The following is a 267,873-nucleotide window of genomic DNA, read 5'->3' on the forward strand; positions in this document are numbered from 1 at the left end:
ATTTTCTAACACAATAAAGACACAAATGCATCAAAAAGCAGTGCGTGATGGGTTTAAACTGCATATCAGATTTAAATGCACCGGCTCTGAAATATATGAAATGTAAAATGAGATAGATTTAGTTTCATGAATGGAGGAAGTGCAGAGACTGTCTTGGCCCGGGCATCCTCATGTTGGTGACATCAGCTGCTGAGCATCACAGCTATGTTGTCATCTATACGAAGACCCGAAGAGGTCATCCAGGGTGACAAAGACGCACAACAGCACAAAGGCTTTTCACTCTCAGAGACAAGTAGTGTGACTCGATCTGAGATAGAGTCGAGTATGTTTTATCTCAAGTCACCGTCGTCCCTGTGAGGTCGGAGAGAAATATTGTTGAACACAGTAGAACAAAGAATTTCAACACTTCAGCCAAACAACTTACGTAATACCGTTTGATTTTCCTGCTGAATTCAAGGCTTCAAAGTTTACATGAGACAAAAAAACTACATTCACTGACACAAAACAATTATCTGCCTTTGTGTAGAGCAGACTCATTTTGTGAGACTAAAGAAATCTTTTTAAAACTTAGACAAATAGTCTCTCTGCTTTTAATGATTAGTCATCTTTGAGTTTAACTATACCAGTCTGAGTTGACGCAAACCTGCCGACACAGACAGAGAGATAGAAATCTCCATGTTAAAATGTCTAACAAGGACTAGACCTATTTTATATCATGTGACCGATGCTAGTAGCTTTTCCAACACTGCTAGCTAATAAGGCATTATGGCACAGTGGCGCTTTGAGCTAATTGCTAATGTCAGAATGCTAACATGTTGAAGTTTAGCAGGTGTAATGTTTAGCGTGTTACCATAATTTACTATAATATTTGCCATCTAAATTAAGCACATTAGCATGCTAGCATGTGCTAAAGAGTGCTAATCACAAAAAAAGGAGAAACATTAACTTATTACAGTTTACCCTGGGGAAGACATGTGTCTGTTAAGTCTCTATCTATCGCAGAATGAGGTAACACAATGGTGATTGAGCCGATGGCCCACTGATGAAAGCCTTTGCATTTGCAGTATCACAGACTGGGTGTCTGTGGCGACTTTCGTGGAAGAAAACACAAGCGGCACCCGGTTAGTGACGCGTTTTCCATCAGCCAGCAGTGGTTGGTCTGCCAGAGAGGGTGGGCGGAGCTAAGCGGCTGCTTTTCCGCTCTCTGCAAGTGTTGCGAGTAAACAGTAATCTACTATGGCTGAACAAACAAAGAAAAGATGGATGACTACAGATACAACTTCAAAAAATCCAAAGAAAAAGAAACAAACTCGACACTCAAATGAAGCAAACAGCGAGGAAAATCAAGAGTTACAACCGGAGCTAACTGTGGACGTCTGGGACGTCTGCACCCTCAATTACTGTTAATCGCCGTTAGGTGCTGCCAAAGAGAACGAAACTGAGATCTTTGAGATTATCAGTTTAAGTGTGGAAAGGTTATATCGATGCTAATTACTGACTGAAACTGGCTGACTGTGCTTTGATACAGGGATTTCTTTGTATGGATTCCCAACGGTTTCTATGCAGATGACAATAACAGATTTACTTATCCCTGAACTGAACAGCAGCTTAAATCCTTGTGGTTTGATTTGTGATAGTGGGACGATTCTTCCTTTTGCACTGGTCTTAAAGAATAAAGGGTATCAAATGCTCGTCTCCTCTGTGACTTCCTTTAACTCAGGCGACCTTTAGCTGAAACTGTGACAGTATCACAATAATTACGGCGGCTTTTCCACTCTCTAAGAGGGCGCAAGAGTCAAAACAATTTTAACAAGCTACTGTAAAAGAAGCAGAACTGTCTCATGAGTTAATTTTCTGCCCATGTGATGGAACAGAGGACGGCTTTCTCTCCAGCAGCAGAGAGATATTCAGCTGCCTCTCTGGGTGGGCGTCTTGGTCTGGATCAACATTCCTGCCGGGGTTCAAGGATATCTCCCGTGTTTGTGTCCCACAGCTCTGCTGCATGGCCGCTATTGTCTCCCCTGCGCTCGGCCTCGACCTTCCAGCCGCAGGAACAAATCCAAGACTCTTCTGGGCACGAGGGCACAAGCAGTGTGGTGAGCCCACTCCCTGCATTCCTGTCCCCTACCTCTGTCAGGCCCGTGGGTGCTGCACTGAGGCCTGGCCCTGCGGGACGAACAGACAGAGCTCTGTGTGTGAACGAGTGGACAAACATGTCTCCCTCTGAGTTTATCCCCATTTTTATATGTTTATACAGGAAGCTGGGCAGCCATGTTGGCTCCATAGACTTCAGTGTCATGGAGGCTCATGCATAGATGAAATTTCACCCACTTTCATTTTCAGGATTCCTCAGCGGATGAGTTCAAATAAAGGCTTCTACACTTTTACGAGGAATCATGCGTCCGTCCACATTGGATGAGCAGTCTTTGAGAGACATGCGGTTGCTTAAACATGAACATAGTATAGAATTTGTGCTCATTTAATCTTGTTCAAATGAATCACCAAACTAAGAATACATGGGCAGCATGCGGAAAGCTCTAGGACACAGTTGTTTTCCATTATGTCCTTTAAATTCTCCCAGAAGTTCTGCAAAGCATGCCATAAATAACAATAATTACAGACTGACTCAGCTTAACTTTATCAGTTATAAGACATTTTAAAAGAAATCTTTTTTCTGTGGAAGCTTTCTGTGAAACATTTGTCTCGTTTTCAGGCTGACAACAATGTTCAAAATAAAAGTTTTTTTTGGCCCGTTTTGAAGAAATTTTACTTTTCCGGGGGTCGAATAACGCAAACGAAGAAAATAATGACTCAAAGCTCTGGTAGAACAATTTTAAGGCTGTAGACACTCGACTGTTTGTATTTTGTGCTAACATCATGCTGATGTGAAGCAGGTATAATCTTCACCATGTGCTTCTTTAGCTAGCTGATGACATTAGCGAAAAACAAGCATGAAAGAGCAGCTCGCTGCGCCTCTTTTTTCTACTGTTCTTAAGGCAACCACCTAATCATTAGCTGTCATTAACCTCACCGTTATATTGTAAACTGACAGAAGGCCCGCCTCTCCTTTCATCCAATTGGACAATCAGAAAAAACTGCAATGATGTCGGGCGCTTTTCTGCTTTAAGTTGAAGTTTTTCAACTCGGAAAAATGCGAGGGGCTCTGCAATGCAAAAGCAGCGCGCAAAAAGCCTCTCATTGAAAACAATGACAAAAAAGCTGCACCCAGCTGCTAAAACGTGTTCTGTCTGATTTGGCCCTTAAAGAGCAGCTCCAGTCGTGTTTTAAGACGTATAAAATGCTCTGCTTGAAAAAAGAAATTGTGTCTGATGTGTTTTTTTTCTGCAAGAAATGTTTAAATACCTTGTAAAAATCCTCCCAAAGCATCTCCTCCTTCTCCCTCATTACAAATTTGCGGATCTGCATAGGCCCTGCCCACTATGCAAATTCGAAGCGGTTCTGGAACGTTCAACTTCTCCTTTCGTAGAATTACAGCTGTAAACAAAACTCGTCTCTGCCATCGTTAAGCGGCAACTTGTTGAAGCTTAGCTAGCTTGAAATGTAGTAATTAGTAGCAGTAACGTTAACGTTAGCAGTCAGTAGTGAGTTAGCAAAAATAACGTTGACGGTTACAGCTGGCTCGCGCATCGCTGAAGTGGTTGCCATAGGTTACACATGATGATATGCATAGCGTCACCCCGTCCATTAACTGGATTGGCTCCTTAGGTTTATGACATCACAAACCTGCCAATCTGAAAACGTGTTGTTCAGCCTTTCCTTGGTACACTGCAGTTTAAAAGCAGACAGGCCCAGCCATGGAGATGACTGCTGATGTTGTCCCTGATATGTCTTGTAGCACATGAAGAACACCACATGGAGATGTTTACAAGGTTAAACACTCACTGGAGGGGGTCTTTAAGGTTGAGCCAAACATCATTTACATCTTCTGAGAATCACAAATGTCTCTTAAATTCAGTCGATGTGATATTGATCTGATGTCATATATAACTACATTCATAGCTCACTGTAATTTAGATTGACCTTCATAAATGATTAGTTAGGGCTGCAGGACGATGCAGTGGTTAACGTTGTTGCCAGTTCGGACATAGTGGGTCTTTTCTGTGTGGGGTTTGCATGTTCTCCCCGTGCATGCGTGGGTTCCCTCCGGCTCCTCCGGCTTCCTCCCACAGTCCAAAGACATGCTCGTTAGGTTCATCGGTGACTCTACATTGCCCATGTCGGTGTGAGCATGAAAGGTTGTCTGTCTCTATGTGTCAGCCCTGTGATTGACTGCCGATCAGTCCAGGGTTGTGCCCTGCCTCTCGCCCAATCACAGCTGGGATAGGCTCCTTTAGTGATGTAGTAAATGGTCGCAGTACTCACACACATATTGTTCAACTTATTGGCTGTTTTTTGAACCTTGAACAAAAACAGGGCCTTCTTTTGAAGGAAGAAAATCAGACCTCTAGTGCAGACATCAGCAGGGGGACTGTAAAAGAGAGAGACATCCTGATCCTGTAAAGAAGCTTTGTGATCCACAGCATGACAGAGAAGGAACTCCTGTCACAGCTGGCTCGTCTGTAAATTATATTTCATCCCCCCGCAGCGTGACATTTTCTGCTCTGTGGCTTGTTTCCAGGTTTAGCACATACTGTACCTCTGTGAGGGTCCGTAAATGGAAAACATGTTCATTATTATTCATTGCACAGAATGTCGCGGATCATGCGTCTGTACACATGTTGTATCTGAGGAAACATGGAGGCTGACCGCTGGGACTCCAAGCAGACTCATCACTCATGTTTCTATTTCTCATCTTGTTTGCTGTCTTGGTGAGAAAACACAGTAACCTTTGCCCTTCTCACAGACTTTTTGTTCCCTGTTTGAAATAGAAATGTTGACACGTGTATCCATTAAAATCTGTACTATTTCAGTTTGTCACAAGTTAAGTTTCCTGATGCGTCCTCAAAGCTGCAGGATAAAAACCTATTCCTGAAACAGCTTTTCTTCCCCCTCTGAAATGATCCCACCGCTGCCTCCCTTTCTGATACATGAAGCAGATTCATCTGTTGTCAATCACCTCCGGAGGTAACTTTCTGACTGTAAATAAGAAACAGCGCGAACAAAAAAGCGCCTGTTGTGAAATATGAATATTCTGATGCTGCAGGGGAGTTTTCTAACACAACTCACCCGGAGACAGATCCTCTTTTGTTCTCGGGCTGCTGCAGCCGCTGCCCGTGAAACAACACATCCAGGACTCCTTGTGGTGCTGTGATGTGGTACGATGACAAATGTAATCAGGATTGTTACAGCCAAACATTCACGGATGTATTAAATGATTTCATGCTCTTGTTTCACATAAAGAGCAGGTGTTCAAACATTCCATTCCCTGAGCATGCTGTGCACAAACTAGCATAAATGTTGCGTAGGACAGTTCATCTTCAAAATACCACGTTAAAAGAACAATATTAATTCCTTTTGCATGTTTGATTTGCTTTATAATCTTACATTATGTTTGCCTTAAATGGCCAACTGGACAACGCTGTTAATATTTCTCCACTGGAAGGAAACCCTGAAGGGCACTTTGTCCCATCCTCTCCTCTGGAAGGGCCTCCTGGAGGAGACTGTATCCAGCTTTCTTCTCTGGAACGGCTCCACTGAGGGCACCTTAATCCATTTGAGGATATGTTATCTTTTTTTCTCTACTAGAAGGGAACCCCAGAGAGCTCCTTATCCTGTTTTCCTCAGTGGCTGGGCATCATTTAATGCATATTTGTCCCGTTTTCTCCAATAAAAGGTCACCCAGGAGGGCACCTTCTGCTTGCTTCACTAAAGAGCCCCCCTGGAGAGAGCATTATCCCGTTTTCTCCACTGAAAGGGCATCCTTGAGGACAGGGACCTTGTGCTGTTTGCTTCACTGAAACGTCAAACCTTAAGAGCACCTTGTCCCGTTCTATCCAGTGCACTTTGTCATACGGTCTCTACTGGAAGGGCACCCTTGAATGCATGTTTTCTCCTCTTTCAGGGCACTCTGGAGAGCATGTCATCATGTTTCTTATTTATAGGACAGCTGAAGATAGACAGGAAATGTTGGGAGTAGAGAGTGGGGGATAACATGCACCAAATGATCGGCAGACCGGGAGTTGAACCTGCGATTAGTGTGACGATGACTGTAGCCTCTGTACATGGGACGCCTGCTCTACCAACTGAGCTAAACAGCGCCCCCATTTCATCATGTTTATCATGTTTTATTGTGGGAAAATTTGTGTTGTTTTCTCCACTGAAAGGGAACCCTGGAGCGCACTGAATCATGTTTACTCAGATGGAAAAACAACCTTGAAGGCACCTTTTCCTGGATCCACTGGAAGGGCACCCTTGACATCAAATGGTCCCGTTTCCTCCAGAGAAAGGGCACCATGGAGGCAATCTTATCCTGTTTTATCCTGGAGTACTTTGTCCTGCTTTCTCTTCTGGAAGATGAAGATGTTGATGGTTATCTCTTCTTGAGGGAAAATGTTCCTGTTTTCTCCACTGGAAGTACACCCTGTAGTGCATTTTATTGTGTTTCCTCTCCTGGAAGTCACCGTGGATGACACATTTTATCATGTTTTATCCATGACAGGGAAATCCAGGAGGCAGATTTTGTGGCTTTTTTTCACTCAAAGAACACGACAGTAAAACAAAATGTTTGGTTATCTTTGATTTTCAAAGTCCAAAACATAATTTTAGAGGCTCCATTACCACGAAAGTTGAGGAGTCTAAAGATGCTAAGTCACCACGGGTTGATTCTATTACTGTGCAGACACAGATACTTGGCTCGTGCTCAGAAGTTCCTTTCTTCCCTTTCTTCTGGGCCTCTACATGTTAATCTCGGGTGACTGTACTTCCAATTTAAACACAATCCATTAAGAAAATATATGAGGCCCATTAAACAATGGGCTCACAGAGCAGCGGGCTGCTTTGCATCAGGGTGTGAGTGCAGACTCAGAGATAACCCTTGTTGTCCCTGCGGCCGGGGTGAAGCAGATGGGTTGAGGAACAATGGCCCGGCCCATGCGGAGGGCGGCAGTGACTGACACAGCCACTGAAGATTGAAAGAATGCCTGGAGCCGAGCCAGAGCCATGGACCTCACTGCCCCCCCCCCTCCTCACCCTGACCATCCACATGTCCCATGGTGCCCTGGGCCCGAGGGGGCAACACCTTCAAAGACAGCCACAGCACGTCAGAGGAGCTGCAAACAACCCTGAAGGAGCAGCAGAACCGGGTGTAGGCACTGTGGACTGCGACTGACTCGGAGGAGGACTACAGAGTAGACAGCAAAAGGTCAACCCCACCCAACCTCAGCACATACTAGCATGGCTACAGCGAGCACCTCAGGGCAGAGCACCTTCGGGCTCGGGAGGAAAAAGAAGGCTCCTGGCCTCATGGATCAGATTACTAAGTTCTTTGGAGGAGACAAAAAGAAAAGGAGCAAGGTGAGCGTCGATTCAACTGCATTTAAAGGGACAGTTCACGGGCTTTTTGCTTCTTTCACTTGTGAAAACTCTAAAATTGAACCAATTATCTTGTTTTACTACAAAAATGTGTTGTATTTTGACCTGCTGAATTGGAAACATTGTTTAAAAATGCTTTCAGTGACGTGGACGCAATATTTCAAATCTCCGTATACTTTTAAGAGAAAAAAAGACGATGTAGATTTCTCAGTTTGGGCTTTTTCTAGGTGCTGACGGGCACAGCACAGCTGTTCGAAGGAGCGGAGAGCACTGATGGTTAATTCGCCCAACCAGTAACTTCTTAAATGAGATTTATTTTGAAAGTTTTGGGGCCTGCTTTCAAATTCTCTGACAAAATTTAACCCTGCCTTGTGAGAATCAAGACGCTTCATAATTTAAAATTCATTGAAGAGGAAAATTCTTGCTCAGAGCACTTTTTCCTAAATTGAAGATGTGTTGCTTCCGACCAAATATCCCTTTTAATCCTTATGTTTCATGCAGGTTGAGCTGAAAACAACTATAATCATATTATTTAAAAATATATTTTTCTCAAAGCAGTAACCTTTTCTGACCTGCAACCATTCTTCCGCCCTCTTCTCGTTTTTATGGTTTCTTTTGCTCCGTATCTCCTTCGGCCTGTGCTTTTATTTTGAAACTTTTGAGGTAAATGGGTTCGGTGCATAATGTTTAAGCCACCGAGAGAGTACGCCTTACATTCGAGTAGATGCACTATCATCACAGTACAGGTACATTTGGTTTGGCTGCAGGTAGAAAACCTCTTTCGAGTTTAAGATTCACCCTTCAGTGATGGGAGGGGCCCATTCACACACACGGACCTGCTTTCATCTGAAGTCTGTTTTCTGATGTCTGAGTAGCTGCAGCACAAAGATGTCTGATCTCTTTTCCTTCAGGCTTTGTATGCTGCACGTTACCAACACAGAGGCATAAAAAAATATGTATCTCAAAGGTTTTTTCTTCAGATTATGTTACAGAAAAACACTCAGATAAACAAGCATCAATATATGTTTTTTAACATCGTTTGGCAGACTGCAGAGTGAGTCATCAGCGATGTTAGCGTGATACACCTGATAAATCTGTAAAATATGGCTTCATACTGTCGTCCACTCTTCAGTCTCTTACTATACATCCATCATGCTTCTTCCTCTTATTACCTTAATTGCCTTTAATTGATTTAATTGCAGATTTTTAGACCCTTATTGTCTATGGTTTCGCTCTCACACTGCGACACCTGACACCCTGCAGCTCCATATTGTAATGACCGTAATTATCTTGTTAGACGGTATTATGCAGCTCAGGACCGACTTTCTGGAAAGGAATTATGTGTGTTCGAGCTAATGCCAACCTATTCCCTCATAAATATAATGTATTTAAGAGATGCTATTTGTACCTTGCAGTCATTTGACCTGTGTTGATCCTCACAGGGGTCGTTCCGGGGTCACCTGGCCGCCTCACCCCAGCAATCCTCCTCTCGCCGCCGGACCAATGAGAACGCTGTGGTGCACTTCTTCAGGAGCATTGTGAGTGGGATTAAACGGTCACTTTTTGTTGCTAGCATCAGTTTTATTCAAATGTATTCAAACAGACGTATGATGCTGAGGCTGTTGTGAGTTGCACAAGTCACAACACATAAACACAATTTAAACTGAGTGTTGATCCGGCTGTGCTTCTAACTTTTGGCATCAGTTGTGCGGCAGGGTTTCAAACCCAGCGTGCTAAACTGTTTCCCTCCGCTCTGTCTCTGATTACAAAGCTGCGTGACTCCTTCATTTACATACTGATACGGGGGGAGTCTCAATCAGCTGCTCACTTGTTTGTTTATTTCAGAAGTTTGTTGTTCTGTTTTTCCCGCACCGTGCAATCAGCCATTCTGTTGTTGTTCTCAGGTGTCCTCTCCTCAACCTAAATCCAGGGTGAGTCTCATTCCTTTACAATATCTGTCTTGTTGATCCTCCAGAGTCATAGCCGGAGGGTGGAGATGCAGCGATGTGACATAAATAACATTAAAATGGCTTCTGATCACTCCTTAGACACGACTTCCTGATCTTTAGGAATGTTCTCCGTCATATTTCTGAGCTGCGTTTATTTAATAATGCTCTGTTTAAAGCGTCTTTTTTGGCATATCCACTTTGGGTTCATTGGTTACCTTAAAGCCATTATGTGTTTGGATTTTATGACGTTGGCACCATCCAGTGGTAGCATCACAATCCGGGAGATACTGCGCCCCCTCCACGACGAGCTTAGTCACATATGTAACGAATAAAAACACCTTTAAGATAATTTAAAAAAATACTCCAGTCAAATAGCGAGCTTTGATTCTACAGCCATACTAGTGGTTGAGCACGGCGGTGCATTGAGCCTAATTCCAACGTGAGCATGCTTGCAAGTTGACAATGCTAACACCCTGGTGTTTAGCTATTTATCACTAAACACTACAAACTATTTAATTGTCATGACAACAAAACTTTTGCACAAATTGAAATTTAACCTGATGATGGCACTAGATGACAATTCAAGGGATCACCAGAGTCATAAGGATACATCCTGCGGGGAACATGAATGTGCATACTTCAATTTTTTTTCGTTTCGTAGATGTTGTGATATTTCCCTAGACGATCGAACACTCGTTGTGTCAGTGGCGCTGGATAAAAAAGTCTGGAGATCACCAAAATCAGTATGCTTCATCCTCTGGGGATCATGAATGTTTGCACCAAATTTCAGCCCAATCCATGCAAAACTTGTTGAGATGTATCGAAGCTAGCTAGCTTAAATTTTTACACACTGTGGCTTTAATGTTGAACATCGGGGGGTTTTCAAAATAAAAGTTGATTTTACTGATTTAATGACATAATTTTAAGTATTATTGGTTGCTAAACAAATTTCATCCACCGACCAAACAAACTTTTACAGTGTTAGTGTTTTACATGAGTAGTTCAGGACACTTTTGGTGGGTCACGTGATGAATCTGAAGGGTCCAGATGTTAAAGAAAGAAGTTAAAATGTTCTGCTACATGCATCTCTTTTATTTTTTTGACTTCTCTCTTGTCAAGAATAATTTTTTTACCTCTTATGGAGTCATAAACTAAAAATGTTGGGAACCACTGGTCGACACCATAAAGAGAACTGGCTGGATAGAGCATTTAATTTACCCACATTTTCCAGCTTTTACCACCTCATCACACCTGATCTTACCGTCTCATATCTTCAACTGACTGATTCTCAGATGTGTTGAGGCGGACGCAGTCACCTCCTGGCTTTCTCATCTCATCACATCACTGTCTGTTTCTTTTTCATGTCCAGTGGAGAGACGTCTTGGGCTTGGTACGTCACATCTCGCCTTCTCGCATCAAACAAAAGTTCCACCGCTGATCTCACCTCCGCTCTGTGTGTGTGTGTGCGTGTGCAATGATCCCCTTTCTGTCTGTAGAGAGCTCCTCTGCGGTGTGTCCTCTGTCTGCAGCAGCCCACCTGTTTTCTAACCTCCACACTCGCTCTGCATCTTTTCTTACTTTGTCTTTCACGGCTTTGTGCTCCATGAAGAGAAACATCTTTTATACCTCAGCGTGTGGAACGGAGACATTGAAAAGAGGAGATTATTCACAAACAGTAGATGAAGGGCAAAGCTACTTTACTGGTTGATAGGTGGACAGTTGATATATTCATAAATATCAAACCTATGATTACATTTCAATCCCTTCTTTGCTTTAATCCAGAGCGACTCGCTGCTTCTGGATGACTTTGAAACAGCTCGACTGTTTATGAACCACAACCGGTAAACATTTTCTCTTAGGACCTCCCGGCCTGCATCCTCCTCCTCCTCCTCTTTCACATCTCTATTTCTCTGTAACACCTTCATCCCCTTTGTGCCACAGATGACTCACCGATCCATCTGTTGTGGCTCCCCACCTCCTTTTCTGTCTTCTCATCTGTCTGGTGACTGTGGGCAGCCGTATGCGTGTCCTTTGACAGTGATTATCCACTTGTGTCAGCTCACTGACGACCTTACCTTGCCCTTGTGTTTCATTTTCTTTCCCCTGGGAAGGTGGCTGTCACCTGCGTCTGGTCCTGTCACATGTCCATGCCTTCCTCAATGTCTTGGTCATCTCTTTCTCTCACAATAACACCAACAGGAGGGAAATGTTTCTTTGCTGTTACAGAGAAAACACACCTACAATTTTGTTGTTTTCCTCTAAGATTAAGGAATATTTACTGGTACAATTTTATCTCCTTTAGACTTTTATAACTTATTAGCTTCCTAAAGTTGTGTCACTACAAAATTCTCGCATCAGTCCACCTTTATTGTCCAAAAGGGAAATTCAGGTTGTAGCAAAGTGCATTAAAAACTGAAAGAGAACATAGATCCAAACACTGATAGGTCAGTTCCAATGCAATTAAACAGGATGGATGGTAAACAAAGAGATAGAGGAAGTTTGGGTACTAATTTTTGCCTCTGTAACGTTTTTAAGCTAGTGTTTTACGTTTGACATTTTGCTAAAGTCATCAGACATCTCCGACCCTCCGGGGTTAAATGTGTCTCATCTAGTAAAGACAAAAAGCCATCAATATGAAACGAATTAAACGTCTGGTAAAAGGTTATACGATGACAAAGCAGAAAGCTACTTTCAGTCCGGTTTTAGGTCTCCATGTGTGCTTATAGAGAATCTTGTTCTAGGCCTCGTCGCCGCGTGCCGAGAGCACAAAGTCGCCGGTCAGAAGACGCAGAGACCAAAGCACACTGTCCAGACTCTTCAACCTGGTGAGCCTAACGCACATTAACCCTTTAAGTTTCACTCAATAATAACAACCTCTTTTTACATGTGAAAATGGGCTTCATAAACACTGTTTCCTGTCTGTGCTTGCCCAAATGCAACAGTGACGCTCTCGTCAGAGATCAGTGAGTAATAAATAATATAAAGTATATCGATTCATCATTTCAGTTGGATCATTTTTCTTTCATCAACACGCTTTTACAGCAGCCGGTCATCATAATAAACTAACTAGCTTAAAGTTCCCATGAAACGGCTAGCTGAGCACTATCTGATTCTGCATATGTAAAGTTTAATCTAAGAGCACAAAGCTAGGGAAGGACTTGTTGTGGATAAACATTGACGTTTACAGTAGCTAAGTGACCATATACACAAGGCGGCCATTTTCCTTTGACGTCAGGCTCAGGGTGGGAAGCTCAAACTGTGTTATCAAAAGGCTAATGTCAGTTAGCTTCAGGTAATCACTATCATTTCATCTGTTCTTAATCAATCAGCAACTGAAAAGACCATGGACAGTGAAAATCAAAGGGACATTGAGCCATTATTCCAGGTACTTATTAGCTACCGTCAGAGTACAACCTAAGTTAGCATTCAACTTCTTCCTAGCTAATATAACCGTTAGCTAGGAAGTGGCTAAAGGTTAACTTAACTGTTACATAGCCTAAGACAACATGATAAGAAAGACTTAAATTCCCAGTTCATAGTAATGTTAGCTGGGAAGTGATTGATTGCTAACATTAGCTGTTGTCTAATTGTAGCTAATGGGTCATCAAGTATGTTTAACATGGAATATGGCCTCATGTCCCTGCAGTTTTACTATCTATTGTCTTTTTAGTTGCTGATCAATTCATAAATAAATAATCTGATAACCTTTGCCACGTTTATACTGACTACAGCAGTACGACATTATAGCAGCATTAAAGCCTCCCACACTGAGTGTGATGTCAGAGGAAAATGGCCGCCATGTAAATATATAGTGTCCAGCACTGACTGTAAGAACATTCAAACAAAACCGCAATAACGACCCATAACTGTTAGGTAGCTCATTGGTCGTTAGTTGTCATGGGGGTGGGACATAAAAATCAGGGTGAGCGTTTTATTGGATGCAATTTTAGTACAGGCCCCTGAGTGCAGGATGAGGCATCAAAATTGTTATCGTTTCCAGGAAATGACAAACTCTAAAATGTCAAACAAAACAACCAAACAAGACATGTGTGATCGAAATACTGAAATATACATTTTGATTTCATGGGAAGTTTAAGAGCAACATTCTCATTTTTGAAGTTACACTTCATGTAAACCCAAATATACATCTACACGGATTCATCGATTGTTTCTTTTTTCTGAAAACGCAATCTACCTCAAATTTTCTGAGGGTTACTTTTGATCTCCTTATATCCCTGATAATGTGAAGTATTCGACAATCAAACATTTAATTTACTGAAAACTCCAAACCCAAGATTGATAAGCTGTTAAATGCCATTTCAGGGTTTAGAAAATGGATGTTTTTTCTCATCATCCTCTTTATTTACTGCAGGGAGACACCAAGTCCCGCCCACCCCCCAAACGCTGGAGCACCATCTTCTAAGCTCTCCGCAGAGGACCAAACCACAGATCCGACGCCGATGGGGCAAGACGAAGGCAAAGGAACAGATCTGCAAGAGGCGGACCCACAACCTCAAGAAAAAATAACCGACTAACACAAGCCTCCTGTATGTTTCGACAGTGACACTACAATAACATAGCATGAAATCCACTGTTTCCTTTTAATTCTACTTCTTAGCATATCCTGTCTTAGTCATTATTCAGCCGTGTAGACGAGATCTAGTCTTGCTTTTCGTAAAATATCTCACTGTAAAAGTCGCCTGTTCGAGTGTCTTGGTCTGATGGTGCTAGTGTCTGCTGTCTGAGGTTCGTCCATGGCAGATGTTTGTTTTTCTATTCGTCTCCTGTCGTCTGCATTTTGTACACGAGTGACGCTTTATGTATCCCGCCGCGTTCACACGACTCACACGCCGAACAAACCTTTGTTTTTGTTTCATATGTGAAATCTAGAGGGAGAGTGGTCCTGTTTGTGGTTGTTTGATGAAAATACAACTGGAAACCTACAGTATATGAGAAGTAACGACTCTAATTGTGTTTAATTTAACAGTTTTGTTACATTATGCTGCAGTGTAATTAATAAGCATGTACAGTTTTATGTCATTAAAGTGTATTCAAATAAAAAGGCCCTTTTCAAATGCACTGTTGAGTATAATACAACTAAAATACCCTAAAAACAAGTCTGCTCTCTTTTCTGATTAGTCGCTTTTGCGTCCATCTCATTTTCTGTGAGTCACCTGTTTGCATCTTAATTTAGGTTGGGGTTTAAATGTATTTTGTGTTTTAGTAAGAAGATGACGGACAAATGTTTTACCTGATGGTCAGAAAGTAAGTGGTTCAGAGGGTTTAAGGCAAAAGCACTGAGAAGGTTCGAGGAGTTCATGTACTACAGGACAAAATGTGGATTTCAAATGTTCTGACTCATAATTATTTGGTTGATTGTTGTTCATGATAAATTACACTGCCAGTCTCATTTGTACATGCTGTTTGTAGGTTCACTTTAACAACATAGTCAAACTGTAAAGGTGTTTCTTTGTCTGAGGTTGCTGACATTTGGTGGTGCTACAAGAAAAGGACACTTGAACTGAGTGTTCAAGTATCAGTGTTTTGTTTCCTATTAATGTATCAGCCCTAACTGGAAATAAACATGTCTTCTCCAAGTTATTAAATGTTTAAAATACGACTATGCTGCTGTCTTTATTATTATTTCTTTCTTGTGAAGAGTTAAGTTGACAATGCTAGCTGTGTGGTAAAAGTCTGTTTGGTAAATAGGCTATGTAGCTACAGCTATAACACCATTAGCTTAACTTAGCATTAAAACTGCCAAGAGGTGAAAACAGCTAGCTTGATTTTGTGTAAAGGTCAACAAAGCTAATTTATTATCACGTTACTTTTAAGTTTAATTTACAAAATTAGTTTTATTACAACTTAACTTAACTTGCTGAAATTAGCTGCAGTAGATGGCTAACCTAGCTTAAAATAAAGACAAACATTAAAAAATGTCCTACTAGCACCTTAAAACTCACTAATTAGCACATAATATCTTGTTCAGTGTAGACAATTTGAAGTATAAAAACTAGGGTAAGACTAGCTGCTTCCTGTGCTAACAGTCTTTATGCTAAACCAAGCTAATGTACAACTGGCTCTAGCCACATACATTCTGCACAAACGAGTGGTATCAAGCTTTTCCTCTGACTCTTAGAAATAAAGCAATCAAGCCTATTTTAGGAAATGGCAAACATTTTCTTGAATATTATTAGACACATTAAAACTACGATGATCCCACCTTGCTGGTTTTTGCATGTGCTGGGTAACATTACTGTCTTGTTCCCAATTCTTATATTGAGTCCTCCTGATCAGTCCAAAGAAAGTATTTATGATATATGATGTCCATATAGAATATCAAATGGGAACCAGATATCAATACAACTGCAAATTTAACCTTGCAAATTGTACACTATGATATTATATGATATGACTATTTGTGATTCAGAATCTCTTATAGGTTCCCGATTTAGCCTTCTAAGCAGCTGAATAACTGTAGAAAGAAAAATATAAACAGGCTGTATAAGCCTCTCTCTCAACCCATAATCAACTGATAAAACAGATTCCCACACACGCTTGAAATACCCTCTAGAGTCCAATCATCTTTCTTAGACAGTAACCCCAGTATTAAAGAGTTCTACAGCCTGAAACAACAAGGTCTCAGCTACATCAAGCAGAGCATCCTGTCCTTTATTTAATCCTAAATACACATGATACTCAGAAACCAATCTATCCCATCATTAGAAATAATGCTGATGTATAACTTCAAGGACAGCTGCCCCTAAAAGCACATTTAGCAAAGAGCTCCATCTCTCCTGCATGCAATGTTCCTACTATAATTGGCTCAGTGGTGTAATATACGTATCACACAAAGGCCAGGTTCAACCCATATTACCAAACCTTTATAGAAAACATATATTTCAATATGATATCAGCTGTTGTGTAATTCCCTATATATTGTGTTCTATATACAGAGTGATATGTAATACCTTTGTAGGGTTTCTTTGATTGTCTCAGCTTCCTGTTTGCTATTGAAATGGAAATGTCTATACACTACTGTCCCCTGAATGCATCTAAATATATTAAAAGACACACCTATTCAACAGCTTCTCATCTTTCAGGGTCTGTGGGCCTTTTACATTTGACAGCGGAAGCTTTCCTCAAACACAGCGAAGAGCTTTTGAACAGTTTGATGATAGGAAAGGGAGGCACCGGGCTAGTGTTGTGCAAGAGAGACCTCTGGTGCTCTTCTACTGTGCTGCAAAAGACTGTCCTACAATGAGCCTTAATGTTCTAGGATGAATGAATAGAAAGAAATTCTGCCAATCCACAATCAATCGGACAAATCCAAAGTGATTTATTTCCTGAAAAATGTCTCTTCTATACATAATGTGAAGCAACACAAAAAATATACCCTTAGATTTATTTTCTAATGCAGATCAATGGCAAAACAATTATGTGCAAAATGCAAGTCAACTTATTCCGGCTCAGGAAGTACATTCACAACACGGCCTGTCACAGATATACAGTTTACAGCATCACTAAACAGGGAACTTAAAAAGGATCACTTCAACAAAGCAAATGATTGTCCCTTTTTTTTTACGAAAAACCCATGCTAGGAAAAGAATGCACTTAAAAAGGATGAAAGAAAAGACGTTGCTTAAATAAGCTTTCAAAGTCATCATGTAATCACCCATTGTGTGCATTTTCGTTCATACAGTTTAAGTGCTGCTTCACATTAATTTTTAATTTCCGCTAAAGCTCTCACTCGCCTCCTCTTTGAAAACGTGACTACCAGCGTCCAGATTGTGTGTCTCAGTTCTTAACCCGTCCACAATCCCAGACACGCTGCCCAACAGGCCGCCCATCCCGTCCTCCATCTCCCCGTGAAAATCCACCTCCTCCACTTTCACTTGCCCTCCCGCTGCGAGAAAAGCCTCCCCATCTTCAAAACCGTAACCATAGCCGTCTTCCATATCAGCTGCTGCTGTGCTCGCATTGTTGCTGTTAGCTGAAGAGCTGGAGGCAAGTCTCTCACAACGGGCCTGATGCCTGAGGAAGCTGTCTCTCCAAATGACTTTCTTCCCACACAGGCCGCACTCGTAGGGCCGCAGCCCCCCATGAGTCTTAAGGTGCTTGGTTAGGTGGTGCTTCATCTTAAAGGACTTTGTGCAAACAGGGCAGCCAAAGGGGCGTAGATTAAGGTGCTGCATCTTCACGTGCCGGTCACGCATGCTCTTCAGGGTGTAGGCTTTGCCGCAGTGGCAGAAGTGGACTTTGCCCGTGTAGGGGGCGCCAGCGAGGGAGACTGAGGATGAAGATGATGGAGTTGGAGGAGAAGAGGGTGGTGGAAAAGCAGCAGAGGATGGAGACACATGTCGATTTGAGGTGGGGGTCAATGAGCCACCCTGTCCCACACTGGTGGAGGGCCAGTTCACCTCTGAGCCGGTCATGGTGAAGTCAGGAGACACGGGCCCCAAAGGCCTCTGGGAAACCTGTCCCGTGCCGTCTTCAATCTCGTCATATGTGTCTCTGCTAAAGCTTCCTCCTGTGAAACATTCAAAGTCCACATCCTCCTCCTCCTCCTCTTCATCCTCGTCTTTACTGCAGCTGCCAGCCTCTCCTTCCTGCAGCCTCTGCTCCTGTTGAGACCAGGGACCCGTCTGCCAAGGGACCCGCGCTGAAGCCGGACAGGAAGGGCCCGGAACTCCTTCACCTGTCTGACAGGTATGAACACCGTGCAGGTCTGAGGAGGGATCACTCCCTGCAAAATTTCTCTGCACTTTTTCCTCCACACTCGCCTTCCCTGTGGCTTGTCCAGAACACACGTTCTCATTGGAAATTGGGTGGAAGTCTGGTGGAGGAATGTAAAACAAATTTTCTATAAGTAAAGAATAGTTTTTACGACTGTAAGAGAAAAAATTATAAATTAACTTTACATTTGAATTGACATTTTGTACATACAGCTACATGTCTGTTGTTTTTAAGCCATTTTGTTTGAGACATATTAATTATGTTTAAAGTAAAATGAGTCTTTTGTTTCTTACCACAGTGTCCCATTTGTGCAAATCCTTCTTTCTTCTCCACCGCCTCCTCTCCTACTCCCTCATCGGCCTCGATCTCTCTTTTCTCGTTCTTCCTTTTCTCTTGCGTCTCATCACTGCCTCCGATTTCTCTATTCTTATCAAGCAGTCTATCAGCGCTCTGCGGCACTCCACGCTGATGATACCTGACTTTCTGCTTTAATGCTTCACCACTAGGACAAACCCCGTGGTGCCGACTATTGTAACCAGGCCCATCATGGGCGTAGTGGCTAGTTTTGGCATGGCTGGATACCCATGTTTCCTCACAACCGGTGTAATCACTCTCTGCATAGCCAGGGAGGGCATCCACTTGAGAGTCCGCTAAATGCTGGGCTGATGAAGGCCGCGGGCGACCCCATCTAGGAAACTGCTGCGGGCGTCTCCATGTCGCTAACGGGGGCAAAGCATCGGGCTTTCTCTCCTTCCTCCTTCCCTCCCTCTCCAGATATAAGCAGTCTGTGCTGCTTGGAGACTGCTGTCGAGACGCGGTGCCAGGGGCAGCTGCGGTGGCCTCACCGGGGGTGACCTCTGCCGAGGGCCGGGGTCTCTTCAGGATCTCAGTGCATTTGTCCACAATGTGCCACATCTGGAGGAAACTGGCAACAGTGACGTAGTTAACAATGTCGTCATGCACAATGCTCAGCTGGCCTGTGTAGGCAGAACTCAGGACGCTCTCAAAGGCCACAGGGTCCATAACTGAGGGCAGGGACACAGTTGTAACGTTCTTCAGTAGCACCTGATGAGAGATACGGATAAACACAAATATTATATAATATTATATTATTATATATAAATACATTTGCACTTACAATATATCACACCCTGATGGACCCTGGTCTACCTGGTCATGAAAGTAGGGCGAAGATGCAGCAAGGACACAGCGGTGGGCCCTGAACACATGACCCTGCACCTGGATGGAGAGGTCACACAACCGGCCTTCTTCCCGCTGCCGGTTCAAATTGTCCAAAACAGCGGCTCGAGCACCAGGGAAACACACCTGGACAGTCAGACCACCGGAAGCAGCAGAAGCATTGCATGTCTGATCCATGGTCACACAAAACTGTAGAGAAGATAAAAACTGTTTATTACACAGCTTTGATGACTGCGTTTAAGAAGACTACAGAGAAACATTCTGTTATGTCACACTTTTATCATGAGGTTTGAATGCATAGTGTCTCAATTACTTACAATATATGCTGACTAAAAATGGAAGCCATATTCTCAGCTACAGCAACCAGAAGCCAATTCTGGGTTGCCTGGCTAGTGCCGAGTGGTTTTTATACACTAATAGACTATGTTCACTATCAAACAAGATCAAAATCAGGCAATTCCAACAACGAAAAAGCTGGAACACGAGGAAATTTGGTATTTTACTCAAAAACTGATCTGTACAGTTATCTCGAGATAAGTCGAGATCTCGAGAAAATGTCCGGAAATAACTCGTTATCACGGAAAAACGGAGTAAATAAAATGTATGGATGCATGTCCGCTAAGGGCTTCCATTGATTTGAGTGATTAATCGGTTACCTTTTAATAATACATTTGTGTTAAATTCTTTGCTGAGCCTTTTTCTCTGATCGAATATAGACTGTTAAATCGATTGATAAACTTTTCAGCCATAAAGTTACATTAAATAAACGTCGGTAAACTATCAATATGGATAAGATATAGAAAAACATAACACGAGGCTAAGAGAGCTTCTATCTGATGATCACTACCACATTAGGCTAGCTAATGTTAGCTCTCCATGGCACGAAGCACTAACTTAAACTAGGCCAGCCACATAAAAACTGTATAATTAATATGAAGTCTAATAATGGAAACATAAAATAGTTTTAGTTATCTCACTGCTTGTCTGTGTGTAGGTTAAGTCCAGTCCTGCGTGAGCTTGTTGCTAAGCAGAAGTCATTAAGTTAGCTAGTTAGCCGTTAACGTGAGCTGAGTTACTTTACCTTTTAAACGTCGAGCTTTTTACTGTCATGGGCAACGTCGCTGGCTATTTGCGGCCCGATATTAATATTCGTGGATCCCAGATACAAACACTATCAATTGTAAATGTAAAATATTATGATAAAAGCAAGCTAGCTAAATGCTAACAGCAGCTTGCCCGTAGGCGTAGCTGATGCTAGCTGGTTGACAGAACAGCATCAGCATCCTCAAACGGTACGTGAGTGGGTGTTTGGTGTGAAAGTTGGTTTAGTTTATTATAAAATGGCATCACGCTGAGCAAGTTAATCTGCGTCTTTCGCTAAAGAGAATCTAATAATTTGGAATAAAAGCAGAAACCACAAGTGTATGGACAGTTATTGTAACGGTGTATTCACGTGCTCCTCGGATCCTGAAGTTCCCAGGTGGTCAATCAGACTTTCATGTGTTCACGAGCTTTAATTCGTAATGTGTCAACAACACGGACCCAATAAAAGAATATGTATTAAATGTTATTTTTAGGAACTGAACAATGTAACTTTGCATGGACAGAAACTGAAGGTTAGAGCTTTAAACTATATTACAAATGTCAAATGACATTGCAAATTGCAAATTGATTTTTTTTTAAAAGTGTTCGACCATCAAGCCAAGGCTTAGTTTGCAACGCCCATGTTTCTGCGTAAAATGATGTCAATTCTGTCAACTCGGGTATCAAAATTATCTCCAAAGTTTCCTGTTTTTCCGACTTGAGGGAGCCTTTCTGTGAATTTTCCCAGTCGATAACTAGTTTTTCCGAGTATTCCGACATCACGTGAATGCACAGTCAGTTATTGACTTCTGCTGTGAGAAGTCGATTACCCCGCCCCACTGAGTTAATTTAAAGGGCCAGTTCACCCTAATATCGCTCTACCATAACCTTAAAAGCCCATTATTTTTCAATAAAATTGCAGTGTACGCGAGGTGAAGCCATAGGGGCAGTTTCCAGAAACGGCAAAAATATTATTACGTTAAAAACACACTGGATTAAGCTTGAACACACGTTGTATTCGGCGTCGGCTTGGTCATACACGCACTACCGTTTTTTTTTTACCGCAGTGCATCTGCAGCATCCTGCTATCACAGCGACAGAGGTGCCGCTGTGGCGTAGGAATAAAACACCGTGAACTGGCACGTTTATTATATTTTTATTTTTGGGTGGGCTGGCTTTTTATGTAGCCGTGTGTGCTCGCGCTATTTTTTTCTGCGATGCCAGCACGAAAAAAGAAGCATCTCCTCTACGAGCACGGAGTGATTAGATGAAATATTTTCACATTTTTCTACATTCAGCTGTCATCGGAGAGGAGGACAGCATATCTTTTTTTTTCTCGGGAGAGAGGACTCAAGCAGAGGAGGCCTCAAATGCAAGACAGTAGGCTCTGATTTCAGAGATCCGATTAAGGATAAACATCTTTTGACCATTAGATTGGTCGGAATTAAATACTAGGATCGTGTAGCCTGTAATAGGTAGCCATTTAATTCTTATAATAGAGCATGCAAATTAATTGTATATGCACTGGCGTGTACGTGTATTGAAGACGCTGAGTCTGTAGCTTTCATGTTGCACATTATCTAAAAACATTTATTATAAGCTTTGTGTATCCCTGCTGTCTGTAATTTGCAAACATAGGAGAGCAGAGCATGTGGCCCCAGGCAGGTCTAATGACTGATCTGTGCATCTCACATTAGGATCCTCAGGGAAAAATACAATCAAATCTCGGGGTGTTGCTCTGGGGAACACTGTGAGTCACCAGATATCTGGATTGTTTCATGTGCTCCACCATATTTAAAAGTACAAAGCCCACAACTAGGCTGCATTAGCTAAATAGAGATAAAGAAGAGGGGGGCTGTCTCCAAAGCAGCAATAATTTCTGGCAATAAATCCTGTAAACAACAGGAAGCTGTTGCTGGCTTGTGCCAAAGACCAGAGACAGTAACAGTGGTCCCACTGTTGGGAAGTCATCAACAGATTTGGGAGTAGAAGAAAGGCTTGTAGGCGGATACATTTTTGCACTTTACAATGCATGTTTAGCTGCAAGTTTCCTGGTACACATTTGGCTGCACTTCACTGATGCACAGCTTTTAGAGTCATAGCTCCAGTCGTCATAAGAACAATAGCAAATACAAGCTATTACAAACTTTGGGGTGCTCAATTTCTGAGCGCTGTCTAGAGAGCTCCATACTTGGCGAGTTTGTGTTTAAGTTTGGACCTCATCAAATTAAACAGCTGCTGAAATATCCGTTGACATGGCAGCAGCAGGGCACCTCCTGCTCCTTTCTCTTCTCTGCACCCTGTTCGGTGAGTTGAGCCTATTGTTTGCAGCCTTTATAATTTGCTGCTACATTATGTAAACATGGAGTAATAACTGCCTGTCTCTCTTGTGTGTAAGCTGTGTACCAGTGTCATGGGGCGTGTGCAGAGGTGGACTCGGACACAGAGGCGGTAGCAGGCAAAGGCTTCAAACTGGGCTGCATCTCCTGCAAGAGGAGAAGTGAGGTGGATGGTGCCGCCACAGTCGAGTGGTACTTCAGGGCCAAAGGAGAGGCCGACTTTGTTCATGTGAGTACAACTGATGAAGAGTTTTTAGTCTGGAGCCAGCAGAAAATGTATCTGATGCAGCACACAGTAGAAACTTGTCTCAGGCTACATTCCTCAAGACAAAAGCTACTTATATATGCATGCTTATAAAGAGCACAGCCTCACTTCCTTTCTCTCTCACACATAACACATTTGCCCTCGATTACACAATGGAGGCCAGTGCTGAGGCCATCATGAGGTTCAGCTGGAATTGATTTTGATATTTTACACCACAGAGATCATTAAAGCTCCGGAGATAACACACACCGCCCGTGCTGACCTTGTGTCGGATTCTCTGTTAGCGGCCGGAGTGGATGTTGCAATCATGCAGCTGCGAGACGGTTCAGTTTAGCTTTATCAAGATGCAAATACCAGATGTGTGGGGGTGTACGACTGGGGGGGAGAATTGGGGATACAGGAGCCTCATTGTGAGGAAGGCCTAGAGAGATGCGAGGATAAATAGTCGAGAAAGAGGGGTGCGGTCCATAGAGGATTGCTTTGTACAGAGTTCAGAGTTTTGTGCTCCTCGATATGTGATTCATCTTCAGTCCAAAACAAGACACATTTCTGACAAAAGATGAGACCAAGATCCTTTGAAACAAAATAGCAACAAGTTTTAATCTGATCATCTGTATTCTTCTGTTGAATTACTTTTTACTAAATGCTTATTTATGTGGCAATAAAAAGCGATTGTATCATATTTATACACCTATATCCTATGTGTATTGCCTTCTGTATTTATTAATGTGCATTTACATACACATATATCTCTTTTTACTAGTTTTTTTCCATTTAAAAATTGTATCCATACTTAAAGTGTACAATGTAGCACTGAGGGAATACATCATCATTCCCCTGTGTGCGGGTTATTGTATATGGAGAGAATGATAATCAATTCTTCCTTGAACCGGCATGCATTGGGGACATTTGCTGTTACTACTACCAATCCTCACCAACTCTCACACCGGAACAGAAAGAATTTAAAATTCTATAAAAAAAAAAAAGAAGATTAAAGATATTAAGACATTTAACAGCAGAACAAGAAACATGGAAACAAGTAAAAAATAAAGCAAGATTTACATTATTAGTAGAACATTCAAATATTTTGGTCTCACAGTGTGTCTAGATTGAAAGTGAAAGGCGGCAAGATTATACGAACTCAATGTAAAGACTGGAATTGGTGCTTGGCGACATAAATTGACACAAAATTGTGTTAGTGTACGTTGAATTGTTTTATGAGGGAAAAAATGTGTGACGCTGTGGAACAATAGCCTATCAGAGTTGAGATTCACAAGAAAGTACAAATGGAGGAAAAACTTACAAGACATATACTACATGACGACAGCTTACTATTTATTCATGGTTTGTAAAATAGTCCAGTAGGGTGTTTTCATGGAGATAACAAAAGGCCAAAATTAGCTTCACATTCGGCCTGAACACACCAGTTTATATGAGTTTTGCACTGTGCAAATCACTGTTCAAATATGTAGTCTTTGTCTGTGCAGAAGTAATCATCATCATCATCATTAGCGTTTTGATTAATCTTGATTTTTCTGTGGCTCCAGATCTACACCTACAACGAGGACGGCCCCACCGTCGAACACGACCACTTCACGGACCGCTTGGATTGGAATGGAAGTAAGAGGAGCAACGACATCCAGGATGCGTCCATCTACCTGCTCAACGTCACCTTCAACGACTCGGGAACCTACCAGTGCTTCTTCAACCGCATCCTCTTCTACGAGACTTACGAGTACAACACCGTCGTCAGCAAGGTGGTCCACCTCAGTGTGGTGGCTAACGGTAAGAAGGAATGAAGTACTAGTACTAGAACTGCTTGGTCTGTGACATTAGCATGAAGTGACTCAATAGTAGCAGGATTTAGGAACTTGCCCTACAAAAGTTAAAGTTGCATGACTTAAAAAATCTTGCAATAATTGAATTATCTTACACGAAGGGATCATTAGATTTTCAGATTTCTGGAAGCATCTAATGAATTGCCAAATTTAATGTTTAATTTATTCATCATGTCTGTAATGCTTATTGAACGCATTTACACTTATGGTTTCTTTAAGCTAACCAATGCTAAATACACATAAGCTAATGCAATAAAGGGGTCCTTGATGCTGTGGTTTAAATTTCTAGACCATAATAAGTAAAGAAAAGGGAATTTCCAAAACTGATCCCTACTAACAACCACATAATATGATACGATACAATACGAGACGAGACGAGACGAGACAATATGAGACAAGACAATACAATACAAGATGATACAATACAAGATGATACAGTATGATACAAGACTATACGAGACAATACGAGACGATACGATACAATATGAGACGATACTAAATGAGACGATACGATACGATACAATATGAGACGAGACGATACGATATGATACGATACAATACGAGACGAGACGATACGATACAAGACGGTACGTTACGAGACGATACGAGACGATACGAGACGATACAATACAAGACGGTACGATTCGATACAAAATGAGACGATACGATACAATATGAGACGATACAATATGAGACGATACGATACGATACAATACGAGACGATACGATACGATACAAAATGAGACGATACGATACAATATGAGACGATACAATACGAGACGATACGATACGATACAATGTGAGACGATACGATACGATACAATATGAGACAATACCATATGAGACGAGATGATACAATACAATATGAGACGATACGATACAATATGAGACGAGACGATACGATGCGATACGAGACGATACGATACAATGTGAGACAATACAATATGAGACGATACGATACAAGACGGTACAATACGATACAATATGAGACGATACGATACAAGACGGTACGATACGATACAAAATGAGACGATACGATACAATATGAGACGAGACGATACAATACGAGACGATACGATACAATGTGAGACGATACGATACAATGTGAGACGATACAATATGAGACGATACGATACGATACAATACGAGATGAAACGATGTAATACAATATGAGACGATATGATACAAACGATACCATATGATACGATATAATACAAGGTGATACCACACAATACCATACGATAAAACACTTTCATTATTCCTGTGGGGAAATTTGTCATTCACACGAGTGCTGCACACATTTACTGTACCTTTACTTACAATATACTATACCTTAATGTGGTGAACCCTCTATGTGACCAAGCGTGGTGGATAGAGTGAGGGGCTTCAGGGCAGGAAATGGAATTGAGCTCGCGTCATAAAGCAGCTGTCTTGGTTTGACTTCTTTATTTCCCTTGTGCAGCCACCAGAGGAACAGCCTCCATCGTGTCCGAGGTCATGATGTACGTATCCATCATTGGCCTTCAGGTCTGGCTCCTCATAGAGATGATATACTGCTACAGGAAGATTTCAGCTGCTGGGGAAGAAGCATTACGAGAAGCCGCGTAAGGATTTTCATTAAATACGACTGCATGCACATAATGCTCAGGGCATGAGAAACCCTCAACTCCCCTGGTGATGTTGAAGGTACACAGTTGGAGGTGCAGTGCATTAGTTTTTTTAATAGATTATTGGACTAATGCAAACCTCTCAATGACTTTAACCAACAATTAGCGGTCAAGCTAAAAACAATGCTGCATCCCTCTGTGAAAAAGCGAATACTGTTGAATACAAGGTGATAAAAACCTTATGGAAGTATGTGTGACGTAGCACATACTTTATTTACATATTGGCCAAGATATATCCCAATACATCGATATATCTGTCAGCACAATTATGTGTCAAGGCACGGTCATACAAGCGATGAAAGCAGTGGAGTTTTGCGGGGGAAAGAAACTTACTTAAAAAGCTAACTTAAAGAAGCTATCATAGCTTTTAAGCTAATTTATCTTTAGCCCCCTCAGTTTGTCTGCTAAACAAAAAAGAAATGGTTTGCAGACAATTTGGAGACAGGACTCGATGGTGTATAAATGTCTACACCTAAACTGAATGTATTGTTACGTTAGCGAGTGAGTTTACAAGCTAACTGACGGTTAGCAGAGCTGCTAGCTTGGAGTGCTTGTTTTACCTGTTTGCCAACTGTTCAGTGAACAAAATACAAAAACAGTGAGGACAAAAAGCTGGTTTGAATAAATGGAATGGCACAGTACAGGGAACAAGAAAGTTGGTTACCTATTGTGACTGACTAACAACATCCCTTCCTCGGCTAGCTGGCTGGCTAGCAGTTAGCTTGCCAGTAGTTAACCAAGTAGTCAGTATTTTTGCACTGCTGAATTTTGCTAGTTTAAATGAGGCTGTACACGGAAAACAAACTCCAAGCCCCAGAAATGTTTTCTAAGGAACATTTGGTGTGAAAATGATGCTTTTAAAAGTGTGTTTTTCAACATGAATACTGCCTGACTTTATTCATGTTCCCCTGCTGAAGACACACCTATAATTTTAAATTTTTCCTCGTTACACCCTCTCCTTAAGTTTTTTCTCTTCCTCACTTTACCTGTCCTACGACCTACTTATTTTAAGACTATCAATTTTTCCATTGTGTTTGTGTGTTGTCACTTTGTGTCTCTTTGTCTCACGCTCCTTGTGTCTACTTGTCATGTTTCCGTCTCTCCCATCCTGCCATCCTCCTTCCTAGTAAAAACCAAAACCAAAACCAAAACCAAAACCTCCCACCTGTAAGTCAAAAAAACAACAACAAAGACCTGTCATACAACCATAGCAGTGATGTTTTGTTTAAGGCATTTTTCTCCCATTTCATTTTACTAAAGAATACATTTCTGATAACCACTGAGGGTTTGTTTTTTTCCTCTTTTTCCTTCCAGAAATGCTGAATATTTAGCGATAGCCTCGGAAAGTAAAGACAACTGCGCAGGAGTGCAGGTCGGAGAATAGCACAGGTATGTTGTGATGTCTAAGTAAAACATGCATGTCATCATCATCATGAGAGTGTCACAGCCGTTCACGTTAACGATTAAAAAGTCTGTCAAGGACTAAACACTGGGGCTTAATACTTAAATGAAGTATACTGTACATGTTCTTTAATCACTACAACATAATGCAGTGTGGAATTTACTTTTGGACGGTGAAAAGCTAGCTGTTCCCTTATTTTTTTCCCTTATTTTATGCTAAGCTAAGCTAATAGTGTCAGCACTAAGATAACAATCTTTACTTATTTACTGAGAAGCTCTCATTCGTGAAGTTGCTTTAACTGATGCCTAAACCAACCCTACAATTTATTGTACTTTCATATTGGTTTTAATTTTCTGCCTTTGGTTGTTGCTGTAATGTAATGTAACAATGAGGGTCGAATAAATAATCCAAACTTAGTATAAATTGACACTATGGAAGCCAAGAACAGCCATGCTTGCAATATCTATCAATACCATTATTTCACACTCAAGAGATAATTATTTAATAAACATGTTTGAACATATTCAACGAGATATGGAATTAACTTTTTGCCAAAAACAATAACTACATATTGGGTACGTAGTGGTACATAGAGCACTTCTGAGGTGCGTTGGTGCTGAGAAGATCATCTGTTGGAATATAAGGTGCACTCCTTTAAACGTGAGAGCACTCTGGGACTCTGGAAAGCAGATTACTGCTGTGCGTCAATTCGATATCATTACAGTTCAAACTATTAATATTTCACCAGGTTCGAACGATATATTGAATTTCGATTGAAAAGGGACAGCCCTATCTTGAGAAAACAAGCCTTGTTATCTTGAGATAATGAGATGAAAGTTTGAGCCATGCCAGAGTAGATAGCATCTTATTTACAGAAGCTTCTGAGCTTCTGATTAAAGCTGAAAATATTGGATCAACATGTACCCATTATAGATCAACACATCCGGTGGTACTGCAATCGCAGTTCTGTTATGAATCTTCACTCACAGTCATGACAGTGATTTTAAAGGCTGAAATCAAGTGTTATCAAAATAATTAGACATTAATTCTTAATTCATTATAATCTCAAGAAAACAAGTTATTTTGTCATGATATGTTATCGCAAGAAATGACGCTTTGTTTTTTTGAGATACCGAGACAAACTGACCCACTATCAAGAGAAACCAAGCGTTATCTTGAGAAGTGAAATCATTTATGATAAGTCTTGATATTGCGTCTATCGGCTTGTGTAGGCCGTCAAAAAAATGCCGCAAAGGACTAAACGCGGCAGAAACACTGTGACGCGCTTTAAGAATAATCCGTTTCCAAAACCTTTTTGCATTCCACCATTTATTCTTCCACACAGAAACACGATACAAAAGGGAATCAGTTACCTGCTCGGAAAACCAACATCTTTGGTGCATTCATGCAGAAAATATCGACCCCCAAGCTCACCCCCTCTCGCCATCAATGCCAAAGCTTAAAAGCATGCCCACCACCACCACAAATAAAGTCACAGAAAACAATCAGCAAAACTATTAAACAGTGAAAACTAAACTAAACCATTACTACCTGTTGTCTTTACCTTCAGGCTTCTTCCATGGACAGAAAACATCCTTCCAACCTCTGACCTGCATGAACACAACCTGGAGAAAAAGCTCCTCTGCATCTCGAGTCTCTACTTTACCTTTTCCTCAGCATAGATCACCAATGGATATGACATACAAAGAGAGCATGGTACCAGCACTGTATATAGTATTCAGCGCAAAAAGCATGTTCAGCACTTACATGAGAAATCATTATGCATTAATGAGCCACATTGTCAGAAGCAGCATATACTGTACATACAGTATTTCTTTAAGTATATGTAGTCACACATTTATATGAAATGTAATTGGTACTACTGTTGGACACGAGGCTGATTGTAAAGAAAGCTTTTTACGACATCATCACCAACTAATGTATTAATAAAGACGCCACATGTACGGTACAGTTATTTCTAAGATAGAATGTAATGGACTCTGATAGACTGTCTTTCCCAGTTACTAGGTATACATTCGGTAAAATCTTAAGATGTACTAATAAAAACTGAAAAAGACCACGTGAGGGAGAAGTCTTCTGTTGATTGTGAGTCATCCAGATGCTGCTGATTTGTGTGAGAAATATTTTAGAGAGTTGTTATTAGCAGGGATGCGCGATATTATCGGCACGTTATCGGTATCTGCAGATAATGGCTTGAAAATGACATATCAGGGCGCTTGTTTGGCTCGGTTGGTAGAGCAGGCGCCCCATGTATAGAGGCTACAGTCCTGATTGCAGGTTCAACTCCTGGTCTGCCGATCCATTTGGTGCATGTCATCCCCCACTCTCTGCTCCCCACGTTTCCTGTCTCTCTTCAGCTGTCCTGTGAATAAAGGCAAAAAGCCAAAAAAATCATCTGAAAAAAAAAAGAAAATGACTAGGGATGCACGATATTAGATTTTTGTATATGCCGATGTTTTACTACTCACTTAACCGATTACCGATACCGATATTTTTTTCCCGCACACCTAATTGCAGAGATCATCAACTCTCTTCTGTATTGGAATTAGCTTACAGTATAACGTGATACTCTTATCACATTTGTTACAACGGTCGGGGTGACGGGTCTTGAGATGGTTAATCAAGTTTGTAGTGTTGAAAGACTTTGCCTTGGCTCCTCCTCGCATCACCGAAGCTGAGCAGTCATTGCAAACAGCAGTTTTGCTTTCTATTTCGGACACTTTGAAAAACTTCCACACCACGGACATTTTGGCTTCTAACTCGCTCATGCTGCAGGTAGACACACGTGACGTCATCACGCTGCGCCACGCAGGTCTTCTTCGCGCCGGGTACATTGCGCCGAGATTTTATCAGTTAATTATTTCGGGGGATATCGGCGTGTCGGCCAATATCCGATAGTTCATTTTTAAGCCAATATCGGCCGATACCGATAACGTGCCGATAATATCTTCCATCCCTAAAAATGACATATCGGCATCGGCAGATATGTCATTTTTCTGCCGATATTTTCCACCGCTAAAACGATGCTTTAATTATACCTAAATGCTAGTTTAGGCATAATAGTTTTCTTATGTTGCCCAGTGAATGTGTACATTATAAAAAGCACTGTATTATGTTACTTCTGCATCTGCCAGTGGGCCACAACAATAAGAGTAGGCATGATATCACTTCCACTACAGGAGAGACTTGATGTGCCTAATAAATCGGTATCGAAATCAGCAATCGATAAAAAGGGTTGGAAAATATCGGCATATCGGATATCAGCAAGAAATCCAAGATCGTGCATCCCTAGTTATTAGTTACATAAAGACAACAAAGAACAACGACGTAGAAAACTTCCAGTCATCTTCAATTTTCCTTTATTAGATTTACAGCACAGCCTCGAGATCACATCCACCATCACACACTCAGTTTGATTCAAACAAATTCCTAGATTTGAAGGAACATCCAAACGTTATTTGATTTCTTTCCAAAGACTGGACGTGAGGATTGATACCGCTCTCATATCAGAGAGGCTACAGAGAGTCTGGAGGTTTTTAGCTTAGCATGAAGACTGTGGGCATGGCATGGCGCTCTTTACTAAGTTCCAAAATACATCTTCCAGCTCCTCTAATGCACACCAAGATGTATAGATATTTTATTTGTAAAAAAACGCAGCACTTGTGTCTTGTTGACAAACAGCATCTCTGTCTCCAGCCTGGGTTGCCAGATAGTCACTGAACACAATTTACACGCATGATGGTTAAATATCTGTAATTTTACTGTCATTACAAAACTCTCAAAAATTAAAGTAGTTATTGCACGTCATTTTTACACGTCCGCTTGTGTATGGATCAAACAAATGAGGTACGTGTTAATTTGTGACCTTTACAGGTGCTAGTAGGCTTATGCTTCAACTTTGGACGGACTACAGCTAGCTGTTTCCACTTGATTACAGTCTTTATGCTAAGCTAGTCTAATTGCCTCCAGCTCTGTTATTGTCACACAGACAAATGTTGATGAGAATTATTTCCCACATGTAAAAGGATTCCTCCACAACAATGAAAGCTCTACGTCCCCTACAGTTGTAGCACACAGTCCGTGCCGGGGTACTGAGGCAGGTTGAGCTGGTACTTCCTCTCTAGGCCCGGTGGCACAAACCGGCCTCCCAGGAAGTGGTATCGTCCTCTGAACATGGAGGCAGACTTCTTTGGAGCGGTGAGGGAGATGAGCATGTCGGGCTGCAGTCCGTCTGCGCTGCCCTGCTCCACATCCCAACCTTTACAAAACAAACAGGAAGTCACAATCCAGACCAAGGTTCCCTCTTCTACAGGGACCTGTCACAATTACTATGTTATTGACCTATCGTACGATTTATGGGCATGACTTCGATCTCCTTTGCTGACCTCGGTATTGCATGTGTGTTTCTTTACATAAGCATGTCACCGAGATTTTAAGAGTAGTTTCTCACAGCTCCTAGGGAACCAGGTTTTGTGTTCATTTCTAGAATTAATGTGAATTAGAGATGAGAGCCCATTCACGTGTTGCTCTATGTTCAAAAAGTAGTTATCATAACAGGCCTAGTTCTACTTTTTATGAGGGAATATGCACAGTAGTAGCCCTGACAATTAGTTTTCTTAGTTAGAAAAGGTTTTGTTTAATAGTACAGCTGAAGAAAAGGTCAAAGGGCCACCAGGCCAATTGATAGGATTTGACCTTTTGGGAGAAGCCAATTTCATGCAAATGAAGGGATTGATTTTCAAGATATTTGTCTGTCTATTGGTCACAAACAGATCAGTGGAAGCAATTAGCAAGATTGGCTAATCACGGCATTCCGAGGTCTGCTTCTTCTCGATAACAGACCGTTGCTATGAAGACCAGACCGTTGCTAGGGATCCGGCTCTAATCATACAGTCAGCGATTGTGACAGTCAAAAGAAGTCCAATAACCATCGGAGGAAATGTTTCCATTTACTGTGAGTCAAAAAAGCTAGCTTAGCTCATTTTAAGAAGGCTACCGTTGCTATGGCGCAGCTCTAACTGTGAGCGTAACGGACAATTTTTAAATGGAAAACACTTATTGAACAATCAAATCACTGAATAACAGATTTTTATCGGACCACAGTTCATGTGCATTTTATATCTTTGGCACCTGAATTTTTAAAAACCTTGTGTACACATATGTGTGGATTAATGCAACTGACATATAATAACCACTTATACTGACCTGAGGGGATGTCGATGCTGGCTATGGGGACTGTCGTCTTCTTCAATACATCGAGGATGGAGCCAAAAGGCTCTCGCACGGCCCCCTTGAAGCTGAAGCCGAAGATGCCGTCTATCACCAGGTTGTAAGCCTCATCAACCACTTTAGCCTGAGAAATCAATATCTGTCCACGTAAGTTGTTGTTTTTTCTCACACAGAAGCAAAAGACCAACAACGCTTGATCATTACAAAGTGAAAAAACAACCAAAATTTGCAATAAAATTCTGATTTGTAACTAAAAAACATCAGGAAATCCACTGATGGTGTCTCATTGGGCATTAATTATATTACAGACTGCTGTTTGCTGCAATAAAAACTATATTTCCCCCACAGGGGTAATAAAAGAGTCATGACAATCAAAGTGCGTCCTCATTTAGCAAGATCTAATAACGTGGTACAGTACGTGCATGTTTGTATGTCATAAACACGTTACGGAGAAGAATGTCCTTCACCACAGCAGATAAGCCTGCTGCATAATTGATTAACACCGAACCTCAGGCATCTCAGTCAGGAAGGGGATCTCCATTTTCTGGCACTGCGTGGTCAGACCCTGGAACAGAGGTTTGTTCGGCCTCTTGGGGTACAGGATGGTGGGCTCGTAACCCTGCAAGACAAAACACTGCTCATAGTGATGGCCACAAGTCTGCAGGAGAGACAGGCTGCAGGTTTTAGAAAGAGTAGCTGTGGGTAAGGAATTCCAAATACGCTAATGGAGTATTGATCTAGTTTGCTGTGCAGCAGGGTCGGAGGAGCTACAGACATCCTTTGATACAGTAAAACGTACTTATATGTCAGTGTACAATAAAAGAAAAAGTAAAGGAACACAAACATTATCAGCAATAAACACTTCAAATAACAAAAGTGAAATATCGAGTTATGCCAAATGGCTCCTCCCACAGAATAAAACTTTATATTATTATCATTGATACACAAGTTTAATCTTCAATCCTACTATCATCCAATTAAAACTATTTATTCAAAGATATGCTCTTGATATAAGGTATCTATCTATGTTTTAAAAGAAGACAAAATAAGGCGCCATATCTCCATGAGAATTATGTTTAAAGGTGGATTTTAGAAAATGCTCAAAACAAGCCAACTGGCTTTAAATTGGGTTAAAATAAAAGATTTTTCACACTTTTCATAAAGACTTTTTCCAGAATAAAAGGATTGAATATGTTATATGCAAGCTTCAAGATTGCTGTATGTTTTGTATGAAATATAAAAGCTTTAAAGACAATTACAAAAAGGAATAATTAAACGTATAAGTGCCTCAAAACTGTATGTAAGTGTACTTCATTACATTCCTCTGCTGAGTATTTCACTGTAAAACAAGTGAAGGCCACTCGGGCAGCCTGATGCATACGAGACTAACTCTAACATACGAGACTACATGGTGGAAGTTAGTGCCTATATTGAATGTATTCAGAGATACAAGGCTCCCTTCTGTCCTTGTCTATTTGTATCAGGTGATCCCCTGAGATGCAGAGTCGATTAAAGCAGCCGTCATGCTGGATCGCAAACTGATCGTGTGTGAACAGAAGGCCCCGATGCTTAAGGGCCCTGATGGAGGTTTGCCCCACTGAAAACTCTCCTGTCCTCCAACATATTGTGTACCATTGTAAAAGTATATGGCTGGTTTTTTTAATGTATTTTTTTTCTTCTTTGTTCTTTGTTTCCTTGCCCCCTTTTCTCTCAGTGGATATAAGTCTGCTCTATTTAATGCATTATCCTACTTGGGGGTTTCTCCTTATCCTGTCAACGTACTATTTTGTCTTTGCAGTGTATTTGTGTCTGTTTGGCATACATTGTATGTAGTATCTTTAAAATAAAATAAAAACTCTAAATCACAAAAAACAAAACAAGGCCACTCACAAAGAGTTTCAGATGTCGGGCACAGACCAGGCCATCGCCTCCGTTGTTACCTGGTCCACAAATCACCAGCAGGGCAGGTCTGGCCTTGACCAGAGAGGTAAGTGGATACGCCTGCAGCAACAAACAGACAGAGAGAATCTATATATAGTGATTTATATAAAGCACGGCACCAAGGAATAAAGGATTTCCTTCGTAGCAGATACTCAGAGAGAAATGCTTCTTGTGATGACGGAGTAATCTGATTATTCTCCTCTTCAGACAGTAAAGTGAGTTAGAAGTATCATTTCTGTGAATGCAAAACCTAATTTCCTGCTCAGACAGCTGGAGACGGAGAAACCAAGTGAGCCTGATATCCAAACGGACTTTAAGGCGTTTGTACAAGTGCTTTAAAAAACAAACAGTCTTTGGTTGTGAAAAGTAAGATCATGCAATCGATCATCTGCAAAGTGTTTATTGCTTATTACTTGCTATAAAAATAAAGTTTACTTTTAAGGGGAACGAGAGAAAAATCTAACAATGAAGCAAAAAATTTACTTTATTATGAATTCTCTTCTTGCTGCAGCTCTACATTAAAAAAAGTCTTATATTTCAAAATAAGAGCCCACCCTGGTGACGGCTGTGGCACAGCTGAGTCCAGCCAGCTCCATCAGCTGGTCCACACTGAAGCCGTACTCACTGAAGAGCTCCTCATCAATGTGCTGGGCCTCCTCCTGCCTGTGGAGCATGTACAGGTCAGTTTGAGCAGCCTACACACACACACATACACAGTTTGAAGACTGCATGTTCTCTGTACAAAATAACTTCACCCGAGATATTTGATGGTCTGGGCCATGGTGGAAGCTGGTCTGCTGCTGGCACAGTTCTTCTTGTGGTGGTTAGCTGCAGCAGACAGCGGGCATGTCCCTGTCTGAGCGAAGGCTGCCGCTGCCCTCGAGGTCACCAGGAAGCCGATCCCAAACAGAGCCCGCACACTCAACATCCAGATGATCCAAACTCCTGAAACAGAAGAGACCACAGCGATGGAGCCTGAACAGAAGGAAGATAAAGAGGCTTTGCAGAGAGAAGAAACTTTTACATTATGCATCAAGTGTTAATGTTCTTCTCTAATGAAAGCTCTGCTGCTCATTCTGCTGACTCTGCTGCCTCCTACAGCTGCTACACTGCTGCCACTGCTCGTTTGCATTTTGATTTTGCTCCCTGCACCCCCTGCAGGCTGTGTACAAAACTTACAGTCACTAAAGATGATTTGCATTGATCACCCCGGTGCACTCAGCTCCTGCTTAATGCTTTACAGGTAGAGAGGAAACAAAGATACAATTATTAGGGCCACATAAAGAAAAAATGAACCTGATCAATCAATGTCTGATTAAATGACTCTACAGAATATAATGAGTTAGCTGTAGCTCCACTTTAACCTGGTACACTTCAAAGAGTTTCATCACATCAATGTACCAGGCATGGTGATACCATGAAATAATATATATATATAATATAGATATCATATATATATATCATATGTATATATATATATATGGATTGATAGATATCTGATGGACCTGAGGAGTTAACTTGATTATCGACATTTCGACTTTATTCTTGAAATGCTAAAATATATTTTTTTTCTTAGTGTGGCCCTACTCCTTCATAATAACATTATTGATGGCCAAGTAAATTTTCCCTTCTTTGCCTTTTAATATAAATCCAATTTTGTATTTTTGTCTGAGTAGACGGACAGAACTGTGCTGCATGGAAATAAGCATACCAAGCAGGACTGCAGCTAAATATACAACACAGAAAAACATAAAATATATCCATAATTTCCCAGAATTCATTGTTAAATTGTTTTGTCAGAACGAATGCTAAAGACATCAGTCAATTTATTAATGGAAAAAAGCAAATATTTCTCACTTCCTGCAGCTCAGATGTCAATATTTACTGGTTATATTTTTATAACAAATTGAACTGAATGTCGTTAGGTTTTTTACTGTCAGTGAGTTAAAAAAAAACTATTTGAAGATGTCAACTAGAAAGTCAGGGATGCCTTGATCGATATTTAGAAAAATTATTAAAGTTATTATTGATGAAAAAAGTTTGTTGACAGTTCAAAATCCAAGACTATTACGTTTACGAAAAGGACATGTTTTAATTGTCCTTTTTTTTGGGACCAATCATCAAGTCAACATATCTTTTTATTTGTAACAAAATCCTGCACATAAAGAGATGATACAATTTAAACAACAGATACATTTTGTTTTACATTATAACATGCAGCCCAGTTTAATAAAAACAAGTAACTTGATCAGTAATTAGTTTGAGGTTATTGTACATATGTCAGTGAAGATTAATGCACGCCAAACTGATATTATTGATTATATGTAAATTCCCCTTAAAGCCTAATTCACACTCCACCTGTATCAGCTTTACTAAATGTAACTTTAGCAGAAAGCAGCTCGCTAACTGGCAGCTAACCCTTGACGGACATGACAGTTAGAGTTTAAAGTTTTGATGACATTTATTTGTTTAGAAACAGTTTTAAAACTCTTGATGTGAAACACGAAGGACAAGTTGCACTTCAACTAAGAGACCTACAGGCTGTGTTGTTAAGGTGTTGTTAGTTGCAAGCTAACATTTGCTATGCTGGAGTGCGTGACAAAGTGTTAACAAAAACTCACCAAATGTTAGCAACCCTCTCTTGAAAAAAACTTCACATGCACTTTCGTTCTTTAAAACAATGCTCTGAAACAACTTACAGGTCAGTATTGTACTGATTAACGTTTGGGAACACCGTGCAACAACACTGAGAAGCCCACCCACTTCACTTCCGGGTTTGAAGGGAAAAAAAAACAACGCTCTGATTTCAAAATAAAAGTCCGCTCCATGGAAGACACGGTACGCGTGTAAGAAAGGACTGTAACAGAAGGGAGTTGGAGTACTTTTTCATACTGAAACTGTACAGTGAAAATTTACTTTAGTAAATATAGAAGTAAATTACCGTGAAAATAGTCACTATACAGAGGTTGTATTTGAGAGACAGAGACAGAGAAAATAAACATATAAGCAGCATATTAATGTTGTAGACATAAGTACCTGTAGCTGGCAGACAAATGTAGCAGAGTAAAAAAAATATATGAAATTTAGTAGATAAAATAAATTATAAAGCGGTTTAAAATAGAAAGGGGGCATGTAAAATGAAATTGTACCCAAAAAAGGGTTTCATTACATCTTGCCACTGTTATCATAAAACATTTATAAATACAATCATTTATTGATAACAGTTGTGATTTCCCTTGTTGTTCTAAATATACAGTTCAGGTATTATCAAACATTATCTTCTGCTTCTCAGATTTTTAAAGATGAAGGACTTTCCATGCAAATTAAACACAGTCAAGACAGCCCCAGTCGGTCATTCAAATAGATTTGACCGTACATTAAAACTAGTCTGGCCAAATTAAAATTTCTATGCAAAGCTAAGGCAGCAAAAATACTGCAAATACTCGGACAGCCTCCACACTATTATTGTTGCACAAGAAAAACACAGGCTTCTGTAAAACGTGTTTATTTATATCAGCAAAAATACAGAACAATATGTAGATCGGTTGTAAGGTTCGGGTAACATAATTGTATTTTTAACATGAGGGAGGAATGACAATCTGATAACTGTGATAAAAAAAGAGGAACAGCACAAGAGTAAAAAAAAAGTATGATTTTATGTTTCTTTTCAAAGTAAAGCAGCTCAAACTGTTGTTTTACCCGTTCAAAGATTTCACCACAAACAAAAGCCAATTAAAGGTCAGAAAATATTTCAAAAGCATGCTTATGTACATTATAAAAAAAGCAGAATAAAGTTTTATTGCATACAATATCTTGAAAAATATTCCAAAGTACATGATGTGAACTAAATAACTACAACTGGTAACTGAAGAACTGATGACTGAAAACTAATACAGACGATGTGTTCAGTGAGGATCCAGGGGCTCACATGATCGGACAGGTCTCCATCCTGCCTCCAGTCTGAGAGGAAAGATTTACAAAGTTACTATTTTAACACAAATAAATACAAAATTTAAAAAAAAGTCAATTAAACACATTAATCTAAAAATGTAGTCTCAAAGAGTAACTGTATTATTTGACTTCTTTTTGATTGGGCCTTCAAAAGAGGTCATGTATCAGCTGTAGGTGTCACCTTGCGAGGAGTGCTGGTGCTGAACACGTAGGACTGCGGCAGTAAACCCTCGGAGATTCCTCCGCTGCGGAAGGAGCGGGAGGCCGAGGTCACGGAGCAGTTGCTGGATTTGTCTGAAGGAAGTCCGCAGGAGCCGCAGACCACCGTCCGGCTCCGCAGGTTGTACTCACTGTCCCCACAGGTGCTGTGAGCCACCTGCTGAGTCACAGAGTTCAGCATCCAAATAGATGCATTTGATAAAAATTAACTGAAAGGGCAACAACAGTAGCAAGACCCAAGATTGTTTTATTTTTAAAACAGTATCACCAGAAAATAAGTCAGCAAGTACTTTGGTAACTGATTAAAGTTATTTAAGAGTTATCTTTCAAGCAAAGGTTCCCTAATAAATAGATTTTGAACGTGTAAATGTTCTGCTTTTTTTGACTTACATGAAAACAAACTGAATATCTTTGTGTTTCTGACGAAACGAAACGAAAAGCAATATGTCTGCTTAAAATCCCCTAGAAAACCTATGAATCCCATTAGGGGCAATCTGTTTGGGCAGCTAAAACGATGTGACATACAAGACCAAATAAATAGCTTAGTGCTCACTTTATTATGAATATTAAGAAAAAAGAAAATGTTCTGTTCTTCTCACCATGTCGTCATCGTCATCATCAAACTGCGTGCGGGTCACCTTCCTCATTGCCATCTCCTGCAGGAAAATTAATCAGTCCCTTTATTAATCTTTCTGACACTTAAAAGCTAAATAGGTAGAACTTAAAACTATTACTGTGACTCTAATAAAACAAAATGTTACCATAGTACTTATTTTAGATTTAAAATACCTCTCCATTGGCACTGATCAGGGTGGTCTGGAACAGGTCCCCGGTGCCCCAGGAGGCCTGAGTCTTCCACACCAGGTCAGAGGGAGGGCTGTGGGTTCCTCCTGCACCAGAGGCCCAGATCTGCAAGCCGATTAAAACATACAGTAAGGTGAGATTATCTGTAGCTGTGGTCAGCGTCACCGTGTTGGTTTCTGGTTTGTAAAGGTGCTGCTTACCGTGACCCTCTGTCCAGCCTTCAAGGTGAACTTCACTGGAAACTTGAAGAAGATGGAAGCACCAGATCCCACCTGCCGCTTCACCTGCCAGTTCCCCAGATTCTGATCCTGATGGATGGATACAGTCAGCAAGGTTTTATATAAAAGATACTACATCAATAAACTGCAAAAGGCCACCACAAACAAGCAGTAAACCATCTTCTCACCTCATCTGATTTGTTGCTGAGTCTGACGTATTTCCCATCCTGGTCCACCTCGTCCACAGTGACCCGTCCGCTGGCTGAGGCCTGCTGGGTGATGCGAGTGCGAGCCACGGCTCCGCCTGCAAAGCTCGAGGCCTCGCTGTCGGTGTCATTGGGGCGGCGTCTCTTGGCAGATGAGTTCTGAGCGCTGTAGTGGACCGATCGAGAGTGAGCTCCTGAGGAAGAGGAGCGACTTCCTGTCATTTTGGTGGGCGGGGGGCTGGGGGACAGACGCAGCCTGGAGGGAGAAACACGATGATAATTCATTAACCAGGAAAGAATAGATGTGAAAGGCTGTTACTGCAAAACTCTTGTTTTATTGACTTAGCTCATAGTGATGTACATGGCAAAGACTGAATCCAAGTTATTTACATGGCAGTTATTTTCCTATGATGTCACGCTCAGGGTGGGAAGCTCAAATGCTGATGTAATGTTGAACTGCTGTGTTTAAAGTTTGCACATCGTATTAAAGATGTTATGATTATAATAATTTCACTGCTTCTCGATTGATCAGTGACTTAAAAAACAACAGATAGTGAAAATCTGGAGGGATATTGACATGTAGTTAGGACAACCTTTTTAACAACCCATTGGCAACCGAAGCTAACAGAAGCTAACTTTAGCATTAAACCACTTCCTAGCTTACATAACCATTTAATAGTGTTACACATGACATGATTGGAAAGGTGCCAAACTCCTACCTAATGATATTAAGTAGCTAAAGGGAATTATAGCTAGGAATTGATTGGATGCTAATGTTAGCTGTTGTGACTTGCTGTCCTAATGAGTTTACAAATACTCATTAGCTATTGACAGCTAACATTAGCATTCAAACAATTCCTCACTGACATTAGTGTTATTTAGCTTACATTAGCTCGGACGTTGAACCTTTCCTGTTGTTTCATGTAACTCTTCCAAACATAATTGTTAGCTAGGGAACTGGTTGAATGCTAACGTTAGCTGTTATGACTGAAAATGTTGTTTTTTGTTTCATTAGCTACCGACAGCTAATGTTAGCGTTCAACCAATTCCTAGCTACATTTTCTGTTAACTAGCTAACAATATCATTAGCTAGGAAGTTGTACCTTTCCTATCATATCCTATCAAACTATGTAAGTTAGGTAAATAGTTGAACGCTAATGCTAGCTGTTGAGTAACAGTAGTATTGGGTTATTAAATAAGTTCATTTAACGTGAAATATGGGCAATAGTGCCTCTTGATTTTTTCTCTTTACTCTGTGTGATTGAAATGCTAACAATTTGTCAGATTTACTATTTTTAAAACATTTGCAAACTTGGAAAAACCTGGGCAGTTCAACTTTTTAACAGCATTTGAGCTTCCCCACCCTGAGCATGTCGTCAGAGGAAAATGGCCGCCTTGTGAATTTGATGAATGCACCAACATACCTCTGCTCCTCTCCCTCCAGCAGCTTCCTGTAGGCACAGATCTCCATATCCAGAGCCAGCTTGACATCCAGGAGCTCCTGGTACTCATCCAGCTGCTGCTGCATTTGCTGCCTCATCTCGGCCATTTCTCTGTCTTTCTCTCCCAGCATGCGGCGTGTGGTGTCCCGCTCCCGAGACAGGGCGTCCTCCAGGTCCCTGATCTTTGCCTCGCGGGCCGTCAGCTGAATCAGACAAAATACATTTTACAGCTATCGTCTATATTAGCTGAATATGTGTAAAAACAACTTCAGATGTTTTCTTTTCTTATACGTTTTTATTAGTTAGGGTGTACACTTAATGATTTGTTGAGGTTAAACATAGGCTCTTTGTAACCTCTTACCATGTGTGATAACAATAAAAGGTTATTCTTGATATGATTTTGGGTAAAGATGAGGGATACAAGCCTGAATGTGATCTTTGGTACCTGCTTCTGCAGCTGGCTGAGCTGAGAGGAAACAGACTCGAGGCGGATTCGTGTCTGCTGGAGCTCCTCGTGTGCTGCTCCGACCAGGTGGCTGCTCCTGTCTGCTGACTGACGAGCATTTTCCAGCTGACAGGAAGTGACAAGAAGGTAGAACATGAATCAAGATGTACCAGTGTGTGAAACAGCTGCAAACTTTCTTACCAAAACAGTTTGATGCATTTATATCTTATGATGTTTTGGATATTTAATCTTTGCTGTTTGTCGTGATATTTTAAGCAATAAGTCTTGTAAAGTAAACATCTCCTCCTCTGTCATGTTTAAGTCTACCTTGCAGTTGTAGGTCTTCTCAATCTCATCCTTGTACATTTTGATCTGCAGTTCGTGCTGGTTGCGCATCTCCACCAGCGCCTCGGCCAACTTGCTCTCGAAATCCTGCTGGTGGCCGTTGTCCAGCTCGACCATACGAGACTCATGACGCCGCTTTATCTCCCGCAGCTCCTGATGGAGAATTAACAACAAACTCCTACTAACTCCCAACTACATAAAGCTAGTTTTCTGAAACAACAGATGGATGCTGATGTGTTAAAGGGAGGGGGAAAAAAGATGGGGAATCTAACCTCAGAGTGGAGGTTCTTTTGAAAGTCCAGCTCCTCTTTGAGAGTCTGGATGCGATTCTCTCCATCCACCCTCCTCAGCATCTCCTCCTGCAGCTGCTTCCTGGCATCGTTCAAACCGGTGTCCAGCTGAGAAAGCCACAAGAGGGATTGAATATTAACACAAATATTCATATAAACACGCTGCAGAGAGAGAAAACAAGTGAGACTGTTCTGTAATCACAATGTCTGAGCTCAAGTAGACAAAACAAAGCTCACAAAACCATGCACAAATATTTATTTCCATGAATATTCACATTTTATGTTAACATTATGTAAGTCCTTGGCTTGTCAAGCCCACTGGAAGAAACACCGCTGGTGCAAAAACAGGGTTGTATCTGTGACATTTATCATCACCAAGTAGAAAACACATGAGGTTATGAAGGACAGACTTAGAGTTGGTGAGCTAACTGCAGAAAAATGAGCCCCAGATGTGTTTCCAGCGAGTTTTAAACTGAGCGTGAGTTCACATGGAGTTTACCTTGGCAAGTTGCGCCTTCAGGTCCCTGTTTTCCACCTCGAGGTTTCGCTTCTCTCCAAGAGCCGTAGTCAAAGACGCATCCTTCGAGTTCAGCAGAGCCTCCAGGTCTTTGAGCCTCTGCAGCGCTCCGGTCAGGTCCGACTCCTTTTTGGTGTTCCTGTCAAAGAGTTGCAGATGTGACGTTTAGTTTGATGTTTGACGCATTAGTTTGGATTTGTTTACATAGTTGATGCAGGATACTTCAATAGAAATAGACATGTGTTTTGCTTAGTAACCAAAGAACCAAGTGGAAACAAATTACTACAGTTTCCTTTACAGTCTAATGAATCAAATATGAGCTATTTTTGAACAAGGATGTAGCCTAAGACGGGAAAGACCATGGTGCATATGAGTCACAGGCCTCAGCGATCTGCGTCCAATCCCGTGTTTCTGGTAGCCACAAACCACAGCCGTTTGGTGTTTGGCTTAGACGCTGCCATGGCTACGGCTTGGCTTTGTATTTATGGAAAAATAATGGAGGCAAGAGCGGAGCCTTCTAAACACTGCCACGTATTATGTGCGCAATGATTACTTTGGTGAAGGAGGAGAAACTCGGGAAAGAGTTAGTCATCAGGCTCTGGATGTGGCAGCATGGGAAGGAGGCAGAGTTGAAGTCCAACGTCAAACTGCGAGCGATGAGGAGGGTGTGATGGAGGAAGGGAGTGGTCGGCTACAAGCAGCTAAAGTTATTCAAGCATCAGCTATTAGGGGCTGATGAGTAAGTGGGTTCTGCTGCTGTGGATCACATGCACAAACGATAACATTGCAATCACAGAACAGTCTCACTGTAGTTTAATGGAAAAAAGCCTTAAACTTAGAAAGATTGGGTTTAAAAAGGAGCCTTCAGAAGCCTGGAGGCGCCTGTTTCCTCTCATGATCATCAGATCAACAGTCTATAAAAGTACCAAATAGTTACACAACTTTTCTCATTTATATGTGAAAGGAGAAAACAGAATAACAAATAATTTTTGATGCCTACAGTTATAATAGTTGTAAGTACTGTGACAGAAAGTTATGTAATTGTGACTTTAAATCTAGACTCTTACTGCAGCTGAGCAGCCTCTGTGCCCACAAGTGATCATTATGGGATAATAGTAAATGCCATAATGATGTGTCACAATAGCACAAGTAGAGATGAGTCATTAGACAACTCAGTAATGAACTTTACACAGCAACATGTTTGCTAACATTAGCAGCTATGAGCTACTGGTCCCACCAGACCATGTGTGTCTTTCACAGCAAAACTCCTGAGAGATTGAAATTAGTAAAGGTGTGTTTTATGCTCACAAACTTTTCTTTGTAAGAATGTTATTGTATTTTAAAAGTTACATAAAGTCACTTTTAATGAGAAGAAACTACATCTGACAAACAAACAGGGGTGTTCTTAAGGCATTCAGGGCCTCTAATGGGCTGGGACACCCCGAAAGCCCCCCTCAGTCCTCTCTGACCAGAGTAGTGTATCTCTTTTCTTTCTTTTTTTCTGCAGCAGAAAACACTATAGAAATACTGTGTCATTGATCTGATGTTCTGTAACCTACCTTGCTTTCAGCTCCTTGTAGTCCTCCCTCAGCTTGCCCACCTCCAGCTGCAGACGAGCCCTCTCTTTGGCCACAGAGTCCAGAGTCTGACGGGCATCGGCCAACTCCGTCTCGTACGCCGCCTTCAGGCCCGTCAGCTCACGGGTCACCTCTGTCTCCGACTCGGTGATGCGCAGACGCAGGCCGGCGTTCTCCGACTCCAGAGAGCGCACCTTGTCGATATAGACGGCCAGCCGATCGTTGAGGTTGCACAGGTCCTCCTTCTCCTGGAGCCGCGTGATCCGGTTGGGGGACATTGGTGTGTTTGCACCTCGGGGAGCGTTTTTGGGTGTCGCCATGGTAATTATCTGGGATCTTTCCAGAAAAAGACATGATTATCAAATTAATTAATCTGAAAATTTGTTTTTAAAGTAAAATAAATGAACAGATTTTTTTATTTTTGTGTATAAATCTAGAAAAAAAATCATAAGAGCATGCCTTATCGCAGTTTTTTTCTGTTAAGGTGAACACACAAAGTCCTAAATGCAGGATTAGAGATGAAAAGAAACATAATTCGCTGTAAACCGTCTCCGCAAACATCCAACTCTTTTGTGTGCAATAAAACAAACAAAGACAAAGAGTATAATTAATGAAAAGACATGGGAGGGGTCATCGACTCCACCCAAAAGTCAAAGTCATCTGTCTGCACAAAAGATGCTTTTAAACTTTTACAGCCTGACTTACCTTTTAAAAGCTGGTCAGATGAAGAGGAAGCTCTGCTCCGGGGATGTTCGCAGACTTTTCTGTAAAGTTTTCTTAGATTTTGTGGTGTGAGAGTCCGCCGTAGTTCTCCTGCTCTGTTCAGAATTACTGTGCTGTCTGCAGACCCATCTGAGTGCCCGTGTAGGAAAGAATGAGATGGGAGGAGAGGAGAGAGGTTGGCCTCAAGCTTGGCACTTGGTAGGTGGTTGTTCCTCGCTCTCTCTCTCAATCGCTCACTGTCTCTCTCCCTCTCTCTCTCCCACTGTAATGGGTGTGCAGTCTGAATGAATGAGTCACCCTCCAGTCAAATAAAGGCACAAAGCCATGCGATACTTACAGGGATCATTTTAAGCAAATCTTTAGCCTGAGAGTCGTCTTCTTCTCATTGACTTTGTTTGACTCAGACCTCAGCGGGCATATTTCTGCATCAAGTTAAAAGTTACGTAAGAGACTGTTTTAACTACTGAATCCAGAGCTGCAGTGTTCAGAGCCTGAAGCTTCTTTTTCAGATACATTTATCTCATTAACTTCATTTCTTTTTTAGCTAAAGTGTCTAAAAGTTCTTACACACTTCGGCCTACATCACCTTTGACAAAACATCTTGTTTTCAAGAGTTTCTCTGCTGCCTCATACGAGTTTGACACAGCCAAATATATAGACAAACTCTGGCTCAAGCGGACCCCAGTAATGTTTTACATGTTTCTTTTCACGCTGAGAAGCCAACAATTAAATAAACCAACAAAGAGAACGCTGATTTCTCTCAGATATGTGTACAAAAACACGCATCAACAATACATCTTTCCCTTTAGCTAGCTCGGTCTTGGGTTTAAGTATTTCACTCACTATAAACATCAGTAACTGTGGCTTTAATGAAGAAGCTTTATGATGCAGATGATTGTGGACTAAATTGATTTTTTCCCCCAATGTGAAATAAAGTGGAGTGAACCAGGTGATCATTTTCAGGAATGTGTTTATTACAAATGAATTCATCTCCATCTGACATCATTCAATCATTAGCAACTTTGAGGAGCTTTTTCAGTGAATACTATAAATACAGTGAATACTAATTATATTGGCTACATTATATTTATTACCATGTGCAATAATACGTTTCTGGACGTAATTATACAGTATTTGTATTCATGTTGATATTTATAGAATGCATAATCATGTGATACTTCCGCCTATTTATCAGTACCATGTGCAGTATCAGGAGCAATATCGTCTTTTTCTTAATAATTCACCAATAACAATAATTCAAGTTTTTACTACATTATAATTGTCAATACAACTGCCACCATTACTTCCTGCCTACTTCTGTAAATGACTATTGTAATATTGTTTTTCTTTTAGGCACTGTCTCTTTTGTAACACTTTATATTGTCACTTTTATTTGAGTTGTTTTTTTGCATTTCTCTAATCTGTTCTGTATTTTTTGGAGCTATCTGGCACTATAATTTCCTTCGGGATGAATAAAGTTCTATCTTTTCTTATTAAAATCAGTTTTGGCTGTGTTTGACACTGCTTTTATGAAAGTGTGTTTTTGAGGGTGCGTGTTAGGGTTAACTGAAAGTCTTTGTGATATTGATCCCATGAAGGGAGGGAACATGTGTGGGAAACTGCTTTTCACAAGTTATATCCTTTGGACATTTTCCATTTAAGCATCTTAAGGCCTTCATAAGGAGTCAGACAAAAGATGAATATAGACAGGTGGAGAAAAGTCTGGACTTGTGACATTGCGCACTAGTATTTTTATTTGGGGGATATCCTTAGAACCAAAGAGGTTAAAGTATTTAGAAAAAATGGGGGAAAGTGAGAAAGTCAGATATATATTTATTTTGTGTGTTAAAGACATGAAACCACTGATTTTATGTCATCTACCATATTTTAGTGTGTATAAGGATCACTGATGTCTGCTTTGTTTTATTCAAATTCTCAAGCTATAATTAATATGTTCTGAGGTACTAAAAGGTGGAGCAGGCTAAGTGTTGATGTGTGTAAATAACTGCATCCTGCTGCTTTCTGATGTGCAAACAACTTCCTGTTCTCTCCCATCACCTACAAAGCTACTCTGGATAATGATTATTTTATCATTTTAAAGCTACTTCAGTTCAGTTGCTCATGTTGCTCGTGTTATTTTAGGAACCGTATTTCGTTAATTGAATATAATACAATCCGGGTATTTACTGTTGCCCATTTTCTGCTGACAGATACACAATCGCCCCCCACACGCTGAGTTTCATGGATCTGAATGACACTGACATCAGGAAGACGACATGATCTCCTCTAAACTGTTCTTTGGCTAAATCTGTGTTCTGTGAATGTGATACTAGCTGTCTAACACGACATAAAACAGTGAATTATGAGAAGCTTGTGAGCGTGGAGCTTCGATTTGTGGCTCGACGTGGACAGTTTCTGTCATGTGGTTTGTGGGAAAACCCGGATTGGATCTCAGTGGTCACCTGGGCACAGGACCCGAAAAAAAAGTGCCAATGAGCTGATTGTCAGCAAAAAGCTGTGAGACAGAAGCTGTACAGTTGGATATGAAGGCCTTGACAAACATACAACACATTCTATAAACGGTTCAAGGCGAATAATCCACGCAAATACTAATTTCAATGGAGAATAAAGCGAGATCAGTTCCGTTTTTCCTCTTCTAAAAACCAAACCGCATCTGGGAGTCACGTGAATACAAGCATACAACATGTGAAATCTTACAACGAAAACGTGACATTAACAGTTCAAAAACACGAATTTAATCACGCAACAACACGCACTAACTAGTCCACTCCAGATCTTATTGAGCGCATGTCTCAGCCGCAGCTTTGCGCGGATAAACAGCAGCTGTACGCCGCAGAGCAACAAAAAGAAAACCAGGGACAATAAAGATTTCCGACAAATTTAAAAAGAAACAATCTTCAATCCTTGAATCCAGCTGTTGATCTATAACACTTTAACGATCTAAACACTCCGGCCGGAGCACCATCGCCTCCGTAAAGCTGCGTAAACACCCGGACTGCTTTTTCCTGTTTTGCGCACAGACGCAGACGGCTCCCTCCTGTTCTGCACCGGCCTCCATTTTAGCTCCTTGCCCGGTCGTTGCCTCACGTGTCCTGGACTGTCTTCCTCACATGACCCGTGTGTTTGTCCCCGTGATCAGCGCTTCCATCTCCGTAAATCAGTGTCGTTGAATATCGGCGTTTTTACACACCGCTAAAGCTTCATGGATATGCTGGAGCAGAGTCTGGACAGCTCGGCGAGGTGAGAGGCTTGTGCCCGCTTCCTGCTCAGCCATGGCTCCTCCACGGCCTAAAACCCCTTTTCTCCTTGTAACGCAATGCTCTGTTTATAACCTGCATGCTCCAGATACTTTTAGTATTTGTGTATAGTTTTGTTTCTACCTGCTGGTTGAATCCACGCCTGTGCAGCTTGCGTGAATGATTCATTTCACCATCTATAAAGACATTTTCATTATTTTTGCGCCCTTTTTGCAGATCTGTAACCGCACGATAGATGTTTATTTACTTGACAAGATATGCAAAAGCACTATAGCTGTGTTTTTGCTATTTTTTAGGCTAACATTTCATTGCACTTTGCTGTAACTGCAGCTATTGCAGCTCTTTTAGTATAAAAATGCTTAAATTTACGAGGAGATGGGGTGTTAAGAGTGAGATAGTTGTTTGTGAACTTTGTCTTGTCTTGTGCTGCAAATCAAACCACTTAAACTTAAGTTTAAATTATAAAATAATTATACATTATCTTGCTGAAGTTTTACAAAACATGATTTCTGTCACTCTTGCACGACAGTTGTGTACGACTTTATTTACGTTTTTTCCCATCTTCCCTTCATCTGACCACCTGGGGGCGCTCTTCAGCTATAGCTGATTATGAGAACTGGCTCCACATATAGAATACATTGGTGATAAATAATGATCTTAATTCTGAGAAATGTTCATGTTGGGTTCAGCTTGAATTTGACTCATATTGTGTCCTCTTTTTCAGTCACGACAAACAGGAAACAGAAGAGGTGGTGCAGTTACAAGAAGGTGGGGGAAGAGTTTCTTCTTTCATGTCTTTCTCTGAGAGACAAAAGAAGAACTTTGAGTACACGTGTGTTTTTCGAGGTTGTGCCGTGGTTCAGCGTGATAGGTTTGAAACATGTTGACCTGTGTGTTCCAGGAGAGGCGGTGGGGACGGAGGAGCAGACTGCAGTGACCATCACCGGTGTCCCACAGGCTGCGTTCGCTGACCACAATGTGCAGTACCAGTTTCGTACAGAGAACAGTGGAGGACAGGTAAGCGTGAGACTCTCCTCTGCAAAACAAAGGATTTAGTTAGCTAATGAGGCGTCATATACAGGAAGTCTCAATGAGATTAAGATCTTTATACAAGATTGACAGGAACATCTCAATATTCATCATCACAACAGTCACACTGAGCAGTAACCAAACACACGATGTTGAAAATTAAAAAAGTATTACGTATTAATTATGTTCTGATATCAATTAGTCGTGTGTATCTAGAGTGTATCTAATGGGACAGAAAGTACATTTTATCATGGTGTTGACACTGGATTTTTAAAGACCTTTAATTACCAATAGTTACCTTAACGTGAGCTAATTAGCATTAGCTAAGCTTGTGAAGGTTATTGTCATGGCAATTGCTGTAATATTTACCTTAATGGCAGATAACTATTAAATCCACACCTAACACACACAACCCATAAAGTTGTTTTAGTGTTTAGTAGTGCTGTTGCCACAGCCTCATGAATATCAACCTGAGGAGAGTGTGACAGATTTGAGAGGCCTTTACCTGGCTAGTTTTGGGTGCTAAGCTATGGCTGAACTAATGCTGTTTGGCACACCGAGCAATTTTGTCATAATTAATTTGAATTCTAGGAATAACCTCAAACCCCAAGTAGTCATGGGAAAAGAGATGTTGACACCTGATAACGAGTTCCCCATTCTTAGCTTAGCAAATCAAAATGAACTGTGTGTGATGTGAAGGTTAGGATAATCCTACCTTTTCAAAAGCGTGTGTGTTGTTTTTTTGTTAACAAGTCTCATGTTGAGTTTGTGGAGGAAAACCTACAAACCGCAGACACCTTTGTTTTAAACATTTACTCTGTCCTCAGGTGACCTATCGTGTTGTTCAGGTGACAGACGATCAGTTAGAAGCAACAGCTGACGGGACGGGAGCTGTCAGCGTCGTCTCCACGGCAGCGTTTGCTGGAGCCCCTCAGGCCGTGGCACAGGTGAGTAAGAAGTATGCAGGTGTAAGAAGGTGATGTTTCTCTTATTTAGAGTGGCAACAAATTAGAACCTCTACTCACACTTAAAGACATACACAGCCTCAGATATTTAATGTATTAGTTGTTTACAGTTTTACTAACCTGTCCCTGCCTTTGTCTTTTCCAGGCTGTTATCCAGAACCCTTTCAGCAATGGGGGCAGTCCTGGTGGGGAGACGGTGGGAGGAGAGACACGTTTTGCTTATTTCCCTGCTGCCACCGTCAGCGATGGAACAGCCACGGCCGTGTCGGTGCAGGCCACCGCCGACCCAACCATCACGCAGGCGGGAGGTGAGGGTGAAAAGTGTTATCTTGTCTTACGAAATTTTAGTGATATTATTCAATGATTGTCCCCTAATCCTCGTATTAGGCTTGCTATGTTTTTCCTCTTTTTCTGACTTTCCAATTTTAGGATAATCTTTTTTTTGTCTTTAATCAGGTCAGTTTTACGTCATGATGACCCCCCCTGAGGTCCTGCAGACGGCGACCCCTCGTAACATCGCTCCCCGCACACACACCTACACTGCGTAAGTAAAACAAAACACTTTCCCACACCTTCATCCCATCCCTGAAGTTACCAAATCACCATAACTCTCCCCCCCCATGTGTTCGGCCAAATTCACGCCTCCACATTTCCTCACTCCCTCCTTCCCTGTAACTTCACAGTGGATCGGATTTTCTTTTATCTCCTCCTTCCCTGTTTGGAATGATTGGTTTTGTCATTGTGTGTTCAAATTGAGATACAAAAACAGTTAAATATCCATCATTTAAAACATCCGACATCTGAACAAACCGCACTCTGTCCTACTTACCTGCCATCCCCAGAGACCTTGGTGAAAGCGAGATGTTGCAGCATGGCAGTTCAAACTGGTGAGAAGAACTTTCACATACGCCCCCACCCTGCCCCCATCATGTGTTGTTGAGACAGACGTTTGGTGGATCACTAATCAGTCATTAGCATCCTTGTAATGTGAATTATGTGTTTGCAGGTTTAGCTAAGAGGCAGCTTTATGTTAGCAATAACCATCGACTGAATCCTGTTAGCATAAATAAGGCTTATTATAAATGAAACGCACTAACACAGTGGCTGGATCTCTGCAGAGGACCTGAAGGTTCGGCTGAGCCTTCACCTCCTCGTGTGAGACAGTCAGACTAATGGTGATCTAAACTTACGGTGCAACTAATAGCAAAAGCCTGATAATGTGGGTGTTTGTTTCAGATGCCTTTGTAACACCTGAACTAGAATCCTCAGTTAAAAACATTGTCAGATTCTTTTGCAGATTATGATAAAAATCTGACATTTTATTCATAATTTCATTGTCACATTTGTTTTGCTGTCTTTACAGGAAGGTGGATGGTCCACGGGCGCCCAGAGATGAGAGGCGAAGAGCACAGCACAACGAAGGTGAATATGTGGTCTGTGTGTGTGTGAGTGTGTGAAACCATTATCTTAATCTTACTTGTGTTTTGTACATGTATCACAGATGGAAGATGCATATACAATGCCTTGAAAAGGTTTTAGTTTGAAAGAGACTACGGCTGCATTCATACTGCAGCCAAAAGTGTCCCAATTTTTTCCCCCCGTACGTGACACAGATCAGATTTTTTCAAATCAGTGTGTGCCTTGGTAATATGCACATTCCCGGGAGTGATTCTAAAGAAGAAGAAGACTTCCTGTTTCCAATTGACCCTGGAGGACACGACATGCAGCAGTGGAGAGATGTTGAAATAGCAGATTTAATTGCTATTTGTGGAGGCGCCTCTCTCCAAACAAAACTAGAAGGCTCACACCGCAACGGAAGTGTGTTTGAAAATATTTCAAGAGAAATTTGCCGCTCTTGTCCGTCTCTGATAGAAATGTCGCTTAGTTGCACAAAAGTTTTATCCACATGCAAAGTCCCAACGCCTGAGAGCCATCCATGTTTTATGGAAAACGAATGTCAGCTGATGTGACGTCTTTTGTTATTGTTTTACGCACGCGTATCTTTTTAAAAATAATTTTCGTTGACATTGATATCTTACCTGAGTCACATTCTAAAATAGACATGAACTGTGACCCCAACAAATCAGAGATTAGCCCCAAACCGGAATTGAGCATGAAGGCCTGCAGTATGAATGCAGCCCAAGATTAATCTCTAGAAAAAGTTATTTTCTATTAAAAAAGTGATATCTATTTACTTCCGCTTGATGTCAAACAATATGTTTCTTCTGTCTTTCTTTTGCAGTGGAGAGGAGAAGAAGAGATAAGATAAACAACTGGATTGTCACACTTTCAAAAATTATCCCCGACTGCAGTGTAGACAGCAGAACTGGAGCGGTGAGTGCCAAACGGAAATGTCTTTTTTTAAATAGATCAAATCTGGCTCTGAAGATCAGGGCTTTTTAGGTCACGCTCCTGACAGAGGCTGCCTGATGTCACATTTTGAACCTTCAAATACATTATATGCAACCTCATCCATCCTTGAATCAGTGCACTTTTACCTAATGCGTGCTTGCATAACTGAGAGTGAGACTGAAACTTTAACCACAGCCGAGGACTCACAGTCTTAGTCAAAATGAGGGATTATTATGTCTTATTTGTACTAGGTGGGAGCACGCGGCGGTGCTTATTCAGTTCATTAATCAGATACTGCTCTAAAGTAACCAAGAGTTTGGCTTGAAGGTTCTCTTGGGGTGTAGTCACAGAAAGAAAGTGACGTAAATGCAAGTGGCACAATGGGAGGGAAAAACTGATGGGTTTAAAGACAAAATCAGTTATGAAGGAAGTTGTGAGTCATGTTGAACACATTTGATCTTTCAATCTTCTCATTGTGCTGTTTTTTTCTCAGAGTAAAGGAGGCATCCTGTCCAAAGCTTGTGACTACATCCGAGAGCTGCGTCAGAGTAACCAGCGACTGCAGGAGAGTTACAAAGAGGTGGAGCGAGTGGAGATGGACAACGAGCTGCTTAGACAACAGGTTTAACTTCCCGTTCCTTGACTGCACCAGCCTTAATGAAATGTTCATGTCTATATTTGTACTTGTTTTAAACAGAAATTAATTCTGATTACTCAGCTGTTGATGCTGCTTTTAAGTCTTATATAGGAGTTTCCATAATAAAAAGTTTCTATCACATCCAAGTTGCAAATATAAGTGGTAAAAATAGTCATAAACGTGGGAATAACTCTGGAAATATTTGAAAATAATTTATGTTTGTATCCTGTAACTACCATAGTTGGCCACAGTGGCACTCATTAACATTTAAACTACTGTTGTACCCTCCAAGGATGAAAGTGACAAGCTCACAATGTTGCAAATTTTCTATTTATTTCTGTATTTTCTGTCCTTATTTTTCCAGATTGAGGAACTGAAGAATGATAACGCACTGCTTCGAGCACAGCTACAGCAGCACGGCGTAGAAGTCAATGGAGATGCAACACCGCAGTGATAGTGGACTGGACACACGTTAACGTCACAAACACACTGTTGCATCCTCCCACCCACCTGAACAATACCAGGAAAGGAATAACGATGAGAGACAATTTCAATCTGAAATTGAACCACGAAACCACACAGGACTCGCCTAAAGAAACTGAAGGACTACGAACTGAGAACGCTTCCTCTACCATCTCCAACTGTTCAAAGGCTGAACGCTCTGAAATCCTTTAACTGTGTAGCTAACTGAACCTCTCACCTCTGCTTCAAGGACAACCACCCCCTCGAAGCACCACCACGCTTGCACCAAACTTTCTTTTTACTTTAAATTATGAACCTGCCACAAGGAATTTACTTTTAATGATTTCACATTTTTATTGTCCCGCAAACTCCTGATTCTTCCTTTGTTTTAGTTGACATTTGCTGTGTTTGAAACTACTAAATGTGACATGAATGACAGCTCCAATTTACTTTTAATTTATTAGTCTTTAAGGAATGTGAACACGGAAAGAAAAGCTGATCTCTGGATTTACTCTTTCCCCAGTAACAAACAAATAATGGGAAAATCCTGCTTTTACTGTCAGTGGATCATGTGTATATATATATATAGTTGATCTATGTGCAGTCTGAGGTAACCTTTTCAATTGCCTGACTCTTTACACTGACACTCCAAGCACCAGGCGGAGCTCACGAACTTAATAAACATAGTCCAATGTCAGTAAGTATAAAGCCTTTTATTCTTTTCAGAAGGTCAGAGTAAAAGCAGCTTTGATAGCACGGGCACGAAGGTTTTATTTTTAGTGCAAGGCCTTAATGAAGCCTGTTGGAGAATCTAGGTGTTAACATAGCTCAGGTAATTGGGATAGTGCACTGGCAAGTGGTTCCAACACTCAATGAAGTCTTTGCATAAAGAATAAAGGTCTCTATTGGGTCCCCATCAGGTGCAATGTACAGATAAATGAGAGTATGGAGATGATTTTCAACGTGTGAATCATTTTAATGGGCATTAAATTATGGTTTGTTTGTATATCTGCTTAATAGGTCACTGGTGTATTGCACTAAAAGAGAGGTTCAGTCATGAGAGGTCTTGGTTTGAGACCGGCCTCTTTTCGGCTCACTAGTCCTGCTGCATTTTAGTGGCTTTTTTGCAATATTCCCTAATTCTTAAAAACTTTGGGAACCCTTGCTGGTGACGGAAGACCTTATAACAACCATGGACAGGAATGTGATAACTAACCAGCTTTGTCTACACTGAAAGTCACAACAGCATGGAAATATAACCACTGGCATGACTAATTCTGATACTACAATAAAACAAAAGTGTTTATACCAAAGTGTTGTTTATCACATGCCTTACCTACATTTTGAAGTTCCCTTTGAGCAACTAAGTGTTAATTAAAACAGTTTTCCCCCTTTCCTTAATTTCAGTAGCTAGACTGTTTAAATATAAATGGTTAAAACCTTAAAAACGTAGCATAGTACCGTATGAAGCTTAAGCTAACTGTAAATAATAAGAACCTGTTTTACCTTCTGTACGTCCCCTGATATTTGCGAAATCATAAAAAAACCGAACTGTCTAAAACGTAAAGAAAGTTGCCTCCGTGTTTTAATAATTTAAGAACTTTAGTCGAACGTTGTGCCGGTTTGTCGCCTGGAGACGGCTCGAGTAGTTGTTGCTATAGGAAACCTGGTCCAGAAAAAGCCGCACGCGCCGACTAACTGAACACTCTAGAGTCCTGGTGAGTAAAAATTCCAGTTAAATACACGATAAGATGAGATTTGAACTTATGAGTGTGTTTGAGATTCGGCTTTGTAAACAGCAGAAATAACTTGTAAGAAGCCTGGTGTTTGGGGAGTTTCTTTAACCCTTTGTGGTCTTGTCACTTCGGCGAGGTGAAAGGACCATTGAACTAAAACGAGTTTTATGAGAACTGCGTTTAGATGCAATGATGAAGCCTTTGTTGTTTAAGTGACTTGTTAGCCCCTGTTGCTTCAAAGAGATTTCCCTCATGTCATGCTGTCATTACAAGTAACTTATTTTTCTGAGGGTCGAACCTTCATTGGTTGTGTACTGTTAGCACATTTCTAAAAGCCTATGAATTTATTTAAAATGATGAATTTAGCGTATACATAGATAGTTTGATGAAGCTATCAATGTATGGTTTAGGTAACCCAACACTAACGTCTGAGTCAGTAAACTACTAATGCAAATTTGGTTGCCCCTCTGTCTTTAGTGTTGCATGTTATGCATGTATAGATAAGATAAGTAACAGCTTTATTAATCCTTAAGGAAATTATAGTGCCAGATAGCTCCAAAAATACAGAAAACAACTAGAGAAATACAAAAAACAACTTAAATATAAGTTAAAATATAAAGTGTATGGGTTAATGCAAAATAGACTGTGCCTAAAAGAAAAACAATATTAAAATAGTTATCGACAAAAGTAGGAAAAGTAGTATAGTAGCCCTGTTGGACTTGTAACACGGCTATATGTGTTTGCGTCACCAAAACAAACCCTGCACATTTATCTTTACTAAAAAGTGTTTGGGATGTTTGCAGGTTTCTGCATCAGAAGGATGTCTGCACTTCCTGCAAAGCCTAGCCTGCTCCACAGTGTGTCAGAGTGGTACAGCAACAACCACCAGCTGGCTGCCACGGCCCAACATGAGCGACATGTTTCTAATGTGACCCGGCAGGAAGGGAGGTCACTACGCAACGAGACCAACTGTAAGGTGGGTTCATGTTTGTGAGGATACACACCAGAAAGCTGAACAGTCATTGTCCCACTCTTCTGGATAAAGATCATTCAAGGCCATTTTGCACATTTTCTCTGTAGACAACTTGGGATGAAAGCGATACCTCTCGCAGGTTGAGTGACCGGGCCTGGGATGTTGCCCGGTGGAAGGATGTGTTAGAAAGCTGCGCACAGAAAGTGGATGAAGAGATGGAGGCTCTGACCCTGGTGATTTGTGCAAAACCCCTAAAACAGCTGACATATTATTTTAAGAATATTAAAAAGATGTCTGCACTTTTTTTATGTCAGATCTATATACTCTTAATAACCTGTGTGAGTGTATTTGTGTGTTTCCTAATATTCTTGGAATTATTTGATTTAAAATGTAAAGAAAAATGGCTGCCCTTTAATAGATCATACGTAACGTCAGTATTAATGTTTTTTGGACAGTCTAAAGAGCAAACTGAGCAGGCCTTAGCTGCGACCGCCGTTCCCCTGGAGGTCACCAGCGAATGCTTGACACTGAGGGACGGACGTCGAGGGTACGAGCTCGTCACCGACCCCGTACACGAGCAGCTGAAAAAAGAAGCAGAGTTGATCGAAAGAGTGCAGCAAGTCCTGCAGCAGCACATAGACAAGGCCTTTGAGCAGCTGTGGTGAGGGATGCTATGGTGTCACGCAAAAATTGCAAAGATACTGATTTCTGGGTTTTTTTCTCTGACCATTTTTCTTTTTCTATGCCGCAGTGTTTTGCAAGAGGCTCGGCACCAGCTGACAGCTGACCTGCAGAACAAGATGGACGCCCTTGACATTGACATGTCCTGCCTGTCACTTACAATAAAGTCACCTCAGATCTCCCTGAAACCCAACCCAACTCGTATACCATCGGGGTAATCATGGGACGAGGGTGTTAATTAATAATCAATAAAATAATACATTTTTATTTTCATATTTGAACCACTTCTTTGGTGCACATAAATCCAGATACCATGCAATACAATGTTGTCTTTGTTGTAGTACCTCAACCCCTCAGGAGTGGGTCCAGTTCAGCCAGTTTAATGTGGCCCGTGCCCAGGAGGCCATGCAGGTGTCCCAGCAAATGAGGGAGGACATGAGTCTCACCAGAGCCCAGGTGTGTGTGATGATACTACCCCTGCATGTTTAGTGTTTGTAGTGAAATTCATGGCACGCTGCAGATAAGATGAAGATAAGACTCTGCATTTGTATTTTTTTAAGGGCAAAATCACAACAGACTGGTAACCTTAAGTGATAATCTCGAAGATCTGAGTTTCATTCTATTTGGCTGCACCTTTTGGCAACAAAAATCAAGTGTGGGAGCACAGCTCCCAGATAACCAGATGTCTCGGTTGGCTCCCTTTGTTACGGTTGTAACTCCTGATTTTCCTCGCTTGACGGTCGCTTTCCTTTTTAGACTGTTTGCCTTCATCTGAGCGTCAAATTTGTTTCTTTGTTTCTCTGTATTTTCACTTATTTTTGAAGTTGTATCTGTAGTCATCGATCTTTTCTTTGTTTGTTCAGCCATTGTAGATAGTCACTTAGCTCCGCCTACCCTCTCTGGCAGACCAACCACTGCTGGGTGATAGAAAACACGTCACTAACTGGGCGCCGCTTCTGATTCTTTCCATGAATGCCACACCAGACACCCAGTCCGTAGTACTGCAAATGCAAAGGCTTAGACTCAATCACCATTGTGTTACCTCATTCAGCAATAGATAGAGACTTAACAGACATTTATTTAACGGATTTATTTAAATGAAAATCTTTAAGATTATTACTTTAAATGTCCAGTTCCTTAAATATGACCATTTACATGAATTCAGCTAATTTAGACTGAATGAAACTGTTCGGGAATATTGTGCACGTCTTTCATTTATTTCTTCTGTAATTTTGTAATTGAATTATTTCTCTATATCTCAGCTGCAGAATGAGTTGGACAATCAGCGCAGGGCCACAGAGTTTTCTCTCCGTAAGCGTAATCACCATGAAGAGCAGGCCCGCGATGAGCTGGAGTGGCAAATAAAAAATGTAAGATGTCTTATAGCTAATAATGGTACTTATCTTTTTGACTGCAGGTTACAGTTAACAATTGTTGTGGTTAAGAAGTTATATCTGTTAAGGTGAAGTCTTTCTGTTTATCCATCTGCCTGTAGACTGAAGATGAAATGGCAGAAATGGAGAGCGATATCCACGGGCTGGATGCAGATCTGCAGGCGAAGACGGCCTCCCTGAAACTAGCTCACACCCGGCTGGAGAACAGGACCAACAGACCTGGCATGGACCTCTGCAGAGATGAGGTCTGATTTTTTTATCTCAAAGCAGCAGCATTGACACTAACAGCATCAGCACTATGAAGGAATAAACAAGCTGAGGGTTGGATTTATGATTTCTGATGCTTTTATGTTGTGATTTTTGTACGTTTTGTTCGCAGGTGCAGCACGGCCTCGTCAAAGAAGTCCATCAGCTGGATGCCACAATCATGTCCCTGAAACAGAAACTCTCTGAGGCTCAGTGAGTCTGAATTTGTTTACTATGATCACCAAGTTAAGCTAAAAGGTTATCCATGTTCTTAAATAAAAGTTCATCATCAAAAAAATAATAATTTTGCATTCAAAATCAAAAGAGTCAATATGATAAAGCTAATATTCAGGGAGTATATGGCTTTAAATATATCTTTATCTCAGTGAAAACAATGAAGAAAATACATGTCTAGGAATGCTGCCTTTTCTCTACGTGCTAAACATGGTGCTTTTTTAACCCCAGCTATTTAACCCCATAGAAGCCACACAAGTAAATATCAGATACAATAATAAGCATACATGCGTTCATATCTGATGTTACAAATGATCTAAGTGTTTTGAAGTCAGGAAAGGAAAGAAATTAAACTCTCATCCGGTCCGCCTCTCACTCAGGCACTCCCTGCAGAAGATGAAGCTCCATCGCAGCCGCATGCTGCAGGATCTTTCCAGAAAACAGGAAGCTCTGTCTCTCGAACAACGAAGCATGAACACCCGTACCCGCCTCACGTCCGCCGTCTGCACTGATAAAGTGCTGCTGGTTCCACTCACAAACTCCAGTGGGAGGAGCAACCTGCAGCTGCTGGCTCAGTAAGACGACGGTATCTAGATTCTGAAGGGAAGGGATGTAACTCTATTAGGATGATTTATTCTTATGAAGCTTTGACTTCATGATTTCAACCCTGGAGCCACCAACAAGCAACAGTTGATACTTTAGATCCATTATATTCTAGTGCTGAAGAACAAAACACTTCCCTGTGTTACATTTATTTATTTAAACACAAAGTCTTACAAAAAACGCTCTCCTGACGTGTTTAGATCTTCTTGTGGTGGTCAACTTACTTGAGCTGTGCTGTGTGAAATGATCGTTTATGTGATTGATCTGTGTGTATTTAATTTTCACAAAAGAAATTATGTTTAAATATTTTGGATTATCTGTTTATGCTCGTATGTTTGTCTCTTTCTTTCACAAGCTTTAGTGCTCACGTTCACGTGTGGTCATTGCTTTTATTGGCCATCAGGTTTAATGGTTTTGTTTGGCCTCTTTATAGTGTTTGATCAACTGACCTTTTTTAGAGTATGAAAACAGAGTGCTGTGAACTTTGACTCATACAGTTTATGTGGTTTAGATAAAAACAAACCTGGTAAACAAACATTAAACACATGCCTCGAAGGGAAAAAGACGTGTTTTTAAAAAGCTTTCAGTCGATGTTTGTCTCTTGAGATTTAAAAGTGAGTTCCTCTCAGATAAGAAGATTTATTATCTATTCAGAAAAATATCTCTTATCAGTTTTCCACCAGCAATAAATCACACAACTAAAGTATTGGAAGCTTTTCACATTTTAACATGTTGCCTTGATCTGCTGTGTACGTAGAATAAAGGACTTCATTACGCTTGCTGTTGATTAGAAACAGTTTATTTAAAGTGTAGTAATTAAACAATTTTTTCCCCCAGGATACCTCCGAGGAAATGATCAAAAAAACAGAATATGCATATTTAATGTTCTTTTCAACCAGCTGAACCATTAAGAAGACTAAAAGTGATATTTTTGTCATATAGAAGAGGATATGCTTTATTAATCCCTGAAGGGAAATTCAATGTTTTCACTCTGTTATTATAACAAACATGCTACACACACATCGGCCCGAAATACAGACATGCATTAATGGTGAGGGGGCTACACATGGACATGCGCGCCCTGAGCAGTGGGGGATTCAACGCCTTGCTCAAGGACACCTCTCCAGCTACCAGGTCCATACCGGGACTTGAACCAGCCACACTCTGGTTCCAAAGCCAAGTCCCTACAGACTGAGCTACCATCAACCCCATATCAATAACTGAAATGCCATTGTGAAAAGAAAATTCTCATCCAAGCTTTTAATGAGTTTCATCTTAGTGTTTACCCGTCTGCCATGCATCTTTACCGTTCTGGTTCACCCTCACCGCTCTCTTAGCGCATATTTGGGTGCAACAGGCTGTGGGTTTTAGCAAAAGAGGCTCTTAAAATCTTACATGCACAACCTCAAATGGCAGACACTGACAGATGTTTCTCCTTTTGGACTTGGTTGAGACCAAAATTGGAGCCAAAAAAAAGAGTGAATATTGGACCTACCATTCATCATTTAGGCACAAACACAGCTCCAAATGAATGACAATGTGCGTAACTGTTGGATGCGTAAATAATCTGTTTTCCAACAAGTTTATCATATTAACTCACCTTAAAGCTCCTGTCTTTTGGTTTGTGTTGATTGTGGCGCCACCTGTGGACAAAGCCGTTCCTCTTATCTCTTTGCTGATTTTGTCCTGTACATGCTTAAGTGGTGGTTAAGCATGTTTCAGGCATTAAAAATAACTTTATAGAAATAATCAGTCTTGTCGCTGATGGCCTGGTTTGCTTTTGTGGGCCATGTAGAGAAAACAGTCTGTTTCATAACCAGCGAAAATCTTTAATATGTAAATGCAGTGTTCAAACTTCTTTCTGCTGCCCCCAAGTGGCTAAAATAAATTAGTGTTCATGGGTTTCAGGTTTTTGTTCTTGCTTTGTACTCTGGAAAATATATTAAGTTCAAAATCTAGCAGAGATAAGAAGGTTAATGGAAATTGTGTTGTTACTTTTTGTCGTATGATACAACCAATACCAATGTCCTTATAAACCTCCGGAGGCCTCCAGGGAACAGAGGGGTCAGGCCTCACAGCCAATAAACAAGATAAATATGTTGTCATTACTGGACACTCATTTCAAGATATCAGAGGTGTAACTGCACACACATTTGTTTTGAACGGTGGATCAATAGACTAATCAAACAGCTAGCAGCCATGTTTTGTCTGTTCTTGGTAAATCGTTTCTTGCTATCTGTTTTTCTGCCTCTCCAACGAGTCGCAGTGATTTTCTGCTCCATTTTCTCCACCAACAGCCTTCTGCACGACACACCCTCTCCTCTCTCACACTCGCTTCCACACATACACACACTAAACAACTCATCGTCTACCATAAAACTGCCTCCACGCCACAAACAAGTCGCCCGCTTCCCAAAGCCCAACCCGTCCCGTCCTCGCATCGACCATCAGCTTCAGCACATTTATGACTTTACTGCCAGGCCCTCCAGCTCACTTAGACAGCCTCAGCTTTAAGGGGATGGCCATGTGTTTCCTGAGACGCTGATTATTCTGAATCATTTCACTTAAGGGCCCAGATGCTACCTGTCTGTTGCCCTCCACTGGGAAGGCAATTAAGGAAGCCTGGTGCCGACTAAATGCCCCCTACTTCCGCATGAGTGGATGCGTCTCTTTATCAGCTTCTCTGTCATGATGTCGTATGCGCCTCGCCCACTTCGTGCCCACATGCATCAGCACATTTGTGGCCACCGCCTCTTTTTTTTTTGCTCTCACCTGTCTCATAGATTTTCCCATTGTCTGACATGACGCAGACAGAAACAGCAGCTTTCTTACCGGCTTGGAAAAGGACGTTTCTTTCGTCATTTGGAAGATGTGATTAAAAATGGAGGGCACACAAGGATAACCGTGCTGCTAACTGTTCAAGAAGAAGTTTGTTTGCTTGTTGTGGTCGAGACTTTCCTGCCAGCTTGACGTTTGAAGGCTTACAGGTGTCATGGTGAATTGGAAGCGTTGACCTTTGTGTCGGACTTCTGTGCCTCTCAGCAGTGTCCATGTCCTGAACTGAAGAAATGCATGTTGAATACAAGGATTACGTTGCTCTCACTGTCTTCATCTTCACCTTCCTGCTGGGCCTTCCTGCAAACCTTCTGGTCCTGTTCGTGTACGTGCGCAAGGCTCGCAAGCATGGCGCCACACCCAACGTGGTCTACGCCCTCAACCTGTGCTTTGCCAACCTTTTTCTCGTGGTCTGGCTGCCCGTCAAGGCCGTGGAGACTTTGCTCCAGGACTGGACACTTCCCCCACCCGTCTGCCCCATCTACAACGTCTTCCTCTTCTCCTCGCTGTACGGCAGCTGCCTCTTCATCACCGCGGTGACGGTTGGCCGCTACCTCAGCATCGCCTTCCCAATCGTCTACAAGAGGTACCGCCGTGCTCGTATCTCTTGCTTCGTCAGCGCTGCCTTGTGGGTCTTCGTGCTCATTCACCTCAGTATCGGAATGGCAGCTGAAGGAGGGGCTAACTTTGTCTCCATTCAGGGGGACACCTCAGTCTGCTACGACCACTTTAACGCCTCCCAGCTGGCTACTCTGCTGCCTCTACGCCTGGAGATGGCCATTGTTTTGTTTATTCTGCCCCTTATTCTGACGTCCTTTTGCACGCTGCGCTGCGTGACCCTGGTGTGGCGCTCAAATTTGCGCCCTATGGGGAAGAGAAGAGTCCTGACTGTTGCTCTGTTCACACTGGCTGTCTTCGTGGTGTGTTATGCGCCTTACAACGCCTCGCACGTCGTGGGGTTTGCGTTGAATGAAAATGTTGACTGGAGGCCTTACGCTATGCTGACGAGCTCCTGCAATGTGTTCCTGGAGCCGGTGGTCATGCTGATGCTGTCACCGGCCGTGTCGAGGGGAGTCATGGGAAGGATGTGTGGACGGCAGAGCCAGTTCAGCCGGAGTGATGGGTGGAGGCATCGATTTAATAGTGCTTACGCTGCTGCAAATGTCCGAGCACCTACTGTATCTGAGAAGAGCCAGGCGAAGGTCGAGGTGACTTAAGTAAGTCAGGAGTGAAGACAGAAGGTGGAGACCCCGAGGATTTCAGGGCAAAGCATTCAAAGACTGTGTGATGGAAGACGACCGTCCTCTTTCTGCCGTCCAACAGCCCCAGGAAATCTTCTGCCTGGCTCACACGCCTGCTCCTCACTGATGAACTAGATCTAAATCATGTCTTTATTTTTGCCTTTTTCAAGCCTGAATCCATTTTCCAGGATACGTCTTTAGATCAATTGGTCCTAAAGAAAAAAGACGGAGACAAAAGCTGTTGATGGAGTATTTCTTTATCCCATGTTGCCTCTTTTTGCAGTTTTTCCCGTTGTGTTTCACAAACTGTAAATAGTCGAAGGTGTTCCAACTTGTTTCTGAGCGAGGAAACTGCTCTTCTTTGAAATGGAAGAAATCCGTCACTGATGAACTTTACTTCAGACTACTTTGGTGACAGATGACTTCATCCGGTGTCTGCCAGCTGTAGCTCCAAGCTGTGACAGTGGAATCACTTCAACAAACTGTATGTTATCTTCTATTTTGGAAAGTGTTTTCAATGTTCCCCCCCCCCCCCAAAAGACACCAGATACAACACAAGCTGACCTGATCATGTAAAATGTTTTGATTTGATTTGATGTCCAACTGATAACAGTAATTATGGCTGCATTTTGACAGGACACACCTTAATGAAGCGGATATTATTGTTATGCTGTGACGAGTCAAAACAGGTGAATTCAGAAATTTCAACAATGTGACGTTTGAAGTGAATCATGCATTTAAATAAATATCTGCATTAATTGACATTTTAATATGCTTTTTCAATAACGGTATTTAATATTTCATAAAATGAACTTCAAAATAAAGTGTATTATAAAGGCTCTCTGTTGTCTTTAAAGAATAAAGACTGGACTAATAACTATTGCTGATTTTCTGTTGGGCTACAACACACAGACGGGCACGCACACACACACACACACACACACACGCACGCACGCACGCACACACACATGAAGGAAGAAGTCAATGAAACCAACATTAAAATGCTTCAGTAAAAGAAAATATAGAAGTGTAGTGAGAATAGATTCCTCTGTGATTCTTTTAAATGATTTAATTTTTTATTCTTTTTTTTACATGCTGTGTAAATGGTCTACGTTATCTTCACAGGGAAGCTTATGAGTTTTATATCATGTCCAGCTGATAAATGTTGAATGTGGAACGTGTACTGTAGATTAACCTGCAGATTATATAAAAGGTCTTGTTTTTCTTTACTGGCTTCAGTGGGCTTCCATAAAATTAAACTTACAAGTACAAGACACTAAAATATAAAACAAAACTCAAAACAGGAAACAGATAAAAAGTACAATTCAGAGATACTTTTGACATTTCATACTAGAGGCAAATATATTTATTTTTACTCCACTATACAATAGTTATAGTTGCTACTTTTCAGATTAAACTTTATTAACACATGGATTCATTGGAACAGTTTATAATAAAGGATGCATTAGTACAGATCAAACTACCTAACACATCCATCTATTATCTAGACCGCTTATCTTGTTCAGGGTTGTGGGGGATCCCAGCTGACACATAGAGACAGACAACCTTTCGCACTCACACCCACACCTATGGGCAATTTAGAGTCACCAATTAACCTAACGAGCATGTCTTTGGACTGTGGGAGGAAGCCGGTTTGAACCAGTGACCTTCTAGCTGTGAGGCAACAGCGCTAACCACTACCAAATGCAAAATAACTCCTTCCAGTGTTTTTTTAATAATTATTATTATTTTGGGTCATTCCCCAAAAAGTTACCCAGCCTGCAGCCTTACGACAAATCATAAACAACAGCAACAACACAATGAAAGCAAAATATAACAAATACACATGTTAAACAAGGTCAAAAGGAATATGAACACAAACCTGCTGCTGAGACTTTAAAGTGATCAAACATAATAACTGGTGAAATACGTCTGAAGCACTGTGCCTTTAACAAAACACTTGTTGCTGATACGTTTAACTAAGTAGCCTACAGATCTTTAATTTGGGACTTTTAGTTGTCATTAACATGTAAATAATTTCTTCTTTTACTTTAATGTTTTTTTCTTAATATATTTATTCTCCGCTAAACATGTGACCTTTAAAAATTAAGCAATATCACACTCGAGGTCGTGATGTTGCCCTGAACATCATCACGGCTGTGACTCGGTGATAATCTCAGCCGTGATGATATTCAGTCCAACATCACAACCTCCAGTGTGATATTGCTTTTATACAAAAGTTACACAAGCGGCAAATATGAGTAAACAGTAATAATCAACAGCAGATTATTTTTTGCTCCACCAACTCAACTAGTTCCTGAAGCTGGACTTCTGTTGCCGAGCAACCCAGACATTCTCCTGCACTCTGTGTCTCCAGGTTACCACAGATCAGCTGTTTTTTATCATGTACATTTATCTGTTTGTTTTAATTTATCATCAACCAGTGAAATAAGAGTCTGCTGTGTGAGTCAGAGGAACCAGCTTGATTAATGTAGACATACACGCTCTGCTGTGATGTTAACTAACAGTGTTCAGAACACCTGGCTGAGGCGGAGTGATACACAGAGTGAAAAGTCCCAGTGATGTTACAATCTATATCAGCACTCGTGGAATGCCTCTTATCCAATCAGATTACTTGGTTGGAACTAACTGTTCAAATATTGAACACAAAATCATTTTACAATATTCACAAAGGATAGAGGCAGCTTAATTATTAAATAAACGAGGTAGTAAACTTAAATGTCATTAGGAAAGATGCAAATAATTCAAAATGTAAATGAAATAAAATGATTTAAAATAGTTAAAACATCATGTTCTCCTTGTGTTTGGTTAACTGGCTACACTGAAGAAATTCATTCAACACACACTTAAACTTTGTTGGTTGTACTGACCTACTGTTTTAAATCCTGCACGAGCACCACTCGATAAACACATCTGTTCTAAATGTGTCTTTAAAATTCAACCTCTGCTTGTAAAGAGCATCCAGGGATCATTTGGCTCCACGCTGCAGACTCATCACAGGTTTGTGATTAAGTTGTTGTGAAGACAGACAGTATAAAGACGGTGAGGAGGGAGGGGGAGTGATACGGACTCACTCTGTGTTAGACCACAGTGGAGCTGAGGACACGAACACCAGCCGGCCGCCAGACCTGGAAACAAGTCACTGGGAGTAACAGACGACAGGTAAGTCAACCTGTCTTTATTTAGACTTCTGTTTTACTGTGATAAATATTGATGAAGCTGCTAAAGCTACTTACTTTGGTGTATAAAGGTTGATATTTTTAAATTGTTATTTTGCCAAGTTTGACTCATTTGACCGCATTAATCATGCAAATGTATGGCTTTGTTGATTATCTTGATTTGTTTTCTGTATTTAATTTTCAGTGCAGAACCCTGATTACTAAAAAACATACATTTGGCTACATAATCATTATGTTGGGCTTATGAAAGACAAATAAAGGACTTAACTTCTTTATTTCAAACTCATCTGTTAATTGAATAAACTGTAAGAATCTTTATTTATAACTTAACTTTGAAAAAGTTAAAAAGTGCTTCACAAAAGCAGCAAAATAAAACATCCAGGTCATGAAAACAGAAGCAAAAGCAAATATTAGAAATAACAAATATTTTAAAAGGCAGAAAATGTATTTAAAAGAACTCTAAAACATGACATTGTTGTATAAAATAATTTTAAAAAATTAAGAATCAAGTAAAATAAAAAATCTAAGAAAGGTGCAGCTTCTACGGAGGCTGAGAGCAGCCATACATGCAGTCCTTTTATTTAATGCTGTTAATACCAGTTACCTGGGTACAGACATTTGAATCGGCCAACTCCATTGAATTTACTTAAAATATGACGTCTGATGTCAGGCAACAAGATAAAACAAACAGAAGTTTATTATTCGGTTAGCTTAAGATGACAGCTTTTGTTATGTCAAGGTGTTACAATGTTACAATCTCATTTAGCAGACGCTTTTGTCCAAACCGATGTACATCTGAGAGCTAATACAACACAAGTAACAAGACAGGAGGGAACGAGATACTGAGACAATCAACCTGTAATCAACAGGAAACCAGAAGTCAGTTCATCTTTTAAATACAGTTTATGGAGGATCAGCAATGCTACTTCAGCTAGCATTGATGATGCACTGAAGCTGTAGCATCTGAATTTAGCTGAAAATGTTTCAACTTTATTTATCCCAGAGGGCAATTCAGTTTCACTAAAACAAGTGTATCGGGAACATCAACGACTTCTGTCAGCATTTAACAGCCTGGGAGCAGAGGGAATAAAAGAGTTGGAGCATCTGTGATTAAGTAGTACTTACAACAGATCAGTGCATTAGACTTTACCTCATCTCTTTCAATCTTGTGCCAATGATCCTGTGATAAATGATTTTATTACCTTGAGAAATAAGGCAAAAAAAAATTGGGAAAAAAAATAATAATAATAATACTAATTGCAAGCATGTCCCTCCTTGGCTTCCGTAGATTCCCATTTTTTGCCACTTTATATTTCTTGAATACAAAATAAAAGTATCATTTTTTGGGAGTCTTAACGAGTTCATCTGGACGCTCTGCCCTCTTGTGGTTAAAAAAAACAAACAGATAAAACCCTCCTCCTCTACGGTCGGCAACATCTGCTTCTCTCTTCGTCACCTTTAACAGCAAAAGTTGTTGTGACACGTTTTCGCCCTCGTCACCTCCAGCTTCAGCTCCGTTGCTGGGAGATGATGTTTGAAGAGAGAGAGAGGAGAACAAAGACTGTGTCCAGACGTTTATTAAATTTCCTCTACTGTGGGTGAGATAGCAGATATTCAGCACATGCATATTAAGTGCAGCCGTCTGATCTGATCAAACAGTGTGCGTCCAGGAGGTGAAGCATGTGAGCGGAGAGCTGCAGCATCAGACGGGACGGCCACGCAGTGATGGAGAGCTGGGTTTGTCAAGCTTGACCGAGGTGAGTGTCACTTTGAGTTAGGGATTTTCAAAAAAAACTTTTGTTCAGCAATGTTAGTTGTTTGGCTGTATATCTGTATTTTAACTAGTTTTTAATAGTAATTTTGTTCAGTAAGAACCATTGGGTTTGGGGTGCAGTGCCATAGACAGGGTAGAACAACAGGGAAGCATTAAAAAGCAGACTAACATCTTTGGTCTTTTCATGAGGTTTTCAGACGATAATAAAACTACAGAATACCTTCAGCCTGATCCTAAACAATATGTCCAACTGAAGGCGTCATCTCTCCACTAAGTCAATATCTATCGATTAAAACCCAAGAATTTCATTTAAAGAGTAAGAGAAGTTTTAAAGCAGTTGATGCATTATTTAAATCACAGTTTGGTTTGTCTGAAGTGGAAGTTCTACATCTTTACTTGCAATAGTTTCCATGAATTAAAGAAGATTCTTTGAGTAGGTAATTGTTCATTTCCACTGGGTTGTTTAAAGTTGTAATCTCTAAGATCTCAGTTTCTCTTTGGCGGCACATTTTGGCGATAAATGGTAATTGCGGGAGCAAACTTATCCCAGATATCCAGACAGTGTTGCATGTGTGACGGTCGCTTTCCTTTTCAGACTGTTTGCTTCATCTGAGCGTCGAGTTTGTTTCTTTTTCTTTGGATTTTCACTTATTGTTGAAGTTGTATCTGTAGTCATCGATCTTCTCTTTGTTTGTTCAGCCAAAGTAGATTACTGTTTTCTCGCAACACTTGCAGAGAGCGGAAAAGCAGCCGCTTAGCTCCACCTACCCTCTCTGGCAGACCATGGTGGAAAACGCGTCACTAACTGGGCGCTGCTTGGTATTTTTTCGTGAAAGTCGCCACAGACACCCAGTCTGTAATACTGCAAATGCAAAGGCTTTCATCAGTGGGCCATAGGCTCAATCAGCGCTGTGTTACCTCATTTGGCGATAGATAGTGACTTAACAGATGTTTATTTACATGAAAATCTTCTAGATTATATCTTTAAGCATTTCAAAATTGATCTTTATTTTGATTTCCAAAAAAAACAGAGAAGAAAGGTTTTAAAGTTTGTCCAGATAAAGAAACAGAGGGATTTTTTGCGTGCCGCCGTTTCAAACAAAGTCAATATAAAGGTGCAAATACACGTAAGCCCAAGTAATAATGTTTCAGTTTGAGCAGGAAAAAAGAACGGTCTGCATCCAATCATTGTGAACAAATGTTGTTGACTTTAAACCCTTGATCCGTTAGGTTTAGGCCGATGTGGGTGCTGACATGGTTCAGGTGAAAATATGGCTATCATCTGGGAGGTGATTCCACAGAAGGAGCCAATTGAAGGCTCTGCCTCCCGTACTACTTTTAGAGACTTTAAGTACAAGCAGGCCTGCACTCTGAGCACAATGTTCTAGAGGAGTGATAGGTTGCTATGAGCTTGAATTCTTTGTTTATAATATAATGGTTCATGTTTTCTTGTGTGCAGTGTCTGAGAGAGTCGTCTCCAGTGTGAGCAGCCGCCATGTTGTGCCACCGACTTCTGCTTGCCGTCTACATCGTCACCTTTCTGATGGGGGTCCCCGCCAACATCCTGGCGTTCTGCACCTTCTGCCGCAAGGTGCGTCGCAAGGCAGCCCCGATCGACATCCTCCTCCTCAACCTCACCATCTCCGACCTCATCTTCCTCGCCTTCCTGCCGTTCAAAATGAAGGAGGCCTCTGACAGAATGGCGTGGATGCTGCCCTACGCCCTGTGTCCCTTCACGGGTTTTGTCTTCTACGTCACCATCTACAACAGCACCCTGCTCCTCACAGCTGTGAGTGTGGAGCGCTACCTGGGGGTCGCCTTCCCGCTCAGGTACTCCGTGTGGCGCAGGCCTCGCTACGCTGTGTTAGCTAGCATCATTTTCTGGCTTGTGACCTCTCTGAACCTCATCATCGTCTACATCATCCCCTATGCCCAGTGGAGCAAAGGTAAGGACGTTTACAACAACAATGCTAGCAGCCCGGCCCCGCCTCCACCCACCTGCTACCACGATTTCACCGAGGACGAGCTCCGCATCCTACTGCCGGTCCGCCTCGAGCTCTTCCTCGTCCTCTTCTGCATCCCCTTCTTCATCTGCTGCTTCTGCTACGCCAACTTCATCCTCATCCTCTCCCGCCTTCCAAACATCAGCAGGCGCAGGAAGCTGCGCGCCATCGGCCTGGCTCTCGGCACGCTGATCGTTTTCGCCGTCTGCTTCGGGCCGTACAACGCCTCCCATGTGGTGGGGTTTGTTCGCCAGGAGAGCGAGGGGTGGAGGAACGTGGCTCTGCTCTCCAGCACCTTCAACGCCTGCCTGGATCCGTTTATCTTCTACTTCTCGTCAGCGGCCGTCAGGAGCATGTTGAAAAACTGCTGCAGGAACATTATGGCAAAGCTGCACGTCCTGAGGTGTGGAGGGGCTCCTCACTGTCCCCCCCAGGGACCCTCCAAGACTGAAAAACATGAGGATGCACCTGTTGCTTGAACGTTCAGCAGAAATTATCAATTTAAATATATTTTTCAAAGAGTGTTTATTTCATGCAAATATATATATATTTATGGAGGACAGAGAATTGTTATTCCACTCGTACCAATGAAAGGGGCTTCAGGCAGGTTTGAGACAAACTGTGACTAACCTTTTATAGGTGATGCTTGCTACAGAGCTTAAAGAGAGCTAATCAACACTTTATATTGCAAGTGTATTTTATGTCATTCATAAGCTGATATTTAGTGGTATAAGCATACAAGTAATCTTCATGTTTATCTAATCTGTTATGAAATATCGAAGATGTCAAAACATACTCATGACATGTTGGTTGAACACAGTTGTACACGTGTTGTACTGGTGACTTAAAACGATAATCTCACAGATTTTCCTTTAAATAAAATGTCTGTTAAGTCTCTATCGCAGAATGAGGTAACACAATGGTGATTGAGCCTATGAGCATTTGCAGTATTACAGACTGGACGACATAGGCGGAAAAATCACAACCGGCTTCCAGTTAGTGACGCGTTTTCCATCAGCCAGCAGTGGTTGGTCTGCCAGAGAGGGTAGGCGGAGCACTCTGCAAGTGTTGCAAGTAAACAGTAATCTACTATGGCTGAACAAACAAAGAAAAGATCGATGACTACAGATACAAATTCAAAAACAAATGAAAATCCAAAGAAAAAGAAACAAATTTGACGCTCAGATGAAGCAAACAGTCTGAAAAGGAAAGCGACCGTCGGCCAGGAAAATCAAGAGCCAACCGTGGACGTCACACATGCAGCACTGTCTGGATATCTGGGAAGTGTGCTCCCGCAATTACCGTTTATCGCCATAGGTGCCACCAAAGAGAATGAGACTGAGATTTTCGAGATTACAACTTTAAAGGACCACTGTGAAACGTTTATAGAGATATATATGCAGAAATGGAATGTTTCTACAGAAGCCCAGAACAGACAATCAAACAATGGCTCTGCTAAGCGTTTGTCAAGAGTATTGAAGTCACGTCAGGATGTCCTACTCACCTGGAAAGGGAGGGCAGTGCAGTTATCAGTTGGGTGCAATCTGCTACGTGCCTGATAGCAGCCCCTTGAAATCTTTTAGTCACTTAACCGAGAAATAATGCTGATCCATTCTGAGGAAGTGAGTCAACTGTGAGTCATTTTTTAACACTGTCAGACGATGATTTCTCAGAGACAATATGAGCAGTGGTCATAGCATAAAGGAAAAACATAAACATTGGAGTATAAAACAATACTTTTAGGACCTTATTAAAGGGGGTGATACTTATGATGGAGGAGTTTCTTTCCCTTCAGTGCAGAAGAAGAGCTCAAACTGCCCTCAGAGGTTGTTAATGGGCAAAAATATTCTGTTTTCAGAGAACTGAGGTTATCACTGTAACATAAATGTCCGTTTCCCCCTGAGGGCTGCAGTTTATGTGACCTTTAGTTACACACGTAGCTGGAAACTGTCCCATCAGACCACATAGAGTGTCATGGGTAAATATCCCTTTCTGTGACTCACAGTGCGACAGGAACGCCGCTGTTTAATCAAAGATGAGAGCTTTATAGGAGCGAGGGATAAAGCAATTAAAAAGCAGGGGATGTGAAGCTGCATAAGCAGGAAGCGGAGGCTGTACACCGCCGAGCTAATATGAAGTTATGGGTACAGACAGCCGGGAGTGTAAACAAGCAGAGGACACGACGCTGCAGTTATAAAGTTGTGCTGTGAGGGGACTTCAAACAGGGAGGGACTGATAACCGCCCTGTGGGCCATTTCCTGTCAATAATAATGAACACAGCGCTCAAACGCAGGTGGAGTACATGTACACAGATAACACCTCCTTATAGTGAGACGTGCTGGTTCACCAGCACTGTGATCATTTATTAGTTTATTATGTTCACCTACGATATATAAAAAGTCTAATATGAGCAAGGTCCAAGTAGGTCAAGTGGAGTCTGCTGAAAATACTTTTTGTTTTGATGTGTAGGAGGGACACGTTATAAAATAAATGCAGGACCCAAACAAGAAGTTTCATACATAGAGTATTTATTCCAAAAAATTAAATATGACAACCAAATAAAAAGGCTCAACTTAGGACCAGGATCAGATGAGTGTTAAGACAAAATAGGTCTTGACATACAGTTTTACTTCTAAAAGTGACACCATTTAATAAATCAGGCAACAACAACAAAAGCACATTATTATACTGTGAAACCCAAACATCACTTTTGTTGTTTTTGAGTACGATATGCAGCCGACCACAGAGGTTTAAAGATTTATTAACGTGGGGAATCCCTTAACGCGGGAGACGGGCACTCGTGGAGGAACAAGTCAACCGAAGAACTATCGCAGGTCTGTAAACGTGGAAATTTCACATTAGAAGATCAACTAAAAAGATAAAAAGGTTCCGATATAGTGACATGCATACTGATTGCACAGAATCTTGCTTCATTATTGCCGTCCATTTGAGAATGAACACATAAATTAAAGGAGGAAAAAAACCACGACTACGGGCAGTAAGGGAGGCGCCATGTCCCCTGTAGAAATAAAGTTAAATAAATAATGCTACATAACGTCTACACGGAGCTACTCGTTACCTATGGAGTCAAGAGTGTTTACCTAGTTTATTGAATTATAATGTTAGTTTTTGGGTTGTGCTTCAGAGTGCCCGTCCTCTAAAACCGATCCCCACAGGCCTTTTGGTCCGGTCAGCTCCACACTGATCAGGTCTGCATATTTTTGTGTTCTTGGCATATGTCAGAGGTATCCACACACACACAAAATACATACACACACGCACACACAATCACACCTTACAGTATTGTCATGTATCAATATATACTTATCAATGTAGACTCTGGGCCTCTGCGCCCTCTCTGAAAGTTAAGATTTCTTTGATTTACTCGGTTTTTTTTTTCAGCACCATCAAGAAAGGCACAGTCTGTTTACGGACGAATCGGTCCGAGGATGAACTTTCAACCCTCCTCTTCTCATGAATATGTAAAGAAAATTATGCAGTTTGCAGCACACGTATTAAGAAATGTCTTATGCCCCGTCAAATTAAAAGCCTTTCAGGAGCTTTTGAGATGATAAATCAAGAGTAAGAAGGAGGTGTTCACAGGTCTCTGCAGAGGAGGGTTGAAGGTTCATCTGATCACTTACATGACTAAAAACAAGCCCTAACAGTCTCCACATAGTAGCAGGTCAACGCAGCAAACACACGAGTAAGTAAACCTATTGCATTATCAAATTTGGAAAAAAAAAAACTGCTCACAGACGATTATTAAAACGCCATATTTCACTACAGCTAGCACGCTTCTGCTTCAAATAGGACTTTGTTAGAAAAAATAAGTGGTGTGTGCATTACATTAATATCTTCACATATAAATATATCTCGATCCGGACTTAAAAATGCTTTTATTTTTGAGGAAAAAAAGGCATCCGATAAGACACGAGAGTCCTGCTGCCTACAGGCTCCAGAGGTCGATTTTACTGTACGTGGCATTATGAGCAGAGAAAGGGTAATAAGGCTCTAAATATAGACTTCAAAAACAAGCAGAGCCAACGATAAACATGCCCACGACTCATTTTGCTTTCAAGTAAAATCAAATGCTGGTAATGTCAGACATTAAGAAACCGCTTCGACGTGACATCAAACACTGATGGGGACGATCTGTTCTGATTTTCTTAGATTAAAATGTTTTAACTGGAGGCGAAATAATCAAATTCAAACCTTCTTTCCTGCAAACAACCACAAACACATGCGTCTCTTTAAGTGCAGTAAAATACCATATCCTCTAATCTCTCTGTATTAATATATATAGCCTATATGTATCTGATGACTCTTTAAATAAACGTGTTCTCTTATAGCAGCTTCAGTTTGGTTCTGGTGACGTGTGGCAAGTACAGTTAGCGGAGCTCATCAGCACAGTGCAGTAAGGCTGTGAGAGTAGAGAGCCAACAGTACAGCAACATACTTCTTCCCTCCCCCCTCCCGACCAGGCACGATGGTTTGGTCCGAGCGACGAAACCTGAAGGCTTCGTCTGAGTTACACTACACTGCAAGGCCATGACAGACAGCACCCTCAAGAGCATGGCGTTGATAATCAGCGGACTGATATCTGGCAACGAGTTCTGATTAAAGGCATAAAAACTCTAGAAACTTCAAAAGGTTGGATTCTTGCAGGGCATGAGCTGTTGCATGATGATAATCTGTTTTTCCTTAATGTAGGAAAAGTTCTGTCTCTGAACTCGAGCTGCAGCTTGTCACTGATCAACAGAAAAATTAGACGACCACTTTGATCGGTTTATCTTTTCGAGAGAATTTAGGGATGCGTGAAATTTATCGTGGCCAATTGAGTTAATATTGTTGACATTTTATATGTTTTAATAACGCGAGACATTTTGAGCCTGGTACTTGTTTTAATTGATCATGTATATTTGGATAAATCCAAGAGGTGGGTGGCAACTCAGATCTACTAACACTGCAGAAAATAAAGAGAACTCTGTGTTGTGAAAAGAGTTTGTTTTCCAAAGATCATTAAACTATAATTTTTGTGATCATGGGAAATTATTTTATCGTATTTAATGAGAACCCTGTTTTTTGTCTGTGATCATAAACTTATTGTGTGAATGCCAGAAAACATTCTGAGTGAGACCTCCCACACCTCCCATTTTTGTTACGGTCGATTCATCTGTCACAATGATTTTGTTGAGTAATCTAACAACTGATTGGCTGATAAAATGTTATACAATGCCCTGGACATCATCCTTTTGACCTCTACTCAAAGATGTACAATTTACTGTTACGAGGAGTAAAAAAAAAAAAAAGGAAATAGTCACATTGATGACGCTGGATGCAGAGAATTTTGACTTTCCGGTTAATTGCTCATCAAAAATAGTAGGCCACTGCTAACTGGTTAATGGTAGCAGATGATATGGAGCTTAATTTACAAGAAAATCATCATTAAAAACACAAACTCTGCATGCGTTCATGCGCTGAGATCAGCCACAGTTCAGCCCCGGGCAGTGCAATGATTTGAACAGTTTGATAAGATTCTGCGTCACTACATGCGTTCACAGAGGCACCGAACCAACGTACGATTAAAAACCTTTCATCCAACCGACAGATTAATCTCTCTAACCACCGAATCAGGCACTTTGTTTAATCTCTCCAAACACCATCAGACCTCACGGCTGACCAACACACTCTCACGTCTGCTTGTTCACACCAAACACTCCGTAATCCAGGCTCACTTTCCAAAACCCACTCACAAGACAATTTCAGCGCGCCAATACTCGTCGGAAACACTCGCCGCTGACCCTGCTCGCTCTGCATTAACACCTTATTGCACTGAAGGAGAGCTTGACGACTGAATTGGTCAGTTTCTCGTGTTAAAAGTCGGAAAAGGTTTTGAGGTTGTGAGAAACTGTCTGCTCTGAACTATTGCTAAATGTCATTTTAATTTAAAAGGAAATAAAGAACTTATAAATAGCAAAAGGAATAAAACACACCAGAAACGTTTGGTTTTAGACTTTGTACCAAGTTGAACTAGAAGAGAGAGAAGTTTAAAATTGGTTGCATTCTAACAGTCCTGTTTATGCCCCTTCGCCTCGCAGTAAGGCCTCAAGCGATACACAATCGATGGCTGTATGTGGCTTCGTCTAAAATAATGTAAAATTAAGATATCATTCAGTGTCTGTGTTGGTAGAGTGCCGAGTTATCCGTCTTACCGTCTGGCTGTGTGTGAGGAACCACTGGCTTAAAGGGAGACAGCAGAGTAACCGCAAAGGCAGCAAAAGGGCGAAGCTTCTGTTTCACGAGCGCACTCGACTAACAGAGAAAGAACATGTACAGTAAAGTATCTAGACTAGCAGAAAACCCACAAACAAACATGTAAAAACCGTCTACAAGATAAACCAGCAACATCAGGCTCAACATGAGGCTACAGACGAGTCGGGTCCTCGCTGGTTCTGCAACGCGCCGCCCCATTAAAATCATCAGTTTCTTGGATTTCCTGCTGCTCCGCCGTTTTTAAACACGTGAAAGAAAAGACAGCGAAATAAAACTTTGAGCTGCTGTCAGAACAGGGGGCTGACGGTGTGATTTGTGGGCTTTAAAAGGGGAAAGTATCCACTTGATTTAAATACAGCGGAGGAGATATAAGTGAGAAAGAGATGCACAGATGGGAGCGTGAAAACGATTGGCTGGTTTCATATTGCATAAAGTGGCTGTAACTCCTCTCTGGCTTATGTCATCCTTACGCAGCCTGCAGTCCCAGCTGTCGTCGTTGAGCTTCAGTGACCAAAGCGGCACCAGCCTTGGGCAGGGGGGGGGTACTCCATGTGAGACGAGGCGGCTGATGGAAGTCAGACACTAAGACTGGCTGAGTAGATGGAGGGATATGGAGAGAAGTGGGCCTTCAGGCAAAATACATGGTCCTCAGGGTGTCGTGGTGGATCTGAACAGCCTTGGCCAGCGCCTGGGGGTCCCTGCCGTTACTCTGCCCTGAGACGTGGCTGCCCTCCGCACTGTCAGGAGGAAATAACAGACAAAGAATAGTTAGTAACTTTAGATTAAGTAGGGTCTACCCTAAAAAGTTATCTCATACAGCCCTGAATTCTAAAGACTTTCTGCCCACCTGTCGTGTTCTTTGTCGACCAGGTGGTAGCGGGCACGGAAGGCCACCAGGTGGGCGTAGTAAGCGGGTGCTGGGATGGAGACGGAGCGCGTGCAGCGGACGTAGGTGTGGCACAGCTGGTAGGTGAGGAGCTGGAACTCATCGCCGGTGAAACAGTTGTCGTCCCAGAGAACGTGGTAGTGGGAGGGCCGGCTCGTACCCTGGAGGGAGGAGAGCCGAGTTAAGCAAACCCCAGAGGACCGAGCTCCACGGAGGGAGGACGAATAATCAGCGACTAAAATTAGTTCTGGATGTTTGACATTATCACTTTCCAACCACCTCTGCAAATACATATACTCTGATACTCGAGGCTGGATGACGTCACTATGGTTGTCCCGTCAAAGTGCAAAAACAGTGTCTTTGATTTTCAGTGACTTTGCCTGAAGCTCTGGGTTTGACTCATGCATCTTACCTGGATTCCAGCGTGACTGCAGAGGTAAAAGTCAAACTCGTAGGGGTGGGTGATGTCTGTGTCCACTGTGGTGCCGGCAGGAATGTTTCCACTTCGTCCAACCTGGGAAACAGAAACAACAAACTCATTTAAAGGAGCAGTTCCCACCTGGAAAAAGCCACTGTCAGTCAAAGCTGGTGTTCTCTAATCGATAAAAGCAATAATATTGGAAATTGGCGCCATAGTTGTGGAGAAAGTTGTACAAACAGCTTGTGGTTTCGCCCATTCCACATTCCTACAACACCCAGCGTGCATTGCGCCCCTCTCTCTGAAAAGAACAGCCCAGCAAGAGACGCTGGAGTGAAATAGTACAGTTTTTGCTGCAGGCAATGGCTCAGAGCGGTACAGACTCTGAAATATAGCGAGAATATACCGGTGGATCATCTAAAAAATCTTCAGGTCTGCAGTCTACAGAACAAAACAGATGATTTTGAACGAGTCATGATGTCGGAGGCGGGCGTCCTAGATTGAGGAAGTGTAGTTTAGCGAGCTCCTTGGCCTCCGCCAGATGACACGCTCTACATAGCCTGGAGGAGGTTTTCCAGGGCCCATTGGAGAAGCGCATAGCGTCCTCCAAAGACACACAGCGAAATTGCATTTTTTTCTACTATTATGGCATTAGCTCCTCATAACAGCATGATAGGACTGAGGTTGAAAATCGGCAAACTGGCCCTTTAAGAGAAGGTCACAATGCCTGAAGAGTCCATTTAACAGGCCTGAGCAGTGACCCTGATATCAAAGCCTCAACTTTTTATTTTGGCAGAAAAACCTTTAACTCAAATTAACCATATTAATCAAACAGAGGAAGTACAGCAGGCAGCCACAGTTATCACACAAGACTCTCACAGTGCCATTAAAACTGTTGACAAGAAGAACCTTTTTGCGTTACTCACCCGCTCATTGCGATCTGCACAGAAGAGACGTGTGTGATGACGTTTCTGTACGACGATGTAAGTGATCCCCGGCTGGTAGTCCTTCTCAAGGCTGATGCAAGCCTCCCTGATGGCCAGCAGCTCGTAGTACAGCACCTACACAGAAACACAAACAGTGTACTTACTACGTAAACTAGCTAGCTAATGTGTTTTTAAAAAACTGACGCTGAAAGTGAGACGTAAGAATTAGTAGAGAAAATATTGGAGAGTCATTTTACGAGCACTTATGTACTTTCTCCGTAAAAGGAAAACAACAGTGTTAAATCCAAACATTGCACAGGCTTTTATAAACAGGTGCCACTTATTTTCAAAGTGCCAAACAAACAATGAAAAGCTGTTCTACCTGTCTGAACTGTCCCTCTGACACTCCGTCTCTGTAGAAGATGATCCTGGTTGGCTTGTAGCGGGTCGATTTGTAGAACTGGATTAAGAGCTCTCGCACCATGGAGGCCAAGTCCTGGATGACCTCCTGTCTGGGCCGCTGGACCCGCACTGTCGCACAGTACCTGCTGGGGTGGGCGTCCATGCTGCCCACCACCTGGAGAGCCACAAAAACAGACCAGATGGCCAGAAACTTCATCATATGCACAAACATTTCTGTTATTTATACAGAAGTTTATAATTAAAACAATAAATAAAACTAAATTACTTGCTATAAGTGTTTAAATGAGGCCCTAAAATTGTACAGGAAACACTGTTCTGTGCTGGGCCTCAGTTTGTGTCAAATATAAGCAAAGAGCTAGAGGCAGTCCAAAATTGTTTCAGGGAGACAGAGTGCATCTTGTTCCAATAGACAATGATTGATAAGTGGAATTGAAGAGAATATACAAGACTGTTGGCCAAATAGCCTCTTTCCAGGGCGACATCTCACCGCTGCAATAGATGGCTTCTTCCCGTCTCCTGCTGGAGGATGAGTGACATCAGCCCCGAGGAAGATGACAGGCTGCTGGAACACGGAGGGTCTGAATGGATGAGAAGAGACACAAAATTATTGTCCTGACAATTTGTCCTAAGACACACACTTTCTAACAGACCAGCACAGAGACCAAGAAGGAAAAAAAGAGGTAACTATCTATCTTTGGTGTCGTTTTTACCGTTGGTGTGGAACCAGGATGTTGTTGATTCCTCCCAGTTTGACGTTGATCTTGAGGCAGAGGTTTGAGAGGGTCTGAGGGGACGTCTTCACCACGTTCTTCACCTGCACGCACTGAGTGGCCATGCCGAGGAGGGTGTCACCCACACGCTTCACCTCAGCTGTGGGTCAGAGATTCAATAATCCTTTAACTTCATAATGATTGTTTATTGTTTGTATTTTAAGTTTGTCTTACGTTCTTGAAGATGTTTCACCTCTCATCTCAAAAGGCTGCTTCAGTTCTAAACTGACTGGTTAACTTGTCGCTAACGAGCCATCAACACCAGAGGGTACTAACGACTCTCAGTGATACTGGGTCAACAGCTCAGGGTAATGACTCACCCTTGCTTACACATCTATTCACGTACTAATGACCTACAGAGGCTTATAGTTCTAGCTCCTTCCACCAGTCACTTTAGAACTGAAGAAGCCTTTTGGATGAGAGGTGAAACGTCTTCGAGGACTTCAACCCAGTCCAGTTGCCTTTTATCATATTCATATCATATATTTTTGTTTTTCTTGCTGTTCACATTTGGTTTAGAAACAGTTATTTCGTACCATAGACCGGCGTTTTCCCCGGCAGGATGACGATGATGAGCTGCAGCCCGCCGTAGGTGTTCTTCAGGTGTCTGAACATGGGCTCCACGCTGTCAGCTCCCTGGGCGTATTTACAGAAACATGGCTGGCCTTGGATTGGCATCCCAGCATCCTTTGAGATTTTACGCAGCTGGTCGGTGAAGCTCCTACGTAGAAAGAAATGACCATACATGATGAAATCTATGAAAAATAATTACTTTATTTCACTTCTACTTTAACTGTATTTTTTATGTCATACCGTAGTATAATTTAAAAAATCTCAAAATAAAGACCATGTCATCATTAATCTATTTATATTTGTCTTATTTTTTTTTTAGATAAGATAATTTCTTCCAGACCTCTCGTTCAAAAAATGTTCTTTAATCTGTTTATTCATTTCGGTAACAGTTACGTTTGTGAACTCACTTCAGGATCTCTTCCCTGCACTGCCTCTGGGTGGCGAAGCAGGCGATGGCCCACATCTTGATCTCCACTCCGGTGTGAAACTGCTTCCCCCTCATGTCCCACACCCCGTGGCTGGGTGTGGCCACCGTGCGGTTCTGCAACGACAGTGCAGGGTTGATCTGCTGGGGCTGGCAGTCACACAGACACGTACAGTACAAGGACACAGACAAAGTATGGATTCAAAGAGTCAAAGGAGCTGGTGGGATCTCAAGATAAAGGGCTACTGATTGTTTGATTGAGAGAATGATTGACTGGCTGATCATGGCATTAGAGATAAATCAAATCTGACATCTTAACTTGATTCTGTTTAAGTGATTCATTTAGAGTACTGCAAGAAAACGTTACATATGGCAGACATGCAAATCAGACTATGCTTTTATATAATCACTTCAAACAAGCAAGTGTGAAAGAGCATCAAACCCACAGCAAATTCCAGAAGTAGCAGGACAAGACGACATATCAGAGAGGTAGACAAGATGTGATCAGAGAGTTTGAGCACATCAATTGAGATAAAAATAAAGTATAGATTGTTATCCCAGGGTTTTCCCCACAGAAACTTTGAGCTGCATTTTATCACACTGATGACAGACTTCTACAACGTTCACTTCCTAAAAGGATAAAAACATCAATGTTTATCTTTGGATCAGAAAGTCAGAGTCACCAAATGTCAAGATGTCAAGAGCAAGGGGACATTAGTCAAACTTGTGCAGCTTTCCTGATTAACTGGAGGAAACCCTTCTTACTCAAACACACACACATATTAAAACACACACATGCATATGAAGCGTGATTTAAAAGGGGAAGGTACCATAAATGGTTCAGAGCTCACCCTGCCGCCATATTGCAGCATGGGGGCCGGCAGGACGCGGCCCGTCACCTGAGCCATCTCGTCTCGCACCCGGAACTGAAACTCCTGGACGAACGGGTCCGCCTCGTAGTTTGCACTCCTCACCTGAGAGGAGAGAAGATGGTTTTTATTAAACAGGGGGAGAAAAAAAAACAAGTGCCTTTCCGTTTTATCTCCGATTCTCAGGACACTCACCAGCCTGCTGATCTCCTCCTGTCTGTCGGGTGCAGAGCGAGCTGTGGCTTTGATCATGGTTGACGTCTGGTTATCTGTTAGCTTTTTAATGCAGCGCTGTCCGGCTACGATGTTACACACCTTAAAAGGGGGGAAAAAAACATCAGTTCAGGTTAATCCAGATCTTAATCCAGCCTGATAATCTGACTCGAGCTACATTTATTTTCACAAGGAGCAAGAGATGCATCCATGTACAGAATGATGGGAATAAAGAAATATGTCGATGTAAAAGCTGTACAAGGACTGCCTCCATTTTTCTGCTGTTTTTCACTAATGTTGCAAGGCAGAGATTACTTATACAAGGAGATAATGTCCTGAACCAATCTGATGTTTGGGCCTCAAGGTCTGAAACTAGGCTCAATAACAAGCAGCAGGAAGGATCTACATATGTGACTTAAGATTGTGGTACTGCATGTTTTTTAATATTCATGGTTATAGAGTAAAAAAAAAATGATTTGTCACCAGTCCTTACCTCCAGGGGCAGGTAGGTGTGTTTCTGTTCCTGGCCCACTTGCAGACATGGGAGGTGGGGGTATTTGAGCTGCAGGTTGTACTTCTCTCTGAAATACTGCGCCACTGTGCGTTCCACTGTCTGCCCGTTCTCGAGCTGCAGCGGAAATCTGTGAATTTCGAAGGGAACAAGAATTTCCCGTTAACGTGAGCCAAGCCAACAGCTTTGATAGCAGGTTCATGAGGGCGGTGTAGCAACATACGTCTGGAGGCTGGCAGGGCGTCTTGTCACATTGCAGACTCTGTACTTCCTACGCATGGTTCCACAGTGTGTCACTTCCACTTTCAGACCTGTGAGGATGGTGGAGGCATCGATGTAAACAAGCATGAGCAGCTGAAGCTTTTATTCATACTGGAGATTGGAATAACTGAACTGAATGTCTGTGGAGGTTATATTTCTAGTCACATCCACCAGTTAGTTTAGAACTGAAGAAGCCTTTTGGATGAGAGGTGAAACATCTTCAAGAACTTCAACCAAGTCCAGTTGCCTTTTCGATTAAGCTTAGAATTGAACTGAATGTTTACTTCATGTAAAAGTAGCTTTCCATACAACTACAGACAGAGCTGCACAGGTTAAGGTCTGACACTGCAGCACAGGGAAAACAAGCCGTTCCTTGTTGACGTACCTTTGATCTCTTTGGTGAACTTGACCCTGTGGGAGTCAGTGAGAGGGCGGGGCTGCTCGTCGATGTTGTGAATGTCCAGGACCTCACACATGAACTGGATGACAGGCTGGGCTTTGTAGAAAGCTGTGGCTGACACTGAAACGATACAAAGACAAGGTCAAACTGGATTATTAGAGCCATAAATTACAATGGTTACTCCCTGCTTCCGAAAAGATACATGCATTACGTTTGTAGCACAGTGTGTAACCTTTCAGACAAACATTGGTGCGTGCACATTTGAATAAATAATTATAGTAAAGCAATTCAAACAACACATTAATATTGAGTCTCATACAGGCATTCTGAGAGGGTCATAAGTTTTAGAGTAAAAAAAACCCACTTTATTTTATTTGTAAAACCGTGCTGGACAAACTGGAGACTCTAACAGGAGAAGTGTTGCCATCTCCCCTTGTCTGAATGGGAAGCATTTTTTAATTCTCAGAACCTCTGTTTAGAGCGGACAATAAAATACTGATAATTGGTCACATGGTGTCTTAGCACTTACAAGTGAAAAACATGTTCTAAAACTATTCCTGAGAGTTAAATCACTTTCACATCTGCACAGTAAACATGATGCCACAGCCAGTTCATTTAGGTTAGCATGAGGACAGCTAAAGGGGTTTAGGAAAACACATTCCACCTACCAACCTCTTTAAAGCTCACTAATGCAAATATCCTATCAGTTTGTTTAATCTGTATAAAACCAAAAGATGTAAAGATGTTTTGGTTCTAGGTTTATAGGTGGGCCTGTGTCTACACTGGCTGCCTGAGCTGAACAGTGGTTGAACCTGTTTTTTCTCATGATTAAACAAAGTATACAACCTGCCAATTAGTGATCTTAAGAGGTGTTGGTAGATGGATTGTAAGGAAGATAAGCTAACCGGCTGCTACCTGTAGCTTCATGTTCATATTTACTTTACAGACAACAGAGATCATGTTAACTTTCTAATCTAACTGAAAGGGAGTGAGCATATTTCAAACTATTACTTTAAATGTTGGTGTAAAACTAACCGACCAAGTGCCAACTCACCATCGATGTTGAGCATCATTTTCCACATGGCAGGCCGTACTGACTGATGGAAGCCGAACCAAACCTCTCTTCCTCCACCTAGCGGGTGGTCGTAGCCTTCTGGGGAGGAGAAAAAGGATCGCCCGACTGGCGTGTACCTGATGAGGACAGAAAGGTGACACAAAGGTCAGTCGGGGGCAAAAATATATAGCTCTAGCCAGGCTGGGAGTTGCATTCCCTGTGTGGTTCACTGGGTGCAGCGTAACAGCGGCGCTGTCTGAGTTACACGTCTGAAACCACAGGAGGATAGGAAGGTTTTAGATCACAAATAAACTATTCTGGTTAATGGCTTCACCAAATGGCATATCCTGTGGTAGAAGGCATAAAAGATACTTTTAATCCCTGTCACTATGTTGATTTCAAATCCCAGAAATATATCCGCCTGTGTCGGGCGCATACATGTGTCCACCAAACTGCTCCTGTTACAATATGTGACACATTGTGGTTGAAATACTGCATTATAAATTACGGGAGCTGTACAGCAGCACCAGGATGCAAGTATCCTCACAGGCTCAAATTTCACAACCAGAACTAGTCTGCAAGAAATGCTATTCTCATGCTTTATTCAGTGCGATTTAGGTTGTAAAGCTCATCTGCAATTCCTGTAGTGTTCCTGTGTAGTTTAATGTGTTTTTTAATGACATGGGCATGAATTTGTATACTTTTCTATTTAAATATTTCTATAAAAGGCAGCGGATTTACAATGTATCAATATGGATCTATGTATCGATCAATGCAGTGGGTCAGGAAGGGAAAACTCACTTCATGGAGGGCAGGTGTCGCAGGACTACGTCCACGGCGTGAACGGGGTTGGTGCTGATCGGTTTGTCCAGGTCCACCGGCTCTGCCATGACACGTCCCGTCAAGACCTCGTGCAGCATGTGCCAGCTGACCAAAGACACAAACTTAATGGTGACTTTAAACGGGCGGTCTTTCCCACCATCGCCCGGTAAGGTGACGTCCAGATCCACCTGAAGAGGAAAACAACCTTTAGTGTGGTGAACTGATCAATGAAAACATGACTTTAACTTTGGTAGAATGGTGATCCTGTTTTCAGGGTGTACCACAGAAAAAAACAAGACAAGAAAAGCAAACCTGAGTACAAAACCGTTTATTCTTACCCCGCCAGTGGCGACAGGAAGTGGGTTAGCAGTGTAAAGGCTTCTCTTCCCATCGTAAACAGGCAGACAGTCACCAAAGATGGTCACCTTGAAGTGCTGAACCATGGAGTCCACCACCTCTCTGAAGAGATCACCAAGGAAAAATCATATTAACGCAATGAGCATAAAATATAAAGAAAAAGAAGTGCTGGTTGTTTTTACCAGCTAAAGACTAGTATCAGTTTTTCCTTTTACCTGTTGACTCTGCGAGGACATTTGTCGGGCTTGATGTCCACCTCATAGAGATAGACGTCGATCTTGGGTATTTCCACCTGGAAGCAGTTGGCCAGAAGCTTGATGGGCTTCCCGATGGTGCCATAGCCAGGTCGCCGTGGCAGTGAAAAAAGGGCTTGGGCATCAGCGGCTCCTAGAGGAACACATGCAGAAAGCAATGAGTAAAGAAACAATTACTTAACACTCTGTCTTTCTTTATGAATTAAAGGATCTTTGTAATAAAATCTGAAATATGCCTATATATGAGTATCTATCTTAGTGGTTATGTGCATATTTAGGCTGCTTTAGTCAACATTTTCATATTAACAATGAAATAAATACCTATATAAAGTGAAAGGGGTCAATCAAACTGACAAATCTACAGAAAAGTATCACCAGACTACGCAGTTCTCCTCAGCTCTACAGAGCGTTTAGGTGTCTTGATTTGTGAAGCTTAAACTTCTTGTTTGGTCACTCTCAACATCCTCGTCAGAATTGTATTTGAGCAGCTTTGAGTAAAGCTCTACAAACCCCCTGCACCAAATAGCATTGAGACAAAAGTTAGCCAACTAGCTAATGAACACAGCGGAGCATTTAGCAGCTAAAACTCCAGAAATTTCCCTCAGGAGCTGGAAACCAAAACAGATGAGTAAAAACAGACTGAAAATTGACTCAAATTTTCCAGCTTAACATAAACAAGAACTAATTAAATGCTAATGATGCCCCATGCATGTTGCACAAAGGTTGGAAAGTGCACGTTAATGTATTGTTGACAGCTTGATCTCATATGGCCAATATTAGTTAATTATTGTAGGTTAATTGAAGGTCCAATGTAAGGAGAATTAATCTCAATGATTCAGTCTTAAGATCTTAATACAAGACTAGAGATAGACCGATATGGTTTTTTCAGGGCCGATACCGATTATTAGTAGTCAAGGAGGCCGATAACCGATATTTGAAGCCGATATTCATTTGCAGTAAAAGTGAAAATATTGGCGTCAAAATTTTGAATAATACAAACTCCAACACTTAACTTTGTTTAAATGCCTTTAAGCATATGCATCAGAGCCAAAATAACCCAGTTTTAAATTGATCTCTTATTGGCCGTCGGATTAAAAAAAAAAAAAAAAAAATGCCAATATGCGTCAAAATGCCGAATATCGGCGCAGATAATAATAATATCCCTATACAAGACTGTCCGTTTGTGTTTTTCAATACATATCATCCCTGAACTTTTGTGCATTTTTCTGACATGTAATCTTTAAAATACAGTCTATAAACCAACCTATCTACCAGCATCATTTCTGTAAATTATAGCCCATTTGATCAGAATATTTAACATCCAAAAGAAAACAGAACCCAAACCAGTAATCATGAATTCAGTCTACCCTTTAAAACTGCTTAAAGCCTTCAGAAGAAGACAAACTGTAGGAAGGAAGTGGTTAGTAAGGAGGAAAGAGCAGAAGGTGTGTGCTGGGACTGAAGATGGTCAGGGACGTTAAACAATTTCCTCATATCAAACTGACAAAACTGAAACAAACCAACGCTGCTCTGTTTTCCCCACGTCAATCTGATAATGACCGTATTAAAAGGTTACAGGCTTGGGTGACATTTTGAATAAAGACCGATTTCTCCTGACTGACATGGCCTTTGCCAGACGGGAGGAAAAGTAGGCGGATGACACACCACGCCGATTTGACACCAATTTTCATAAATGCCAAACTGGAAAGTACTCAGCGGCAGAAATTAAATGACATCACACACAGTCACACAATTTCCACAAATGTGACTCAGAGGACCCACACACAAATGCAGACAATGACTAACATGACATAGAGTCTACACAGAGTTCAGGCTGTTAAAATAGCGAGAGGTACACGTCTTTGTAATGAAAAGAAAAGAGAAAGTACTCCTGAAAAAAGCAATACATGTGGTATGAAATCGGTGCCACAGAGCGGCTGTGAGTGGAAAGTATTAAACTATTTCAGATTGGTTCAGGGTTAGTCGAGGAATAACCCTGAACCTGCCGCAAGGAGTTATCTGTCTGCGTCCCAGGTCGCTTCCTCCCCTGTGCTGCTGCCAGCGAGATCGTGCTCATGTTGCTACAGTCTCTCCATGGCAACTAAAGGCATGCTGACAGGAGGAGGAAAACATGTGCTCACAGATTTGTCTCATACATCTCAGGGTTTGGATAACAAAAACACTGGAATCTGTTTTTTAAACAATATTTTTCTGGATATGTTGAGTAATTAGTTTTATTTTTAGGATATCAGCGCTTTAATGATTACTAAATTAAATGAGAAGCTGTCAACTTTTAAATTAATCGCCAACTATTTTGATTGAATCAATTTAATAAATCATTGGTTCCAGACCAAAGGAATATTTATGTGTAGATGTCACTGTGATAGCTGTTTCTTTGTCTGTAATCTATTATGTGATGCAGTACAAGTTATCTCCAGTGTAATCATCTATTTAGAGTATCAGGTGTACTGAATCTGTTTTTGCTTTTTCTCCCTAAAGAATCTCCGAGGTCAAACCAGTCTGCAATGGATGTTAACAGACATGTCCGACTAAATAAAGGCTTCTAATACAACTCCTCTTCATGCACTGGCTAAGAGTGACAGAAGGATGTTTTCTATTTTTACACAAAGCTAAAGAAAGTCAAACAAAAAGAAAAAAAAGTGACAACAAAGGAATTCAGCTAGGGATGCGCGATATTATCAGCACATTATCAGTATCTGAGACTATGGCTTGAAAATGAAACAATGGCATCGGCAGATGTGTCATTTTTCGGCTGATATTTTCTGCCGATAAAGCAACACTTTAATTATTCCTAAATGCTCGATGATTCCCTAAAAAAGCATGACGTAATGCTGAATTAACTCGGGGCAAGTGCGTGCGTGCACTGCCTGCACAACCCCTTTTCCATCAAGCGCGAAGAAGGGTGCAAGATGTCTGCGGTATGCAAGTTTTTCAAAGTGTCTGAAACAGACAGCAAGGTTGTGCTCAGCATCGGTCATGTGAGGAGGGGCAAAATCTCATTCATTCAAAACCACAAATTTAATCGCCCATCTCTAGAATCTGCCAGTGGGCCACTACAATAAGAGTAGGCATGAAATCAATTCCACTACAGCGGAGACTTGATGTTCTCTGCTATTAGGTGGAAAAAACATGTGCCTATTATATCGGTATCGAAATCGGCAAAAAGGGTTGGAAAATATGGGCATTTCGGATATCGGCAAAAAATCCAATATCCTGCATCCCTAAATTTAGCCTCTCTTTGAGAAACAATGGAAAACATCCTTAACATGGCTGAAAACAGACAGCAGCTTCTGCCCCAGCAATGACCCAAAAACACAAAGGTCCACTGTAAAAATGAGCAACAATGAGGAGATTAATAATCACTTATCAAACTGCTTCATCATACAAATGTACCGCACAACGAGCAGCCAACACAGAGCCGACACAGAGCAGACATTCAACCCACGCACTTTAAAAGAGGACTCCCCTGATGTAATATCACACAGTGCTAGCGTCGCTACTAATGCTGAGGAAAACAAAATGACTTGCAGACAAGTCTTCACATTTATTAAATATCTGCGAACTCTTCTTAAACCGTCTAAACATTTAATCTGCCCAAGATCCAAAAAAGGAAATGTAAGTTAAGGCGTGTAAGGTGTGTTAATAGTTAAGACCTCTCAAGTAACTGATAAGCAACTTTAACAGAAATAAGCTGCTCTTTTTACAGTGCAGCTTTATACATAAAATTACAACTTGAAACGACACCAAAATATACTGCAAACAAATGAAGAACCACCTTCCTGAGATAAATCAGAGGCCAATCAGTGTGTTTCAAACAGCAGACTTTTGAGGCCTTATTTTACATCTCGCTGTTGGTTAAATAAATAGTGCAAATTAATCCAAAGTCATATTAACATCATGTTCACAAAGTGTCCAAGACTTTCAGCTCGATCAAGCTTGATCCCATGCTGTAAAGTAGTCCACCTTTAAACTCGCCATTGTAAATATGCCCTTGATTTGTCTGTCAGAAGAGCTACATTAAGAGTTGAGCATATGTTTGAATCGGTGAGCAAATAAGGATAATATTACTATTAAGTCCAGAGTTTCTGTCAAATTAATCAAAATGTAAAAGTCATTTATCAAACAAAAATGCCAAACATTTACTTGTTGCAACTTTTTAAAAATGAAGATTTGCTAGTTTTATTATCAATATTTGGGTTGAAGACTGTTGGTCAGAACAAACAAACAGTTTGAAGCCACCCCCTTTGGGCTCTGGATAATTGTCATCAGTAATTTCACTGGTTTTGGACATTTTACACACCAAAAAATAAATAAATCGAATTAAAGAATAAAAGAAAATGTTTTATTACTGAAAAATAAGCCCTCAAGAAATCCGTTTTACGGATTTGGCAGAGTATTGCAACCTTAATCAGTAATAATGTTGTGAGTGAAACTTATATGAGCCCATTCATAACTCAGACGCAGTCATAAAATTTGTGAATTTGTGTTACTCTCTGATAAAGCTTCACTCTGTACTGCTCAGAAAGTGGGAAAAGGGTGGAGTGTGTGGAGCATGAATGGGTCAGTTTCTGTGAACTAGTTTGAACCCTTTTCCCCCTCGACCAGTCAGCTACCAGCCCCCAAAAACATCAATAATGTACAGGCTGTGATTCTAAAACTGTGGCCCTTGGCAACAAAGTAAATTGAATAATGTGCTGCCATGCTCAATTGATTTGTAACTAACACAGGCAGCGGTTAACTGAACATTATTCAATAGCTTGGGTAACTATGGCAGCAGCTGGTGTGAAAGGCTGCCCTTCAAACCGATAGTACACACACACACACACACACACACACACTCTTCCCTGCATGTTAGCCAGTCTCTCTCAGGCTTCAGACACACCTGACGGGATCACCACCTGCCTCTGACAGCCGACAAAGAATGACGTAGACAGAACAAATAACCTGTGAGACTGGTTTAGTTCATTCACACATGCACACATACACCAGTGACATACAATCAACCCAGTATATTTTGCTTGTTGGAGATGGACCAGTGCCCATTATAGCCTAGGCCCAGTTGTTAAAAAAGTTAGCTAAGCAGAATAAAGGTATCAGATCAGATCAAATCTTCAAAATAACTAAAATAAAAGGATTCTTAAAAGTAGATTAGATCAGATGGGATGGGTTTGTTATTTGTTGTTCAAATTTTTTGAGAAGGTTTGGTATACATTAAAGAAAAGGTCTGAATAATCCTAATAACAGCAGTAGGATGGATTCAGGGTGGTTTTTGGGACAAAATGCAATAAAACTTGGGTCACAACAATTCAAATAAGTAAAATTATACAAATATGGTATATACTGTATAGATTTTTCTGATACTTTGCCCTGTCACATAGTTGAAAAAGTAGACATATGGCTAGTAAACAGCAGTAGCCTTATTGCATGTAGAGGTTTTCCTGGGTCGACCCTATGAGTGAGACCTGACCCTGGATCTAAGCAGGTCTAGGGTTCATCATACACAACCGGGTCTGTGTTGCATTCCCCTCTGTTACTGTGTGTCCACGATCTGTTAATCAGATTATTTTGTCTATTTGTTTGAGTTTATATATCTCTGAAAAAGGTCAGATTAGAACTTTATTTTTTGATTAGACATTGACTATGAAAAGTTTTTTTTGCGTTGACATATAGTCACACTTGAAGCATCCCCATTCTGGCTGTTTAAGCTCTTGATATTCACCTATCTAGAAGCCTACATTGTGCTATGTAGTGTAATTTGGAGCACTGGTTATTCGGATTTGGTCATTTTGAAAAGTCTGCCTCTGGATGATGTTGATACAATCCAATATTACTTTGAAATTAGAACAATGCTAAGGTGAATAGATACTGGATAGCAAAATATTGGATTTCAAAATCCGGATCATACCGATTTACTTTAAATCCTTTGAAAACGTGGACTCTTGCAACTTATTTAACATCACTATTGCTGACTTAAATCAATCTGCAGCTACTAAAGAAGAAATCCTGAGGGTCAAACTTGAGATTAACTTAAAAGTGCAGCACCTGGACCCCACATTAAGCATGGCCGTTAGTCAGGGGATCCCACCTGTTGTTCCGATTTCCATTCATGAGGTCTCAGTCCGGATGACCCGGCACCAACTTAAACGTTCTTCTTTCCAAGGTAAAAACTAGACTTTGGATCCGCTGGCCGACGCGCCGCTCCCCGGCTTCGCGGCTCCCCGCTCCCCGGCTTCGGTCGCTGATGTGGAACCGGGCCGCTTGGGGTTCCCCTCGGCTGGAAGTCTTATTCTCCCCGACCTGCCTTACCGCTAATGACAGCTCGAAGTTGTAAAAAGTGTCCCTTTGTCCGTCCGTTGACGTTCCTGCTGTTGTATCTGGAAGGAAAACAGCATTAATATGAGCGTTGGAAATGTTTGTGACAGTTCAGACGTGGAGTTGGTTGAATTTCACTGAGTCGTTAGCGGCGGTTGGTAAGCTAACAGCGTCAGTTAGCTTTAGCCGACGACAACTAGCAACTAACTGACGACTCGACACACGAGACTGAAATAGATAGTTACCTAGTGAGTGACTGTATTCGTCGTCCCGGTTGGTAAAAGAGATAATCCGGTGTTCTTCTTTATCAAACAGATATGAGGGCTTCACTACCCCAGCGTCCTCCTCGGTATCGGCAAGAAACCGGTCTGAAATCAGCACTTACACCGCCCTCTCGCTCACTATTATAAAGCTCGCGAGAATAGAAAATTATCATTTCCGGGAAAACCCTCCAAAACAAAAGCATCACCAACAACTTGTGACAAGTGACCCAAGTGATTTTTTATATCTTTTTTTGTTAGAGCAGCGCCAAAAATGTCGACCGAATTTTATTCAGATTATTATCTATTTCGTTTGTTTTCATTTTTCCTATTTCTTTTTTGCCTCGTTTAACTTTTGTGATTTATGCATTTTGTTTTTGTTTATATGTTTTGATTCATGTGTTTAAAAAAGCAAAGCTTTACGTACTAATTTAATTTTTCTATTAACAACGATAATACATAGTGTAAAGCACATTTAGCTTAATATTGTACTTGAATACAAACGTCAATTTTATAAGAGCCTACTTTATACTTTCACTTTATACTTAAACTCAGTCTTTAGCTGAAGCAAATTTCCGTTTTGAAGAATCAATACTTAAAGTACATACATTTGAATAAAATGGAATGCAGGACTTTTACTCAAAATATTGTAATTTAGATTAAGGGTGTATATTTAAGTGTGTTATTGCTACTTTTACTTAATTTAGGGGATACGATAAGTTAAATACATTTCTTAAGATACATTTCTTCAGATTTGTTATCAGACCATGCACTCAAATAATATTCCCTCTAATTTCGTATGATATGAATTTGACATATTTATCACGGGATTTCCGGTATTGCCCTATTTAATTTTGTCCGACTTGACGAGGCTGTTACTCACCCCTCCTCCTCCACCGAGGGAAATCCGTCAGGAAATACCAACTGTATAAAACAACGTCACTTCCGAGAAACTTTTTCTGAACTATTTACGTCATGATTTGAAAATAACTGCTTGTATGAAAGGTGTTGAAAATGTATTTTTGTTTTATATCAAACATGTTTTATGAATAATGCTCTACAAAACATGATAAGAACGTATGAATGACTCCATATAAACCTGATGATGATTGCGTTTTTGCATGTAAGTACACAATCTATGCTGTAGATGTCCTCATAATCCATGGATATAATGTTACAGCAACTCCACAGAAAACCATAGAAGAAAATAACCAGGAAGTATCACATTTCAACATGAGGAATTTCAGCTGTTTTCCTTAGAGATGTTGATGGAGCAACAACCAGGTAGAACTTAGCTTTTTTATAATTCCTCATACGTTTTTTAAATCATATTTCCTTTATGATTACTTGCTTTGGTGGTCTTGACACCTAATTGCATGTGTTCTTTTAGGAGCATGAACTGAAGTCCTGGTAGATGTATATCAGTGTTGGATATTCCTTTTTCTGTTAAAGTAGGATGGAGAAGGTGATCAACTGTTTCAAGAAGAGACCAGATGCAGTGAGCAGGCTGATATGCTTCCCCTGGGCAGGCGGAGGGTCCATTCACTATGCACGCTGGGGAAACGTCCTCAACAGCTCCATTGAAGGTACAACACCTGGAAGATACTGAATAAGTGCTGCTCTTTGCACTGTTTATCTGTATTGTTGCTCTTAATTCAAAATTTCACAGATGTTTCTATATATAGGTGCTGTAGTTTATTTTCTACAGTAAAAAAAAAAGAAATGTTAGGAACTTGAACTTCTTGTAAACATCTTGGAACTTTAAATATGTGATGTGAAATCAAATTATACATATTACTGAATGATTGTATGATTACCTGCGCTCTTATTTTGTTGCTTTCAGTGCTTGCTGTCAAACTTCCAGGCAGAGAGAGTCGAGCCAAAGAGCCGTTCTTTCAGAACATGCAGCAGATAGTGGACGAGGTTATCGGTGTGTTGTTACCGGTGCTGAAAGAGAAGCCGTTTGCTCTGTTTGGCCACAGGTTTGACTCTTATTAAGTAACGTCTTATCTGTCATAAGATAAGATAATCCTTTGTTAATCCCCAGGGGGGAAATTCATGTTGAGCTCAGTTATTGCCCATCATCCTTTTTCCTTTTCATATCCCTACTTACTACATCTTTTCTACTCACATTTTCACTTTCCTGATCTGTTGTAGTTTTGGTGCCTTCACGAGTTTCGCTGTGGCAGATGCTCTGAAGAAGCTGCACAACGTCGAACCAGTTCACATCTTCCTGTCTGGAGCCTCTGCACCTTATGTGAGTTAATTTATTACATTTAACTCTATTTAGCCAGGATTACCCACTCAGTGATTCTCAGTATGAATGCATATGTAGCATAGGAGCCTTGTGCATTTAGAAACATCGAACAGTAAAACAGCAGCAACACAAGTCCACAAACTCTTTCCATCAAGTTTGCTTCTGTCAGAATTTCTGCTCCCTTTTGGATCTTTAAAGCTGCATAATTCTAATTATGGTTTCTAATGAAGCTACACAGGATCTAATCTTAACAGCAGATATAATATTTGAGAATAATATTCCTCAAGTTGCTCTGCATATAAACACAATTTAAACACGGTTTAAGTTTTCTTTCATTCAAATGCCTCAGAGATGAGGTAAGTACACCTACATTGTGAGACCGCAGATTTGCCGGATGGAAAGTATTTCAATACTTATTAACTAAGTGGAGTCAGTCAGTCCAGTTGTGATGCTTTTAGTACAAGCTGTCTCGAAGAAAAAAGTACTAAATTCATTAAATTTAACCTTTCACGCGACATCCTCTTCCAACTTCCTTCCCTCCAGTGTCTAAATCAGTTATCCTGATCAGGGTTGCAGGAAAGTTTCACAATACTACATCCAATATGTTTTGTATATGTGGAGGAAAAACTTACAAGATGTTTTCAGACAGAAAACAGTTTTGACTGACAGGTGGATCTGACCAAAAACATTTTGCAGGATTTCTATTTATACAGACGGAATTAGTTTAGATTAAAATCTCACCTAATACAGGTTTATGTGCCCAAACATTTGGTGTCTTCTTATTTAACTGTTACAAGTAAACACTCATAGATAAGACTAAGAGGTTTCATATTCATAATGAATGATTAATATGTTGTCTTTTAGTCGGAGACGCGAATCAACGCCCCAAAGAGAAGCGAACTATCTGATGAAGATTTTCTCAAGTGGTTGGTTTCGATCGGAGGGACTCCTCCTGAGTTGCTGGCAAACCCTGACGTCCTGAAGCTCTTCCTCCCGGCCCTGAAGGCCGACCTGCATGTTGTGGAGAACTACAGGTGAGCTCATGACTCTGTTACTTGATTGAATGTGGATTTAACCATTAACTTCTGTGACTCGGAATGAATGTTGTCACTTTCTTTGTTCCAGGTGCAACAAGCCGGACAGTCCGTTCCTCTCCTGCCCGGTCACGTGTTTTGACGGGAAGGACGACATTCCTCACGACTTACAAGGTCAGCACTCTGAGTATTATACACTTACTCTATTTAAGATATGGGTTATGTAGGTGTCTGGATGCTCGGTATTGGAAATAATGGACTGTAAGGACTGTATAGAAATGGAAAGCTGAACAAGGAACTCTTATATGACCGAAAAAGGAGGTGTCTACAGCGTTCATACTGAATAAAAACTAAATAAATGATTGTGTGTACAGAAGTAGACTTGCAGTATTCATTTAATCATATTGTTGTATTTTATCAACAGCTTGGAAAGACATCACATCCGGAGATTTCACCGTCAGGATGTTCGATGGATCTCACTTTTACCTGAAAGATTCTGAAAATGAAAACATGATATTAGACTTCGTCACCAAGCAGATGGAAACATCGCAAATGGACTATTTATGATGACATGTGAACTATAACTGAAAAATGTGTTTTATCTAATACATGGAGATGTGATTTACATTTTAACACCTTGTGTTTAATGGTGTGACAAACCCAACTGAATAAGTATTTAATGGATATTAAAGTTATAACAGATTTTTACTAATACTAATAGGTGGGCTTAGGAATAAGAATATAGTCAGAAGATATTAAAAAAATGTAAATTTTTGTACTTTTTTTTTTATATAACTCACACATGAGAGGACGTAATACATCAGTTATCATCGATTGTTCCAGACTTAGCTGACTGGCTCAGTTTTATCTGCTTTGAGGAGCTGGTTCAGCGAGGCTGCAGTCCTCGACGCAGCGACCCCAGGCTCAACTCCCACCCTCGGCCCTTTGCCGCGTGTCATCCCCCACTCTCTCCCCCTGTTTCTGACACTATCCACTGTCCTCTATCTCAAATAAATGCATACAACGCTAAAACAATGTGCTTGCTTTGTCCAAACAAAACTCCAACCTCTCTTTATTTTAAAATTATATGAGAAAGGAAATGAATTATCACTGACTTACCAATTATTAAAGTAGAATAATCTTCTGCTAATTTTACTTATTAATGAGAAGACTAATCATTTCAGTAAATACACAATGTAACGAACTCCACCTTTTATTTCCAAGTGCATATTTAAATTAGTAGAATGAAAGATGGTCGATACAGCTCTGAAAAAATAAGAGAGCACTCCAAATGTTCCTGAAATCAGCATCTCTCTCTACATGTCGTGGTCAGCCCAATCCAGATCTGAACCCCATTAAAACCTCCTGAATGTGATCAAGAGGAAGATGGATCGTCACAAGCCATTGGACAAAGACGTCACCCAACAGAAATATGAAAGTCTTCAAAGATGCATGAAAGCTTAAAAATGATACCAAACTTACCAAATATTGATTTGTGAACTCTTCCTGAGTTAAAACATTAGTATTCTGTTGTTCAGACATGAACATGAACTTGTTTTCTTTGCATTATCCAAGGTCTGAAAAACTTTTTTTTTTTCTTAACCAGGCCTCATTTTCTGCAAATAAAAGACCTAAATGAGAATATTTGATTTCGAAGTAGAGAAATGTTGTTAACAATTAAACAAAAGTTAATTTAACAGAAACTTAAACCTTTAAATATTAGAAACAAGAAAAAACAGATTTTTGTAGTGGTCTCTTAATTTTTTTTCCAGAGCTGTATGTGCCCATCAGACAGATATATGGTGTCAATGTACATGTTTTGTCACATTTGCTGATATGAAAGCTAGGGATAGACCGATTATCGGCGCCGATATTCAGCATTTTGACGCATATTGGCATCTGCCTTTTCTTTTTTTTTTTAATCTGACGGCCGATAAGAGTTCATTTCTTTGCTAAATTTATTTAACTTTGTTTTATTTACATTATAAAACTTCAGGAAGTTATTTATTTATTTATTTAAATTTTCAGTTAACTTTATAATAGATGCTGCTGACTCTGGGAACTCCCTGCGCTTTTTGTTTGTTTGTTTAATAAACATATGCTTAAAGGCATTTAAACAAAGTTAAGTGTTGGAGTTTGTATTATTCAAAATTTTGACGCCAATATTTTAACTTTTACTGCAAATGAATATCGGCTCCAAATATCGGTTATCGGCCTCCTTGACTACTAATAATCGGTATTGGTATCGGCCCTGAAAAAACCATGCCGGTCTATCTCTAATGAAAACTTTATTTACAAACATTTAACGCAGAAAACAAAACTCGATGCAAGAGAGAGAGATGGTGTCATCTAAGTCCAGCAGAGCGCGCTCCGTCGCCATCGTTTACCTCACTTTCAGAACATTAATCAGCCCTCTGAGTCATTTTGCATGTCAGTACAAAACTAATGCTCGTAAGTTTTATTCCGGTTCAAGTCTGCAGCCGTTTTGGGCACGTGTGAATGTTTCCCCTCTAAGATAAGAACCAGTGCTGATCTCTAATTTAATATCAACCAAATCCAGTCAGGCTTTGTCTTCTTTGTTCAAGGTTTATTAAATACATCTGATTTGAGTTGGTTGATGTCCAGACATAACCAAACCTCATTTGTGAATAAATATAATTTGTCGTTATCATACATGTGATGTTTTTACAGTGGTCGTAAGTACAGCTCTGACAGCAGAAGAAAACACACAAATAAAGTCTTATTTAGATTATAGAGTTAGAATTATTCAACTTACACTAAATGACTTTATAAACAGCACAATTCATAAATATCTACATTCTTTAAAAGGCATCACATTCAGGAATAATAACGTACTCCAGAGGGACTTATTGGCGATCCATTAACCACGAAGCAGAGGGGAAAACATAACAATTAACACGTGCTGGTAAATAAAACTCCACTGTGCACACAGGAGCTCTTGCTTCATGTGCAGCTCAGTGAAGTGTGAAGTTAGAGCAACAACAGAAGCCGTTTCAGGAGCACAAAGGTTGTGGGACGGTGAACGTTTGGTCTAAACTAAGATTAAACAGCATCACAGAAAAGAAAACATTCCTGGTCAATCTTTCCAGAGAAGACGGTGCAAAGTCTGAGGTGAGGTTCTGTGGCTTTGGCAGCCAGGTAAAAGGTAAAGGAAGGAAGGAGGGGTGCTGCTACATGTGGCCTCCGTCTCTGTGCGAGGGAGGTGGGGGTGGTGGGTTCGGAGGGGGCGGCAGCTGCTCGTGGTCCCTCTGCTGAGAGGCAGAAGTGTCGGCCTGCGCGAAGGAGTCGGTGGAGTGCGTGCTGATGCGTAGAGGAGCCAGGCGACTCAGGTTGCTGGGTGTCCACGGCAGCCTCACCTGGGCCCGCTGCGACGGAGCCACCATGCTGCTGTCGAGCTCCGCCTCCGCCAGCCAGGGGGGGATCTGCACCGCCCCCATGGGGTCCAGGTCCGGCATGAAGGCTGGATTCTCAATGCCAGCTGGATGGAAGAAAGAAAGTGAAAGAGTTTAGTACTTGTACTTTTTCCCCTACTTAATACTTCTACTCAATCTCAGAACCCATCAGCTACCATCTGACATCGACGTAGCCTCTCGGAGCCAACTTTTCTGGGCCTCCGGTGTAGCCAGTGGTTAGCGATAAAGGACTTACAGCCAAGACTTCCTTTTCATTGGGCTGCATTGTTTACAGTTCCATTAGAAGCTTAAGAAGCAAGAAAGGATTTGGCGTTCAGATACAATATCTAAGAGCAGCTTGTTAGCTGCACTTGCATGCAGATGTCAGTTTGTAGAGGTTTATTAAAAGCTAAATTGTCGTCAGAGGACCGCCGATGGGAGCCGGTTTTGCTTCTCCACATGGACTGTTTTTCTTGCAAGCAACCAAATCCGGCTGATACGTGATGATACTCGGAGTACAAACTTTAGTTACCAGAGAGTGACTTCCTCTCTAACCTTGTCCAATGGTTCCATGTAACATCCATCCATCTATTATCTATATATCGCTTATCCTGTTCAGGGTGCAGTGGGGGCTGGAGCCTATCAAAGCTGTCATTGGGCGAGAGGCGGGGTACACCCTGGTCTGATCGCCAGTCAATCACAGGGCTGACACACAGAGACAGACAACCTTTCATGCTCACATTCACACCTACAGGCAATTTAGAGCCAACAATGAACCTAACAAGCATGTCTTTGGACTGTGGGAGAAAACTGGAGTATCCGCTATCCGAACCAGGATCCGAACCAAGAACCTTCTAGCTGTGAGGCAACAGCGCTTAAAACTGCACAACCATGCTGCCCCTTTTCGTGCAACAAAAAACTCTTTTACTCAAGTAAATGATCAGGAGTCCACTGATATCTAACTGGTGGATTAATTTTACCTCCTGCTCTGTAGGTGACCCTCATGGGGAATGAATTTCCTGCTGCACCATACCCTGAGGCGCTGTCTCCCTCTGAGAACTCAAAATCTACAGAGAAAGAAAAAATGTTACTTACAAAAATCTTTCATTTAGTACTTAAATTCAAGATTATGTTTAAGTTACAACTGAACCAACTACTTACCTTCATCACCAGAATAGTAGCTTTTACTTTTGTCGATTGGTTTTCCATTCGACATCTGCAGTAAGCAAAGTTGTTTTTGAATCAAGCGATATGTGATCAGAAAATACACTTACAATATCAGATAACAAGTGCTATGAATTTTGAGACTTGTACCTTTTGCTGCTGGTCTTTCTTTGTGTGCTTGGTAATCGTCTTTGGTGGAACGACGCCCATCTTTCCAGACTTAAAGGACTCCAAACGGCTCCTCATGGTCCTCTGGAAGATCTCCTGCACCTCGTTTTCATCTTTGTTGACATCGAAATGACTCCGGCTGTATCTGTGCCGGTGCTACAAACCAGAAAACAAACATAGAAGAGACAGCGTGAGAATTCTAGAGCTGATATTTCCTCAGGCAAAGGGGACAAGAAAAGACATCCGTAACTTGTTACTCTTCTAGAAAGTTTATTATAAGTCTTCGCCGATATTTTTAAAGGGATATTTTTTTGGCCTTTAAGCCTTCATTGAGAGAGAGAGGGGACAGTGGATAGTGTCGGAAACAGGGGAAGAAAGAGTGTGGTGGCACGCGGCAAGGGGCTGAGGGGAGGAGTCGAGCCCGGGGCCGCCACATCAAGGACTACAGCCTCTGTATATGGGACGCGTGATTTAACCGCTGAGCTGAAACCAGCACCCCAGGGATACTCCAATTATTTCACTCATAAAGTTTAGGTTCCTCGTCATGCGGAGTAAGACTCAGTCCTTCAAAACATCTATTTAAATAACTGGAATTGTTGGTTATTTTGCATTACAATCACAGAGCTTTTGAAACCACTCTGGCAGTAAGAAGGTGCGTAACTAATTAAAGCCCCCTTCCAGTGAACATCAAGTGTATAACCTTGTAAACATCTCAATGTGGTGTTCTTCATGTGCTATAAGACATATCAGGGACAACATCAGCAGTCATCTCCATGGCTGGGCCTGTCTGCTTTTAAACTGCAGCGTACCAAGCTGGCTAAGTTTCAACAAGTTGCCGCTAAACGATGGCAGAGACGTGTTTTGTTTTCGCAATGGAGGGGGCGGTTGTACATTTGCATAGTGGGCGGGGCCTATGCAGATTGGTGAATTGTTAATGAGGGAGAAGGAGGAGATGCTTTGGGAGGATTTTTACAGCGTATTTTCCTGAAAAATATATCAGACACAATTTATTATTTCAAGCAGCATTTGATGTGTCTTAAAACATGACTGGAGCTGCTCTTAAAAGACGACGTATTGCATTGTGGGAAATCTAGGATTTGAGGTAAAGAAGGGACTAAAAAGTTTAAGAGTATTTCGGCCTCTGCTGCATCAATTTTAAGATTCTATTGCAACAATTCTGCCTCTTATGAGTACAGTAGTATATGACTGAAACGCTGACCTGTTTCCTGCCCTTGTACAGATGCTGCTGCAGCAGGTGGTGAGTGTTGATGTCTTCTGTTTCCCTCACACCGTTCATGGTCTGCTCGTGCATCTCCAGGCTCACTGACGGCACGGGGTCTCTTCTACAGCAGGAAAAAATCATGTGTCAGTTAGGTTGTGTCTGAAATACACTGAAGTGCAGCACAAAATTGACCTCACCTGATTTTAATGTTTTATTTAGGTATGACAATGAAAAATAATCAAAATCCTTAGTAAATGTTTGTGTGATTGTGGTGTAAAAGTTAAAGTGTTAGTGCTCACCTCATGACGGTCATTCCACTGTGATCGTCCGACGTGTCGACCGTGATGTCAGGCATGATTTCTGAGTATTCGTCACCAAACTTCTTCTTAAAATCGACGAACGCGGTTTCATTACGGATAAACTCCAGAGAGCCTCTACGTTCACCCTGCAACACAATATCAATTATCAACTGCCACTGACCAACTCTGAATCTAAGGTATGCAGGTATGAACAAAATGCACACTAAACAAAAAGAGGCCTCACCTCAGCCACGTAGCTCATAGCATCCTTGAGGTTCAGCTGATGGAAGACGTTAAAGACGTAGTCGCGGTTCTTCCTCGCTGACGGCTTCATCAAAACCCTCGACATCCAGTTCTCCTCAAAGTGATTCCACCTTCAGAGCAAGAGAAGAAGTTATTGTAGTTTCATACAAACAGTTTTTAGTCAGTAAAGTGTTAAAGATTTTACTTTACGTACTTGTCCCTCATGTAGTTGTGTCCTATTTGTCCAGATATGTCTTCTATGGCAATAAGCATGTGATCAAATACCTAAAAAAAACAAGAACGACGAGAGACTAATGTTTTTTTTTCTGTTGCGTCTGTAAAAAGTGAAATGTTTAATTTGAGCTTTACCTTGTTCTGCACTTTTTCAGCGAGCGTGAGCTCGGCCACTGCAGCTCTTTTAACTTTAAGCCATTGCACCAAAGGTTTCATCGTGATTCCCTGCAACAGAAAGACAGCAAAATGAATGTTACATGTTTTTTTGTAAGAAAGCTTAAATAAATGTTTAGTGTTTTATCTACGTAAGAGGAAAGAAAAATGCTCACCTGAAGAATGACAGTGAAGTACACGACAATGAGAGTCGTGCAGACCATCAGATTCTTCTCCTTTATCTTCTTCTCATCCAGCATCGTAGCCAGGCCGTATGCGACAGCCCCTCGCAGGCCACCGTAGCTCATAATCACCTGATCTATGAGCTCAATGGGCACCAGCCTGAACTTGTTGAGGATCCAGGTGAGGAAAAAGACACCTAGTGTAAACATGCACAAAAAAGTTACCTCTTACTTTAAAGAGTTTATCATTTGCATTAAAATTAACACTAGAGGAGAAAATCTCACCGATGAATCTGTACACAAAGATGAAGAAGAGCGTGAGGAGGATGAAGCCCGTGTTCCACACCCAGATCACCTTATCGATGGCCGAGATTCCGAGGAACACGAAGATGATGGTTTCTGATCCGTTGGCTAAAAGCTTCATGACAAATCTGACTGTGGTGACGGACCGCTCGTCCATGTTTGCATTGATGTACTTCTGGCAGCACATGCCGCAGAAGACGATCCTGCAGGACAAAAACACAGACAAATCAAGTAAGATGCAATTCAATCAAACGTAGCAAAAAAAAGAGATTTCCCATGAAGTACTCACGACAGGATGGCAGACAGGGAGAGCATCTCAGCGGTCAGGTAGGAGAGGTATCCCAAGACGAAGACGAAGCCCGCCTCGATGATCTGAATGTTTTTAGTGCATCTGGTCACAAGAGCGATCAACAGGCCGAACACAAAGCCCACGAGGGAACCGCCGAACGCCACCACGAAGAAGGAAACTGGTAAAAAGAAAGAAGCCACATGTAGAGAAAGATATTTCACACAATTCCTTCCTTTTGAAAAGCCCTCTGTAAACCTGTCAGCACACATCAACATCTCTGAAACTAAACCCTTCTACAGTCCCTATTAATGGGTAAATAAATGTCACTCCTTACTTATTCCTTTAATGATCTCCACAGCGTCAATTTTGGATCCTCCCAGTGACACAAACGCATCAAACACATTGAACAGCACCTGAGGGAAGAAGAGAATGAGATACATCTATTTTACGGAGGTAGAATAAGGAAAAGACTCTTACTCGATTATCTAATTCAGAGATACATTTTGAAGTGTCTTCGAAACGTGTGGAAGATAAATTTGGGGTCAAAACAACACATGTCCATGTCGAGCGAAAGCAAACTGAAAAAGCAGTTAGTAAGTCTTGTTACCTAGCACTTCGGACATAAAAAAATGTACGGATGTGAACGCAACTACTGATGATTATATGAGTATTAATAATCCCCCAAATCGGGGCAGCATTGTTTTTAAATGACAATAGTGCAATGTTTTTTGCACACAGCCACACAGAGGCCCAAGTCATACGTACCACTGTCACACCGTCGTTGAGCAGCGACTCTCCAAACACCAGGATGAAGAGGACCTCGTTGACGTGGACTTGCTCAAACACGGCGATGACGGCTACAGGGTCCACAGCAGCAATGAGACTGCCGAAGAGAAGATACTGCAGCAGGCCGATGTCCAGGTTGCCTACAGCACAACAGGCAGGAGACACCATCAATTTGATCAAGACCTTTAACCACCCAACAATCCTGTTTCGGCTATGACAAGCCTTTTGAACCAATGCTGGCTCTCTACTCAATCTGTTTATATTTTTAGCCATATTTGCACCATAGAATCTATAGAACCATATAGATGGCAAAGCAGGTCTGATGATCCACCATAACTGTCCCTCTTACCCATGGCGCCTCCCATGTGACACCCCCACAGAGAAAGCCCCAAGCTGGCGGCGTTCCAGCAGGTCCCGATGACGGCGTAGACCAGGATGGCCCCCATGTTGCTGAAGAAGAGCTTGTTCGGCATGGAGTAGCCCGCGTCCAGGATGATTTGAGGCAACAGGTAGAAGAAGAACACCGTCGGGGTGAGCGTGAAGGTCTGCACCTTGTCTGCACCCCAAATCATCCCGCCCAGAATGAAGCCGAAGCAGATGAGCAGGGCGCTCTCTGGGATCACGCTGGTCACATGGTGGTTGGCCTCAATGACTGAAAGAAAATAGAAGAGGGAAGATTTTTATTTGAAGTTGATTGAAACACAAATATGCACAAAAAAAACGCAATTATACCGCAGAATTTTCTTTACATTTGTTACAAGGTTTGGTCGCCTATATTCAGCATTTGTTCCTGAGGTTTAAACAAAGTTTTAAACACACTGCATCATCAATAATAAACCGTAAAACTCAAACTGTTTGTTGGTTGCAAAATTAGCAAATGATCAACTGTTGCACTCAACTTTTAGTTCTGGGCATATGATTAACCGGCGCGTCGGTTCATATGAAGGTTCATAAATCTCTCTGCGTAACAACTTACTCGACTTAATGGCCTGAAAAAGTGTCTCTAAAGCTTATTTAATAATCAAACCCACTGAACCATTAGACCCATTTCAAACAGATGATTTCCTCAGGGTTAGACTTTTGTTGTGCCAATATTTTCTTTTAAAACGTAGTCGATCAAAGTAGGATGAAGGTCTATTTTATTTCGATGCTGTGTTTGTATGTGTGCATGAGAGAACCCAAAGAAGCAAAAGTGCAATTGGAAGATTATATTTCAGCACACTAAGATGCACGAATATCAAATATATAACAACAAAGTGATTATAAAAGAGTTAACATCTGTCTCAAAACAGAACAAACACTACAAGAGAAGAAACTCTTCTGTTCTCTGGAACAGCGTGCTGTGTTGATAACACTTTTTGTTACAATATCAGAGGCACATCAAAGTAGACAAATTTCAAGTCTGCTTCTTACTATTTATTATTTCGATCATTTACGTGCTTGAACAACTAAAACAACCACATCCTCCTGCACTGATGATGTATTTTTGGCTGCATTCATGCTGCAGCTAAAAGTGACACAGATCAGATTTTTTCAGATCAGTGTGAACAGCAAAAAGTTGCATGATGTCGATTTTTTTAAATTCGGAACCGGGCTACTTGAATATGTGGAACTAAATCGGAATCCAAAACATGAGACCTGCATGCGGCTTGTATTTGAACACTTAAATCTGAATCGGTCCACGTTGCCGTGGTAATATGCACATTCCCAGAAGTGATTCTAAAGAACAAGAAGAGGAAGACTCTATCCAAACAAAAGGCTCACACTGCAACCGAAGTGTGTTTGGAAAAATTACAGGAGAAATTTGCCGCTCTTGTCCGTTACTTCCATCATTTACAGAAAACGAGTGTCAGCGACGTGAAGTCTTGTTATTGGGCACGTGTCTTTTTAAATCATCTTCTGTTCACATTGATATCTTACCTGGGTCACACAACAGATATGAACAGTGAGCCCTAAATCAGAATTGAGCATGAAGGCCTGCAGAATGAACGCAGCCAAAGATAGTCATGGATATTTACAGTTATGAAGAAATGCTCAATTAGAAACACATTTCAGGAGCGTATACGAAAGACTCCCTGCTCCCTTTTTAATGACATTTTTTTTCGTAACTTTAAGAAAAAATGTTTCTAACACAGGTAGAAATCATTCATGCGAATGCTAGCTTACATGTTCAATATCAGAGCTTTCCAGCCTGTGTGATAAACGTACAACACTGTGATAATTTCACATTCAGTGGGTTAAAATAGCTCATTTTGACAGAAGAAAACTATGTGTGACATAACTTTACAGACTGATGCTTTGCTATTTGGACTCATCTTAACTTCACATCTCTTCAGATCAACTGCCATATAAGATGAGAAACTGGTTGTACGTATTACGCAGCCCACATCCTGGAATAAAAATAACCTCTCTAGCATATTTTATTCCTAAAATGTTTGTTACATACCCAACTTAGCCAAACCAGCCACCAGTATCCATAATGCAATTAAATAAGGGCTCTCCACATGGTGCCACTTAAAGGTCACGATGGGTATTCCTGTGATCGGGGAGCCATGGCCGTGTTCAGTCTGGTTCGAGTTGGACTTGGACTCTGATGGCTTCACGTGGGATTCCTTTTGTGTCAGCGCTACATCTTCGTGAACTCCTGTGACCCCTGAGATGAGGCAGACCAGTAACACCGAGAACAGCCACAGATGTGTATATCCACAGCGTTGCATTGTATCAAATATATGCTCCAAAGACTCCTTCGCCTTTTGGTACAACCTTCGATGTAGAGTAGGTGAACTGTCTGCAAGACCAGAGTGAAGTGTCGGAGAGTGTGTCACACTTCTTATCACTCCTTTTTTTATGTGGGTTTTCCCGTTCCGCTGTCTGACTCTTTTTCTTTTACTATCACTAAAATGTTATTTCATCCTGTTTCACGTCATCCTTCTATCTCAGTCAGTCACTTTGTATCCTAAGTCCTCCCACAGTCTGTGGTCAGCAGCACGGCGAAGTGTGCAGAAGCCTGGACTCAGCCTTTTATATGTATAGTATCTCCTCTATGACCAAGGTTGTGTGTGTGTGTGTTTAGGTTGGATTAAAGGAGGAGTAACGGATGTCAAGGAAAGGTCTCCAGTTATTCAGTCACACTTAAAAACACTCACCAGTCATACATTTGGTTGCGTTTTCCGTGTGTGTGTGTGTGTGTGTGTGGGGGAGTGAGGGAGTTAGTGATGGAACAGAGGTCATTTGATAGATGTTGAACAAATACCTGCGAATGAATAATTTGTTTCACAGCTTTGTGCTTAGTAATGATTGACGTTAACGTTACTCAACCCTGGTTAAAGACTCCGAGCTGAGTCTTAAAATGAAATAAGAAAGACGTCCTGAAATAAACTACTACTGTGATGAAATGAGGCTATGAGTCAGCACATAATCCACCTGCTTTGTTTTGTTTAATTGACATTTGTGACATTTACTTTCTGTTTAAAAATGAAAGAATTCTACGGATTTTTAAAGGAAGAGTCTGGTGATAAAAATGCATGTTTCTCTTTTCTTGAATGTTAGCTTAAAACTAGCAGTTTATATATATAAACCACTTTGTATTGCCAATATGTGAATTTATTGTTACTTCAGCTTTTAAAAAGGACCTGTTATTTCTGTTTGCCCGTAACAGCCAGTGGACTAGTTTTTATGGAAAGGGCTGGCATCGTTTTTAAAGGAAATCCAAAGGATGTGATGTTGTTCACTGCGCGGCCTGTCTTCAGCTTCCCTACAGTGCTAAACGTGTGCAACCCTAGCTAACGTTAGCTTAGAAATGGAGTCTGCCAGAGTCCATAAGCTCTTAATGAAAGGCTTTCATGTGAAGCCGTTCGGGCCAAATGGGAATGTGACCTACGTTGGAGGCGCAACAGCATCAGCAGGGCAATAGATTCATACAGGGGCCTTTGATTGGTTTTGTTAGCCAACCTTAGCTTCCTAGCTTACACAGACAGATTGCTAGCTAGCTAACGTAGGAAAATACTGTCATGAGCGGATAACATCAGTTAATTCATCCACTCTCCAGGGCTGACCTGACTGGTACGTTGCTTGCTGTGTGTTGATTACTTTATTGGCTAACATTAAAAGCACAACAACAGATCCATAAAGTATAGCTAAGTTACATCTAGCTATCTAACCTTAGCTTGCTTTCTCGCTAACATTATCACTAGCATAAGACAATCTGAGTGAATATTTTAGTTGTCTAACTTGCCAAATCACTTCACAGGCTAATGTAATGCATGATGCTAATTTATGTATTATGATGAACATTAGCTGTGTCCCAATTCAGTGGCTGCATCCTTTGGAGGATGTGTTTAAAGGCGGATTGCGCCACAGTGGAGCATCGAAGGCTGTCCCATTTCAAAGGCTCCTTCAAATGCTGCCGACAATTGCGTCCTCCTTTTCCTTCGTGGCCAAACGCGTCCGGAGGTTCATTGCGCGCCAATTCAAACAAGCTGGCGGACTGTTATACGGCCACACTTACACTTATTAAATATAAATGTTTTTGGTTTCAACTCAATCGAATAGCTAGCTATACAAATATTAAAAATAACGAAAGAGGCCTTGAAACAAATTAGCTTTAAAATAAAAGGTTAAGTTAAGCTAGTTAGAATGCTAGCTGCCTGTTGCTAGGCAACAGGAGCCACGTTTGGTGATGCAAGGTTAAAGGTGGGAGCAGCTGGTGACGCAAACAGGAAATCATCCGCAGACCAGACCGTCTCGTCTGTTGACTGCGTCCTTCGAAGGATGCAGCCCCCGATTTGAGACATAGCTAGTGTTGATTTTAGTAATTAGTGAATAATGTTACGGTACAAAGCAAAGGTGTAGCGCTGATGTGATCCTGGTCAATTAAGCTCAGTCTCGTGTATGTCACATTACTGTTTATCCCCATTCCTAGGATGCTCGCGCTCAGCATGTAAGCGCCACCGGTGACATTAAGAGCACGGATTTTTTTTATTTTTTTTAAAGATTATTTTTTTGACTTTTTGCCTTTATTCGATAGGAAAGCTGAAGAGAGACAGGAAATGTGGGGAGTAGAGCGTGGGGGCTGACATGCACAAATGATCGGCAGACCGGGAGTTGAGCCTGCGATCAGTGCGACGAGGACTGTGGCCTCTGTATATGGGGCGCCTGCTCTACCGACTGAGCTAAACCAGCGCCCCAAGAGCATGGATTTTAAGAAAATTCCGGATATGACCTTTAAAGTTGTACGACTTAAGTAGTGATCAATGGGCTTGAGTGTCACAGACAGGGTGGGGATGTTGGGTCTGTGCATGACTGATACACAAACGTCTCCCTGAAGAATAGGTAGATTTGTCTACATTGTAAAATTGACTCTCTGCATTCCTTCGGTGCACACTCTTGCTTACTCTCACGAGCATTGATTCAATGAGTTTGCTGTGTCATGACTTGATTGTTTTTGTTGTGTTTTTGGTAAACAGTCCCATCCTGTTTGAGCAGGACAAGGGACAATAGCCTCATTGGTAAAATGGACTTGATACGTAAGCTCTCACACAGGCACAGGTGTGATCCAGTATGTCTCTATTGAGAGCTTCATGTGAGCGACAGAATACCTGCGGTTGCTTATATAGAAATATATTACTAAATGTTTTATTTTGTAAATGACGTTTGGTCTGGTGAATCATTTGAGCAGCTTGGCATCGTGTTTGTTTGTGATGTAATCTAAAAGCAGTAACTCATCTGTATGAGAACATTTAGCTGCACAGTGAAGCATGAAGTCTTCTTATTAACTAATGACCTAATATATCCCGCTTAATAGTGGCTGGCCTTTAACTAAAACCTTCAGTCATTCTGTAATAGCCACAGCTCTGTGCTCACTTTTAAAAAGCTGTAAAGAGAGGTCAACTTCACGGTGAAAGAGAGAGGTCGTGTAAAGGTTGCTTTCAGACTGGGAGGTGATTCAGTGGCTACAGTTTAAAGATAGTTGTGTTATTTTTTTGTCAGGCTGTTGAGAAAAGTCTATTTTTGGAGTCATGACCTTGAAATGTGACCTTTCCTGAATATTTACATTTTAAACGTGTATTCACTTGAGGCTTTAATGCCAACAATAAACACCCAAATGACAACACATTGTGGAGGAGTGAGCTGTTGGGAAACGAGTAATAATTCTAACATGATTCGACGAAGTGTTTTAAGATGATGTCAGACAAGAAAAGTAATATTCATGTGCTGACTCACAGGTGAAATAACAGTTTCTGTAAACCTCTATTCATTGTCCATTGTCCTTCAATTAGCTTAGAGGAGGGGGAATTTGCTGCAGTGTGGGGATAAAGAAAGTATTGTAAGCCAGGATGACAGAAGATTAGAATAACATTGTGCAATCGTCGGCACTTCATCTATCCCTGCAAGCATATTAAAAAAGCATAGCAAGATGCGCGTTCAGTGTTCAAGTGTTCTTTTAAGTAAAGAAAATGCTCATGGTGTCCTGCTGCAGAACAAAACAGTCACAGTGCCGTCCTGCCTGAATAACCAAACATAAGTCCCGCTGTGTATTTTTCTACACATTTAATTGCTATATGAATTATCAGACTTAGCAGTAACGTTTCAGCGTTGTACAGTAGTCCTTAAATGTTTTCCTTTGACACAGCCTCTGCTTTTTCTAATGTGTGTATTTAAACAACTTGAAGTTGGACATATTATCATATTTCTTTGTTGTTAACCATAACCTCTCGTGAAAGCTTCTGTTAGTACAAACACGGCTGTAACATTTTCAGCAGAAGGCAGCGCACAGATTAACGCTGAAGCTGCCCAAACGGGCTCATCTACCGCAACTCCTGATGTCACTTAGCTGTGTCTGATTTCACTGTTTGAGTCATTTCCTGCATCATATGGAGCCCCATATTTATGTCAGAGGAGTTGTACACAAACACACGCACACACGAGGATGCACGCTAAGTCATTTACATTGTCCACAGTGCGGCAAACCATTTGCGGCTGTTGTGTATACATGACATGCTAATGATGTTCCAGGACAAGACATGTACTTCATCGGGTGAAGTATTTAACAGAGGTCAGACTCTGTTTAGGCCCCTATTTCTGTCTCACTCATTATATCACAAGTGGATTTTTTTCCAGGCCCATTAAAGCATTTGTTGACACACAGAGATCTTAGGGACCTTTATTGTGATATTTAGTGATTCCTATCAAAACTGCCTGACAGCACCATGAATTGGCACTGTGATGATTTCACTAACACAGTTGTAACCCTACCCTAAAGCTTGGAATAATGTTGGGCAATTTGATGATATTTAAAATCAATCAACATTTTCTTTGAATACAGACTGAGACAGCTACACCTTAAATATCTGCTCTATTCTGTATTTTTGCATCACTACAATTAAAGGAAAGTCCATAAAGATCTCTCTACTGCTACATTTATATCTATAAACACATAACATATACCGTATATGAACATTTTATATACAGTAGATCACCATTGTTGTTAAGTGCCGAGTACATTCCTAAAAAAGTATACATGAGTTACTTTGTCTAAGTACTTGTTTTTTATTTTACCTAAAGCCACTTTCCCACTGGTCAAAAAACCCGCTAACACCCGCTAACACCGGGCTTTTTTGCTTAGTGGGAAAGGCTACAATCGGCTTTCAGACCCGATCGGCATTGATGAGAACACAAAACCCGCGTCGACACGCTCATCTCCGCCCCCTTTCCGCCGTGATGCTATGCTCCGTCTGTAACTTCTGCAACACCTTGTCATCTCAGATACAAATTCGTCCCGTCTCCGTTTGAGCAGCGCTCAAACATCAAATTTGTCGGAGTCGAGTTTGATACACAGACTGAATGAGTCACAGATAAAATAAAGACCTAACCACCGTCGCTGTTTACTAACCCTGTCTCCGGCCCGTGTGTGACGTCTTCCCGGGTCTGAAAAACCCACGTCAATACGTTAAATTTAGGTGGGAAAGGGGTATCATAATATCAAGATCTCATAATATTACAAAGGTGGGATAGTTTCAAGACTGCTTTGCATTACCTTGGTCTTCCTAATTAAACTTCTCACAGAGTGTGTGATCAGCTGATCAGCCCTCCATGGACAAGACATGTCAGGACTCACCGATTTTGCAGAGCCAGCAAACCAGGATCCAGAGGGTCACGATGTACGGGGTGGACACATGGTGCCACTTCCAGCTCACGATAGGAAGAGTGGTGATGGGCTCTGCATGATGACCACCATCCCCATGTCCGGTGTCTCCGTGTCCGGTATCTTCATGTCCGGTGTCTTCATGTCCGGTGTCTTCGTGTTCGGTGTCTCCGTCTACGGTGTCTCCGTCTACGGTGTCTCCGTGTCCGGTGTCTTCATGTCCGGTGTCCTCGTGTCCAGTCTCCCTGTGTCCAGTGTCTGAACTTGAGGTGTTCCCATGACCATTGCTTGGCGTATTGCCGTGTCCGATGTCTGCACTGCTGTGTCCAGTGTTTTCATTTGCCAGACATCTGAAAACCATCAGTAACATGCAGAGAAAAAGTGCAAATCTCCAAGTAGCAGCCATGTTTTGGAAAACACTGATTAACAAACTTATTTAAGCTTCTGACTCAAGTTCTCAGATCAACATCAGATCGTGTGTGACATGCCCATGGCTTTCCTGTGTCTCCTCCTTCACCCTCAGGTCTCTTTCACTTTGTTCTTACACCTGCTGACATCTCTATCAGACCTGAGCATTGTGGCCTCCTCTCTGCTCTCAGCAGGTGAAGCTCAGCCCATCCTGATGTAAGGCTGTAACCTCCCACTCAGCACCCTGATCAGCTAGTTTGGCCACTTTACTCAATGGGAGATTTGAGATCTTATACTGTCTTTATTGACAATGATGATGATTGTACAGAATTTATAGTAAACTAAATGAAATTTAGAGTTTCTTGTTTGAATACTTTCAAATTCCCTTATCAAGGAAATTTCACCAAATTCTGTGACACAAAAGAGCTTGATTTCAGAAGTTGGTGTTTCACAACTTCAAGAAATTGTTAATGTTTAACTCCCACAATATATTTTGTTAACTATGGCTATGATTTCTATTTTTCATTGTCAGGTTTAAGGCCACTTTACTGACTGGATTCTTCAAGTTCAGTTCACTAGCCATAAGGAGTAAAACGTAAAAAGTTCCTATTTTAAGAACTATTAATGAAATTTGACTATTAATGAATTAAACAAAAGATAGAAGGCAAGAAAATAGTAATTGGCTGCAGCCTTAGTGTATATCATGGCTCTCAAGGATCTTTGATGATGTTTGATATTTAATATTTCTTAAAGGGCCAATTCGCCCCCAGTCAGTCCTATCATGCTGTTATGGGGAGCTAATGCGGTTATAGTAGGAAAAAAAATTCTCTCTGTGCCTTTGGAGGACGCTATCCGCTTCTCCAATGGGCCCTGAAAAACCTCCGCCAGACTACGTATAACGCGTCATCTAGCGGAGGCCATGGAGCTTAAACTACACTTCCTCAATCTAGGACGCCCGGCTCCGATGTCATGTCTCGTTCAAAATCGTCAGGTCTGATATGTAGACTGCAGAACCCAAGATTTAGACGATCAACCAGTATATTCTCGTCGTATTTCAGATTCTGTACGGTAGTATTTCACTCCAGCGTCTCTCGCTGGGCCGTTCCTTTCAGAGGGAGGGACGCAATGCACGCTGGGTGTTGTAGGAATGTAGAATGGGCGAAACCACAAGCTGTTTGTACAACTTTCTCCACAGCTATGGCACCAATTTCAAATATTATTGCTTTTATCGATTACAGAGAACACCAGCTTCGACTGACAGTGGCTTTTTCCAGGGGCGAACTGCTCCTTTAATAGCAAGACTACATTACAAACAGGTGGCGTAGAGACAAGCTATTTTCTGGAAGAAGATATATTACACTGTTTTTAAATGGCGCCCTTCTAGGATGAATTAACACCTCCTCCACCTGGCTTTTTTTCTGTTGTCTGTTTGTGACAATAACTGTGTGTGCATGTGTCTCTAAGGGTTTAACATAAATGTATACAAGAACAGGAAGTCAGTTTGACCCGTTTGTCTCCCTTATTGCACCCAACACATCCCCTCCTCTCGCCACACTGCACAACAATGACTGTGTTGAGCCTTCATCGCCACTATGCATGTGTGTTTAGGTGACAGAGACTCGTAAATGGACCTTAGTTTGGACGTGCCATTTATTTTCCGTGAGTGTTTCATCAAGATTCTTCCCCACTGCTTGGCACAACGGTCACTTTGGTTAACGTTTAAACAGCAGTATCAGCTCCCATTCTCATTGAAGGGAACTTTGGAGACTACATTCATTAATCTAGATGGGTCATGGCATAAATGTGGAAGATGAGGAAACGTGCAATCAGGGCCTTTCCAGGAATCCTGTCTGTTACAAATATCCTAAAGAGCAAATGTACACAGAAGCATGTCTTTTCTTTAAACTTGTTTCCTTGTTTTGGGGGAAATAAGGCCCTTTATGAATTCGAGTTTTGGTTAATGAAATGGATTCTTCAATTTGGCCAATTTTTTGCATCTACAGACCATGTCAAACCTACATATCTGTATCCGAAATTACAAGGATTTTATCATTGGATTAAACAGATAACAAGAAAATTACATTGTTAATAAATTAAAAAAAGTATGAGAAAAAATATCAGGAGAAAGTTCAGGACTTTTTACCAAAACCTCATCATGTCCTGCCTCCCCTTGTCTTTGTTCCATGCTGGTGATCTCCTTTGGGACACCAGCATGGACTTCAGCGAAGCTGCTCTGTTGACAGTTTATGAGTAAACTGGCTGCATTTATGGTTACCCTGGCTTAAGATAGGTCTGACACATGTATCTAAGGTCATTGTTAATCAGAGGGTCTCTGTGAGGACAGCAGTCAACAAACAAGTGCCCATGGTTGTGACTTGACCTTTAAGGGCAGGCATCGACAGGAAACCTGTTGGAAGGAACCAGATCCGACTCGCACCAGGTAGCCATGGGGGCTTTGCTAAAAGAATGACCTCTGGGTAATATCATCAGAATTATACAAACATGATGCAATAAATAAACATGGACCATTGTCCCTCAATTGGAGTGAAATGACAGTTTTACATATTCCCTTAATGTCAGCATGCCAATATTCTCACGATGTCAGTGCTAGCATGCTGATGTTTGGTAGGTCAGTCTTAGTTTAGCTAGTTTAGTACTAACAGTAGGTACTTAACTCTTATCGCAAAGTACAAGAGATGCGTTAGGGAAAGTCACTTGTTTGGTAGGTATTTGGCTGTAAACCAGAGTGTTGGACGAATTGGAACTCCATCGATTATCTATACCGCTTCACCTATTCAGGGTCGCAGGGGGGCTGGAGCCTATCAAAGCTGTCATTGGGCGAAAGGAGGGGTACACCCTGGACTGATCGCCAGTCAATTACAGGTCTGACACATAGAGACAGACAACCTTTCACGCTCACACCTATGGGCATTTTAGAGTCACCAAGGAACCTAACGAGCATGTCTTTGGACTGTGGGAGGAAGCCAGAGTACCCGGAGAGAACCCACGCATGCACGGCGAGAACATGCAAACTCCACACAGAAAGGCCCCCTACATCCGAACTAGGAACCTTCTAGCTGTGAGGCAACAAATTGGGACTCATTAAAGTAATTTGGATTCATTATCATATATGGCATTATGAATGTCTAGATCAAATTACATGGTGATGCATCCAGAGGTCAGAAAAGTCTCAAAGTGTCATGCTCAGGGGACAATGAATGTCTGTATATAATTTGCTTTCCATCAAATAGTTGAGATATTTCAGTCTGGACCAAAGTGGTTTGTCCGGTCGACATCGACATGCCCAGAGCTTAAAACTGCAAATATATTAGGGTCTATTGGACTATTAAACCCATAAATCAAATAGTCTGAAGATATCACATTGTGCAATTTTCCTGTTTTATAAACCCAACAATTAAATTCATTAAATAAATTGAATGCTATTAATAACATCAATACTATCAGCTCCGTGACTGCAGGTACTTGGGCTGAAACAACTACCTGATATCTCAACTATATTAATAGACGTTTACAGTAGGGAATGCTGAGTCACTGAGAGGAAGAAACAAATGCAAAGACAAGAACACCTAAATAGAGCTTTCCTCATTCTTGTTATCGTGGTCATTTAAGTCATCAGTGTTTTTATTTGGATTAGGGCTGGTTCCGATAATACTTTACTGATTGGTTTCCCAGGCATCTTACTATAGCCTAAATAAATATCAAAACCTCTCCCAGTGACTTTGTGTTATCTAAATGAAACAGAAATTCCACTTCGGTAAATGAATGGGGTTTTTTTTATATCTGCTGCCACTTTTTTTGTCAAGTCATGATAAAAGGGACAAGACGAAGAGGAAATTGAGGCATTCTACAACAGATGTAAATAAGTTGGTTTATTCTTTACATCCCGATGATGGTTTTTGATATTCGCCAGAAATATGACCAAGTTGTGGCAGAAGAAGGTCTTTTGAAGAGTGAAAGTTGGCACAAACACAACTGTATTTTTCCCCACTACTGAATGTAGCTGTTTAGGAGAAATCTGTGTATGATCGTCTGCCTCACTGTCTGTTTATGGTGTCAGATTGCAGAAGAGAGGGTGTTAAATAAGAGCACTGACACCTGCATGGACAGTCAGATGAAGGACATGTTGTTTATGGTTCAGGTAAGTAAGTGTTGAACCAACATAACATCACTGAGGTGACCTTAATATAATATTATTATTGAGCTTATATTGCCCCTATAATTTATTATAACAGATTGACTGTTTTAATAAAACAGGTGATTGCTGTCATACAAAGAAAATGAAGACAATGTACCATATGTTCATAATGTCATCACCACACCCAATAAATCATTAATACCAGAAAACAGGAGTCAACTTCAACAGGGTGTTTTATCAAGTCATAATGTCAGAGAAGTTTTATTAGAGTAGAAGATTAGTCACTTACTACATTTTCCACAACGTATGGAGTGTCAATTCACTGATGATGTCATCGGATTTAACGATCTTGATCGCTGTCCGAGGCTGTTCAAGGGGACAAGAGAACAATTGGAGGAGAACGTACAAAAATAATTCCGTCTTATAACACTGCTAGTCCGATTGATACTCATGATCTGACCCTTTGAACTTTATTTTACAGATTTTACATCGTATGTTTAAACTTAAAATCAATTTCTTGAAAGAAATTACGTGACTAGCATATTTTGTGTAGTATTTGGACTTGTATTGTTGTAATTAAGTCTTAAACATGTGTGTGTGTGTGTGTGTGTGTGTGTTCCTCAGTTAAATTCAACACCAACATTTCTGTTGTATTAGTTGGATGTAAGAGCTATAAAAGTCCAGTGTTGCAAGTGTTGGCCACTAGGGACTCCCATAAACTCATCACATGAACATACAGAAGAGAATAATGAGCTATCACATATAGCCTACATGTACAACACTCCTGTAGTTTAACTATTTGTTGTATTTTGTGTTTCTACAACAGTAAGGAGGGAGTGTACAACACAGAGTATGAATTTCTACTTAAGTCTGTAACCTGTCACATGGTGTCAGGCCTTTTCCTTAAAAGGGGAATGGATCTTTCACAGACTGGTTTGCTTCCTATAAAATATATATAGGCTAATATATAAAAAAGTTGATGAATCAAAGTGAGCTAATGTAACATAGCTAGCCCTCTATCTAAAAAACTAAATACAGATATTTGTAATATGTTAGGCCCTATATGTCATATTGTCACTCCACCTCTAATAAAAGTAATCCAAAGCAACAATAGGCCACTTTCTTTATTTTATATGATCAAAAATGTGAGCCTCACGCCTGATACCCTTGAATTTGTGAGAGTTAGCCTACCTGTTGATTCATGCTAACATGCCCTCGGGCACGCGCGGCGCCTCGCGCTCTGCTCACATGACGTTACCCAGCATTCTGCGGGCGCGCGGACAGAAACATCAAGGAAGAGGATGAGGGTCGGTAAGTGAAGCCAGGTTGACTCTCTACTAAGTCACATTATGTACACATATCTGTCTTGTTTGTCTAATCTTTTAGGGTTTGTCTTGCTACGGGATGTTAGCGACGAATATGAAACGGTGTCACCGTGTTTCAGCGCTTTAATATGATATGTAACAGAAAGCAACAGTGTGATCCACCGTTAAACTCCTACAACTTGGTGTGTGGGTGACGTTGCCGACGGTTGAAACGAACGGCTAACGTCAACGTTCTAAAAGAGAAGTTTGTGTGGAGGTATGGAGGCAAGCTAGCGGAAGAGCAACGGCTAAAAATGCTCTAAGCCCTGGAGAAAAGAGAGACATTTAAACAGTATGAGAAGCTGATATCTGTGCTGGAAAGTGATATCAGTGTTGGAGCGTTACAGAGGAGAATCTGATGACAGCTTTACGTCATTTATCAGCTGAGGTGGTTTAAGGGGCTGCAGGAGGGACACCCAGGCGTTTTATTGTGGTAAATACATGGTGAGAATCAAGTCCTCATTATACAAAAGAGAAACTGAAAATAAGACTGAACATTAAGAACTGAGTCAAAATGAAACCAGGCTTATCAATGATTATTCCTGAAACTTAACATTTTTTTTATAGTAAAGACGAAATAACACCATGTCCTAGATATTTTTTTAGGCCATTTAAAGTACATTTTTATTAGTTAGGCTCAATATCAAAACTTACAATTTGCCTCAAGGCTGTACAACACATGACATGCAATCTTTAGACCCATACTCTAAGTTAAAATCCCCCCAAATAAAACCCTTAATGTGGAAGAAATTGAGGAAAAAAACACCAGGAAGTGCAACTGTATAGGGATCCCTCTCCCAGGAGCAAGACATGTATACAACTGAGGTTATAAAGAATGTGGAAGCGGATTTCTGCCAGAAAAAGTAAAACAAAAAATTTGCCTTGATGTTAAAAATATCCACATTAGTCATAATTATGAGATAAAACCTCATTACATAATTATGACTTATGTCATAAACCTTATATCTTGCATTTATGACTGTTTATCATAATTCTTTTATCTTATAATTTGGAGTTCATGTCATAATTTTGACTTTTATCAAGTAAATGTAACTTTTATCTCTTCATTTAGATTATGACTTATGATAATTAATTTTTATCTAATAATTAACTATTTCTGATTTTATAATTTTGGCAATTTATCTCTTGATTATGACTTTTTACTGCATGACTTGAATTTCCATCCCATAATTTTGACTTTTTATCGATCTGACTTTCCATGGCTGTAATTGTTAGGCTTTTTTTTGGGGCAGATATGGGCTTCCATCGTGTTCTTATTGTCGACAAACCTACGAACAAGTGCTGTCTCTGTATCCAAACCCTAATATAGCTTATTCCTCTGTATTAAAGACCTCCATTGTTGTCCAAAATCCCATCAGAGAGCACTGTTGCGCTCATAAACCCCTAGAAACGCTCTACCCGCTGCTGTTTCAGTAACATTTTCTAAAAACTAGTAGTGCTAAAGTTAAAGGAACATTTTTTTTTAAATATTAAAATCTTTAATAATCACTATGCTTGATGCTGACATCCATGACAGTTTGGGAAGTTTGGATGCTTTGAAAGATATAATAACATTTTGTTGCTTTAAGTCTGTTCAGGGGATTTGTTTACAATGAGACAAAATATAGAATAACACCAAGCTTATCTTTTTAGATATCTGATTGCAGTGATTACTCTCAGCTGATCTTTGGTCATGTATCGTCAACAAGAATGCTTTAGTTTAGAATCATTGTGACCACATGTTGTCTGACATCTTGCTGTTGTAAGCGCTCTCTGGTGGACAAACAACATATACAAACAAATTAAAGACTTAAACAGAATGGGTTTAAAGAGAAATCAATGGAATAAGATACAGAGAAAGTTGGATTAAGTAAGACAGACTTCTAAAAAACAACCCACGCCACCACAAACAATAATCCTTTCTGATGTGGTTCCCTGGGACAGAGGTTTATCTGTGGTCAGTCAGGGCTGCAGCAACTATTGACTACTCTGAACGTATGTCCTCTGTGTTTGTTTGTGGGCTTATAAATGGCTTGAGAAGGAAATATAACAGATGTTCAGTCTCTCCTTTGCTACAGTCCTGCCTGTGGTCAAATGCAGATCACACATTGCTCTAGTGGTATTCAAACATATGGGTATCTCATGTCTACTTCAGATGGCTTGCTCAACACAAAGTTACTGGAATATTGTTGCTGTCATAAGCCTAAAAAGGCTGCAGACTGTGAATGCTGAGCAGAAATAGAAAAACACAATCAGGCATGTGTCATTACTGTGATAAAGCCTCCAGTGTTTATGAACATTACCACAGCTAGCAGAGTGTCCTGATTTCACGTTCAGCTGCAGGCTCTGTCTGAGCGCTGACAGCTGCTGTTGACTGAGCAGAGATTTTCAACTTTTTGTAACACCTAAAGCCACACTGCACAACGTCTCTGCTGCATACATGAACATTAACATGAAAAGATTAAAAAGACATCACATTTTAAGAAATAGCGCTAATGCTAGCTGCCTTTTAGCAGGTGTTATTGGGCTGCTACTGTCTTGTGCAACTGCCGTGATGACATTTTACCTGTGTCCATCTCTAACTGCAGAACTCAGAGAAGCAGTAGAGTGGTGTACAGTGACACAAACATTCTCCAAACGTTGTGTTCTTAGATAACAGTTAACAATCCATTGCTTTCAGTTGAACCGTCTTAAAACCAACAGGCAATTTTCACTGTATCCATTCTTTTGTTTGCTTGTTGTGCACGTTTTCTATTCATTTCCAGTGTTTGTGTGTTATCTAGACAGAAAGCGGACTCTTGATTAACAGGTTTTCAATATTTTCAATCAATCTAACCATGGATTTGTTTGAATAAGACATCCAGTTGTTTAATTTTGTTCTGTCTTTGTGTTTTATTGACAACAACGAGAAATCACACGGAACTAGTTTTTATGCTCCCTCTGTCGTCATTTGTTGAAATCTTCTCCCGTATTTGATGCCATCACAGTCAGTCAGTCTGAGCCGTCTAGTTTCAAAGTGTTATCCTCAGTCTGGACTGGAACTTCAACCCTAGACCAAACAGATAAGAAGACAATAATCCAGCAAAGCAGGAGATGAGGTCATTTAGAGCTTCATGTTTACCCTTTGGGTCTATTCTCTTTATCATGCACATCACATGTCTGCTGTGTGGAGATATAAAGGAAGCTAAGCTGCTCCTCTCATTCTCTCTCTCTCTCTTTCCCAGCCTCAGATATGGATTACAAGCTTGTGTTTGCGGCCTTGGAGACAGTATGTGAAGACAACATTTCTATCTTGGGTGGCCCCTCTGATTTGCCGTACGGCGCTGTTGCCTCGCGCCTGGTCACGTGCATGAGAGAGATTCGTGAGCACGGCCGAGCCCTGGAGCCTGTGGTCGGCAGCTTCACCGCCGTGTACCACCATTATGACTTTGACGCACAAACGCCTGGGAACGGTTACCGCACACTGGTCAAGGTAAGAATGATCCTATTGACTGGATGTGTTGCTCCACTCACTGTTACTGTTAGAATGAGGCTTGTAGTCTGTAAACAGCAGGGTTTTAAAGGTAACACTTTAAATAATTGTTATAAAAGTAGGGCTGTAAGTAATGATTTTTTCCATAATATTTATTTTCTTAAATAATCTTTTGATCATTTTGTTCATTAAATGTCAAAAACTAATAAATAATGTGGATTAAAATTCTCTTAAAAACTCAAAGTATTCACATTATTTTAACAAAAAAAAAGAGAAAAACAGCGTTTATTTACAAGAAAGTTTGATTGTCAACATGTTTCTAATGGCGCTGGGGTTTTACCCCATGTATCCTCGACAAATGCTTTTCCTCTCTTTGTTTCAGGTCTTGCAGTCTTGTCTTCTGCACATCATTCACAAAGGCCGCTACATCGCCTCAAACTACAACAGTGCCTTCTTCAGGGCGGACCACAATGCCTCTGAGATGGAGGCGTACTGCAGCGCTCTCTGCCAGCTGCGCGCCCTGCTTCACCTCGCCCAGCGGCTGATCAACGACAACGACTACGGCCAGCTGTACTCCCTGCAGGACGGGAATCTGAGCGGAAAGTTTGTGCAGGAGTACAGCTCCATGCACAAAGCGTGTTTCTATGGCCGCTGCCTGGGCTTTCAGGTCAGCCAACAAACACTTGATTTATTTATCACCAGTTGCTTTTATTTACATCAAATTCTTTAGCACGCTGTAGTTGGTTGCATCACCGAAATGTGATTTTCTGTCCCTCATAACCTGTTCAGTTTTGTGAAAAGTATTTAAAGACGATTCAAAGTCCGTTTTGGCTTCTTTAGATTATTTAAAAAGCTCTTATTACTAAATGTCCATTGTGTCTTTTCACAGTTCTCACCAGCTCTACGTCCAGTCCTCCAGACTATTGTCATAAGCATGATTTCTTATGGAGAGACGTTTGGTAAACAGCAGTCCGGCTTAGGTAAGTCTATTCGTCTAATCCTGGCTCGTCCATGATGTTGTGGTATGGCTGGAAGCTCGTATTTCATATGTGTTCATGCTTAAAATCATCCCTCTTTTTCAAGGTATGGCAGCCCTTTCACTTCTCACATCAGGGAAGTACGTCATTGATCCAGAGTTGCGGGGTGCCGAGTTTGAACGCATCACGCAAAACCTGGACATGCAGTTCTGGAAGTCCTTCTGGAACCTTACAGAGTCCGGCCTTATAACAGTAGGCAGGGTCAAATATTCTCTAACTGGCTCTTACATTAGCTGTAGTCCTCATATATGTTTCAGCAGCTCAATCCCCTGCTTGTCTTTTTCCGTCCAGGGCTTCAGCAGAATAGCTTCCAGCCCAGTGCAAGTGAACTTCACCCTGACTTTGCCTCCTGTTAGTCTGCGCCTCCCACTGGCCTCAGACCCCAGTCTGACAGCCTCTGTGTCCCCTCCAATAGCCCACTGGGGACCCGGGCCAGTCCATGTACGCCTGATCTCCTATGAGATTCGAGAAGGACAGGTGAGGCTCCGCAGCTCCAACACAGGGATGGGGTGAGAAGGTGTTCAGAAGAAAACACAGAAGATAATCGTGTTAAATGGAAAATAATCGAATGGAATTTGGTTTTATTTAACAACACAGAAAATCATCGATGTATTTAACTTAATTGTCTTAATCATCCTTTATTATTAATGACCTTGTAACTTGTTTTATAGGACAGTGAAGAGCTGCTAGCCTTGTCCAGCAGAGATCCTCCACCTATCTCAGCCTCCCAACTTCCCTGGGTGCAGAAGCAGCCTCGCTCACCCTGGCTGCTCATCCACTTCCACGGAGGCGGCTTCGTGGCCCAGACATCCAGATCCCATGAGGTACAGTAGATGGTGGGGATGCCCTAAATCCTATTATGAAAACAGTAATAAAACCATATAACAGATGTTTTAAGCCTATAGCATGTTTCACAATCTCCAAACAATACAATGATATTATGGCTGCCGTGGTTTGCAGTTCATCACACATATTTCTTCTGTTTTCTCCTTACGAAACAGAATTATCTTCGGACTTGGTCGAAGGAGCTGAACGTCCCCATCCTCTCCGTGGATTACTCTCTGTCGCCGGAAGCGCCTTTTCCCAGAGCTCTGGAGGAATGTTTCTACGCGTACTGCTGGGCTCTGAAGAACTGTCACCTGCTGGGTAAGAGCATCATAACACACGACTGTAGTCAATCATTAATTCAGCACAGTAACTGGTGAATTATTTTCCTTTTGAGGGGGAAATTTAACTATATTTATAAGTGTAAGCTATTTTTTGCAAGCCTTCAGTTTTGTTTGAACCTATAATAAAAACTGTTACCAAGTTGTAAAATGAATCAAAAGAATACAAACACTTGTGTTGTTATGTTACTATACGTTGGTGACAATGTAAACATACAGTATTTGGTGTGTAAGTATCAGCAGTTGTCTGCAGTTATTATTTATAATGCATCTGACAGTCACGACGGCTCAAATAGAGCAGAAAATTTGTCTTTCATTCATGCAAATTAGTATTTATAAATATAACATAACGTGTGATTTCACAGCAACGTGTTCCTGAGCAAAATGCAAATGTACAATATGTGCCAAACTAGTCACACAAGATTTACTGATAGCTGTATTTGTACAGTGACCAATACACAATCTGAACACCTTAGTGAAAGCTTCATGTTCCCTTTTACATAGGTAGATAACAAAGGGACACAGTGTACCAGTCACATATGTGGTGTAACGTGTTGTCAAGGTGGAGAAGCACATGATGTACTGAACCTGGCATGTTAAGTGTTGTAGGTATGCAGAACATGGAGCATGGAAAGTGTCATATGTGCTCACAGAAAAGGTAGAACAGTGTAAGATATACGACTGATAATGAGAGGACTGGTATTATTTAGATAGTAATAGTTGAGTTTTTTGTGTCTCAGGCTCCACAGCGGAGCGCGTTTGTCTGGCAGGTGACAGCGCTGGAGGAAACCTCTGCATCACCGTGTCCATGAAGGCCATGTCCAGCGGCATCCGGGTCCCTGACGGCATCATGGCCGCCTACCCCGCCACCCTGCTCACTACCGACGCCTCGCCCTCCCGCCTGCTCACGCTCATCGACCCGTTGCTGCCTCTAGGTGTTCTCGCAAAGTGTCTAAATGCCTATGCAGGTATGTGGGAGTACAGGAGGTGTGTGCGTTAGGTATGTGCTGTTTCATGCGTCATTTAGCACAAGAGAACGTTGTGGCGCCGCTGCAAGAGCAAACAGAATCTAAGAGGGATTTATGTGTAAACGGGAGGAAAGAGAGATGGACAAACAATCTTCACTTCTGTTCTTATTTCACTTTGCTTGAATTATCACCACTTTGGCGCTGTGTAGCTGGCTTACAGGTTTGGCTGGTAAGCCTTATGTAAGTCATCGCCACTGTAAAAACCTGAAGCTTGTTTGGTTTAAATGTACAGTATTATCTAGCACTGACTGATTTTAAAGCCTGCATTGAATAATGAATTATATTCAATGATATTCAAGGACAGAGAAACGCTTGAATGTAAATGCAGCAGTTTGAGTAATGAATACAGCTTGTTGCCATGTGAACTCTGTATCTATCAAGCAGGAAATAGACTGGAGTGGACTGTACTTATAGGGCACTTTTCTAGTCTTGCAACCATTCAAAGCACTTATACACACTACATGTCACATTCACCCTTTCACACACTGATGGCAGAGGCTGCTACGTAAAGTGTCCAACATCACATTCACACACCGATGGCTATGCCACCGTTAGCAATGTGGGATTCAGTGTCAAAGCGACACTTCGAAATGTAGACTGAGGGATCGAACCACAAACCTTCCGATTGAAAGCGACCCACTATACCACTGTGCCACAGGTTCCCCAGGTTAAAATCAGTATTTGTTGCGGAGCTCCGTTCATAGACACTGAATTAGAAGTTGGTTTCACCTGCTCATGCTTTTTAATTTTGCATTTTCTCTGTCTTTTCAGCAACCTACTGTATATTGTACCATCTTCACCCATTTAGGCAGTACATTACCATTTGTTATTGTAACGAACAAGAAAACTTGACCTGTTACATGTCATCTAAAATCATCTGTGTTTGACATATTCAGTCTTCTATATGGCAATCAAAAAACTTCAGACATAAGCCACAATTTCATCCTTAACATCCACATTCATACTGCAATGTTACGTCATCATCATCTCATTATCTCCCCCCAGGTGCAGACTGTCAGACGGTGCAGCCTACAGTGGGGAACAGCAGTCTAAGCGCATTTGGAAGAGACACCGCTGTGCTCCTCAGTGATCTCACCCAGGGAGCCTCCAACTGGATCCAGTCATTCCTGGACCCCCACCGGATTTCAGGTGGAGCACGCTCGCTGTCATCAACAATGAGGAGTTCCCAGATCAACCAAACCGACAGGACATCTGCTCACACCTCCACACAAAATTGTGGCGATCAAATGGATTACCCAGACGGCTTTCAGCCCCTACGGTCAGAGTGCCTGGCTTTTATCCGCCCAACGTCCTGCCCTATTATCAAGAACCCGTTTGTGTCACCCCTGCTGGCTCCCAACAACCTGCTGAGAGGCCTGCCGCCTGTACACATAGTGGTAAGAGAGGGTAGAGGAGCTGAGGGAAGCTTTCTAGAAATACTAGTGTTTATTTTTTAAGATATGATCCAGACCTTTAGAACAACTTGTTTTTTCAGTCCTTGTTTCCTGATTCCTCCATGTCTCCTCGCAGGCCTCTGCTCTGGATGCCTTGTTGGATGACTCTGTGATGTTTGCCAAGAAGCTGCGAGACATGGGCCAGCCTGTGAGTCTGACGGTGGTGGAGGACCTGCCTCACGGCTTCCTCAGCCTTTCGCAGCTCTCCAGGGAGACGGAGGTCGCTTCAGCAATCTGTGTGGAGCAAATGAGGAAGATTTTCCAGGAGGAAAACTCGACACCTTCTCTTCGCAGACGACCAAACCTGCAAGAGACTTACCAGAGTACCAGTCCGTCAGGATGATATATCTGTCGGTCTTCAGACTCTGTTGTTCTTGAATGAGAGAAAGAGATGTGTTATTATGTGGAGGGAGAGATGCAATAATCTTAGGAAAAGGAAAAACAAGTCAGGGAGAATTATGCAGACGTAACAAAAACTGTAGGAAGCTTTGGGGTGCTGACTTTGAAAGCTATAACGCACAACACTAACTGTAGGCAGCAATCATTGAAAGGCCTATTAAAATGGACTCTAAGTATTTTTCTGCCAATGTTTACAAATTCATGTTCTAGACAAAAAACACATTGAGAATATTATAGACTTTAACCAGAGCTTAGAGCTATTTTTACATGACAAATGTCAGTGATGGGACCCGTTGTGCCTTGAATTCAAAGCGCTGCTGTATGAGTATCGTGTATGAAGAAAAGCTTTGCATCACAAAACTGACAGGATAAAAAGTTTACTACTATTCAAGATGCACTGTATTGTTATTCCATGATTAAATTTGGAACAAATGCATAATTGTTTACAATGTATTGATAAGGAGGCCTTCGGGTTGTATTTACCAGCAGCATGTGGATGTTGGTCTTAAAGTAACTTGTAATACTTTAATTATTTGTATTTCTTAATATAACTATTTAACACGGTTGTTATATTTGAAGTTGTTATATTAAATCAAAACTGAGAGGATTTATTGTGTTATCTAATCTGTTAACTCAGCTGGTTCTCTGCTCCTGAGAAACCTCTGGAACCTGTTTATATCAAGTTCAAGAGCTTTACCTGTTACATGCTCATACAGATGGGCAGCGAAATGCAATGACTGTAAAACAGGGCCCTGCAATTAAAAACACTTAATATAGCAAGACTATGAAATACAAAAAAGTGCAATGTGCAGCATGTGTGTGTGCATCATGTATCCATTATGCCTCACATGTATATGTCAAATGCCGTTTCTCAATCAGCCATTTCACATTGTGGTTCTTCATTGCATGTATACTGAAAAATCTGAATTGAGTTTAAAATCACACAAGGAATACCAAGGTTTCTGTTTAACCCATATGCACTCGTGTACTATTGTGTATTGCCTTCTTCTACTGGCCTGAAAAAGGCCACTGCAGAGCTTTTCACTTCAATAACACATTCTGGCGCAGTTTCAGCTTTTAATGGTGAATATTATCATGAAAATACAAACTTATTTTTCAAAATGTTCCACGTTCATTTTCTCACAGCAGTAACCAGGATGTGCCGGCAGGTGGCAATAACGCGATGAGTGTCAAATCTAATAAACAGGAGGGAGACGCCGAGGAAGAGAAGACGAAGAAGAAGGCGACCATGTTGATTTAAAGGAATAAGAAACACAATAGAGGCGATTAATTTCAAGTTAAAATCAGTTATTAAAGCGAATTGTAAAGAAAGTAGTCGATCAACCGCACACTGAGTATCCCTTACAAAATAACAGAGAAACTAAGGTAGGTTTGTGGTGACATGGAATCGTCCAATTTTGGTTAAAAACATCGGAGTTGTTGTGAGCTGGCTAGCTAGCACATAGCTTACGTTAGCGAGTGGAGTTATTTGTGCTAAATTAGCCTTGAGGCTAACGAGCTTGCTAATTGTGCCATGTAGCGTTTACAATGGACTTTCAAAGAACATAATGAAACAGATCTGTAACCTTATAGTCGTCAAACGTCACGCTTATATAATCATATTTCGGAATTTAAAGCCCATTTAAGGCTTGATAAACGAGTTATGTAGCGGCTTAGCGGCTAGTTAGCTATGAGCTAACACTGGCTTAGCTACAGCTCAATAGCCAAACGCAGCTAACGTTGGTTCTACAGAGACGCAGCATCAAGCTAACGTTGTTGTGTTATTGATTAATAAATGAATATAAGTAAAACCTGACATGGCTACATGTTTGGTTTGAATAATTGAAAGTTTGAAAGGAAAGTGTTTGTTAAACGGGTATGAAGTTAGTGTTCACCTGAATGTAAAACATAGCGTCGGGGGCAGGAGCGCACAATTTGAAACGAGCTAAAGTAAATTAGCTCGAAGTTGTCACTGTTTTAGCTTCAGTTTGGACAATATATATAAACAGTAATAATGACGTTTGTTTCAGTTAGACCAAGAGTTTGGACTGTAGGATAGTTTAACTAAAATCTTTGCAGTTTGTGCTTCTGTAATCTGCCCCAGCAGGATGCCACCTGGCAAGTTCACCTGTGCAAACTTACAAACAATTAAGCTGCTAAAGCTAAATTAACAAAATAATTTAGAGCCGAAAATAATGTTTCTGCTATATGTTGTTTTGTCTGAAAGAGTTCTCATATTTTATGTTTTTTGTATGTTTGTTTGTGATCATAAACTACATAGTGGGGGTGGGAATCACAGGGTCACTCATGATACAATATGTGGCCCACGATAACTGTAATATCACAATACAGCGATTCTGTGATAATTGAAATGTTGCAGGAAAATCATATAATGATGCATCACGATATCTGATTAACTGAAGAATACAAAATGCCCCTGAAAAGGTTAAGTACAGGATTTGTGTAATTCACTGCAATTAGGTGCCATGTCCTCAGATGTGGACACAAATCGAGATGAACAATGATCTGTTTAGAGCGCTGAATTTTTTTAAAATTAAAATATTGATATTTGGTGATAATTTATGATAAAAAACGAAGAATTTTTTAAGTATTTGCACGTATGAAGACATAATCAGGAAATGTTTTTGTTTGTTGTTCATGGTTCATTTTAAAACATTTTGGCTGCATTTATTTTTATTGTAGGTGACGAGTTTTGAGTTGTTGGCGGACTTAGAGGAGGCAGCGGGTTGATCACGGCCACACTCACACAGTTCAAACACCGACCTGAAGACCTGCGGTGTCTGGGGAGAGAGGGTCGAACACCTGGAGAGAAAGGAAACGCACACTGAGGACTCAAAAGGGGTGGAAAGCTTTTTGGCTTTGGACTAGATAACCCCCTTGTATGATTAGCGATTTCAGGATCAAGTTCTTTTTTCTCGTGTGGACCGACCTATATCCACGCAGTGGAAATAAACGGAGAGCATTACAGACTACATGATTTTGGGGAAAGACTTGTACAAAGTTGGAAATCCTTTTTTTCAAGGACAAGGATATTGAGCAACTCTGATGGACTCGAAGCAAAAACAGGAAGTATTGTTCAATTTAGAAACAGAAGTTTGAGCAATGAACTAAGATTATATTGAAGAAGCTGTTCCCCAAGTTCAGATTGCCTTAGTTGTTCTATTTCAGGACTTGAACCGCTTTGATACTTGTTCACATATAATTTTTCTATACTGTGGGCAAGTATATTCATGCATATGAATGCAAATTTCTCTTCATTTTGAAGAGCTCTTGTGTAAAAAGTTGTTTTTTTGTTGTTGTTCTCGTACGTCAGTCACTCTGTTGTTGAAGGGGACCGATCTGCACGTACATGTGTATATGTAAATACTACCAATTGACTTCTGTTGCAAAAGCTTTGGACTAAAAAAAGAATAGAGAATATTGTTTGTTAATGCTTTATTAAACTTTTTTACTTTTGAAGAGAATTTTTAAAAAGAAAAACCTAAGAGGCAAAAATCTAATACTTTGAGGGAAAACAAAGGAGAAGAGGAAAAATGGCAACTGCCAGAACAGAAAACGTTGGCCCGGTCGTCATGGGACTGAACAAGCAGAACGGGCAGCTCAGAGGACAGACCAAACCAGCTCCAGTACAGCCAGCACCCACAACTCAAGGAAAGGCTTTGGGTGCGCCCCAGATAGCAGGCGGTGCCCCCCAGGACGGAGGAGGCATCAAGTTTGGAGATGACTGGAAAAAGAGCCTAAAGCTCCCACCCAAAGACAACAGGGTCAAAACCTCAGTGAGTTAAACTCGATAACAGTTGATTTCACTTCGGCGTTAAACTGCTTCTCGACTGTTATTCTAACTACTTTGTGTCTGCTGTAGGATGTGACGTCCACTAAGGGGAATGAATTTGAAGATTACTGTCTCAAAAGAGAACTCCTGATGGGCATCTTTGAGATGGGTTGGGAGAAACCTTCCCCTATCCAGGTTTGTTTACATTTTGTCAAATTTACTTTGCTGACCAGATGAGCCCAATGTGATCCTTATGTAGCCCTTTTAGTATTTTTCCTTAGTTCCCCAGAGGGTTTTTCTTTGTATATCTGCACCTGGTTCAACCATACATCTGCCTGTATTGAGAAGGTAACTGTAGAAATGCAGACAGAAAACAGAGAAAAGGGCAAAAGTCAAAGAAAGGTCACTGAAAAATCAAACCAGGGACGTTATAGTTTTTATAGTTGGCAACTAGACTGCTGTCTTGAGGAGATTGACAAACAATCAGACATATTTGGAACTCTTTTGGCTCATTTTACACAGATTCAAAAAGCACTATGTAATGTGAAGAAGTGCGATACAACAATAAAGCATACATTTGTATCCTTGCAGGAGGAGAGCATTCCTATCGCCCTGTCTGGACGGGATATTCTGGCTCGGGCTAAGAACGGAACAGGGAAAAGTGGAGCTTATCTGATCCCGCTCCTGGAGAGAATAGACCTGAAAAAGGACCACATACAGGGTGAGAATCTTATTACTCGTTTCTCATGCTTCTTCTCTTTCCTCCTCCAGGGTTCTAACAAAGTCCTGAAAGTTTGGAAAGTAATGTATTTGCTGTGCGGAGCTTGATTACGTGATATAATCTACCATTTTAGTAACGTGTACATTTTTATACCCAAGCACTTGTGATGGTGCCCACCCGTGAGCTGGCGCTGCAGGTGAGCCAGATCTCCATCCAGATCAGCAAACACCTGGGAGGAGTGAAAGTCATGGCGACCACCGGGGGCACCAACCTGCGAGATGACATCATGCGCCTGGATGAGACCGGTAAGAATGTCACTGATGTTTTCGTAGCATTTTTAAAGTGTACAAATTATAGTTATAGAAGGTAAAGTAAGTCGTGTCCGTCAAATTTATCTGCTGTTTTTCACATCAGTGCATGTGGTCATCGCCACGCCTGGTAGGATCCTGGACTTGATAAAGAAGGGAGTGGCAAAGGTGGACCGTGTCCAAATGATGGTGATGGATGAGGTACACTTTAAATAAACCTACAAACATACCAAAAAGTTCTGCTTGTAATCAGAAATATTGATTGTCAAAATGCTCTTAAGTCTGTCATTGTCATCATGAATCTTGTAAAAACGCTCCCATGTCAAACCGTCTCTGTTTCCCCTCAGGCGGATAAGCTGTTGTCTCAGGACTTTGTGGTGCTCATCGAGGATATCATCAGCTTCCTGGCCAAGAACAGGCAGATCCTGCTCTACTCTGCAACCTTCCCCATCAGCGTGCAGAAGTTCATGGTGAGAGCGCCGGCTAATTGCTGCATCGCTCGGCCAACTGTGATGGCTCTGAGCCACCTGGCACCACTTGGCTCACACTGCAGACCAAGCTGTTCTTACTCTGCACCCAGACCTGTGTTTGTGTCGGTCTGTCGTATGCTTTAACAGAGCGCTCCTTGTCTCATTATTCAGACCACGAATACAAGGTTTGATCGTTTAGAGTCTCTGAAAGCTTAAATGTTATTTATTAGATGTTCTTTGAAATGCATTCATGTAGACAGCAATTTTTAATCATGCATTAATACTTGTTTTCAATTAAGTTAAACTAAACTCAGAGTGCCTACATGCTTGTACGTCAGTGAAATTGCATTGTGTCTGCACTCTCTTAACATTTATTCTCCATGTGTCCTTGCTGCAGGCCAAGCACCTTCAGAAGCCCTATGAGATAAACCTGATGGAGGAGCTGACTCTGAAGGGCATTACTCAGTACTACGCCTACGTGACAGAGAGGCAGAAAGTCCATTGCCTCAACACACTGTTCTCCAGGGTAACTGACTAACTCCACATACACTCTGCATTTCAAACTGTTCAAACAATTGTCTTCCAAATGCATCGGTTTAAAAATGGCTTTGTTGGCAACTCAGTAAGGCTTTCTTTTGCTCGAATTCCCGTTTAAACAGAAAATCGGTCAACTTAGGATTTTGATCCGAACCAGATAACAGGACACGATGTTGATACATGGATCCCTAACGTATTGTTTGTGTTTTCTCTCCCTCCCTCCCCCGTCACAGCTTCAGATCAACCAGTCTATTATCTTCTGTAACTCCACTCAGAGGGTGGAGCTCTTGGCCAAGAAGATCACTCAGCTGGGCTACTCCTGTTTCTACATCCACGCCAAGATGATGCAGGTACAAGGACGAAATGTTGCCTTTGATTTCTCTCTTGTACAAGCTGAAGACAAAACAGCCAAAAGTTGTTTATGTCTCTCTCTAGCTGGTGTCCTCTTTTTGAAGCATTGTGTGTCTTCCTTTGTTTTCAGGAATACAGAAACCGTGTGTTCCACGACTTCAGGAATGGACTGTGCAGAAACCTGGTCTGCACTGGTGAGTTTCTGTTGTTCTCTTAAGCCTGGCACACACTAGATTTTAATTGTGCTCCTATAGTGTGTGGAGAGCAACAATTGCGCCAAAACGGCACACACTAACAGATCCATTCACCAACAACCAGAGTCCCGACTCTCAAAACTGCAAATCTCACACAACTATCGCGGTCAAACGAGACTTTAGACTAAACCAACATGGCAGGTGACCGATCTGCCGATATTTTACAACTCATTTAGCCAATTACCGATACCGATTTTTCTTCCCGCACACCTAATTGCAGAGATCATCAACTCTCTTCTGTATTGGAATTAGCGTACAGTATAATGGTGATACTCTTATCACATTTGTTACAACGGTCGGGGTGACGGGTCTTGAGATGGTTAATCAAGTTTGTAGTGTTGAAAGACTTTGCCTCGGCTCCTCCTCGCATCACCGAAGCTGAGCAGTCATTGCAAATAGCAGTTTTGCTATCTATTTCGGACACTTTGAAAAACATCCACACCACGGACATTTTGGCTTCTAACTCTCTCATGCTGCAGGTAGACACACGTGACGTCATCACGCTGCGCCGCACAGGTCTTCTTCGCACCGGGTACATTGCGCCGAGGTCGGGCATTTAATCAAGTATGCAGCAGCCCATTATTTAATCGGTTAATTATATCCGATAGTTAATTTCTAAGCCAATATCGGCCGATACCGATAACGTGCCGATAATATCGTGCATCCCTATGTTTAATATGTGCGACTTGAAATCAGTGAGGCCACGACGGCCTTCCGAGCAGAACGGGGGAAGTAAAATCACTCTTAACATCCCTCACAGCACAGGAGCATCTGGAGAGATCATCTTTAGAACCATCAAAAAATTTACGCTCTTCAGAAGGGGGCGTACCCCGCTTTACTCATTTAAAAAGTAGCCATCTGTTGCCATCATCTCTGACAGGCAAAGAAGTTATCAGAGATTACAATCTAATATTTGTTTCCCGACAGATCTGTTCACCAGAGGTATCGACATCCAGGCTGTCAATGTAGTCATCAACTTCGACTTCCCCAAGAACGCTGAGACTTACCTCCATCGTATTGGAAGATCAGGTACGTTGTTTACTCCTTCATTGCCTGTATACATTCATTAGAATAAAGCTTCCCGGGGCGCTGGTCGGTAGAGCAGGCGCCCCGTACAGAGGCTACAGTCCTGGATGCACTGATCGCAGGTGTGACTCCCGCTCTGCAGATCATTTGGTGCATGTCAACCCCCACTCTCTACTCTTCCCTTCTGCTGTCCTATGTAGTGAAGACAACAAATGATTCCCTGCTCATTCATAACAAAACTAAAACATCACAATTGTGCCAAGAAAGTACAAAGAATCAAAAGCATCTTTTAATGCAGAAAGATTTTCTTTATATTGTTGAATTCTGTCCCCCTCAGGGAGGTTTGGTCACCTTGGCTTGGCCATCAACCTGATCACATCAGAGGACCGCTTCAACCTGAAGGCCATCGAGGACCAGCTGGTGACTGACATCAAGCCCATTCCCAGCAGCATCGACAAGAGCCTCTACGTGGCCGAGTTCCACACGTCCGGCGCCGACTGTGACGTGGAGGAGGTGGAAGAGAAGCCAGGACGCCAACAGGACAGCACCTAGAACAGGTGAGATGCTGGGAGAAGCTGGCTCTTTTTTTGCATGAATAACTTGAGGACCGTCTTCCTAATCTGAAGTTTTGTCTTCCTTTAGGACATTGGGACACACGGGGCTTTTGCACAGACATCAGCGCTTGCACACAGGCTTCAGACAACTCTTCGGTTTCACATCTCTCACTTGTTTTCAGAGCCTGTTAAATGGATGTAAAGGCTGTTTTTTATTTTAAGCATTTCCTTGTAAAGAGAGCTGCCTCATTTTTATTTTTTATTATTTCAGAAACTTTATTGTTTTGCACCAAACTCAGAACGGACCGTGCATCCTGCTCATGAGCTTAGCCTATCTTGTATCTGTGTCAAACAGCCGTGCAGATGAGTATCAAAGCTGTTTTGAAGCCGTCGTCCTCGGAGACGGTTTTCATTCCCAGCAGAAAGGTCGGTCTCTCTTTTTAATGTTACAATGGTGCACCTCCACCAGCCATCGTTCTGTCCACGTACACTGTTGTCGTCACTTAAGTGCCTTACTTACTCCCATGTGCACTCATCCATTCATAGCCTGCTGTCGTCCGTCATGCAGCAGAGAACGAGCACAAATAATATGAATTCAATAGGAACCCGAGTTATACAAACATCCATTATGCAAGGGAAAAAGGCAACACACACACCTGCTGAGAGGCGTGTCGAAAACAAATCCTTAACAAAACATCCTGAATGTGAACGTTTATTCTTAATGTGAACGTTGCAATAAAAAAGGGCAGCTTTATTTAAATACTGCGTGACTGTTTTTCCCTTTCACCATGAACAAAACATGAGCTGAGTTAATACGAGAAGACGGCTACAGACACAAGCCCCGCCCCCCTCATACTGTTTCATGGATGTTAGCCTGCAAACAGCCTCATGCTGTTTCGTTATAGCTGTCGCTGGTGAGTTCGCCTGCAGACAGCTGCTGTCTGGAGGTTCTTTTACATATAAAAAAAAAAATCACATTGGGCTGGAGAAAACTGTAAAACCATCGACCGCTGAAGCTGGTATATGAGAAGTCTGTTTCCTCTCCTGCGGGCAGCAGGACTAATGCATCAGAGACGGCTTCAGAGCAGTTTTGATCGCAGCATTTGCTGTTACTTAGGTGATGCAGAATCCAGTTTAAGCAGGTCCAAGGAGTAAATGGTGTTGTTGAAGTTGGTGCAAAACAATGGTTGAATTTCTGTTCTTTTCTTTTTCGCCCAAATGCTTCAGTTTTTATCTTGGAAATGCAAAGTAATTATTTACAGGCGCAAAAAAACTTTCTTTTTAAGCCCCGTCAGGACAAAATTGAAGTTGGTGAATGTATTAGTTGCCACTCTGTATAGCCCAGTGGTTGGAAGCCAAGCTCTTAAGCATATTTGTATTGCTGCTGCTGCATTAGAAACTCCTCCTCAGGCTTTAGTGTCCAACATATGAGACGGTTTCATGGACCACAGGGTGATGAAACCTGCCCGGTGTACAAAGGACCACACTGACCTTTTCTTTGAACATAAATTAAAGGGGGTGAAGTCTTTCTGCAGCAGCAGCGATGCCCTTTTTTTTTTTCTCTTCTTGTTTCCCCCGGCACAGCTTTGTTTTCTAATTCTAACCAATGTGAGGATTCTCTTTTGTGAGGGGTGGGCTCTGTGTTCTGAAAGCAAAATTGTAGCATCTTTGAAACAGGCAGCTGTGACTTCTTTTATGTTTGTCCTCCCCTTACAGAGCGTCAGTAACGATACAAACAAAAAGACATAAAAAAGAAAGTATTTTTGCTTTTTAAGATTTATTTTTTGACGTTGCTTAAAGTGGTTAAAAGGGGAGGGGGTGGGGCGCTTTGAGGCTTTAGCACTGGGAGACTTCTGGAGGTTTATTTTTGGGTGGGTTTGCAGAAACCAAGTGTTTTATCAGATGCTCTCTTGGCATCTTGGATCTTGTTTTCTCTCTGGTACTTAAAGCAAAGACAAAAGCTTTCAACTACACACAACACTGTGTCTGCTTCGTGGGTTTAAGTGCCAGAGAGAGCGTTAAATGAAACAGGAGAGAGTTTCTGAAAAGCGTCGAAGCGCTGCGATCTCCTTGAACGTGTTCAACGTCTGTGTGACGGATGATCAAAAGCGCGACGATCTGTTTTTTTCAGCGACTCGATCCGTTTTCCACGAGGGCAATCTTTATACGAGGTGTTACGAATCATTTTGAGGAAACAAAATTGTAAATGATTCATTGTTTACTCTCGTCGTTTACAATTATACAACAACAAAAAAGAAAATACTTTGCTTCATGGGCGTCGAGGAGGAGGTGGAATTTTGTTTCCCTTTTTTTTTCTCTTGAAATAGATTTTCAGGATTTACATTGAAGCAAAACCAAAAAAGGAGAATGTACGTGTGTGTGTGAGAGAGTGAGAGACAGATTTGGTGTGTGTGAGTGAGAGAGAAATACATTTGACTGTTTGATCAAGGTGTGTGTGTGTTTTGAGTGAGAGTGAAAGGGAATGAGACGTGTGTTTGAAGCTGTGAAAGGCTGCGTTTTGTTGAGAATCATTACATTTACATGCAGCTTCAACTAAACCCAAGTGACAGTTGATTTAATGTCTTTTGGTTTGGGAAACATTGATCCCCATGTGTCACCATTTTCTGGCATTTTATCGACCATACAACAAACTGATTACTCAAGAAAATGATCCTTTGTTGGGTTAGAGACTTTTGAGCAGAGCAAACCCTGTTCCTCTTGGATGGATCATTTTGAAGCTGCATGTAAACGTTATTGTTTAGTTTTTTTCTCTGTTTCCATGTGCAGACTCGTCTTTTGTTTCTGTCGGTGGTGTATGATGTCTTAAATATCACGTCGTTTGGATGTTTACAGTGTCGGGGATGTGGTTTCTTTTTTGCTTCTGCTTTTCCGTCTCCCTCTTCCTCCGGCAGTTCACGCTTGTGGACGAAAATCTGATTTCTTATGGACAAACTTCCTCGTTTCTGTTCTTTTTGAGGTTGATCACATCCCTGACAGTCATTCTGTGATCTCCTTTGTGACCAAAATAACAGCAGGGATTACAAATCAGTTTATAGCCGAACCTGTCAAAACATGGAGGTAAACGTTTTGGAGTATTTTATACTTTCATTTTTTTAAGTTACTTTCTTTAAAAACAACTCCTGCATATTGCATTTAACTAAAATTAGATGTAAGTCCACAGTTTTCCCTTTTAATCACCTGCATTTAGCTTTACTTTTGTTGCTCCTGCCATTAGTAACATTTTCTCACCAAAGTGATTGCACAGATCTAAGAACAAGGAGCTAAAAATAGCTACAGGAGAGCTTCTTGTGAGCTCGTCACTTCGGTTGGAGCCGTTTCCTCAGACGAAAAGAAACTGACGGAGCTACCAAACTAAATCTTTGCTTTTATCTCTGTTGGAGTTGTGCATCAGTGGTCACAAAGGAGGTTAGGAAGAATGCAGTGTTGAATGTTGAGTTATTTGTTTTTTTGTCATGTGGTGTCGAGATGTCTTTGTGTGTGAGCGTGTGTGCACTCCATGCTGTGCAGTCAGCAGGAGTGCTGAGGGGAGGGAGAGGGATATTTGTTGTTTAAAAAGGGTTAAAACAATTTGGAAAGGGTGAGGATTTGGGTGCAAAATTAGCAGTTTTTGGGAACGCTGCAAACTCTAAATTATGGACATCAAGAAAATTGTAAACACCTTAAAACTGACATTCACGGCTGAGGTGTCCCCTAATGTTTCTACTGTGCAAAGCTGAATTGAATTGGACCTCTTTATTTGCTGCACTAATGTAGACTCACCCTCGCTTCAGGCGATTTTTCAGCCAAACTTAATGATGAACTCGGCAGATTTGACGTGGTAAGCTGAGTGTAAAGTAACAGTCATTTCCCCTGCAGCAGCGTGGACAGAAAACGTGATGTTTAGACTCTAAATTGGCTTTCAGATGATGGGGATAAAGTTACAACAGTATTTTCTCTACAACGGACAAGACGGAGTGGTAATATGCTAAATTGGCTTGCAAAAACGTTGATCCGTCAGACATAAAAATGCAGTTTTCTTTCCAAGAAACAATCCTCCCACAGTCACAGATAAATATATAGTTTTTCCTTTTGTTTTTCACAAACAATTTTCAGCCCCATGTACAAGTGATTTGCAGCATTTTGGACTTCAGTTGTAAAAGCCAAAAATCAGACTCAAAGCATGTCAATTTATTTCCCTCAATCACTGTCCCAGGATTTCCTTTTGTACCATTAGAGTAAAACTCCGTAATGTTTGGGTAATACTGCAAAGAAATGTCACTCTTGCATTGTTCATCTTGTAATGCCTTTTGTTTTTTTCATTCATTACAAAGTACATCGAAAAGACCCAAGGTACCTTGTGTTAATCACTCTGTCCTCTACTGTTGTGACTTGGAAATACATGCAGGGGTTATACAATTCAATAAATTGAACCTAAATTTACACTGCCTGGTGTGCTCTGTTTTTTTTTAACATTGATGTGGTTTCCTCGTCCTCGCAGCAGCTACATTACAGCTTTAACAGAAAAGGATTCAGAAAACTAGGTGTGGTAATATTCGAGCCAACTTAAAAGGACTATTGCAAATGTCTTTCCTGTTGTAGCATATTTATCTCATGACTGACATCTCTGACCGAGCATAGGTAGCCATGTAGGGACTAGACGGTGCAGGTTTTTCTGACAAGCTAAATTCACAAGGCTGGTTTGACAATAGCAGTCCCCAAAAGCCTAAAGTTTACTGTGAATCAGTTTTTTGGTAATAAACTATATTTGTTCAGGAATTAGCCCCACTAAAGTATTGACACACAACCATTAAACTTGCTCTTTTGTTAGCTGGGGGAAATTTCCTTTACATTTTTGATTAAATTAATATATGAAACTTCACTTGGGGGAACTTAGGACAACATAACTTAAAACTGCGTGATTCATACATGTTTGTGGCCTTTGTTGTGATGAGACCCTGTATCAAAAACTTTACATATTTAACATATTCTTCTCAGTATAATTATGTTATCTCAAATAAATAATTAATACGCGAAAAGCTTAGGACCTAGTAGTATTATTCTATCCTAGGATTACTGTTCAATCTGGGTCACTTGGCATACAACAGAGCTGGCATGTGAAGTCTGCTGTGTTAACTGTAGTATGTCTGACTGAAACCAGGAGACAAAATAGTACTTTGAAAATGGGGCGTTATCCATTAAGAATGTAAACCAAATACTATCGTCCTGCCATAAAGCATATTGTTGGGTTATTTTTGAAAGTCTGAGAGGTTATGATTCGACTTTGGTACCAACTTTAAAAATCCTTCATTATGCTATACAGTGAAAACAGCAGGAGGGCTTTGTGGCTCTCGAGCGCTGCTGCCGTGGTACTGTTGCTAAATGAGTTAGGAGCTGTTGTGTGTCAGCTATTAATGGTACTAACTGTTTCAACAGCTTTTTCACTTCCTCCGCCTGCCATTTGACCTTGAAGGAATTTTATCGTAACACTTCACTATACCCGCTGTTCTGTCCCACGACGATGGTCTCCGCCAATCAGGAACCTCAAACTATAGCACCCCGCCCCTTTTCAAGTGACATCACTTCATCTAGCCAATGGGGTTTTAGAAGAAATATTACGTCCCCAAAGTACAACACGCCCTCGTTTCTTGAAGCATATGAACTGATTGACAGGTGTTCAGGCCAATAATTTCTGAGGGTTATGGTCCTTTATCCAATCATAACGTGTCTTCAGAACAAGGGCGGGCCTTGGCGTCATTCACCTCTTCTTCTTTGGTGCTTCCAAATTCAACTTCCGGCTGCATCGTCCTCTGGAAATCACAACGTGAGTAGCCAACGTTAGCTGTGTGTTTTATATAACAAGAGGTTTCACCTGAAACATATGAACATTTTAGCTGTTTTTTCGTATGTTGCTGTCTCTCAAGGTGGTCTTTGTTTCCCCTCTTTATCAGCCGCAGCTGTTCGTTTTAAGGCTGCCAGATGCTAGTTACAAAGCTAGCTAGCATCACTGCACTAACGGTGCTGAGAAGCTAGCTTAGCCAAATTTTGGCTTGCAGGTGTAGTAGGTTTCATTCAAAACAAAAGCTACGTTTAATAAAGAAAACAATTACTTATCACAATTCTCTTACCTATTACCATTACATAAGGTTATTGCTACTTATAATTAGCTGGTATTTAATACCGGCTAATCTCCTAACTTCATTTGAATGAGCATGATCTATGTGAAAGGTTAAAGGGGCACTCCACCTATTATTCACATGAAGATCCGTCTGCTCACTTAGAGAAATATCACCAAGCCTTTGGCATGTGACACAAATATTAAACGTCTTATTGTGCTCAGGAAGAAGCTGTGTAAACTCTGAGAGAATTATCCTGGTGATGTCATTAGGGTTGACATTGTTCTCTTGACATGGGTGCTAATGTTATCAGCAGTTTCTGGCTTTAAAATAGTGTTTTTTCAGCATCTAATTTTACTGAAAGCTCATATATATCTGACTTGGTGTTTTAAAATGTAGGGATCTCTGGAATGCTATTCTGCCTGAGGTATCAATGCTGCATTGTATTTTTCAACCCTGACATTAATTCTGCCGTCAGTTAACTGTTTTGAGTTGTCAGGTTACTCACTCCCATCCCTACATGCACACACATCGAGCTGTGACCGCTGACCTTTAAAATCTTTATTTAATGTTTATGTAAAGTCTGGCAGCCACCATATAACATCTTAACAGCTCTAAATATGTTGCTTTATTGTAATCTGCTGTGTTGATGCTCCTGCAAATACACTCTCACTCCAACTGCTGACTTTTCTTTCTCTGGTTCAACCCCGTCAGTCACTTTCCCCCTCTCTCTTGATTCATCCAGAATGGGCAGTGTTTTGGCTGCCAGCTCCCCTAACCCTCCGCCCCCAGCCCCCGGCGCTGGTGTTGCTCCGGGGTTGACGGTGCCGCCAGGCTTTGGCATGCCTCCAGTATCTGCAGTTTTACCCCCATCTGAGGCAGCCTCCGGACAGCAGCAGGAGGCTGAAAACACTTTGCCTAACCCGGGGGCGTTTGATGAGTGTCATCGGAAGTGCAAAGGTAAACAGAAATAACTGACAAAGGTTTAAGAAGTCAGCCTTGCTTCTGATTCAACACTAAAATGTATAATGTATAAAGATTGGCGAAATGTACCTTATTGTAGATCACATGCCTCCACAGAATGAGCTAAATTGTGAAGTGTCGGCATGTGTTTTTCTTCTCAGAGGTTTTCCCAATGCAGATGGAAGGTGTCAGGCTAGTTGTCAACAAGGGCCTTAGCAACCACTTCCAGGTCAGTTAAATTCCTCTTCACATTCAAATCACATCGGTTTTTTCCCCAGTACACATGCCCTTTGACTAACTGAAAATAAAGTTAGTCTTTCTACATCTTACAAGCTTTATGTCTCAAACTACATTTTCAATTGTGTCAATGTCAAAATCTCTCTCAGGTGAATCATACTGTGCTGCTGAGCACCATGGGAGATTCCACCTACCGGTTTGGTGCGACGTATGTTGGAACAAAGCAGACAGGTCCAGCAGAGGTATGCTGCACTAGAGTCACTGTGAATCTCATCTGTGTGTTTTTTTTTCTTTATAAATGAACTGTGATACAAATGCTCGCCTCTGTATGTTTAGTTTTTTCCAGTCATGGTGGGAGACATGGACAACAGTGGCAGCCTAAACGCCCAGATCATCCACCAGATCTCCAACAGAATACGATCCAAACTGGCCTTCCAGGTACAGCTCCAACATTATCCTCACCGTTTGGACCTTTTTACTTGACTTCGATACTACCATGGCTTTTTGTATTATTGTTACCCTCTTCTTAGCATTTTGGATTCTGTTCTTATTTAACATTGTCAAAATCTTTCACATTCTCAGACACAACAGCAAAAGTTTGTGAACTGGCAAGGTGATGCTGAGATCAGGGGAGAAGATTTTACTGCGACAATCACACTCGGAAACCCAGACGTCCTCGTCGGCTCTGGTAGGTCCTCGCTCAGTCTGGTATAAAAAGGATCCAGACATGTTGCCAATTTGTCACCCAAAGATTCAAAATACTTTCCCTCCTGAAATATTTTTTATTTTCTGAAAGTGTAAATCAAATCGTGACCTGATCTCCTCTCTGTTTTCTTCCTTTCAGGTATCGTAGTAACACACTACCTCCAGTCCATAACACCGTCTCTGGCTCTGGGAGGGGAGCTGGTTTATCATCGTAGACCGGGAGAGGAAGGCACAGTCATGTCTTTAGTAGGCAGATACACAGGTGAGATTCAAGTTGTTGAAAGCATGCTGTCCAGATTGACAGATCTACCTACCTATCCATTTTTTTTATGAAACCAATATGGTATTGACCTCCCTCTCTACAGGAAGTAACTACATCGGCACACTGACACTCGGCTCAGCAGGCGCTCACGCTTCATACTATCACAAAGCAAACGATCAGGTAACTTTTACTTTTCCTGTTTGTCAACTATTTGTGGCTTTTGTTTGTCATTTAGCTGGAAGAGCCCATGACTGATTATTCAGACAGCGTTAACTTGCTGCCTTTTGAAATATGTCTTAATATACTTCCTGTCCTGTGTAGCAGAAGAGGAGAAGGCTCTTTGATAATTAGATGAAATAAGTTGAATAAAAATTATTTCCTTGGTGTATTCATCAGGATCTAACTGTCTGCATGTCTCCAACAGTTGCAGCTCGGTGTGGAGTTTGAGGCGAGCACCCGCATGCAGGACACCAGCGTGTCGTTCGGCTACCAGCTAGATGTGCCTAAAGCCAATTTACTCTTTAAAGGTACAACATGGAGCTGTTATAGACTTATTTACCAGCTAAGATTTTTGTGACGAATAAAAAGGAACATCAAACGGGTTATCACTCGTTAAATTGTGAAGCTGATAGATTTAAATGCCAGTGTTAGAAGTTTAGAGTGGGTAAAATGTGTTTTTCCTGATTGTGTTTCTGCGTTCAGGCATAAAATTACCCAAATTGATTTTAGAGTCACAAGTGTACTTCTGCTTTGCCTGTTAAAAGTCGTGCAAATAATACATTTAAACAGGTTTTAAATGTAAGACTTTTATATTTCTATTCTTTTATAGAGAACGCATTTTTTAACATTTGTTAAACAGGGAGTTACATGTGTGCAGATATTTTCATGTCTGTATCACGTCATTCATTCATTCATTCATCCAGCCTTTATTTAAAGCACGAGGAATCATTGAGGGCATGCTCTCATTTTCACTGATGTCGAGAGTACAACAAAACAATACAAATATGTACAAACAGAAAGAATGGCAACAACACAATTAAAAACAGTTGCATACAAAGGCAGAGTACTTTGTAATCATAGTTGTAAATTGACTTGGGTACAGACGTGTGAAGTTTTAAGGTATTGAAAGTGTTCCATGTGAATGCAAAAGAGAAGCTATAAGTGGTTAAATAAGGAGGTGATATATGGTGCCATGGTGCCAATTAAGGCTTTATAAATAAATTACTGTTAGAGGTGCCCAACGGACCTTTTCACTAAAAATGCAAAGATGAGTGGAGTAACTGTCACCAGTAATGAATCTGAGGGCGGAGTGATAAATGCTGTCAAGGGTTGCGAGAGTGAAGGCAGAGGTGTTCCTATTGACCAGGGGTGGCCAACCCTGCTCCTGGAGAGCTACCCTCCTGCATGTTTTAGGTTTCTCCGCACTCTAACACACCTGATTCGAATGTTTCGCTCGTTACCAATCCCCTGAGACGCTTCAGTTGGTTGATAACGAGCAGATCATTCAAATCAGGTGTGTTAGAGTGCGGAGAAACCTAAAACATGCAGGAAGGTAGCCCTCCAGGAGCAGGGTTGGCCACCCCTGCTATAGACAACGTCACCATAATCCAGAGGAGATAAAAAGACGGCCTCAAGCCGCAAGTGTGTGAAATTTGAATGTGAGTTTCTGATCCAACCAGATGCCAAGATATTTCAATGTTTACTAAAATGTCTTCTCTTTTTATTTGGTGTAACGTTCTGTGTCCTGCTCCTCTTTCAGGTTCAGTAGACAGTAATTGGGTCGTCGGTGCGACGTTAGAAAAGAAGTTGCTGCCTCTGCCGCTCTCTCTGGTCCTCTGCACCTTCCTCAACCATCGCAAGAACAAGTTCCAGTGCGGCTTCGGCGTCACTATCGGTTAGACGGACTGAGCGGCGGGTTATCGACCCATCACGGAGCGGACAGACTCACTACGGACGAGGAGACTTTGCCATGTTACACTACTGTGTGTCCCATCACCTCCATCTGTTGCTCCTTTCGGCCATTTTCAATGTCCATGTTATTGGTTTCATCAAACGTGCTGATTAGAAGGTAATAATGTAAATGTAATGCAATTAATCGTAAAAGATGAACCGCCTGTTTGATAAGAGTCAAATAATGTGATTGGTCAGGATTTTGTTGACTAACAGACTTTAAGAGACATGACAGATCACAGAGCTGTTCAGTGCCTGCCGCTCCTCTTTCTATTTTTATTCTCCTGTTTTTTTACTGTAAAGTCTCAGCGTGCAGTGGATGCAACCGTCGTCATTTGCTTGTTTAAAGGTGATTTATTAATAAGAGACAACTTTACCTGAAAGGACTGTACTGTACTGCATGTCACGCTCACAACCCATCACTTGTTTTGTTGCCTTTTTTATGTTGCATACATATGGAACAGTATATATATGACCTGTATATACCTCTTGAAGACTGATAAATGCCATTTCTTACAAAAAAACCTGCATGTGTTTGGTTTGTTCTGAAGTCGATCTCGGCTCTGGTGGAGTTCACATGAATTTCATCGTAAGTTTTCTTTTTTTATTGCCTTTTTTTTTGCGCATGGAGACAATAGAACAAAATTACAGACCAAGAAAGTGTGAAGTAAAAACAGTTTCATTTTAAAGGATTGATCCTCACAGGAGATGTTGGATCATATATGTCAGGGTGTGCGGGAAAACCAAAAAAGGTGAGGACCCAGATGCAGACTTAGATACTTAGGTTTAATAAACAAAAGACAAAAAAAAGGAAAATCAAAAGACAAAGCAAAAAAACTTACAACAAAACCAGGAACAGGTAATCCAAGGGACACGAGGGGTCAGGGGAAGCATGAAGAATATCCAGGGAAAAAACACAAGGAACCAAGAGCAGGTCAGGGACACAGACTAAACTCCAGAGAAGGACGACAATGAACAGGCCACAAGACAGGGGAGCACAAAGACTAAATACACTTAGTAGGTGAGGCTAATCAGACACAGGTGAGACAATCAAGGGGCAGGTGAAAACAATCAGGGCAGGGCACACAATCAACCGAGCGGGAAACACAAAGGCAGGAAGTGGACCAACACGAGAGACAAGGTGACAAAGTAAAACAGGAAATGATCTAATCAAAAAGACACAAGTGAAATAAATTGTGACCGGAACATGGAATACACTAAACACAAAACTAAACAATGAGAACTCATGACAGGGAGACGAAGTGACAAGGTAACACAAGAAATAATATCTAAACCCTGAAATACAAGTCAACAACATTGCTAGAAGAATAACTCATGACAATATATATGAAAGCCGAAGTAAATAGACGATAGAAACACCGATCAGCAATAACATTACGATCACTGACAGGTGAAGTGAATAACATTTATTATCTCATCACAATGGCACCTGGCAGTGTGTGGGTTACCTTAGGCAACAAGTGAACTTATTGGCCTTTGAGCGTATCACAGTATAAAGCGCAGGTGTTTTTAGTAACATTAATGATGGCTGTATTCCATTTAGCTGCTTCAATTTCATGGTCCTGGTTGTGTGCGTGCTTGACAGCCTGTCGTGGCTTTCTCCGACACCTGAATAGAACAGAACCTTTGTTAAAGTTATTATGAACACCTGCGCTTTTCCTCCTGTCAGAAGTCAAAATGTCCTCAAAGTTAATGTTGACCCTCAGAGTCCACGCGTCGACGAGGGGACCTACAGAATATTAGACAGGTGGTCATAATTTTATGGCTGATCGGGCTACTATCAGCTACTATGAATTATCCCAGCATGACTTTTAATAGAGTATGTTATTCTTATGATAAATGATTAGAGTCATGCTGTGATTTCAGTTGGATATGGAGGAATGTATGTATATTTTTATTATTGTTTTGTTTGTAGCTCACATGCAGGACGGAGACTTATTCCCCTCCTGATGTTTAAATGCTGAAGTAACAGTAACAGTTGGATTATTGTCAAAAGGACACAGACTTTCAACATGTTCTGTTTCTGTTGTTGGTGGTGTGAAATTAAATCCTTAGATTAGCTGTGAGATTTTGCCCAAAGGCTTCTTCGCCACACGGTTGTCACCTACCGTAAGTGATTTCCTCTTTTTGATTTAAAGCCACAGCTGTGTTTGTTTCTGTGCTCGTGTTGGATTTTAGTGCAGATTTCTGTCTCCGTTTAAAAACACACATTAAGACACCAACAGACTGAACTTGCTTCTTCAGTTTTTATTAAATAAAATAGACATTGGATACATTTGCAATAAATATGTGGTTGTGACGAGGCTGATGGAGCAGTCTATTTACTGGGTGTTCTTGGTGAAGGACTCCCACAGAGCGGTCAGCTGAGCCTGCATGTCCTGAGCGCTGGCGTCCAGCTTGGCCTTCAGCTCCTCTCCCATTGGAGTCAGGCTCTGCTGGACCTCCTGGGTCTTCTGGGCAAGCTGGGTCTCGAAGCTCTGGACAAGGAGCATCATGCTCTTCTGAGACTCATCCAGGCTCTGCCCAATCTTCTCCTTCATGTCCTCGGTGTAGGGGACCATCTGGGCCTGCATCTGGCTCACGCTGTCAGCCAGCTGCACCTTCAGCTCCTGGCTCTTCTGCAGCAGGACGGTCTTCAGGGACTCGGGGTCCATGGACTCGGCGTAGGGGGCGGCCTCCTTCTTCAGCTCCTCCACCTGCACCTGGAAGCGAGCCACCATCTCCTGGGCGAAGGGCAGCAGGGTGTCGCTGACGGTGGTCAGGTCCTTCTCCAGACGGGCCTTCAGCTGCTCGGACTCCTGGGTGAACTGGGTCATGAAGTTCTGGGTCAGAGGAGTCACCTGAGTACGCAGGGCAACGACGTACTGGTTGACTGTGTCAGCGCTCTGAGAGATCCTGGAACTAACAGTAAGAAAGAAACAGTTAATAACTTGAAACACATAATATATTTCTAATTCTGAAACTCTTCATCATCACATAGACTCTTACTTCACTTCCTGTCCCAGCTCAGACTCTCTGATCTGCTTCAGGGAGTCCTCGGCGGTCATGGTCGCCTTTGCAACGTAGTCCCAGAAAGCATCTTTCACCAAGTCCAGGTTGGTCTTGGGCTGCTCATGCCACAAGATGTTGGCATTGCAAACTGAGAATAAAAACAGCAGATTTAATACAGAGGTTTGGTGGAACACAAACATTTAATGTCAAGTTGTTTATATTTCGTGTATGCTGCTTTTAATGAAGGAAAACTCACCAGAGAAAAGAGCGAGAAGCACAAGTACCTTCATGACTGAATTTGACTCTGTTGGATGAGGAGAATAACGTCAGTCAGAAAACATTTTTTTAAAGAGTCTTTAACGTCGGTAATGCAAAATATGAACAGTGATATTAAAACGTCTTACCTTGCAGAGGCAGCTCGTCTCTTCTTCAGTCTGTGTCTGATGACTTGTGCCGTTCAGACGGCGGCTCACAGGTTTTATAGCCATATTGAAGGGTAAAGTCCCTCTCTGTGTGCCCTGCTGGACAGATTCTTTGTCACTCCACGTCGTAATTTATGTGTCATTGCTGAGTTTCATCTTCTGATGCATATTTCCTGCTATCTGAATGTGTTAAGTAATGGTTTATACCTCTGAAACGACACCTAATGCAGCTGGTACATGCAGAGAAGGCTACCGACTACTGAGCAAAGGAAGTTATTTAAAGTAGTATTGTAGTAAGTTTATTCTGAAAGTATGACATTAATATACTCTACATTCAAAGATTTTTGAGCATCTTGGGGACAGTGAGAATAAAGTAAGCATGGTAAACATGTTAGCAAACACATCCAGCAGTAATGGAGTGATTTCAGCATCCCACTGGAGTTCTGTTTCTACCCACACAACTAACTGGAGTCAGTATTCTCTCTTTTAGTCTGTTTTTGGTCTCCACCAACTCCTTGAGTCATTTACAGGCTTTTTAGTAGCTAATGCTAAACTGTTTTTCTCTAGCTTGTCGCTAACTTTGTTTATCATTTGATGGTGGACATGTAGCATACAGCTAGCTTTTGGAGCTTAAATGAGGGTTGATGAGAGCGCTGAGACTGAACCAGAACAGTTAAGTTGTGAGCTTAAAGGTGCTAAAAAAACTCTAAAAATACTGTTTTTATACTATAATTAAAATAAAAATATAGCTCTAAAAAAACTAAACATAAGTCTCTGTTCAGTATAGAATATATTAGGGATGACTTTATGACTTTATTAATACATTTTCTTATGTTGTTAGGTAGATGTTAGAGTGCACTGGACCTGTACGCTAAAGTTCAAACCAGAGCTGCAACGATCAGTCAATCGAGAGAAAATGTATTGCCAACTATTTTGATTATTGTTTAATTGTTCCAGCATTTTTTCGAGGTTAAGTGTCAAACATTTGCTGGTTCCAGCGTCTTAAATTGAATGATTTGCTGCTTTTCTTTGTGAGTTATAATAGTCAGTGATTCCTCTTTGGGCTCTGAACTGCGGCTGTGCCTGCCGCTCCTCTTTCTATTTTTATTCTCCTGTTTTTTTACTGTAAAGTCTCAGCGTGCAGTGGATGCAACCGTCGTCATTTGCTTGTTTAAAGGTGATTTATTGATAAGAGACAAGTTTACCTGAAAGGACTGTACTGTACTGCATGTCACGCTCACAACCCATCACTTGTTTTGTTGCCTTTTTTATGTTGCATACATATGGAAAAGTATATATATGACCTGTATATACCTCTTGAAGACTGATAAATGCCATTTCTTACAAAAAAAACCTGCATGTGTTTGGTTTGTTCTGAAGTCGATCTCGGCTCTGGTGGAGTTCACAAGAATTTCATATCAAGTTTTCTTTTTTTGTTGCCTTTTTTTTATTCGCATGAGACAATAGAACAAAATTACAGACCCAGAAAGTGTGAAGTAAAAACTGTTTCATTTTAAAGGATTGATCCTCACAGGAGATGTTGGATCATATATATAAAAGCTGCAGTAAATAGACGATAGAAACACCGATCAGCAATAACATTACGATCACTGACAGGTGAAGTGAATAACATTTATTATCTCGTCACAATGGCACCTGGTCTTTTTCACAGAAGACCTTTTAGCATATCACAGTATAAAGCGCAGGTGTTTTTAGTAACATTAATGATGGCTGTATTCCATTTAGCTGCTTCATTTTCATGGTCCTGGTTGTGTGCGTGCTTGACAGCCTGTCATGGCTTTCTCAGACACCTGAATAGAACAGAACCGTTGTTGAAGTTATTATGAACACCTGCGCTGTTCCTCCTGTTAGAAGTCAAAATGTCCTCAAAGTTAATGTTGACCTTCAGAGTCCACGCGTCGACGGGTCAGGGCTGTTTTGGTGGCCTACAGGGGACCTACAGAATATTAAACAGGTGGTCATAATTTTATGGCTGATCGGGCTACTATCAGCTACTATGAATTATCCCAGCATGACTTTTAATAGAGTATTTTATTCTTATGATAAATGATTAGAGTCATGCTGTGATTTCAGTTGGATATGGAGGAATGTATGTATATTTTAATTATTGTTTTGTTTGTAGCTCACATGCAGGACGGAGACTTATTCCCCTCCTGATGTTTAAATGCTGAAGTAACAGTAACAGTTGGATTATTGTCAAAAGGTGGACACAGACTTTCAACATGTTCTGTTTCTGTTGTTGGTGGTGTGAAATTAAATTCTTAGATTAGCTGTGAGATTTTGCCCAAAGGCTTCTTCGCCACACGGTTGTCACCTAACGTAAGTGATTTCCTCTTTTTGACTTAAAGCCACAGCTGTGTTTGTTTCTGTGTTCGTGTTGGATTTTAGTGCAGATTTTTGTCACCGTTTAAAAACACACATATTAAGACACCAACAGACTGAACTTGCTTCTTCAGTTTTTATTTAATAAAATAGACATTGGATACATTTGCAATAAATATGTGGTTGTGACGAGGCTGATGGAGCAGTCTATTTACTGGGTGTTCTTGGTGAAGGACTCCCACAGAGCGGTCAGCTGAGCCTGCATGTCCTGAGCGCTGGCGTCCAGCTTGGCCTTCAGCTCCTCTCCCATTGGAGTCAGGCTCTGCTGGACCTCCTGGGTCTTCTGGGCAAGCTGGGTCTCGAAGCTCTGGACAAGGAGCATCATGCTCTTCTGAGACTCATCCAGGCTCTGCCCAATCTTCTCCTTCATGTCCTCGGTGTAGGGGACCATCTGGGCCTGCATCTGGCTCACGCTGTCGGCCAGCTGCACCTTCAGCTCCTGGCTCTTCTGCAGCAGGACGGTCTTCAGGGACTCGGGGTCCATGGACTCGGCGTAGGGGGCGGCCTCCTTCTTCAGCTCCTCCACCTGCACCTGGAAGCGAGCCACCATCTCCTGGGCGAAGGGCAGCAGGGTGTCGCTCACAGTGGTCAGGTCCTTCTCCAGACGGGCCTTCAGCTGCTCGGACTCCTGGGTGAACTGGGTCATGAAGTTCTGGGTCAGAGGAGTCACCTGAGTACGCAGGGCAACGACGTACTGGTTGACTGTGTCAGCGCTCTGAGAGATCCTGGTACTAACAGACACAGAAGAAAAAAACTGTTATTAACTTGAAACACATAATATATTTCTTATTCTGAAACTCTTCTTCATCAAATTGACTCTTACTTCACTTCCTGTCCCAGCTCAGACTCTCTGATCTGCTTCAGGGAGTCCTCGGCGGTCATGGTCGCCTTTGCAACGTAGTCCCAGAAAGCATCTTTCACCAAGTCCAGGTTGGTCTTGGGCTGCTCATGCCACAGGATGTTGGCATTGCAAACTGAGAATAAAAACAGCAGATTTAATACAGAGGTTTGGTGGAACACAAACATTTAATGTCCAGTTGTTTATATTTCGTGTATGCTGCTTTTAATGAAGGAAAACTCACCAGAGAAAAGAGCGAGAAGCACAAGTACCTTCATGATTGAATTTGACTCTGTTGGATGAGGAGAATAACGTCAGTCAGAAAACATTTTGTTAAAGAGTCTTTAACTTTGTTAATGCAAAATATGAACAGTGATATTAAAACGTCTTACCTTGCAGAGGCAGCTCGTCTCTTCTTCAGTCTGTGTCTGATGACTTGTGCCGTTCAGACGGCGGCTCACAGGTTTTATAGCCATATTGAAGGGTAAAGTCCCTCTCTGTGTGCCCTGCTGGACAGATTCTTTGTCACTCCATGTCGTAATTTATGTGTCACTGCTGAGTTTCATCTTCTGATGCATATTTCCTGCTATCTGAATGTGTTAAGTAATGGTTTATACCTCTGAAACGACATCTAATGCAGCTGGTACACGAAGAGAAGGCTACTGACTACTGAGCAAAGGAAGTTATTTAAAGTAGTATTGTAGTAAGTTTATTCTGAAAGTAGGACATTAATATACTCTACATTCAAAGATGTTTGAGCATCTTGGGGACAGTGAGAGCAATGAGTGATCACCTATAAAGCAAGCATGATAAACATGTTAGCAAACACATCCAGCAGTAATGGAGTGATTTCAGCATCCCACTGGAGTTCTGTTTCTACCCACACAACTTATTGGAGTCAGTGTTCTCTCTTTTAGTCTGTTTTTGGTCTCCACCAACTCCTTGAGTCATTTACAGGCTTTTTAGCAGCTGATGCTAAACTGTTTTTCTCTAGCTTGTCGCTAACTTTGTTTATCATTTAATGGTGGACATGTAGCATACAGCTAGCTTTTGGAGCTTAAATGAAGGTTGATGAGAGCGCTGAGACTGAACCAGAATAGTTAAGTTGTGAGCTTAAAGGTGCTACAAAAACTACACTTTTGTTAAAATAAATATTGATCTGTGTAGCTTTAAATAAAACTAAACATTAGCTCGTTGTAGCTCTGTATTTGTGATGACTTTATGACTTTATTAATACATTTTCTTATGTTGTTAGGTAGATGTTAGAGTGCACTGGACTTGTACGCTAAAGTTCCAACCAGAGCTGCAATGATCAGTCAATCGAGAGAAAATGTATTGCCAACTATTTTGATTATTGTTTAATTGTTCCAGCATATCTTTAGGTGTCAAACATTTGCTGGTTCCAGCGTTTTACATTGAATGATTTGCTGTTTTTCTCTGTGAGTTATAATAGTCAGTGATTCCTCTTTCGGCTGTGAACTGTTGGTTGGAGACAAGAACCAATGTGAAGACGTCAAATGGACTCTGGGAAATGGTGATGAGCATTTATGACATGTTATCGACAAAATGATTCATCATGAAAATAAGATTTGCAGATTAATCGGTAATGAAAAGGCAAAACTGTAACTAAAGTGCGTTCAAAGTTCTGTATGGTATGGTGTTGTAGTTTTTTAAAACCAGGATTTGAACTTTAAGGTGGAGCCCCTTTTTTATTTTCGCCCATGCCCCTTACAAACGCCACTGTTAGCTGTGAGAACATTACAGCGTCACTGTTACAATGTTTACTGGAATTACAGTCTTGATTTTCTCAAGTTATTATTTATTTAGAAAGTTTCAGAGTAGTAATTTATTTAAGGAGCAAAAGAAACCAGGAGGCCTAAGGTAGACAGGGTGCTGTAGAGGAGGGTCTGAACAGCCTAACTCCCTCTAACTAAGTGGATATCTATTCACTCTTCACTCAAAAGACGTGAGTAAGGCAGTATTGATTAGCCACATTGTTTTTAATATTAAGACAACTTAAGTGCATCCAAGTGTCCTCAAGGTCCTAATGTGCGTCACAGCAGCGAGGTGTTTATCAGTAAGTCTGTCCTGAGAAGAAGACTTTAGCTCCTCAGTCTTATCAGTGAGAGATTCGACATCACATTCCTCAGTAAGGATAATCTGCAGGTCTGATGGAACGACTGGACCAAAGTCCTCCTCACACCTCACTGACCTATAAACATCTGCCAACTGTAGTTTATCTTAAAAGCTGAGAGCGTTTAAGTTAATTGAGCTTCTAAAGGTAGAATGACGTAATCAGCAGAAACAATGATTTGTAGCCTACTGTATGTTACAGCAGAGTGAAACGTCATCATCTTATCTGTAACCGATGAAGTGATGAAGTTTCTGTCACAACTCAGTAATCTAAAGTCATGTCTTCTGAGTGCTTTTCAATCATTTGAATTGAATACGCACAACAGTTAGTGAGTATTAATATTTGTGGCCTAGACGTACTGTACGTGTTGAGTCCTTCAAAGTGTGTTTTTAACCTTCTGTTAAGTTCAGTTCACTATTTATATCTGAATGGCAGCAATTCTTCATGACTGTTGAAGTATTAGGCTTGTAGTTTGTAGAAAATTGAATTATAATCTTATTTTGTTAACTTGTATGCTATTACTTTTTGTTTTCAGCCGTGCTAGCAGTTTTAATTAAGCTAGCAGCTCCAAGGATGCTAATGTCAGTTGGTTCACCCCTTTGGCACAAACTGAAATATCCCAACAACTTATCAATGGATTTAATTAAAATGTTGATCAGACATTTATTTATAGATTCCAAGGGATGAACTGACTACTGAGTTTGATCCTCTGACTGAATCTCTAGCGCTAACAGGAGGGCAAAATGTGTGGTTTTAAGCCCTCGCTAATGCTGGCTTTTTAGCTAGCGTCATCATTACGTCAAACTACTACCAAAATACTTTGGTAACTGAAAAAACACATTCACATAATCCTGTGCTAACATACTATAAGGTGGTGAACATGGCTTTTATGCTAAATGTAAGCATGTTAACGTTGGCATTCTGAACATACTAGCATGCTAACAGTAGCATGTAGCTCAAGTACAGCCAAACAAAGCTGCTAGCATGGCTCTTTTTCAAGTTACATTTGGTATTTTGCAATGTTATTTTCAAGGTATTGTGTCGTAACCAAGTTTATGGCTCCTGTCTACAACAACAGGGCCAACATCCATGTCAAGTTTTATGGTGATTTGACGTTTTAAACAAACAATAAAGCTAGATGAAATACTTAAAGACTGTCACAAATATTAAAATTTAGTTTAAGGACATTGAATATAAACTGTCACTAGAGTCAGACATTGATAATAATGAAAACAGTAGCTGTGTATTTTATGAGGTTTCATCAGACATACTGCTGACTGACTGCTCTGATGTGGCAGCAGCAGTGACAGCAAGGCAGTCAGAGTTGACCTTTACTCCTCCTGTGTGTCCTCTATAGGACTCAGAGGCCTATATATACTCAGCCATGATGTGAGCAGGACACACACACTGTAACTTACAGCTCTCTGACTGAACACACACACAGGTAAGACACCAGAGAGAGAAGTCACTTTCCTATAATGATATACATTTGGTTTTTTTTAATCCCTAAGAGCTAATTTTGCATGTTTCTTTTTCAGCTGCAGCATCAGTCATGAAGGTCCTTGTTGTGCTCGCCCTCGCTGTTTTCACAGGTAAGAAGCCTTTGCTTACATTTTAGGTCAAAAAATCAACATGGATTTGATTTAAGTTGGAAAAAGAAGTCTGGTATGTGTAAATAAATGTTTTTGTTCTCTGTTCCTGCAGCAGGATGCAATGCCAACATTGTGTGGCACAGACAGCCCAAGCAGCAGGTTGACATGGTGAAAGATGCTTTCTGGGACTACGTTGCAAAGGCGACCATGACCGCAGAGGACTCCCTGAAGCAGATCAGACTCTCCCAGCTGGGACAGGAAGTGAAGTAAGAGTCTATTTGATGAAGAAGAGTTTCAAAATAAGAAATATAAATTTGAACAATTTTTTGTTGTATTTTTTTACTTGTAAAGAGGAATTTAAAGTCTCTGTTTCTCTGCAGCACCCTCATCTCCGAGAGCACCGATGCCGTCAACAAGCTCACAGAGAACCTGCGTACCCAGGTGGCTCCTCTGACCCAGGACCTCATGTCCAGGTTCACCCAGGAGGCCGAGCAGCTGAAGACCCGTCTGGAAAAGGACCTGACCGCCATGGGAACCTCCCTGCAGCCCTACGCTGAGGAGCTGGTCGCTGACCTCCAGAGGCAGGTGGAGGAGCTGAGGAAGGAGGCCACCCCCTACGCCGAGTCCATGGACCCGGAGTCCCTGAAGACCGTCCTGCTGCAGAAGAGCCAGGAGCTGAAGGTGCAGCTGGACAAGAGCGTGAGCCAGATGCAGGCCCAGATGGTCCCCTACACCGAGGAGATGAAGGAGAAGATGGAGCAGAGCCTGGATGAGTTTCAGAGGAGCATGATGCCCCTGGCCCAGGGCTTCGAGACCCAGCTGACCCAGAAGACCCAGGAGATCCAGCGGAGCCTGACTCCAATGGGAGAGGAGCTGAAGGCCAAGCTGGACGCTGACGCCCAGAACCTGAGGAGGCAGCTGACGGCTCTGTGGAAGTCTTTCGCTAAGATGACCCAGTAAACGGACTGAGACCAATACTCGCCTTCGATCATCAGTCTCTCTGCTGAATCAGAGAGATGTTTAAGGGACAGACAAAAAGTGCAATATCTCATTTTTTATGTGTTTATGCTGCTGAAAGATAAACTAAATACTGTCAGTATTTCCTCTATTGTGTTACTGTTTGCACCATAAACTCTGTAAGACAACAATAAATAAGTTAAAGGTACATTTGGCTACTTTTTGGTTACTTCCTTTGTGTTTGTGGTGGAACCCCACCCCCACAATCTTTTTTTTTATAGATAGCAGAAATATTTATGAATCAAAGATAGTCTCACCCCGGTTATCAAAGCAAGACAGTAAAGAGAAGAAATAACACATTTCTCTATTAAAATTTGAAGTTTAATGCAGTTAAAGTCAAATTAAGCTGTGGCACCATCGGCTAATTCTTGCTAATGTTTCCAAACATAAAGAAGAGAAGCGGAGAAGACAGAGATTTTCTTCTGTGTAACTAACTTCACACGTTGATGCTTTACTTTTTCATCTGTAAGATACATCCTATTATTTGACATTACCCGGTCATTGCTGCTTTTTTGCCTCAGCTGCTGCTGATCAGAAAAAGTTACATTTCCTCATAACTGGTCGACTCAATTTAAAGTCTGCAAAATACTCTTGTGGTAAACCAAACATTTAAAGTACCTTCTACTGTGGCTGAAAGTGCAAAAGATTAAGTTAACTCTAGGGCCCTCCAGTGGAGAAACACAATGCACAATGCACCCCTTAGAGAGTCTGCACCTGGCCTCCCTTTAACTTTACATCCATCTGTTAAACTGTAGCTTCCAATCTACTTCCATCCATCATTTATCTACACCGCTTATCCAGGGTCATTCAGGGTCGCAGTGCGGCTGGAGCCTATCCCAGCTGTCACTGGGCGAGAGGCGGGGTTACACGCTGGACTGATCGCCAGTCACTCACAGGGCTGACACACAGAGACAGACAACCTTTCACACTCACATTTCAAATACGGGCGTCAACAATGAACCTAACGAGCATGTCTTTGGGCTGTGGGAGAATCCAGAGTACCCAGAGGGAACCCACAGTCCAGAGCAACATGCAAACCCCACACAGAAAGGCCCACTATGTCCCAACTGGGGTTTGAACTAGGAACCTTCTAGCTGTAAGGGCGCTAACCACGACACACTGCAGCCCCCAATTAAATTCTTTCAATTGAAAAATAAAAAGTGCACCAATTAGCAAATTGCAGCTACCAAAATGATGACATTTTAAAGACTAAATACGTTAAAATCACCAGAATAGAAATGAAAGTGGACAAATATGTTTTTGACTGACATGTAATATTTTAATTATTTAAGATAATAAAAGCATTGCAGACATCTCAAATTTCCAAAAGGCCAAGGAGATACAACTATACAAGCCTGTGTCATCCGTAGCCTGCGTCATACATAGCCTGTGTAGGCGCTAAGGCTGAACTGAAATGAGACAATCTGGTATACGGTATGAGGATTTCCTGTCTGTGTCACCAGCTGTTCCCGCCCTTACCCTTGTGTCACAAAACACTGCTCTGGTTTCCTAGCAACAGGTAGCTAGCAGGCCAACTAGCTATCATAACTAACATCACGTAACTGTGTCAAGGCCTCTTTTGTTTTTTAAATATTTTCTATTGCTAGCTATTCGATGGAGTTGCAACCAAAAACGTTTACATTTGTATTCCTCGGCAGCCATCACATTTGAATTGGCATGCTGTGACTTTCGAGGTACTTTTGGCTGCGAAGGATGCACCTGATGGATCCTTTGTGGAAAAAGGAGCACGCATTGTCGGCCGCATCTGAAGGAGCCTTCAAAATAGGACAGCCTTTGACGCACCGCTGTGACGCAAACAACCTTCAAATACGTCCTTAGAAGGATGCAGCCTCTGAATTGGGACACTTATGACCTTGTTTTATTTTGTATCTTGCTTTTTATTATTTGTGAAAAGAACACAAAGAAAAGGGGGTTTGTGGGGAAGAAAGTTCTGCCTTTATGTCTGCTCATCATCTCACAACCCCTCTGAGTAATTCTGCGTCCTTACAGGTCAGAACCACTGATCATCATTATGTCAGTGACTCTTCTGTTCGTGTCTCATGTCTGTTTTTATTTTATCAGCACTGAGGCCAAAAGTACATTTCCACTCTAACAGACTGTAAAGTTATTCATTGATTGCTTTGATATTGGACGTTTTACCATCTTATAAATGTTATATAAATGATGAAGCGGCTGTTAAGGCAGACTTTGACCTAGATCAGCTGGACAATGATATGATATAGGAATGACCTTTGACTTTTTGGCGATGTTATCATTAGCTCTGTGGTGGGACAGATGAGGACAGGGGAAAGCTGGTTCTGATCACCTGAGGGTGCAGACACTTTTTGAAACTTTAATTGCAGTTGGAAACAAAGAATCAGATTTTATTTTGAAAACTTTACCAGACTTTTATTCTGAAATCAAACTCCAAGGCCACAACGAAACTCCGATCTCATATTTTTCAGGTGTTCCTAATTTCTGACCTGTGCTCGTACGCGTACTTTCATTACGTGACGTGGAGCCAAAATAACACACACACAGCAATAAAAGATGACAACAACACAGTTCATGTTGGGAACTTCGGACACAGGTCAGATATCCTCCTGACAACATTTATTGGATCGCATCAAAGCTGAAGTGTATAAATACTGACGGAGAGAATCATTCGGTCTCACAGACGTCACAGATCAGGATCACTGAGGTGAGGCTCCGACCGTCTCTGTCAATCTTTAACTGCTGATTATAGAAGCTAAATTAAGTGTTTGAACTGTTTTTAATTTATCCAAATGTTTATTATTATTTAAGCTGGATGCATGAAGAGTTTTATTTGGAAACAGTGGACAAAAGTTTTGTAAAATCAAAAGAAGTGTGACTATTTTAACTTAACAATAATATTACATTTCAGCTGTTCTTCATCATGAGGGTCTTTGCAGTTATCCTTGTGCTGGCTGTCCTGTCAGGTGAGGTCAAATCTTTCTTCTCAGGGACACATTATAGAAACTTCTTCATCTTTTATATATAGTTTAAAATATTATTATCGGACTTTTTGGCTTAACAAATGCACAGAAGAAGAGAATAACTGTATCTATATATCTTATCTATGCATTTAAAAGAAGTAAATGCCATACTTATTTAGTATTCAGATCTAGCTGCTCGTTCAAAGACAAGAGCAAACAAAGTTGTAAGAGATGGAAAGAAAAAGGGGATGAGAGATGGAATGATGAAGCAAAGAAATAAAGGAAGGAGGAATAAGGAAAAGATGGAAATAAAAGAAGAAACTAATTTATATTTTAACTGGGAAGTCTTTAGAACTGTAGAAGCCTGCTTTAAGCTCCTGTTACTTTCAGGGGCTTTTATTTTGAAAATACAGCCTACTCCAGGCCCCATCTCTCTAGTAGTATGAGATTAAAAATAACATTATAAAGGCTTCTTGTCGACCACATTTTGAATAACATTCAGCAGTGTTTACTGTGGGCCTATCTTTTTACCCATAATCCATCATGTTTCTCTTCTCAAACACTCATAAGTGTGTATTTGACATGTGTGTGTCTCCGTCCCGCACCAGGCTGCCATGGCAGAAGTATGTATACCGCCGAGTGGACGACCCAGTGGGAGGACACCGTGGAAAAGTTCAAGGACTATTTCACAGCTCTGAACATGAGAGCTGATGAGGTGGTGAACAACATCAAGAGCTCGCAGATGAGCAGAGAGCTGGAGTGAGTCCATTCACGTCACACTGATCGATTTAGATAGCTATCAGAGTAATTAATCAGTTATGTAAAAACTTGACCTTCTTTTAACCCTGCGTGAATATTTCATGTGCTATAAAATCATTGACCTGTTGCATAACAAACTACTAGAGCCGTACATCATCTACAGATCCTCTTTCTGACCTATGGTGTACATTTTAAATCGACATAGTAGAGGGCAAAGGTGCAGGTTTTATTTCAACCAGGGGGTGGAGCTAATATTGAGCGAGTAACCTTTTGAGTTTGTCCTTTTTGGCCGACGCCATCTTGATTTTCAGGGCCAGAAGTGGACAAAAGTGTTGAGCTGAAGTGGAGCAAAGGGTTCAAGTATTCAGCTAACGCTAATGCTAGCTTGGTTAGAAAGGTACATCAGCAGTTCATGCTAACTATGATATTGCTTTGGATGCTAATTTTGCTAACTAAATACAGGCTTTAAACTAACTAACTTACTGTACTCACCGAAAACATATAAACAAGTTATTGTTCAGGTGGACACCTGTCAATCACAAAGTGGCCACGCCCTAAAACCGCACTATTTAAAAATTCTTCAAATAAAATTAGCTTTATCTCTTTTTGTCAACCCTTCTAAGGCCTTTATCTGCTCTGACCTCAGACTTGACCCCTTTTCAGTCCTAAATGCTTCACCAAAAAAACTTTAAATTCGTCTTTTTGACCCCCCCCCCCCCCCCCCCCCCCCCCCAAACAGCACCCTGATCCAGGACAGCATGTCTGAGCTCTCTATGCACAAGGACAACCTTCAGACCAAGCGGCACACCCTGCTTTATCATCCATTTTACTCTAAATGTGACCATGATTTAAAAAATTAACATCATGCTGAATTAAAGAAGACTTATAACTAGCATATAAGACCATAAACTCATTAGGAAATACTTTCTGAGGTAATAAATCCATTAAGAAGGTGGCTCATTTTCTCATAGTCCCCTCAACTCGCCCCCTACTGGCCAATAGGAAGAATGCAGGTTAAGGGCATGTCCAAATTGGCTTCATTTTTAGACCCAGAGGCTGCGTCTTCTTCAGTCTGTCGAGGGACCAAATATAACTGTTTTAATTATTGAAGGGTAATCGAGTACTTCCAGTTTGTGGTAAATGATCCCAACACGTCTTCCGGTGAACACAGTATCCAGGACAAGCTAGCTTTTATCCGTGTCTTTGTGTTCTTGTCAGACGGTTTCAGGTGTGTTTGTCTTAAACAGCATCAACACAGTGATGTTAAACTTAAGTTAGGTTGCATACCACACATTCTGCCCTCAGCTGGGTCAGTGTGAGGAGTTAAATCAGCATGTGTCAGAGAGGTGAGGCATGTACAGAGCTGCTGAATGAGGCCCGCAGAGTCCACATGCCTGACGTCCTATTTGGACTTTTATTTCTATAGTCTCGCCACTACTGATTAATTAAAGTGCTTTAATTTTTTCAAAGCATTATTTTTACATTTTATTAAGAACAATACGCTTTTTATCTCCTGTTTTCATGCTAAGTACGGCCTCTATTTCCCCTGACATCAGCCTTAACACCTATCTCGGCCATTATTGAATTTCTACTTAAATTTTCAGTCAAAAACCTTTGATTTTGCATCAATTTCTTGGATATGAAAGAGATATACGTAGATCTACATCTCTGCTGAAACCTTAAATAAGGCCTGTATCTGCTCTGACTTCAGTCTTGACCCATTTAGATCCTTTTGCTTCACAAAAACACCAACAAAACCCTTAAATTCATCTTTTTCGACCCCTCACCAGCACCCTGATCCAGGACAGCATGTCCGAGATCGCCTTGTATAACGAAGACCTGCAGACCAAGCTGGCCCCCTACACACAGGAGGCCGGGGAGCGTCTGGGCAAAGACCTGCAGAAACTGGCCGAGAAACTGCGCAACCACATGAGCGAGGCCCGGGAGCAGATGGAGAGGTACAGCCAGGAGCTGCAGACCATGATGGAGCAGAACGCTGACGACGTCAGGGTCAGAGTCTCCGCCTACACCCGCAAGATGAAGAAACGCATCAGCAAGGACACCCAGGAGATCAAGAGGTGAGAGACAGACTCTGAGGCAGGGAGGCGCTCGGGCAGGCTGATGGGGAACTCTGTCCAGTAAGAGGATCAGACTCTCTAACCTTTACTAAACTAAGCTAAACTTTTAAGAACTTTATTTTAATGTACTTTTATTGACTTTAAATGGGAGGATTTCACCAGAGGGAATAGGAACAGTTCCATTTAGTTCAGTTTCCTCAAGTACTCATCCATGTTCTTATACTAACACTAGAATATTCTAGAGCTACGAGAGATTACTTGGTTTATTTTTCGAGCTAATTGTTTGAAACAAAATTGAACTCAACTTTCTGGATAATTGATTATTGCTTAAGTCATTTTTCAAGCAAAAATGCCAAACCTTTTCAAATACGCTTCATTAATCTTAGGATTTGCTGCTTATATCTTTGTAAAGGTAAAATCTCTGGGGTTCGGACTTTGGTGAGATAAAAACAAGCAGTCTGAAGATGTCATTTCATTTTGATATTTTGTTTTTTAACAATTTGGTGACACGATCACAGGATTTACAGACAGTCACATGTAGAAGTGTCATTGGGTAAGACACTGACCCCAAAATTGCTTTCGAAGGCATAGCCATCGGTATGAGTGTGCATAGAGGACACTAGCACCTAGGCCTCTGTCATCAGTGTGTGAGTGTGAGTGTGAAAGGGTGTATCTTTTTACAACATTGTTTTGTGTGTGTTTCTTTTTTTAATTGAGCCAAATCGTTTTTATTTGATGTTATAAAACCATAAAGCATGAATGAAGCATACAGCTGTAAATAAATAAGTTATAAACATAATTCTTATACTTTACTTCAGTGTGATCTTTGAATTTAAGACTTCTACTTCTAAATATGCTGTATAAACTTTGGTAGTGAAGCTAAAGAATCTGATTACTTGTATTTGTACAACACACTAAATCAGTAACAAAATACTAAATGCTAAAACAGTTTGATATATCAGATGTTTCTAGTTTCATTCTTCACTCAGTGATTAAAACTGTCCTTTGTTTTTCTCAGCCATGTCTCTGACTACCTGGACGAGATTCGCTCCCGCACCTCTGACAACATGGAGGACATGAGGGTCCGTCTCGACCCTTATTTCACCCAGGTGCGTGACAACACCCAGGCGAAGATCACCACCCTCAACGACCTGCTGAGGACTCAGGTGGAGAACATGAAGGACAAGATTCAGACCGCAGCCGAAGACATCAAGGAGCGCTTCGAGAAGACCGCTGACAACCTGAAATCCACCATGGGAGACAAGATGGAGGAGCTGAACAGCTGGTTCCAGCCTTACGTCTCCATGTTCAATGGCAACATGTAAAACCTGAAGTCTAAAAGTCTGTGCTGTTTATCCAAACTTTGTACATTAAAACCACCTCTGTAACAAGTTTAAAGGATTCACAAGTCAAGATACTGAGCATCAAGAAGGGAAGTCTTATTTTGTCTAACACAGTGTAAACATGTCTTTGTCACTGAAGACCCCTCAATAAAAAACAACTGCTCACATGTGTGTCATTGGTCATCAATATGAGCTCGAACCTGTTTATTTACATCCTTATCTGAGACTCTTCTAGTCTATATCGCCTCCATTGCTTGCATATATTAAAACATTACAGCCTGAGGGTGAGTAATTAAAAAATGTCTCACTTTCAGGGATAACCGTGCTGAAAAGGAAACCTAAAATGCACCAAGAATAATTTATTGTTTGACAAATTAAAACACGTTTTAAAAGAATGATTTTAAAGATTATCTATCTTTATCTATCTAGTATCTATGATAAGGGACATAAAGAATTGGCCTACTTTACATGCTCAGACTACACAACAGAAGAAAACGTTAAAAAATGATGATGTTTCTGATAATATGATGCTTAAAAAACAGAGCAATAATTACGAATACTGTGTTAAATATGAAATACAACTTGAAGAAACACAAATAGAAATGCATTGTGGGCAGTTGGCTAACATTGCATTAGGATTTGCAGCTTCTTTTATATTTTATATTTGCAGTCAATAAATCAGTCATCGGGATAAAGGTAATTATTCTGACCATATGAATTACGATTTTACCAATATACAAATCTGTTTTGTGTGTTGCCAAAAGGTTAAAAATTTGATTTGTCTTCAATATTTAATCAGAAACGCACAGAGAAACCTTTCTAATTCTCATTTTACAAAACTTTATTTATAAAAATCTATGGTACTGCACGTGAAGCTACGGCGCGGTGAAACCAGACTTTTTCCCCCTACGTCATTTGAGCATCCAATCATATTTCTTCCCACACTGCCTTCAGCCAATTACAGAAGCCGCTCATGTGAGAGTCAACATCGTACTAGGTTGTCGCTGTTCAGTGTTGTCATTTCCAAACATGTACATCATGTCCACAACTGAGAATTTAATATTTTGTCCTGATTGTTGATTTTGGTCACGATGAGTAACCCTTGTAGAGAAGTCATCACTCTTCAGTTGGGACATTATTCAAACTTTGTTGGGACCCACTGGTGGAATTTACAGGTGAGTAGCGGCTAACGCTAAGTTAGCTAGCTAATGTTAGCTTTGCATGTGTTGTCAAACTTTAGAGACAGCACTCGGAGTTGTAGTGATTGCTAATGCTAGCAGCACAATGAATTTGCATTATATAGCCATTTTAACAGACAGAGGACTTGTAATATAGCTAAACTGCCAATTGAGTTACGTTGTAAAGATATGGTTAAGTTAGCTGCAAAGCTTATTATAGCTAACTTTGCTTATTATCCATTGAAATGTTAGCATGTCAGATTATTGCATCTTTCAGACGTATATTGGTGGGATTTTCTATAAGGATATCCTGATTTAATATGTCACAGGGTAACTTAAAAGAGATTATGATACATATAGAAATTAGCCTCTCCTGCATCCAGCAGAAGATAAAGTCATTGCTAGTAAGCTAGTTGATGTTTATTGTTTAGTGCACGTACAAAAGCCCAGCCGAAAATAAGAAATACGACACCAGAGGTACAGTTGGTGAAACATTTGTCTGAAAACAGCATAGCTTATTTAATACAACATTACATTGAAAAAACGGATCCATATCTCCTATCCAAAGCACTAACAAATTCTGCCCCCAAATTGTCTGTGTTCTTTTCTTTTTCATTATTTTGTATTATTTATGTTCGGTGTGGAGCATAGAGCTTAATAGAGCATACTCTGTGACAGATGAATGATGAAGGGCTTATGTGTCTTTGCAGGATGCGTCTTTATCATATGATCCCGAAACACCACCAGGTGAAATCCAGAGTGATGTTGTGTTTCGAGAAGGACAGACTCTGGGTGGACATGTCACCCACACGCCTCGCCTCATTGCCATGGATCTCAAAGGTAAACTCTTTTAACATGCTTTTATAAATGCTGGATTTTGAAATCTTGTGTTTTTGATAACAAATTAAATAGCTTATAAAAGGTTTTGTTTTTGTCATTCAAATTCCTTTTAATGGTTTCAGTTTCAAACAGTAACTTTGACGTGTTTGATGTTGAGTAATATGATTTACCTTTTTTCTGTTTATAACAGGAAGTCTTCGGACTCTACGGCAGGAGGGATGCCTGTACGACCCTGGCAAAGACACGTCTGCTGTCACATGGTAAAAAAGACTAATAATTAAATCGTGAATTACAAAGTAAAATAAGCCTTTAGGTTTTCAGATTTAAGTTCCAACACATTTACAGTGCAGAGTCTCAATATGAAACTAAACACTCAAATTGTTCCTTTCTTTATAAAGAATTTATCACCTGTGTTGAAACCAAGAGTCTTTGTACAGACCATTTTTAATAAAGATGTGTGCTCCACCTGGCAGGGATGGAAGCCTCATGATGCACGAAGAAAGTCCTCTAGTGAAGAACTCCTTTCTTGAGGATCTTGAGAAGTTAGATGTGAGTATTTGTAACTCTTCTGTCGAGTTATAGTAATGATGTTGTAAACATTTCATCATTCTCACAGCTGTTTTTGTCTCCAGAAAGGGGAGATCATGACTGAAGCAGATTTTTACTCCAGTCCCAAGCCTCACTGCTCTGGTAAGAAATAACACTTTACAACCTGCGTGATATAAAATGGGCGTCAAGCATGGCAGCGACCAACTCTGAAAACTCTCACACCAGCAGGTGCAGTGAGTGTGAATACTGTGAACAGCCAGCTGGCTCGAGTCCAGAAGGCCTATAGGCTGGAGGGCAGTGTGAAGGTGTGGTCCGACTTCCTCAGGATCCACCTGCACCCTCGCACCATCTCCGTCATCCACCAGTACAACCATGACGGGTAAAGTACAACAGCAACGCCTCTTACACTTTGTTGAGCAAAATTAGGGCAAAGCTTACGGGATTACATTTCATGATAGTGGGATTATTTTGGACCATGGGAAGAAAAAACATATAAGGGAGTAAATCTTTGAGTTTCTGTATCATTGTTAGTTGTATATTACAGCAAAGGTGATAATGCGTATGAACAGATCAGTGAGGTCAGATTAATGAATCATTGCAAGAGAGAGCACAGGATAATAATTAACAGATAAAAGATAAAGCAGCATAAAGAAAACACTTCGCCATCCGTTCAGTACCTGCTTTTCTCCAGTAGATGTCAGGCTTTACGTGGATCTGAGATTGAATGGCTGCTCTCTTTGTTCTGAATTGCTGACCCTGTAACTGCCCCACAAACAGTGATGTCTAACACTTTCACAGCTGATTACTAAGGCCTGATGTTACATCACAAACTGGTCTGTATTTGTATTTAAAGGACAGAGTTTTAGTGTTATATTCACTGCGTTCAGTACGGCTATACATATGTATTTATGTGTGTGTCCAGGGAGGCTCATCGTTTGGAGACTTTTGGTCAGGGTGAGGCTCTCCTGCAGGGGTCGGTGCTCGAGGACCTGGAGGACAGACTGCACTTCTTTGTAGAGGAGTGTGACTACCTTCAGGTAAGTCATTTCTTTTACTGTAACTATGAAAAAAGTCGTTGGATATTCCAGGTTTCAAACTTTGCTAAGTGTTTAATTTCTAACTACTCCAACAGTTTCACTCAGCTGCTTTTCGCACATCTTCCTTTGTCCTTTTTATTACGTCTCCTCTCTCTACGTCTGGTTTTCCTCTCAGGGTTTCCAGGTTTTGTGTGACCTGGCTGATGGCTTTGCAGGCCTTGGGTCAAAGGTCACAGAGATGCTGCAGGACTCTTATGGAGGAAGAGGCATCCTGACCTGGGGGTTAGCGCCTGTCAGTCACCCCAATTCAGTGAGTCACACATTCATTATCTCCCGTTAATGCTTAAGGTTTTGTTAAAGCAAATGTTGTCTGAATGGGCTTTTTTTTCTCCTGTTCAATCAGACTCCAATGAAGGACCTCTACCACATGTTGAACTGCATGTTAGGGACTGTGAACTTGGCCAATCACAGCTCCTTCTTCTGCCCTCTGACCCTGCGTGGTGGATTTGGCAGACGGCCCTCCTCCCCTACAGCGTTCCCCCTCCTGACCTATGATGTGAGCTTCTAATACTTACGTGTTTCAGGAGATGGTTAACAGGTTTTATTGACTTAAGATAAAACCAAATGTACACAATGTCTGAAATACAGCTGTAAAATTAGAGTCTGATCTTGCTGTTGTTTTTCTTTATCTCTCTCCTGTCCTCTCTTCCAGCCCTCGCTGTGGTTCCACTCCAGCGCGGTCCTCGCCCTGGCCCTCGACGCCCTCACTTTGCCTTACAGGCTGAGGAACAACAGCATCCCCATGTGGCAGGTGGCAGACACACTGGCTGTGTCTGGCAGAAAGGTACCTGTTGCGTTTTGCTATGTTAAAGTCTTTACAGAGGAGGCTGTAAATTTAAGGTGAACGCTGTTATTTAAATTCTAGGTGGTGGCTGCTTACGGTGCCGTCCCCTTTCCCATGATGCACGGCAGCTCTCTTCCTGACGCCCTGAGCGCCTGCACAGATTCCCTGCCGTGGAAACCTCTATCAGCCTGCTCTGAGTCTGGTGACGGTCGATGCTACGGCCAGTGGGCGACGCTCAAAGGATTTGAGGGCCAGAGACTAATCAGGTCAGAATGCATGATTTAATTTACAATCTACCATGCATCCAACATGTTTTATTTCTGTGGAGATGCTAAAACATTAATTAAAAGTTAGAAATCTGGGTATCAAGTTGCAGATTTTGCCGACATTTTCGTAAAAAATCAAACCAAAAGAGCTCTTAGAAACATGCAGGCATTAATCTCTTTTTCTTCCCCTCAGCTCTCTGGCTCCAGGGATCAAACCGCCCACTCATCTGCACAGCCTCAACAGTGGGGAGGACATCCTGACCTCCTACATCAGATCCTTCTATCCCACAACTCCTCTGTGAGTCTCCACACGACCACATGACGTTAAATCAATCGTTTTACAACTTCTAAACAATGTATATTAACTCGTTACTGCTCTTCTGTCTCCGTCTTCACCCTCTCAGAGCTCTGCAGCTGGTGTCTTCTCCCAGTAAGCTGACGGCACCTTTCCCTCAGATATTCAGTCAGTCTGTCGGTGCTCAGGGCTTCCTGCAGTGCCAGCCTTCCCCGCCCGGCTGTAAGCATATTTCTGCTCCACTTTACTTATGGTCTCATTTTTTTAATAAGTTGTATACAAATTGGATTTGATGGTTTTAAAAACAATCCCTCCTTATATTGCAGCTCGGGCCCCTGCTGTCTCCTCCGCACCCGTCATGACGTCCCTCCAGTCGAGTCCCGCACTCGGCCTGTGGCTGTCGGAGCTGCATCGTGGTATCAGCTCGTTCGACATCCGCCGCGTGGCCCCCAGCTTCCTCTCCCAGGGGCCCGAAATGGCCGATTACGAGGAGACCCTGGAGCAGCTTCGCCAACTCTCCCGGTGTTACCGCGATGACAGCGGTGGTGTGATGCGCTCGTCCTCCGAGGAGGATGATGATGACTGACACCGGCACACTTAGCATCTGAGTCAAACGCCTGCTTCGCTCAGCCCGCATGCAGACACAGGGAGGTTAAGAGGAGCTGTGCCTGAGAAGGATGAAGACTAAATAACACGCTACAGCAAGAGATCAAAGTGTGATTAAAGTTACTGAGCCTGCAAGACACAGATGAGCGAATATTCAGAAGGTAGATCTCTAAAAGAGACAGGAGTTGTAGCATCACGAGACTGAATGGACTGTGGTTACATTATTCAACTGACTGTATATGTGTAATGTTTTTATACTAAGTGCACACTATAAAATAACTGTATTTACATAAAGAAAGTTGTTGTCACACTTCTGTTTTGGGCACAGGTTGCTTTCCTTAATTCAGCTGACAGACTTAACAGCACAGATGTTGACTCGATGCACTTTAACCTTGATGTAATTTAGGAAACCGCTTAATTCATCTCATCACATGAGCCCAAAGTGAGCAGCCAAAAACAGCAAAATGCCAATTTTATTTTAAAGCTCCTGTGAGGTTTTTTTGCTGGTTAAACAGACTGAAATTAAATCTGATTAATTTATAAGACCTACAAAAGCAAACCAGACCATCAGCGACAACATTGATTATTTCTATATAGTTACTTTAATGCCTGAAACTGCTGGCAGGGGGCGAAGAGATTAACTGCACGCTGCCTTTGTTTAAAGTTTAAAGTGAGTGATACATACAACTGTTAATGACAGCAAGATTTTGATTCCTCACAGGAGCTTTAGAAGATTTAAGGCCAGTGACCATGCATGCTTTGTATCCGGAATAAAAAATCCTCAGCAACAGTTTGTTTTTGCTCCCATTTTTCACGAGTTAAAACTAATTACCTCATCGATGCGAACAAGTCTCATTTCTCTTCATGAACAAAGTATGTTCAATTGGTGTTCAACAGCATGATTATGACACAGATGTGCCTTGGGGCGGTTCACAATAAAAGGCATCTCTAAAATGTGCGGTTTTATTATGCTACATAATGACACACATGTCCAGATGGCTGAAGAGAAAGAAGCTAAATGGGAAGCATCAGCTGATGTAGTCACGTGTGGTTTTTGGGCTTTTATTCTGACGAGTGCAAAGACAGTTTAAAATATGTTGTTGGGAAGCAACACTCCCAAACATACAATACTGGAGTGTTTTGATAACTTTCGTCACCCCTACTGTGTATATGGCATTGAGGGACAAAAAACTACAGTGCACTTGCTTACAGTGATTAAGGAACCTGTTAACTAGTGCACTTGTGCGGCTCATGATTTGGTATTTGTAGTTTTTGGGCTTATCAATGCTTGTTTTAAGTCTTTTCATGGGACCATTAAATAGCTGTATCCTTGTAGAATGACTCCCTACATTAACCTGTTGACCTTATTAAATCAGAGTTAGTTCCAGAAATCCAATAAAGGAAAAATAAATGGTCCAACTATATAGAAATGGAAAACTAGAAGCATTAGGTAGTCATAACTACTGTAGATTGCCACACAATATTCTGGTTTATTCACAAATATAAAGTCAAGATGTGTTTGCATGTAGAAGACAAACAATCCTGAGAACTCATGATGCTAAGATTTACCATGAGAGTACAATAGCATGCTACCTTTTGAAAAAAAACCTCACTGACTTTGAACATCAATAAAGAAACAAATCCAATGACAAATGTAGAACAGGCATTTTTAATCCAAAATAAAACGGTACAAGGATTCCACAGAAGGTGAGGAGATGCTCGAACATTTTCCCACCCAGCACTTTGACAAAACAATATGCTTCTACGTTTGATTAAAAAAAGGCTAAGACACATACCATACCATCATTGAAACTTATAAAACTGAGATCGCACCGTTATTTTACAAACACCTCCATACAAGACAGCTCTAATGAAAAAACGTGTTGAGTAAAAGTCAAATGAAGTGGAGTCGCATGTGCATAAAAGACATCGAGCAGAATGCCTGGTATTCTACAGCTATTTATTAAAAACAGGAGGCGGGGGTAGTGTTGAGGGGTCCGGGGAATGTAAATGGAGGACAGGGGGAGACGCGGGGATAAGGGCTCGAGACAAACAGTCCAAAATCTGAACTAAGAGCGGGAACGGGAGCGAGAACGAGACTGGGAGCGGGATTTAGAGCGGGACTCTGAACGGGAGGCGGAGCGGGAGTGGGAGCGGGCTTTGGCAGGAGTGGGGGAACGGGATTTGGATTTGGACTTTGATTTAGACCTGGCTCTGGATTTGGAATCAGCGGGGGAGCGTGAACGGGAGCGAGAGCCCCTCTCGGGCTCTGCGCCCTCGTCATCACTCTTGGGCGGCTCGCGACCCTTGGAGTCGGATTTCCTGGAACGATCTTTGATTCCTGACCTAGAGCGAGACCTGGAGTGAGAGCGAGACCGGGACCTGGAGTCGTCCTTCTTGCTCTTCTTTCCGTCTTTCTTGTTCTTTTTGCTCTTGGGGCTGCGACTCCTGCTGCTGTCCTTGTTCTTCTGAGCACCGTTGCTGCGCTCCTCTTCCTCCTTCTTTCCCTTGACCTTGTTCTTCTTGCTACGGGATCGGCTGCGGGAGCGGGAAGCAGCTCTGTGGACAAAATCAGACGGAAGAACCTTTTTTATCTCATGCTGAAAAACAAATAACCACACAGGACTTATTCCACTGCACGTACAACCAGAACTTATCAGACTAAATCCCCTTTTCGAGGCAGTCTTTACATTTCTTCATCATAGACTATTCTTGACTTAAAAAAATAAATAAATGTATTGATATTTGAGAAGCCATGGAGGCCTGACATTTTGCCTGTCACAGCCAACATCAACTCTGGATGTGGCAGGTGCTGGGTGCTAATTTTACTCCCTGATGGGGACAGAGGCAGTGGAAAAAGCACAGCTGTAAATATCAGGCTACTGCTTGTGGTCACTAGCTGCAGGCCACATGTCCACCAGTGCGGGCACCTGTGCGCTCTCTTAGAATTGTACGCATCTATTTAAGGAAACATGCGCTCTCAGCTTACTGTTAACGGGCCACCAAATGCCAAAATCTAAGTGTGGTTTTTATAGACAGCTGCTGAGATATATCATTGTTGCTGTATGTTGCCATGTTATACCCAGCGAGATAGAAGAAGCACATTTTGAATTGAAAATTAGCAAATCTATCATGTGCATTAGCTAATAACTAATTGAAGAACTGCTTCCAAATGCTTCACCATTACTATATACCCCTTCTGATAGAGTTTGGATCTCTCACCTGGAGTGGGAGCGGCTGCGGCTGCTGCTCTCACTGCGGCTGCGGCTCTTGCGAGACCGGCGGCTCCTGGAGCGAGACCTGAGAAAACATTTAGTATTAATTGGGACATTGTTCACCATTACTCGAATTAGGAATCCATCATTTTGCATCAGGAAGTCATGTATAATTCGACAGATGTCTCACCTGGAGCGGCTGCGACTGCGCGAATAAGAGCGTCTGCGTTTGGCTCCGGGGCGGTCCTCAATGAGCCGGATCTTTCTTCCGTTCACCTCTGTGCCGTCAAGCTTCTCCAGAGCCCTCTTCATGTCCGAGTAGAGCCTGAACTCTATCACCCCCTCGTTCCTCCGACCTTTGTGGGTGTCAGCGTAGGTCACCTCTCCCGCCTGCCTCATGTAGTCCTTTAAAGAAATGGGAAAACGCATTATTTTCAATTGGTCAATTTTTGGCAACATGCATGGAAGTAAGTCTGAAAATCCACGTTGTAACTGTTGCATCAGTTCTGCAGAATTGTGCTTCTTGTGAAAACGTAAAGACCTCACAAGTTATGTGTGAAAAAAGAAAATAAACGACATACCTTCAAGTCCTGCCAGCTGCAGCGGCTGGAAAGATTCTCAACAATGAGCCGATAATCTGTCCTAATAGGTGGACCATATCTGTCTCTTCCCCAGCGGCCATATCCACCTTTTAAGGTAACAAGGAAGGGAAAGGAAAAATGAGCGCCCAAAAGAAACAGAGGTGGTGCATTTATACTAAACTCCAAGCTAAATGCTACAATAAGTCAATATTCACTTGGGAAAAGGAAACAAAGAAGGGGAAAAGCAAAAGTGAAAAAAGACTTACAAAAAGAAAAAAATAATATTTATTAAATCCTGAAAAAAAAAGTTCTTAAAGCCTAATCACTATATTAAACAATTGTAGCTTATTAAATTTTGGATAAAAACAAAAGACCTACTTAAATTACAAAGGAAAAAAAACAAATTGAAAAAGCATAACTGCTTGAGGAAGTACTTACGGTGAACTAAAGCAAGTTTCTAAGCTATCCTATCTAAAAACATTGCACTGTTACAAAACATGTTCTTTTTTTTCAGGCACCTATAAGAGCTGAACCCACATCTGTTCCTAACCCCATGGCATCCTCACCACCCGGCCTGGGCCTAATGGGAAAAGCGGTCTTCATTCACAATGGCTCCCTTTTTTGGTCTGCCCAGGGGCCCAGAATGGTCAAACCACACTCTTGGAAAGGGGGGACACCATGGCCAGCAATAGGGGCAGGCAGTCAGCAAAGGACTCTTTCAATTAAAACATTGAGGTTCTTTGTTAAATCTTTACCTTTAAATTGACAATCATTTTAAAATAAAATAAAAACGGAATAAGACATCAATAGATTACAAAATATTTAGCAATGAAAGAGTTATTTTTACAGTATTCAAATTAAAACATTTATATCCTTTCCATCAGTAAGCCATTTCCCCATCACACATTGACATTTAACTGCATTTCCAATCCATCATATGGAAATCCAATGTATTGGTACAAGTCATTGGTGGCTCTGGTGCATACAAATTTAATCATGTTATGCAATGATGAGGACGCCTCCGCCTTCAGTTCGCCAGGTGACAAAACTGTTAAGTGCCGTAGTAAGTGGTGCTTGTTCGCCATCTAAAGACTTATTTGCAGGACAAAGTGAAAGAAAATTGCAGCTCTTGAGTGCCCTATCGAGAAGCTAAGACACGCCTGTATGTTAAACAGGCCATTGGAAACCAGGAGGGGGCATTGAGACCAGAACAAAAGCAAAACCTGATTAAAAAAAGATTACGGGTGTGGATGGACGAGTCCGACTCCCAGACCATCAAAGCTGAAATGAAACAACAGTCTCCTTTCTAAGATGTGTAAATTAAGTTCTCTGTTCACAAAGATGCCTATTCTCTACAAGCCATCTAGAACTTAAATGCCATTACTTTCATTGACACAGCTTTGGTGTCTAGGAAAAGACTGTCTGCTTTATCAAATTATTACAACAAGTACTTTGATATAAGTTGAATGCACATCAGCCACCAAGGACAAGCTTGCAATTTTGCCCCTTTATAATTTAGATCACAGGTTCCCTGTAATGAATGAAATCCCTCATCAATGAAATTATTAATGTGAAATCAACACAATACTTTATTGAACACTTACTTCTTCCACCACCACCGCCGCCGCCGCCACCACCACCGCCACCATAACCTCCATCACGACGGGGTCCCTTGGTGTGCTCCACAATGACCCTTTCCCCACAAAGCTCCTTGCCGTTCAGGTCATACACAGCATCGTCTGCGTCTCGGGGGTCGTCAAATTCAACAAAGCCATACCTTCAGAAGAGAAGAAACAGTGTAGAGGTACGGTTAAAACAAGGACCAAAACACCTGTACATAATGTACAACCTAAAATAAAGTATTAATGCAAGAGTCAAGAAAAACAAAAATGTTTGCCCCAGGTCACACTGCATTAAAGACATGTTATTCAGCAGTGGGCCCACGTTGAAATCTAGACATTGCAATAGACAACTGTTACTTTTGGTTTCAGATACATTTTGTTTGTTCAAATAAATGCTAAATACTTCTGGGTGGATACCGACCTTTGTATCAGGTTTACTGACTTGAATTATTACTAAGGAAAGGGAATATGGGATTAAGAATGTTTGTAAAAAAGTAAAATCCGATTGCATTGCATCTGAATTGTATACCATACCACTTACTTTAATAAAATATTTCATTTTTAAAAAATACTTCTGGTCTGGTCAATAAACAGAAATTGCAAATGATTAATTGTGTAATCAAATGCATTGTTGCGATCCTTTATTATAAACCGAATACGCTTGGTTTTGGACGGATGGTCGAACAAAACACGCTAATGTATCCTCCTTGTGCTTTATTTTGGTGGTAATGGCAAATATCGGACAAATTTCTCAACTATTTAACAGCCAATAGATCAATTAAGAAAATAATAGTCTGAATCTGATTAACCGATAATGATCGTTGCAGCAGCTTTAACAGTGGAACTAAACGTTAATCGAGTTAGGGGAGACTACTTCCTTTATTGGGTAATTGCAAGGTAACGTTAACCTCTACATCTAAACGTGGAAGCTAAGCTAAGGCAGATTTAACAGAAGTCTATGCAATAAGGAATGCACTTAATAAGTACAATAGGTTAAACACGACTGTAACTGAATTTGCACTCGTTAAGAAAACTGTTTGCTTGTAATACACACAACCGCCTGTGACATTGCCACGTCTAATGTAAGCTAACATTGGCTAACGGTTGTCGAGAGAGCGCTTATATTTCGGTGAAACTCGCCGATTCTAGCAGTTACTTTTATTTAATCACGTAACAGAGAAACACACATTAAAAAGGATCACCTTTGCATTATTAAGATTCGGCTATAGATCACAGACTCTACGTTTTTCGTTGATGAATATTAATCACACATGCTAGCTAGCATAAGCAGGCCGCGCCTGCAGCAATCAACCAGGCCCAGGCTGCATGTCATTTCGACGGTGCGGCCTGTGCAGACGATAGCTTCAAAAAATAGACCAAACCTTACCCATTTTTCAGGTCGACTTCGAGTATCTTCCCATAGCCTTTAAAGAACCTCTCTACGTCCTTTTCCCTAGCTCTGTAGCTCAATCTTCCTATATAAACCCTCGACATCTTGTTAGCTTGTGCGTGCTACCGAAAGACGGGAAACGAGCACACAGAGAGGAGGCGCGAGGCTGCAAAGATACATACACGCGCTCCTTTCATACAATAGGTCGTCTCTAAATTGGGCGTGTCTTGGGGTTGTGGGTTCTATTGGCCTGAGTTTAGACTGTCAGGTAGTCCTTTGTTTCCGCACAACCGGTGCTGAGTGCTGTAGTCAACTGAATATTTAAAGCAAAGAAACCGTATTTATTTTAAGTAATTTATAACGCAGAAATAAATTATAATAAAATGTTCTTCTCATTCTCTAAACGACTGGTTCCAGATGTTTTGGACAAAACAAGTAATTTGCAAGACATAATTTTGGGGTATCAGACATTGTAATTGTAACATTAAATCCTGAAAATAATGATAAGTTACACCCCCTACCCTCTGTCTATTTATCTATGGTAACACAAAGGCTACAAGTGAATATGTCTAATTAAAATGTGTTGTGTTTGTTATTCAGAATAGTGTTTTAAAAATTCCATAATTAAAATAGGTTGTGTTTCTTATAGCTCCCATTCAACAGATATTGCAGACAACAGGTGTATTTGATATCTGTAACCACCAAATCTACCTCTATTAACAACTCTGTTGACATAAAAATAGAGTGAAACAGTGAAAGAGCTCATAAATTCGGTTGACAGTCATTTAGAAGATACTCGACTTTGTCTCAATAAAATCTATTAAAAAATCACCACCTCCATGTCGAGAATAAAGTCGAAAAACAATGTTGAGAAAGTTACAATAAAATAAAATAAAAATAAAAACTCCTCAGGTCCATCAGATATCTATATATTATTTCATGGTATCATCATGTCTTATACATTAATGTGACGAAACTCTTTGAAGTGTACCAGGTTAAAGTGGAGCTACATCTAACTCATTTATACTCTGTAGAGTAATTTAATCTGACATTGATTAGAGATTACTTTATTCTCAACATTGTTTTTCGACTTTATTATCAACATTTGGACTTGAATTTCGTTATTTGGACTTTATTCTCGACATTTTGACTTTATTCTCAACATTGTTTTTCAACTTTATTATCAACATTTCGACTTTAATCTTATTATTTCAACTTTAATCTCGAAATGCAAAAAAAGAAACCTCCTTCCTTTTATGTTTTTTTCTTAATGTGGCCCTAATACTCTGGCGTATTTACCTGTCTCCATGTTAGAACTAATAAATAAAAAAAACAAGGTAATATGTCAACAGAGAAGCAGAGTAGCACACACCGATGACAACAAAACATACGCATATTGCACATAAGCCCATAATCTTGACGATTAATCGGTCAGTGTTCTTTCGAACGTGGTCTTTAAAACTTGAAACCTGTCAGTCCCGGATTTTGCGACCTGTTTCTACACGCATTAGCCGCGGTGGGCGGGGCTTACAACCACGCAGACGAGGATCATCATTACAAACACACCAGCTGCTCTTCTATGTGGCTGTTTTTTTAACTTTAAAGGCAAACACGTTTTCCCATCACACCATGCTTGCGACGTTTTAAAGTTCCTCATTTTATTGAGTTAAACCTGCTGCTGTAATGTGAAAGTATTGGTAACTTGTCTTCAATGGGTTGAAGAATGTGAAGTCGCTTTAGGAGGGAAATAACGGTACGCGACGTTAGCCGAATTTTAGCTTGGCAGCAACAGGTCGGTTGGTTAACGGAAAACGGTTATGGAGCGCGCGACTTTTTCAAAATACTCCTGGATAGATTTCGCCTTCTCTGTGATAGGAGTTTGTACATTTTTGGTGGACTGGGGCTCGGATGTATGGGTGGCCACCGAATTTTATTGCCGTGGGGACTTTTTCTGGTTCGGGGTGCTGGTCGGCCTCATGGTCCTGTCGTCTGTCGTGGTCCAGATGTTCAGCTGGTTCTGGCTCAAGTACGACCGAGAGCTGCCCGGGTTCAGTGCTCAGACCGGAGGAGGAACCGTGCTCTTCGGGGACCAAGTGAAGCTGTCCTGCCTGTTACATGTGCTGCAGCTGGGTTTCCTTTGCAGGTAGATCAAATATTGTGTTAATATTAGACATTCAAATAAGACAAACCTAATGCAGTTAACCACACGTTTTGTGTCTCAATATGTGGAAAGCGTTTCAGCATCAAGTTCCAGTAAACACCCAGCCTGTGCGAAAGCAGTCCAGTAAATGCAGGGGCATATCAAAGGTGGATATAGAAACTACACAATGAATAAAGCAAACAGACAAAAGTTAATAAGATAAAAGCATTAGATTAAAAATGAAATGCAGCTTCCTACAAGTAGATAGATACTGACACTACATATTGATGAAAAACTGGATATTCCTACAGAGCTGATCATGCAAGCAAGCAAGTAAGTAATAACATGCGACAGGTTCTGTAACCGTAAATGTGAATTTCAGGTTCTGCAACTAGCAAATCCAGTGACTCAGGGGACAACTTAGTTGCAAAAAATGCACAAATAATCAGTTAATGAGGCACGAAAATCTCAAAGTATGGGTGAGTCAATGCATCATGCCAGATTGCATCTATTCACCTTTAAAAGGGTGTGTTTAGCAGCATTGTAGCGTGTGATCATTGCTGTCATTTGCTCACAACCAGCCCCTTTTCACCCATGCAGGCACATCTCTGCCATAAGACAAGGCTTCAGGGTTTGGTGGCGGAAAGAGGAAGGCTCAGAGTACGCTGTTTACCTGACACATGACCTCAGCATGCTGCGCCTAATCGAGACTTTCTGTGAGAGTGCTCCTCAGCTCACCCTGATGATCTATGTCATGCTGCGCACAAACAGGGCCAGGACTGTTCAGTGTGAGTTCGCTTTATTTCCATTCTACAAAAAAAAGCTAACGTTTACAGCAGTGGTAAATGTGTGAATCAAATCTCATGACCCAGTTTAGGTTGTTAAAACACGTTATCTGGGTTGTGGTAAGTCAACACCACAAATGTGTGTTGCGTTCATTTCCTCTTGGTTGCGTGCACTGATGGTTTAACTTCTGTTTTTGCAGTTGTGAGCATCGCTGCATCAACCACTTCCATAGCCTGGATGGTGGTGGATTACCACCGCTCGCTGCGCTCCTTCCTCCCAGACAAGGCCAAGCAGGGCTGGGGTTCCTCTTTAATCTACTTCCTGTGGAACCTGCTGCTCATCGCCCCACGTGTGGCAGCTCTCGCCCTCTTTGCCTCGGTCCTGCCCGGTTACATTGCAGCCCACTTCTTGATGCTGTGGATCGTCTTTGTGTTATGGGCCTGGCGACAGAGGACAGACTTCATGGACAGCGTCAGTGGGGAGTGTCTCTACCGGGCTACCGTAGGGCTCATTTGGTACTTCAGCTGGTTTAATGTAGCTGAGGGTCGGACCAGAGCCAGGAGCATCATCTACCATTCCTTCATCACCACTGACGGAGTAATCCTGCTGGTGACTTGGTGGTGCTACAGGGACCCTGTGCAGACTGAGTCGTACGCTCTCGCTCTGCTCATCACTTTACCTTTCACCTACCTCCTGGGGCTGCTCTTCAAAACCCTCTACTACTGCTGCTTCCACCCCAAGCTGTGGAGGCCCCCGATGAGGGACCCAGGGCTGCCTGACGATCTGCCCGATGCAGAAGTGACCTTTAGAGACTTTTCCATCCAGGACGGAGCCATGTCCACTCAGCTCCTTAACAAAAGGATGGCCTTCTGTGCTGCTCATTTTTACTCGGAGCAGGGAGTCATTAGATACACTGATAGAGAAGAGTCTACACATCTTTGATGTCTGACTTTGTGTGTGTTACGGCCAACCCTTTCCTACTGATAAATGTTACCTTCTGTGGTAGTGAAAGACTGCTACAACCTCTCTCTAGACTGTTTCCTATTTCTGCTGCAAATTCACCTGATGTCCAGTATACTTTGAACAAAAATACAGACTCAAACGGTACTTTAAACTAAAGGTGGGCATCACATATAGTATATATATTGCGATAAGGTAATTCCTGGAATTCCTTTGACAAATCAGACAAATGAAAAATGCCTGACAGATCTAGACACTCTGTCACATGGATGCAAACGGCATATAAACTTCCATTGTAGCCATAAAGAAGTCTTGCTCTTTGATCTGCGACAGGATAACACCACAGACATAAAGGGACAGCTGCTACAGTATAAACAGCATCTGGTTGTTTACAAATTCCTTCTTCTTCAGGCGAACCTTTTCATCATTCTCAACTACTACTTGAAACTGGGAAACTTTTTTCTGCTATTTTGTAAACTAAGTGAAGTGTTCGGTTTATATGAAACATTTTCTACAAGGCTAATATGTTTTGTAATCTTTATAAATGGAGTACATTTCTACATGTAAAAAATATGAGCAAAGGGTTTTATTGTTGCTCTTGTGTGAGCACCCCAAAAATACACACTTGCAGGACTTAAGAAAATTACCTTTACCGTTTTATGAAAACAATAGGGACATATATATAATATCGGCGGCGATATTCAGCATTTTGACGCATATCGGCATCAGCCTTTTTTTTTTTTTTTTTTTTTTTTTTAATCCAACGGCCGATAAGAGATCAATTTAAAACTGGGTTATTTTTCTCTGATGCATATGCTTAAAGGCACTTAAACAAAGTTCAAAATTTTGACGCCAATATTTTCACTTTTACTGCAAATGAATATCGGCTTCAAATATCGGTTATCGGCCTCCTTGACTACTAATAATTGGTATCGGCCCTGAAAAAACCATATCGGTCTATCTCTAAAGGTAAATATTAACATATACACTGCTTTATGCATAAAACCATATTAAATCATAATGATAAGGACGATCATCAACATTTTGCTAAGAGGTCTGACAATTTCCTCAATTTGAAGTTTTTAAATTTTAAGTGAATATAAAAATAATATAGTGTTTCTGAGGTTTTTACGTGACAACAAAAGAAGGGCTATCTAAGTGTGTGTGTTGTGTTTTGGTCTTGTTACAGATGCTACTCCTGGAAGCTATTTGAAGGACTTTGAATGTAACCATAAGCTCTCCTTTTCTAAGATTGTGTACTGTTACTGTTTGAAACAGCATTTGTAGACCACTTTACAGGGAGCTAGTTTTTATATTATGATATAGATTTTGTGAAAAAGGTGCCAACTCTTTACATGTTAACTTACAGATGACATCACTGAAGCTTTAGGTATCGGAAAGGTACAAACACTCGTGTTACTTTTACTCACTCATCCAGTGTTTGTTCAGCTTGTTTCTTCTGGTCAAACATCTTTGTTTACTGCAATTTTAGGTCAGACTTTTCTCTCTGTGTGTTGACTTTTGCCGCACAGCGTTATTTTAGACGGCGCATGTTTAATTTAAATCTCATCAGATGTTCTCAAAGTTAATCAAGTTTTGTTTTACGTCTTTTCATTCATCAAATGTTCCTACAAAATGTTGTAGATCCACTTCTTTGCTACTGAGCTCTGCTGAAACCAAAAGTCAAGGTCAGGGCTGGTTGTTAATCTTTTACCTCATTTGCCTTGTGCAATTATTAAAGTGGTAACGCTGTTGTATCATCTGTGATAAGCTGTGTTAATTCTTGTTGCATGGACACTTCAGACTGTATGTAAAGGTCATTTTACACCTCAGGTTTTTTTTTTAACAGTAAAGTAACTGAATTTAAAAATGTGAATACTGTATGTCTCAATTGTTAAAGTGACAGCTTTTAGTTTAATTGTGTTCACGTGTTATGAAACTAATCCTGCAGTGTGCCTTTAAGAAACCCTTAAGGAGGGTCAGCTGGTGGGAGGGGTTAGCCAGTATTTGAATACTGAACTTCGGATCTTACTTTCAGTCTTTCAGGCCCTTTGAAGAGACGTGTAAACAGCTCAGACTAAAGAATGAAGCTGCACAAGAAGCAGGCAGTTTAAAGAGGATATGAGTAAACGTTACTTTGACAGGCACGATGGGTGTGTTTAAGTACTCTCCAGTAGACTTCCTCTTCACTTGTTTGGGTCTTGTGTTTTTGCTGCTCGACATAGGGCTGGATGTTTGGGCTGTTGTGTCTCTGTACCAGGAAAAGGCCTACGTGAGCCTCGGTATCCTGCTGCTGTTTCTCGTGGGCTCATCTGTTCTCGTCCAGGCCTACAGCTTGCTCTGGTACAGCTACGAGGACTACAGGAGGCAGACATCGGTTGAAAAGTGGCTGAGTAAGGGACAGCTAAAACTCCTCCATGTGCTGCAGCTGGGAATCTACTTCAGGTAGTGTAAGCTTCCTGTTACTACAAATACAATGTTGGTGTTTTCCAGTTGCCTCAGGTTGTTTGTCTTTCTGTAATAGTGTGTGTGAAGTAATGTGTTAAAACTGAGGTTGTATTTGTTTCGTTTATCCTCTCCTGTGGCTTTTGTTATCTGACAGCTACACCCTTATTGGTCCCCGCCTGTTCATGGAAGTATTTCTGTTTCTGGGAAATTAATGAACAATCCCATGTGCAACTATTGTCTTCATACACACTCACACTGTGCTGTTGCTTCCAGACAAGGGTGCTGTGCATGATGTGTAGTTTGTACAGCTCTGTAAAAACATGACAATAATTTGACAGTCAATTGGTCATAACCTAGTAAAATAGGGATGCATGATATTATCAGCACGTTTTCAGTATCGGCAGATTATGGCTTGAAAATTACATATGGGCATCAGCAGATATGTCATTTTTCTGCCGATGAAACAACGCTTTAATTATACCTAAATGCTCGCTGATTCCATAAAAAAAGAATAAAAAATATGGCATTTTGTACATAAGTAGTTTTCTTATATTGCCCATAAGCGAATTTTGATAATAAATTGAGGGGTTTTTTTAAGCTAAATACACAACTCTAAAATATATGATTATGGGGTTGTACATGTTACTATTTCTTCCTTTTTTATTCCCCTATGACAGTATGCTGAATATATTTGCACGGCTGACAAAACAGGACATTTCAGGACGTCATCTTGGTCTATGGGAAACAGTGATCAATAGTCTTCCCTATTTTCTGACATTTTATGGACCAAACTTGCAGAAAATTATCGACCAATTAGTTAATTAGTTAATAAAAATGATGGTTAGTTGTAGCCCTGATTGGGATTGGGATAGGGATAAAAAAATAAACCTACATTCCCTCTTTATTATCAGTATCACCCCTAATGGTGTCCCAATCAGGGCCATGCAAATATATTCAGCATACTGTCATAGGGGAATAAATAAAGAAGAAATAGTAACATTTACAACCCCAGAATCATATATTTTAGAATTGTGTATTTAGCCTTAAAAAAATCACTCAATTTCTTATCAAAATTCGCATATGGGCAATATAAGGATACTGATAATAAAGAGGGAATGTAGGTTTAGTTTTTGTCATATGCTACTAGCAGCGTAATATCTTCATGATCACATCTGGGGATTATTAGTTTTAAATACGGAGTTTTCATTCTCCTTTTATCTTCCTTCAATTTCTTCAAAGTATTCAACTTCCTGTTTCTACTTTCTGTTTCTATTTCATGTTACGGTGACTTAGGGAGAATGTGGGATGATGTAATCAAAGAAAACATTAGGTGAAGTCACCCCCTCATATGAATGACAGGATGTGTTTCAGTTCCTCGTAATGCCGTTCATGACACATCTGGTATTTTAGCACAACAGTAGCATTTGTTTTGTATGTATGACTCAGGAGTTCACACCAGTTTCCTATTTTACAGTTGATAAACTGGTCTTTTATCCTCCTGTTAAATAAAGCAAATTCAATGGTCATTACCATGGTTTTAACTTTGCGTCTTCTTCTCAGGCACGCAGGTGTGGTGGAGATGTCCGTACGCAGCTACTTCTCAAGGATCCCGGACCCCCCTAGAGACGTTGCCGTTTACCTGAGCCATGATCTGAGCATGCTGCGGCTCATAGAGACGTTCTCGGAGAGCGCCCCGCAGCTTGTCCTCATGCTGACGATCATTCTGCAGCAGGGCCATCTCGACCCTGTGACAGGTGCAGTATATGTCATGTGTTACATCGTGCAGATTTGGGGAAGAAAAGTGTGTGACTGTTCACACATATGAAGTCATGAGTGATTAAAAGGGTGAATAATTATTGAATGATAATGTAACTCAAGTATTAAACTACAACCACCGAAGTAGAAAATGTAAATGTAACTTTTTTAAGTATCCGTTTTTAAGGGCCAAGTGGAATCATAAAAGTATACTTATTGTAGTACTTAATATTTTTTGTCGAGTTCAGAAATCTTCTCCAAATGACCCTTTAAAAGCCTTTATTTAAAGGGGTCGACAACCAAATTCAAGGGTGTTATCATCAGGGGAAGACCAAGATGCTCTGAGCCATACATTTGATCACAGCAACAAAACAGATGACAGATAGATGCTGGGAAATTTTCATTTAAAACATGTGACATAGTGGTGGCCTGGTTCCATTTCCACATCCATTTCATACGGCTTGTAGTTTCATATCAAGTTTGTTTAATGCAGAAGAATTTGCCGATTTCATGTCAGCCATCTTGGTTGTTTACAAAAATGCATCAACAGTGCTAAAACAGGCCCCATTTTAGATCAACGGTTGTGATTGGCCCAACCTTAATCAGGTCAGTTGGAAATCCATCTGAACTTGTCGGGATCCATTTGCATGCGCAAATAAAGATGAGCTCACCGATGCATCTACTTCCTGGGCTCGTCGAAACCTGGACAAATTAAACCTAACACCATCTGTGTGAGATGCAAGGAGAGCTCAAGCCCGCAAATGTGCTTCCCTTTAATAAGAACTATCTCTTAAAGCAGAGTTCAAAGCAAACCCAGAGCAGTGTCCTCTTCATTGGCCCATCATCGAACAATTCTAGGTGACCGTCTAATCTTGAGTTTTATTGCTGAAACAGTGCTGACTATGCAAAAAATACTACATCTCAGGTTAACTTCATGTCTGGATCTCATTCATTTACTCTGATTTCTCCTCCTCCTCAGTGTTGAAGGCAATCGGCTCGGCCTCAGCCATCGCCTGCAGTGTGACCATGTACCACCGCTCCCTGCGCTCCTTCCTGCCCGACAAACACGTGCACAGTTTCATCTCATCGGTCGTCTACTCTCTCTGGAACCTGCTCCTCATCATGTCTCGCATCACCGCCCTCGCCCTCTTCGCCTCCGTGCTGCCCTGCTTCATCTTCGCCCACTTCTTCTGCTCTTGGCTGGTTTTATTGATTTTCGTCTGGCGATCCGAGACGGACTTGATGGATGGCCCCGCTGGAGAATGGCTCTACAGAGCCACCGTCGGCCTCATTTGGTATTTCGACTGGTTTAATGTTGTGGAGGGAAAGACGAGGTACAGGACTCTGCTCTATCATGGGTATATCCTGGTGGATATTTTCCTCCTCTGCAGTTTGTGGTGCTGGAAGATGAGCACAGAACCGCCCTATTTTGAAATCCCATTCTTGTATGCTATAATCATCGCAGTCAGTGTCGTTGCAGTTTACATATTTGGCCTCTTTTCTAAAATCATATATTATAAGTTCTACCATCCAAACCTTGACAAGGAGGAGCTGAAAGGTGACGCCCCTGAAATGTCCCCAACTGCACTGGGTTCAAAAACATTGATTGAAGACGTGCCAGACTTCGGCGCTTCACCCTGTGCAGGCATGACAGTTTTACGTGCCACGGACATAAGCATTGAAGATCGCAGTTTGCCCGGCCCACCAGCACCCGTCGCTACATACTGCAATAAAAGAATGAGGAAGTTGGCCGAGAACTTCTACTCCTGACCTGCATCACTTGACATCCACAGGACATGGAGGAAGAGACACAGTCATGTAGACACTCAGTGGAGAAGCATCTGGGGGTTCTGTGGGACAGAGAGGAATATCACCTGGTCCACGATAACACACGGATGCATCCTCACCGGAGACAAAAGCAGGTTTCTTTACAAAGCTGACAATCATTATTTAATGTGTTGTCCTTTAAGTCACATGCCCCACAATCGTTCATTACTTTCACTTTTAAATAAAGCTAACCCCAACAACGCCCACGTCACTTATCACATCTGTTTGCTAGCCAGCTCTAGTTTATCAGTACAGTAAATAAAATGGCTTACTGAAAGGTCAGCACATGACGGCGCGGTGCTGCATCAAGTCTGCTGACTGTGTTTCAAGCTTAGTCGTTCGCTTCTTGATGAGACACAATGCTTGTCAAAATTAACACCATCTACATTCCTATGTAGCTGTTTATTTTATTGTTTATTTATTATTTTTCCTCATTGTTTGTTTCTAGAAATGTAGTACCATGTCTGATTATGTTTAATATTCTTATGTTTACTTAATTGTTTAAGAAAGCAGCCTTCTGAGTAGCATCGCTGATTCATGATAATGATATGAGGAGTTGGATGTTGAAAGCTAATAACCTTCTTCCTGTCGCCTATAGTGAATCATCTGCATTAAGAAACGTCTAATTATCACTAAATTAAACATGTTTTCTGATTTAAACTTCTGACTTGGGATAAAAGCCAACTTAACCAACATTTCATTTGTATCCAGTCTGATCTTGCTTGATTTGGTGTCGGCATCAGTCTCAAAAATAGAGCACGTATAGGCCGGGCTCAAATCAAAAAAGATCCCTTCAATGAAAAACCGAATGTGCCTAAGTTGACATTAAAAGTTGACATTTTTTCCGAGTAGTATTCTATCTATGGTAGTTTTTATTTGTGATTGTGGCACTTGTTTCAGATTGCCTAATTTAGCCAAATGGATTTACTGGAAACGAATATAATATATACATATATAATATATATGTAATGCAGCATTAATAATTGTTATTACACTGTAATATGGACGAGTATTACACAAACCTTTCCTTAAACAGCCCTGTATGTACATTCCTTTATCAAGAACCAGTCTTAACAGGAAGCTTAGTTAAGCAAGATCACGTGAGAGGGAGTGATATTGCTGCGGCCTACGTGCCTACGACTGAATCACAGCCGTGCTGATAATCATCACAACCTCCAGTGTGATGTTGCTTTCATACAACAGTCACACAAGCTGCAAATAGTAGCAAAAAGTAATAATTAACAGATTATTGTTTGCTCCACAAACTCAACTTGTCTACAACTTAACTGAAAAGCACCCCAAACGTTCTCCTGCACTCTGTGTCTACAGGTTACCACAGACCAGCTGTTTCTCATCATGTGCATTTACCTGTAGGCTTTAATTTATCCTGATTATGAGTTACCAGCTTGATCAATGCAGACGTACACGCTCTGCTGTGATGTTAATTAACAGTATTCAGAACACTTGGCTGAGGCGGAGTGATACAGAGTGAAAAGTCCCAGTGATGTTGTACTCTATATCAGCACTCATGGAATGCCTCTTATCCAATCAGATTACTTGGTCGAAACTAACTTTTGTATAATTATATTTATACCACATTTCTTTGTAAACATGATGTATTTTGTATTTGTTTTATACTTTTACAGTAATAAATATCAATGAACACTACGTGTGAAGCGGTTTGAAGTTTATTTACACTGTACTGAGTGTCTCAGGTACACAGGGAAACCTTACAGGACTGTGTCGAGGTCCCAAACAGCTGCTGAGGGGAAAATGGTGATTACTGTCATTAAATTAGCATTGATTATAATATGATATTGTTGAGTTTACAGGATCACATTCAGGCTCGACATAAGACCCTCTGTGGCCGCACAGGTCCATAAAAATGAGATGAGATACATTTAAAAAACGGAAAATCAAAGCACACACAGCATATAAAAAATAAGAGTATTTGGCATTGGAAAGAAAAAGAGGACACGTACGGGAGTGTAACCCCTTAAAACATTGCATGGTCATTGTTTGAGAGCCACTTCAATATAAACATGACATGCAGACAGAAATAAACAGAAAACATTCAATAAGCAGAAATAATGCAAATCTGATCTGCACTGAAAAGTACCGTGAAATGTAAATAGTGATTGTCTATGGGTGAAGCTAAACATTTCACAGCAACAAAACAAACATCTCCTTTAAAAAGAAAGCAAAACACAAAGCTGATTGGATTGAAGTAAAAGCATGAAAACAATGAACGTACTGTCCCTCCATGTTGAGATATCTACATGTTGAGTCCTTATCTGACGGTTAAAGAGACCTTTCAAATACAGTGCAGAAAGACAATCAAACAAAACTAAATCCAATACCATGAAAAAAGATTCAACAGCACTTTAAAAAAGAAGATTTAAAAAAGTAAGATAACACTTTGGATAGTATAACAATGCAGTGATAAATGTATCAAACAAAAATCGTACATGTTTCCCTTTGAGATTAAGCATACAGAAGATGATTAAAAGGCACGATATAAATATGCACAGACACACAAACAAAATCACACACAAATACACATTCTTAACGGTCAAGCTGCATGTGTGTAAATCTTCTTCAGGCTCAGTATTGTTCGCTCCTAATCTCCACCCCTCCTGCTCTGACTTAAAATGAAAAATCCCTTTAAGCACAGTTAACAAGTAGTAATGTATTGCACTGTATTGCGTCCTCTGTGGGTTTCCCCCCCCCCTCAGTATGACGTAGAAGGATTGTGTGTTGTCATGTGGCAGAGTGCTGAAACTCTGGGATGTTAAATAAGCAATGATGTCAAAGTGAAACTGAAACTAGTAGTTATTTAGTTTTGTTGTTTTTAGTATTTGTTTTTGTATTCGTTTGCTTTTGTCCTTTTCTGTATTTGATTGTAAATTGAACTGTTGGTGGGACGTAGCAAGTTATTAAAGAACAACATGCTCAGGGTTATTTTTTCACACAAAATTATCGCTGCAACCAACAACTGTTTTCATTTTAACCTGCCAATTTGTGGTCATGATAAATGGGTTGGACAATTAAAATAAAAGCTCATCAACGGGGCGCCGGTTTAGCTCAGCGGTTAAATCACACGTCCCATATACAGAGGCTACGGTCCTCGATGCGGTGGCCCTGGGGCTGCGTGTCATCCCCACTCTCTCTCCCCTGTTTCCGATACTATCCACTGTCCTCTCACTCGATAATCAAGGCATAAAAAGGCCAAAAAAAAGCTCATCCCAATTTCCAAGAGCCCAAAATGACTGAAAAAAACTCTCCAAAACTCAAATATATTCATTTTAATACCAAAAAAAAGGGGACACAAATCAGGAAACCATTTCATTTGAGAAGCTGGGACCTGTACACCTTTGCCTGAAAAGTCACAAAAAGGATGATCACAATGGTTTCAAATGTTTTCAATTGTCTTCAATTGTCTTATTGTGGCATTTCCAAACAAAAATGATTAAAACAAATTATGTAGAAAAGGTTGTAAGTTGCAGCTAGAGTTGAGACTAATACATAATATGTCAGCTGAATCAAATTTAGTCTGAAAAGCTCCTAAGAGAACACGTTCAGGGATGTCTTTGGAACCACAACAATGATATTGTAGCAAATACATGACGACACAAGAGGAATAAAATATAAAGCTAGTGGCTGATTAACTATCAGTGAAAACTATAAAGACAGCGAGCAGGAATCTTTCAAATTAGACCTCTTAAGTGAACCATGATCCTCCTAACAATGTATCAGCTGAGTCAGAGGCTGACAGGTGTGAACACGGACGGATTATGAGACAATGGACACCAGGGGAAATACAACAATGCATCCAGGACCTTCATCCTGCAGGTGAACCAGCTGTCAGTTCAGAGTATTGACGCTGAACATGTGTCTACAGTGTTTAGTTCACGGTGGAGACAGAGAGGCTGTCTGTGGAAAGCTGGAATTCAGATCGCGCTACCAGGAACATTTGGGAAACAGAGCTGTGATCTGTGGAGATGTTTTGATCCAAATTCAGCACAAATTTTAACCCCACATTTTCCTGGTTAAAAAGGTGAAACACTGAAGATACAGAAAGCACGATTGAGGGTATTCAATAGTGATCTGTTAAGTCACTATCTATCGCTGAATGAGGTAACACAACGGTGACTGAGCCCATGGCCCACTGATGAAAGCCTTTGCATTTGCAGTATTACAGACTGGGTGTCTGTGGCGACATTTGCGGAAAAAAATCCCAAGCAGCGCTCAGTTAGTGACGCGTTTTCCATCAGCCAGCACCAGCAGTGGTTGGTCTGCCAGAGAGGGTAGGCGGAGTTAAGCGGCTGCTTTTCTGCTCTCTGCAAGTGTTGCGAGTAAACAGTAATCTACTATAGCTGAACAAACAAAGAAAAGATGGATGACTACAGATACAACTTCAACAATAAGTGAAAATCCAAAGAAGAAGAAACAAACTCGACGCTCAGATGAAGCAAACAGTCTGAAAAGGAAAGCGACCGTCAGCGAGAAAATCAAGAGTTACAACCGGAGCCAACCGTGGACGTCACACATGCGACACTGTCTGGATATCTGGGAAGTGTGCTCCCACGATTACCGTTCATCACCAAAAAGAATGAAACTGAGATCTTCCAGATGATATCTTTAATGGAGCTTCAGAAGCAGACGACCACACAAAGAACAACTTGATCCTTCCTTCAAATTAACCCGAATTGGAAATCCGAGAAGCACGTCACAAATCCACCTTAACAACGTATTCTAAGCAGGTTTTTAGTCTTTTGTGTGTTCGTACCAGAAAAGCGACAAAATAACGACTAAAAATTCCCACAATGCAATGCCCAAAGGAAAGGAAAACTTTAACTCATTAGTACAAAGTGAATATCTGTGTTGGTTTTTGTGTACATAAACTGTAGACGTTGAGTATTATATTGTTCATACTGTAAAGCATTGAATTTGCATGTGATGTGGATTTAGAAAACAGTTCAGGGTTGCGTTGCCTTACTCATAATACTACAGGGGCTGGAAATGCCAAAGTGAAGCGCAACTCCAATGGAAACTCCCAAATCATGCTGACATCGATCAGAGTTTGGTTAATGTTCGGTGCACCCTGCCTTTCTCACTACCTTACATATCACGGTGACATACGGCATGATTCTCAGCTGCACACGCTCACGTAGCACAGATGACACATGCAGGAAGTAAAACCAGAGAGGAACAAACAGAGAGGTCAGGGCAGCTGACTTGTGGTGAGGTCGGGTCAGGAGGGGAGGTCATGACCAAGTTAAGTTTTTAGCACATCTAGTACCTTCTGTTAAATTATCAAATGGTTACATCAGAGGGAAATTAAAGAGGAAGGGAAACATTTGATGCTGCAAAGTGATGCTTTCAAGTCTTTACACGAGGCCAAAACTACCCAGAAAGACAGAGTTGGCTTTGATATTATTCTTTGAGTCTAAAGGAGGAGAAAGCCATTAAACAATGAGCCTTTGGTTGCTTGAGTTAATAGAGAATAAAAGGTAGAGGGATTGTTTTCACTGCAGGATGATTTTGATACTTAAAGAAAAATACACGAGACAAAGGAGGAGGTCAAATAAATGGATGTCTTCCCTTTTGTGTCCGTATCAGTGCCAGTTTCAGCCAGGTTGAGGTTAGCTGCCGTAGAGGAGGGAGTGCTGGAGGAACCTTAACTCAGCCGAATGATGTATCCAGTCCGATTCTCCCATCCAGAGTCCGCCTCAGTCCTTTACCGTCACACATCACACATCAGTGAGTCTTTAGTCGTCGCCGAGGGCAGAAAGGCGTTTCTAATATAAGAGTGTGTACTGTCTGAGTCGTCTAACACAACGTCACTCAGCAAAAAACAGGACGACTAATTCCCTTTAGTGTGCGACTTTCAGCGGCGCCTCCTTTATAAGAAGTCCAGTTCCAGCGCTTGGTGCAGAGACACGAGGTCGCCGTGAGTGGAGATCCGCCAGAAAGGCATGTTGTGCTACACAGAGACACACAAGCAAAGGTGTTTTAGAAACATAGCAGTGTGTCAGAAACAAACAAACATTTGTGCTTCAAAAGGAGTCAAACCGACAGAAGCGTGAGAATCACACTTGACTTTCATTTCCTGTCACTAACTTGTATGAACAAATCTGAAACAAACCCGGTGACACACAAGTCTGGACTCTCCCTTATTATAGAAACTTTCTACCTTCAGTCTCAGAAGCCAGTCCTCACCCATCCTTACTTACTTTGGGAATCCTCACTAATCTTACTTCATCCTATCTTGTGCAAGGTTTGAGGAACCTTAATACTCAACCCAACATTACTTGTTAACTTTTATGTCCGTTACATAACAGTTAAAGCTTCTTCTCTCATCTTGCAGAGCTGAACAACTTTGCAACTGTTGGATTTTCTTCACTGAAACATACAAGTAGATCAAAAACAAGCAACTGGCACTCATATAATAAAAGACAGATGAGTTAGTTCTGCAGAGAAATTCAAATTGAAAACAACGCTAAATCAACTACAACACATCTTCAAGGTCAGCTATGAGCCTCCTCTTGAATAATACAATATTAATAATACAATACAGTGTAATACAGACCGCAAAGTCACAAAACACAGACACAATGGGAGGTTTGCAGCCTATAGAAGCACCGCACTGGACTTGGATTGCTGCAATATGCATATGCAAAGTAAGCTTAAGCAGCTGTAACTTTTAACCAAAAAACTGGTCTGTTTACTTTCTTGGCACTTCACTTTGGGTGTTTACTTCAATAATGTGTTAAACTTTTGACTTTTTAGGCTAGCATCAACTTGTAAGGCCCCTCCACTGCTGTGGAAACAAACAACAGTGACTGCAAAACATGGACATGCAAAATGTAAAGATGTTTGAACATACGACAGACTGACACACAAAACAAGAAGGGGTTGAAAGGTTTACCTGTTTTGCTGCAAACTCCTCGTCTCGACCGTCACCTATCACCACATAAGTCACCTTTTTCCCGAAGCGAGAGATGATCCTCTCAAAGCAACTCTCCTTTCCTGCTCGAAAGGAAACCACAAAGAAAATGACAATATATTTTTTTTAGCGTAGAACTCCAAAAAGCAGCATATTAACACAATCGGCCGTATATATCTTTGACATGTGCACCTATTTTTGTGGCGCTGTAGATGTTCTCGATGGGAAAGACGTCTCCCAGGCCGTAGAGCAGCACTTTGGCCAGAGCTGGAACCAGCTGAGTGGTGGTGACCAGCACGTTCATACACTTCCCCCTGTTGGTGGAACATCACACACACACGCAGAAATACAGGATTAAAGATGAGAAGAAAAAGCTTTATCTGTCAATACTTTAAGCTGTGTAAGGAAAACAGAAACTTGCAGTAAATAGATGATAGTTTAAATTAATCCTAAATTTTAAGTTTTTCTTAAGATCAATCACAGCCTAGCTTCAACTTCTATCCTTTCCAGCCTCTGTCACTTGTTCTATTCTACTATTCTGATTTCTCACAATGACAGCAGTTAAAAGACTTTTGACATTAATATGGGTTCTGTGCTCAGACCTGGACTGGATGAGCAGCAGAGACTTGAGCGCCGTGCTGAGCCACGCGTCTGTAACGTTCTCGATCTCAGACCGAAGCCGTAGAAGCAGCTCCCTCTTCATCGGACTCAACAGGCCTGAAGGAGACGACATGAAATGTGCAGAGAGAGTTTGTTTTGGCATGTTCGGCAGGTACACAACCTGAATACTGCTACAACAATAAGATGGTGTATCAAGTGTATCAAGAAGAACATGTAAATATAGCATCATTCCCATGTTATTCAATGTCTAAAGTGATGCATCTTTTGAAGGTGTTGTGGGGGAAATCGTCACCCTAAGTGAAATTGCACAGTCTGATATTTAAAATGCAAAGACACACACGTGTCGTCAAGTAAACATGCAGTAGTCTGTTTATTTTGGCCTGTGGGCTGAAGTGTGGCCATGTTTGTTTTCTTTTGCCTTTTGGATATTGGAATGTTAAACTAATTTTACTGCAAGTTCTGCGAGGTTTTTACCTACGAAAACAAGCACAACAACTGGCCATTAAAAGCATGATAAACAAAAGTCTTTTTACTTTAGCTTAAGAAGGTTTTCTCAGTAAGACTCTTGATGCCATCTCACCTCCCACGTTCCCTTTATAGCTGTTGTAGATCTCTTTTAGCCGGCGGTAGCGAAAGGCCAGCTTCCGCATCCACTCCACCCCTCCCTGGACTCCCGCCGTGGTTCCTGAAGCCCCTCCGCCACTGGGACCATTAAAGCCATCGGCCAGGAAGTTGTAGTTACTTAAGTAGGGAGGAAAAAACTTCAGTCAAGATGCTGACTTGTGTAATGTAGCCAGTTTGTGCGTGAAAAGGTTGTCATTGTAAAGTGACACAGAGCTACACAACAGCATGTGACGCACCTCAGGTCCTGTCCGTTGTCATCAGAGGCGACGTCCTCGACATGGACTTGATCACATTCCTTAGACAATAAAAACAGATATCTCACCAACAAGCTTGAAAAAGTGGACCTTTGAAACAGCCTCTAGTTCGGTACCACTTTAACCACTTGTAAACAACTGTCTTTAATAAGACTTGTAAGATCTCTAAGAATCATGATTTAGGAATTTACTGACTGAATTTAATGTTGTAGAACAAAATCTCATTCAATAAAAGTCCATGGGCAAAAAAATATTTCCTTCCATTGCTCCACCTCGCTGAATGCAAGTCACTGTACCTCCAGGTCATTGAAGAAAAGGTGAGTGTCTGCCAGCTCAAAGATCAGCTCCTCCATCTGTAGGCCCAAGTTCAGCACTGTCGCTGGGTCCTGAACAAATAAACTGAGTCAGACTTGTTCTTCTATGATCAAACTTTTTGCTAATTTTTAAAGAAACAAACCTTTCCGAACTTCTGAGCGTAGGAGCCCGTGAGCAGGGAGTGGAAAATAATAATGGTCTCATCCAGATCCCACAGGAATATGCGCTAAAAACAGCAGCAAAGGATTACATTACATTGTGCATTTAAGAAAATATATATCTACAATTAAATCCTATTAGCTTTTACACGCAGTGAGTCCTGAAATAAGTATCCACCAGGTAAGAGAGACCATTAGCTTTCCAGACAACACAGGTTTAGCTTTGTGCTAAACTTCATAATGCTGCTAAGCTAACAACAGACATGTGCAAAGATAAGCAAGCTGCTGCCTCTGTTACCTCCAGGTCTACATCAGTAGGGAGGGAGTTCTCGGACTTCTTGGCCTTCCCTTTCGCTTTTCCGACAGAGTTCCTGCGTCCAACCTCGTCCTGATCTCTGGCTCCGGCAGGGAGAGACACACCGGTGGGAAGGGCTGCGCCTGCCGGGAGGTTCTCTGGTGGGGACGCGTCTTAGTGCAAGAAAGTCTTAAATTAGTACCTGATGAATCCATTTCTTTTGTACAAAGCCAGCTAATCCACAGTAACAAATCATATAGAATTGTGAAGTGAGCGCTTAAAAACTTTAAATGAGTGGATATGAATACTTTATGCAATGACACGGTGCCAAAACAACCTACATCTAATGTTTAACAGATATCTATTAAAGTGCTAAAGTTACCTCTGGGAGGCAGTCCAGCTGACGCAGCCTGCTCCGACTTCACAGCTGAGTATCCGGCCGCTCCCACGCCGGCGCCGTGCTCCTCGCTGCTGGGCAGCCCGGCAGGCACGTAGCTGGGCGGCAGAGCGTAGTACTGAGAGAACTGACTCTGCCCCAGAGAGTTGTAGTTGCTAAATTCCTGCAGGGGATTAAAAAGAAAGACAAGAGTTGTGATCGACAGGAGATGGGTGGTGGAAGAAAAGCCACATGGGGCAGTTTGACAGACATGCAGTAATGCTCTCCACCTTCAAAACACTTCTTATAACATTCACCAAAACCAGTAAGGAGTCAAGCTTGCCCCGTAAGAAGGTTAAGATAAAAAAAACTATCCTCCAGTGGATGTTATTCTGTCAGGAAGTTTTCCCTTCTACTTAAGGCCATGTCCACACGTACATCGGTATTTTTCAAAACATATTTTTCTCTATGTTTTGGCCTTTCGTCCACACATGAACGCCGTTTCAGGTCACTGAAAATGGATCTTTTGTAAAACTCCAGCCATGCTGAAGAATAAAAACTCTGTTTCCACGGAGACGTGTAGACGGGGTAAACGCTGTTTTTGCCGCGTGACGTCAGGCTGTGCGCCCTTATCTGCTTTGTGAGGTGTCATATATGAGATGACATTCCTTGCAATACGACGGACGTGACAAAAACATTGATGCTTAACAGGACTTTTTACATGTTTACACAGATATGTGACGTTACTCGTCTACTATATTGAGGAACAAAGGCATCTGGCAATCAAAAATCAAATGTCTCAATCAAAAATCTATCCAGTCAATCACAGGGCGGACACATAGAGACAGACAACCTTTCACGCTCACACCTACGGGCAATTTAGAGACACCAATGAACCAAACAAGCATGTCTTTGGACTGTGAGAGGAAGCTGTAGTACCTGGAGGAAGCCCATGTGTGCAAGTGGAGAACATGCAAACAGAAAGGCCCCTTACGCCCAAACCAGGATTCAAACTAGGAGCCTCATAGCTGTGAACCTTATAGCACAAATACCTCTTCTTCCTTGGTATTACAAAAATCAACTGCAGAATGCATGGCAATGACCAAGCAGAGGTTTGTTCCTTATGTCTCAGAGGAACACTAACATCCTCCTTACCTGTTGGGCCACTGTGGTGGAGGTTGTGGTGGCCGCCGTCGCTGAAGGGATGCTGGAGTACACACTGGATGTTGTGAAGCTTGAGCCTGGAGACAGAAAGAGCTTCACTTAACTAGTGCCAGAGGAAACCCCAAGTATTTCCACATTGTAAGTGCCAATAAGAAGAGAGGAAAACAGAGCTTCTCCTTTATGTCTTAGTGCAGAGAGTGTGACAGCGTTATGTTGTGAGACAGAGTCAGGTCTCAGCTTGCCTTGGCTGGGGTATGAGTAGTGCAGATGGCTTGGCTGGGTTGAGGTATATGCGGTGCTGAAGCTGAGAAACCCAGGCTGGCCACCAGAGGGCGCCTCAGGCAGCCCTGTCTCTGTTTTAATGCCTGGCCACATAGCACCTGAAGATGAAAGAGAGCAATGGAAGCAGAGAATGAAGGAGGCAGCGAGAAGAGGGGGCCACTCTAAAACTGGGTAAAGTCTCAGTCATGTGGGCTTTGTGTGTAAGCAGAGATCCACAGCGCCAAAGCACAGTAAGGCCTCTTAAGCAAGTAAAAAAGGTGTGACGTTGGCTTTTAGTGAGCAGAAACTGTTAAAACAGGCTGTTAGAGAAGAAGCGGGGACTAACCGAAGGGCGGGAGGCCGTAGTTCTGGCCCGTCTGGGGGAAGGCGGAGTACACAGTGGACTGGGCCAGAGGAGAAAAGGCCACCTGGCTGGTGTATGACGTCACTGCTGGGCTGAAGGAGAGACAGAGAAGGAGAATCAGTACCTCCATCAAATATACTCACTAAGATTCATTGGAAACAGGGTGCAGGGGTTCTTAATGTAGTTTGAAACAACATACAAACACTGGGACAGCACTTCTACTTCACTTAAGATTGTTTTTGGCCTTTTATGCCTTTATTGATAGGATAGTTAGAGATAGACAGGAAACATGGGGAAGAGAGAGAGTGAGCACCTAAGCTGGTACCCTCTGCTTCACTTTTTAATACTGCCACATGGATGCTTTAGGCAAGAAGCCTTTCTTCAGCATGTATTCCGGCAGTTTCACTGTCTTTTACTGTGAAATTGCCACACTCTGTAGAAGGCCGTCTTGCCCACATGTCCATGTGGTAGAATCAAAAACTGACATGAGAGTGCTGTCCTAGTTAATTTTCTTTTAAAGGCACATTGACAGGTGCATACAGGAACACTGTTAGGGATCAAGGCTAAGTTTGTGCTGACAACAGAACATGTCCTGAACACCAGAGTACTTCATTAGGGATGCATGATATTGGATTTCTTGCCGATATTTTCCAACCCACTTTGCCGATTTCCATACCAATATATTAGGCACATGTTTTTTTCCAACTAAGTGCAGCAGACATCAAATCTCCCCTGTAGTGGAACTGATATCATGCCAACTCTTATGGTAGTGGCCCACTGGCAGATTCTAGTGATGGGCATTTAAATTTGTGGTGTTGAAGGAATGAGATTTGGCCTCTCCTCGCATGACCGATGCAGAGCACAACAAGTCAGAAACTTTGAAAAAACTGCCATACCGCAGACATCTTGCACCCTTCTTCATGCTTGATGGAAGAGGGGTTGCGCAGGTAGTGTGGGCACACACTTGTGCAGTTAATATCGAAGCATTACGTCAAGCTTTTTTAGGGAATCATCGAGCATTTAGGTATAATTAAAAGGTTGCTTTATCGGCAGAAAAATTACATATCTGCCGATGCCGATATGTCATTTTCAGGCCATAATACTGATTATGTGCCGATAATATTGTGCTTCCCCATACTTAACCCCATTTTTCCTCTCATGAACATTTTTTATTTAGCCACACATCTATATCTGCTCCACTCAATATTCAGCATTGTTTAAAGCTAAGCGATAAAACAAAAGCACGTGAACAGGCGAACAAATCTGTTCAAAAGGTGACGAAGGAACAATGAATATGTGGGAAAGTCAGCCTTCTTAAGAGCTCTGTTAGAGGAACACGATACGATGTCTTGTGAAGCTAGAGTTGATTTTATACAAAGGGTCAAACAGAAACAAAACCAGTTTTAGGGACAGGACGGTAAAAGAGACATCCTAATCTCTGCTTGCACCTGCAGCTGTCTGCACCGGCACTTTTCAATGATGCATTGTATTCAGGTTGTTTTATCCTGAACAGAACACTGGGTAATTTCTCAATGTCTTTATCTCTAACAAAGATGCATGCACAGAAGAGTTTGAAACTGGACTCTGGAAGCTCTCGGGCAATCACTAAAATTGTTACTGTAATATAGCAGGTTTAAATACAGGCCTGCATGCACTTTATGCCAATACTTTAAAGTGTGCAACATTTGAATATGATAAACAATAAGATTTGCATTTGTCGCATGCAGTGTACTCACTTGCTTCCTTGATAAACCTGTTGGGTGTATTCAGACGTGGCTGTTGCATCTGTGGCTGCAAAAACAAAAGACAACATGACCTCAGTTTGACATACAAGAGCAGCTCTCTTCTTCTCGCATCTTTACTGAGCTTTGTTTCAAACTGAAGGTTTCTGTTCCTACCAGAGTGAGGGTACGAGTTCAAAGAGTCGCCGCATTCTTGGGGGGCCACCTGTCTGTCCGACTGCTCCTGATCAGCTGCAATCACACATAAATTATGTTATTATATTATCTTATGTTTAAGAAACGTTTTCGATCGGGGTAATATTTTATATTTACTTGGATCAAGTTGTGCTGTGGACAGGGCAGAGTAGGAGCTCTCCTGCTCTGATGAGCCTAACACAGCGGCTGGACTCCCATCGTCACCTAAATTACTGGAACAACATGAAGGGTTTATCATAATTATAAGATATCTGCTGCACAGCTGAGGCAACTAACAAGCCCAAGTTAAAATAACATTTAGCCTGTGCTGTGTAACCAGCAATTCAGAAGACATTAGAAATATATCCAAAATCAATACAAACCTCTGCTCTTTCTCCAGGCCACCGTCTACCTTTGCTTTCTTTGCCTGCAAATGCATAAAAAAAGAGAGTTCAAGAAAAGTTTCTCTCTGGTGCTGCTGCTGCTTTACGACTTTGAGATGAGTCTTTTCTTTTCTCAATACAGTGCTACATTCCTTCCCACAGTGAGTGTTTCCTGAAGCAGGTGGCATATACGTTCGATCCGGCTTTGATCCTTCATCATAAAATCAACTGAAAAGAACTACAACTGAAACCAGCAGCATCATCCTGAAGCCTAAACGACACTTTAACTGTTGATGCTGCTACAGCTTGAAGTAAAATCTAATTTAACAAATATTCAGTACAACAGAAAACGATCTACTTAATCTAATTTGTAAATGCATTTATTATGCATACACCCCTCTATTCTCAGTGTTGGCGTCATCATGGGTAGACTCACCGGCAGCTCAGGCAGCTCCTGCGAGTCATCCATCTCTGCAGCGGAGCGAGCCGACATGTCTGCACACACAGCCTACTCTCTGCACCTGGAGAGCGTGTCCGGACCCTGCTTCACCCAAACGCAGGGGCAAAAACACACAAGCGCAGAATTAATGGCTGGTGATGAAGCCTTATGTAGTTTTCTGATGCCTGCCTCTCCCCTCCCCTTGTCCCACAAACACTAATCGATCCATCCCTCTTCTGCCACTATCGCGGGGGGGATCAGCAGGGAGGTGGCGGCGATGGAGGAAGTGGGGCGCCCGGGTCTAATCTCCCGCACGAGACACTCAGGTGAGGCACGTGTGGTTCTGACGTTTCCCAATCTCCCCCTACATGCTTGTGTTTACTGTGGGATTAAGGAAGCGTGCCATCTTACATGTGACCTAACCTTCATTCAACGAAAACATATTCTCCAGGAGCATTAGGTGCTCAGGTGCAAGCTGTCGTATCAATAGATGCCCCGAGGGGATAAGATCTAACCTCATTTTGTCCGCTGCTCGCTCAACTGGCCTTTCCCCCCGCGGCGGGAGAGGTGGAACGTTTATCTAACTGACATAATTCAGACACAGAAAGAGAAAAAAGGTCAGACGGCAAATTTCAAAAGCGCATGAAAGTGTTAGGCTGCTGTTAATTGCGCACGTTCTGAATCAAAAGCGTGACACCTGACTTGGACGGGCCATGGAAGCATATGTCAGCTTATGCAAGATTTATGAAAGTGAACTCAAAAAAAGTGTTACATTTGAAGGAAAATAAGGCCACCGGATGGTGCAGTGCTGAGAGATCAACCCAAAAAGTACTTATACCCACAGCCTGCAGAGGCTTTAAGATCCATAACATTAAAAAAACTAAGAGCTTTTTATTGTTGCTAAATAGGGCTGCACAATTAATTAAAAAATATTATCCAAATCCCAATATGAGGATTTGAAACTCTAAATTGAAGAAGCTACAATTTTTTGATAAATGTCTAACACAACAGCTTTATAAGAAGTACTGTCGTGCTGCAGAGATGTCCTCGCTGACAAACCTCGTTTTCCAGATGTTAGAAAATACCTTGTATTGTATATGTATATGTTTCGTATAATCTTGGATCCCATAGGATATCGTCCTACTACTATATAAGCCCCTTATACACCGTCAGTTCAAGGCGGGATTATTACGCCTCTGTTATGCTTCCACTTCTATGTAAAATGCACAGAGGCCGAGGCATCCTCTGAGGCATCGGAGGTAGTAACGGAGGCGAAATGGCGTCAGTTTAACAGTGGACACAGCAGAGAGGAACAGCACGGTGTGTGTGCATTTGAAGCACGCACTATTTATTTACATCTCGTGCACGTTTTGCTTCCGCAACGTTGGAACGCTGTGTAAAAACACACACTGGGGCGGCTTTACGCCGGCGTTGCTTGGTCCAATGTCAAATGACAAAGGCTGCAGTGTGAAAAGGGCTATAGCCTCTGGGAGCAACCGCAAATTTTCAGGGCTTCCGGTGTTGCCAGCGGAAATGATAAAAAAAGATATCCAGGCCAAGACTTCCTTATCCATGCACTGCTCATTAGTCGGACTAGAAACTTCAGACACAAGAATTGAGTTGTAGGTGAGAGGCGAGTGTTAGCTGCACTCATATGCAGATATCTGTTTAGAGACTCATTTAAATGTAAATATTCTTCAGACCATAGACAAATAGGTTTCAGGGACTGCTTTTAGACCAATGTGTTACGTCTCTTTTGCCCTCCACTCGAACACTTTTCCTACAATCAAAGACCCACTGAACGCAAGTGAACACTGCTTGGGCTGCAAAAGGAAAACAGCTTTCGACAACAAAATCTGGTCCCTTATCTAGTTTCTGCATTCATATATCCGAGGGTGATTTTAATTGTGTTTTCAGGCAAACTCAAAATTGTGAAGCAAAACGGATCCTTTTAGCTTCTCATTAATCATTCTGAATATCCGTCAAAAGTGGCAATTAAATATTTTCCTTTATCAAACCGGATTCTCGTTTACCCTGCTGCTGCAGCTGCTTATCTCTGGCTGATTTTTGTGACAGACTAGAACTCATCAAAGCCGTCGTCCCTCCAGCTGTCCTTACCAGTAACAGAGCCGCTCACAGTTAACTCTGCCAGCATCTCAGCAACACTCGGGTTCAATCGCGCTACGTTAGGAACATTATCACCCTGATACTGGATCCTTCAGGAGTCTCGGCTTCCAGTGATTGCTGTCTTTTACCACAGGGGGAGTATCAAGTCAAATGGACCTTGGACCAAATCAGATCAGCAAAATAAACATGAAGAATTGCCATGGACTGATACTTAAAATATATTCTCACGTGTTTGACAAAAATCTGTTTTGTATCTTCCAAAAAAACTCCCTAAAATGTTTCCTGGAAAAAAAATAAGATGGTAAAGACGATAAGAAAATATTTAGACAATATTTGAGGCATTTGTGTGTTGAAGGAGATGGTGATCATTCTCTTCTAGGAACTGCAGATGTTAAAGACAGAAATAGTGAATGTGACCCAATTCCACCAAGCTTAATGGTAAATAACTTTCCTCTACATGTTTGTAGAATTTGTTGCTTGTCTGCAAAGTAATCTCACATTTTAGCAACGTAAGCAGACTTTATGTTCAATATTCAAAAGACTCTCAGTCAATTAAAAGAACCAAATGATCATTGCATTTATTTTCCATCTTATTGATACTGAATTCAATTCTTCCAAGCCCACCGTGGGCTGGGCAATATGACGGTAGCCCATGAAAATGTATATCGTATGTGCTTTTCTATGACTCTATCGTTACGTGACAAAACGAGCAGCTGAACTGCTTTACGTCAATTTTTATGTCAGTTTTACAACACTTTACGTTTTAATCCTTGGATGTGGAAGTGAACATTACACGGACATTAACATGCAGAAAAGGACGGAAATTATTTGTTAAATGATCAGAAAACATGATATATCCTGATATAGATTGTTATCGAGATATGAAAAATCCTATGATGTAGGATTTTGGCCATATCGCCCAGCCCTAAGCCCACCGTATTCTTCTTCCTTTGTGGGGTGTTATTTGACAAACTGGGATCTGTAAAATAAAGCTTTACTAAAAGGTCATCATGCAACTGATTTCCTTTAGTTATAAATAAAACAAAAGCTTGTTAGTTTAATTCTGTTCCCTTCTAGTAATAATGAATCAAACCTCTTTGCAGAGTAAAAATACATCTTTGATGCAGACTGATAACACTAACTGTATTCTAGTATTTTCAGTTAAGCAAACGTTTACTTTATGTTTTAGATTGACACAACTGCACCTGGCCAGTCCTCACCTTAGTGCCAACTCCTCTGTTTAAATAATACCCATGTCGTCAGTATGTTTGTCCTACACACTGCGAGTTAACTCCGTTTGGCAGAAATCCAGGTACAGCACAGCATCACCTCAAAGTAAAGTAACTATCCAGGTCATCCGCAAACGATAGCCGAATACCATTACGTTAGCAGAATCCAGCAAATAACCCAGCCGAGGATAGATTGATATGAAGGTGAAAGCTGGCATCAGACTACTTCCTGAAAAACCGTACCTCTTTACTTTTCATTTAAATAAACAGAGAGGTTTAAACATATTATGTAAATCAACATAAAGGCTATAAATAGCGGGAACTAAAAAAAACCCGTGCGACTGTTCTGAGCAATTGTAACAGTCAATTATTCAGCGGACAACCCCAGCATTTAGACGCTGCCCTGCAAGCTTAGTAACACAAACGTTAGCTGTCCAACGTTAGCAAACAGAGACGGTTAACTGGCATGCTCTGCCAACAAGTAACTGCGTCGTCCGCTGTCTGTTTAGCATACATGCTGAGTAACTTGTGTAAGGTTAACTGTGGTTGAATACTTAAGCTCACAGTATGTTCCTTACTTTGGCCCAGGCATGAAAGTTTTACTCTCCAGGACTTAGTCGGGCCCAGCAGCCGTTGGAGTAGGTATGGAAATGGCATCGTGTGAAAGCATCTCACTCTCGCTTCACCTAACTGCCGAGATAATCGCGAAACAAACATTCCTGACACGCCAAGATAGTCAAAACGAGTCTTACCATTGAAAGAGTGAAAGATAAACGCTTATATTAAAGCGTCTTCAATTTAATCCACAGTGTCAAGCTTTGTCTGTTGTTAGGGAGCACTATTTTGCAGGAAGTTGTCGTTGCTGGACCTACTGCGCATGTGCGAAATGTCCATTCACAGGAGCCTTCTGAATCTATGGCGCGACGGGAGACGACAGGTGTGGCGGTACATCAACACAGGTGAGAGGCAAGGCTTCAAACATTTGTTGTTTGAACAGATGAACCCTCTTGTTAAACGTTGTAGACTTTGACACAGGGTTTGTGGTTTATTAATTAACGTATGTCTACGTCAAACAACTTGTAGAGCATATGAGGTATAGGCCTAGTTTGTTCATTTTTGGGGGCTAGTTTTAAGCTGGCTGACTTGAGGCTAATTCGTGATTTTGACCTGTGCAAATAAATACATGCTTTTCTTTACATTTAGATGGAAGAAAACTAATGTAAAACAGACCAAACATCAGATAAAACATAAAATATCAAGTCAATAAACATAAACCCTATTAAATGTACTAATATCAATCAAAAGAGTTAAAGCTCCTGTGAGGATTTTTTCGCTGGTTATGAAACAGACTGAAATTAATTCTGATTACTCTATATGACCTTCAAAAGAAATCCAGACCATCAGTGACAAGATTGATTATTTCTATACCATAGATATTTTTAATGCCTGAAAAACCACCACTTAAAGCTCCTGTGCACAAAGCCTTACCACCACAACCAAAACCACTTAACCAAAAGTTCCTCACAGCAGCTTTAAAGATTAACTTTATTATCGGTATGACAGAGCCAAGCTAGCTGCTTCCTCCTGTATCGAGTTGTTATGCTAAGCTAACTAAATGCAGGCTGTAGCTTTATTTTCTACAGACAGAACCAATCACAATCTTCTCAATTTAGAAAGTAAACCTAAATATCTTAACCTAAAGATATTTGGACTGTTGATGCCAAACTGGGTTTAATAATTGCTGAGTTTTAGGCATATTTGTAATAATATGATTGTTAGCGGCCCAGCTATAGGCCTTTTTCACAGACAAGACTTTTCAGCATGTCACAGTAGGAAAAGTGCAGGTGTTTATAGCAGCGTTAATGATGGCTGTATGCCATTTAGCTGCTTCAGTTTCACGGTCCTGGTTGTGTGCATGCTGATTGCCTGTCAGAGCTTTCTCAGACACCTGAATGGAACATAACCATTGTTAAAGTTATTATTAACACCTGTGCTTCTCCTCAAAATGTCGCCCAGTGTCTTATAGAAGTATCATGTATGTGTATTATGTATCATTAATAGCATCACACGCAAAACAGCACACTCGCCTTGAATTTAGAGATTTTATTTGCCATTTCTGACACAGATTACAGTTCAATATCTCAGTTGATCATGTAAATTTTCTTTATACAGTAGCAGTGGCATTAAAATAAATATGCATAAAAAATACAAAACAAAAAGTAATGCTTCCAAATATGGAAGAAAAGTATTTAGAACTGTGTTGCCTTTTTTAAATTTTCAGCAGGCTTGAAAATGCTCTCTTTGTATGCACACTGAACGGGGCAAAACAAAGTCACGAACAATCTCTGTTTGAGTGAAGATCCTCCTTAATAACTTAACGAATCAAAATCACAACTTACATATGATAATTATTCCTTTCTGAGTTATCAAGATTTTATTGCACTTTCCAGAACCATATGATGCAGTAGGCCAGTGGGTTAGCACTGCACCTACTCCACCTAGTGGTTCTTCATCATGTTAATGAAGCACTTTTTAAACAGATTATTTTCTAGAAAAGGGACCAAAAGGTTCGGGGGAAAAATGATATGTACACAGAGTATATATATGGATCAGGCCGCCTTGGACAGGCACAAGACATTCACAGTTCTTCTCTACATGATGCATAAATACAAAAACATTTGTAATCATATCGTTTATATAGTTTGTCTGGAGTGTTTGCAATAAAACAGCAATCACTTAAACCTTAAAGACCGTTGATATACAGTGTGTGCTATCGTCGATGTGGGCCTGTTATTGCTGGTTGAACTACTCTCCTGATGAGTAAGAAAACAAGAGACACAGATGAACACAGGTTGTAAGTGAAAAGGAATGAAATAACCAAAAATAAAATGTATTGCCATACAGGAAATATAAATTAAATCTATTATATTTTCATATATATGTACACTAGGACACATGTATAAGTAATGTGTTATATATGCAGAACTGTCTTACAAGTAAAGAGAGAAACTTTGTGGTTATGAAAACATGAAAACCTTTTTGGTTTTGCAGTAACATAAATGTAACTTTTCTTCTACACAGTACAGTAAAACTTTGATCTTAAGTTTAAGAGGACAAACTGGTCAAAAAAGTGCGTACCATAGTTAACTGTTTGGTCCAAAAGTCACCGTTAATGTACAATAACTAAATGCCATTATTTCGGAGTCCTAAGCAGAGATATGAAGATAAAAGAGGACAGATATGCAGCTGTCTCATCCAAAGTTTCTGATACTTAAAAGTAGATTTTATCACTTTTCCTGACCCTTGTTTCCTCAAGTGCAAGTGAGCAATCACATGAAAATAACGATGCGCTTTGAACTTTAAAACAAAGACAAGTTTAACATATGTAGATGTGTTATGAAGGCTTCACCCTTAGCGGCTAGAGCGCTGGTCAAAAGTCCAAACAAGTTGTGTTTTTGATACATCTGGCTCTTGCCAACGCCGCTGCCGCTGTCGCCGTCCAAACTGCCTTTTGAACCTCAGGCACTTCTCTTCACCTGTAGCTGTGCATTCCAGAGCAAACAGAGAGGGATGCTTTATGATCCCAGAGTGTATCCACACTTGGCACACATATTATTGTTTTGGGTGGTTGAGGCAGAAGAGTAGGACTGGTGTTGTTGTAATATAAGAGTCCCCATCTGCACACTTTTCATGCACAAGATCCCTCAAGATCCACCCCAAAGCGTTCATGTCCAGTTTTCGTCCTCTTCTCAGGCTGTGTAACGGCCACCCTAAACAGGCTGCTCCGGCGTGGTCCCTCAGTCCAGTCGTAAGACCCTCAAGCCAGAGTGTTTATCCTGTGTTTTTTTTTATGAGTTCCCAGGACAGATGTTGGCGTTCACATGAAGGAGTGATCTGCTGGAGGCCCGTAAGAGAAGCCTGGAAAAGCTCCGGCTGCTTCCTTGACGCTGCTGGTCACAGTCAGGGTGTCGTTGCACAGAGACGAGGTGACGGGCAGGTGGGTGAACTCGGGGTCAAAGTGTCGCAGGTCTGTGGGACCGCTCTGTGAAACCAAGAAGAAAAGACGGGAATTAGACATGTAAGCTTAAGAGAAATATGAAGAGAGTAATACCCCTTTCCCAACAAAATTAGCGCGTTGACGCAGGTTTTTCAGACCCGGGAAGACCCGCTTATAAATGCCGGTTGTCTCTTTTCCCATTGCCAGTAGTGTATACTCCTTTCGGTCTCTTTGCTGTCTGACGTCCCTGACGTGTTAGTGGGTTTTTGAACCAGTGGGAAAGCGGCTTAATAGAGAGTTATTGTAATACATCATGCTGCTGTTTTTCCATAATTGGTTGATGGTTTAAGTCAGTCATCGTGATAAAAAGCCAAACATTTAGTGGTTCAAATACAATGATTTGCAGCTGTTGATTTACATAAATGTGAGTCTGAAACATTTGGTCGGATTCGTTGCTCAGTTTAAGGCATTTTGTTTCTGGCTTCTTACATGATGTGCATACTTCATGGTTTTCTGAGTCCCCCATGATGCTTCAGTAAGTAGTGTTGTGTTTTGGACTGTTGGTCCCACAAAACGACACATGTGAAGACATCGCAATGAGCTCTGGTAAACCTGCGACGGGCATTTTTCACTATTTGCTGACGTTTTACGGACCAACTGATCGATTAATCATTAGGTTATTTGATAATCCAAATACGACTGACAAGTTCCAGAAATAATTTAGAAATCTGGAAAAACGGGCATTTGTCACTATTTTCTTACGTGGACAAAAGGATTATTAAAGAAATCAGTTGCAGAGTTTGAACTCACCACTGAGGGAATGAATGGAGGTGTGATCTTCTTGGCCATCAGGTCCTCCCAGTTGATTGGAGAGAAGAAGGAATGGTACTTGAGTTCAAGCTGGAGGGGAAAAGAGATTCTAGGTCAGCAAACAAACTCCCTGGATCTTTGTGTTATGCGTGTTTAAAGGTCTTTTGTCAACACTTACAAAGTCGTCCTTGACGCCCAGCCTTTTGGTGCGGTCCTTCTGCAGGAGCCCCTCGAGCAGCTCCCGGCCTGCGTTCGACACGTTGGGCTTGAGCACCGGAGACTTGTGCAGGATGTTGTTGTACATCTCGGCTGTGTTGCGGCTGTAGAACGGGGGCTGTGAAGCAAATGAAGCTCATTTAGCACATGAACAAGCAGCAAAGTTGCACTAAGATGCTTCAAGTCACGAGATTTCACTTACAAGTCCATAGAGCATCTCGTAGAGCACTGATCCCAGACACCACCAGTCCACTGTGCGGTCGTACGCCTGCTTCTGGAGAACCTCAGGTGCCAAATACTGAGAAGAAAACAACAAGAAAGAATCAACTCATGTCCTACAATTATTACTTGACTCTGTACTGTACTCATAATGAGGGTGTCTGGAAGTATAGAGGTGTGTTTTGTACCTCAGGCGTCCCGCAGAAGGTTGTTGTTGTACCATTAGCCTCGACGCCTTCCTTGCAGAGGCCAAAGTCTGTGAGGACGATGTGGCCCTGTGAGTCCAGCAGGATGTTCTCTGGCTTCAGATCCCTGTAGAAGAAGGAGAAGAAACCTTTCACAAAAGTGTCTCAAAGTCTTCTGTATACTTCAATTGAGGTTTGCAGAGATCATGTTAAGAAACATCCACTAGGGGGTGCTGTAGGATCGCTTACCTGTACACGATGTGCAGGGAGTGGAGGTAGCCGAGTGCACTTGCAATTTCGGCGGCGTAGAATCTGGCTCGGGGCTCCAGGAAGATCCTCTCTCTCTGGAGGTGGTAGAACAGCTGGAGAGGAGACAGACAAACATCTGTCAGCATCCGACTCAAACACGCCGCGGTATTCTGACCTGATTCCGGTTTGTTGTGTTTTGAGACTCACCTCTCCGCCGTTGACATAATCGAGCACAAAGTAGAGCTTGTCGGTAGTCTGGAAGGAGTAGTGCAGCCCCACCAGGAAGGGATGCTTGATGTTCTTCATGAGCACGCTGCGCTCGGCCATGATATGCTTTTGCTGGAAGGAAAAATGCACAGACGTTAATATAATACATCAACAACACTTTACAGTATGAAACAGAAGGAATAGCAGCTGAGGATTATGTGTATTTATGTTGATTAATTTTGATCCCTTGAGCGAGGAAAGCATGACTAACCTCTTTCTTCTTCATGATGATTTTCTTCTGCAGCACTTTGACAGCGTAGTATTTGGTCGACTCCTTGTGTCGAGCCAGCAGAACCTGTAACAGAGCAAATATTTGCATTAGTCATACTGTTGCGGCGATGATAGACATGAGCAGATACGGTAAGGGAAGTTCAGCTATGTAAAAGAGAAGTTTTAGACGGACTCACCTTTCCAAAACTGCCTTTGCCGATGATTTTCAGGTAGTCAAAATCACACGGTTTGATCCTAATTTAGAGAAACAAAGAGGGGAGTTAGGTTTTTCCAACACAGGGTATAAAATTCTTGCTGTGTACATTAAAAAGGAGTGTTTTTTTCATGCTACTTACTGTGTTTCCTCAGCCAGTGAGCTTCTTGAATGCAGGTACATCTGAAAGAGAAGGAATGGGGAAATTTATGAACACAGTGCCACAGTTTGGAAGGAAGAATACGTCAGATTGTCAGTCAGCGTCTCAACTTACCGGACTTTCAGGAAGTGGATCATTTTCAACCTCCTCGTTTTGATTCTCATCAATCTTCAGGAAGTTGTTCACTTCCACACTGAGGAAAAAAACACAGAGGTGGTTAGAAGATGAGTAATAAAGTCTGCTTTTACCTTTTTACAATCTGGTGAAATGCTTGTTGCACAGCTTAATCACAGGATCTGGAGCAGTTTGTCAGGCTGGAAAGCTGAATGAACGCTCCCTGCTGGGGGGTGAATGACCGTCTGATACAGGTCAAGTTTAGGATGCGATAACCGCCGTGTCACGGCCTAACCTGTCTGAGAAAAAGCTTAAGCCGCTGACCCTTGACAGGTGTTACTCTGCAGGACTCTGAGGTCCAGCTAAGACGCCCTTTTCCTTCTGGAACATCCAGAGGGAACATATGCAGGGCTCTGTTTTTGTCTCTCCTGACCTGGAGGGCTGGCCTGTGATGGTTTAGCGCCATGTATCATGTAATAACTGAATTACCGGTTTATCCCCGTCTAGGGGACAGAGAGGATTTGCTGCGAAGGTGATTAGGCATGTAGAGACACTGTATCTGGCTCGTCATGGCAGGACTATTCTTACCCTGGTTTCTTGGACCCAGATTATTTCCCTGCACAGGTTGTCCTGCCAAACTCAGGTGGCTGATTGGATTGGACCGCACACACACAGATCATGAATGGGCTAACAATCAGAAATAAATACCTGAGCCGGGAAGTAACTAAAGCCAAGGGACGCTTCTTAATTGTGCCTTATTCCCACACCAATTTTCCATCCAAAACAAACATGTTATATCCGCATGAATTATCTCTTTAAAATGAATACTCACTGTTGGCAGATATGTGGGGTCGACACCAGCTTCTGGATGAAGTCATTCAGCCCCATTTTTCTCTCCTTGATGAAGGCTGCGATAGGAAGAGGGAGAGGATTAACATCAGTGGTACATGCTGTATTATTCATCACATATCTTTGGGAAAATGCTTCAATTGAAAAAAATTTTTTATTTGAGCTGTAATCTGCTGTATTTAAGTTCCACATGTCCTGTTCTGGTAGATTTGCGTGTTGTGCATAGACCTCTAATGCTGCGGGCTTATAGGTTATGCAACCACTTGGGTCACTCATTCAGATACCAACAGTGATGGCCAACAAAGCAATTTTCCATCCCAGATTGTAAAATACTATTTTAAAAAACTGTTTGGAGATTTTAAGGCTTATTTATTTTCAGTAACATTAATTCCGAATAATTTAAATGTCATTCCCATAGAGGTAGAACAAAAAAAAAAGCACTTTGCAGTTCGCCTATAGCCTATTAAATTAATCTCTTTACAGATGTTTGTCTTACTAATCAACGCATGTCAATAAAAACGTTCAGTTTGGTTTAGTGATCAATTCATCAGCAGCTTGAGTGATGATTAAAAATATATTTGTTTCGTTTTCTCACCGGTCAGAACGGCAACAATCCCCCTCATTTTGCAGTAAGTAAGATCACATCCTGCTTCAGTCACAGCCATGTTGACAGCGATAAAACCGGGTATCCAAGAAAAACACGAAGAAGAAATCAACAATAGTTCCTCTACGGTCCTCCGACAGTCAGTTATCACTGACTTCACCTCACAGTCAGAGATGAACCAGCCGCGCTCCGCTCTGAATAACCGCTGCCCACTGCGCGAGCCTGCCCAGTTTATATATACCGAGCACGTGGTACCGGGAGGCGGCGCCGCCCACTTTTCGTCAAGCGCGTTACCACAGCAACTGCAGCTCGAGGGGGGGGGGGCGTGACGTCACGGGATTCCGCTGCAGCCATATTCTGCCTGTAGGAGGCGGGGGATGACGAGGAGAGCTCACCGCAGAGGAAGAGGAGGAGGAGGAGGTGGCAGTACTCACCTCCTCCTCCTCCTCCTCCTCTTCATTGTTTTCTCTCAATGAAAGTCTCCAATTGAGTGTTGTCACTGCGCGCACAACAGGACTAAAGACGTTTTTAAGAGATACCTGATATTATATTATGTTATTGATTTACTCAAATATCTTGGTATCTTGGCTCAAAAATGGAGTCTGATATCTCCCAAGCCTCCCTGCAGTGCTTTTATTTTGAAAGGACGTGGTGAAATGTATGTCACGATTGCTGCATCTCAGCGTCTGCCTTCAACAGCTGCATTTTCCCACCCTGTTAATCCACATTAATGCCATAAAAGGCATTACACAAACAAAGAAAGAAAAACAACAATTCCGCGTAGCCATCCCATCATTTAAATCCATGCAATTTCCAGAAATCTCCATAAGCTCTGCCTTCTAAATAATTAGTGGATTTGCGCAGCTGATGAGGTCAAGGGTAAAAAGGTGACTTTGCACGCCAGAATTATATAAACTGGGTGAAATCGCACATGACATCATGCTCTTCTAATCTGAAGCACTGATGAGTCCAGCAGCTGTCATAGATGTGGTCCACTAACCCTGAAAGTTACATAACTGTGCCATAATGCAGATAGCTATACTGCCCGAGGAGGAGAGGGAGCCGCATAGCAAATTAAAGCACTTTTTCCAGAGAGTGTTGATGAGCTTCTTTGGTGTCTGCTGATTAAAGTGTCCTTTGATCAGTCGCAGAGCACTTATTGTTTTTGGATGAGACCTGCCCGTCACTGTTTTATCCCTCAGTGAGGATAATGACAAAAACATTTCTCTCTGCTACAGTTTGGGTCGTAGCAGAATTTCCTTTTAGTGTTATTTCACAGAGAACATTTTCACCTCAATACATATAATTTAATATAATTTCGAAGCAGCACTTTTGGTTGTAAGAATATTTCCAGACTGCTATTGCAGAATGAACGGCCACAACTTGACTGATATATCTGTTGGCCGATATTAACTTGCCGATACTGGCCTATCAAACACGTATCTTTATTGGCATTGATGTTTTTTTTTAAATATTTGTCAACATGAAAACTGTTTTTACAGAACAAAGTGGAAAACTTTTTTTTTTTTTTTTTTTGCACCATCACGTAGTTTGTCTAGCAAGCAAGTACTACTCTCAGCACTGTCCGCAGCACATGTAGCATAGCATCACAGCTAAGCAGATAATTTTCCCTTATTGGTTGACAATGTATAGCCTTCTCAGTACATTTGCAAAGTCATACTGGTGAAAAGTTAGAAAGGTCAATGTTTATTTCAGCACAAAAAAATCGGCGCAATATCTGTAATCTGTGAAATGTTCCCCTCTAAATTTGGTATCAGAATCGGCCTCAAAAATCCTATATCTGTCTGACTCTTATCTGGATTATTTTGTTACCCATTCTTGTCCGTTTTTGTGTTTTTTTATGTCAAAAAATTCCTCTACTTTTCCTTTAAATGTCATATTTTCCTTAACCAACAGTCTAAAACTCTAAGATTTTGTTTATTATCATATATGAAAGAAAACCAACAAATCCTCACATTTTAGAAGCAACCGTAATCATTGGAGCTCTTCTACTCTTACTCCTGTGAAGTACTCGTTCCCACAATGGTATTAAAACCATCTGCCTCGGTCCTCAGAGACTCATTCAGCTGAGCTCTGTCGGTGGGGAACTCCTGGCTTTGGTCCCGGGAGCTTGACATGTGACACTCATGCATCATATAATGGAAGTGAGACATCACAGGACCGGCAGATTTTGTAGGGGGAGGAAAGAGGAAGTTAAGGGGCATGAAGGCCCGACCAGAAACTAGGCTGAAAGGCTACCTCAGCGCTCAGCTTCAGCTCTGTTTACACACAGAAAGACACCCGATCAGATCGCAGTAACCGTGAAACCTCTCCCAGGCTTTTCCCTCACCTCATGTAGCCCCCCTCTGAATATTTTAAGCGTATCATGTTGTCGTCTCTGGTTACCTGTAGAATGACAAACATGACTCGGGCTGTTCCCGCAAACAGCTCTGCACTTCTCATTTGCATTGTTTCCACTGTGATGGAACAGAAAGTCAGGTGCTGTCTGGCTCGGCTGACGAAAGTTGTGTTTCCCCTTTTTTTAAATGATGTTTTTCTGCGGAAGGAAACAGATCAGAAATCTCACACTCACGTCACTCTGACAAAAAGCCTTTTAAAGATAGAGATTATCTGTTCTGCAGAAGGTTTCGGATCTCTATAAATGAACTGAACATGCATCAGTGAGCGTATCTCTCTCAGTTACTCTGTAAAAATCTCCCCCCAGTGCCAGATTAATCCGGTTTTATTTAGCGCCTTCACAAAAGCCGCCCCACTTTCCGTCGCCCTTATGATTGATGCTGAGCAGACAGGCAGCCCTTACGCCCGCTCGCAGACACGCGCTCATGTGAGTCACCTGCCAACAGCTCCTGTAAAAGCTCTTCCAGATCTCGCAGGGTGCCATCGATCATAACGCCCCCAGACTCGGTGTGATACCACTTGTGCTACATGATTACAGGTTCTTTGTGAGGCTGAAGGTTGGTGCCTGAGTTGCACTGTGAAATTAACCCAGTTTGTGGTACCGTCATGTTAAATTCAAGACACGACAGTGTGTCTCAAAAATACATACCAGATGAGATTTGAAAAACCTGGACGTTGGTTCAAACTGCTCTTAAAGTATTTTTAAAAAAAACGGGTTTAGGTCCGCAGGCTGGAATATATTCGATGACGGGCTGCCGTGACAGCTCCAGGTTCTGATTTTACGGTGAGCTTGTTTCAGCTACTACATCAATAACACAAACAGGGTTCCTCTCTCTACCCCAAAAGGGAGACAAACTTGATAAGCCCATTTTTCATATATGTTATAGCAAATTCCTGTCAGGGTTTTGTCCCAACTGCCGGTCATGTTACACTCGGAAATATGTCCCGACACAGTCGCCAGAAGCTCTCGAAATGCAGCTTCATCTTGACTTTAAACCTGCAATGAAACAGTTCATTTGTATCCAACACTTAAAGAGCGACCTTATAATTAATTTTGAGTTATGTTTGTGTTCTTTGAAGAATATTAGTCCAATATTCACTTGTTTTGCTCCATTTTTGGTCTCCACCAACACTCTTTAGCTGCTAAATGCTCCACTATGTTCACCATCTATTTTCTACCTGCTGTTTGATGCTGTTACAGCTTTTTTTAATGGAAACAGCTGCATACATATAATTTAATATAATTTCGAAGCAGGACTTTTGGTTTTCCACACTGCTTTTGCCAAATGAACGGCCTCAACTTGACTGATATATCTGTTGGCCGATATCATCTTGCCGATACTGACCTTTCAAAGACATATCTTTATTGGCATAGATGTTTTTTTTAGATATTTGTCAACACTCCACCAACACTCTATAGCTGCTTAATGCTCCACTATGTTCTCCATCTACTTTCTACCTGCTGTTTGATGCTGTTTTGATGTTTTTTAATGGAAACAGCTGCATGTTGTGGCTGAAAAATATGAACATAGAGTGACGTGAGAGTGAAATAAAACAGAAATTCAGTTAATCTTTTTATTATTTATTTATTGTTATTAGAAACGTATGGATTGAAAAAAATTGGGGGATGCACTATAATGTATTTTTGCAGATATACACGTAGCCTGGTTTCCAACCAATTATTCACCTTACTGCGTGTGCGGACTTTATCCTACGTCAGTAAAAAATATTCTGTCTGTCTGTCTGTAAAACATTTAAACCCATTTCCCCAGTTGCGTCTGTTTTTCTAATTCCAGACTGATAGAAATGTCTTTCCTCTTTTTGTAAAACAGAAGCCACAAACGGTCGTGTTGTCTGGGATTTTTGGGGAAGAAAATCAGCCGTGTTTACCAAAAGTACAGGTTAAAAATATTAGCAGAAAAGAAGAATTCAGGAAATACTTTCAGAAAAGTTTTAATGTGGTTAAAACTCTTTCTTGCTCTTTCAAAGATTACTTTATTTGTTAGCCTATCAATTGTTTACCGCTCTGGCAATACATGAGAAACTGGACCTCCATTGCCCTGCTGCCCTGCTTCCAGTGTGTTGGAGGCAACAGAAGGTGGAGGAATGAGTCACACAGGCAAACTGGCCCTCAGTGACCAACTGTGCGGCTGGCAGGAAGGCTGCTGGCTAATGAGGATGGAGGATCTCTAATTACAGTGTGGCTCTTGTTGTCCGGCTCTGAGGAGCGATCACACACCCACAGAGTCAGAGGAACTCTGATCTCCCTTCAGAACAGACCCCGCTCGGTCTTCGCGGCGTCTCCTTTCTGTTTGTGTTTTGCTCTTAGTCGTACGGAGAGCCGCAGAGATGCAGACCGGAGGTGGCGGTCTGGTCGGGGCGCGCATCGCAGTGCAGCCTCGGGCCTCCAACGTGTGGGCGCAGATTCTGGCTCACGAAACCAGAGTTAGATTTGCTCTCTGTTTTGTTTCCCTCCTGAATTCCAGGCAGGATATGAGATGTGTTTTTTATTTCTCCGATTCTCCACAGGGGGATTAGACGGCTGCTCGCTCGCCTGCTTCATTAGATAAAACAGAAAGACGAAGAAGTGGTCGCTCTCTTATGTGATGACTCACTCTACTTTACTGCCAATTTTTTACAAATGATGCTTTGCTTTAATTTGCTGCCAAGCAAGTGGGATGATCCTGCCTAATTTAAAACCCCAAAGGCTCTATTAATTATATGACTGTGACTGCTATTACTGCTATAATTACTGTCATTATGGTCAGAAGAGCTTTGTCCTGAAATTACTGCCGGTCGAACATCATATTTCTGCTCTGCTGCTGTGTGTTATTCAAACAGCACCATAGTAACAGAGGCCAATTTCCTGAGCATTACTGAAGCTATAACAGGCAGGAGAGAGGAAGCAGATAACTAAACACAGAGGCCATGTTCATTCAGAGCAGCAGGCTCTCATTCACTAACTGCTCCCCACGCACATGTGGGCCAAACGTCAATCGGTGGACGGAGGTGACTTCTGCTTTTGAATGCAGTTCCTGTTACTCTTCTCGTGGCCTTTATTGAGAAAATATGAAATAAGAAGTAGCTACACAGCCTGCTTGTACAAAGCACCCACTGTAGCCCAACTCACAGCCGCCACCAAGCTATCAGTTTGATCCAACGTGGGGTCAGCTGAGTGCTGATAGCATCGCAAATCCAGCGGAAACCTCATGAGGTCAGTTGTCAGGATGAGAGATTAATTTGTAAAGCATCAGCGAGGAATTAATCGAGTGATGCAGCCGCAAACGAAACCGCTCCATGAAGTCTTTTCAGTGGAGACAACGAGCAGCTTTGTTTTACGAGTTTGAACGTGCTGCCGATTTGTGGCCTTTAATCTCTGAAACGTTGTCAACAAATAGTAAAACAAGAAGTGGATGTGGACGATAATGAGGCGTGATTGTGTGACGGTCTGGGATATTCCCACTTCCCAAGAACTGACAGTTTGTGTTTTAAGAGGAATTATTTTTCCATTTTTGAACAATAAAAGTTCAGAGTGGAAAGTCCTGCAAAGTCATTTAAGTCCCCCTTACCAAAGACTGTAAAAAAGATGGACGACATGACAGCTCCCTATAAGAAAGGCCAAACCCTCTCTATCGCCCCCTGCTGACTGGCTGCAGTATAGGTCATAAAGCCCGCCTCCTCCATGTTAACAGATGGGACATGAGTCAAACTATAAAATCAAAATACACGCCAAATACAACAAACATGGTTTCAGTCATTATAGTTAGTTCTTATCATGCTGATTTACGTCCAAGTGTTTATTTTTCTGACAAGTTTAGTTTTCATTAGTTATTTGATGCTGTCAAAATGATGATTGACAGCTCTGTTGACGGCTCCTGCAGCCGATCTGTTCCGGATTAGCAGAGTAGAGCAGGAACGGCGAGAGAGACGTAACTAAAACAATCACTACAGTCACTGAAGTTTCCATATCTGTGAACGTCTGCTTCAGACCAACACAGGGGGCGAGATCTTTGCTGTTTTTATGGTAAGTTAAGTGTGTGTTTTGGTTAGCAGATCTCTGCTGCGCAGACTCTGGCTTGAAATGACGTCACCATCGCAAGATGGCAGCGCCCGTCAGAGGAGTATTTCGGCTTTGATTTTGTACAATGAGAGCAGATGGAATCGTCCAGGAGTCCAGATTTAATGAGATGACAAAATCAATACCACTCACATGTCCTCTACATTTAACTTCAAGCTACTGCAAGCAGCTGGTTAGCTTAGCTTAGCATTAAGACTGGAAATAGGAGGAAACGGCTAGCCTAGCTCTGCCTGAAGGTAACAAAATCTGACCACCAAAACCTTTAAAACAATAATAAATGACGTTTGTTCATGATGTGATGAGCAGAGACTTGGATGGATCAACATATATTAACTGTTAATAACCTTAAAGGTGCTGCTGGTCATGTAAGTTGCCATTTGACAGAGCTGGGCTAGCTGTTTCCCCGCTACTTTTAGGCTTTAAGCTAAGCTAACCGTTGTTATACAACTTTCCCACCAAAATTAGCGTGCTGACACAGATTTTTTAGACCCGGGAAGACCCACTTATAAATGCCAATTGTCTCTGTTCCCATTGCCAGTGAAGTATACTCCTGTCGGTCTCTTTTCTGCTGCGTCACCGTCTGACGTCACAAACACACCCGAGACAGGGTTAGCAAACAGTGGAGCTGTTACGGTGGTTAGGTCTTTATTGTATCTATTACTCATTCAGTCTGTTTATCAAAGTCGGCGCGACACATTTGGAACGAGCGCTGATTGGACGGAGACGGGCGGAATTTGTAGCTGAGATGAAAGGAGTCGCAGAAGTTACCGACAGAGCATAGCATCGGGCTGGAAAGGGGGATGCCGATTGTAGCCTTCCCATTAAGCAAAAAAAGCCGGGTGTTAGCGGGTTTTTGACCAGTAGGAAAGCGGCTATAGTCTAACATCGCATTGACAGTACATACATGACACTCTCATCCAACCGTCCACAAGTAAGCATAAAACTATATGTCAGATAAGTCATCAACTATTCCTTATAGGTTTAGAAGTTATTACAACCAGCCAAATGTCTTATTTGTCTCTCTGAGCCTAGCCGTTGCGATTATATCCGTGGGAACAAAACAGTTTTTCTCTGCCTATTACTGAATGCCAGAATCAGCTGATCCTCCCAGTCCTGGTTGGAGCGTGGAGGCCCGGCGGTCGCTTTCATCCTCTCAGATGACAAATGAGATGAAAAGTAGGGAGATCTGCAGCGAGGAGGTGAGAGGCTCTGCGTTTGGACATTACATAATTAACCAACACAACAGTTGAAGAGCAGACGGACGAGCTCGAGATGATGCCGTTTCAAACTGGCAGCTGGTGGTTTCGTGTTGCCAAGAAGCAAACTAAGTAGTGACGATGACGTCAAAGCGAGCAGAGGGGACTCGAGAAGGAGCAGGGTATTGAGTAGTAAATAAAGATGTAATAGTCACATGATTGAAGAGGCCAAACAGGGACAGTGTTCAGATGATTGAGCTGTAAGGAAAGAGGAAAAGTTGCACGTCTCAAGGTGCATCCTCCTCTGCTGTGCTGCTGAGGAGCTGCACATTATTCCCCCTGACAGGCAGACAGAATTAAAGGAGCACGTACCTATGAAGGATTTCTTGCCGGTCTTCATGTCCTCTTCAGTGTTTGATTATCTGTTCTATCAGGCGCTGGCTGTCTGATGAACGAGGGTCTGTCTGCTGCAGAGCGTCCAGGTGCCCGAGAGTGCAGAGAAAGACGTAGTCCAGCTGTAAAATATGCCTCCCTCTCCTCTCCGTCTTCTTCCTCTGCAGCTCTGGTCAGAAAAAGTGTTCGATTTAAAGGCGAATAACTTTCACCGCTGCACTTCCCTCTTCCCTCCGCCGTTTCTTCCTCTTCTGTCCTGCCTGCACCAAATGAGCTGAAACCAAAGATCTGTGACGCACCTGCCTCTCCTCCTCTATACACCCCCCCCTCCTCCTCCTCCCAACCACCACCTCCACCCTCCTCTGTTCTTTTATCTACCTGGAGAGCCTCGAACAAAACAAAAAGCAGGTGTCTGGTTGCGGCTCCCGTGAGCGTGGGAGTCCCGCAGGAGGGAGGGGGAAACCGGTCTCCATGACACGGGAACCACCTGAGGAATACAAAGAACAGACAGAGAGGCTTTAAAATCAGCTTTTAATTGGCCACCACTGAACAAGCGATGCGTTCACTGCTCATCAGCTTCTCTCTCTCTCCGTCTCTGAGGAGTTCAGGGGGTAAAATTATCCGCTTAGTCACACTGACAGCCCTGATTGCTTTGTTAGCGGCCTGCCTCGGGCTGCAGGCCGTCAGATACAATGAGAGGTGGAGCGAGGTGGACGTTCGGGAGCAGCAGCAGCAGCATCGCTGATGAGTTCGGTCGTTTGTCAGACATCGAGGCGCTGCAGTGAATTCTGATTTAGCTCCGGAGGCGAAGTTAGCTACCTTTAGAGGGAAGGCCAAATGTATACATCTCTCCCCTGCTAACATCCGGACAAACCAAAATAATATAAGAATAATGTCCAGGTTTGGTGACTGTCTTAAAGGAACAGTCTGTTTTCTTGCTGATGAGAAGATTCTTACATTACTCTCATGTACAGTAAACTTGAAGCTACAGCTAGCAGTTAGCTCACTTAGCTCAGCTTAGCATAACAAATGTAAACAGGTGGAAACAGCTAGCCTGGCTGTGTCTGAAGATAACAAAATCTGCCCACCAGAAGCTTGAAAGCTCACTAATTAAACAATATATAGGAGTATACTCCTGTCGGTCTCTTTTCTGCTGCGTCACATTCTGATGTCACAAACACGGTTAGTAAACAGTGAAGATGTTACAGTGGTTAGGTCTTTATTGTATCTATATACTCATTCAGTCTGTGTATCAAACTCGGCGCCGTCAAATTTGGAACGATGTTCGAGCTGAGACGACAAGGAGTCGCAGTAGTTACCGACGGAGCATTGCATCGCGCCGGAAAGGGGGGCGGAGATTAGCGTGTCAACACGGGTTTTGTGTTCCCATCAATGCCGATCCGAGCCGAGGCGATAATTACCTGGGTCTGCTGCAGAGTCATTTGACCCGGGTCTGAATGCCGATTGTAACCTTTCCCACTAAGCTAAAAAAGCCGGGTGTTAGCGGGTTTTATGACCAGTGGGAAATTGGCTTAAATGTCAGCCCTGTGATTGCATGTCGATCAGTCCAGGGTGTAACCCCGCCTCTCACCCAATGACAGCTGAGATATGCTCCAGCCCGTCCCCAACCATGAACAGGATAAGCGGTATAGGTAATGGATGGCTGTCTTGTTTGTTTGATAGTAAACAGACCAAAGTGTGAAACCAAGAAGATTGTGGTTTCAATTTAGATGATAGGATGTTAAAAATACTTAAGAAGGATCCCCAACAGCCTCAGGAAGATCAAACGTAATATCAGAAGAATTGGTATTTGCTGTATTGCTATTTCGCCATATTTCAAGCTCTGATGCAGATACCAGTAATGCACATGCCTGCAGTATAACCTTAAATGTTTCATCGGTTTAGGTTTAAGTTAGCTTAGCACAGATCTGATACCATGATTGCCTTGAAAAAAACCTGCTCCGGCGGGAAACACCAACATTGTGGTGCTAGCAGAGAATGTAGGGTTAGCAGACACAAGGAAGAAGTCCTCATATAAATGGCTTTGATGTGTCTTGGCATTGAGACTTAAACTCTACTGGAGAAAGAAACAGAATTCATCAATATTTAGTGATTTGATGATGCTCGAGGAGGCGGCAGTCTGTCATGTCAATCCAAAATCTGCCAGCTGGCTGAATTCACACCATTTTTTACAGATTAAATCATCTAATGACTCACACGATGGCTCTTTATTCACATATCTGCTTTAATTGGTCACTGGGGCTGTGATCAAAATCCCAATGCAGGTCACAATACACAACACTTTCTGTACATCCAATAAGAACATTGTTTCTAGGCCTGTCGACTCGGCTGATGTGTTGTTTTATTCAGCGCTGAGGCATCGTCTTCCACCGCTCCAAGGCGCTCCACAACCTCTGTTAGTCTGGCCGAGCAGCTCACCTGGGATAAGCTTATGGTCGCTGCTCACCACCTGCTTTCACACACGTTGTCATCAGCCTCATAAGGACAGTCCTTGTCGCACATTGCCCACAAACGCGCACTTTGACCTGATGCGGTCAGCCTCATACTAGGTTTTGACTTAGTCTTGTTTCTCTAAATTTGTGACTTTATTTTCTCACAGATCTTCTGGTAAATTAACAATTTTTTGATACGGCAGATACTACACTTTATGAGCTGGCAGATACTTAGAACATTTTCAATAGCAAAGCACATGCAAATTGTCTTGAACGCACCCCTTAAGGACACGAGACTCCACTTGAACCAGAAATAAAGAATATATGAGGTGATAAGCTGCAGTGGTAACAGTTACTTTTCTATCCTGATTCCCACATGTAATGATGATGCTTTTGTTTGAAACATAACACTTATAAAAGAGGAGTCCTTATGAAACGAGACGTTTCACAGCTCGTTCATTCTGCCTTATTGATCCTGAAATCAAAAGCCTGTGACGCACAGATTCCTGCCCCGCTGCTGCACAAACAGAAAACTGCTCCCAGCAGCGACTAACGAGCATTATTTAAATTTCAAACCCTCCGGAGGTCAAGGAGAGTCTGAAGATGAACTCATTCAAATGATCTGCACCACAGAGAGCTGGACTTCCTCTTTAAATCTTCCACTGAGTCATTTTAGATCCGCGGCTCGCTGTCGAAACGAAGCAACTTCGCCAACAAACATATTTTTTCAGCCTGCTCATCACCTTGAACAACACCGCACGACACAGTTCACAGGGAAAGTAAATACACACTGATATCATGTAACTGGAGCGAAGACGGCAGGGATGTTAAATAGAAATACAGCCCGAGGGTTCGGGGATGAGGCCGGGCGCAGGAATAATAAGTGACAAACCACTTTGACTGCACAGATTTGCATGTAATTTAAATTAGGACAGAGTGTGAGCAGAGGAGTGAAGGGCGGGTATGAGCTGGTTGATGTGTTGACTCAGACGTGATCGTTTCTCACTGAAAACTTTAGTTTCATTGTCGAGGAGTTGACTCAGATTTTAGGGGAACAATAGAGAGCGTTGTGTGTTGTTTTCTGGACTTTCCCTGTCAAGACGCAAACATTAAAATCTAATTTTCTTGTTGTTTTACTTGTTGCTACTCTGTGAATGTAGGGTGGCTGCTGTAGGTCAGATTTAAGCTATAGTATGGCAAACAGGAACAAGAGAAAGTGGGGAATGGCGTTAAGTTGATTTAATGAACAATTTAACATTTGCTAATTTCTTGCTTAGAGTTTGGTGAGTAGATCGATACCACTCTCATGTCTGTCTAGCCTAGCTTAGCAGTTTCCCCCTGTTTCACGTAGGATCCTGTGTCAACTAAGAGTGTTTTTTGCGCTGGTAGCGCGGACGACCTCAGTTTCAGAACGCTCCTCACCAGCACCTACTGTTGCTAGGTTACGAAAGTTTTCTTGCGACACTTCCGCTTCTCTCGGTGATGACTGTTAAGTCTGTTTTAAATTGCTCTTCATGCTGGATATTTGCTTTAGTTCAAGAAACTTTTACAAAGAAAACTTTGGAAAGGAATCGTGTCCTGGCGTTAGCACCAACTCTAGACCGGGAAATTGTACCTTTGAAAAAACAAAAGGATTAGCTCCTCCTCCACCAATGCTGTTGACAAAGTTGATATCGGAAGTCCCGCCCCTTCTTGGTTTTGATTGGTCGTAAGGGAGAAGTGACATTAACGAGTGCGGCGGTGTTCCAAAAGATTAACTATTTTCAACCGAGAGCGCTGTGAGCACAGCAACAACTAACTGCTGACGGCGAGGGAGTTTTTGCGCCCATGACGCTGAGCACTGAAAACGCTGAACTGCATTGTTTTTGTCGGGAAAATAGGTGCTGCCAGTGCAAAAAAAGGCTTTAGTGGACACAGGCCCTTATGGGCTTATTTCACAAAGGACATTTTTTCTTTTTTTTTTAAAGATGATTTTTTTTTGCCTGTTATTTTAGAGAGACAACAGTGGATAGTGGCGGAAATGGGGGAAGAGAGAGTGGGGATGAAACGCGGCAAAGGGCCGGGGGCGGGAATTAAACCCGGGGCCGCTGCATTGAGGACCGTAGCCTCTGTATATGGTCGCCGATTTTAACCGCTGAGCTAAACCGGCGCCCCACAGCAGACATTTTTACATCCAACAGGAGGAAAAGCACAGGTGTTAATAATAACTTTAACAATGGTTCTGTTCTCTCTGTCTGAGAGAGCCATGACAGGCAGTCAGCATGCACAAAACCAGGACCATTAAATTGAAGCTAAATGGAATACAGCCGTCATTAATGCTGCTATAAACACCCACGCTTTTCCTCCTGTTGGGTGTAAAAATGTCCACTGTGAAAAAGGGCTACGCTTAAGTCAACTGGACCACTGAGCAAGTTCTTCATGAACCTCAGCCAAGCTTCAAATTCAAATGACCTGGATGACAGAACCTTCACAGACAGGCTAAGCTAAGGTCAGCTTACAGGCTGCTCAGTGTAGCTTCCACTGTAGCCATAAGAACAGCAAGCCTCCCAAAAGGTCTAACTAATGCTTTAGTACATCAAACAGGCCTGCGTTATATTAGCATTGGCTCCTTTTGTGTTTTACATAAATGGTATCTTGATATCTTTTGCACATTTGGACATACTGAGCAATTTGAAGATGAGGCGATTACTGTTTGTTTGCATCCCAGAACTCCACTAAAAAGCTGCTATAAAACTAATCATGTGTTCTCCTCCCATCCTGCTCTCTCCTACAGATCTGCACCTGTCTTTGCCCACCAATCTCAGCCTGTTCAGGACCGCTTCGTCAACCCTGTGGCCGGGAAGGACAGATAATCTGTGAGCGGGAGGGAGGAGGCCGGAGGAGGTGAGGGATTGGGATCACTCTGTCTGGACAGTAGGTCAGTCTGAGAACAGGAGCGGCTCACCTGCTGCTATCTTTAACCTGATTAGCTGCGGGTCACGCTGGACAAGGACCTGCTCTGTTGTTTGTGTGTGTGTCTGTGTGTGTGTGTGTGTGTGTGTGTGTGTCGTCTGCGGTCTTGGTTACAAATCAATGAAGCTGGTTCGCATGAAATTCTTCTGTCACACGTTAAAGCTGTACGAAGTAGAAAACTGAATTTGAACCAGCTCAGTAGAATCTGCGGCCTCTGCATGAGGGTCACCCGGTAGGTGAGGCAGGATTTAAAGGGATGCTCTCTAGACATGTAAGAGATTATCACCTGCTGCCACATAAATAGAAACCGGCCACGCTACTTTGGTCACCATAAGAACCGTGTGATCCTGATTGTGAAACGTCGAGTCACATCGACTGAACGGAGATGAAAATATCCAAAAGCTATTCTTGAATCTTTGTGTGTTTCACTTTTGATGCTTTCTATCACTTAACACACAAAACGGCCGCTTTCACTGGAGACATTCTGACGTTTATGAGCAGGTAAAGCACATGTAGAGTCCTGTACATGATACACATACATAATAATGATGGTTTAAATCTATTAATACGCTTCGTCGTTCAGGCATTATGCACGCTGACTCGCTGTCACGCTGTCATGAGTGGGAACCTTAAATAGAAAAGAGTCACTGTTAAACACACGTGCTTTCCTGCTGTGACAAATCAAATCTGCTGTGGAAATGATACACAAAGGCATGCGAGTTATTCCAGCCAGATACAGTTACTTAAACTAAACACTATCCCTAACTTAAGTCATCTTGAGCTTTTTAACTTTGTTGCAGAAAATATTTGTCCAAATGTGTATGTAAGCTTTCAGTGGTGGTGATTTGATGTAAAAGCTGCTATAATCAGCATTATGGATGAATTAACAGGTTTAGATATCAGTCAGGTACAATGTTTCACCAAAATATACCCTAATTTAAAGCCATTCTAGCAGCACGACTCTGTGGATTGCAGTGTGGGTCTGTCACTCAGGCGGTTGGCTCATCATTTTGGTACAGAATTAAAGACCTAGTCATAAAGTTTTATACACACGTTCTTGGTTTCCAGAGGATGAACCACACATTATTTTTTTGTTACTCTGACTTTTCATCGTAAGCCACCATGGAGTTGACATTTGGGCTTTTTTTTTTTTAGGGGGGGGTGGCTTTTTGCCCTTATTAGATAGGTGAAGAGAGACGGGGAAGTGTGGGGAGTAGAGAATGGGGGATGGCATGCACCAAATTGATCTGCAGACTGGGAGTCGAACCTGCGATCAGTGCGTCGAGGACTGTAGCCTCTGGGCGCCTGCTCCACCAACTGAGCTAAACTGAGCCATGAAATTTGTGACAGACTTTAATGCTCCAATTAGGATAAACTGTTGGATGTTGGGCTGGTTGGAAGTTGCAACTCAGTGGTGTGTCGGTTAGAACAGAGGAGCACAGTCTAGGGTCCGGTTTATGAGTTTTATTTTGAAAGGTTTGAGCAGTTTATTTTTCATTTAACAGTCAAACAATCTGTTGATGGAGGAGAGGATAATGTCAGCCACACTCCTTTGTCTGCCAGAGTCTGGGGGAAAAGGCAGACCTCATGTAAGGAGGCCGGCTTTATTGCCTCCTGGTTCCGCCCACCAGGGAATGGAAGGCAGGTGGGTGTGGCCGTAATTTTCCCTCAGGTAAAGGGACACAGGTATCAGTGACTGTGGGTGGGATTTTCTACAGTAGTGATTCTCTGACTTCTCCTTGACCCCCATCATACAATCAAAATGTGAAGTTGTCCGGTGATTCATTTAGTGACAAAATACCTTGAAAGCTACTGACATTCCCATCAGCCTCGGCCGGTTCTTCATGTTCAGTTTTAACAAGCAAGTTAATACATGCTAACATGCTAAACTAAGATGGTGAACAGTAAAGGCCTATTTTCTGTACAAAACTTATGTTGTTCAGCATTTTCAGCGCTCAGTGTCCGCCTTTGGCATCTACTGTCTTTTGTCGCTGCTCTCTCAGTTGAAAATAGTTCAACTTTTGGAACACTGCTGCACTCGTCAATGTCGCTTCTCCCTCACCGACCAATCAAAATCAAGAAGGGGCGGGACTTCCAATATCAACCTTGTCAACAGCAGTGACGGAGGAGAAGCTAATCCTTTTGTCTTTTCGAGGGTAACATTTTCAGGTGTAGAGCTGCTGCCGATGCCAGGACACGATTCCTTCCCATTGTTTTTCAATTTCTTTGTAAAATTTCCTTGAATAATATTTAGCATACAGAGCGATTTAAAACAGAGCCGGTGAAAACGCTTTCGTGGGTGCTGCCAGCGCAAAAAAAAATACGCCGTTAGTGGACACAGGCCCTAAACGTTATGCCTGCTGAGCATCAGCATGTAAGCATTGTCATTTTGATCTTGTGATGGACTGTTACTAAACAAGACTAGGTTTAAATCCTTGTGGAGGAGCAGCCCAAGTATCCAGAGCCCTATAGACAGAGAGTCGTGTCAGTGGAGGTCCAATATGCTCCATGATCCGCCATTGCGATGTCGCAACTCTCTCTCTCTAGGGCTCTGAAAGTACCGTCACTCACTCACTCAGTCAGTTACTCAGTCAGGCAGTCACATACAGACCCATGTGTAGGGCTGACCCCAGCAGTCAGCCCAAAATACCACATTTTCTCACAGTTATGTCCCCTGAAAGTTGTGCTACATGCTGGAAGATGTCAAACACTCATGTTTGCAATAAACAAACAAAAAGAAAAAACTCAGTAAGTTTCTGTTTGTGCACCAGAGACGCTTAAAGGAAGTTAAGGAAACAAGAAATAGGTCAAATAATTAAAAGCAAACAGAATGTTTTAACTAGAAACTAATGAGCAGCAGACATGTCAGACTCTATATTCTGCCTCTTAGCCTTCTATACGTGTATGTTTGGTTTGCATGTGACACACTCGTGCTGGTAATTTCACACACGTGGAAAGAGGCGGCATGTTTACCAGCAGTCACGAGATGCTTTAGGTTTTCCCGTCACGTCAACACCGCTTCACACTCAGACTCTCACAGGCACTCGAGAGATAGACGCTAAACGGTGTCAGACAAGATAAGCGCGTTCTCAATACTCAGCGGCTTGTTTCCAACCTTTTATCTGTAAAGCGTGAAGGAAACGCAGCCCGAATGTGTCGCCCGGAGGCAGTTGTCGGTAAAAATGAAGTTACGATTAAAGCTAAATGAGTGAGGTCAGGATTAAAGCGAAGAAAGTGACCCACTTTGGAGAAAGTGAAAGTAAATTCACTGAGGGACGAGAGGAGGGAAAGTTTAGGCCGGCTGTCCCACTGTACTAATAAAAAATGTGACAGCTTCGTTTCTGTCAGGAATGAGGACACCGCACTTTTGCTCGGACTAGTAGGGCATCTGGCCAGTCCACCCCTAAGGACAGAGCAGGGTGGAAAATAAAACATGTAAAAATAGCCGCTCATCCCCGCTCCCTTGCATGTAATTATCAGAAGCTTTTTTTTAACAGGTCAGAAAAAAATGCACATTACATCACACGAAAAGGTCAGACCGTTAATGTCACCGCTTCCTGTTACACGGACTTGTAATCTCTCCACTAAAAATGTCGTTATCTGCCAATTCCTTGATGACAGATTATTGTATAAGTGCGTAAGACGGGCGGCTGTACGGGCGTATTTGAGTGCAGTCATGCATCCGTAACTCCTGAGCGTGTGCACACCAGTGAGCAGGATGAGTTTGAACGTCTATCACAAACGCTTTGTGCGAGGAAAGTTACACAACACCTCTCGCGGTCTTACCTAACTGCTGCTGCTGCTGCTATACCGGGGAGGATTACAGAGATGTGGTCGGAGATTGGGACTGATGTGAATGGGAGTGTGCGTGGGGGAGCCTTGAGGGCAAATGTTCCCGTCTCATACTTAAAGGCAGTAATCAGCAGATAGATGCTTTTCACAGAAAGTGCAGGATTATTAAATTTCCTCTGCATATAGAGGACGGATTAAGCTAAGTGCAAAGCATGTTAGCTACAGTATATGTTCTAATAAACTGTAAGAGTCTACAGCCGTGCTAGGAGCTCTGTGAGGCTTAGCTCAGTGGTGCTCTGATATTAATGCTAACATCAGCATGCTAACTTGCTGTTTTAAAGCTATTATTACCATGTTCATCTTTGTATTTTCGCACATGTTTATGTTTGTTTGTTTAAAATAAAAACATGTATATTCAGGCAAACAAAACAAATATTAACGACTCACTTTCTGAGATGTACTTTCTGTCATGAGTCATTCTAGTTTAGTTATGTTGTTGGTCTGTGTTTTGGTGTTTTGATATTATCTCCTGTTTTCCTGGGTCACTTTATCTCTTGTTGTCATGACTTCTTATTGTTTAGTTTGTATATTGTGTTCCTGTCTCGGTTGGTCTAGTTGTGCTTTTCATTTAGAGAATTTCCTGTTTTACTTTGTAGTCCTGTCAGTCGTGCGTTTGGTTCCCAGTGTTTCCCGTTTTATTTTGTAGTTCTTGCCTCTTGTATGTCATGTCTTGTTTTACTTCCCTCCTTTCAGATTGTTTTCACCTGTTCCCTCGATTGTCTCACCTGTGTCAAGTTTATTAAGTCTTTGTGCTCCCTTGTCTCAGTGTCAGTTCGTCGTCTTCCTTGTCAGTCATCATGTTTCCCGAACCTGTATCTGGACTTTCTTGGTTTTACCTTTCAGTTGGATATTTTTGTTGGATTTGTACCTGGACTGTTTCACAGTAAACTTTTATTTGTCACCTTTTTGTCTTTCTGTTAATCAAACTTTTAGTTTTGTCTGCACCTTGAGTCCTCTCCCTTTTTGTTTAAGTCCAAACCATGACACTTTCTACCTTTAGCGTGCTAGCATGCTAACATTTATCGATTAGCACTGAGGACAAGTGCAGCGTATGTTAGGGAGAAGTTTTGTATCCTTTTCTGCAAATAAAGTATCTGACATTAAAATGTAAAAGGTCAGAGGAGCGACGTTTATAACAGATCATCCTCTGGGGACCGTGAATGCCTGTAACAACTTTCACAGTATTTCATCCAACAGCTGTCGATGTATTTTAGTAACGCACACAAATATCAACCTGCTGGTGATGCTGGAGAGAGAGATGAGAGGATCACCGGGGCACTGGTTTAGCTCAGCGTGTGGAGCAGACGCCCTCTTGGCTCTTTTTTTTGCATGTCATCCCCCACGCTCATCTCCCCATACTTCCTGTCTCACTTCAGCTGTCCTCATCTTTAAAAAGAAAAAAAGATAGAGGATCACCAAAGTCCTGGTGATCTTCAGAGACATCTTCAGAGTTCAAAGAATCAATTCCAGTGTTGCTTCAAATCCCTGGTAACCCTGTGACACTGACACCTCTGTTTGTTCCTGTGTGTGTGGAGGTATGTCTTCTGCTATGCAGCAGGAATGTGAGTGTTTATATTTGCGTAAACGGGTGTGGACTGAATGTAATGCACATGATTCACTTCTCATGTTTGGCTCAAGCTTATCAGCCTTTCCCCCTGCTGATTTTACCCTTCAGTCAGTCTGCAGTTTATTCTGTATTTATGCAGGAAATTGTTCTGCTCTGATCTGCTCTGCCCTCTTCTTACACTCTGGAGGCGAGTCTGCTCGTCCTCCCACACAAACCGCAGTCCTGAGCGCTGCCAACACAGCAGCAGCCACTTTAAGCATTTCTAAAAAAAACACTAACAAATGTTGATGTTTTGCACTAAAAGGTGATGCCAGATTAGACAGGGTTTAGGGGCATAATACTCTTTAAACGTTGGTGGTCTCTCAATCAAAACGGTAACAAAAGATTTAGTTTGATGATGTTGCAAAGTAGCATCATAAGGACACTACAGTGAGACTGCATCACTTACAGGATTTAAGGGAAACACATGAGCAATCTAAAAATAGTAAACAGTTAGCTTACTTCCATTTTCACTCTCTGGTTTGCAGAGTTTCCCTGGAAGTTCTAAACTCTCCATTACTTTGAATAAAATATGGATTTTTCTGGGTTTGAAGACCGTTGGAAATATTATGGATAATGTAACTACAGGGCTCAACATACTACAGTACATAGGTGTGGTCATTTCATTTTATTTATGGACTCCAAAAAGCTTTTAAAGACGTCACCTCAGTTGTGATCAGCATTTCTAACAATTATCTGTCGGCACAAGCTCAAACAATTAGTTCTCAATAATAGTTACACTACCAGTCAAAAGTTTGGACACATTTTCTCATACAAGTGAATGGGGAAGTGTGGCCAAACGTTTGACTGGTAGTGTGTGTCTACCAAATGTCAGTAAATAGTTTGTAATTTCTCACAGCTAAAGGTCATGAGTCAAATTGCTTGTTTTCACCAGACTGTCATCCAAAACCCCAAAATGTACATATGGCACATGTGGCAAAAAGAACAGCAAAGTGTCCCAAAGGGGCACGTTAACGTCAGACCAACACAAAGAAGCTGTTCTGTGTTAAACACGTTGGCGTGCGGGATCTTTGCTGTTTTTATCAGTAAGGTAAGTGTGTGTGCTGGATAGTGGAAGTGGCTACGGCAGCGCCGCCCGCCGATCTCTACTGTGCAGCTCTGGCAAGATGGCAGCGCCTATCACGGGGCCTATTATGGCATCAATTCCGTCCAATGAGAGCAGATGGAAACGCGTTGTACATCTATATATACAGTCATTGCTCACAGCCTGTTGCAACACAGCCCAAATAGTTGATTTTAACATAAGTCCCGCCTCTGACAAGGCAAATGGACAGTCAGAGTTAAGGATTTACACCTGGACTGGCCAATCAGATTTCAAGGGGGGGCCCAGGCCACCCTTGGCCACCCCTCTGTTTCCGCCCCTGCTGTCCCATTTGAGAAACTTGAACCAGCAAATGTTTTGCTTTTATTTTAAAAAATGACTTTATTTATCATTCGACTGCTAGCTGCAGCTGTAACTGATCCATGAAGAAGTCAGTGAGTTCTGCAGAGATTTTTCAGACAGCACTTTCTCTGTTTCCCCAGTTCGAGCTGCAGGCTTTTATGTCTTTTACATAACCGTGCTGTATGATTGGACCAGTTTTTCAGAGTGAACGTAGAGGGATGCACTACACACTCCCAGCAGACAGGAAGTAGAAACGATGTTCGAACAAATAAGAGCTGCCATACGGAGCGATTTAGTCCATGTGCAGTTACATGTCCGCCGGGCATTAGATGACATCACTGCGGCTGCACTGCAGGGAGCTGATGAGAGTTTATCAGAGGGTGATTACATCATAAAGCAGGGAGTTTAATATTAAGTTTGTAGGAAAAGCTGCGGAGATGAGAAGCAGGGAGCAGGTGCAGGCCCGAAGAGATGACGAACCGCCGCACATGTCCTCAAGAACATGACCGGAACATTTACATAATATCTGTGAGAGAGGAAGAGGGAGGACTGACACTCTTATTACACAGCGATGACCCGTTACACAGAGATACAGGAAGTTATCAAGTGCAATCAGTGTGTTCCTCTTTCTTATTTTAGCTCTGCTTTGTTTTCACTTTCAATATTTCACTGGGGATGTTCGGGAAAATCCTCCGTGTCATTTAGTTTTCACTCGGTGTCATGATACCAGGAATTCAATAACAAAACCAAAACCATGCTGGTGATACTTGAAGGGAGATAATACACATGCCAGACGTCGGCATCTGGTTGACGTAACTCTCTGAATCAGAAGTGAGAAGTAACCGGAGCTGTGAAAGCCAGACTGGGAGATCTGCAAATGTGAAGTTCATGACGGTGTTTTTCCCAGAGTGTCTGTTGATTGAAGCATTTAATAATGTTGTTTGATATTAGAGAGTTGGTGTGAGAAAATACAGAATGAACCGTGTTTCTTACTCTTTATCTATACCGCTTATCCTGTTCAGGGTTGCGGGGGGGGGGCTGGAGCCGATCCCAGTTGTCATTGGACCACGGACTGATCGCCAGTTAATCACAGGGCTGACACAAGCTGTGTCCCAATCCAGAGGCTGCATCCTTTGAAGGGCGTATCTGAAGGTTGAAGGCGTCACAGCGCAGCGTCAAAGGCTGTCCCGATTCGAAGGCTCCTTCGGACGCGTCCGACAAATACGTCCTCCTTTTCCCGGGCCTCGGAGGATCCATCGGGTGCATCCTTTATACACTTTAAGATGTAAACGTTTTTTGGTTTCAACTCCAGTGATTAGCAGCGATACAAAATAACAAAAGTGGCCTTGAAACTTTATCTTTAAAAGTTACGTGATGTCAGTTATGCTAGCTAGTTAGCCAGCTAGCTACCTGTTGCTAGGCGACAGGAGCGTTGTGTTTAGTGACGCAAGGGTAAGGGCGAGAACAGCTGGTGACGTAAACAGGAAATCCTCCGTAAAACCAGACCGTCTCATTTCAGTTCGGCTTACACGGGCTATGAATGACGCCGCCTTCGTAGTCGGCCTGCAGCATCTTGACTGAGACACAGACAAGCTTTCACACCAACACTCACACCTATTTAGAGTCACCAATGCATCTAACGAGCATGTCTTTGGACTGTGGGAGGAACCGGAGTACCAGGAGGGAACCCAGGAGAACATGCAGACTCCACACAGAAAGGGCCACTATGTCCGAACGGGACTCAAACTAGGAACCTTCTAACTGTGAAGCAACAGCGCTAACCACTGCACCGCCGTGCCGCCCGATTTAAGACTCTTTGTTAGGCAAACAAAAGAGAAAGCGTGGACATTTTTTCAATATTTGTCAATAATTGACTTTTCAATAATACAATAGTATAAAAATTGACATCAACATTTGTTAGAAGAAAACTAAAACAATCTCTACCTCATGCTACAGACGCAGTTCTGTCAGGAATCAAAGCAACGTCTGGTTCGATACCCGACTGAGACTCCAACTCCAGCTTTTTTAAAATCATTTGATCACTGAGATGTAAGAAAACAACTTTCACTAACGCATAAAGCCGGAGCTGGCATGTTTAAATACTCATACAAACACTGTAAAAACCACAAATATAGTTACAAATTCATAAAAAGACAAAATGTGTTGATGTACTGAAATTCAGCATTGATTTTCAGCGTTAAAACACAGAAGCTGAAGCTTGTTGATCAGCTGTCCTTCTCGTCCTTTATTCAACATTCAGCTCATATTTTCATTTCTCTACCGGCATGTGAGAGGACGCGAGTCAAGCTTTAGGTGTAATGCCTTTTTTATTACCTTATTTCCCCTGAGAAAGATCTGAGTCTCATGTATTTTGACTGCTCTCCGCTCTCTTCAAAGTGGAGGAGTTGGTTATGTAACAGCCAGAGAGAGAGAGAGAGAGAGAGAGAGAGAGAGCGAGAGAAGCCGGCGGGGGAGACGGGCTCTGACCTGCAGGTGCAGCCGCAGTGGGAGGGCCGCCTGTTTTTGGCTGCCGGACCTCGAGTACAAGTTTAGCAACGTACCCAAACAAACATTAAATCCATACATCACATGCAGAGACGAGTGAGGAAAACAAGGATTAGTGTGAATAACACGTCCAGCAGCACCACACGGTGAGAATGTGGGAGTGGGAGGAGATTTTAGATAAATCCTGCAGGGTGGAGCGACATTTTCTGGATCTGTAGTGTTTTAAAGACTCGTTAGTTTCACTAGAATCACTTTTAGGTCAGTGGATGAATTAAGAACTGGATATATTTAGTTACTTTCATAAAGAGACATTTTTATAACGTATAATCATAAAAATCCTCTCCAAAAGAGCCTTGGCTTACAAAACTTTTTGCCTTGTGATCCCTGAAATGAAGCAACAAACTGACCTCTCATATTGTGTCATTTGAAGGAGTTTAAGAGGCCTGAAGAAGTGAAAGCATCCTGATTTCCCAAGGAATTGCATAAATGAGAGAGAGGCCAGACAAAAACCATGAATTTGTGCAACAGAAATATTTGTACACTTTTTTTAAACCTTTAATCATCTTTGAATCGCTCTGATTCGTCTCGGGACAAACACCCCGGCTGTGAACCTTTGGGCTCGTTGGTACCAAAAGTCAGCATCACTGTTGTTTTAGTTTTGAGTAAAAACGTGATGAATCGTACGAGCTCAGGGTTATATAATGAGGACAGACACTGTTTGTTGTGGCTACAGTGGTTTGCTGTCATTGTTTTGGAGAGGAGCCACTCAGATCTGATGTCATCAGAGAATTTGAGGAACAAAGAAAACACAGTTCGACCGAGGACACCCGCCAGTTTGGAAATCTGTCATTTGCTCACTTTAAAGTAATGTTTTTACAGAATAAATGATTCATGCGTGAATCAGTCTGTCACCAAAGCCAACTCAAACTTGTGTCATTGGAAGTTATTCGACTGCGAGAAGCATAAAGGACTAGTTCAATATTTCAGGTCTGGCACACAACCCATCGTACAAAACACGACTTATAACTGAAGGCCGGTTTTGTTACCGATGGACAGAGCCAGGCAACCTTTCCTTAACTTTCCTATTGCTAGTGTGCTAAGCTAGGCTAAAAGGCTGTCGGCAAACAGACAGTGGTACAATGTTACCATTTCATCTAGAAGACGCTTTTGTCTGAAGCAGCGTACATCTGTGAGTTAATACAACACATGCAACGATCGAGACGGGAGGGAACGAAGTCAGTAAGAGCCAACAAACAGCTTCAAGTTTGATCGGACACTGGTGCTGCTGGCAGGCCTTCCTGCATACACATTCAAACCTCTGCAGATGATCCAGAACGCAGCAGCTCGACTGGCCTTCAATCAACCCAAAACGGCACACGTCACTCCACTGTTCACGTTCCTCCACTGGCTTTAAGTTGCTTGCTTACAAAACAGCAACACAAACGGCTCCCGCCTACCTGAACGCCCTCATCCAGGTCTACACTCCGTCCCGCCCACTACGCTCTGCCAATGAAAGGCGCCTGGTACTCCCATCACAGCAGGGCCCTGAGTGTCTAACTAGACTCTTCTCCTCAGTCGTCCCTCGGTGGTGGAACGAGCTATTAAACTCCATTCGGCCCGCAGAGTCCCTTTCACCTTTAAGAAGAAGCTAAAGACCCAGCTCTTTATGAACACCTCTGACCTTAATGATATCGATGCTATTGGTGATGATGACATTGAGGATGTTGATATTCATGATGATGACGACTATATTGACCTTTTGGATGCTGCTGATGATGATCGCACTTGAAGCTGTTTGTTGGCTCTTACTGACTTCGTTCCCTCCTGTCTCGATCGTTGCATGTGTTGCATTAACTCTCAGACGTTTTGAGTTAATTGAAGACTGCTGCGTTCTGGATCATCTGCCGAGGTTTCAATGTGCATGCAGGAAGGCCTGCCAGTAGGGAGGTGCAGTATTCAGTGGGTGATATCACGAGAGCTTGAACCAGCAGTTGTGTTGTGATGCTCTGACAGGTAGGGTCTGATCTTCCTGATGTTGTACGGGGCAAATCACGCCCGAGCAATCAAGGCCTCGTGAACCTTAAAGGTTAGCTGGTCGTCAATCATGACACCCAGGTTCCAGCAGACGTTGTGGCTGGTGTCCATCGTCTCATCTAACTTTCAGCAAGAAAGCTAATTAGGATTGTTACAAAAAGACAGTTAGCTTATAGAGTTTCTACCGACAGAGTGATGTTATAAAGTGTATGAATAAATAATGAGCCCGCTCTGTCTGTGCTCTGATAAAAGCAGCGCAGCCTGCGTGAGCTGATCAAAGATTTGAGGGTACTTGACATTTGAAAAGGCTTACATAAACTACCACAGAGCTTTGATGTTCGAGAGCAGGAACAATGTCAGAATCTGGGTTTATGAATTAGTCACCAACATCATAATCTTTTGAAGCGGAGGCTGCAGATGCCACCCCATTCTTCTGGTGCCTGTAAACGTCCAGCATAGAAACACAAACAGATACTGGATGTTGCCTCGGGTTACGAGTAAGTTTTTTTCTACAGTACAAATGATAAGTACAACAGAGAAAACAGGCAATATAAGCTACACTTCAGTTCACTGTCTGAATCTGAAGGAATGACCCAAACAGCTCGATCACGTTCCTGCTGCCTTTAAAATATTCTTGAGTCCATTTCCTTTAAGAATCAGTCGACAGTGAACTAAAAACGTGGACTGTTGTCATAAATATGCATCCAGGAACAGCTCCTTCCTTTGGCAGGATATTGACGAACAAAACTGCCCTGAAGCCACAAACAAAGAAGCACATTTATATTTATAAACAGTCAAACTTACTTCTTCACATTCTCGTGTATATTTTTTATGTAAAGGTATTAAAATAAAATGTCAGAAAGTGGAATTCGTCCAGCAAATTGTTGGAAATGTGTCTCGACCCCAAGATAAAAGACACCACCCACTTCAGCCTCTCGTGTTAGCGGACTCAGAGACGTCTGGTGGAGCTACCGATAGACAACAGCTAACCTTAGTCAAGTCAAACTTTATTTGTATAGCACATTTAAAACAACCGCAGTTGGCCAAAGTGCTGAACAGGCTCAAAGAATACAAACAGGTTAAAAGAATCAAAGTACAAACAACAGATAAGAATAAAAGAAGAACAAAAAAGTGTCAGACTCAACTCGAGTTGAAAGCCAACGAGAAGAGGTGTGTCTTCAGCAGTTACTCAAAGGTTTGAACATGAACAGGTAAGCTGTTCCATAGATTAGGGAAAGCCACCGCAAAAGCTCAGTCTTCACAGTTTTTTTAGTCTAGATCTGGGAGCATCTGATTTGTCGACCTTTGTGCTCTAACTCATTTAGCTCATTTAAAACCTTAAAAACAAGCAGCAACATCTTAAAATCAATTCTAGAACGTTCGCTTCTAGCCACTTCCTAGCTTATAGCCTCTTTCTGTTGGATGTTGTTACACGATACGAAGGAAAGGCTTTGACTATTTCTAAAAATGTGACCACACTCTTTTTTTTAGATCAAACAGTAATAGTAAACAGTTGGCTAGGAACTTGTTGAATGCTAATGTTAGCTGGAGTCTAACTGTAGCTAATTAGCTGTCAGATATGTTGTTTTAGCTTAAAATTTTGCCATATTTACCTTCAGATTTACACTATTTAAAACTCTTAAATGATTATAATTCGTCAGGTTTTCTACGTTTGTACAATTTGCATCCTGGAAAAAAGCAGTGCGTCGTTATCCACATGATAGCAGAAGCTAGCTTCCCAGCCTGAGCTTGACGTGAGAGAAAAATGGCCGCCGTGTGACTGTGCTGAGTAGCGTCTGGACGTAAAAAGACTTAACAAGAAAAGAACAGGCTGCATTAGGTCGATAAAGCATTCTTACAAACACTGAACTACAAACTCCTGTTTAACTCTTGTTATTTCAAATATATACACACGAGAGCTAATGCTAACAGTTAGCTAGTCAGCACCACTTGAGAGTTCATAGACAAACATGTTTTATCGTCATCTCCAAGTTTACATTTTTTCTTTATCAGGAAAACATCTCGAGATGCACTCAGATGAAGCTCTCCTTCATAATTCACGAGGGGGAAACTGGTCAGCGGCCGGGATCTGACACAGACCGTATCAGTGTCTCTGACCTCCTCTTTTCCTCCTGGCGTAAAAACACAAACACTCTCAGCTCGTCTCCTCAGCGCACGTGAAGCCACACGGCTCGTCTCATGCGGTGCGTCGAAGAAAGCATGTGCACTCTCATTACTTATCGGAGGTGCACATTCCTGCTGCGGACTCGTTCTACAAGAAGCCTTTTGTTAGCCATCCGTCATTATTTACATCCCATGACAGGATGTCAAGGCCTGCTGGGTAAAGTCATCCCGGGTACGTCACAAGAATGCACATGCTCGTTTGAAATGCCTATCACAGGTTCAGGAGATGCTCAGCACCCAAAGGGGAAACTCTGAGCTTCTTAGGAAGTGTTCAGGGATTTCCAGGACTTTATGCTTTACAGGGAAAGGAGTTCGGAAAAATTCAAAGGTGATGCCGTTGTTGAAAAACACTTCTGGATGTAGTATCAACAAAAGAAGCGGGTTAACCAGCCGCAGTATTCAAAACAGGAACCCACAAGAACAAGTAGAGCGAGACTCACTCTGGATGCTCAGCAGCAGGAACATGCAGCCGCTCATTTAAATACTTATGAACTGGAAAGAGCACGTGGGAACACTTGAGTGAACTGTGGATCAGGCTGCATCTGTTATTCAACATCTTAAAACCCATCTTACTGTCAAGCCTTACTTCTTCATCTTTATTGACTTTAAAGGGAAATGTGTCGAACAACCATGCAGGGAAAACATTAAATACACAAACTTGACCTTAAGAGCCGTAAATTAAAATTAAATGCATAAAACATTTTATATTAATAATAAAACGTCTGAAAAAGCTGACGACATAAAGTAGAAAATGACCAAACTATGTGGTTGATGTTTGGGGCCTCGTGTATTTTGGTGCCCTGCATGTCTGGGTTTGCTTATTTGCATGATTGGGTCACTATATTTACATGGAAAATTTCAATATTTGCCAGGTCATATTGGTTATTTAACTATGAAAATAAGTCAACAATACAATACAGCAACCATAGTCTGAAATGTTCACCTCAACTTGAGGCAATAAGTTTTTATCTCCATTTATAGATTTGACATAAAAATGTGTTGACCAATCACGTATCAGCAGGCTGCGACGCATGCAGGAAAAACAGTCTGTGTGGAGAGCAAAAGGAGGCGGAGCATGATCCACAGTAATGACATCCCGGCTCCCATCAGCATCATCAGACAACGATAAGCTTCTTATTAATCTCTATAAACACACATCTGCATGATAACAGCTAACAATCTAAAAACTCAACTTGAGACAAATCTGCTTGAAGCTGTGTTATGAAAGCCGTTCAGCGTTTAGATTTCCTGACTTCCTCGAATGCATCAGAAATGATCGATCCGACCTCTGTTCAACAAACGAGCATTTTGAAAGTAGTTTTCTTCTCCTCTTGAGGACAGACCTGACAGAGCTTCATTTTTACTAATCTGCATCATGATGTTGAAATTTCTGCAAATTATAGAGCCGTTAATTAAAGTCAATCACAAGAAATTCTCTTTATTTTTCAGGTTCATACCGCTGAAGTAAGCCAGAGTGCAGCCTCTGAGTAACTGACTATTTACAGTGACACTGAGACTCAGCACAAACAGATGAACGGGTGCTCCTCCAGGGGATTTAATGAACCAAGAAATGACGGCGCTTATTTTGCAGACATGCCTGCAATGCCTGAAATGTTTGGCGTTGATCCCAGAGGCTTTATCGTCATCAGACTATAGCCGATGGGTTCAGAGATTGCACTGACAAAATGTGATGAATGTAAGGGAAAACATGATAGAATAGGGACATCATTTCATCTCAAGATATAAATAACAAAGATTTAAAACATTGTGCAACATAAAATAAAACAGTACAATCTTAAAAACCCAAAATACATGAGCACAAACTCACCAAGTAATGAATATCAATATCAAAGTGTTAAATGTTAGTGATTATAAACAGGAACCAAAATCTGATCGAAGGTGTTAGTGTCAGACTTTAGTAAACTTTCCCCTCCTACAAATCTGATACACCGACAGGACAATTTTAATGCAGAATTGATTCTTTATGTCTTTAGTGATATCAGAGAAAAATTAGAACTGTAAAGCTTTTTAAACCCAAAATTATTTAGCAAAAAACACTCATTGTTAGCTCTACAAAAGGCTGCAAACACGTCATAAAAGGGAGCTTTGTTTTCCCATCAGTGTTCCTGCAGTTCAGGCGCTTTGAGCTCTTTGTAGCGCTTTTAGTGATGTCATGATTCTATGAAATTCTGGACAGTAAAGTCCTGACCTCCCGACCTCCTTTGCACCTGACAAAGCTGCTGATCTACATTCAACCCATGATGGCCTGACCTTTGTATCAGAGGTTGCCTGAGGTTATAAATCTTTTTACGCCTTCAGGAGTTAAACTTTGACCCTTTAAACTACTTGAATTAAACACTCTGAGAAGTTTGAGGAGTCTTTGGTGGAACAGCTGGAAAGACCCAAACTAGAGAAGCTGGAAAAGTTGACTGTAACAATCTTTAGTGTTGTAAAAAAAGAAAAAGCAGCAATACAAGTACAATGTCTCTGAATACAGTGAAGCATGAGTATTAAAAAAAAAGTGGATTTAAAGTTGTGTAACCGGCGGGGGTCACTCTGCCAGCTGTGGCAGATATGTAACACAGAGATGATTAATGCTGTAATGTGGAGCGTCTGTCCACAGCACAGCCGGGGGGAGGCGGTTTAAAAGTCACCAGCAGGTCATGACGGCCGAGTGATTTATCTGGAAAATCTGCATTAGTACTATTTCCCTTCTCCGTGTACTGAGACAACATCCTTTGAGTTATGTTTCCTGTTTCCAAACCGTTAATCAGTTGAGTTTAATGTTTCTGCGTTTACGATTAACTGCTGATTGGATGGAGAATCTGCTGCCTCAGTGGAAGAAACGTCGCTGCTGCTGCTGACCTCAGGAAGTTTCAGCTTCAGTCACGAACGAGCTTACATAACACTGTGGACCTCTTTATTCCAACAGCTAAAAATATGTGTAAAAAATATGCAACAAGGTTAATAATTAATATTTATTTGCTGATGCTTGCAACAGATGGTTAGGAAAAAAAATCTGTTTTTCAAGAGTGTCCTGGCCAAGAGAGGCATCAGTACATTAACACTGAGCAGCCATACATAGAAACATAACACAGAAGACTATAATACATTAAAAGACGTGAAATAACAAGTGAAACCAGTCAAACTTTCTAAAACATATCAAGCAGAACATCTGCAGTCAGATGTGTCTGCCTCCAAGTTATTCGAGATCACCTTAAAAGCATCCAATGAGACCAGTTCCTTTAGTTCCAGGTCTTTTTGTAATTCGTTCCAAGTATAGGGAGCAGCGTGGGCTCCACTAGACCTCTGAAGGTGTGCTGAGGTATCTGACACCAAGACGTTAGCAGCAGATCCTTTAAGTCTTGTAAGCTGCGAGGCGGGGCCTCCATGGATCGGACTTGTTTGTCGAGCACATCCCACAGACGCTCGATTGGATTGAGACCTGGGGAACATTGAGGCCAAGTCAACATCGTGAACTCTTTGTCTTGTTCCTCAAACCATTCCTTGAAAGGCGTCTTCAGTTCTAAAGTGACTGGTGGACGGAGCTAGAAATATAAGCCTCTGTAGGTCATTAGTGTGTTAATAGATGTGTAAACAAGGGTGGGTCATTAACCTGACCTAGTATCAATGAGAGTCGTTAGTAACTAACTGAAGAAGCCTTTCGGATGAGAGCTGAAACATCTTCAAGAACTTCCACCAAGTCCAGTTGATTTTTGGATTAAGCTTAGAACTACCATGACCTGGATGACTGACAACCTTCACAGACACGTTTCCATGAAGAGGTGTACTTGGTCTGCTACAGTGTTTAGGTAGGTGGTACGTGTCAAAGTAACATCCACATGGCACATGATGTAGAAGAAAACGTGATTCATCAGACCAGGCTGCCTTCTTCTATCGCTCCGTGGTCCAGTTCTGATGCTAACGTGCCCATTGTAGGCGCTTTCTGCGGTGGACAGGGCTCAGCTTGGACACCCTTGTCTGCGGCTGAGCAGCGCCATACACAACAAACTGATGCTCTGTGTGTTCTGACACCTTTCTATCAGAACCAGCATCAACTTTTTCAGCACTTTGAGCTACAGTAGCTCTTCTGTTGGATCATACCACGTGGGCCAGCCCTCACTCACAGCGCCGCCTCACCGGTTTTCCTTCCTTGGACCTCTTCTGGTCCGTCCTGACCCCTGCAGGCCGGGAACACCCCACAAGAGCTGCAGGTTTGGAGATGCTCTGACCCTGTCGTCCAGCCATCACAGTTTGGCCCCTTGTCAAAGTCGCTCACGCCCATTTTTCCTGCTTCCAACACATCAACTTCCAGGACAAATTGTTCACTTGCTGCCTAACATATCCCACTGACAGGGGGCCAATCAATGTTATTCACTCGGCCTGTCAGTGGTCATAACGCTATGGCTGATCGGTCACATGAAGCACTACCACAGTGAATACACACTGTAATACTGTTGCTGTAACTGCTTCTTGGAAAAAAGGCAACAATCCGAGGTAGAAACAACAAAGCTGTTTGACGAGACAGATTATAGAGTTGGTTGCTACAGTTCTTGACCTGTTAATCTGGACTTCTCCGAGTCCCCTGATTGCTTTTTGTTCTTTCAATCGCTCCTCACTCTTCTGTTTAAGATCTTCATCTGCATCTGACGTCATCCGGCTCCACTGCCAGTCTTACATAAACCAACAAGGCCAGCGAGCGGAGGAACTCAAATCCTTGTGAAAGACCAAAGCTCTTTAGCTTCTTTCAGTCCGGTTGCTGCATGACTGCCCTCGCTCTCGACCTCGGACGCTTCCGTCAGTTTTGGCCTCGAGGAGCGGCAGACAATGAATGTGATGGCTTTCACTTCAACACGGCCTCCGGTGGTTTTGTTTTCTTTACGTCTCTGTGATGTTCTCCTCTTTTTTTCTTTTCTTCCTGACTCCGCATGCAAAGGGGAGGAAGAGACCGCGGGTGATGCTGCCCCGGTTGCATAAGAAGCAAGTTTTTCCCCCTTTTAAACCGCGCTGGTCTGAATCTGGGTTAATGCTGCTGCAGCCCGACAGGAGGAACAGAACAAAGTCTGATAAGAAGAGATGACACGTCCTGATACACAGAGGGAACACATGATCTCATCTCATAACAGCAAGCGTTGATGTCCTAAACAGTTTTGAAATGACCTTGAAGGCAGTCTGAAGGTAGTTGACTTATTGGGGCAGACAATTAATCAACAACGATTTCTATTATTTTAGTCATTTATTGGCAAAATGTTATTTACCCATTCCAATGTCTCAACCACAAGTTTCAAGTCTTCTTCAAAGCAGAAAGATGTCAATTTCGTAAACTGTCTCATTATAGAGCAAATTTATGACGAAGCAGGGTGTTGTTTGCGTCGCTACCTTTGTGATGGCTACCTGGGCTACTGTAGCAGTGTGTATCCATCCTCTTGTCCAAATATGGTCGTCTCTGGCTCCAAAGAAAGAACAAGGCGGCAACAGCCGGAATGCCTAATATTAGGCCTCCAAATGTCAGCTAACTTTACTGTTGCTACATCCCCACTTCCCTCGTGCATCCTGAGCTCCATCAAAGATCTCAAGACTGTCGAGGAAGTTTACTAACGTCGATATTTCAGACATGGTCTTTGGCACTAAATAGACAACAGCCACTGCCACCGGTGTAAGGCTGCTCACATCTTTAACTTGAGTAAGTTGCTGCTGCTGCTGGTTGCTTTCTCTTTAATTAAACATTATTTGTTTGGCAATTATATTTAGTAGAAGCAAAGTATCAGGTAGCACAACACTTCAGCAGAGGACAACGTATTTATAATTCAATCAGGAGAGACCAGTAATGAGTCATGGTCAGAAGTCTTTGGCGCTTGGACTCTTCAGGGAGATAAGGTGATCGAAGGGTGTCGGCCCTGAGCGGCCGCATGATAAATCCCCCCCCACCATGGAGTCCAGACACTGGTGGTGGAGGTGTTGGCTGATGATGTCATCTGAAGCTGATTAGAAGATGAGCTGATGATGAAGGCTGGACGGCGATGGGGAGACGGAGGGTCGCACATAAGGACGGCATGAATGAACTGGAGGCAGAGAAACGCCGTATTTAAAAAGACAGCAACAATATGATGAGGCTAACGATGAGCGTGTGCTGCAGTGCTATTGGACAGATGTGACCAGGTGATGAGAACAGCTGATGAGTGCAGGAAAATAAGAGTGAGCGTGCACGAGGGGAGTGTGAGCAGAATGATGTGAGATATGAACAATAGAACCAGCATGCAGAATATTGTCTTGACTGAACTTACGCTTCACTTGTACCACCAAGCAACAAAAAATGTAAAGCTCTGACAACTTTTTTTTAAAGAGTTCAGTTGAGAACAAATAAAAAATGTGAACAAGTAAATGAATAATCAAAATAATAGTAAGCTGCTAAACAACCAAATCATGATCAGTATCATATTATTTCAGAATCAGAAATACTTTATTAATCCCGGGGGGAAAGTCGGGGAATGTACCCTTCTTGGTGTTGCTGTCGACTCTCATGAGACCTCAGAAAACCTGCGCGCCTCGGCTCAGAGCACTTGTTGTGTGGGCTCCTGCACATATTGACAGCCTGTAATTGGCCGGCTGTGAGGCTGTAAGAGAAGGCGGTGTGGGGTTCTCTCTCTGTGCGATGTGAAGGTCGGGAAGGAAACAGTAAATAAACAAAAAGGAAATCTTAAATACTGAGATTTGTTCTCCATAAATCCTTTTCTCAGCGCATCACTGTCCCTGTCTTAATCCCACAGGGGCTCTTTAACGCAAGTTTTCCACTTGAGATTACAGATTAAGAATCTGCTGCATGATGCCGGAATTAGAGTTGTTTTTTTCGTGCTTTTTCTGAACTCCTTTTTTAACGAAGATCACGAAACAAGGAATGAAAACTTAATCCGATACAGATCAGGATAATTTTTCTCTCCACCTTCATCTCATGCAGGTTACAAGATTGTTGCATGCCCTTCCCACCCATGATTCTTTCATCTTTCATTAAAATAATTTAAATTAACGTAGCAAATAAAAATAATTTTCAATCTGCTGATTTATTTCTCAACTAATTAATTTTTTTTTTGAAAAAAATGGTAGACAAAGAAGTTGGCATCATAAGCCCAAAGTTACATCTCCATGTTTCATTTTTTCCAGTGAAAGCAGTCAGAGCCCAAAAACTCAGCTCATCAATTTATTATCATTTTAAATGTAGAAAAACATGAATTGTTAATTTTTCCAGAATCTGTGGTCGAGCATTTCTGGTGTTCATTCCTGCAAAAATGAGTTGACGCTAAATCACTTACCAAGAAAGTTAAGATTATTGGTATGAGATGCAATTCTGAGAAACATTGTGTATTTAATATACGTAAATGAAAAACTTTCAGCTAGAAAAATTCACACTAACAAGTTGTGTAGCCACATGAGCATCAGTCATGGAGAAGTGCAGGAAATTGTGTTTGCGATGACGAGCTGTCACAATCTGTGACCTGTGGGTGGTGTCGGCTTCGCCCGCCGGCCTCGCTCTGCCTGACATCTGAGAGATTGTGATTCACTTCCTCCAGACAGCTGAGGGATCAGAGCTCAACATCTCTGTCTCACTTCCTCTGTTGGCGTGACATGAGGATGATGTGCCGAGACAAACGCAACCTGTCAGTTTGGTGTGAAGGCAAAATGTAAGCTGGTTTTCAGCCCGAATTCAACCATGAAGACGAAGATTAACTCGCCGAAACGTTTTTTATTCAGCTTTTAAATGTGTCGTAAATCCCAATTTGTGGCACGTTATGGAAAAGAGTAATATCTTTTTGAAGGCCAGAATGTAGGTCATACAGAGGCCTACATCAGTACGTTTAAAAAAGTGGAAACTAAAACCACTTCTTCTCACTCCAACTGAGCGCTGCATGCAAGAAAATTATAATTTGTTTATCAAGCCATTTCCTTCTGCAGGAAGGCGATGCAGAGGGACAGCCAGATAAAAAAAGAAGCAGAACCACTTCGACTCTTTTTATTGCTCCGAGTATTTTAGCCCGCAGTGTCCTGGTCAGACCTACATACAGAGTGAAAGGCTCAACTGGAGCGAGATGGGGCAGGTGTATAGTAAAGGAGGTAAAAGTTGAAGTCGGTTGGGGAGGGCTTATTCTGATGGAGGATTAAGAGCACATCAAGTGTTATGAAAGAGGAAACCTCATCCTGAGGCGACTACAGCTATATGGGTTTGTGCCAGATACCACCTCATGTCCCTGTTACAAAACAGGCCCCCCCTAAGACAATCGTAAAGCCTCGTGTGATATCAAAGTTGAGTCTCATTTAGCCTCTACAAAAACCTGAGTAAAAATGAACCCTCACAATTATTAGAAAACCTACTTCAGAGTCTTGTGTGGGCGTGGCCGATCATATTTTCATTGACATCTTCTCGGCTCCGCCCACAACAATGTCGCGTGTGACCCTAAACAGGGTGGTTGAGTCGTCTGAGTCACCATCAAAGGATGAAGCAGGAGCCCTGCCAGCTTTATTAATTCCCATTGGCCACTAATTGGTGAGAAACAAAATGCTTCGCCCTACATATCACAGTTAGCAGTTAGCATGCACATGCAACATTAGCTTAGATGCCACCATTTGTTCTCAAAGCTGACTGTAATGCTAAATGATAGCTCTGTAGTGTTAGCAAGTGCCATATTATAACAATATATATACACCCTCTGCAGACGCATAGGTTAACACCCGCCACTGAAAATAGATCATCAACAGCCAGAACAACACTCTGGCAGCTGAAAATAGACAACCACAGCGGACAGTCAACACCCAAGACCATAGATAATCATGCTAATGCTTTAACGAAGCTAAACCCTTGGATGACGCTAACCCTTGGACAACACTAGCCTTTGGACTATGCTAACAATTGGATGACACTAACCCTTGGAAGACGCTATCCCTTAGACGATGTTTGGCGTTCGACGATGCTAGGCCTTGCAGAGGCTAACAATTGAATGACACTAAGCCTTAGACTACGCTAACCCTTGGAAGATGCTAACCCTTGGATGACGCTTGGCGTAGGATGACTATAAGCCTTGGACGACGCTAACCCTTGGACAGCCTAACAATTGGGAAAAACTAACCCTTGAGCGAAGCTAATGCTTAGACTAAGGCTAAGGCTAATGCTAACTCTTGGAAACTTCTAACCAACGCTTGGACGATTGTAACGCTTGGGGTACACAGAAGAATTGCTGACTTTTCCTACGATTGCTTCGCTTAAATAATTGCAGAATTTTGTGATAAATATCTGTGCAGACAATAGCTTAACCACGCCCAAAGGAAAGCCTACAAAAAGGTAGATGACAATATTTTAAATTTGGACTGAATTTCTAACTTTTTAGATGCTCATTATTATGTACGTAAGACCCTAAGCTACTTAGTAAGAAGCTTTAAGAATAATGTAAAATGTGCCTAAAATGAGTCTTTGTTTGACTTAAAATAAGTCAGACAAAAGTACCTTGATGCTGCTTTACAAAGTCTCAAGATCAGTAAGTCAGCTGCAGAAATTAAAGATGTTATTTTATATTTTTGTATGTAATTATAGCTTCCGATTACACTCGATGCCATCTTCCCGTTTGCTGCTGGTGGCCCAGCTGGTGCCACTTTGACTCTCTCCAGATGCACAGACTCAAAGATCATACGTGTTGCAGAATCACTTGATTGAATCTTCTTTGCCAATTTGGGTTTAATTCATCCTAAGTGAGCGCCAGCCAGAGCCGCTCCGAAGGGGGCTGGTTGGCATCTCCCCCGCCCCCCCAACCCGCCCCGTCCCCTCCGCCGCTCGTGTTCCTTCTTATGTAACTGTCCCAGTGGAGTAATTGAATCATCTGTGTACTGTGAGATATTGTCGGCCAAAAGCTCTGACAAGATTTCCAGCGCTAAGTGCCTGCTAAGTGTCGGGTCGTCTCCTCTGTAACCACTGTGTCTTATTGATGTATGACTGATTATTCTGTGTGTGGGGCTTTGACAAACGCCACGTCTCCCACAATTAGTTTACAGGCTGGGAATTGTTAACAGTAAGTCAAGGATATTTTCCCTTACAAGGGCAGTGTAGGCTCAGACTGGGATTAAGGATGTGAGCAGTTCAAACAAAGCAAATACAGAGGATGCAGTGTCTCACATTGAGATGCTGGTTTCAACAAAGTCTTTTTCAGTGAAAACAACAAAACGGCCTAAAAACTGTTGTGTTAGTTTATCTGTCATAGTTCTGCAGTGGTGAAAAACAAGTAACAAGATACTCTACCAAAGTAAAGTTAACGATACCACAGTTTAAAAATACACTGTTATGAGCTTGTATATAGTAAGTGGTCATCACCATCGCCAAGTTTGGTGACTGCTTACCTGAGGTGACACCTAGTATACAGCCTGCAGCACCCATCTGTCTTTCAAAACAGCCATGCCACACATTATGCATACATTGATTATAGTTTAAAGTGACCAATGTAACATTCAAACCCCTTAAATTTTACGTGAATGGGAAAAAAGTCAATTTTATCAACAAGGCTGTATGTTTAATTGTGCTGTAAAGTTTGACACTTTAACATGGGGATTAATGGGGATTGACTCGCTCCTGGAGCCAGCCCAGCCCCGTGTGGCCAGACGAGGAACTGCACTTTTAAGCTCTTCACATTGGCTTCAATTTTCAGCAGCAGAATTTTCTGATTTGTTCGATGTAGTAACAAAAACATGCTTTTAGAAATCTCTGTATTGATACCTGCAATATTGGCCCCATTCAGACTGTTAAATTATGTAGCCTTGAAATAAAATGGAATAAAATATTTAAGTGATTCGGCCGTGGGCACGAGGTTGCAGGCCGAGTGTTGCAGATAATCACAGCGTGCTGACATTCATTACGACATCACAACCTCGAGTGTGATGTGGGTTTTATACAACAGTTACACAAGCGGCAAATAGAAGTACAAAACAACATATTACTTTTTGCTCCACTAACTTAACTAGCTCCACAACTTAACTGAAACTGGACGTTTGTTGCCGAGCAACCCAAACATTCTCCTGCACTCTGTGTCTCCAGGTTACCACAGATCAGCTGTTTTTATCATGTACATTTATCTGTTTGTTTTAATTGATCATCAACCAGTGAAATAAGAGTCTGCTGTGTGACTCAGAGGAACCAGCTTGATCAGTGTAGGCACACAGTGGGTGTGTCCGAAACCGCATACTATCACACCAATCAAACTAACCGTGACGTAAAATTGAGTATGTCATGCGTTCCCATCTCATAGCATGCAATTTTGTGTATGCGAGGAATGCCCGGATGTATACTAGATCGGCCCGGATGTTTGAGTATGAGACGGGAGCTCACTGGTTGTACTCAACCGCCCCAAAATGCATTGCGGCTATTCAGCTTCTACTATGGCGGAGATGGACCGGAGATCAGACCGGACATATGTAAACGATTAAGTCACGTGATACGGAGAAGACGACTCTGAGTGTGATGGAACGGCATCCTAATACTCAGGTTAGTAGGCAGTACATACTGTTTGAGTATGTAGCAGGCAGTGCGTTAGTATGCGGTTTCGGACACAGCCACAGTCTGCTGTAACGTTAATTAACAGTGTTCAGAACACCTGGCTGAGGCGGAGTGATACACAGCGTAAAAAGTCCCAGTGATGTTGTTCTCTTTATCAGCACTCATGGAATGCCTCTTATCCAACCAGTCTTTTTGTCTTGCAAATAAACACATAACAGTAAGTGTGGGCCTTTAAGCAGTATAAAGTAGCATAAAGTGGATATATTGTACTTAATTTAAATACTGGATTGTATGAACTTTAATATATTTCACTCTTGTAAGGCCATGTTGATTCCAATATACCAAAATGATTGGGGATATTTTTGGTAACAACATTCAAGATGCTACATTTTTAAGCTAATGCAGCATTGTGCCTTAATGTGCTGAAATGTTAAAACCTTTAACTTTTAAGTTCTGCTTAGAGGTTTTTGGTGAGATCAAAATATGCTGTTGCTTCTTGTAAGTCAAACACAGACAGGTAAAAGTAGGACATTTGAGTTAAATAGGCTTGTGGTTTACTGTGTTTGTGAAGCAGTTCAGGTGCTCTCCTGCACAGCCGTCATAAACGGCTCATTGAGTGGTAACAGGCCTGAAATATGGCGGTTTAAAAAGCTCGACGTTGACCTTCAGATTGTTTACAAAAGGGGGTGAATCGTTCTGTTGGGATCACTTTGAGATGGTCAGGGATGAAGGGGAATAAAAATGGCAGCAGCTCCGTGTGAAGGCGAGTGGTTGAAAGGTTAATCATGCAAACAGTATTATGCAACTGCTTCACGATCGTCCTTCACTGCTTGTTAAACATTTACAGCGGGCACTGGGTCACACAAGCCTGCCGGAGACAGAGAGAGACAACAGGAACAAATCAGACGTCTCTCCATTAATGCTTCACGCACAAATCGTTCTTTTCTTTAATCTTCTCTCTCTTTGTCTCGGAGGAATGTCATTGTTTTTGTGCTTTTGAAACTTCCTCCGCTTCCCGCAATGCCCAGGGATTCCTCAGATAAGGCCGTTGGTTATTCTTCTGAACAATGCCAAGTTTGTGCAGGCGTCTTCTGGGCCTCACGCTGTTTGTTTGGCCACTGAAGGAGGAATTTTCCACTTCGTGCCTTCCCCGGAGAGAGCGGCTTTCTTCTTCTCTTGTTTTATAGACACAGGTGGAAGTGGGTCACTGCAGTGCGTGTGACAGCGTTCCTATCGGGAAAATATTGATGCATCTGCAAACGGGTGTTAATCTGCACTTAGAGGGTTTGTTTTCTTGAGAAGAGCTCGGTTGCAGAAGCGGCAGTGGTTTTATTTAGGCCAAAATGGAGCCTGATTTAGCTGCGTGCATCTAATTTGTGTCATCAGTGCCTCCCTGTATGAACATGAAGACAATGCTGCTGTCAAGAGCCCCAAGGCAAAGTTTTGACGTCAGATCATTGTTGCCAATACCATGCTGGGATTAACAACAGTGCTTAATTTAGCCGTGCATTCCTCCGCCCTCCCTCTCACACGGATCGAGGCCTGTCAATGCCATTTTAAAAATAGCACTGTGTCATGTCACCGCTTTGACGCAACATGGTACGACCAAATGGATCCTCTGCCTCGCCCAGCCGGCTTTGAAGCTGCTGTGCAGACAAAGCGAAGCATGTGGGAGAAAGTTCTGAGCGTGTTTCCTCACCCCTGGGAATCACCTCTCCCCTCGCTTTGTGCTTAACTGAGCAAAGATCTACGCAGATAACACGCTGCACTTATTAAGCTTAAGTGGAGTGTTTTACAAGTGACACCAAACCACGCCACCGAGGCCTAATCCTCTTAAACACTCGCACGGCCAATCTAACTTTATCTGCAGGCCTGGACTGAGCTGAATGAATGACTCCACGATAATCTTTCTCCAGCTGGAACACGACCCACGTCGGAGCTTCTTTCACAGACAGCAGCAGGAATATCCAGTTTCATGTGTGTGTAGAAATGTGGGACAACTTATCTTGCAGCCAGGTAAAACTGCAAATACAAAGAGACTCAGACAGACAACATGATTGAATGCGTGAAATACATCAAGTGCAAACAAAACAATCCTGGATCGCTGCTCAATCCAATCATCCAAATCCCTAGAAGAGGCGCCGCGGCTGAACTGTGTGTCCCATTTACAGAGGCTACAGTCCTCGATGTTGCGGCCCCAGGCTCGACTCCCGCCCTTCACTGGGTGCCATCCCCACTCTCCTCCCCTGTTTCCAACACTATCCACTGTCCTCTCTCTAAAATAAAAACCCATCAGCCTCCAGTAATGATGTAAGAATCAGGTAACGAATCTCGCTTGTGATCTAATCTCCCTGATTAAACCTGACTGTTCACTTGCTTTGCGCTGTATCAGAGCTGCTTTAAATGACTGTTAGATCCAATTTAACAATTTGCTGCAGCGCTAGTTCAAGTTCAATGCATTTAGCTGGCAGATAAGAGGTGACCTTTATTGTTAGACAGTCACAGGAAACGCAGTGAGTGATTGTTTATCAGAAATGCTTCTACAAAAACACGTCTGCAGCGTCTTTTCAGACGGTGGCAGAAACTTGTTATCAAGGGGACACACTTTAGATGGAAAAAAAACGAAATTACATAATGAGTGACTCATTTGTTCAAGCAACTTGTTTGGCCGCGCTGTAAATGCATACACTAGCTGCTAAGCTGTTATTATTAAGTCTTTCCTGTGATTAAATCAAACGTGCTGTAACAACCAGTAACTCTGATGTCGCCAAATCACTCAGGATGGAGATGTTAAGGATTTTAACTTTTTTTTTAACTTTTTGATCTGGCCTTTTATGCCTTTTATTTAAAGAGAGGACGGCGGATAGTGTTGGAAACAGTGGATGACACGCAACAAAGGGCCGATGGTGGGAGTCGAGCCTGGGGCCGCCACATCGAAGACTGTAGCCTCTGTATACGGGACGTGATTTAACTGCTGAGCTAAACTGGCGCCCCAAGAGATCTCTTAAACTTAAGTGTAATTTAAAAAAGTGACAAATGTAAATTGTTTTTATCCTTAAATAAGCAATCAGGAGTAAAAGTGGTGGATTTCTGTCCACAGGTAATTTAAAATCTGCTTCTTTGTCTGTGTCTGGGCGTCCCCCTCATACTCTCCTTCGACAAACTTAAAAGTATGTACTTAAAAAAAAAGACATCACAAATACTGTCATATTATGACTAAAAAAAAGTACATGAGCTGTGAATTTTCATGATGTTGGGGGAAATATCAGGTGAATTGAAAGTCCAGGTGAACAAAAGAGAGAGAGAGCAGGACATCAAAAGGTCATCCCCCTGAGACCTCAACAGCAACATCTTGGGGGGTCTCTAGAAAGATCTTGCAATTGTCATTTAAAATGTTTTTTAAACAACCTACAGAGAAATATCGTTGTGGTGTTTCCTATTAGAGCATTGAACACGCGGTTGTGTCTGCTATGGCCTTCCTCCAAGGGTGGCGCGGTTGCAAATGATCCACACTCTATATGTTGTTTAGAGAACCCAACGTGACCCCGTGCTAACTGATAAGCTGTGGATTTGTTTCTGCTTCGACTTCATGGTTTCACTCGGTGAAAAATACGTGCGCATAAAGTCGGTGAAGAAGTACTTGCTTAAAAGCTTGGTGATGTGCATGCAACGCGTGTATATCCTAGCGGATTGCCGTGGCTTGCGTCCATGAATTCTTGTATATTGCGTATTGAGTCTGTGTCAGCATGACGCTGGAGCACTAGGTAGGGGGGACCCCCCTGATTGCCACTGGGTATTTCGCACACTGGTTAGGAAGCATGGATGCTAACTTGCTAGCTAGCTAGTGAGTCGTGCGTTCAGGGTGGTAACTGGCTTTGTAGTCACAGTGGAGGGACATAAAAATGTACTTTTATTAGGTGCAAAATTAATAAGTGTGACGTGTTTTTGTATCTTCCAGGAAAGCAGAAACTACATCAATCATTAAGAGGACCAACAAAACGTTGTTTTTATTGTTCGACCAGTTGCTAGCATAAAGATAAATGCTCGACGTATGTGATTAAAAACTTTGACATACTTTTCAAAGTGAGCATCTTCCTTCCTTCCCTCCCTGACCCTGATAATAGCATCTTTCTTATGTGGCGGTGCGAGTGTCTCCTCCTTCAGTGGAAAGCAGCTGCTTCATTTAACCAGATTAAAGATGAAAGGATGCAGCGCCGGCCTCTGTTTTCTCCGCCTGACTCTCCTCAGCCTTTGAAGTTTGGGATAAAAGAGCATACTGCATCTTTTACAGGTACTTTAAAAATCTCTCCCAACCCAACGTACCCACTTGATTTAACGCTGTGAAACATCCCCGCTGCACGTCGCGATCAGGCTGATGCAGCAGGCGGAGCGGGCTGGGGTGCGTTTATGTAAAACAGGGCGATGAATTGATAGGATCATGTAACTGTCCTATATCCAAGGAGACTCCAAACATAGCCCGACTTCTGCGGGCGGCACATTACCCGGCGATGTGAACAGTGTGAAATACCGCAGAGTGGTCGCAGTGCGCTGCAGGCACCTGTGAATCAAACTGAACTTCAAAGTGTAAACACGGTGAATTATTGCTGAGGTGAAATGTTCACGGGGACGCTGGAGGAGCTGGAAGAAGTGGAGCACATTCACGTCTGCCGTGGATCATACAGTCGTTAATATTAACGTCTGAGGTGGAGCTTTTGTTTCCAGACAAGCTAAACAAAACAGTTAAGAGAACAGGAAGAATAATGAATGTGTAATTAAGAGCTTTATGACCGTAGGGGAACCGGCATATCCCAGTAGCACATAATGTTCCAAGACAAAGACGGGACCATAAAGATTAAAGGGCGACATGTTTTATGAGGGATTATTTCCTGCTGTGGGAGCCAGGCGCGTGACACAGTGGGTAAAAATGTAATAAGGCTTCCTGCCACAGTAAATATGATCCACATTTTCATTCGTTTTGATTCATAATAAACTTCAAATTGAGTAACGGAGAAAACAATCTGCACTCAGATCCTCTGCTTGGGTTAAAGTAGAAGTGCCAAAAGTTCTGCCTTCAAAGTAAAAGTACACAAGTGTTCGCGTCAAACTTACTTAACCAACACTAAAAGTACTCAACATGCAGGAGGGCATGTTTCAGAATAATTTACACGGTTTTATTGGATTATAATTATTGTTTTAGCAACATCAAAGATCTCAGTTTTACTGGCGACATCTCCTTTTTACAGCATCAAATAATTATAAATAAACTTGTCAGAAAAATGAACACTTGGACGTAAATTAGCATGATAAGAACTAACTATAATGACAGAGCCATGTTTGAGAAAAATGTATTTGCCGTGATGATTTTATAGTTAGTAACATGGAGGAGGCGGGCTTTATGACCTTTACTGCAGCGAGTCAGCAGGGGGCGCTGGAAATGTTTTGGCTTCACTTTTCGGGAGCTGTCATGTCGGCCATCTTTTTATAGTCTATGGATAGGACAGCCGAAGAGAGACAGGAAATATAGGAAGAAGCGAGTTGGGGGATAACGTGCAGCGAAAGGCCCAGGACGGGAAGCAAACCTGCATCCGCTGCGTCGAGGACGGTCGCCTCTGTCTATGGATCGCCTGCTCTGCCGACTGAGCTAAACCAGCACCCACCAATAACGGATTTGAACTCTTTTCTTCAGAGCATTTCTTTTTGAAGTTTCTAAGTCTGTATTAATTTATCTTTTCTTCATTTGTTGTAAGTAACCATTTAGAGAAAACGTTACCATCTCTCCCGGACCGAACACTGCTGGCTGATGGACCTCTTTGTTATATTCTCAGTAAAGTCGACTCAACACCATATAATACTCCGATCCAACACGTTTATCAGTGGGCCAACACTAAAAGACTTTAAGAATCTCCCTTTAATGTGTTTAACATGAACACAGCGCGACAGTCTCTCCTGCAGGAAACAAAGAGTGTGAACGTTTCAGCTTCGACCTCTGAGACAGAACGCCTGACACCTTAAGACAAACTCTTCCTGAAATATTTGGTATGAAACACGAGTGAACGCTTACTGGACCCCACGTGCCTGATAAAGACTTTCAACAGTTTGATCATGAGAGTGGAGTCTCGCTGAGCTCCATCATGGGAACCAGAGTTTGATCGCTGCTGCAGACCGAACACACGGACCGTCTCGGCTCTCTGCGCGTCACATGACAGAAGCCGAGACACACGAGGGGTTTACACGTTTACAACTCACATTCCTCGCCTCGCTCTATCCCCGTCTTGTCTCTCTCGCTACATCTACTGTATACACACTTTTTCCACTCATGGCTCTGCACATGAGAACCTCTGCATTCCTGTACCGAGCCACATGAGAGGAATTAGGCTAATATCCGATGAGGGAGTTATGTAATGTTGCATTCACACTGCACGCGCCCGGCCTCAAACCTTTATTTGGATATTTTGCTCTAATTCAGCCTCATGAGACGACTAAGACGACGGGCTGAACGCTGCGTAACGCTGGGAATCAAGAGTGAAGTTAATCTCCTTCTGTGTAGGTGTTTGTATTTAAAGGAGGCAGGCACAAACATATGTATTAAACACATTACAACATATTACATGATGTCACTGACGACTCGCAGACACACTTTGGTCTGTGACGCCTCCTTTCAGTCGAAGACCGGGGCTCGTGGTTCTTTTTTGTTGAGGTGACCTTTGACCTCAGAGCAGACGAGCAAAAAGACGACACCTTCAGAAACACTGTTTTAAATTCCATTAATTAAGAGGATTTACTTTTGTGTTTGTGATTACGTAAGAATGTTAAATAAGTGAAAACTATATCTGTCACTCTCTGAAGTCCTTTAGAGACAGAATCTGTCACACGGCTGGCCTCATCTCTGAGTTAAAGGGATGGCTTTTTCTTGTTCATTCACATATAATAGGTCAAAGGTCATCATCAGTTACATCTCAATACCTGTGTCTCAAGTTCTCAAATCCTTTGAAGGATGCGACCTACTGTGTAGACCGCTAAGGCCGAAGTGAAATGAGACGGTCTGTCAACGGAGGATTTCCTGTTAGCGTCACCAGCTGTTAACATTGCTGCACAAAGCACCTCTCCTGTCGCCTAGCAACAGATAGCTAGCTGACTAACTAGCTAACTAGCTAACTAGCTAACTTAACTCATGCACATAACTTAACCTATTATATTTAAAGATAACTTGTTTCAAAGCCCCTTTCGTTTTTTTTATTGGTGCGGCTGTGGCTCAGTGTCGGGCGTCTCTCAATTGGAAGGTTGGTGGTTTGATCCCCAGCTCACTCAGTCTACATGTCGAAGTGTCCTTGGGCAAGAAGCTTAACCCCAAATTACTCCCGGTGGCATAGCCATCGGTGAGTGAATGTGAAGACTGAATGACAGTTGGGCACTTTACGTAGCAGCCTCTGTTATCAGTGTGTGAATGAGTGTGTGAATGGATGAATGTGACATGTAGTGTTAAAGTGCTTTGAGTGGTTGCAAGACTAGAAAAGTGCTATATAAGTACAGTCCATTTAACATTAGTATCTCCAGCTGAGTTGAAGCCAAAAACTTTTACATTTAAAAGTGTATTTCTTAGCCGCCATCTCTTTGAATTGGTGCGCAATGAATCTTGGGATACGTTGGGCCTTGAAGGATGCACCTGATGGATCCTTCGTGGCCCGGGAAAATGAGGATACATTTGTCGGCCGCATCTGAAGGAGCCTTCGAAATGTGACAGCCTTTGACGCGCCGCTGTGCCGGCCTTGTTATACAGCGTTCAAAGGACGCAGCCCCTGAATAGGGACGCAGCTAATTGCTTTTGTCCTTTTCTGTGAACACAATATGTCAGCAACATCTGGAGGGAATCTTCAAACGTGGGAAAAACATTTAATTGAACTCAAGGACCAGCTGTTAAGATTTTGTGGTCAAAGGTCAAGTAAAGTCACTGTGACTTTACTTTAACCAGCAGGTCAAAGTTAGATCTCCCAACATCTACATTTTTTACACACATTCATGGTTGACATTTATTATTCTGGCATCTTGTTGGACGGGTTACTGCGATGGGTTGGTTCAGACAGTGTGTTGTAATACATTTGCTGATCCCCTCACCTGTCTTAAGAAAGTGATGCATTCATTGAGAGATGTTTTAACGTGCTGTCTTTGTGCTGAGAAGCCTTTAATCTGATGGCAAATGTAATCAATTTCACAAGTGTACGAGGTTCAATGTAGTTAGAGTGCTGTCGTCTGGAAAGATAAACCTTGAATTGTTGAAGGCCAAGGTAGCTTGTAGCTGATATTTTGTCTCATTATCTTTTAGTCTGAACAAAAACAATACTTCCTTATTTCCACAGTCTTTGTCCTTGTACCTGTAAAAGCAGCCTGTATAACAAAATGTAGAGCGCTGAATCAAACTTAAACTATCCACAGAATATTTGTTCGAGTACATCGAGTACATGGATCGTTTAAAGTTATCTGCAGAGTTTATGTCGATGGTACTTGCAGTGTTGTTTCTTCTCATGCTTTCAGTTTGTTGACATGTGTTGCTTTCACCAAGAGGGAGATCTTTACCCTGACATGAACACTTCTTTACCACTTGGCTGCTCGTAGTTTAACATGGACACAGCGTTAGGCCGGTCTTTCCTGTGGGCAAAGTAACTGAGGCCCACGTGCCTGCTGGAGGAACCAGACGTCGATCACAGGTGCACACAGTCTCTTATTGTGTCTTTTTATCTTTTAGTTTGATCCTATCTGTGTTGAAAATGTTCATTATTTTCAAATAATCATGTCTCTAAAAAAGCTCTAAACCATCAGGGCACTAAAGGTGAAATCGGGGTGAAAATCGGACATATCCGAGGTCGACTACTGGCCGATATTCTGCGTCTCTAACAGCTGGGAGCGGGTGTCGGGTGGATTATTCATCTTCTCTGTGCGTAAATGGGATTATCTGAGTCTGCATGAGTCTGTGCAATAATCCCGACACAAAACCGTCATTCAGAGAAAAAAACAAACGCTGCCCACCACACGGCTCAGATGGCGAATGTGTTGTGTACGTGGAGGGGATTGGTGAGAACAGCGCACGGAGGGATTAAACAGTTAATCTGACTTCATGAATGGATGAAGAGGACGAGTCAGCAGGTTTATTCTCGGGGCGTGTGAGTGTGTGTGTGTGTGTGTCATTATAATAACATCCAGTGTTCCCGACAGGTGCAGGAAAATAGTTTATTAGGTTAGAAACTCGTCCTGCACGCTTTGACTGACAGGAACCATTATTCAGTGAACAGAGGGGCATCAGTGAAACAAACAAACCATCTATTATCCTCGCTTACAGCCGAGAGCGACCTCCAGAAAATACACGAAGCTAAAGCAAAGTTATTTATGCACCATATTTCATTTTAAAGACAAAAAGCAGAAAAGACCTTGAATAGGGGCGCCGGCTAAATCTCATGCCCCGCATACAGAGGCCTAGGGTTCGACTCCCACCCTAGGCCCTTTGCCGCGTGTCCCCTGTTTCTGCCTGTCCTCTCTCCACTGCCATGCATCAAAGAGACAATGTAAGACTTAAAATTCGAAGTTGAAAAGGAGAAATAAACTTCCAGGTAAAAATGAAAGAGAAATGAAGGAGAGAGTTGAAGTATCTAGATCTAGAAAACAAACAACAGGCTGCTCACTGTGATATTACAGAGCAGGACATGCTGTCATTACCCACACTAATGAGCCAAGTGAAGTTTGTTATGCTATGTTTGTTTTGTGCTTTTGCAACCCTGAGAATACGAGTTATGATCATCTGACGTTACGGTGGTGCAGAGTTGTTATCTTGAGAAATAAGTCGAGGGGAAAATACTCGAAAATAGAGTATATATAATGTATGGATGCATGACCACTCTTGTTACAATGGCCCCTGTCAGTGGGTGGGATATATTAGGCAGCAAGTCAACATTTTGTCTTCTAACTTGATGTATTTGAAGCAGCAAAAATGGACCAGTGAAAGGATTTGAGCGACTTTGACTGCAGCCAAAACAATTTGTGACGGCTGGACGACTGGGTCAGAGCATCTCCAAACCAGCAGCTCTTGTGGGGTGTTCCCGGCCTGCAGGGGTCAGGAGCGACCAAAACAGGTCCAACAGTGAACCAGCGGCAGGGTCATGGGCGGCCAAGGCTCATTCATGCGCGTGGGGAGGAAAAAGTTGATGCTGGTTCTGATAGAAAGGTGTCAGAACACACAGAGAATCGCAGTTTGTTATGTATGAGGCTGTGTAGCCACAGACCGGTCGGGGTGCCCATGCTGACCCCTGTCCTCCGCCCAAAGTGTTGACAATGGGCACATTATTGCAGACCAAGTTCAGCCCTTCATGGAAACTGTATTCCCTAATGGCTGTGGCCTCTTTCAGCAGGATAACACGCCCTGCCACACTGCAAACATGGTTCAGGAATGGTTTGAGGAACACGACAAAGAGCTCAAGGTGTTGGCCTCCAAATTCCCAGATCTCAATCCAGTTGAGCATCTGTGGGATGTGCTGGACAAACAAGTCCGATCCGTGGATCCCACCTCGCAGCTTACAGGATTTAAAGGATCTGCTGCTAACGTCTTGGTGCCAGATACATCAACACACCTTCAGAGGTCTAGTGGAGTCCACGCCTCGGCGGGTCAGGGCTGTTTTGGCGGCAAAAGGGGACCTACACGATATGAGGCAGGTGGTCATAGTGTTATGGCTGATCGGTGTCTTTTTAAAAAATCATCTAGCACAAAAGCACTTCTTTAAAAAGATACGCTCACTCATACATTCACACCAGCTGTTTGTCTCTGTGGACGGCTGAATGAAGTGTCCACTCAATCCGTCCTGTTAGTGCAGCTTGTTTTTATGTCAGCAACAACAGCTGGAGGAGCCGGGACGCAAACAGGCTGAAACCAGGACAAAAAGACTCAGACACATCAAACTTTCAGAGATTAAAAGCTCAGATTTGTACTGACTGTACTGAGTGAACAGTCTGTACTGCTGCTGCAGTATTTAAATCTGTGCAGCAAATAAAGTGCTTAAAGCAGAAAAACACCCTGTAGGTTATCTTTTACAGCACGGCTGCCTTTCGGTGGAGGCTTCAGGGCCGGCTTTTTTGTTCCCTCGGGGCCCAGAGAAATATTTTGATGTCACGAGTGTTTCCCCGCGGAGACGTCAAAAGTGAGCAGAGCGATTCCCAGCAGCACCGTGGGCGATGTGGACCTCGCCTCCCGCAGATCCTCTCTCTCTCCTTGGCTCGGGCTCAAGTGTGTCTGGCTAATTATAGCAGCCCGCCGGCCAGCCGGGTCGGCTTCAGACATCTGGTGTTATGTGCATTTGTTACTCCTCCGTTTGCGACGGGCTCCCGCAAGACAAAGTTCACTATGAGACAGCGTCTTGTTTTTGTTCTTTTATCTGCACGCTCAGCTGCTTTCTCACGCAGCTCTGACTCCAGCTTTATTGATGTGGGATGAAAAATATTTTTATCTGTGAGTTGTCAACAATTTAGTTGTTTAAAGGAATGATCCACTAATTTTAACATGAAGTTTAGCTAAGAGTTGCATTATGGGAGATGTAGGATCTAGTGTTTTTGGAGTTTGGGCCATGCGGTGTAATCTCGATTGATGTGTCGATCCAATTATCAATGAGCCGACTTGATCGATGAAAAGTAAACATATCATATTAGCATCTTTAACACATGCTTTTATTTTGAAATTCCCATGGCCCTTCACTCGATCAGGGTACGCCGCCGTTCCCGTGATTTCAGCGAGGATTGTCCCTAATCAGATGCATTCATCCTCAGGGGACCACGCACAAAATTTCACAGCAGTCATTCAATGGTTGCTGAGATCTTTCAGACTGAACTTAAGCGCTGGATAGACCGACTCCGCCATCTTTAAAGCAGCTTGTATGGTGACAAATAATCAACAGGTTAATCAGCAGTGGTTAAAGGATGTTTATAAAGGTATAACAGTAGATTATGTGAGAAAACTAGTTCCCTGGGTCGTGCAAGTTTGCAAAGAAAGTACAGAGTGTGTTTTGCATTTACATCCGCAAAGTTTAGCTGATTTAGCTTGCAGAGCGAATTATAATGAGTCCAAAAGCTTAATGAGGTAAACTTTTTCAGGTCAAAAGCAGCTGAATGTGCAGAAAACAAAGGTCAGTGTTTGGTCAGGGTCTCCTGGGGGACACAAACCAAAGACGAAACAAAAGCTGGAACTACTCGAGCCAGAAGCAGACGACGGCTAACGAGGGGGGGTGGGGGGAGCAGCTCGCAGAGGATCGTGTGGGATTTGGGCTTCAGATAATAGTCTTAAAGACTGACTCCTTCATGCTCGCCTCTTTTCTTTTCTCAATGAGAGCAGCAGTCAGTGAGCCGGCTGATGTGGGAACCTACCACAGGAGTTTGTGAGGGCTGCGCCGTGATGATGCAAATTCCAGCAGGGTCTCTACGTTGCAGTTTAATCTGTACTATCTCTATAATGCAGTTAAACAGTCTCCATTGCATTAAACTCTTAAAAACATATATTACATTTATCATATGACAATTTGTGGCCTCTTTCTGCCAATAATCCAAAATGCAACGTTCCCAATAAGAGTGCACCAGTGATATTATTACATTATATTATATCTTACTGAGACATTTAGTCCATCAGTGTTGAATTCAAATGTGTGTTTGTGGCAGCAGGGTCGTGTTGGGCTGCATATGAACACAGGTGTCAGTTAAAGAGACTTCATTTGCACTTTGGTTAGAGGTCAAGAGTAGTTCACTGTCAGTAGCTGTCCATCAGTTAGTCTCCACAGTGAAAGAAAATCCCTCCAGTAAAAGTTGTGAACAACCATTAATGGCAAAACGGATTTTAGCCGCTGCAAAATTCCTCCTACTCTGAGAGCTGATGCAAATGAGGTCCCTTTCACACCTACACTGTTTGGGTGGCACTCTGACTCTTCAGGTTGATTCAGACCAAAGAACCGAGCCTTTGTCTGACAAAAAGAGAACCAGAGGTTAAATATTGTTTTTGCTTTTCGGACCAATTACAAGAAACTGCAGCTGGGCATCGGACATTCTGAAAAAGGGGGAGGCAACGCAACTAAACAAACGACCGGAGGCAGCACGTGGGAAGAGAAGGTGATACCGTTTTTGACATTTGGACACTGGGATACTAGGTGCTCGAGGTAGCAGGTGAATGCCAGGTGCTCTTGAAGGCTAAAAAGTTAACTGTCGAAGGAGGTCGCTACCACTCGCACAGAGCCAAGGATGTAGTTTAAGATGCCTTTACTGAATCAGAGCATCTCTGGAAAAAAACCATCAATATCAAAGAAATAAACGGCAACCGGTTTGAGCCTCCAGTCCACCTGACCATGCATGTCAAGCTCCTTTCATGACTCATCCTAGCCACGCCCTGAGGAAGACCCAATGAGGGTTGAAACCGGTCGGCGTTTATTTCTTTGATATTGTTTTTTATGAGAGATGCCCTGACTCAATAAAGGCATTTTAAACTAAATCCTTGGCTCGGTGTGAGTGTGCCTGAAGAAAGCCCGGTGGCTTCCCTCCTTCAGCTCACAAAAATGATACTTTTTAGTGACGGTCACAAGACGGTGACGGACAGAATTCTCTGACTGCAAGCCAGTGAATTTCAAGTAAGGGAGCCTGGTCATGTAGGCCATGATGAAAGGAAGTAGGCATGTCATGTATGTTGCTTTAGTCCGCCAATTTTATTTTTCACCGGTGTCACTGGGTCAGATTCCAATGAAACAATTTGCAAAATGCAGACCGACCGAACCTTTGTTCTCATTTACCCTGGCGACATTTCAAAGTGAGTAAGGCGTGAGACACGTAAAAAGGGTGACATTTTCTTTATAATGCGGGCATGTACGAGACTGAATCAGTCTTGTACATCTTGGGATACGTTGGGCCTTGAAGGATGCACCTGATGGATCCTTCGTGACCCGGGAAAAAGGAGAACGCATTTGTCGGCCGCATCTGAAAAAAAGGCTTCGAAACGGGACAGCCTTTGACACGCCGCTGGGCCGGCCTTGTAATACAGCGTTCAAGGATGCTCAATCTGCAGGTTGATGGTTCAATCACCAGTTCAATCAGTCTACATGTCAAAGTATCGTTGGGCAAGACACTAGTCTGCCAATGCTACTGCAATGTGAGACCAAAACTAACTGATCAAGTCTAAACAGTGTTACAAAAATGCAAACCTTGGTTTGGACTCTCAGGTGTTAAAGGCCCTTCGTGCTGTTCCGTTTCAGGTTTTCCTGGCCAGGTATTTCTCGCATGACACACTATTAAGCAAGCGATTTTAAAGAGAGTATTTAGAGGTGTTTTTAGGCAGAGAGAGAACCTGATGTAATCAAGCAGTTCCCTAGAGTTGGTGAAAACATCCCCCCTACCTCCCCTCAACTGTCCCTAAAACGTGTTCAAAGGATTAAAGCCATCAGAGTAAACCATATCTCTGTGTCATTAGCCACTCATAATTGATTTCTCTCTGTGGAGCCCCTGTGCAGATCTAAAAACGTTCCTGCATCATTAAACCCCGGACAGCTCGACTCCTGGCCGGAGCCGTGGCGACACTGTGGCTTCGTTTCAAACACCCACAGGTAGGCCGGGAAACAAACCACCAATTATGAGCAGCAGCAGCAGATCAGCATGTTCTGTCCTGGACCTCCTCCCTCTAACCTGGCCTGATGTCAAGCTGCTGCTGCTCGGCCCCCCCGCCTCCGTCTGCCTCCTCACATCTACTTCACAATTACAGCCTGTCTAATGGAGTGCTAATCACTGCGGCAGTCAAATCGGGCCTCAAATCTTCTCCTGTGTTGATGCTGAGGCTCTGCAGTCTCTACCAGGCTGCTGCTGCTGCTCTGAAGAGGGGGAATGTGATGAAAACGGGAGAAAAAGCAGAGTAGAGGATGTTAAAGTGCAGACTGTTTCAAGCCTCTCCTATCAGGAGTGTTCTCGTCCTTCCTCACCAAGGATGCCGCTGATAAAGACACTGGAAAGGCTCGTCTCAGCGCAGGAACAGTTTTGAGCTGTGCAAGAAAAACTGAAATCCTTAACTCCAACATACCACTGGGAGTTCATAAACCGTGTCAGTTAAAACGAAAGTCTTTATATGACCTACAAAAGCAAACCAGGCCATGAGCTACAGGGCGATTATATCGATATTATTTTTTATTTTTCCACCGGTGTCACTGGGTCAGATTCCAATGAAACAATTTGCAAAATGCAGACCGACCGAACCTTTGTTCTCGTTTCCCCTGGCGAAGTTTCAAAGTGAGTAAGGCGTGAGACACGTGAAAGGGTGACATTTTCTTTGTAACGCAGGTGTGAAGAGACTGAATCAGCAAATATGACGCACATATTTGTCCACAGGGGGCGCCAAAAGCAACAAAAAAAGTTTCTCACAGCTTTTTTAAAAGAGCATTGGTAGGGTTTAGTTAGATTACAGATTGCAACCACATGACAACAGCTCCCCTCAACCTCCTCTTCTGTTTGGATGCGAAACTCTCAACAAATGCAAGACTTGAAAAGCGCTATATAAGTACAGTCCATTTACCATTTAACATTAGTATCTCTATCTGTTTGACTGAGTTGAAGCCAAAAGCTTTTACATTTAAAAGTGTATTCCTTAGCCGCCACCTCGCCTGAATAGGCGCGCAATGAATCTTGGGATACGCTGGGCCTTGAAGGATGCACCTGATGGATCCTTCGTGACCCGGGAAAAAGGAGGACGCATTTGTCGGCCGCATCTGAAGGAGCCTTCAAAACGGGACAGCCTTCGACGCGCCGCTGTGCCGGCCTTGTAATACAGCGTTCAAAGGATGCAGCCCCTGAATAGGGATGCAGCTAATGTCCTCCTCGCTCAATCTGCAGGTTGGTGATTCGATCCCCAGCTCCCTCAGGCTACATGTCGAGTGTCTTGGGCAAGACACTGATCCCCAGATTGCTCCCGGTGGCAAAGCTAACGGTGTGTGAATGTGAAGACTGATTGACAGTTGGGCACTTGTGTGATTGTGACATTCAGTGCTTTAGGTGGTTGCAAGACTAGGAAAGCACAAGTGTATATGAACTAATATCTCACTGACGAAATGTGTGATCTTGTTGTATTACTTTGCTATCACAAGGAACGCTAAGTACGTATGGAAATGGAGGATTCAGACTTGATAGACTTCTCCCATCACAGACTAATAATTATAATAGTTTTATGCAATAATAATAATAATAACTTTATTTTTATAGCACCTTTAAAAACAAGAGTTTGCAAAGTGCTTTGACAGCCAGGCAAAGTAAATCACTAAACCCAAACCCAGGCCCAAAAGGCAGCAGGAGACCAAGGGGACAAAAGAAGAGGAGAGGAGAGAGGAGAGAGGAGAGAGGAGAGGAGACCAAAAATAATTAATAATTAATAAAAAGCTCTTTTTGTAGCATGTATGCCGGTTATTTTCCGTCGGCTGATCCTGATCGTGAGCAGAACAACAGTTACATCATAAATGTGTCGACTGCATGAGAACTAGTTCAAAGTAGAAAAAAAGGTCACAGGTGAGAGAACATAAACACATAAATCTTATTTGTCCCGCAGACTGAAACTCATCAAGCAGAAAAAAACAAACGTGATAAC

At 41.9% G+C, this 267,873-nt stretch overlaps 25 protein-coding genes across 36 annotated transcripts; 15 read left to right on the forward strand and 10 right to left on the reverse strand.

Moving 5' to 3' along the window:
* The first annotated feature begins 7,201 nt into the window (after positions 1–7,201).
* Positions 7,202–13,958, forward strand: mbpa (myelin basic protein a). Of its 4 annotated transcripts, XM_069682018.1 has the most exons (7): positions 7,202–7,473; positions 8,934–9,029; positions 9,396–9,422; positions 10,810–10,830; positions 12,182–12,265; positions 12,383–12,403; positions 13,813–13,880. In XM_069682018.1, exons 1-6 carry the CDS (start codon positions 7,354–7,356, stop codon positions 12,383–12,385), a joined length of 351 nt encoding a protein of 116 aa, XP_069538119.1. In that variant the 5' UTR covers positions 7,202–7,353; the 3' UTR covers positions 12,386–12,403; positions 13,813–13,880. The 4 variants fall into 4 exon arrangements, with proteins under 4 accessions (XP_069538119.1, XP_069538117.1, XP_069538118.1 ...); XM_069682016.1 differs by lacking the exon at positions 12,383–12,403 and having other exon boundaries at positions 13,813–13,958; XM_069682017.1 differs by lacking the exons at positions 10,810–10,830; positions 12,383–12,403 and having other exon boundaries at positions 13,813–13,958.
* Positions 13,959–16,794: 2,836 nt separating this feature from the next.
* zbtb22a (zinc finger and BTB domain containing 22a) lies at positions 16,795–20,796 on the reverse strand. The gene is made up of 4 exons (XM_069681618.1): positions 20,458–20,796; positions 19,347–19,565; positions 18,470–19,241; positions 16,795–18,276 (listed from the first exon to the last, which is right to left on the reverse strand). The coding sequence occupies exons 2-4, from the start codon at positions 19,551–19,553 to the stop codon at positions 17,168–17,170; spliced, it is 2,088 nt and encodes a 695-aa protein (XP_069537719.1). The 5' UTR covers positions 19,554–19,565; positions 20,458–20,796; the 3' UTR covers positions 16,795–17,167.
* A 772-nt stretch (positions 20,797–21,568) lies between these two features.
* scn1bb (sodium channel, voltage-gated, type I, beta b) lies at positions 21,569–30,160 on the forward strand. The gene is made up of 6 exons (XM_069682047.1): positions 21,569–22,766; positions 22,858–23,027; positions 24,611–24,848; positions 26,364–26,505; positions 27,883–27,957; positions 29,541–30,160. The coding sequence occupies exons 1-5, from the start codon at positions 22,715–22,717 to the stop codon at positions 27,950–27,952; spliced, it is 672 nt and encodes a 223-aa protein (XP_069538148.1). The 5' UTR covers positions 21,569–22,714; the 3' UTR covers positions 27,953–27,957; positions 29,541–30,160.
* A 1,175-nt stretch (positions 30,161–31,335) lies between these two features.
* naxe (NAD(P)HX epimerase) lies at positions 31,336–37,933 on the reverse strand. Of its 3 annotated transcripts, XM_069682153.1 has the most exons (8): positions 37,783–37,860; positions 36,341–36,396; positions 35,917–36,106; positions 35,716–35,824; positions 35,111–35,221; positions 33,729–33,839; positions 33,197–33,344; positions 31,336–32,249 (listed from the first exon to the last, which is right to left on the reverse strand). In XM_069682153.1, the coding sequence occupies exons 3-8, from the start codon at positions 36,087–36,089 to the stop codon at positions 32,050–32,052; spliced, it is 852 nt and encodes a 283-aa protein (XP_069538254.1). In that variant the 5' UTR covers positions 36,090–36,106; positions 36,341–36,396; positions 37,783–37,860; the 3' UTR covers positions 31,336–32,049. The 3 variants fall into 3 exon arrangements, with proteins under 3 accessions (XP_069538254.1, XP_069538253.1, XP_069538252.1); XM_069682152.1 differs by lacking the exons at positions 36,341–36,396; positions 37,783–37,860 and adding an exon at positions 37,861–37,933; XM_069682151.1 differs by lacking the exon at positions 36,341–36,396 and having other exon boundaries at positions 37,783–37,859.
* A 717-nt stretch (positions 37,934–38,650) lies between these two features.
* Positions 38,651–46,321, reverse strand: LOC138608487 (lamin-A-like). The gene is made up of 14 exons (XM_069681084.1): positions 46,236–46,321; positions 45,881–46,027; positions 45,158–45,511; positions 43,581–43,737; positions 43,064–43,189; positions 42,774–42,944; positions 42,447–42,572; positions 41,984–42,204; positions 40,542–40,815; positions 40,336–40,443; positions 40,121–40,240; positions 39,931–39,987; positions 39,294–39,488; positions 38,651–39,121 (listed from the first exon to the last, which is right to left on the reverse strand). Exons 3-14 carry the CDS (start codon positions 45,493–45,495, stop codon positions 39,086–39,088), a joined length of 1,929 nt encoding a protein of 642 aa, XP_069537185.1. The 5' UTR covers positions 45,496–45,511; positions 45,881–46,027; positions 46,236–46,321; the 3' UTR covers positions 38,651–39,085.
* Positions 46,322–48,755: 2,434 nt separating this feature from the next.
* usf2 (upstream transcription factor 2, c-fos interacting) lies at positions 48,756–56,113 on the forward strand. 2 transcript variants are annotated; one of them, XM_069681170.1, is made up of 11 exons: positions 48,756–49,159; positions 49,901–49,944; positions 50,078–50,193; positions 51,033–51,152; positions 51,316–51,478; positions 51,627–51,714; positions 52,013–52,057; positions 52,534–52,592; positions 53,413–53,504; positions 54,016–54,144; positions 54,524–56,113. In XM_069681170.1, exons 1-11 carry the CDS (start codon positions 49,122–49,124, stop codon positions 54,611–54,613), a joined length of 984 nt encoding a protein of 327 aa, XP_069537271.1. In that variant the 5' UTR covers positions 48,756–49,121; the 3' UTR covers positions 54,614–56,113. The 2 variants fall into 2 exon arrangements, with proteins under 2 accessions (XP_069537271.1, XP_069537272.1); XM_069681171.1 differs by lacking the exon at positions 52,013–52,057.
* Positions 56,114–57,177: 1,064 nt separating this feature from the next.
* Positions 57,178–60,464, forward strand: tekt2 (tektin 2 (testicular)). The gene is made up of 9 exons (XM_069682032.1): positions 57,178–57,333; positions 57,438–57,563; positions 57,786–57,991; positions 58,082–58,225; positions 58,353–58,467; positions 59,274–59,381; positions 59,507–59,650; positions 59,785–59,864; positions 60,266–60,464. The coding sequence occupies exons 1-9, from the start codon at positions 57,178–57,180 to the stop codon at positions 60,462–60,464; spliced, it is 1,278 nt and encodes a 425-aa protein (XP_069538133.1).
* Positions 60,465–63,556: 3,092 nt separating this feature from the next.
* On the forward strand, positions 63,557–64,540 carry LOC138608687 (free fatty acid receptor 3). The gene has a single exon (XM_069681247.1). The coding sequence runs from the start codon at positions 63,557–63,559 to the stop codon at positions 64,538–64,540; it is 984 nt and encodes a 327-aa protein (XP_069537348.1).
* Positions 64,541–71,033: 6,493 nt separating this feature from the next.
* LOC138608689 (free fatty acid receptor 3-like) lies at positions 71,034–72,020 on the forward strand. The gene has a single exon (XM_069681249.1). The coding sequence runs from the start codon at positions 71,034–71,036 to the stop codon at positions 72,018–72,020; it is 987 nt and encodes a 328-aa protein (XP_069537350.1).
* Positions 72,021–74,059: 2,039 nt separating this feature from the next.
* ago3b (argonaute RISC catalytic component 3b) lies at positions 74,060–93,672 on the reverse strand. 2 transcript variants are annotated; one of them, XM_069680953.1, is made up of 20 exons: positions 93,557–93,672; positions 93,085–93,373; positions 86,940–87,111; positions 86,706–86,826; positions 86,347–86,555; positions 85,546–85,682; positions 84,477–84,611; positions 84,054–84,141; positions 83,813–83,960; positions 83,302–83,421; positions 83,089–83,211; positions 82,221–82,354; positions 81,777–81,961; positions 81,181–81,340; positions 80,958–81,048; positions 80,430–80,624; positions 80,048–80,182; positions 79,116–79,217; positions 78,665–78,864; positions 74,060–78,554 (listed from the first exon to the last, which is right to left on the reverse strand). In XM_069680953.1, the coding sequence occupies exons 2-20, from the start codon at positions 93,101–93,103 to the stop codon at positions 78,446–78,448; spliced, it is 2,583 nt and encodes an 860-aa protein (XP_069537054.1). In that variant the 5' UTR covers positions 93,104–93,373; positions 93,557–93,672; the 3' UTR covers positions 74,060–78,445. The 2 variants fall into 2 exon arrangements, with proteins under 2 accessions (XP_069537054.1, XP_069537053.1); XM_069680952.1 differs by having other exon boundaries at positions 83,068–83,211.
* A 1,111-nt stretch (positions 93,673–94,783) lies between these two features.
* Positions 94,784–97,883, forward strand: olah (oleoyl-ACP hydrolase). Of its 2 annotated transcripts, none has more exons than XM_069681190.1 (7): positions 94,784–94,855; positions 95,024–95,157; positions 95,415–95,553; positions 95,729–95,828; positions 96,693–96,862; positions 96,954–97,036; positions 97,287–97,883. In XM_069681190.1, the coding sequence occupies exons 2-7, from the start codon at positions 95,028–95,030 to the stop codon at positions 97,427–97,429; spliced, it is 765 nt and encodes a 254-aa protein (XP_069537291.1). In that variant the 5' UTR covers positions 94,784–94,855; positions 95,024–95,027; the 3' UTR covers positions 97,430–97,883. The 2 variants fall into 2 exon arrangements, with proteins under 2 accessions (XP_069537291.1, XP_069537292.1); XM_069681191.1 differs by having other exon boundaries at positions 94,793–94,855; positions 95,027–95,157.
* A 1,327-nt stretch (positions 97,884–99,210) lies between these two features.
* On the reverse strand, positions 99,211–114,017 carry LOC138608599 (sodium/hydrogen exchanger 3-like). Its single transcript, XM_069681189.1, has 16 exons — positions 113,435–114,017; positions 105,668–105,970; positions 105,298–105,458; positions 104,867–104,945; positions 104,533–104,710; positions 104,226–104,446; positions 103,935–104,137; positions 103,741–103,830; positions 103,586–103,656; positions 103,373–103,502; positions 103,129–103,274; positions 102,827–102,950; positions 101,590–101,763; positions 101,437–101,491; positions 101,256–101,342; positions 99,211–100,361 (listed from the first exon to the last, which is right to left on the reverse strand). The coding sequence occupies exons 1-16, from the start codon at positions 113,865–113,867 to the stop codon at positions 100,054–100,056; spliced, it is 2,763 nt and encodes a 920-aa protein (XP_069537290.1). The 5' UTR covers positions 113,868–114,017; the 3' UTR covers positions 99,211–100,053.
* Positions 114,018–119,314: 5,297 nt separating this feature from the next.
* On the forward strand, positions 119,315–128,543 carry lipea (lipase, hormone-sensitive a). Its single transcript, XM_069681023.1, has 11 exons — positions 119,315–119,336; positions 122,614–122,861; positions 123,244–123,528; positions 123,751–123,841; positions 123,945–124,090; positions 124,190–124,375; positions 124,570–124,722; positions 124,900–125,044; positions 125,805–126,032; positions 127,098–127,489; positions 127,623–128,543. Exons 1-11 carry the CDS (start codon positions 119,327–119,329, stop codon positions 127,887–127,889), a joined length of 2,151 nt encoding a protein of 716 aa, XP_069537124.1. The 5' UTR covers positions 119,315–119,326; the 3' UTR covers positions 127,890–128,543.
* A 643-nt stretch (positions 128,544–129,186) lies between these two features.
* Positions 129,187–136,298, forward strand: LOC138608470 (probable ATP-dependent RNA helicase ddx6). Its single transcript, XM_069681059.1, has 13 exons — positions 129,187–129,331; positions 130,649–131,742; positions 131,829–131,933; positions 132,330–132,459; positions 132,618–132,764; positions 132,874–132,968; positions 133,115–133,237; positions 133,635–133,763; positions 134,008–134,124; positions 134,256–134,319; positions 135,307–135,408; positions 135,743–135,962; positions 136,048–136,298. The coding sequence occupies exons 2-12, from the start codon at positions 131,500–131,502 to the stop codon at positions 135,955–135,957; spliced, it is 1,470 nt and encodes a 489-aa protein (XP_069537160.1). The 5' UTR covers positions 129,187–129,331; positions 130,649–131,499; the 3' UTR covers positions 135,958–135,962; positions 136,048–136,298.
* Positions 136,299–141,745: 5,447 nt separating this feature from the next.
* On the forward strand, positions 141,746–146,692 carry tomm40l (translocase of outer mitochondrial membrane 40 homolog, like). The gene is made up of 10 exons (XM_069681426.1): positions 141,746–141,780; positions 142,818–143,032; positions 143,197–143,264; positions 143,422–143,514; positions 143,609–143,710; positions 143,855–143,960; positions 144,117–144,239; positions 144,343–144,419; positions 144,664–144,766; positions 145,999–146,692. Exons 2-10 carry the CDS (start codon positions 142,819–142,821, stop codon positions 146,136–146,138), a joined length of 1,026 nt encoding a protein of 341 aa, XP_069537527.1. The 5' UTR covers positions 141,746–141,780; position 142,818; the 3' UTR covers positions 146,139–146,692.
* A 1,839-nt stretch (positions 146,693–148,531) lies between these two features.
* Positions 148,532–149,491, reverse strand: LOC138609249 (apolipoprotein A-I-like). The gene is made up of 3 exons (XM_069681881.1): positions 149,458–149,491; positions 149,199–149,349; positions 148,532–149,111 (listed from the first exon to the last, which is right to left on the reverse strand). Exons 1-3 carry the CDS (start codon positions 149,489–149,491, stop codon positions 148,532–148,534), a joined length of 765 nt encoding a protein of 254 aa, XP_069537982.1.
* A 2,686-nt stretch (positions 149,492–152,177) lies between these two features.
* LOC138609260 (apolipoprotein A-I-like) lies at positions 152,178–153,142 on the reverse strand. The gene is made up of 3 exons (XM_069681896.1): positions 153,109–153,142; positions 152,850–153,000; positions 152,178–152,757 (listed from the first exon to the last, which is right to left on the reverse strand). Exons 1-3 carry the CDS (start codon positions 153,140–153,142, stop codon positions 152,178–152,180), a joined length of 765 nt encoding a protein of 254 aa, XP_069537997.1.
* A 3,408-nt stretch (positions 153,143–156,550) lies between these two features.
* LOC138609248 (apolipoprotein A-IV-like) lies at positions 156,551–157,550 on the forward strand. Its single transcript, XM_069681880.1, has 3 exons — positions 156,551–156,590; positions 156,706–156,856; positions 156,971–157,550. Exons 1-3 carry the CDS (start codon positions 156,551–156,553, stop codon positions 157,548–157,550), a joined length of 771 nt encoding a protein of 256 aa, XP_069537981.1.
* A 2,974-nt stretch (positions 157,551–160,524) lies between these two features.
* Positions 160,525–164,726, forward strand: apoea (apolipoprotein Ea). Its single transcript, XM_069681994.1, has 4 exons — positions 160,525–160,567; positions 161,173–161,323; positions 163,114–163,401; positions 164,420–164,726. The coding sequence occupies exons 1-4, from the start codon at positions 160,525–160,527 to the stop codon at positions 164,724–164,726; spliced, it is 789 nt and encodes a 262-aa protein (XP_069538095.1).
* Positions 164,727–165,801: 1,075 nt separating this feature from the next.
* Positions 165,802–171,295, forward strand: msto1 (misato mitochondrial distribution and morphology regulator 1). Of its 2 annotated transcripts, none has more exons than XM_069681497.1 (14): positions 165,802–165,919; positions 166,633–166,762; positions 166,953–167,022; positions 167,236–167,311; positions 167,395–167,452; positions 167,537–167,690; positions 168,234–168,348; positions 168,524–168,658; positions 168,752–168,904; positions 169,061–169,192; positions 169,274–169,458; positions 169,652–169,756; positions 169,863–169,975; positions 170,080–171,295. In XM_069681497.1, the coding sequence occupies exons 1-14, from the start codon at positions 165,836–165,838 to the stop codon at positions 170,337–170,339; spliced, it is 1,770 nt and encodes a 589-aa protein (XP_069537598.1). In that variant the 5' UTR covers positions 165,802–165,835; the 3' UTR covers positions 170,340–171,295. The 2 variants fall into 2 exon arrangements, with proteins under 2 accessions (XP_069537598.1, XP_069537599.1); XM_069681498.1 differs by having other exon boundaries at positions 167,540–167,690.
* Positions 171,296–172,012: 717 nt separating this feature from the next.
* srsf4 (serine and arginine rich splicing factor 4) lies at positions 172,013–177,317 on the reverse strand. 2 transcript variants are annotated; one of them, XM_069681265.1, is made up of 6 exons: positions 177,165–177,317; positions 175,760–175,932; positions 174,156–174,262; positions 173,765–173,979; positions 173,582–173,659; positions 172,013–172,918 (listed from the first exon to the last, which is right to left on the reverse strand). In XM_069681265.1, exons 1-6 carry the CDS (start codon positions 177,269–177,271, stop codon positions 172,429–172,431), a joined length of 1,170 nt encoding a protein of 389 aa, XP_069537366.1. In that variant the 5' UTR covers positions 177,272–177,317; the 3' UTR covers positions 172,013–172,428. The 2 variants fall into 2 exon arrangements, with proteins under 2 accessions (XP_069537366.1, XP_069537367.1); XM_069681266.1 differs by lacking the exons at positions 175,760–175,932; positions 177,165–177,317 and adding an exon at positions 174,674–175,753.
* A 1,667-nt stretch (positions 177,318–178,984) lies between these two features.
* On the forward strand, positions 178,985–181,035 carry xkr8.3 (XK related 8, tandem duplicate 3). The gene is made up of 3 exons (XM_069681986.1): positions 178,985–179,310; positions 179,908–180,095; positions 180,293–181,035. The coding sequence occupies exons 1-3, from the start codon at positions 178,985–178,987 to the stop codon at positions 181,033–181,035; spliced, it is 1,257 nt and encodes a 418-aa protein (XP_069538087.1).
* A 2,040-nt stretch (positions 181,036–183,075) lies between these two features.
* Positions 183,076–188,722, forward strand: LOC138608999 (XK-related protein 8). Its single transcript, XM_069681604.1, has 3 exons — positions 183,076–183,498; positions 185,062–185,255; positions 186,236–188,722. Exons 1-3 carry the CDS (start codon positions 183,203–183,205, stop codon positions 187,024–187,026), a joined length of 1,281 nt encoding a protein of 426 aa, XP_069537705.1. The 5' UTR covers positions 183,076–183,202; the 3' UTR covers positions 187,027–188,722.
* Positions 188,723–190,582: 1,860 nt separating this feature from the next.
* Positions 190,583–205,399, reverse strand: eya3 (EYA transcriptional coactivator and phosphatase 3). The gene is made up of 18 exons (XM_069681125.1): positions 205,311–205,399; positions 201,200–201,304; positions 200,764–200,807; positions 200,519–200,613; positions 200,363–200,437; positions 200,201–200,255; positions 198,447–198,556; positions 197,831–197,916; positions 196,682–196,859; positions 196,303–196,472; positions 195,989–196,072; positions 195,828–195,917; positions 195,514–195,572; positions 195,234–195,394; positions 194,635–194,749; positions 194,225–194,346; positions 194,015–194,115; positions 190,583–193,069 (listed from the first exon to the last, which is right to left on the reverse strand). The coding sequence occupies exons 2-18, from the start codon at positions 201,254–201,256 to the stop codon at positions 192,989–192,991; spliced, it is 1,683 nt and encodes a 560-aa protein (XP_069537226.1). The 5' UTR covers positions 201,257–201,304; positions 205,311–205,399; the 3' UTR covers positions 190,583–192,988.
* Positions 205,400–206,641: 1,242 nt separating this feature from the next.
* LOC138608429 (serine/threonine-protein kinase Sgk1) lies at positions 206,642–220,990 on the reverse strand. 2 transcript variants are annotated; one of them, XM_069681004.1, is made up of 13 exons: positions 220,717–220,990; positions 212,032–212,107; positions 211,200–211,278; positions 211,068–211,108; positions 210,909–210,966; positions 210,713–210,796; positions 210,442–210,573; positions 210,235–210,347; positions 209,989–210,112; positions 209,784–209,879; positions 209,544–209,699; positions 209,366–209,455; positions 206,642–208,600 (listed from the first exon to the last, which is right to left on the reverse strand). In XM_069681004.1, the coding sequence occupies exons 1-13, from the start codon at positions 220,742–220,744 to the stop codon at positions 208,436–208,438; spliced, it is 1,242 nt and encodes a 413-aa protein (XP_069537105.1). In that variant the 5' UTR covers positions 220,745–220,990; the 3' UTR covers positions 206,642–208,435. The 2 variants fall into 2 exon arrangements, with proteins under 2 accessions (XP_069537105.1, XP_069537104.1); XM_069681003.1 differs by lacking the exon at positions 220,717–220,990 and adding an exon at positions 212,644–212,846.
* Positions 220,991–267,873: the final 46,883 nt, after the last annotated feature.

Source organism: Semicossyphus pulcher, unplaced genomic scaffold (genome assembly GCF_022749685.1).
Source record: "Semicossyphus pulcher isolate SPU_LCO1_2020_fin unplaced genomic scaffold, fSemPul1.0.p SCAF_5, whole genome shotgun sequence".
NCBI classification, from domain to species: Eukaryota; Metazoa; Chordata; class Actinopteri; order Labriformes; family Labridae; genus Semicossyphus; species Semicossyphus pulcher.

What these genes read in the sequence shown, in the direction of transcription:
- mbpa (XM_069682016.1), top strand. Translation starts at nt 7,354, where the DNA reads ATGGCTACAGCGAGCACCTCAGGGCAGAGCACCTTCGGGCTCGGGAGG. An exon ending in CTCCTCAACCTAAATCCAGG is followed by an intron (nt 9,423 to 10,809) that starts GTGAGTCTCATT and finishes TTTCATGTCCAG; the next exon opens with TGGAGAGACGTCTTGGGCTT. An exon ending in GGAGAGACGTCTTGGGCTTG is followed by an intron (nt 10,831 to 12,181) that starts GTACGTCACATC and finishes ATCTTGTTCTAG; the next exon opens with GCCTCGTCGCCGCGTGCCGA.
- zbtb22a (XM_069681618.1), bottom strand. Translation starts at nt 19,553, where the DNA reads ATGGATCAGACATGCAATGCTTCTGCTGCTTCCGGTGGTCTGACTGTC. An exon ending in CGCCCTACTTTCATGACCAG is followed by an intron (nt 19,242 to 19,346) that starts GTAGACCAGGGT and finishes ATCTCTCATCAG; the next exon opens with GTGCTACTGAAGAACGTTAC. An exon ending in TGCACAAATGGGACACTGTG is followed by an intron (nt 18,277 to 18,469) that starts GTAAGAAACAAA and finishes TTCCTCCACCAG; the next exon opens with ACTTCCACCCAATTTCCAAT.
- scn1bb (XM_069682047.1), top strand. Translation starts at nt 22,715, where the DNA reads ATGGCAGCAGCAGGGCACCTCCTGCTCCTTTCTCTTCTCTGCACCCTG. An exon ending in GAGAGGCCGACTTTGTTCAT is followed by an intron (nt 23,028 to 24,610) that starts GTGAGTACAACT and finishes CTGTGGCTCCAG; the next exon opens with ATCTACACCTACAACGAGGA. An exon ending in GAAGCATTACGAGAAGCCGC is followed by an intron (nt 26,506 to 27,882) that starts GTAAGGATTTTC and finishes TTTTCCTTCCAG; the next exon opens with AAATGCTGAATATTTAGCGA.
- naxe (XM_069682152.1), bottom strand. Translation starts at nt 36,089, where the DNA reads ATGTTGAGTGTGCGGGCTCTGTTTGGGATCGGCTTCCTGGTGACCTCG. An exon ending in CAGACCATCAAATATCTCGG is followed by an intron (nt 35,825 to 35,916) that starts GTGAAGTTATTT and finishes CATGCTCCACAG; the next exon opens with GCAGGAGGAGGCCCAGCACA. An exon ending in CCCGACATCTGAAACTCTTT is followed by an intron (nt 33,840 to 35,110) that starts GTGAGTGGCCTT and finishes TTTGTCTTGCAG; the next exon opens with GGTTACGAGCCCACCATCCT.
- LOC138608487 (XM_069681084.1), bottom strand. Translation starts at nt 45,495, where the DNA reads ATGGCGACACCCAAAAACGCTCCCCGAGGTGCAAACACACCAATGTCC. An exon ending in TCAGCCAGCTGCAGAAGCAG is followed by an intron (nt 42,205 to 42,446) that starts GTACCAAAGATC and finishes TGTCTGATTCAG; the next exon opens with CTGACGGCCCGCGAGGCAAA. An exon ending in TCAGCAACAAATCAGATGAG is followed by an intron (nt 40,444 to 40,541) that starts GTGAGAAGATGG and finishes TCCATCCATCAG; the next exon opens with GATCAGAATCTGGGGAACTG.
- usf2 (XM_069681170.1), top strand. Translation starts at nt 49,122, where the DNA reads ATGGATATGCTGGAGCAGAGTCTGGACAGCTCGGCGAG. An exon ending in CCCCTCAGGCCGTGGCACAG is followed by an intron (nt 51,153 to 51,315) that starts GTGAGTAAGAAG and finishes TGTCTTTTCCAG; the next exon opens with GCTGTTATCCAGAACCCTTT. An exon ending in ACGAGCTGCTTAGACAACAG is followed by an intron (nt 54,145 to 54,523) that starts GTTTAACTTCCC and finishes TTATTTTTCCAG; the next exon opens with ATTGAGGAACTGAAGAATGA.
- tekt2 (XM_069682032.1), top strand. Translation starts at nt 57,178, where the DNA reads ATGTCTGCACTTCCTGCAAAGCCTAGCCTGCTCCACAGTGTGTCAGAG. An exon ending in TGGACCTCTGCAGAGATGAG is followed by an intron (nt 59,651 to 59,784) that starts GTCTGATTTTTT and finishes TTTTGTTCGCAG; the next exon opens with GTGCAGCACGGCCTCGTCAA. An exon ending in CAGAAACTCTCTGAGGCTCA is followed by an intron (nt 59,865 to 60,265) that starts GTGAGTCTGAAT and finishes CCTCTCACTCAG; the next exon opens with GCACTCCCTGCAGAAGATGA.
- LOC138608687 (XM_069681247.1), top strand. Translation starts at nt 63,557, where the DNA reads ATGCATGTTGAATACAAGGATTACGTTGCTCTCACTGTCTTCATCTTC.
- LOC138608689 (XM_069681249.1), top strand. Translation starts at nt 71,034, where the DNA reads ATGTTGTGCCACCGACTTCTGCTTGCCGTCTACATCGTCACCTTTCTG.
- ago3b (XM_069680952.1), bottom strand. An exon ending in CGCCCTGCCAGCCTCCAGAC is followed by an intron (nt 83,961 to 84,053) that starts GTATGTTGCTAC and finishes CGAAATTCACAG; the next exon opens with ATTTCCGCTGCAGCTCGAGA. An exon ending in GTGCAGATCGCAATGAGCGG is followed by an intron (nt 79,218 to 80,047) that starts GTGAGTAACGCA and finishes TCTGTTTCCCAG; the next exon opens with GTTGGACGAAGTGGAAACAT.
- olah (XM_069681190.1), top strand. Translation starts at nt 95,028, where the DNA reads ATGGAGAAGGTGATCAACTGTTTCAAGAAGAGACCAGATGCAGTGAGC. An exon ending in CCTCAACAGCTCCATTGAAG is followed by an intron (nt 95,158 to 95,414) that starts GTACAACACCTG and finishes TGTTGCTTTCAG; the next exon opens with TGCTTGCTGTCAAACTTCCA. An exon ending in TTTGCTCTGTTTGGCCACAG is followed by an intron (nt 95,554 to 95,728) that starts GTTTGACTCTTA and finishes GATCTGTTGTAG; the next exon opens with TTTTGGTGCCTTCACGAGTT.
- LOC138608599 (XM_069681189.1), bottom strand. Translation starts at nt 113,867, where the DNA reads ATGGCTGCTACTTGGAGATTTGCACTTTTTCTCTGCATGTTACTGATG. An exon ending in CTATGAGCTACGTGGCTGAG is followed by an intron (nt 103,275 to 103,372) that starts GTGAGGCCTCTT and finishes ATTGTGTTGCAG; the next exon opens with GGTGAACGTAGAGGCTCTCT. An exon ending in CTACTATTCTGGTGATGAAG is followed by an intron (nt 101,343 to 101,436) that starts GTAAGTAGTTGG and finishes CTTTCTCTGTAG; the next exon opens with ATTTTGAGTTCTCAGAGGGA.
- lipea (XM_069681023.1), top strand. An exon ending in GAAGAACTGTCACCTGCTGG is followed by an intron (nt 125,045 to 125,804) that starts GTAAGAGCATCA and finishes TTTGTGTCTCAG; the next exon opens with GCTCCACAGCGGAGCGCGTT. An exon ending in GTGTCTAAATGCCTATGCAG is followed by an intron (nt 126,033 to 127,097) that starts GTATGTGGGAGT and finishes ATCTCCCCCCAG; the next exon opens with GTGCAGACTGTCAGACGGTG.
- LOC138608470 (XM_069681059.1), top strand. Translation starts at nt 131,500, where the DNA reads ATGGCAACTGCCAGAACAGAAAACGTTGGCCCGGTCGTCATGGGACTG. An exon ending in GAAAAAGGACCACATACAGG is followed by an intron (nt 132,460 to 132,617) that starts GTGAGAATCTTA and finishes TTTATACCCAAG; the next exon opens with CACTTGTGATGGTGCCCACC. An exon ending in CAGAAACCTGGTCTGCACTG is followed by an intron (nt 134,320 to 135,306) that starts GTGAGTTTCTGT and finishes GTTTCCCGACAG; the next exon opens with ATCTGTTCACCAGAGGTATC.
- tomm40l (XM_069681426.1), top strand. Translation starts at nt 142,819, where the DNA reads ATGGGCAGTGTTTTGGCTGCCAGCTCCCCTAACCCTCCGCCCCCAGCC. An exon ending in GATCCAAACTGGCCTTCCAG is followed by an intron (nt 143,711 to 143,854) that starts GTACAGCTCCAA and finishes TCACATTCTCAG; the next exon opens with ACACAACAGCAAAAGTTTGT. An exon ending in AGACGTCCTCGTCGGCTCTG is followed by an intron (nt 143,961 to 144,116) that starts GTAGGTCCTCGC and finishes TCTTCCTTTCAG; the next exon opens with GTATCGTAGTAACACACTAC.
- LOC138609249 (XM_069681881.1), bottom strand. Translation starts at nt 149,491, where the DNA reads ATGAAGGTACTTGTGCTTCTCGCTCTTTTCTCTG. An exon ending in GCTTCTCGCTCTTTTCTCTG is followed by an intron (nt 149,350 to 149,457) that starts GTGAGTTTTCCT and finishes TTTTATTCTCAG; the next exon opens with TTTGCAATGCCAACATCTTG. An exon ending in GAGCTGGGACAGGAAGTGAA is followed by an intron (nt 149,112 to 149,198) that starts GTAAGAGTCTAT and finishes TCTTACTGTTAG; the next exon opens with TTCCAGGATCTCTCAGAGCG.
- LOC138609260 (XM_069681896.1), bottom strand. Translation starts at nt 153,142, where the DNA reads ATGAAGGTACTTGTGCTTCTCGCTCTTTTCTCTG. An exon ending in GCTTCTCGCTCTTTTCTCTG is followed by an intron (nt 153,001 to 153,108) that starts GTGAGTTTTCCT and finishes TTTTATTCTCAG; the next exon opens with TTTGCAATGCCAACATCCTG. An exon ending in GAGCTGGGACAGGAAGTGAA is followed by an intron (nt 152,758 to 152,849) that starts GTAAGAGTCAAT and finishes TGTGTCTGTTAG; the next exon opens with TACCAGGATCTCTCAGAGCG.
- LOC138609248 (XM_069681880.1), top strand. Translation starts at nt 156,551, where the DNA reads ATGAAGGTCCTTGTTGTGCTCGCCCTCGCTGTTTTCACAG. An exon ending in CGCCCTCGCTGTTTTCACAG is followed by an intron (nt 156,591 to 156,705) that starts GTAAGAAGCCTT and finishes TTCCTGCAGCAG; the next exon opens with GATGCAATGCCAACATTGTG. An exon ending in CAGCTGGGACAGGAAGTGAA is followed by an intron (nt 156,857 to 156,970) that starts GTAAGAGTCTAT and finishes GTTTCTCTGCAG; the next exon opens with CACCCTCATCTCCGAGAGCA.
- apoea (XM_069681994.1), top strand. Translation starts at nt 160,525, where the DNA reads ATGAGGGTCTTTGCAGTTATCCTTGTGCTGGCTGTCCTGTCAG. An exon ending in TGTGCTGGCTGTCCTGTCAG is followed by an intron (nt 160,568 to 161,172) that starts GTGAGGTCAAAT and finishes GTCCCGCACCAG; the next exon opens with GCTGCCATGGCAGAAGTATG. An exon ending in GACACCCAGGAGATCAAGAG is followed by an intron (nt 163,402 to 164,419) that starts GTGAGAGACAGA and finishes TGTTTTTCTCAG; the next exon opens with CCATGTCTCTGACTACCTGG.
- msto1 (XM_069681497.1), top strand. Translation starts at nt 165,836, where the DNA reads ATGAGTAACCCTTGTAGAGAAGTCATCACTCTTCAGTTGGGACATTAT. An exon ending in TCCCCCTCCTGACCTATGAT is followed by an intron (nt 168,905 to 169,060) that starts GTGAGCTTCTAA and finishes CCTCTCTTCCAG; the next exon opens with CCCTCGCTGTGGTTCCACTC. An exon ending in GAGGGCCAGAGACTAATCAG is followed by an intron (nt 169,459 to 169,651) that starts GTCAGAATGCAT and finishes TCTTCCCCTCAG; the next exon opens with CTCTCTGGCTCCAGGGATCA.
- srsf4 (XM_069681265.1), bottom strand. Translation starts at nt 177,271, where the DNA reads ATGTCGAGGGTTTATATAGGAAGATTGAGCTACAGAGCTAGGGAAAAG. An exon ending in GAAGTCGACCTGAAAAATGG is followed by an intron (nt 175,933 to 177,164) that starts GTAAGGTTTGGT and finishes TCTCTTCTGAAG; the next exon opens with GTATGGCTTTGTTGAATTTG. An exon ending in GCAGCTGGCAGGACTTGAAG is followed by an intron (nt 173,980 to 174,155) that starts GTATGTCGTTTA and finishes ATTTCTTTAAAG; the next exon opens with GACTACATGAGGCAGGCGGG.
- xkr8.3 (XM_069681986.1), top strand. Translation starts at nt 178,985, where the DNA reads ATGGAGCGCGCGACTTTTTCAAAATACTCCTGGATAGATTTCGCCTTC. An exon ending in CAGCTGGGTTTCCTTTGCAG is followed by an intron (nt 179,311 to 179,907) that starts GTAGATCAAATA and finishes TCACCCATGCAG; the next exon opens with GCACATCTCTGCCATAAGAC. An exon ending in CAGGGCCAGGACTGTTCAGT is followed by an intron (nt 180,096 to 180,292) that starts GTGAGTTCGCTT and finishes CTGTTTTTGCAG; the next exon opens with TTGTGAGCATCGCTGCATCA.
- LOC138608999 (XM_069681604.1), top strand. Translation starts at nt 183,203, where the DNA reads ATGGGTGTGTTTAAGTACTCTCCAGTAGACTTCCTCTTCACTTGTTTG. An exon ending in CAGCTGGGAATCTACTTCAG is followed by an intron (nt 183,499 to 185,061) that starts GTAGTGTAAGCT and finishes TCTTCTTCTCAG; the next exon opens with GCACGCAGGTGTGGTGGAGA. An exon ending in CCATCTCGACCCTGTGACAG is followed by an intron (nt 185,256 to 186,235) that starts GTGCAGTATATG and finishes CCTCCTCCTCAG; the next exon opens with TGTTGAAGGCAATCGGCTCG.
- eya3 (XM_069681125.1), bottom strand. Translation starts at nt 201,256, where the DNA reads ATGTCGGCTCGCTCCGCTGCAGAGATGGATGACTCGCAGGAGCTGCCT. An exon ending in GGCCTGGAGAAAGAGCAGAG is followed by an intron (nt 200,614 to 200,763) that starts GTTTGTATTGAT and finishes ATGTTGTTCCAG; the next exon opens with TAATTTAGGTGACGATGGGA. An exon ending in CAGGTTTATCAAGGAAGCAA is followed by an intron (nt 198,557 to 200,200) that starts GTGAGTACACTG and finishes TCTCTCCTTCAG; the next exon opens with CCCAGCAGTGACGTCATACA.
- LOC138608429 (XM_069681003.1), bottom strand. Translation starts at nt 212,713, where the DNA reads ATGGCTGTGACTGAAGCAGGATGTGATCTTACTTACTGCAAAATGAGG. An exon ending in TGGGCGTCAAGGACGACTTT is followed by an intron (nt 209,456 to 209,543) that starts GTAAGTGTTGAC and finishes TTTCCCCTCCAG; the next exon opens with CTTGAACTCAAGTACCATTC. An exon ending in CTCCATTCATTCCCTCAGTG is followed by an intron (nt 208,601 to 209,365) that starts GTGAGTTCAAAC and finishes TTGGTTTCACAG; the next exon opens with AGCGGTCCCACAGACCTGCG.